The 277,304-nt window shown below is 42.2% G+C and overlaps 11 protein-coding genes across 27 annotated transcripts in view; 3 read left to right on the plus strand and 8 right to left on the minus strand.

The window, feature by feature from the left end:
- The window catches only part of SERGEF (secretion regulating guanine nucleotide exchange factor), a 151,007-nt gene extending 141,816 nt beyond the window's left edge, over positions 1-9,191 (minus strand). The window contains 7 exon segments of the mRNA XM_027651185.1: positions 1,533-1,595; positions 1,887-2,000; positions 3,324-3,384; positions 5,320-5,414; positions 6,476-6,631; positions 7,349-7,487; positions 9,148-9,191. Of these exon segments, the coding sequence (XP_027506986.1) occupies positions 1,533-1,595; positions 1,887-2,000; positions 3,324-3,384; positions 5,320-5,414; positions 6,476-6,631; positions 7,349-7,487; positions 9,148-9,171 (652 nt within the window). The 5' untranslated portion in view covers positions 9,172-9,191.
- A 587-nt stretch (positions 9,192-9,778) lies between these two features.
- Positions 9,779-35,831, minus strand: TPH1 (tryptophan hydroxylase 1). Of its 4 annotated transcripts, none has more exons than XM_027651249.1 (11): positions 35,752-35,831; positions 20,011-20,148; positions 18,845-19,028; positions 17,364-17,464; positions 16,604-16,671; positions 14,995-15,191; positions 14,408-14,543; positions 13,782-13,908; positions 12,597-12,692; positions 11,911-12,044; positions 9,779-11,637 (listed from the first exon to the last, which is right to left on the minus strand). In XM_027651249.1, the coding sequence occupies exons 2-11, from the start codon at positions 20,125-20,127 to the stop codon at positions 11,463-11,465; spliced, it is 1,335 nt and encodes a 444-aa protein (XP_027507050.1). In that variant the 5' UTR covers positions 20,128-20,148; positions 35,752-35,831; the 3' UTR covers positions 9,779-11,462. The 4 variants fall into 4 exon arrangements, with proteins under 4 accessions (XP_027507050.1, XP_027507049.1, XP_027507048.1 ...); XM_027651248.1 differs by lacking the exon at positions 35,752-35,831 and adding an exon at positions 27,102-27,195; XM_027651247.1 differs by lacking the exon at positions 35,752-35,831 and adding an exon at positions 23,845-23,929.
- A 2,703-nt stretch (positions 35,832-38,534) lies between these two features.
- On the minus strand, positions 38,535-48,007 carry SAAL1 (serum amyloid A like 1). Its single transcript, XM_027651353.1, has 12 exons — positions 47,827-48,007; positions 47,491-47,604; positions 46,618-46,701; positions 45,119-45,198; positions 44,678-44,737; positions 44,299-44,414; positions 42,969-43,152; positions 42,619-42,701; positions 42,286-42,474; positions 41,311-41,507; positions 40,725-40,817; positions 38,535-40,168 (listed from the first exon to the last, which is right to left on the minus strand). Exons 1-12 carry the CDS (start codon positions 47,941-47,943, stop codon positions 40,076-40,078), a joined length of 1,410 nt encoding a protein of 469 aa, XP_027507154.1. The 5' UTR covers positions 47,944-48,007; the 3' UTR covers positions 38,535-40,075.
- A 239-nt stretch (positions 48,008-48,246) lies between these two features.
- On the minus strand, positions 48,247-51,654 carry LOC113950934 (serum amyloid A protein-like). The gene is made up of 4 exons (XM_027651354.1): positions 49,898-51,654; positions 49,454-49,586; positions 49,002-49,140; positions 48,247-48,564 (listed from the first exon to the last, which is right to left on the minus strand). The coding sequence occupies exons 1-4, from the start codon at positions 50,015-50,017 to the stop codon at positions 48,423-48,425; spliced, it is 534 nt and encodes a 177-aa protein (XP_027507155.1). The 5' UTR covers positions 50,018-51,654; the 3' UTR covers positions 48,247-48,422.
- A 4,439-nt stretch (positions 51,655-56,093) lies between these two features.
- On the minus strand, positions 56,094-76,874 carry HPS5 (HPS5, biogenesis of lysosomal organelles complex 2 subunit 2). Of its 7 annotated transcripts, none has more exons than XM_027651348.1 (23): positions 76,831-76,874; positions 75,484-75,653; positions 74,952-75,062; positions 74,053-74,117; positions 73,232-73,424; positions 71,609-71,742; positions 70,315-70,530; positions 69,900-69,971; positions 69,578-69,666; positions 68,423-68,601; positions 68,043-68,201; positions 66,757-66,916; positions 64,658-64,775; positions 62,784-62,930; positions 61,954-62,028; positions 60,835-61,442; positions 59,371-59,494; positions 59,013-59,168; positions 58,418-58,537; positions 58,021-58,134; positions 57,589-57,695; positions 56,630-56,915; positions 56,094-56,180 (listed from the first exon to the last, which is right to left on the minus strand). In XM_027651348.1, the coding sequence occupies exons 2-23, from the start codon at positions 75,589-75,591 to the stop codon at positions 56,120-56,122; spliced, it is 3,402 nt and encodes a 1,133-aa protein (XP_027507149.1). In that variant the 5' UTR covers positions 75,592-75,653; positions 76,831-76,874; the 3' UTR covers positions 56,094-56,119. The 7 variants fall into 7 exon arrangements, 6 of the variants coding, with proteins under 6 accessions (XP_027507149.1, XP_027507148.1, XP_027507147.1 ...); XM_027651347.1 differs by having other exon boundaries at positions 75,484-75,654; positions 76,530-76,872; XM_027651346.1 differs by having other exon boundaries at positions 76,515-76,872.
- A 626-nt stretch (positions 76,875-77,500) lies between these two features.
- On the plus strand, positions 77,501-101,041 carry GTF2H1 (general transcription factor IIH subunit 1). Of its 3 annotated transcripts, none has more exons than XM_027651352.1 (15): positions 77,501-77,574; positions 81,376-81,544; positions 83,363-83,555; positions 85,995-86,157; positions 87,832-87,925; positions 88,381-88,530; positions 89,462-89,541; positions 90,401-90,531; positions 91,702-91,789; positions 93,122-93,210; positions 94,136-94,253; positions 95,088-95,178; positions 96,620-96,735; positions 97,629-97,721; positions 98,303-101,041. In XM_027651352.1, the coding sequence occupies exons 2-15, from the start codon at positions 81,391-81,393 to the stop codon at positions 98,387-98,389; spliced, it is 1,647 nt and encodes a 548-aa protein (XP_027507153.1). In that variant the 5' UTR covers positions 77,501-77,574; positions 81,376-81,390; the 3' UTR covers positions 98,390-101,041. The 3 variants fall into 3 exon arrangements, 2 of the variants coding, with proteins under 2 accessions (XP_027507153.1, XP_027507152.1); XR_003528935.1 differs by lacking the exon at positions 98,303-101,041 and adding an exon at positions 95,277-95,391 and having other exon boundaries at positions 77,518-77,574; XM_027651351.1 differs by lacking the exon at positions 77,501-77,574 and adding an exon at positions 78,375-78,535.
- Positions 101,042-122,567: 21,526 nt separating this feature from the next.
- LOC113950868 (L-lactate dehydrogenase A chain) lies at positions 122,568-129,359 on the plus strand. 2 transcript variants are annotated; one of them, XM_027651210.1, is made up of 8 exons: positions 122,568-122,700; positions 124,112-124,246; positions 125,003-125,120; positions 125,814-125,987; positions 126,718-126,891; positions 127,671-127,788; positions 128,217-128,340; positions 128,526-129,359. In XM_027651210.1, exons 2-8 carry the CDS (start codon positions 124,121-124,123, stop codon positions 128,688-128,690), a joined length of 999 nt encoding a protein of 332 aa, XP_027507011.1. In that variant the 5' UTR covers positions 122,568-122,700; positions 124,112-124,120; the 3' UTR covers positions 128,691-129,359. The 2 variants fall into 2 exon arrangements, with proteins under 2 accessions (XP_027507011.1, XP_027507012.1); XM_027651211.1 differs by having other exon boundaries at positions 122,584-122,700; positions 124,115-124,246.
- Positions 129,360-130,915: 1,556 nt separating this feature from the next.
- Positions 130,916-152,031, minus strand: TSG101 (tumor susceptibility 101). Its single transcript, XM_027651216.1, has 10 exons — positions 151,903-152,031; positions 148,412-148,496; positions 146,483-146,548; positions 145,729-145,892; positions 144,259-144,385; positions 141,287-141,353; positions 139,386-139,480; positions 133,777-133,979; positions 132,172-132,411; positions 130,916-131,253 (listed from the first exon to the last, which is right to left on the minus strand). Exons 1-10 carry the CDS (start codon positions 151,942-151,944, stop codon positions 131,164-131,166), a joined length of 1,179 nt encoding a protein of 392 aa, XP_027507017.1. The 5' UTR covers positions 151,945-152,031; the 3' UTR covers positions 130,916-131,163.
- Positions 152,032-152,616: 585 nt separating this feature from the next.
- Positions 152,617-166,426, minus strand: UEVLD (UEV and lactate/malate dehyrogenase domains). Of its 4 annotated transcripts, none has more exons than XM_027651212.1 (12): positions 166,324-166,426; positions 164,574-164,658; positions 163,932-163,994; positions 163,039-163,202; positions 161,895-162,030; positions 160,427-160,548; positions 159,827-159,932; positions 157,823-157,993; positions 156,703-156,876; positions 156,008-156,092; positions 155,246-155,369; positions 152,617-153,941 (listed from the first exon to the last, which is right to left on the minus strand). In XM_027651212.1, exons 1-12 carry the CDS (start codon positions 166,363-166,365, stop codon positions 153,777-153,779), a joined length of 1,437 nt encoding a protein of 478 aa, XP_027507013.1. In that variant the 5' UTR covers positions 166,366-166,426; the 3' UTR covers positions 152,617-153,776. The 4 variants fall into 4 exon arrangements, with proteins under 4 accessions (XP_027507013.1, XP_027507014.1, XP_027507015.1 ...); XM_027651213.1 differs by lacking the exon at positions 166,324-166,426 and adding an exon at positions 165,999-166,233; XM_027651214.1 differs by lacking the exon at positions 166,324-166,426 and adding an exon at positions 165,068-165,334.
- A 6,802-nt stretch (positions 166,427-173,228) lies between these two features.
- SPTY2D1 (SPT2 chromatin protein domain containing 1) lies at positions 173,229-192,641 on the minus strand. Its single transcript, XM_027651310.1, has 6 exons — positions 192,506-192,641; positions 183,230-183,344; positions 180,237-181,832; positions 178,837-178,993; positions 178,122-178,199; positions 173,229-176,830 (listed from the first exon to the last, which is right to left on the minus strand). The coding sequence occupies exons 1-6, from the start codon at positions 192,563-192,565 to the stop codon at positions 176,734-176,736; spliced, it is 2,103 nt and encodes a 700-aa protein (XP_027507111.1). The 5' UTR covers positions 192,566-192,641; the 3' UTR covers positions 173,229-176,733.
- Positions 192,642-224,733: 32,092 nt separating this feature from the next.
- On the plus strand, positions 224,734-247,139 carry TMEM86A (transmembrane protein 86A). 2 transcript variants are annotated; one of them, XM_027651022.1, is made up of 4 exons: positions 224,734-224,807; positions 224,856-224,945; positions 242,056-242,320; positions 246,507-247,139. In XM_027651022.1, the coding sequence occupies exons 2-4, from the start codon at positions 224,925-224,927 to the stop codon at positions 246,932-246,934; spliced, it is 714 nt and encodes a 237-aa protein (XP_027506823.1). In that variant the 5' UTR covers positions 224,734-224,807; positions 224,856-224,924; the 3' UTR covers positions 246,935-247,139. The 2 variants fall into 2 exon arrangements, with proteins under 2 accessions (XP_027506823.1, XP_027506824.1); XM_027651023.1 differs by having other exon boundaries at positions 224,744-224,822.
- Positions 247,140-277,304: the final 30,165 nt, after the last annotated feature.

Raw genomic sequence — 277,304 nt, forward strand, 5'->3', positions numbered from 1 at the left:
AACAAAAGTTCAGGCACTAAGACTTAGGACCATAGTCTAACCACTGGAGGGTTCAGGTCAGTTTGGATACAAGTAGACTTTACCATCCTTTTCTCAAAGGAACCACCATTCTCATTTGCAACAACCCATCTCAACAGTTGTGTCCCAAAGCTGCCTGACTGCAAGTGTTTGGTATCCTACCCACAGGTGATTCACGGAACAGAGCCAATGAAAACTGCACCACAGTGCAAGACATTCCTAGAAAAAAGTGTTTATTTAAATACTACACCCTGCAGTAGTATCTTTACTATACCAAGTACCTCTAAAATACAAAGTATAACTATCTTGCAGGACAATATCTTGCAGGACAAAGGGCAGCAACAGCATCACCTTACAAAAGTCTTTGGCACTTATGGTGTCAATCTGGGTGCCCCTGCTGCCAAATAGATCGCTCTCTTAAATAAAAAGCAAAAGAATGAAAGAATAATCTGTTCACTCTAAATACAGAGTGTTAATTATCTGATGTAGATTTCATTTGTTCTTACAGTTCTTCTTCACTAATCGTGCATACACTTTGCGTCTCAGAATTCAACATAATTTACATCTTGGAACATCTCCATACAACTAAATCTCTATAGATCTGCATAAGCAAATACTCCAGTGCTCCTTTAATCATGACAGAGGTACCAGATGGCTGCAGATTTGTTAAGAATTTGTTCCTATAAAGTTTGGCAAAGACTTGTCTTCATAAGGTTCAATATATTTTACACACTTCAAAACTGTAAGATTACAGCATGAAAAGCTATTCTGTTTCCCCTTCTCCCAATCTGTCAAAATAAAAAAAGAATCTTTATTAGACTTACATTACTGGATACTTAATACTCCAGCATGGGAGCACTGCCCAAAGATCAAAGAACAAATGGAAGACATTATGGAAGTGCCTGATTAAAGCAGTTTCCTACTTTTTAAATAAGCTTTGTGCTCTCACATCACCTCGCACAGATCTGCACAGTTACAGCAGAGCCACCCAAGGCAGTGCCAGACCATCTCACACCCCTGCACAGCACTGCCCCACACAGAGGCACTAGCTCACACTGCTGTGGATAGACAGCTTCTGCTGTCTTTCTTGGGAAAACCACCAAGCATACCCTTTCTCCATGGGCAAAGGGTTGCACTGGTTCCAGCAGTCAACCATCCAGCTATCCAATGGAGCATCCTGCTGCAGCTCCAGAGACTTACCCACCCACATGAACAAATCCTTCCAGAGCTTCTAACCATTAAGTAAAGAGCCCAGACTCTTAATTAGTTAAGGGCTATGTCACACCTGACCCCAAGGAAATACATGCAAAATTCAGAGAATTCAAAACATGAATCCAGCTCTTAAAAAAAAAAAAAAAAGGAAATTTCTCAAAACCCAAAACTATTACAAAATAATTAACCAGCACTAACTAGGACAAATCAAATTTCAACAGTTTAAGCAAAATTGACAACCATTTCAAAAGCAGAGAAACCTTTATAGGTTGAGAGTTTTCACTTCTGTGCCTAAGTCCTACCTGTGAGGGACACTGAATGACAGGAGTTTGCAGCAACTGTCTTCACCTTTACATCTTCCAGGCCTAGAAAAAAATCAGTTTCATAAAATTTGTACAGCAGGTACCATTCCACACAGACATGCATACAAGTGTAACAGGATGATGCATTTTGTAACAGAAATCTCTGCTTTTGGGTCACAGACATTGCAAGGTTCGCTGTCATTTTCCCCCATTGATTATGACCATCCTGTCCTTCAGGTACTCCACTACATGTTTGTAGCACCAAGTTGGCTTTATACATAGGATGGTACATATCACTCCAAACTATATTTCTGCTCTATCCACTTTTAAAAAGGAAGCAGATTCCTGGATTACCTGTCACTTCACAGGGTTCCTTTGCTGTCAAGAACAGGGGGAGAGTTTTTCCTTGGCTTGCACGCTTTGCCCGAGTTGCCATACCAGTTCCCCACTGAAGAACCAGACCACTGTCTTGTCAGAGTAAACACAGATAAAAGAGATTAAAACACATCGACCACCAACAAAATCACTTAACTCATTAATCAAAGGTACATTTAATTAATTTCCACTGATTCAAAATACACTTTTAAAGGCCTTTATGCCAAAAACCATACAGATAACTCTGGTGAGGTCAACATGCAACACAGTGATAGTCTCATTATACAGGTAAGAAAAGTAAGGCACGAGGCAACCTGACTCAGCTCTCAGGGCTGTATTAGGACATTACTGAGGACTCAGTAACAGAAGTCCCATAGATGTAGTGTCTCAGGAATGGATACAATGTTCATAGGACTTTCTCTTCACTTTTCTTCTCTCATTTGTTTGTGCAGTCCAGCACAACTGAGAGAAGGAAGTTATTTGTCTTCTCCTCAAGAGCTTTCAGAAACTTGAGCTACATCTGCATCAAGATGTTCCCTGACCACAGAGCTCAGGGAAGCTTAATTCCCATTATTCACACAAGCATCAGAGATTCCATTATTCTTCCAAGCATCTCCTTTGCACCTTCAGCTAGACTCCACTACTTGGAATCTATACTGAAGTTCCTGCAAAACTAAACCAAACAGAAGAGCAGGTGTAGTTTGTCGTTCGTTTTTAACACAACCATGCCAAATGGAAGGTTTTGATTTCTACAGCTGTATCATAAACTCTAATACCAGCAGGAGAAATATTTAGGCCTTATGACCCTCCCAAGTACACACGTAGCAGACAGTGTGGAAGAGAGTCAGGAACAGATTTTTCCAGGTGTGTGAGTGAAATTAATGGAGCAGATCCTTTCTGTCCCCCCTGAATAAAAGTCAAGTTTCATTGTTCTGACTTTTCCAGGTGTCAGTTTCAATTACATCATTAAAAAAGCCACATTTTATGTGTAGTTTCATTTTGAAACATCTTATACAAACTTAAATTATTCTGCATATTATAATGAATTCAAATCCTAAGATATGTTGACTGATCAGAAATCTTTTCTCCTGAAAAAACTCCTTTCATGTTTTGTTTCAGAACAGGAGAAATCAGTAAGTGGAAAATTAGCTTATTAATATAGTATCACTCTGAGTTCTTGGAGAACAGCCCTTCACCACTACTTTGCAGAAACATGTTTCTAGTATGTTTACTATTCCAGTTAATTTGTATCAAAATCTTACAGTGTATGACTTTCAGGTGTATTTTCTCTGTGACATTTAAAATACAGGGCAACTAAAATAAACTCCATTTTCTTTCCCTCCCTCTCCCCCTCCAAGCCATTAAAACTCCCTTTCATTTGTTACTGAAAAGATATTAAAACTATGACATATTTACCTGTAGCAGCAAGGGCATGTCTCAGTCCTGCAGCAACATTCACCACCTTCTCTTTGAGGGACTACTCAAATTAAAAAAAAAATATATATATATATATATTTTAGTTGCTTTTTTGCATTCAGTGCCTCTAAAAACAAAACAGGCCAAACTGAAGTGGAACGCTATGAAAATAGCTCCTGCAATTCCAGTCTGCATGTCACAATGCATATCAACACTCTGTATCACAAGGAAAGAAAATTCTGGTCAATAAAAATTAGCGTGAACTTCTTCAGTCTCACCATGTCCTGCAATCACCAACAATACCACTGACAGTGCCACCTACACCACTGAAGGTTGCCCAACATGATCACGCAAAAGAAGACTAGAAGTCATATCTGCATTAAATTAGTGAGCTCAGTTTGCACAAGGTACACCAATTCTGGCACTTCTCCACTCCCAAGTACTCTACAAATTTATTATTCTTCTCATAGATGTAACTATTTAAAACAGATGGCATCAAGCCCAAGCATTAACAGGATACCAACCAAAAGAGCAAACAATCCACAAGAATGTATGGGGTGTGTGGTCAGGGAGGAGAGAGATTCAGATTAGCATTGTCAATACTATTAAATTTCCAGGCTCCCAGGAAACATTGAGGGCACAGAAACATCAGGCAAATTAAAGCCTGCTCATGAGAGGTTACTCCTTCTGCCAAGGTAAAAAAAGTAAAGGAGTATCTGGAATGAGCCATGAGGCTAAATTTCTTGTCTGAGGATCCTTCCTCCTCTGAAGTTACTGCTTGCATTAGATATGAGAGGTTATGTGGATGGGAAAGTTTCATTACTGTTGTCCAAATAAGAGACTACAGTGTAAACTGGAATTCCTGTGAGAAATTTATTGAAAATGTTAGGCTTACAGCCAAAAACAGGAAAGCTTTTCTGATGTTACAGAAGTCTCAGCGTCTGTTAATTAAAACATTATAAAGCAATTAATTTGGAGCTGTTCCAAGCTCCCTGCTCACACTCAGCAGCACCTCACCTACAAATGTCACCATGGACTTCCACATGGAACAGCATGAGTTACAGTCCAGCATTTATCACTGAAGATACTGGACAGCAGAGAAATTATTATCTAATTTTTCCATTCTTCTTCCTTGGAAGCTATTACTGTTTGGTAAATACTGGAGGTTAGAAAAGAAGCAAATCAACGTACTTGTCAGTTCATTTACATGCAAAAGTAAAAATCATTTTAATCTCAAGTGATAAAATCAAAGTTTATTTTCACACCTCTAGTATTCCTGCAGGTACATACTTTATCACACTACCGTTATTTTGGGGGGTGACCAAGCTTATTTTTATCTAACCGTTTCTACAGCCAAGAAATAATAGTACAGTCCTCATTTTGGGGGAAGAAATTCTGACAGTTACACACTCAAAAAAACAACATATACTTAAAAAACAGAACTGTTGCACAAGATGCACAAGAGCAATAGATCGAAAGAAATGGCATAGCCAAGTTTGTTGAACTCTATAATGCAATTTGTTTTTCTCAGGGGTGGCTTACTGTAGGTTTGGTTTGGTTTGAAGTATTTGCACAAATCTGCAACAAAGTACAGGGAAGGCACAAGCCCTTCACACAGCAAAAGGTATCCAGTATCTTACAAACTTGAGGCACATATTCAGTTGGAGTAAATTTGCACAGTTTCACTACCTTTAGCATCACTTTACATCATCTGAGCAGATGGTTTATTCTGCAGATGTTGAAATATTACAATCCCTAATGAAAGGGACAACTTTCTGTTAGAAGAGGGCAACTTCTTCATACAACAAGGAAAGCAGCCTTAGCTTTTCATTTCTGGGTCGATGACCATGTTTGGGCCTTTACTTTGTAAGCTTGCTGTAAAAGACAGGCTGTATAAAAAAATAGTTGAAGTGTCTGGCTTAAAGCCCATTTAGGTCAGATGACCTCTGTAAGTTGCTGGAAGCAATATAAACAACAACCCCTTTTAAATCTTTACCTCAATCTTTTGTGGAATCAAGCATGGACCTGAAATTTGAGGAACTCCTAATTGTCCAAAAGAGTTTGACCCACAGGACAGAACTAGGCCCGATCCTGCAAAAAAATGAAGTGTTAGAGCGAGATCAGTGAATTCATGAGCAAAAGCAAAGCAGTGTGACATTCTAACCATCAAAATAACACAGCCAAGTAGCTCAAAAACTGACCTAACATCTCCCATTCGGAAGTCCTTGAGGCCATAGACTTCTGGTCTTACATACCATGTTCAGTAAAGGTCTAAAGTTCACTGGGATACAAGGAACATGGACTAATTTAGCTTGCAAGGCAAGTAGCTTAAAACCTGTGAGTGCCAGCACACAGAATCATAGAATGGTTTCGGTTGGGAGTAGTCTTGATTTCTACAGTTATACCATAAACTCTAAAAACAGCAGGAGAAATATTTAGACCCTCGGACCCTCCCAAGTACACACATAGCAGACAGTGTGAAAGAGAGTCGGGAACAGAACTGTAGAACTAGATTTTCATCTAGTTTCAACTACCTGCCTTGGGCAGGGACACCTTCCACTAGACCAGGTTGTTCAGAGCCCCATCCATCCTGGCCTTGAACACTTCCAGGGAAGGGGCATCCACAAGTTCTCTGGGCGACGTGTTCCAGTGTCTCACCACCCTCACAGTATTCTTCCTAATAACTAACTTAAACATGCTCTTTTTCAGTTTAAAGCTGTCACCCCTTGTCCTGACACTACATTCCCTTGCAAAAAGTTCCTCTTCATCTTTCTTGCAGCCCCATTTAGGTAGTGAAAGGCCACAATAAGGTCACCCCAGAGCCTTCTCTACTCCAGGCTGAACAGACCCAATTCTCTCAGCCCTTCCTCACAGGAGAGGTGCTCCAGCCCTCTGATCATCTTAGTGGCCCTCCTCTGGACTCCTTGTAACAGGTCAATGTCCCTCCTGTGCTGATGATCCCCCAAAGCTGGAAGTAGCACTCCAGGTGGGGTCTCACTAGGGCGGAGTAGAGGGGCACAATTCCCCTCCCTCAACCTGCTGGCCACGCTACTTTTGATGCAGCCCAGGATACAACTGGCTTTCTGGGCTGCGAGCACACACTGCCAGCTCATGTCCAGCCCCTCATTTACCAGATGGAGAGACAGATTTACCTACTAATATGATTGTAAAATCCCAGCCACATGCAACTTGTTTTACACAAAAGCCAGACAGGGCAGTGCACAAGGTAAAGCGCAGCACATCCTCTGTGTGATTCAATCCCAACTGCCCATCTTTGTTATGGCCACATACAAAGAGTTGTCCTCCACCTGGAAGAAAAAAAACAAAACAAGTTGGGTTTCACTTCAAAGACTAAAAAGAAAAACATACATCCACGAGATCCTGTGACAAATAAGGACAGTGATTATGTGCCACTTTAGGCACTACATTCAAGCAAAAAGTAACAGAAACAGGTGTTTCTGATGCATCTAAAATCTCTGAATAACTACAGCTATGGAGAGCTGGGTTAGTCAAGGGAGACAATCCATATGGTAAGACAGGCACTTCTTTGGATAAGATGCATGATGAACTTTTTTATCACATTCACATCTGTCTGTATTCCTTCTTTCCCATAATTAGCTATGGCACACAACAGAACCTTTCAAAGACAAGATGTCATCTTCTGCTCCTTACCTTAATATTTCTCAAGACTGAATAACCTCTCACTTCACTCCTCCCTCCCACTCTCCTATCCGTAATAGAGAAAATTTGGCTTCCTTGTATGAAAAGCTGTTACATAAAATAGATGAAGAAATAGACCTCACAAGATACAAAGTAACCACACAACATACGAAAAAGAGAATTTCCCCAATTTCCAAAAAATTTCCCAAAAATACTGAGTTAACTGGAGGGAGGGAACCTCTTTTGCAACTGAGGATTGTAATTGCTCAGAAACAGCAGCCACAGAGAGGTGGCAGCACCGAACCATCAGGGAAACAAAAAAAATATGAGAAGCCATACATTCCATGCAAGAGCAATGTTTTTACCAGTGATAACTGCAGAATGTCCCCCTCCTCCAGCAATGCTTGCAATGTCTTGACATTTGCAGGAAACATCTTTCAGTGCCTGAGGTACCAGCACATCCTCTTTATGACCAAGACCAAGTTGCCCATAGCTGTTTGCACCCTTCAAATGCACACAGAAAAATAACACATTTTTTTTAAAGTTCACACATCTGCTCCCAAGAACAAACAAGCTTATTGGGGATATGCCAGAGGTTGACCTGCCAGTATTTGCTCCTGAAAGTTCCCTAATATATCAATCTCTGTTCTTTCTACTGTCACAGGATTTGCAGAATTACAGGCCAGGACTGTCCTAACTTTGATGTCATTAAGTCTGCCATTGCAATCCCAGTATTTTAAGAAACATTCTGGAACATAACTTGTTAAAACTTCAACTGTGGGCTAACAGTTACCAAGGAGGAAAGGCTAACTATCAGAATGTGTTTAATTTTAATGCTAATAATTCCCACTCATCATTAAGATCTTATTCATGCCACTGCTTTCTGGCAGTCCATCTCCAAAACAAGATCAGAAAGACATGCTACCTAGTTCTGGAACTTAAATCAGAAACACTTACCCTTCATTAACAAAGTCTTTTAACTCTAACTGGTCCAAATGAAAATATACCAATTATAGCTAGTATTAATTTACGTGTACAGAATTATAGCTACCAGTCCCATCACAGAAAGCAACAATTGCAAACATGGTAACGAGAGATGAAATTTTTTCTAGCCTATTAAATTATATGTCCAACAGTTGAAGCAGCAACTTTCATTCATGAAAAGGGATATCATAACCTTCCCAGCCCACACACCGCAGTAAAACACTCCACACCCACCATGCTCCCAGCTGGTGATCCCCAGGAGAGACTTTCCCTACCTCACCTGTGCTCCCCCTGCCCATCTGCCCTCCATTTACCCTCCACCCCCCAAAGATGGAGCACCTGGTGAATGTTAAAAGGACACATTTAACAATAAACATTTTGTACCTACAGAAACAGAGACCATGCTGCTTGCCTCAGCCCACGGCTAACAGGTGGGTGAGATGTCAGGATTCGAGCTGAACAGGCAGATAAAGTTGTTGTCTCACAGTCTCACTACCACTGGCAGACAGCTTTGGAGCGTGTTACTACTTAACAGACGTAGTTCTTTTTAGAAGGTGTGTCACAAGCTCCCATTGTAGGCTATAACTTTCAAGCCATCAAGAACAGGCAAGCTGAGATACGGTGCAGAAAGGAAACGGGAGCCTGAGCAACCGGGAGCCGTACACGTGTATGGCCACGCCGACAACACACCGGTCGTGGTGTGCTCTGCCCAGACTGATGGGCTTATGCCAAGCACGGCTGCGGCGGGGCAAACAGAGCTGACAAGGGGCAGAGATGCCCCTTTAGTGGCTCTTACACCTACTGTGCTCAGCAGGTAAAAGCGCAGCGTTGTTTTCCTGCGGGGAGAGGACACCTCGGCCACCTTTTCCCAGGAAAGGGAGTGCGGCGAGAGACAGCGGCAGCGCACGCGGTCCCGGCCGCCGAGCCCCGCAGCATCCCGGAGGGGGCGAGCGCATCCCGGGGCGAGCGAGCGCATCCCGGGGCGGGTGGGCGAGCGCATCCCGGGTCGGGTGGGCGAGCGCATCCCGGGTCGGGTGGGCGAGCGCATCCCGGGGCGGGTGGGCGAGTGCATCCCGGGGCGGGCGGGGGGAGGGTGTCGAGTATCCGGCCCCGCGTCCCTCCCGTCGCCCCGGGACGAGGGGCAGGAGGAGTTCCCGGCTCTTCCCGAGCTCCCACTCACCCAGGCGAAGAGCTCCATCACCATGGAGCCGGCGCTTCCCGCCGCCCGCAGGCCGGGCAGGAAGAGGCAGGCCAGGGGCGGGCTCAGGGGCGTGAAGTATCTGAACCACACCATTAAAAGGCATAAACCCCGAGCCAGGAGCGAAAGCGTTGTGTTTGTTGCTACAGCGGTGGAATAAAGGTCGCTTTACCTCTGATAATTACCAGCAAGTCATTTATTTCGTTCACATTTAAAGACTCCACAACAGTTTAAAATGTTTAAATTATTACTGTTCTCTATAGCTATGAGGTTTGGATGGGTGAAGCCAAACATACACGTGGTTAATGCCATGGAAATGCATCTTCTCTGTATTATTGTTAGCAGGCTTTTGTTTCTCTACACAAGTGCAAATAAAAGATACAACTGCTGTTTTTACAGAGTATTTGAAAGTAGGTGCTAATTTAACAAGTATAAGGATTCCTATTTGAAATGTATACATAGTTCAGACAAGGTTTGAAGTAACACACACCTATGTATATTTCCACAACGTAATAATCCCAATGTTGTTAAAACTGCACTTGAATATTAACTATTATCACAGAAGCAGGCAAAATAGATCCTCTGTCCCTACTCACTTAAAAGGTTTCTTTTTTAGAAAGACAAAGTTTCTAAAATCTATTTTTAAATGAAGTGCAATGTAGGCCATAAATATTGTAGAGCATAATTCTACATCTTAAATATTCTTTTTTAAAAAAAAAGTTATAGTGGGTTAATAGCCACAGAAAAAAGTGATCTAGACTTAATTTAAACTGTGAATCTACTTGGGAAGGTTGGGCCAGCGATTGCTTATGGAGCAGATGTGGCCTATGAAAGCATATGAAACTGAAGCTGCTTTTCAAGCACAGAGGTTCACAAAAGTCCTTTAAAGTTCTCAAAATCCTGAACAACCATCTCCAGTGTATTTAAGATTTCAGTTCATTTTTCCACTGCACTCTGGATTTCCTGATAAGCTCTACCTATGAAAAACCAGTGCTGACAGTGCTATTAAATACACCCTGCATATCAGAGATCCCCATTCAAACCTGTCACCTCCTGTCCATTTCATCAGCAGGGCTTGCAGAAGCAGCAGCCAGCACAGCTTTGCACAGCTGGGCAGGATGCTTGAAACTATGGGGCCCTGAAATCAGGCAAGTTTGCTACTGTGAAATACAGGCAATTCATCAGGACACTGCTTCCCACCACTTGCAAAGTGCTCTTTGGAGTTAGATATACCTTACACTACAAGGTAGTTTATTGCCTTCATGACCACAGAATTCCTATTAAATGCTTGGGCCTTTCAGTTATCAATTGATTGATAGGGAATGAAGGTGTTCAAGCCAAGTAAAGAGGAAGCTAAACTTACCTTTGTGCAACTTGTGCTGGTCAATAAAGTGACTGAGCAATCATCAACAGGATATTTATTTTTACAAAAACCACACTAAACTATGAACTTTGGCTATTATTTTAAACTTTTGAATATTAAATTGTACTTTGGAAATGGTTCTAGGCTTTGTGCTAAGGCAGTACACTTAATGTCTTGCTATACTTTTGCTAAATTATTTCAGTGAGGAAAAAGGCAAATGGTATCTCTGTAAGGAAAGGTCTTCCCTCACGTGGAATATCAAGGACAGCAGTACAAATCCTGACTCTTATGCAATAGCACATCTCTTAAAATTAGGATGCATGCAACAGCTGTATCTCTGCCTTACACTAGAAGCATACCAAACAGCACATTTGCAATTCTTTGGGGACAAGAATAATCCCTCTGAAAGATTTGACCCCTCCATTTTATCATGTTGAACCTCCAGCTATTTGTGTCCTGATGTGTGCATTGTAATCATTCAAGTTTTAAACTTAGTAGCACAGACTTAGAAGCACTGATTACCACAGCTTCTACATTATCAAGTCTTCAATGCTATAAAATCAGAAGCAAAGACTACTGGAGTAAGAAATGGGTAGAAATTGTGAATTATTCCATTATTGCCTCATAAGCCACCTTCTGGGGCATTTGATCCCAGCCCTGATCCAAAGACCAAACTTCTTCTCCAGTCTAGCACTTTCTCTACTCCCCTATCAGCTTCTAAAAGGCAGCTCTGGACCTTTTTTATCTAAGGGGGATAGAGAAATACATTATGTAAGGGATTTTACAGAGAGAAACAAGATGACATTATTCTTATGAGCCATTCACTCTTCAATTTGTAAAGGAATGAGTTCAGCCTACAACATATTATAAGCCTATGAAAAAAATCAGTAAGGAAAAGAAAAGAATTGGATTGCACCACACTGCTGACAGGATGTTAAACTTCCAGCTGCTTGCCCATCTTGCTGAGGGCGTCGCTGACAATGTCCAGCTCATGACGTAGCTCATTCACCACGCTGGCAATGCTTTTCGTGTCTTTCAGGATCTGCACACTCTGTGTATATGGATTGTACTTCACACCAAATGGGCGTTTGATGGTTTTCGCAAATTCTCTATAGAAGTGAAAAAAAAACCCAACCAAAAAACACCAGTGCATCCTCTGTACGCAGCCAGTATAAATAACCACTTTTCAAAACTACTTAAAAATAGTTCTTCATCTCTCCCACCCACCACATGAAAGATAAAGTAAATACCAATCTTGACTTTTCAATCCCATGAAAAAAGTAATTACAAAACTCTGATAAGAATAAAAGGATTTGAAGCTGCTACAGAGAAGTGTACAAAGTGAAATCTGCTTCTATAAAACAGGAGGGGAAAATCCGTACCTCATCTTTTCCTTTGCTTCTTCAAAACTCTCAGAAACAAAGTAAACCTCCTGGAAAGTTGTAATGAGACATTCTTGCTTGCAGGTGACCTTTGGATCAAAAGGCTTGACTTTGGCACTGTCAGAGAGCGAGTGCTGGTGGTGTGTTATCATGGGGCAGTGGAGCATCACCATCCAAAGAATCCATGAGGAACATGACATGTAGTAAAGTGAATAAAAAAGGTTGAGATGATATTTAGTGTATTGCATCTTAAAATTTTTATCTGCAGATAAACAGCATTTAAAGTTTAACAAGCTGAATTACTCTGAATGGTCATATTCTGCCAGTCTGTGTCAAAAATGGGATTCCACAGACATGAGGCTCATGTGTAAACAAGAGCAATATTTTCTGAATTTGATTAAGCCAACAGAGCTTTAGTCTAAAAGAAGTTGCTTGGACCTGAATGTTAAGAAATATGTCATCTACTGCTTCCTGCAAAAGACAGGGGATCTGCTCAGCATATATCCAAAAGCAACAACCGCTGCCCGTAATTATTGCCACAGTGAATTTTCTTAAAGCCTGGTAGGTATTTAAGAGTTTTCAAAAGAAAGATTTTTAGAATTATACTTTATAAAAAGCAGGGCAAAATAGTGGCAATAATAACCAGGTACAAAGAAAAGACTTAAATAAGCAGTAGACATTCTTACCTTGAGCTCACTAATCGAAGAGAGCAAGCCAGCCCCATAAACTCGTAGTTGTCCCTCTTGCTTGCACAAGCCAAACTCTACAGTGAAGAAGTAGCACTGAAACAGAGAAAAAAGTAAAATAATTCAGCCTTCATCAAAGATGCTGTGGTGAAGTAGATGTGAGCATTTCTATTTGTAGGTAGCATCAAATAGTGGCAAACATCAGACAATCATCCCTCAGTTGTCCTCAGATATTTAAAGAGGGAATCCAGAATGGAAGGGGGTAAAGAACCACAAGATTACATGATTCTCATGGGAAAGGTGAATGTTATAGATCACCCAGCTAGGCTAGAAGCTGCTAATGTTAGTGGGAACAGTGAGACATAAATCTGTTTCAAGAAATACTGACGTGAAATGACAGCCTCAGCTTAAAAGAAACACTGGATGGAGAGGGCCTCTGAGTGAGTGAAAACAGCCCACTACAGTTTGTTTCTCATTTGCTTAGTGTCCTGTAAAATTGAAGATTTTCAGTTTGGTGGATTTCAGGATTTCTGCAGGTATACAGGAAGAAACATTATTTCGTAGATGGCTTAATTCTGCTCCCACTGAAGGTGGTAGAAATTTTACCACTAACTACACAAGGCGGGGAAAAAAAGTTACTAAACCAATTCTTTCATAACTGGCATCAATTATTTTTCATCTAAATTTAATTTTAATCTCAAAATATTTTTGCCAGAAATGGATGTCCAGAAAATTAGATTAATTTATATTATTTTACTTTCTTGGCTGAAGACTACCTAATGCTAGCACTCACCACATTGAATATCATTTCAATTCCTTCTACACATTAAAGAAATAGATTACTTTTAAAATCCTTGCATCATGTTCCCATAAGTAAGACAAGTTTTGTTTGGAAGAAATAGACCAGAGAATTTCAGTCTGGAAAAAGTGACCTACCAGCAGAAGCTGAACTGTTACTTGACAGTCAAGTGAAGAAAAATGCCAGTCATCTCAACTTTAAAGTGTATTTTTTTCCTAGCATGGAAAATTTTTGCATGCTCCAAAACCAGGGACCAGTGAAACACATAGATCTTACAGCTGTTGTGGCTAATGTTAACATGAAGCTCCATATTTATTTGATGGAGTGGGATCAACCTAGCAAAGCACAAAGCTTTTGATAGAATCACTGGGCACTCAAACACTCACTGTTGCCAGTTTTTGGACAGCCTCATCTGAGGCCCCAAGTGATGCAAGACCAATTTCCTGGGAGAACTGAGCAAAACTGGGTTCAGCAAAAAGAGGGACATGGCCTAGGAGTTCATGGCAGGTATCACTGGAAAAAGAAACAAAACAAGAAATCTCATTATTTCTCTTTGTGGCAAAGTGAAAAAGCTGCACCCCTGAACAGATACAATGTCTTGCATTAAACTTTAGTATCCAAAAGACAGAAAAATGTCACTCATCTGAAAGCAACTGGGCAGGTCGTACCAACTCTCCATAAATACCTAAATGCATATTTTCAAATGAAGTTGTCTAAAATTAAGATCTGAACTCCACATTTATGAGGCAACTGAATATTAAACTAACTGCACACAGTGACATCATTAAGAGATCTCCAGTAACATGTTGTACTTTTGAAAATCCTGTACTTATAAAGATAGAACTTTGACATGCTAAAAATCCATTATATTGAGTGAAGGCTGAGTCTTTCAGCACCTTAAAAGTAAGTTTTATGATGGCATTCTTGAACAGCTTTTAAGTAGCTTGGCTCTGAACAGCAAGAATCAAAACTTTCTCTCTCTCAAATTCTACCACAAGATTAAATGACTCACGGCTCTGGTGTATAGAGAGGGTCCGAGCTGTGTCTAACATATTGAGTGCAGTGAAAAACTCTGAATGCTAATCCTGCCAAGAAGTCTCTGGGAGACAGATATCCAGCAACAGGGCGAATGGTGAAACCTGTACGCTCTGAAAATGAACAGAGAAACTGTGCATTAGTTTTGTGTAGAATGCATAACGTTGACAGCTTTCCTGCTGCAACTGGGGTGAAAACCAGAGCACTACCTTGCCTCAAGAGCACGTGGGAAAATCAGACACAATTAGAAAAATCAGGCCTAAGTCTGAGAACGACCAAAATTTGTTAAAACTGTCCCTATCTCTGTGTCAGTGGATTTCCTGTGATTCCATGCCTAGAGTCAACATTACAGCTACATATCTCTTTAGTCAAGCCCAAGGTATCATTGTCCCTCAAATGTCACTGGTTTTATATGTTCAAGACACAATACATTAAAACACAGATGACCAAAAGGCTTCTTAAAGGACCAGAACAAATACAAGCAAAAGTGACCAAGGATGTTCCCTTGTGCCAACAAAATAGTGTGGGCCTTAGACTTTTCATGTAAGAAAATCAGCACATTACCTTTCAGGAAGCGGGACACATCTTCCAGCTGGGGGATATTGTCTTCCCTGTAGCCACAGTATTTGGTGAGCAAGGGTAAGTTTTTAAGGTACTCTCTGCAGGCATGAGTTGGGTAAAGGTTGTTGAGCTCTCGGTACACAGTCCCCCAAGTCTTGATCTCCTCCTCAGTGAATTCAATCTTGGGAATTGGGTCACCACTACAAGGAGAGGAGGAAGAAAGGACATTGCTCAGTAAATGCTTAATAACAGGTGCCTCATTTACCTACTATTACTTTTTAACACCTATATGGCTATGACACCTGGCCAGGGTGCATTAGGCACTGTCAAATGCACAGTGAGATCTGGTCTATGCCCTGGAGAGCTTTTAGTCTAAGGGTTTGCTCTTTTTTCCACCTAAACCAATTGTCAGGAATCTTTGCATTGACCTCACTGGAGCCTGAAAGCTTTGGTTCCGTAAAGAGTTTCTTAGGTGTTCAATTCTGAGAGTAAGATTAAAAATACTTGCATAACCTCTTTACAGCTTCAGGATCTGAGAACGCATCCTTTTCACAGTTGAACTTCCATGTCTACAATTACTTTCCATTACCCTTTTGATTTATTTTAGGAAAAGAGAATTCCCAAAATTAGCAGCACATTGCATGAAAGCAGATATATATACACATCTGGTAAAAATCACACTTCTATGCAGAAGAGGCAAGCACCTGTCTGAACATATTAATTGTAGTCTGTCTCTCCTATTTAGTCCTCAGGACCTTGATTAAAATGGATTATAGTAATGGTAGTGTTACACTGAGCTTTCACTGCCAGTCAGGTGACCAGCATGGCAATTTTTTTCCCAAGGGAATCTCTGTCAACAACACATTAACAGTAATCAGCTCTGTGCTATAGTAACAGTTGCTTTCTAGGTCATTTTCAATTGAGGAACTTGACACCTAAATTCGATCAGGCAACATCAACGTGAAAAATCACATTTAGAAAGAATTCACAGCACTGAGTTATGAAACTCTTACTGTTTTAAGAGCTCCTCCTCCAAGCAGCATCTCTAAAGACAGAAGTGCTTCGAATTTCTTTTCACAGAAATCTTCTTATCTACACATCACATGCATTAGTTTGAACCAGGAAAGAAAATTCAAGTATTAGCATTTGCCCAGAGAGTTTACACTCTGTGGTCAGTGGGCTATATTGGGGTTTGCCTCCCTTCCCTCTCCTTTGCAAAGAAGGCTCATCTGCCCTGATGGCCAGTAAGTCCTGGCGCAGGCAGCTGAGCAATGTGCATTGTCTTTCCTCCTTCATTGTTGCACTCATTTCCAGGGAAGTGGGGAAGAACTGCAGAGTCCAAATGCACCACGCTGGCATCGCTGCCCATCTGAGGACCAGCACTACTGCAGATGCCATAATGGCCAAGCAGACTGACCAGAGCTGCAAAATAAGCTAGATCTACCTGTTAATCTTCTCTTATATCTCCCTTCATTTTACCCCCTTGGCTCTGACTCCTGAGCCAAGCATATCTCAGCCTGATCCAAGCCCAGGGAAGGTGAGCTCCTCGCAGTCCACTCTGCTATTATTTCAAAGCACCCAGAAGTCTTATTCTGGAAGAATTCAAGCTTACTGTTTGTAGTTCATAGCCAGGTCTGCAAAATACTTTCGCCTCTTGCGATAGACATTGTCTTTGAAACCCTGGTAGGGGAAAGGAAGAAAACAAAGTTAAATAAGTTTCTAACCTGTAATAAATAAATTAATTCAAAACAAGACACATGACACTTCAATTAGGAAATACAAAACTATGCTGTGTAAGAATGAGAGGACAGGAACCTCATAGCTATAGTCTGAAATGTTCAATAATCAGGAAGTAAGCAAATACTCCAAAGTAAGAACCATCTGGTTTATGTATACAACTATATATTCAGTAGACAAGAATTAATTTTAGTCATATCAGTATTTATACAAACTTTGTAACTTGCTTGATTATTCTGAATTACAGAACAAATTGCTCATTTGCACTGCCCAAATACTAATTTGGTTGCTCCAGTAAGAAGGAAAGAAAGAAAGAGGAGGAACAAAGCCTGCTTTCTTTTCTTTGTTGTTTGTTTTTTGTTTGTTTTGTTTTTTCTTTTTAATTTATATGCAACCTCTCAGGGCCCAGACCTGGAGTTCTCACACAAGTAAGCCTTGCAGAAAGGCACAGGAGCTGAATTCAGTCTTGCCTGACTTAAGAAAGAGACATGAAATCCCCAAGAGAAGGTGCTCAGACCCACAGAGGCGCCATTGAGGGAGAGGAGAGGGAGGAAGAAAAGCTGCAATTTTTTAAAGTCAGCTCCACAAAGTATTTTTTCACTACAGAATGGGTGTTGGGAGGAAAAAGTACTTACTGGATGGTCAGCATCCAAATCGGACCCGTACATCAGCACTCGGTTCGCACGCTTATCCAAATCTGAGATCTTCTTTGGAAACCAGGGAACATTCTCCATGTCTAGGGAACACATGGAGTCCACAAGGTTATTAATAACACCGAGCATGCTGAGGGAGGAAACGCTGCTTTCAAGAATGGCTATGGCGGTTACAGCTAAATCTATAAATTAAAAGGGCATGAATAAGACAAGAGAGTCCTCTGCCTATCTGGCACCAGCCTACAGCTCACACTTCCTCCTCGGTCACTGCCACAGTCTGCCTACAGAGCACAGCTAGCTCCAAAGCCTCTGGGAAGGAAACAGTTAACATGGGTTTTCTCTGGCCCTTAAGTGTTGTTAGAGTAGATCTAGAGTCTCCCACAGAGACAAGGTCTCCTTGTGTGCACTACTGGGAATCTTGTAGTGCAAGAAGTGTACAAAGGAGTACAGAAGTGATTTGCCTGTGGTCCCTGGGCAGAATGGGAGCAGGTTAGAGTTCTCCCATCCTGCTTTACTGACCACAGGAAATAGATGTTTCTCCATGGTTATGTACCTCAGATGCATCCAGCTTTGCCTTTTGAGGAGTTTGGGGTAGAAAAGGAATAGGAGGCCCTGCAGCCTTAGAGAGGGGCATCATTACAGTCTTGCTACCAACTGCTTTGGGATTATTTTTAGCCTAAGAGGGTTCTTCACCAAGCTCTTGGCAGAGCAGTTAATACACTGTTTTTCTGCCTCAATGCTCTTCAGTTTACTTAGAAAGGTCAGGGCACTGTTTGGATTGAATTTCACCTTACTTAGAGCTAAAGTAAGCTGTTTTATCCAAGAGCACCAAATCTGTCCTTCACAAGCACAATGGCTGAGAAATACATGGGACCAGCTTCCTACTGCCCTGACCTTAGGGCATCTTTTTAGCTAGAAGTAAAGGTAAACAGGATGCAAAGCATCCTAAGGTTAAAAGGCACCTCTTTCCCACTAATATAAGGAACCAGTTATGTTGAAAAGTGGTTTAAAAATAAGGAAATCAAGAACTACATGAGGAAATTGCAGAATCCATCTTCCACTCTCACCAGTGTCTGAACTGAACTGGGATCTGCCAGTATTACACCTCCATCATGGTGGTGTTCTCAAGCCCTGCATTCAGACTGCCTACAGGCCAGCCTCCGGTGACCTGCATGGATGCAGAACTCTCACTGGTGCCAGCTGGGCTGTGCTGCTGAGGGACAGGAGCACAGACAGCAGATACACAACTGGCAGCAGCTTGAAGCAGCCTGTACTGCCAGGTGGCACCAGCCAGCACAGCCCTGCTCATGTCAACCAGACTACACTCACTCACAACACAGAAGCACGCACCTGGTAACTGGTGACTGAAGATACTACACAAATGCAGATGTGGGCACCATAAAAAGATTTCAAACCAACACAGTCAGAAGGGCATTTTCCTCGGAAATGCCTTTTGTACTTACCATCTTCGTGGACATTGAAATGCTCCGTTGGGCTCACAGAGACAACGTTGACGTGGGATTTCAGGAGCTGGAAGATCTCATTCAGTTGTTCCCTGTTACTGTCACAGTCCACAAAGATCTCAAACTCAGAATTTCGTCTCTTGGACTTCCGTGACTCAATGTGTACCAGATTTACATGCTTCTCCTGTTTTGTAAGAAGTAATGTTTTCAAACAGGTAGACCGAAAACCTAAAATTTGTTTTTCAAACTAATGTTTTACTGCCATGGACTATTCACCATCTTTATGAAGCTATTTTAGTTACCTGGATCTCTTGATAGCAATTTGCTTTTTGGAGGGGGGGGAAATTATTTGATTTTCCATTCAGAAGAAAACGAAAGAGAACCTATGTTCTTTCAGTTTTATTTACATGCAGGAAGCACATAGACACAGTCAGGAAGTTTAAATTCACAGACTTTTTTCTTTCATCCTTCCCATAGGAAGCTGATTAGCAACTGGGTCTGGGGAGATTCACCAAAATACTGATCGATTCACCAAAATACTGATCAATTCACCATATAATTATTTAACAACCAAGCAAGAAATTTAAAAGCAGTAGTTTTCAGGGCATAAATTTCACTTCTTTTTTATTTGAAAAATTATTTAATCCTGTTTTTTATATTAGAATCATTGAGAAAACCCCAGGCTAAGACATGCAGAGCCACATGACAGAGCACAGTGGCACTGCTGCATATATTCCTTACACAATACCTGCCCAGCAGCTGTGCAATTGCAGTTCCTCTGCCACCCAGAGTCTGGATACACAGAGTGACAAGGGCACTGGACTTAGCACAGCACCCCAAATATCTACCTGCCATCAACAGGAGCTTCAGACCCACCTCTTATACTCTGCAAAAACGAGTCCCAATCCTCTTTTCATAAGGGGAAAAGACAAACCTCTCTCAGTATTTAGTCCATGCTGATGAGAATTTTTGTGAAAATTTTTAACCAACCATCATCTAATTTCTGAGGAATAAATTTGCCTTTCTGGGTAATTTTGCCTGCAAAGTGGGAGCCAGGTGAAGAATCATATCCTTAATAAATGGATGTAATTAATTCTAGTGTGTTCCAAAAATATCCTTACAATTTCAAAATACAGAGCAGCTTTAGCAATATGATTATAATGTACCTGAAAGAGTTTTAATGCTTTTACAAGTCCTCCAACTTCATTCTTCAAGGAAAAAATGATGGCTGTCCTTCCTCTCTCAGATGCATTGCCTTCATTCTCTTTATTATCTTCAATCATCGTGTAAGTTGACTTATTTAACTAAATTCAGACAAATAAAAAGGTTTTTTGAACAGGAAGTAGTGCAAAAAGTGTGAATTTTTACATTTCAGTTTGTCTTGGAGTAATGCTGTGCTTTGACTGATCAACCACAAAAGGAAAATTATGAACTAAATCATTACACAGTAACAGGCATAAGGTTAAGGGACACGTGGAATCTGTGAGATCTGAGAATGAAACACCAAGATATCTTTTTTTTTAAGTTGAATGGTTTTATAAACATCTTTGGTCATTCCCAAGGATGCAGAAAATGTTTTCAATGTTTAGTTTATAACTAGCATTGTTACCATGAGGAAGGGGAACTATAAGGTGTCAGCAGAAATAGTATGTTGAACAAAACACTTCATTAGCAAGCTCAACAAATGTTAGTAAAGAGAATAATCCACATCCCACTGGATGTAAATAGGAAAAGATGGAAAAGGATTCAGTAGATCAGAACTGAAAAATCATTTGCCTTTCTCTCATTACATAACTGTAAAGTACTGTCTCCATTGAGCAAGGAGACAAATCTATGGAGTTAAAATGTTATCCTGACTAGAACCTGTTGACTAGAGAGACAATCCCACTCTGATCAGCCCCACCCATCTGCCAGCTACTCCATCTGCCAGGTTCCCTAATTCCTATGTCAAACCCTTGGCATAATCACCCAAATCACACAGTAAAAATTCAGACTTCAAACACTGTCGGACCGTGTGGTTTTGTACCTTACTAGTGATCACACTCCTGGCTGTGTTGATATCAAAGACCATATCCTTAGCTACAGGTAGCCAGGCCATAAACAGAGATAATATTGAAACAGTTAAGAATGTAGAAAATGCAAAGTTAAGAAAAAATACGAGGATTAGAAGAAGAGGCCGTGTCTCACGTGTCTTCAAACCTTGCAAAAATAGAAAGAAAAAAGGTGAGTTTTCTGAATTAGTCAGCGAGACAGAAAAGGAAAAATGAAGACACACTATTGCTATTTGGAATTATTTTTTAATCTGACACAGCTTTTAAAGATATGGCTATCTGGAGACATTTTCAGAAGTGGAAAGAGCAAACCAAAAATGTAATCAAAACACACTAGTTCCACTGACTCTCTTCTAAAGTCTCTCCAACTTTAAACCTCTTTAAAATTGATAATATTGAACAGCTAATTGTTTCTATCTGTAAATGAGTGGTTTAAAAATAAAAACCCCATATTTTACCTGTCTTCTATCAAAATGTTCTGATTTACTTTTCAGATGAAGAAGGCAATTTGCCTCACAAAATAATGAACTTAGTTTCATCTTAAATTGAGTGGTTTACAATGAGGCAGATATTTGATGATGCTCTAAGAAAGGTTCCAAGCAGGTGAGCATTTTAGGGTGCCAAGGTGGTATCCCATGGAAGAGGTCCAAGCCCACTGATGCTAGTGAAAATATCTGGATTTCTGACCAGGGGTCCATCTCTAATGAGTTGTCACTATATGATGATCCTGAATAACAGTGTCAGACCTCCACACTGTTTCTGATTCAGAAAAGTCACTGATCTCTATCAGCTGAAGTCCAGACATCAAATTCTCTGCTGAAAGTGTGTGACTTTCAGCAGTCCAGGGCCCAGTCCGGGTTCAGCTGAGCAGCTTGCAGGTTCACAGTTTGCTTCAGTGTCAGGTCGTGATCACAAGAGCCAGGAAGAGGCACTGAGCAAAGGTACTTCAAGTAGAAAAGAAATATCTACTGACTCCACAATTCCATATAGGTTATTGGCTGTTTTCTCAAGTGCAAAGACGGCCATTTGTGTGAGCCAAATCCTATTCAGATTATACTGCTGTAGAAGAAACTGGATGCAAAGATGTCTCCGTTACAAATAGAGTTAGATGGTGGTCTTCGAAGGCAATAACTGATGGGCTGCTTTATATATATGACTAATATGCAGCATGTTGGCTTCATTCCATATTCAGGATCATGACTGAAGACCAGATCATCTTATGAGATTTGGCACAATTACGTGCAATGTTATAAGGTGCAGAGCTAAAACAGAAAACAGGCATCGAAGAGTTCTAATTTTGTATTATGCTGCTGCAACTAACTGTGTCTAGAATCAGGTGACAACATTTATAAAGTTATATGTTTAAGAGACCGATGAAGAAAAAACAACAAAATGTAGTATGTTCTTATATTAAGTTCTAGAAATGACTTCTAACTTGCAAATTAGAAGAAGTTGCAGAAGAGAAATTCAGATGCCTACAATGCCAAACACACACCAATTACATCTTTAACCATACACTAACGCTGATCTTTCACTTTCAGTCAGAAACTGGACTGTAGACAAGTCTGCATTAATGCAGCATCCATTTGGATGCAAGGCAACAAGAGAAAATGGTAATGCAAAACAATTCCTCTCTTCCAATGGCTGCACCTTCACATTCAGTTTTTATTCTGTATCAGTAACTAAATTGTAATAAAATCAGACACTTTTCATTTGCACAGTAACACATTCAAGCCTTTTGGAGGATGAGAGGGAATTAATATTGCATTGATGTTTTTTATGAGTGATGTAAATCATTAACTGATTTTCCATCAACCTGACTGTCTTGATGAAAATATGCAAACAGAAGGATATCCTAAAGCCTTTATTTAGATCAATAACTAGGTGTTGTGAGGTTAAAGATTATTCTTTTTGGAGCTCATAGCAATTACCTTTCCTTTCTCCTCCTCCCCAAAGAATATTCTCTGTGAGATAGATATTTGAGGGTGCATGTTTTGTGATTTAATCCATTATACTAATGGATGACCAGGATTTAAAATTATCCAAACATATTCATCTAAAGGAAATTACATTTTAGAGCCATACATTGAAGACAAAAAAATATTTTTAAAAAAAATATTTGATACGGATTGACATTAATCATGCTTGATAAAAAGTCTCAACGGACATTTTATAACCTCCTCCCTCTAAGTACCTGCTTACTTTGTCGCTGTCCTTTTGACACACTTCTTAGTAGGGAAGGGTGAAGACACAATATTACAAGTGACTGCGACTAGATGTCACTTTACATGTACATTTTCCAGCCACACCAAAGGTCTTCTTTAGATTTAGTTCTCAGTCACCAAACCAAAAGCTGTGCTGAACACCTTATTTGGCTTCCAAACATCCAAGGGCTACAGCAAACCAACATTTTTGTGAAACTTTTCCCCATTGCAGTCAGCATTCTTGTTTTCACAAGGAATTTTACAGACTTTATCAGCTGCGCAATATCAGTAACTCAGCCAGCACATAAGCTCTGATTTTATCTGATCTTCTCTGACACATTGAGCATATTCCCACTGTAACGTGAAATAACCTACGAGTGAGTTTTTCTGGGCTATATCACACCCTGTGCCTCCTAAGCAACGATGCACCAGAAGTTACTTTTGTTCTACCTTAATTTCATGTGCTCGCATTTGTGTTTTACTACTTTTTTTTCCCCACACTTCTGACCAGAAGCAGCGTAACTAGTCCCATCCCAATCCCAGCGATGAAACGCTCCCACCGATACCAGAGGAGCCGCATCCCAGGGCAATTAATCGCTCTCCAAGTAACCGGGACCAGGAAACTGCGCTTTCCCCCAAATCCCCGCTCCGAGAACCATGACTTCAGAGGAGCAGCGTTTTCCCCGCAAAGCTGTCCCCGGCGCCGGTCCCGCTCCCCTCCCTGTGCCCATCCCGCTCCTCTCACCTGTCCGGCGGGATCCCGACTCGGCGCCGCTTCCAGGGATCCGCCGCGGCGGGGCGCGGGGTGCATGGCCGGGCGGGCACGGGGCAGCGCCAGGACCGACCGGCTTTATGGAGGGGCGAGGGCCGCCCCTGGCCGGGGGAGGGATGGAGAGAGGGAGGGAGGAAGGCAGGAAGGCGGGGGGAAGCGCTGCCCGTCCCAGCTGGGGAAGGGCCTCGATGACCCTCTCCATCGCACCCGCTGGAGGCTGTTTGTTCAGAGAGTTCGCAGAGCAGCGATGCTCAGATGCAGCCACCGCGCACCCACCATCGCTGCACCCCGGAATAACCCGCGCAAGAAGAGCCGTTTTCCCTCCTGAGTTACACCTCCTCGGTCACCCGTACAAGATCATTTAATAGGGTTCAGAGAAGACTGACTTTTTATGGGTAACTCTGTGGGGTTTGCATTAACACCGACTTGCACCCCACGGGGCTGAGGGGAGCAAGTGTTTGGATGGAGGGGATTTGTCTTCCTCCACCATGTCCACACAGCCGCTTCCAAACATTTGTCTGTTCGCTGTAAAGTGTTCTTTATGCTGCCTGTGGGAAAGGGAAAGCAAACTGCATCAGAAATTAGAGGCTGTGAGGGCTGGGCCCGTAGCAGAGGGGCTCTAAGCAAAGTTAGCTCCAAGGTGACAGCTCAGCTACGGGGAATCAGCACTGAGGGACTCCTTTAAGTGCTTGGCAGCACATAGTACAGGTTGTAGTCTCAAAGGGAAACACGGCAGGTGGATATATTGAGCCCTTCACTAAAAATAACAGTGCATTTTCTGCTCTGAAAATAGTGCGGCATATTAATTCTTTTCTCAAAACATTCTGCACATACAGGAAGAATAATTACATATCTGTTAGCAGGAAACTATGTATTTTCATATCATGTATGTTGTCATCCATTTTCTGCATACATCTAGACATGGTTTTTATACTCCAATAATCCCAGTCCTCACTGTCTCTTCTCAGGTCAGACTTGGCAACATTAAGATAAGGGGATTTGTGGTCCACAGCAGAAGCCAAAACGTTCCCCAGGAACATAATCTCTTGGAAGCTTTAGGAGTCTGGAGGAGGAGTGATTGATCTTTTTTTTACATTGCTTTCAAACCTACCTTTCAAAGAAATACTCAAAACCAGCAGCAACTAGTTTTACCTTAATATATTCAAGTGTCTGAAAAATCTCCTGTATTTTTCTCTTCAGCGCCTAAAATAATGAAACCTTGATTCCAGCTAGATCTCTTAGACACTGGTATAATTAAATTATACTGATGAAGCCAATATGCAGGCAAACACCTAACTCAGGCAGGCACAGTCACACCTGCACCAGCATCTCCAGTGATGTCACTGTCTTCCTTCTTCCCAGAAGCCATTAAACTTCAAACAATCCTCTTTCTAAGAGGACCAAGGGTGGCTGGCTCTACTCTTCAGCACAAGAGTGAAAGAGAATGGCTGTAAGTGATGACATACCTGGAAAAGCCATTATTTTTTCCAGTTTGCTAACCGAATGTATTTTGTGATGAGATGCTTCAATTTCCCGTTCATAAAGAAAATGCAGTATTTGTTCATATGTCTTAACTTTACAACAGACATTTCACTTCCTTCTTGCAGAATAGATCTCCTCATCAAACAAGCTGACTCAAAAAGCAAACAATTCGTAGGGTCTTTACCCAGAATCCTAAGTGTATGAGAGCCTGATATTAGTGATAAATATGTAAACATGGGTACAGTAAGACATTTATAATAGAATATGACTAATCTGTCAATTTTTCCTAGCTCAAATGCAGCAATAAGAAGAACTAACATGTCATTCTGCATAAATTTTTTTTTTAATTACTGACTAGGTAGCCTTCCAGAAGCTTTTCCATTGCAGGTAAGCATCTTTTATTTGGAAATCTGGGCTACTTCCCCAGAGCAGCCAGGATGAAATTCCCATGCTTTCCTTTCTGTCAAGATTTTGTACTCACCCTTGGTAAAATGTGAAAGAAAACACAAAATACGATTCTCAGTCACATTTTCCTCAGGCATCAGAAGACAGCTGAGTTCAGGTCATTTTAACTGCGAATGAAGGAATTTTTTTTAATTATTTTTTTACTTTAACTCAGATCTATCTTTCCTTCAAAGGCTATAAGCTTTCAAAAGATACATTGGGAAAGCCAGTTTACTCTTGGTGTACACATATGGGTTATTCTAGTGTTAAGGGACACCGATGTCCTCCCCTACAGGTCAGACCTGTAAAGATGCTCAAGAAAGAGCCAGTCCACCCAACCACTTCTAAGCAGCGGCTTTGTTTCCTTTCTCCCCAGGGGAGATCAGAAGCAGTGGTTTGGTCACCATCCACAGGTACCTGTGAAGACACGAAGCACAGGGAAGGGCACAGGACAGTCCGAGGGGCCACATCAAGTCACAAATGGTGAAGCTGAGCTCAGCAGAAGCACATGAGCTTCACAGCACATGAGCCATGGAGAGGATATAAACTGAGCTGCCAGCTATGCCAGAGTTAAGGGCACTTCCTACCTCTGAGGGCCCAGTCTGATAAACAGACAGGAGCGTCCTTGCCTCCCATCCTCGCCCTGTCATTTCCAATTTGAGCAGGAGCTTTCTGGGACACTGGTCATCCCTCTCCTCGTACTCCCCAGAGCCCACAGGCAGCTTGGCCTAGAACTGCTGAAACACTGTGAACAGGTCAGTAATGACCAAGGAAATTTAACCTCATATGAAATTAATTAGTTACATAAGGAAAAAACTGGGGTGCCTAGAGTTTTGGGGACCAGACTGAAGCTGATTCACTGATTTAGTAAGAAGTGCTTGTTCACCACAGCCCATGCCCCGTAGTCTGAAAGGGCAGAACCACAAAGCATGAACAGACTCGATTACAGCCAGTTTTCACGGGGTGCTCACTGGAGCCTGCTCTGCTCCTCTCTGCACAGGCTTTCCAGTTCCTGGGAACCTCTGGATGGTTTTACAGGAGAATTACTTAAAAGTAACAAAGCGATACAGTGATTAATTTTTCTTTAAAGCCCACAGGAGATTTCTCACATATAGCCTCCCGTACAGACAAAGCCCTCCAGACAGATAATCAGCACCTGAGGATCGAACACGGGTTTGACCCTGCTCAAAAGTGGGTCAAGCTGATCACAGGTTTTGTAGGACAGGGCTTTACCATGTGCGGCTGCCACAAAACCTGTCACATTGGCACAGAGCAACCGTGACAGCAACCGTGACAGCACTCACCATGAAGGCTACGAGACCGGCTTTCAATCATGTTATTCCTTCATAATTCTTCATTAAATTAATTCTCCTCTTCTCAGCAGCATCCAGATCCAAGTGAGAGGGTGGTGTTATATTGAAGTTCCATATTTTCTGGGTCCTTTGCTAGAGTAGCTCCAGGAACATCAAGCGACTCCAGAAGACCACAACTCATTCCTCCTTCTCAGCTGCTAACTTACAGCTGTCTCTTCTCCTCTAGTTTTTGGAGAATTTCTAGTTTGTTCTTCAAAGCAGGAACTTGACAGCAGGGCTTGCAATCAGCCAGTGGTTCTGACACTTGGGGGTACACAGTAGAAAAATGATCTGGGAATTTTTAGGCTGAAAAGTAGTAAAAACAAACTGTCACACTTCCAAATTATCCGCTCCCTAGAAAGCCATGCAGCACAGGGACCCACTTTTTGTTGTCTGTGAGACACAACAACATAAACCTTCTGCCCTACCTCTCCTCTTCCTCCCACTCTAAGAAAGTTTGCTCTCCATGGGTCACGGGTCAAACACGAAGGGACTCAATTAACCTGGCACATCTTTCCAAACTGAGCACAGGTCTGATATTCACCAACACTCTGAAGAAGCTGGTCTGTGGGGGGGGAAAAAAATACAGAAAAAAGAAAAATCGGTGTAGGACAGGGGGTTCCACTGGGGTAGAGATAGAGTCAGAAGGTGATTTTGTTCAACTGTTGAAGCAAGAACCATGGAAGGGCAGATTAGGAATGATCTGTAAGGATATTAATCTGCTGCTGAAAGATAAGATTATCTACCTGAATACAGCAAGACTGAAGGAGAGAATCAGTCAGCCCTAAAGTCTTCTCAATCTCATCAAGGTCATCAGTGGGAATTACCCCTTCTCCCCACGTGATAGGAGAAAGTACTCTAATCTCCATTAGGGCAATTTCACAATATCACTTCTGGGGTATAAACCTCCTCAGCCATCCCTTGGACTTCATGTGGCCCAGCCATCTGCCTTTCCAACCAGGAGTGTTTGCCTGAGGCAAACTGGCCACTTGAAGCTTTTCCAGAAAAGGGTATGAAGTGTTAAATCCCTGAACAAAACTGGTTTAATACAACTTAATACCAAGGCTGCTCTAATTACTTTCTCCAGAATTACTGCAAATTCTAATCACAGCCCCCTGCCTTTCTGTTAATTAACTGCTGCAGACAAGTCATGCCTTTAAGAATCTCATAGCACTTAGGCAAGCACTACGGAAGTTGCAGGGAAGAGTGAAGATGAACGTCATGCAGCTTTCTGAAACATTTTTTTCCCCAATATAGGTTTTACAGATCTTCCTCATATTCTGATTGAATTTTATGGATGCCCTCATATACTGATGCCCAAAAAACTGTTGGTCTGAAAATCTGACTCATTTTCTTCTGCTGATTTTTAATATTTGTAAAGCATTTATTGTCGGAACACCCAAGAAACATTTGCTTCCATTCACTTTCTAATCTTCATTCTGCCAAGCTTTGGCTTCTCCCATTCCAAGGAGGTAACATATCATTGTGGCTTAGGTCATTTACCTAAATGCTGGGAATTAAAAAGCTTCAAATCCAAAGCTTTTCAAATTTTCTAAGAAATGTATGGGTCTGAAATCCCAAATCCCTGGCTTTCTACAGGGAATACTTCCATTTGCTCCTTTCTGTGAACCCCCAGTTCTTGCAAAAAACACTTCCCAGAGCATTTCACCCTGCCTTTCACCAGCATGAGGCTACAACAGTGTCACGCACTGAACTCACAGTAATCACCAAGAAACGTCTGGAACTCTCTGTGTGATAACTCATCCCCTGAGAAGGGAACCACATCCCCATGAGGGTGGTTTGGCAATCAGTTAAGTCTTGATGCTACTGAAGAGTTGTTGAATAATAAAGCATTTCATTCTTAAGCAGTTAATATGCAACAAAAGAAAAAGGGAAATTTAGGTTCCACAGTGATTTAAAACATTTACAAATATCTTTTTGCAATGAAAAGTGCAAGAACCAATGAGGCAAATTACCCACTTGGCGTGACTCAGCCAGCTGTAGTATCAATAGCCTTTAAGCATGCTTAGTTTGAAAAGCCAGAGCTGCTGTGTAAATCTACTGAAGCACATACAGCCAACAGACCAGTCACTGTTTGTATATTTGCTTTGGACTGTTTAAAGAAGTAATATTAGCCCTTTCATCTGAGACAGGAAATATTTTTCATTTCATAAAAGTTAAATAAAATCACGAGTGACATGAGTTACTTGCTGCTCTGAGCAAACAAGGTGTAGTTTTTCCTAACATCACCTTTGCAAGCTTTTTGCAAAGGCTTAGTTTACATGCTGCTGGGACAAGGGAGAAACCAGGCTCTAATTTGTATTCAATATCGAATATCATACCACAAACTTAATATCAATCAGCTACATTTAAAACAAAACTACTGTCTGACTATGAACCAAAGTCCTGAAAGGGCTCTTTGCTCCAATTACTCTGGAGTTTGTGGGTACAGAAGTGCCAATTACAACCTTTTTTTTTTCCTTATCTGCTCAGTGTTGGCCAAGTCACCTCAAGTTAAACCTGCAGGAAGCAACAGAGCTCTGGTCCTGCACCAGTCAGCAAAGATTCCCTGTGTTACTAGAGTAAACAGAATTTAGTCCAATCAGAACCATCAGCCAGGGTTGGGGAAAGCCAAGTGGAAAGCTGGACAAACTGATCTGTATGCTGTCTGGAAATGCAGTGCAGCCTAGAGAGGACAAGGAAATAATACATTTCCATCAGTAGTACCTGAACCTGACAAATACTGCTCTGCTCGGGTTTGCACCCCAATTCTGCCCTCTTGGGGGCAGGTGGGCAGTGCCACTGCACTCGGGCAAGGGGAGCAGGGCAGCCCGGGGATGGCACCCAGGTTCAGCCAAGAGGCCTCCGGACAAGTCCATAGTGGCAAGCGGTTCTGAGGCCGAGCTCAGAAGTCACATTGTCAAGCTGGGATCAGCAAGAGCCGTGACCAAGCACGATTTACCTGCTGTGTAGCTCAGGCAAGGGTGAAGGGAGGGCTCACCGCTGCTCTCACAGTGGTGTGAGCTGAGGCCACACATCTGCACGACACCAACCCTGGCCATCACCCCCAGAGCCCTGTCAAGGGGAGGGAGGCTGAGAAGCTGCTTGGTGCTGAGGGCTCTGCCACCAGATACAGAGTGCAAAACACCTAATCTGAGAGTGAAAGACAAAGCTTCCAAAAAGAGAACAGCATCTCAGAGCCTTAGGCAACCTCAACCACCAGCACTGAAAACAGCCACTCATAGCATTCAGGGATTACTTCTGACCAGGTCCTGATACTACTCCATCCCATATAGTACAAGTGGAGTCCATTCATTAAGGAACCACCCCGGTAACATTATTTCTACTGCATTATAATTTTTATTTAAAACTTCAGGAATTATCCAGTTCTTTCACATCACAGACAAACAGAAAGCAAAATAGTCAAATGCATAAATAAGCCTGCTGATAAGAGCAGTCACTGAACGTTTGTTAACCTCAGCCTGTTGGCCTAATTAGTAGAACAGCAGCATATTGTGTATTCAAAGTGAGGTGGAAGAGCGAACAAAGGAGAAAGCTTTGTACTTGCTAATGATATGAGTAAGCAGAGCTCAGAAAGCAATTCAGCAGACTTTGATCCACTCAGGAAAGAGACTGAGAGCTCTTCAGGTACTCCTGAAAACACAGCCTCACCGTGAGTGTGCATTAGTTACCAAGCCTCTACCATATTCATCTTTATTTAGGAAGTTTATCTGACATTAGACTTGTTGAATATAAGAAGCAGAAAGACTGTATTCCATATGTTTCGTATATCTTAAACACAGCCGGGCCAAGGGTAGTCAAGAGCTAACTCTAAGGTCCAAAAAAATCACAGAAGACATTAGGTCTGTTCAGCCTGGAGAAGAGGAGACTGAGGGGAGACCTCATTGGAGTCTGGAGCTGCCTCATGAGAGGAAGAAGAGGGGCAAACACTGATCTCTTTTCTGTGGTGACCAGGGACAGATCCTTAGGGAATGGCCTGATGTTGTGTCAGGGGAGGTTTAGGTTGGATATTAAAAAAAGGCTCTTTATCCAGAGGATGGTTGGGTCCTGGAACAGGCTCCCCAGGGAAGTGGTCACAGCACCAAGCCTGACAGAGTTCAAGAAGCATTTGGATGATACTCTCAGGCACATGGTGTGACTCTTGGGGATGGTCCTGTGCAGGGCCAGGAGTTGGATTTGACAGTCCATGTGAGTCCCTTTCAACTTGGCATATTCTGTGATTCTGTGGGTCTGCCTGTTACAGCAGGTTTTTGGTGCCTGTTTCACCTCTGTGCTGTAAATGCTTGGCCTTTCTGAAATGGAGGATGTGTCCAGATTATTCATTTCTGGTAAATCTCTTATGTTCTTTCAGAGTTTCAAAATGAAATGAGCTCAGAGGACCATTATCAGTCCACAGACTTCAGACACCCCCCAATCCACTGAAATCCCAGTGTTCATACAGTGAAACAGATGACTGAGGGCAGCCTCTGGTCTAAGCACTGACCACCGGCCAGCATGAACAATATAAATTAGATCACAGTCACTGTCTGCTGTAAGGATGAAAACCAGCAATGTAAACCCATCAATTCACAGCAGCAACTTAAAACACACTGGCAATTGTGAAATATCCAGCCTCGGAGCTGTGAAACACATCATCATTTCCAAGACTGGCAAAAGCTATTCATCTCACTGTGCTCTCATGACAGAGTTTTTTCCCCTCTGAGTTTCTTTTATCTTATTAGATTTTAGCTCCATTTATAGATAGGACAATTTTGCATTGGGGCAAAATTAATTAGTTTGCATCAAAGGAAGGCTCCTTAAAATGTAACACTAATGAGTTTCATCTGCCTGATTAGAAGGGTTTGCTTTTAGGAACACTTAGTGCGAAATTTTATTTCAGAGAAATACAACATTATAAGAATATTTAAGGCTAAAATCATTAGCTAAACAGTAACCATGATCATGGATAAAAGATTAGGGTGGTAAACTGAGAGCAGACATACAACTGAGAAGAGGAAGCAAGTGTAGATCAGAGCAGGCTAATGAAAATTTGTCAAAGATGTTTGTGAAGCAGAGTTCAGTACAATTCACAACAATATATTTAGTGAAGTAACACTGTTCCTGCCATCTATTCACAATGCTTTTAGGGACTGAATGAAAAAGAGCTAGGGAGAAAAGAGAGTACTAATTTTTAGAAAGAAAAGATGGGGATTAAATAGCTTGGGTATTTTTCACTTTTAATCTTCTTCACCCACTTTATCTTACCCATTAGTAAAAACAATTGAAAAAAAAAATATAGTCTAGAATTAACTTCCTGAAAGATGAGTGTAATTTCACCTGAAAAATTACATGGTAAAAGTAGTTATCAGAGATTTGCTGGTAAATTTGGCATAGGACACTGTAAATGACATCTGTTTGTGAACAACAAACACATGACATAAGCACATGAGTAGAATATAAGGGAACTGTCTTGTGATGTGATTACATCTCCCTTCACAAACCTCTCCAACACAGACACTAGAAATGAAGAACTAGAAATGAAGGTGAGGTGTTAGGAGAGGGCAGGCCCAAGCTGCTGGCAGACACAGCTCCATTCAAGAGGAAGCAGAAAGTCTACATTTGGACAAGGATGTGCTTTTACATGATGCTCTCTATCTGAGGCCAGACAAAGAAACCACTGTAAATCTGTGACTGTTCTCTCAAAACCAAACAGGCAGACACAGAGCAGTACAACTGGACAGGCTGGTGGAAAACAACCCGAACGTGCTGCAGAATCACATCCCAAGGCACCGAGGGGTTATGCAGCTTAAGGCAGTTACATACAAAAAGCCTTTGGATAAACTGAGAACTGAATTCAAAACTCTTTTATCTCTTTCCTCTGCTTTGATAAGGTTTCAACTTGAACATTACCCCTTTTTGTCAAAACTAGCTTGACCTGAGACAGTCAACAGGCAACACTAAACCTTTGACATTTTTATCCTTTTGGCAATCTAACACAGGAACTTAAATTTTAAAAAGCTCATTTCAAACACCCATGTGTCCTCTTCTGATTCCATGCACATACTGCACCTGTGCATAATCTTCCTCCAGCCAGCCTTCTGCATCAGGTCAACAACAACAACAAAGGTAACTGAAGCTGCTATTCATAAGCTTTTTGTTATCTCAAGGAAGAAGCAAAAGGGCTCAGAGCATGCGTGAGAAGGAAAAACCTTTGTTTAATTTAATTATGTTTACTTCTTTTAAGTCTAAGTAAACTCAGGGATCAGCAGAACAACCAGTTAATTAAATCATGACAGTGGTTCCTTAACTCTGAATGGGCAATCACATCATGCTGTGTCGCATTCAGCTTCCAAAAAAGCACACTCAACCTTTACACTGTGGACCAAAAATAAGTCTACCTCACAGAAGGTACTGCAGTATAAAAGCTCTTCTAATACAAGATGACAGCTGTGGAGTAGCACTGTGATTATTTTCAATACTTCCAGCTTGAGGGTTACTGATAACACTACAATAAAAGATCTGGTTCTGATCCTCAAGTTCATCACTGAGAGCGCTGGTCAAGAGGGAAGCAAGAGGGTGGGCTCAAAAGCACACGTGCACAGATGCTACCCTGACTCACTGCTGGATGGTGTCCCTGCCCACCTGCTCTGGTGTCCAGAAAGGCTGGAGAAGTGGGAAGGCAGCAATAAGTTTGCCTCTTGGGGCTGCACCTGGCTGCTCCTGCTGGGTTTGTCCCTTGTACCATAGACAACTCCAGCCCCATCCCAGAGCACCCTCATGCCAGTATCTTCTGCATCTATCTCCCACTACATTTAAGAGTCGTGAGAACTTCTCCAAGAGAAGGAAAATGAAAATGACAAATCTCCCCTTCATTTGGGCTTGGGACTTTCCTACGTGGACAGCTCACATTGCACAGCACCAATACATTTAGGTCCCTTGAGGACTTTCCTTGGACTTAGGTCATTTGTCAACTCTTAGGCAACTTCCTGTGTTTCTTTTGTCTCCTCATAAATGTCTTCCATCTACAGACTCTTCCCTTGCTCTTCAATGCTTTCACCATTCATTTTTCCCTTTCCTATTATTCCAGACTTTTCTATCCACTACTGCTCCTCCTTCCATTCAGCCAATTCTAATGGCTTCATCACAAATGACAAAATGGAGTTATTGTGCAGTTTTGTTTATTCCCACCCAAGGTGAAGTGTTTCTCCTTCTTTTCTACTCTCTTAAGTCATTAAATCAAAATCTTTACTAGTCAGGCTGGCATAAGCTCAAAATGTCTTCCCATGGTTCCTATGTCCAGCCTTCCCACCTGACTAATGAGGAAATTCTCTGATGTTGAATAAAAGAGTTTGTGCACTACAAAGACTTTTTAATGAAAAATCAAACCTTCTGACATCACTGGCTACAACATTGTGGCTGTATTTCAGAGCGGGATAAAACTGTGCCTGTATTTTCCTGTATGGTTCAATATGCTCCTATTGACAGAAGATAGGGTGACTGGTCTACAACTGGAGACCAGGAAATGATTTTTCTGATTTCATTAGAGTAATTGACAAAAGCATTTCCTTTCTATGTAAGTTAACAGATGGCTTGTTAAAGTTACAACTTCTTTAAACAGAGACGTCACAAAAAATTATATGCATGACAACAAAAATAATATTGATACAAGCTCATTGCACAATTAAAATGAACTTTACATAACCCAAAGCACAGAATAATTAACTGCCACCATTGCAACACATTTGCTTTTCTAAGATTTTAGAAAGAAAATCTGGATCTAAGAAACCTGGATGAAGGGACATAAATGAGGCAAGCGCCGACACGGGATTTAAGTTACCAGAGGCACAAACATGCAGTTGGTTACTGTGCCTACTCCACATGTACAAAGAAACTACCACGGAGGTACAAGCAGGTTACATCAAGGCTTGGATATTAACCCCAATAGTAACAGAGTATATTAATCGCACAGATTTTTTTAATTTTGGGTAAAAAATGTTTTCATACAAAAAGACTGAAGTCAAATTCAAGATTGTAGGTTCCTACTCATGCCAACAGCTGTTACAGACCTAGCAGGACTGAGTTTTCCAGGCAGGCATCAAGCAGGCCCCTTCCTCTCATACCTACCTATCAGCCCAGGAGTACACTGCAGTCTGCTGTGCTCATCCCACATCAATGTGCAACACAAGCATCAACCCTGCAGGACTCTGCTTTCACACCTCACCTCTGGCAGGTTCAAGATCTGTGCCAGGCAAGCACTTGCAACACCTGAAACTGCCTCACCTCTATCATGATTTGGCTCCCTGAGCCTCACCCTACCAGCAAAACACAAGGGGAGTGGGTGGGTTAATTAAAAAAAAATAAATAAATCCAGCAATACTAGTTTGCCCTCCTGTAGTTTTTAGGACCTCACATTCATCTTAAAGGTGTCTCATTTCCATAAAAGCAAGAAAACTACAAAGGACATTCAGCTTTGAAACTAGAAAACTTAATCGATGTTAGACCTTTGAAAGGTAAAGCACATTAGCCATCCCACCTGGACAGATCTAGAATGCTAACATAGTTACTCATGTTTAATACCTTTCTCTTTCAACATCACACTTACTATTTATCTTCTTTACTGTAATTCTTCCAAGTTTTTCCCTGTCTTCTTTCCAGTGTGCCTTCATCTCTTTTCTTTCTCTATTATTTCTGCCTTATTTCTCTTCACAGCACCCTACCACTTACCTTTTCAAGCATGCTCTTTTGCAGTAGTCTGTATAAATTTCAGCTTTCAGACTTTACTGAGACATCATTAAGACATGCAGCTAACTCCCAGTGACTCAGGAGAAAGAAAGAAAATGGAACCCCAGTGGGTTTTCCCTGCATTTGTTCATTCTCTTCACAGTAACAGCTCAGAAGCAAACCTGTTCCATTACCAATTTTAGATGTCAGCTCCCTGCATTATATAACCATTTTTTTGAAAAAGAGGTAAATAATTGAATCAGGGAGGCAAGTAAAAGGATGAATAGAAGCAGTATTTCCCATTGCAAAGCCTCTGTTGATAGCTATTGGAAATAACCTGGTTTGTTTTACCAGCCTGGTGATGTCAGGTTCACTCAGCTCACACCTTGTCGACTCTGACTGAGGGGCTTCGCTCACTGCGGGGCTGATGGGGAGCAAAGCAGAGCCCCTCACTGCTTCTGCTTGCCTTCACATGAAGGATCTTCGGGAAATTATATAACAATACAGCAGGCTGGTCCTTGCCCCAGGTGTAGCAGGTTCTTCCTTTCTCACTGACTTTGGCAGAGCACATGAATTTCATCGTCATCTCCGACAAAATGAACGGCAAGCATTATAAAGGGAAAAAAAAAGATGTTTAATTTTGAGGGGAAAATAAAGGGAACTCCTGTCAGCAAGAGATTCTGCTCTAGGAAAAAAAAAAGGCAAATTCCTCAGTGAAAAATTTAACAGACATACTGCTGCTTTTGTAACTCCCAGTAGCAGCCAAAATAAGGGTAGTGGAAAAAAACAGAGATTTTCAAAGCAAGCAAAGCCACATTAATACATCCATACTTTTTAATGCCAGTATAATAAACTGTGAAGATACTTCACTTACAAATAAGGATTGTATTTTATTCTTTTGCATTCAACTTAGTGAAAGGTGGCTATAATAGGTCAGTTGTAACAACACATAGTCTTACAGAAAAAGGAATCACCATTACAGTTACAAAAAATATGAACTAAAAAAGTAGTGACAGAAAATTAAGAAAGCAGAGTGACATGGATATGGAGAAGAGTAGAAAAGAACTTTCCAGCATCTCAGGTTTCATGGTTTAGTCTGCCAGAAAGGACAGCTTTGCAATATGAGTATCAACAGCAGCAACCATCTCCTTGCACTGCCAAGGGAGTAGATGAAGCATTCTAACATCATTGCTTTTTCCACACATTCCAAATTTATTTGGTTTTATGGTGCTTTGTCCCACCAGGAAAAAGTTACTATGAGGGATAAAGATGCCAAATGTACATAAAAGATGAGTCAAAAGAATCCTTTGAATGAAAATATTATATAGGTCTATTAAAACTAATTTAAATAAGGCCTTCCAGTCTGCTTTCTGCCTCAGTTTTCCAGGTGTTCTTATGCCACAGGTCATATCCAGCTCTGTCCAAGAGGACTGAGTTCCTGCTACTTTAATTCAATGCTTCAGATACCCACTTTAGTTCAGAGTTCTGCACAAAGCATTGACAAGCACTTCTCCTTTTTCCCCAAAGGAAGATGTTACAGAGTTAGCCAGATCTTTGATGTGAAAGCAAGCTGCTCACCTGCTTGTAGATAAATATCCATCTGCTCTGAATCAACTGGCCCAGAGAGGTCTGGCTTGCCAGTCGGTGTCAAAGCACAGCTAGGAGAGGGAATCAAAAGAAGAACAAACCCAAAACCCAAACACCTCCCTAACCCTCCCTGAACCCCCAAAAAAACTCCAACCCCACCAAAAATGCAGACGCACGATGCTCACGAAGCACAGGCCAAGGGAGGTCCCTGCTGGCAGGATGATGAAATGCACATGCACCATTTCCAAACGCGTCATCCACCTGCTCCCACAAATAGTTCCTTCTCCATCTGAACCCCAAAACTTGGCACAGTTACCTTGCATTCACCTTGGCACCAGCCTTTTGGTCCCAAGGGCAGTGCTGCCCCACCCATGCAGCACCCACCGCACAAGTGCTGCTGCTTGGTGGGGCAGAGGGGGAATCCAGTCTCCGTGTTGCCATGTTTATCAAGGATAAAAATTCCCAGCATACTTGAATTATTGTTCTGCTGGAGTAAGGCTGACCATTCCTACAGCTTCTCCTACTCCACACGAGCAGGAGAATGGGACCCACCTGGTTTCCCACATATCGGTCATTTTTTCTACTGCTCGAGGGGCATCAGATATCAATAATTATATTGCAGAAATTAGTGATACCACATTTAAGAATTCATCAGCAAACACTGGATCTTAATGTATTGAAAAGGAACAAAATAAAACAACAGATCTTGTCTCAGCTTTTTTGTATATTACATTTACACAGCTGCTGCAAAATTTCAACGGCAATGAATTTCACAAGACGGAAACCAGAAATAATTCTTCACTATGCTGGACCATCATAAAGACACTTATGATACACCTGGGGATAAACAAAGCCAAAAAAAATGTTAACTACTGGATGAGACGCATATTAACCTCCAGATATAAAAGTGACTATGCAAAGAAAGCAACAGAGAGTTAAAATAAATATCCAGTGAAGGCCAACACAGACATTATGAAGATGTTCAATTTTCCCCTTACAATTGACACACTTGAGAGTAATAGACATTTGCAGTGGCTCAGAAAACAAATATAATTGACACTAGAATGAAGGAAAGTGTACAGGGGAAGTTTTAAAAAAAGAAACTTTATTACAAATCTGTAGGTTTAAGAAAATATCCAAAAACTGTCAAAGTAGTATGAAAAACGCTGTCATCCGTTTCACAGCCACCAGTTTGCTCCAACAAACACAGCATACAAAAACTGATAGAAACCATGGCAATTCTTTTTGGTGACACAAGTCAGATATTTGTAATTTCAAATCCTCTGCTGACAGCTGAGATGCTGCTGGCAGACCAGGGGAATGATTAAACTGCACTGGTTTTGAAAACTGGAAGTTGGGATGAACAGGTTATATACATATACACATACTGCATTGTACCATGTGTCCAGGTAACTCAGGGCAAACAAAATATGGCCCAGCACAATACCCAAAGTCTGTAAAAACCTGGAGAGACAGGGAATGTGTGTATATGGCATTAAGTTATTCTCTGTGCTCTGGTTCCCATTTTCTTTAACATCTCAAACCTGATAAAGACCAATTGTTTTCCACTCTCATTTACAGAAACACTGAAGCTGATGTGCTGCTGTACTGTCTTTTCAGACTCAAAACATTTTAGCTGCACTGGAGGCAGGCACAGGCTCTAAAAATGCAATGCAGTTAAAACATCATGTAATTAAAAGTGGGATTTCTAGAAGATTGTAGACTGAATTTCCTGCAAGTGACCTAACACCTTAAGCTCCCCTGAAAAACACAGCATTTCTTGTGTCATTCAGAGATAATTTATACAATAAATGAATGAGGAAAAAACCAATATATGTTACATTCCTAAACTGAAGCACAGACTGCAGTAAAAAAGCATAAAGTCTGCAAGTATGCCAGGGATTAAATCCAAAACTGCCCTAAAACTCTTAACTCTAACTGCAATGGCTGGAAGTTGCAGCACAGACCATTGGTAACAATATTCCCAAATCCTCTGAACTGCAGAGGAACTGAGACACCACAGCTCAGAGCTGCAGTGTAGAAGAGGCTTCAGTGGAAGCAGTGTGAAGATTTTAAAGGAGCAGGATGAAACACTTCTGTTATGATACCTGCTCAAGGTACTGATATGATCTAAAAAAAAAAAACCAAAAAACTCTGTATAACTTAACTCTGTTTTTATCAGGTGCTCGAAGGAGATTTTCTACTGAACAACCCTCCTTTTGCCAACAGCAACTTGAAAGAAACTAGGACCATGGTAAAAAACGACTAGGTGCATTTCATTCATTTTGCTGTTTCAACTTAAAAGTTGAAAAGCACAGAATCGAGAGTTACTCAAAGAAAACTACTCTGCAGGAGAGCAATTAGAAATCAACAGTCTTTCATTACCAGAGCAAACAGGATGGAAGATGCAGAACTGAATTTACAGCAATTTCCTTCCCCATGCAGGCCAGATTAACCCTAGGTTGATCAGAGCTACCTGCAACATTTCTTAACAGCCACTTGCTGATAAAGAGGTTGCCTCATACTCCTGCATTTACTGAAAACTTGATTTATGAAACGCTGTAATGAAACAGTCAAAAATCTTCATTCCAAAGAAGGAAAATATTCCATGTACATTCTTAGGTGTGAACCTTCAGGCTTGGGAAACGTTTTTCTAGATTGTCAGCAAGTGCCTGGTCAGCCTCACGCAGGACTTCAAGGAAACTCTCCACCTGGAAATAAAAAACACACACAGAAAGAAAAAAAACCCCATTTGCATGGAACACAGAATTCTTACATTGGTACAGCAGGTCTTTCCATTTCTGTACCCTCCCAGCAAGAGAGCAGCCAGCAGCAGCCACTGCAATGAATAATTGAAAATGCTCCACCGTAGCTACCTTCCTCCTACACCACACATTTTCAGCCAGTCTAAATCTTGAAACATTACCACCCTCCTCAAGCTCTTGCTTTCTTGTTTAAAAGTACACAAAGAAAAGCTCCCTATGAAAAATATTTGGAATAATTCTTCTACAAAAACGTACAGGACAAATTTTCAGCTAGCATAAATTTTCAGACATCTGTTCACGTCAGCACAGTTTGACCCTTGCATCAGCTGACAGTCTTGGCAAAGCTTTGGCCAAAGTAAGGCAGAAGAGACAGAGGGGCAGGACTGTCTGGAATTGGAATAGTGTGGCACCTGTGCCTGAGCAATTCTGCCCTGCTTGTACATGGGATTTGGAAAGGTCTTGCCACCCAAGCAGTATTTTTTCAGCTCTGTCATATACTCACCGATGCAAAATACAGAGGTAAGAGGTTCTGAAATGCACAGGAACACGTCTGTTCATTCAAATGTCCCTGGTGCAGTCCTTCCAATGTATTTTCCTGCAAAATAAAGTGAGAACAAGCATGTCATCAGCAGTTGTCAGAAGAACAAACTCAAAACTGTGCACAGTACGTGCTTCATTCTTAAAAATGGGTAAAACAACCAGAACTTACAGCTCTCAGAGAAAGCCAGACATAGCTGACACAAAAAGGTGTGAAAGCTCACACATCACAAGTCTCTTAACCTGAATGCTTCCACAATAAAAAGTGTCCAGCTCAAAAGGAGAGTTTGATAGTATTTCCTTCTCTTAAAATAAATTGACTTTCATTCAAAACAAATGGCAACATACACCAAGAAAATTTATCATACAGAATCCTGGCCCTGAAAACCTGTGTCCCTGCCATCTCACACACTTGTTGCTACTTACCTTCTGACTAATTCTCTAAGAAATTCCCAGTATGCAACTGCACTTGTACAGAAAAATGCCCACATTAACATCTTTTTTCTTACCTAATCTGCAGAAATCCCTCTGAGAATTTTGTTTATTCTTACCTTGGTTAGTTCTTGAAGCATATTGGAAAGTAATTCACAGCAAATATCCTTCAAAATTTTTAAATGGAAATCTTCCTCATTTATTTCAGTCCTTCCAGTCTCTTCTTGCTTGGACTCCTTGGAGTTGTCAACAGCTCTCTTCCCACAGCCCTCCATGTATTGTAAGATACGAATCAAGCTCCCAATCAGAGGCATATCTTAATATAAAGTAACAAGAAAATTGAACTTGAACACCGAAAATTCTTCCCCATCCTTTCAAGGCATTAGAATTTTCAAACACACCACCAGATTTTACACAAAAGCTATAGGAATGTATATTCTGACAGTGCTGTGTTTTGTTACTCAAAGATCATTCTAAAGAAGCAAGGGGAAATGCAGTAGAAAACCCCAACCATTTTTCCTGCAAGCTAATCTGTATCTATGAAAACTATATGCCAGTGGTAAGGAGTACAAGAAGGAAAAGGTCTTCAGTAGTAACCCAGTGAGGGTAGTATGTTCAATTTACATCCAGATCGTCCTATCTGACAAGCCAAACACACAGTCTTTCTGCTGCAAATGACCCTGACTCACATTCTCAAGATAGGCTTTTAATTCTAAAGACTTATCCATGAATTGAAAAGTAACAAGGGATAGATGGATTTAAGTAAGTGCAGAATGTCCCCCTACTAAAAATGAAAACCAACCAAACAAACAAAAATTACTATTAAGTCCTCATATTTTAGCAAACATGAATTCTGTAATTTTCAGTAAGTTACCAAACAGAGAAGACTGAGCAGAATTTGTAGATTCTGGCACTGTAACTCTTCAGAGACATCCAGTAACTGAACTTTGGGCTAGGTGTGACTTTGAGTCACCAGTAAAGAGTCTAACTGTATTCAAGTATGTCAATGAATTGAACCATCTTTCACCCCACATAGTCAATTGTGAACATAACTTTAAATGAAGGAAAAAAGAACAGAAAAAAGTAAAACTTGCTTTTCCTCATCCTGGTGTATTCTTGCTCTGTCTGTGAAGCAAACATTGCAGACAGCACGGACAAAATAGAGGCCAATACAGTCTTCTGCTCCTGCACAATGATCGGTGGATCATCTGGCTGGCAAAGTTCCTGGCAAACGAGGTCATAAAGCAAACTCCAAGTCTCTTTTCCTCCATCAGGAGCCTGCACTTGAGAAAGAATGAAAGAGAACCGACCAACCCAACAAATTTAATCTAGGTAGGTGAATTACATCTCTCCCCATTAAATATCTGACGATCCAGAAGTTCTGGCCACTCTGGGTCCCATCACACATAGCAATTCAAGTGTCTTACCAATAGCCTGGATCCCCTCATCCACTGTAGTCAGGAGCTGCAGGATATGCATATAAACATCAAGTCCTTCTGGGTTATCTGATCTACACAGAACAAGCAAAAAACAAAGACATGTTAAAGAGCCAATTACTGACTTTATATCCTGTGTGTTTTGGACACAGAGAAGCCTGTCAACAGTCACTGCCACTCTCTTTGCTAACAAACTAGTTGACTCATTTCAAATTATAAGTACAGGAAAATGTATTCTAGTGATCCATCCAACTGTGCTGCTCCCACTAAAATCAAGATGTTCAGACACAAGGTTATAATGAACCTCCCCAGCCATGAAACTGAAAAGAAATCTCACATACCGGACTTGTTTGGCTGCTTCAAGTATACAAGGCACAATCTTAAAATCTGGAAGTTCTTCAGGGGAATCATCTACAGATGGTCCCACAGACTGGCAAGTGCCGTTTTTAATCCAGTTTAACATCAGCTCTTCATCGAGATCGAAGAGTTTGTCCACCACTTCACCTACTTTTACCAACAAGTCAACTGCACAAGAGAGAGTGTAAAAATTTCAGCAAGACTAAAAATGAAGGGCAAAAATCAGCTCACAAAACATTAATATTCATGTATTCAGAGTAAATAGAGTACTAAAATATATTAATTTTCTTCATGACCTATTATGGGTTGCTATGTTTAATTCCTTTACGTGGCACAAACCAAGTGAAGAGTTTGATAAACAGGAATTGTTGCAAAGCCCACTGACGTCTCCAACCTTGTCTTGCCATATGTGAAGCAAGAACTTTATTCTGCAAAGAGACTTCACATTCCTGAAAAGTCCTAACTTCTGCTTCTGAAGAAAAACTTTCCAAGATTTGTCCCTAGATATGCAGTTTGATGCCAGTCTTCCACCTGCCAATCTGCATTTTACTTTGGTAGATCTGTGATTTCAATTGGATGAGCACGATTTCAGATCACTGTCATTAATAATAATAAAAAAAACCCTGAAAAAGCTAAATTATTAGGACTCCTTGACAAATCATAACTGCTGTTACAATTGAGTTGGATATGAAACATAAATGCTATTCAAAGTATTTGCATTTTTAGGAGTTTGGTGTGGTTTTTAATAAATCAGTTCTAAGAGAGATTTGCACACTACTGACTGTATACCCAAAGCCTGTGCAGTATTCAGCTGCCACTCAGAGCAACTGAATCACTCCTCCAGTCACCATTCCACAAGTATGGCAGTTTTAAAAACAGTAAATATATATATCTGATTTGAAAAAAAACTAATTAAATGAGGTCTTGTTTTAAGGTTCAAAAATTACACATGTATATCCCTGAACAAAGACCATGTCCTTTCCTTTCTTGTGGAAAATAACAATTTCTTCTGTTACACTTATTTTAATTCCCCACAGAGCTTTCTACTTCCTCTGTGCCTGTTTTTTTGATTGGTTTTATTTATATTTATATTTATATTTATATTTATATTTATATTTATATTTATATTTATATTTATATTTATCTATATTTATGAACCTGCAAAGGCAGGATGGGTTTGTTTTGGTGTCCTTTAAATTTATGAGGTTCCCTTTATTTTCAAGAAATTCTCCCCACTGAAAATACTTGTCTTTGAAACTGCAAACTTCAGTTCTTATTTTTTCTTCTAATTCCCAGCTTGTTTTGGCAACTTACCATTTGTAGAGCTGGACATGATAAAGCAAACACAGTCATACACGGAAGGGTTTTCTCGGATTCTCTCAACCCAGACATTGGCCACCTCAGGCTGGGACAGGCAAGTTAACAACAGCCTAGACAAGAATTCCCCATTTAATAAATTAGAAGCCAATTCAGTTCGTTTCAGCTGTACAAGTGTAAATCCAAAATAATGAGAATGATGTGACAGAAACAGGAATCTACCTCACAGGGACTGATTCCAGGACAACGCAGAAACAATAAAAGATGAGGGGATGAGAGGATAATAAAACAGTGAGCCCATTTGTCAGTTTTCTTTCCAGGCCTCAGAACACAGCAGAACCTCACTAACAATGCATTAATTTCTGAGATGTCCTACCTGCTTGTTTCCAGAAGAGTTGGGGAGTCTGAATCACACAAACGCTGCAAGAGCACCTGGCTTTAAGGAGAAAATGCAAGAGAAAAAGTTAACAAAATCTATCCTTGTTTAAAAAAACAGGTATAAAAAGGTAATTTCATAGCTGCAGCCATGTTCTGAGATTAAAAGCAGCTTTTTCTAACTACGCATGCATTTTAAGTGTTTCGAGATTGCCAATCAAAGATTCAAGAACTTCACTGGCGATTAAAAAAAGAAATAAAACAGTGGTCTGTGTTCTTTTTTCCTTCACTGAGCACTTCCCACACAAAAAAGATCAGCCAAAACAGTATGAATGAAGATGAGGCACGGCAGGCAAACTGAGATCCTTTTATAACATGTACTTCATGATTGTGAGTCCAGAAAAGCAGTACTCGTGCATGTATGAAGCACATATACACTTACCCAAGATTCTCATCTTTACTAATGGACATGCATATGTCCTGGAAACAGGCCATATTTCCTAATATTCCCACGCAGATTTCCTGAAAAGTCAAAACACAGTATGATGAGGCAACTGCAATGTAGACCAGGATTTCACTTCCAGAGCAGTAAGACAAAAGTAAGAGAGGTTCAAAGACGGTGGGAGCACCCATCGGATAACATGTTTCAGAAAGAGAAAAAGCTACTGCATGACAGCAGCTGCAGCTGAAAGGAGTGAGAATATGGGAGAGAAACAGCCCTGCAGGCACCAAGGTCAGTGCAGAAGGAGGGGCAGGAGGTGCTCCAGGTGCCAGAGCTGAGGTTCCCCTGCAGCCTGTGGTGCAGACCATGGTGAGGCAGCTGTGCCCCTGCAGCCCATGGAGGTCTGTGGGGATGCAGAGATCCACCTGCAGCCTGTGGAGGACCCCAAACTGGAGCACTGCCTGAAGGAAGGCTGTGACCCTGCAGGAAGCCTGTGCTGGAGCAGGATCCTGACAGAACCTGTGGACCCATGGAGAGAGAAGCCCATGCTGGAGTAGGTTTGCTGGCAGGATTTGTGACCCTGTGGGGGACCCACACTGGAGCACTCTGGGAAGAATGGTAGCCTGTGGGAATGACTGACGTTGGAGAAGTTCATGGAGAACTGTCTCCTATGGAAGGGACCCCATGCTGGAGCAGGGGAAGAAAATGAAGAGTCTTCCCCCTAAAGAGGAAGGAGCAGCAGACACAACGTGTGATGAACTGACCGCAACTCCCATTCCTTATTTCCCTGTGCTACTCAGGGGAAGAGGGAGAGAATCAGGAACGAAGTCAAGCCTTGGGAGAAGGGAGGGGTGGGGGAAAGGTGTTTTTGAAATTTGATTTTATTTCTCCTTATCCTGCTCTGATTTGATTAGTAATAAATTAAATTATTTCCTCAAGCTGAGTCTGTTTTGCCTGTGAGAGTAACTGGTGAGTGATCTCTCCCGTTCTTATCACAACCCATGAGCCTTTTGTTATATTTTCTCTTCCCTGTCCAGTTAAGGAGGGGAGTGACAGAGCAGCTTTAGTGGGCACCTGATGTCCAGTCAGGGTCATCCTGCCACACTTTTGCAGGTCTGACTAAACAAGTCCACGACCATTTCTGTTCAGTAATCATAAAACAAGTAATGAGAGAAATAGGCCAGGCTACTGGCTTTTATAACAGGTCTTGTAACTAGGATTGATTAAATCAGTCCCTCATCAGTTTACATGGGTGAGGATATGTGAGCAGACTTGTTTCAGCTTCAACATCACTGAAATACTTACTGATTACATTACTGATACCACATTAAAAACACTGCAAAAAAAGCATTCTAAAATTTGATTTTGCATTTTCTTCTGCTTCCCCTAATACATTCAAACATGCAGTGGAAGGAGAAAGAAGATAAGAGTAAATGCACGTACAGAACTACCTACTATTGTTATTAAAACACGACAGCTTTTTGACAGCCCATACTTACAGTAAGGCGAGGGCATTTTGATTTGGCAAAAACTCCCATGAATATATCGGGGGCGTTGAACTCCTGAAGGAATAAAGCAACATCCTGTGGAGAAAGTGAATGGAGAAGTAAATGGACCTCTACAATTTTCAAGAGCAAAATCAAACCCTTTCTCACGGCACAAGGAGTGGATCAAAGAGATGACAAACTTGCTACAAAAATGCTGTTATTTGCTAACAGTGAATACCAATAATCCTTGCTTTTCAATGAGACAAGATCAGGAACTCAAGCCCTTCTGGTGATTCAGGATGCCAGTGAGACCAAAAGTCACACTGGCAAGGAAAGGTTCTTTTTTTCCTTATCCCAACAGAGGGTCAGAGACACTAAGTAAGAATCCAGTAAACACCACGTTTTAAGACAAGATATCACCCCAACTTATAAAAAGAAACAAGTGAAGGGGTTGCCATTAGCACCTGATCAGACCGTACAAAAGAAATTTCCTTCTCATTTTACCACATTAAAACACAAGATGAGTTCTCTATTTGGGACTAAAGGATACATATTCCATGTTTATTTAAAAAATCTCAACAAGCCAGCAAATAAAATAATTATATATATTTATATATATATATATATATATAAAACTTGAGAATTTCTTCCAGCATTTGAGAATGCTGAGAAAAATACCAAAAAGCTGCGCTACGTTGCCACTGCCAGTCTGTAGCCAAACTTTGAAAGGCTGTTTATCTATCAGAGAAAACTATGCTTTACCAGTAGGGCGCACTACAATTGCTAGAGGGAAATAAGCCTATTTCGAGAGCTGACCGAGCCCGGATGACTCTGTGCCTTCTGCCACGTCCAGGAGGATTCTGCGGGGCAGAACATCGCTCCTACCTCGTCCATCGACATGTCCCACACCTTGCAGATGTCATTCTCCATCTCCTCGTCCAGCTCCGTCCGGGCTCCCTCGGGGCTGGCGGCAGGATCCGGCTCCGCGGGGGCGATGACCTGGGACACGTCGGGGTGTCGGGGTGAGGGGTACACGACCCGGGTTAACCCCCCCGCACCGCTCGGAAGCCGCTGTGTCCCCAGGTGTCCCCGGCTGTCCCCCGGCTGTGTCTCCGGGTGTGACCCCGGGTGTCCCCCCGGCCCCGGGAACGATCGCGCCGCACCCGCCCGGCGCTGATCGACACCGGCCCGCCGGCCCCCTCCCTCCTGCGCCCGCCGCACCTCGATGAGGCGGGTGAGGACGCTGAAGAGCCAGTGCTTGCTGTACACCGTGTTCCCCACCGCGTCCCCCTCCTCCTCCTCCGCATCGCTGCACGGCGGTGACGGGTTGCGGTCCATGGCGGCCCCACAGCCGCGCGGGCACGGCGAGGCGGCGGCAGCGCGGCCGGAGCGGCACCCGCGGCCCCACAGCGCCCCCTGGGCACCGGCGGCCGCTGCCGCCCCAGCGGCCGTGTGGAGGCCGTGTGGAGGCCGTGCCGGGATGGTGCCGGGATCGCACCGGCACCGTTCCGGGACCCGTCCGCCCAAGGCCCCCACCCCGTGGCAGCCCCCGTGATGCCTCGACACCGCCCCGCTGCCCCCGCCCCAGCGCCGTCCCCCAGTCCCGCGGCCCAGGAGGATGGATGCTCGCAGACGAGGGGACAGTTTTCAGAAGGATTTCTTTATTCGGCAGTACAAAGGCTAAAAAAGACTTTTTCGTCACCAGCGCGCTTGTAGCAAATCTGGGTAGAGCCCTTCCCAAATCTTCGTTCGCGAAGCCTAGCCCTGATGATGATGATGATGTACAAAGGCAAAGGAAGAGGAGCAGGGGGACAGCCCTAGTACTTGCTGGGCAGCCCCTTGGGGCGGTAGCGGTTCGGGTTCCCGCCGCTCCGCCCCCACCTGTTCGCCTCCTGGTCCGCCCGGGTGTCCTCGGCGCCTCTGCCGCTCACTCTGCTCTGCCATCCCTCCCGGGCGTCACTGCGGGGAAGGAGGAAAGTCACCTGAACCGACCGCATGAGCTCAGCCTCGTGTGGATCTCCTCACTCACATAAAGCAAGCACCCTTTTCCTCAGTGCTTCTCAAGGTGAGATGCAACCATATACTGAGCCTTGTCTGAGAGCCCGCATGGAACCCATAACTGTTATGTCGGGAAACGAACCAGCAAGGAGAGTTTTTTATGACCAGAAATCCAGAGGAAGGAGTCTGCCTTCTCAGGAGTACAAGAAGAAAGGCCTCACACTCATGTGGGAGGACAGCCACCATTCCTATAGAGACAGGCTGTCCAGACAGGAACTGCATCCCCTCCCCTCTGCTGTCCTTCTAGGTGAAAAGCTGAGTACAAGTCAAAAGGACTTCAACTGGAATGCCTGGATCCCTAGTAATTCGCTGTTAACAAGCCAAGCACACTCTCTTACCTGATCACTCTTGCTGCCCAGGCACCACCAGGTCCTCTCCGGGCAGCATCGTAGTTCCCACGAGCATGGAAGTATTTGTCGGCACCTTTATAATTTGCCTCACGCATGTCCCGGTACGCTCTGTACATATCCCATGTTCCTGAAGAAAGTGGAGAAACAGAAATGATATTGACTTGAAAAAGTCACACCATAAATAGTCCAGTACCATTTCAGCCAGGAGTTGAAAGGCACAAGGAGCTGAAAGGCCAAAGGAGCAGTAACACAGAGAGGCACATCTCCACATCAGTCTTTGCACAGGGCTTTGCCCACAGAAAGCACCTGTGGGGGCTGATCAAGGCCCTCTGCCAGCAGCAGAAACCAGATGTGGATCTCCCAGCTCCAGGGGCTGCATCCACTGGTAACCCTTGGGGAGCGGGTTCCTAAGAGGAGGGTCTATGTTAAGAGCAGCTTACCTCCCGCTGCATCCCGGACAAAGTGTCCAGCTCTGCGCAGTCCAAATCTGTCAGCACTTACACACAGAACAACGGAGAGCAACATAAGGCAGACACAGAGCCTCATGGTTACTTGCCCAAGTCTGAGACAGAGCTGTGAGACAAAGAGATGAACAGTTCTGGAGCACCTTTGAGAGACTGCTGGCATAGCATCCACGACACCCACAGCTGTGCCAGGGCAGCTGCCCAGGGCCCCCTTCTACCCCTACGAGGAGTGGTATCCTCTGTGAGACCACAAGCTCAGCTAAGGACTCCACAACACAGGCAGGTGCACATGAGAAACTTGCATTCTAGCATTCTCTGCTGCTCTTGTCAGAGAAGCCCCACATGCTAAAGCATTAGTCCTGTTCCCAAATACCAGCTCCAAACACTGCATATAGCTCACAAATTCAGAATGTCACTCACCACTGCAGAAAGGCAAAGCCGAAGGAAGTGGAGATGGTCTCGTGTGCTCTCAGACTCAAAAAGGGTATTTATAAGCAATTCAAATCCTTCAAAAGAGGAAACTGTAAAGGATACACCCATGGCTAGGAATTCCCCACTACTCCCCCACTTTAAACACAGAATCGTTATTGGAAACCTGCCCTTGTCCTTACTGAAAGTTCATAGCTCCTCTTACACAATTTTTTAGACAGTATTTGGTGCTTCTTCAGCTGTCCATGGGACTATTTGCTCCTCATAACAAGCAGACTGAGAAACTGCCTTGAAGACTGAAGTGTTCTGTGTGCTCGAAATGTTACACTTGACTTAAAGGTGACACTTTTTTTTGGCCCTTGTGCTGGACAGAGCTGGGAAGGGAAGGTGCCTGGTTGTCTGCATGAAGCACAAGGTCAGGTCTGGGTCTGTGCACAACCAACAGTCAGCTGCATTACCAGAAGGGCTGCAGGAACTGCTAAGTGAAATTCTCATGCATGCTGGGATGACCAGATGAATCCCAGAGTTGATGGAGTGGAAAATGAGAAGTGTTGCTCTTAACTCCATTGCCAAGCAAACCACATACACCTGTGTCCCTGCTGATAATGCTCTAAGATAGCACAGACACACACACCATAAAGAGGCTCTGAATGGTTCATCCTGCCTTGGTTTGCTTTCACAGATCCTTCCCAAGGGACTTCCAGCCATCCTGCTGCAACGGCAGCTCAGTGGGGCTTAGGTGGGCTTAAACTAAGCAGAGTTTTTGATGCAGCAGTCAACATTTTACCTAAGGGGAAGTTCAGATCCATACAGCAACAACTCTGCTAGATTTTAAAATTCATATATTAACTGTCAGGCCCTAGTGACATGGTTCAGAGTTTGAGTACCCACTGTGCTCTCCCTGCTCAGGAGCCTGCTTGCTTCCCTTGGTTAACTAGCAGAAAGCTCCAGGTTTGAGTCCAGTTGCGCTGTAGAGAGAGGGTGCAGAAAGTCTCCCCTTTGTGTGGTCTCACACATGATTTAACAGGTCTAAGAGAGCATTTTACATTCTCCTCAGAAGAGTTACAGGTAGTTGCCCCGTTCACAACTCTGTCACTTTAAACAATTTGCTGCTGGAGCTGCAGAGCAGAAGCATGAGGTGAAAGAGGTACAATAAAGCTAATAAAGTGCCATCAGGCAACTTTCCTTGGGCATCGCTGGACTTCACCAAGAGTTCAGCTTAAGAGGATATATTTTGCACAGACCGACCTGGAGCGGTAGAACAGATACTCTATAGTACTCTGTATCTCTGAATGGAACAATGGGCAATGAGAATCTAAAGTTCAACCCAATGGACAAGAGAACCTTGCAAAAAGCAGGGAGCAGACACATAATTTTGTCCCCTGCCATCCATGAACCCAGTGCTTCCCTCTGCAACAACAGCTCAGTTGCTACAGGAACTATGTTTTGCTGCAACTCTGTTCACATCCTAGTTGCAACTTATGTTGCAACCTATGTTCTTGCAGTACAGGGTTGCTCAAATTTCTTCTCTACTGGCTGCAAGTGGCCCTGTCACCTTTTCGGTTTAAAAAAAAAAAAAAAAAAAACCACTGGAAAATTACTCCTGTAAGCTGGGGTGCAGGCATGTGCCATTTTGCTCTGGGACCTAGAACACAGCATTGCCTTCAAAACTGACTGATGGTATTTTTTCCTACAAGAGCTCAGGCATTTTGGACTATAGAGGATATTTCTGAATCTTATGCCATGTTTCACATTCTCTTTAGATCTGGCAGTGTATCCCCTGGACTCCTCTCCAACAAGGACAGCAGTAGTGACAACAATGTGGGAGCTCCCTATGGTAACCAAGATAAAGTTCCAGCTCTGTGCTCCAGCAGAGAATAGCCTGAGCTCTGCTTTCCCGTATCCTCTTGGCCTGCACTCCAGGTCACAACCCCGAGCTCACAGAAACAAGCTGCAGCCAAAACTGCTGCTTGCGCAACAGAAACAGACAAAGCTGCCTCTGAGCATGGAGAAGGGGCTGAACGAAGTATTTCTTTCTGGCCCAGCAGGAAAATTCTGGCTGCGTGTGCACGCTGGGGAAACAACATACTGAAGGGTGCCTGGAGACTGTTTCCTGAGTTTGTACATTCTGATGTAATTAAGATAAAAAGCAACCCCATACTGGTTGCCCTTTAATTCTAAATATCTATAAATGCAAGCTACATTCCACAAACATTCCACAATTTTGCAATCTGAGAAATTCAGATTGAGAAATCAGATAAGGTGAATTCCCAGCTCAGGCACAATCATAGATGCAGTTATTCTGGGAAGGAACAGTACATTATTTTAGTTTACATGTGCAATGATGCATTGCCATGCTCCTGTATAGAATATTTACTAGCATTGACCTCAGGTTTATAGACGTGTAGAACAACTGCAAACTTGGATCCTTTCAAGAAACAGATTGAAAATGCAGATATTTATCTGAAATAAAATTTATTTCCCCAGAGGTTTTGTTGATGATTCTAATAGTGAAATAATGTTTGAGGAGGGTATGATGCTTTTTTCTTTCAAAAAAGAAAACAAATACCAGGACCACAGTTTCTATTTAAAGCTGCTCCAGGCAAAGCCCCCTTTACTCATCTCTGCTTTTTAAGGCCTTCTTCCACCATCAGTGACCCACAAAAGCCAAGGATGAGCTGCAGCTCATCTGCCCCAGTGTGGACTGGCTCAAGCCATCAGTGGTGTGTGCTCAGCTGTCTGACAGGAGCTGGTTTAGGGGCCACAGCTTTAGCATGAGGGCCTTGCTCTGTGCAGCTGCAACTTCTGAACAGACCATTTTATTTCACAGTCCCTTCACCTTACCCCTGAGATGAAAACAAACTCATCCAGAATAGGAAACAGTGATTTTCCAACTCTTCTTCGGAGAGTAAACTCTTATTCTTTATTGACAGCCGAGTTAGTTGAAATCATCAACACAAGCTCACTTTACACATGAAATTTGAACAAACACTTCCCATTATGTTACCTCTATGACCACTCTGACGCAAAAAAAGACTCTGACCAGAAAGTATTGATTTATTGTAAAAAAACCAGAAAAGCCCAACCCGTACTCAAAGTTAACCAAGTGTATAAAACCTCCACAGAAGCAAGAGACTGATGTGTACACAAAATACAAGCAGCAAATGTAGCCATTGCATATGGAGATAAGCCAGGCACATTCTCAGAAAGCCAGAAATTCCTCCAAGGAAGGCAACAGGAGCACTCAGCTACTGCTGTATGAACTGTGTTAAGTGAACAGGACAGGCACTGAGACAGCAGCACCTCACCTGGCAGGGAAGAGAACAGTCACCAACAGCATCTGGCAGGTGCCTGGCTTCCATTCCAAGTCTTACTGTAAGAGCATGGGGTGTTTCTGATGGCACAGATCCTTCTATTTCCAGTGTCAGAGTCTAAACTCCAAAAGATTTAAAGGTTTCTTTCTGAGAAATAGTTCTGAATTGGCTTTTCCACAAGCAACACTATTAATGGATGAAAACCTGACCCTAATTGGCTCCCTGTAACTTTGTCTAGCGAAGTAACCTACCCTCCACACTGAAGTGTTTATTGACATCAAGACAAAATAACCAGACTGCATAGTTCTGTAAATGAGATATAAAATCCAAGTAATTTTATTAATCTTCATATTCTACCAGGTATGTAAAAAGACTTCTTTCTTGACAGCATCCATCTAAAAATACTCATCTAAACCTTCAGCTTTTAAAAATATTAAAAGAAGACACGCGGTCCTCTCACTTTCCAAAATGTCAGAATTAATTGTTGAATTACCAAAGTTGACCTGGACTTCAGTAAAACCTTTGACACAGTTTTCCACAGCGTTCTCCTGGAAAAATTGGCTGCTCGTGGTTTGGACAGGTGCACTGTTCACTGGACAAAAAAAATGGCTGGATGGCTGGGCCCAGAAAGTGGTAGGAAATGGAGTTAAATCCAGCCCATGGCCTGTCCCAAGTGGTGTTCCCCAGGACTCAGTACTGGAGTCAGTCCTATTTAATGTCTTTATCAATGACCTGGACAAGGGGATCAAGGGTACCCTCAGTGAGTTTGCAGATGACAAGTTGGGTGGGAGTGCTGATCAGCTGGAGGGCAGGAAGGCTCTGGAGAGGGATCTGAACAGGTTGGATCGATGGGTTGAGGCCAACTGGATGAGGTTCAACAAGGCCAAGTACTGGGTCCTGCCCTTGGGTCACAACAACCCCACGTGGCACTACAGGCTGCGTACAGAGCAGCCAGAAAGCTGCCTGGCAGCCACAGACCTGAGGATGCCAGTTGACACCCAGCTGAACAGGAGCCAGCAGTGTGCCCAGGTGGCTAAAAAGGCCAATGGCATTGATGCCTTAAAATACATATTATATAAATTTTAGTATAGCTTTTTAGCACTTTTGGTATGGTTTGCTAGTGCCTTTGGGCTGTTAGTACCTTTTTACAAGACTTCTAAAAATGTTGTTTAATATTTCTTGCCAAGAATTCCAATGGACAAAGATTGTAGCAAGGGAAAGAACATTTTATCTGTAGAAAATGTACTCAGAAAACAGATGTAACAGGCACATTGCTTGATATAAACGAGTCAAAGCTGTTCAGAAGCCTTGAAACTATTCCAGATGGCATGCTACTGTGCCAAAGACCAAGGAACAAGATGAGGAAGAGAAAGACAAGATGAAGATAAAGGGTCATCATCAGGAATGGTGTCTAAGGTGGGACGAGGGAGATCTGATGGGATGGATGGTTTTGGGAAGCGGGAGTAACAGATGTTGGCTAATGTTAGATATAATAGTATAAAATTATAGCACCTCTCTAACTCTGTGTGTGTACTGTGGAAATGATCCCTACACACCCAGGACGCTGTAAATAAAGACTGGCTTTGCTTTCTAATACTCAAAAAGGAGTGGCAGAGGGTTCTTTCCAGCCATTTAAGGCATCAGCATCCTGGATCGTATCAGGAATAGTGTGGCCAGCAGGACTAGGGCACTGATTGTGCCCCTGTACTCGGCCCTGGTGAGGCCACACCTCGAGTGCTGTGTCCAGTTCTGGGCCCCTCACTACAAAAAAAAAACACTGAGGTGCTGGAGCAAGGCCAGAGAAGGGCAACAGAGCTGATGAAGGATTTGAAGCACAAGTCCTATAAGGAGTAGCTGAGGGAGGTGGAGTTGTTCAGCCTGGAGAAAAGGAGGCTCAGAGAAGACTTCATCACTCTCTATGACTGCCTGAAATGAGGCTGTAGCCAGGTGGGGGTAAGTTCCTTTTTCCCTAGTAAAAAGTGATAGGACAAGAGGAAATGGCCTCAAATTGCACCAGAAGACATTTCGTTTGGATATTAGGAAACATTTCTTCACCAAAAGGGTTCTCAGGTACTGGAACAGACTGCCAGGTTGAATCACCATCCCTGTGGAGGCATTTAAAGGTTGTGTAGATGTGGCACTTATGGACATGGTTTAGTGGTGGACTTGGCAGTGTTAGGCTAACAGTTGGACCTTTAGGGTCTTTTCCAACTTAAATGACTCTGATTCTAATTCCACTGGCCTGAGGTTTGTTGGAATATCACAACTGATGTCTGTAGTCATACTGCACAAACAGATATGGGTAATATAGAAATATTGTGCTTGTAGTTTAACAGTGAGCTCATTTAACAACTTTTTCTGTTCATCAGCATTTTTAACCATTAATTGACAACTGAAAAGTATTTCCCTCCCATTTTAAGACTTGGTTCAATTAATGTATTTCAAATAGACCTGTCTGTATAATTTAAGAGGGAGAAAAAAAACAAAGGCTACCATAACAAACACTTCTACAGCAACAGTAAAGGTCAGTGCAATATACAGGAAAGTTAAACAAGTATGGGCTTAGATATTTCCCAGGAATGGTTTCTCATGTTTGCAAACAAAGAAACTGAGTCATAGACTCAGAAAATAAATTCAGGAATTTTTGTCTTGGAAATCTGTGACCTTAATTTCAAGATAAATACTGTATTGTTTTAATTTAAGTTCTACAGTTCAAAACTCATCTCCAAAGGAATAAGGCAGAACTGTCAACAGTTCCTGGTCAGATACCTGCCAGATGGAGACTGGCTCAACTTTTAGACAGGAGTTCGTTTCCTTAAGGGCCTGTGAAGTTTAAGAGGCACTTTAATTTACAATCATTACATAAAAAAATGTTCCCAGAGTTTTCCAAAGTTGTTTACTATGCTTGCTGAGACCACAAAAACCGGTCACACCTTTCCAGCATAGACTGAATCAGCGCTCTGCAATTAAAACAAAGGAGAAAAAGAAAGGTTAAACAGTAAAAAAAGTTAACAACAGAAAGAACAATGGTTTTGGTTTGCTTTTTAAAGAAAAGTTTGTAAAAAATGTGACTGCATTTCAGAAGTAGCAACCTGATCACTATGTATGCCTTCTCTGGAAGGAATAGGTGAGATCAGAGTCTGTGCAGGACTCAGCAGGATACATCTCCTTCAGAGAATCTCCTTTACATGTTCTTTAATGTATGATTTCCTGTTTCCTTATTTTCAATTTTAAAACGCCTACACTGCAAAACACATAGTTCTTAAATAATAGGAAAGCTTTCACCTCAGCCTAAAATCCAAGGTAAAAATGTGAAGCACTTCATGTTCTTGTAAACTGAAAAGAAAGTTTAAAGCACAGAGGAGATCCAAAACAAATAGTGTGGATCTTCTGTTGACACATCTCTTACCTCTGCCTCTTCTCAGCAATTCTCAGTATCTCACAGACACCAGTAAATCTCTCAGACAACTCTGGTGTCAAGCCACACTCCTGCAAGAGAGGCAAAGCACGATTGGGGCCGATGGCCCTGGCCAGCAGTAGAGCCACATTTTCCACAGTGATGCAGTCTGGGCAGCTCGTGCCACCATTGCTGACGGCATTCCCGTTCTGTTGGCCATGGTGGTGCAAGGCTGTGCTGTGGTTTTGTGCAAGATGCAGAAGAAACTTCCACTCTTCTATGGTCTCTGGAATGCAACCTAGATGTAAAATGAGTTTGTTATGTTATTTGTAAACCAAGGATTACTCTAAGCCTGCTATTTTAACTACATCTGTTGTAAAAGGGAGGCTAAATATTCTGGTTTACTCTGGGAAGATTTAAGAAAATGAAGCATTACCAACAAGCAAATTGTGCACAGATATGTACTGCTTTGACTGACCCAGTGTAAAGATTTAGTGGTGAACACACAAAGCTTCACAATAATTCAGTATTTAAGGCTTTGGATTAAGTCAAGAGTCAAAGTTTTGTCCATCTTAGGGGTACAGGGAATTTTCTTCTAAGTTCTGCCCTGTAATGCAATGCATTGCTCACCCTAACTTTGGGGGCGTGCACATATAGTGTGGGAATTTTGTGCTGTGCAGGAAGGCTTGCTATTCTTCTATCTACAACAAGTTTACTTTTCACTCCCAACTGATACACAACTCTACATTCTTGAATTTAAAAGCATTTTCTAGCACAACTGATTTCACAAAGCACAGTGACTGTGCTTTGTGAATACAGGACTGTAACACCCATTCAAATATGCTGCACTATACACAGTTAGGGCTACCTAAACAAAAAAATACAAGTTCAACTCAGCTTTGTGGGCAAATCATTATTCACAGGCAGTTCCTATATTACAAGTATATTTACACAGTTTAAGAATCACTAACCATCTTCTCCATTCAACAGGCTCAAATCATCCAAATGAGCAATATTAGTAAAGGCTTCTATTCTTCTATCCAGCTCCAGACAGAGAAAAAGATATCCAGGCCAAAATCTTGAATAAGAGAGTAAAGATTTCCAGGAATCAAATACTCGGTTTAAACCAAAGTCAAGAACAATTACATGCTCATTTAAGTAAAGACAGGAGCAGCTACGTTTCTTGAATGCCAGAAATAGAGTGGGGACATGGTGAATACCTCTCAACCAGAAGGGGTGTTTAGTACATTAAACTGGACACTTAATATTCATCCTCAAAAAGTGAAAGGTTTTTAAATAAACACTGTCCAATTAAGAAGCAGATGGGTCATTTTCATTTTTATCTTTTTGGAGTCAGAATACCAACTTACCAAGCATCAAGAATAACCAAGTCTTCTCCTTACCCGTGTGACTTACAGATGTGAGCCATCTTCTCTTTTGTAGCAAAATCAGCTGGGAGTTTAATCAAAAGCAGAATAAGCTGGCTGTAGCCCCAAGTAAACAAATGTGATCGTGGCCTAGAAGATGAGAAATTCAGTTTTAAAGCACTATTGATTTTCTTCAGAACATTATGGCAGGTATATGAAAAGAGAGGAGGAAAAATGAATGAAACACCATCTGCAGTCACTCTGAAAAGCTTATAGGTAAGTTATTCAACCCTTTGGTTGTCTCTGCTGAAATCTGCAACATGCTCCAAGGAGACAGTGACATCCAAACTGTCATACAAAATCTAAGCCAAAAGACTGCAAATCTCTTAAAGCTTTCTGTTGCACTCAGGACCTTGGGTGAAACCCACCTTACCTGGGATTTCCTTCTGCATCCACAGTATTTGCTCTTTGTGGAGCATCATGAGAAACTGCCAAGCACAACCAATCCAACCGTAGAGATTCGGGCTGCAGAAGAGATCTAAGGAGAGACGGCCTAGAAAAAGCACACAGAAAAAATCCTACCAGTTTTAAATATACCAGATATGGAGAAGCAGAGTGTGTATGGACAAACAACCACCACCAACAAAAAAGATGTAAAATGAAATACAGAGAGGCATAAAATGGTTTATGTTTCTGCAAACTGAGGGGACCACATAAACCATCAAGTTTATTTTTTTTTTTTAAATGGTGTCTAACATTGGTATATTAAACTGCAGACAGGAACAAAAAGTCAGTTTCATTAAAAGTATTGTTTAGGAAAACCCTTTTAAAACTAGAATCTAATCTAACAAAAACTCCAATCTGATACCAACTAAAACTGGCAAATTAACTCGAACCTAATGCTAAAGAACACCAAGCAGACAGATAAAGAAACACTAAAAAAACCCCCAACAGCCAAAACCAAAAAACCCCACTAAATTACATGATGAAGAGAGCAGACAACGAAAAAGATTCTGTATTCCCTTTACCTTTTATCCTCTGGCTTTGATTTCACCAGACTATCTAAATATGCTAAGAAGTGAGCTGGATCATTCCTGCAAAGCTGTTTAATATCAGAAGGCAAAATAGAGGGATAGAATTTGATCAAGGGTCGAAGAGCTGTTTCCCCAAATTTTTCATAAAGCCTGGAAAGAGAGGATAAAAACTATTTTCAGAACCAAACAGCAAAATGATCACTTTTCCAAGATGTCTTGCAAGTTCAAGACAGTACTGAAAGGTGATGTCTCTTAAAGATTCCCAGAAATCTTCACGAAATGTTAAGTGAACCGATTCCTGCTTGCAAGTTAACCACTCTGAGGAAGAGAGAAGGAAGATTTGGGTACAAACCTTTGAGCATGTACCAGTAACAGTGGGCTGTCATCCCACGGCCCCAGGTCATGCAGCAGCTTCAGTATTTTCAACATATCTTCACCCTCCATTGCTAAAGCCACTGGACTGTGACAAGTTAGTTCTGAAATAAATCAGTGCACAAGTTACAAGATATGGGCAAGGATTTTTTTCCTTAACACATTTTGTCCTTACACTGAACAACAGTTATCATTGTCTTCATGGAACTCTCCAACTAACAGTAGTAACAAGTGAGCAGATCCTACTTGTTCATTTACAGAAATCAACATCACTAATCTGTGCTTGCAACAAATTACAGTTATAAAGCAATTTGGTAATTCTTGATACAATTAAGGCATGGAATAACACTCTTGATGTATTTTCCTCTTCTTTAGACTTCTGAGGAGGTAATTTTTCTCTCATGTGAGAAAAGATAGCCCACAGCAGGATGTATGTCTTGCTGAATACAATATAGATTTGCATCAGTTCTCACATATTACAATTTTCTCCTATTAATAAATAAAAACTGCAGCTTGAACACTGACTTAATAGAACACAGAATTCAACACAAACCTTGATCCTGATGAAATGCAGATATTAATGTGCAAGCACAAGTGCAGTCCAACTAAGGACAACTGGGAATGCATACATTACTTTCACTTCTAAGGCTCTCAGAATCCAAACAGTAAAGAGATTCCCAGAAACCGGAATACCAAGATACCAACCCTCAAAGCAAGATTCTGTTGTTTAAATACTCCCTGTTGGAGCCAAATCAATACCAAGACTTTAATGCACTCTTAAATATATACAGCAGAGGCTGAATGCAGAGAACAGAAGAGTTCTGGTTTCCAATATAATCATGAAGCTCTGGTTCAATAAGATTAAAGAGGCATCAAAAAGATCAGAAAGTATTTCTGTGGAACAAGGAAGCCTGAAGTGATCACAAGCCACTCATTTGCATGAAACCATTCACTCCATTCAGTTTTGTTTCACATTAACCACATTCCTCTACAAGTTGAATCTTTCAGTGCAAATGCTGAAGCCCCTCCCCTCACTTTTGCCTTGTTTTTACAGACATGATTCTAATTAAGATGCTTTTGCTCTTTGAAGTAGGTATATTTGTTTGTAAATAGATCTAGGCCGTGATCACTCCAGAGTTCAATCAACAAGCTCCATGCAAACTAAAAGTTTCAAAAGTGCAAAGTAGGGGCAGAGGAGAACAGCCTCTCCAAGGAGCCAGCAGTTCTTCCTAAATTAGTCTTGGGGGGAAAAACAATCAACCAAACAACCCAAAAACCAGAACAAACACTCCTACACACCAACCATCCTCCCCGTCCCACACTCCTTCTGCACACCTGCAGAAGGAGTATTTGCAGACACAAATTTGGGTGTCTTCAAGCTTTTTTTGTTTTTTCTCCCAGTCTTACTCTCAGATTAAGAAGTAATACCATTTTCATTAGTTACCTTTCAATCCTGCGATGTATGTTTCCCATACATTAGGACTGGTTGCATATGTGGTTATAATACACTGCTTTACTCTTTTTAAATCCAAAAGAAAGAAGTATTTTCGCATAAACCTACAAGCCAAGGTCCACACAGCTGCCAGTGGCAGACTTCCATCAGAGCCCTCCTCAGCATCACCACTTCCACGAGGAAAGACATGCAGCTCAAAACACAGTGTTGTCAAGTCCACGAGATCTTTCTGAACACCCGGTTCTAGGACACACGGGGGAGACACTTGAAAGCCATAGTCCAAAGGTCCCCTCAAATCAGTACTATTTTCACACATGGTTTTGCTTACACAAGTTTCATCAGTATTTTCCTTTTCAATGCAGCCTCCCAAAATACTACTCTGTTCCTTGTCCACTGGGTCTCCGTCAGCTGGACCCAGTCGCAGGTTTTCCTCCACGACTGCCCTCTGTTCTTCAGCACACACAGCCTTGCTTTTCTTAGAAGACAAAGCAGAATGGTCTTTGCTGCTGAATTTTTCTTCCAGATAGACAAGCCATTCCTGTAAAACCCTTCTCATACACTGAGGTTCTAATAAAACCTGGGGATCCTGGAGTTTGACTCTGCAGCATTAAAAAAAAGAGGTTTTCCAAGTTTAACAGTAGTAAAATGCCACAAGTGAAGCATATGTACTCTGTGTAACCCAAAGTATACTCCTGCACTTGATTAGTGTCAGTGGTTGCTATTTTTGGGGTCTGAGTGCATCAAAGAGAATTTAGGCTACTTATTGCTGTCTGCGTTTGATCTCAGTACATTTTGATTTCCCCAAGACTTCCTTCAGAATGGATTTTTGTTTGTTGGGTGGCTTTGATTTTTTTAAACTGTGCTTGTAGTTAGGACAAAAGAATAATAATGCTGGAGTACCTAAATAAGCTTTTAGTGGGTTTTGCTTAGTTTTAAAAAGAGGAATCAAATCATTCATCATATTAGATCCTTTCAGGTTATGTTAATAGACATTTAGAGCATTACTTTTACATGCATGTAATGAATGAAAAAAACCAGAATTTAAAAAAAACAGTAATTTTTTCTACCAAAGCCTAATATATCTATATTCTAAAAAGTTTCCCTGCTTACAAAGCTTCTGCTGTTGCAGCCTTGAGATCTCTTAGACGGTCCTCCTCAGGAAGATGGCAGCTCTGTGGTTCTAACCTAGAAAAACACAATCATTTCAGTCTTATCTGAAGTATTATCTTTAATAATTTAAGTGAGGACTTCCTCACAAATTTCCTCATTATTTCCACATTAATTCCTTTATTAAATACAAAGCTTTAATTTCTAAAGAAGGAACAGTTCAACAGAAATTATGGATAAAGTAAGCATGAAGAACAACAGATAATACTATTTTTATGGCCTTCTGTAGTGGCTTCTACTCCAACTGCAGTAGATTTCTGCAGGTACCGAATAAAATCCAGTACCATACCACTATATCAAAGTTAGTCCAAAAATGGTAAATTAGCACTGGAATATGAAGTAACTTAACTCTGTATTAAAAACAAATAAATGAACCCAAATAAACACAACCCACCCAAACCAAAAGCAAAATATGCTTTCAGAGAGCTAAAAGTGCTTACTCGCCACTCAGAAAGGACAGGAAATGAACTGATGGACTCATGTCCAACGAGCATCACAGATCTGTTATATGAGAATACACTATGTTCATGGTCTTGAGTCATTGCAGCACTGTGCAGACTGCATGATTCAACACTCAGCAGTGTTCACTGACTCGTCAACTTCTAGGAAAAGAGTCAGGGAGAACCAGGGAAACCCACCATAGTAATGAAGGCAGCTCAAAAAATCTAATGCTGAGTTCCTCATCCTGCTTGAAATAGTAGTTTTTCCCTAGACTGCTATCCTCAGGAGATTCAGCAAATGCAATTGTTAAGAAAATGTGATTTTGCACTCACTCTTTCTCTTCCTGGGGAGATGCTACCAGATTAGCAGTCAGCTCTGGCAGCTGCTCATCATCCTTGGCTTCTTGCCTCCCTTTAGTATCAGGACTTATGTGAAGTGTGCCTATCTTCTCCGTAGTTTTGCGTACAAAGCTGGAAACACTGGGAATCAGAAGTTCAAACATTTAAAACTGAAAGTTCAAAGGTGAACAAAGCAAGCATTTTCTTTTCATTCAAACCATCATTTCAGAAAACTTTATAATCTGAAGAACTCTTGAAAAAAAGATGAAAGCAGTGATGACCAATAGGAATAAATCTCATTAAGAATCTGCTCAAAATTCATATTTTAGCCATGATCCACACTTTCAGCTCTGAAGTATTCAGCACTTGGTATTTTTTCAGCTGGAGAAACAGGACCATGTACTAACATTAGTGTATACATTTTGACATGTATTTGTATATCAATAAATGCAGACTGACTGCACTGAACTTTAAAGCTGATAAACAGAAAGCACCATTAGGAAATTATGTCCCTCTTTGTGGCAAGAAACCATTTTACAATGCTTAAAATTAATTCTTCAGATTACAAAGCTTATAAAAAATGTCCTTTTCACATCATCAAGTCCCAGCCCTTTAGGTATTTTATTGAAGAGAAAGCTCAATGAACATACCAGAACACAATTATTTCTACCACTGCCATGAGGAGAACTATGTCATCAAGATTTGAACACAAAAATTAGCTTTCTGGTCCAGAACTAGTTTAAGAGCATCAAGAAAAAAAAAAAAGGCATCTTTTACTATAACAAGGTATAGCAAAAGTCAAAGGTTGCTGCAGAAGACAGAAAGGATTCAAAGGTAGCAAAACAACTGGACTTTTATGTCTAAAAGGATTAAAGGTGAATTTTTAAAAATTAACTGTAAATATGATAGTATTTTATTTAATTATAAATTGAATGCAGTGAATACCTGAAAACTTAGCTCTCATTATAAGTAGAAACACTTATTACTAGTGAAGTCCTAAAAACCGCTTACGGTTTGGAAAGAATTCAAAACATTGCATGTATTTGTAATAGTTATTCTGAAATCCTCACACTGTTGATATCAGCTACAAATTTTTGTTTCAGGACACAATTCACATACCAAAATGATCAAGAGAGGACTATGCAATTTTTCAGATCACCACTGTGGGCCAGAGACATTTTACCTCAGTAATTAACATAGAGCACTTTGATCAAAATTATGTATTTAACACCATGTCCTTTATATATGTACATGCCCCCCATTTTTGTGAGTTTTGACACAGCAAATTGATTTCTGCATAAAACGGACACTACCAGATTTACTTCTACCAGGAATAATCTACCATTATCCCTTAAATGTCTGGGGAATTGATTAGATTCACTGAAGAGTGCGTGGGGGAAATTATAGACTACTTTGCAAGTGTGTTTTAGCAATATCTAACTGATTTGAATATTTTAATGTTTGCCCACAAGCAACACAGGAAGTCTTCACTCATTCTTTAGAAATCTAAGTCCCAGGAAAGCAAGATCTCAAAAAGAAATATTCAGTAAGTTTCCTTTGAATACAAATCACAGCCACAGTTTACAGGATAATGTAAAACATTCTTAGATATTTAACAATTATTAACTACTTAAAAACCAAGGTTTAAATCTTGGCTCCACTGAAGTCAACAGCAGCACTGTGAATCTTCATTAGAGCCAAGATGCAAGATTTAAACTGCCTGGCAAATCTGACTGCATGTCCAGAGTTCCAATTCAAGTGTTACGTGTTTGCACAACAGAACATGAACTAAACCACAAAATGCTAAAAATTCAGAGGACAGAAAAGGGAAAGATGCAATGGATGAATGAACCTGCTGCATGCTTTACCTTTCTTTGACAGCTTGGACGAGAGGAGATGGGCAACGAAATGACAAAGGAATACTGAATGGGAGAAATGTCTCATTCCGGTCAGCCTCAACCACCACTGATGCATGACATACGTTGTCTAACAAATGGAATTGAAATAAAAAGTCATGAAACAGTGGCCTAGCAAAAAATGGAACAGTGAAATGAACTGCAAGTCACTAATTCATTAATGGATAATCTGCATGCAATACTTTTCTACTTAATATTCCAGAATGTGGGGAGCCAGGTTTCAAGGGCCATTTTACTGCTGACTTTGAACCTAATAAGCTTGCTTTATTAAGATTGTTTTGGCTCTGTAGCAAGACAAATTTTGATCAACAACTGCATGAAAAATATCTTCTAAAAGTAGACTTACAGTCCATTTAAGGGACAAAATCTTGATATAATCCACTGACATTTATACATCTAGGAAAATTAAGTATTGTGGCATAGATCAATTCACATTGCATGATTTCCAAAATCTTAATCACATATGAACAGAGAGAGACACATATGCCATGGTTAAGGCATAAATCACCCTCTTATTTGAATGGACTTAAAAATATAAGTGAGTCCACAGCTCTCTGCCTTTTGCTAAGAATCAGAGGAAATACAGAACCACTATTTCCTCTTCACTCTTATATCCCTAACAGCATCTACAATGTGTTTTTTAATCATTTCCTGGTACAAACACACACTGTATCTCAGTGGTGTAAATAAGAAAAAAACGACCATTTTAAGCAAGGATGACACTGCATTTTGCAACAGTCAGCAGTAACCACGGCTTTGAGAGGAAAAGTCACTGTGCTGTTACGGAAATTCTACCATCAGAATCCACAGTCCCTCTTGACAGTGGCTAAAGGTCAAAACTGATTTTACAATTGCTTGCAAATAAAGCTGCTTTTGTTCTTTATGTAGACTAGAAACCTAGAAACTTATGACGTCTTACGTCAATGCAAGCAGGGAAACACTAAGTCCATTTCTTTAAAATACCAAATCAAGTACATGTGTTTCAATAAGCATCTAAAACATCTCTACTTGGAAATCATCCACAATTTGTTATCTCTTGTGGAACACACAGAACTTGTCTATCTTCTGACAGTCAAAAACTAAGTCCCTTCGTTTGCAAGTTTTAATATTGGAAATTATACATTCCCAGGTTTTCTCACTTGTTTGTCTGGTGATGTAGGTAAAGAGGCACATGTAAACATAAGTGCTACAAACTGTGTAGCTTAGTCAGCAGGAAAACACTAATGACAAGTAGGGGAATAAATACCACTTTCTGTATTTTCCCTCTCCGCTATGTATTTTTTCTACAAAGCATCCAAATTCTCTCCCTCCTCCACTGGCATCTACTCTCTGCAAAAGCTAAAAAGCAGCCTTTTAATTGGAAAGTCTGCCTACCATATGTGGAACTAAGCCAGTTCCTCATCATCCTAGGTTTCTGCATCCCCTCCCAATCCCAGTCAGAAGAGAGAACTCTTTACTCTCACTCTAGCTTTAGTCCAGTGACAGACATTTGTAGGAAATAAAAAAAGCTCCCTGGATGGATTACACTAATGTTTGCATGTGTAAGAGATGATCCCCTGTACAAATGAAACCCTACAAGCAAGTTAAGAACACTTGCCTATTGTTTTCCCTGAAGAAATATAAAGCCAGAGCCAAGATTAAGAAATTCTTTCCTGGGACAAATATTATGGAAGGATACTGGTTGCAAACAAAGCTTCTCTGAAGCTCAATTAACACTGGTAGAGACAGTTGAAGGAATCTTAGCATTAATGCTGAATTACACATGGAAGGGGGGGAAGCTGGAGTGAATTCCTAGCCTGATAAAAGCCCTCTGGATCTTCTGCTTTGTTTGCTTTTAAGCTTGGATTTCTGTGGAGCCAGCTTTTCGGCCCAATGTTTCAAGAAGGATTTTGACTGGAAAGTGGGGTGACTGTTCCCATTGGTCAAATTAGAGGACTTAATAATGAATAACTTGATAGTGGAAAATAAGAGCACAGAGTCAACCCAATTGAATTCTCATAGAACAAATAAAAATCACATCCAAACCCCATATTTTCATTAAGAAACAGTACCAAGGTCTACTTGCTCATCTTCCTGGTGTGCAGGAAATTCTTTAAGTCTCTCATCTTCTGAGAACGTTTGACTGTGGAGAGAACATGAATCTTCATCTGACTGACTGCCTCTCCGACTGATAACACGGTATATTCCAGAGTCCAAGACACTGAAGCTTTCCTGTCAGACAAGGCAGAGGAGTTAAGACATTGTGTGAGTTGTACTTCTGTTTAAACATCTTGCAATGAACTCATCCAACCATACCCACACAAGTAACATCACAGCACTTCATGATTCAGTGTCTGCAAAATCCTAACAATGTATTTTTTACATATGCAGAATGGAAAAGGACACAGATGCCAAGAAGAGTGCAGTTCAGTGACTTGAAAAAGATGTGGATGCTGCAATTGCTTTTAGGAAGGCAGCCTGTGAAACAACTGGTGTGCTCAGTACAAGGCAAAAACCATCTCAGCTCTAGTCCTGCAGCTGAGACGGTCACTTCACCCCTTCCTGCCTGCATGCCCAAGAGTCCATGTTCTTTTTGCTGGTTAGCCACACCCAGACAGCACAATTACAGACCCTGCAGAACTGTTTAGTTCCAGGACACACACACACACATTCTTTTGCTCATGGTCAGTCTACGGAATTTACTTTCCCATCAGCTAATTTAAAAATACCACATCAAGATGGTATTTACATTACTTGGCTTTTTAAACTTCACTTTTTAAACACTGTTAAAGCAAAAGCAGCAGCTGATACTGTATTAACTATGAAGTACTTCCCTTTTCTTGAAGAGCTGTTGGGAAGCCAAGACAATACAAAGCAGCTGTACATGTAAAACAATATTACAAATACGCTGTGTAAGAGTATTAGGAATATGTTCTTTTTTCCTTAGAACTTTCTGCTTAAGCTTCATAAAGTAAGATAATTTTTTCAGTGGGGTTAAGATAGTTCTAAGCATTCAGACATTCAGTTTTCCCCACATAAAACTACAGTTACAACCAAGATGATCTTTACTGAAGCATGTTAAGACACTAAACTCACCTGTGGAGAAAGCCCCCTTCAAATCAATCTTTTTTTGCATCTCAACCACTAGCCCCAAAATAATATGTAAAAGAGGCAGAGGTCTGAGAGCTTACAGAATGCAAGTAATGCTATTTCACACCTAATTTTAGAAGGTAGCACTATAAGCTCTAGTAGACATGGTAAAAATGAGAGCCTCATCTTCAAAGAGAGCAACAAGGTGATTTTAAGCCATAAAGATAAAACCTGTAGACAACACTTTTAGCCCTACCAATACACATACATGAGATGAAATACTGCTTCTTCTACTGCTGCATGCGGAATCTAGAGGTTCCAACTTGGAAATCAGTTCTTCCAGTTGCATAGTGAGATCTTGTTGGGTTGAGGCATCCAGCTGAGACTTCAAGTGCTCTAGCTTGTCTAGAGGCAAATTTTTTCTTGCCTAGAAGTACACAGCGAAACAGAAGCATTATTACTTCTAATGCACACATGAAAAGCAAAAAGTGCCATATGTGCAGGTTAATATTCATCCTAAAAGTATAATATTTAGATGGCTTTTTAAAAACTCCAACAAAATGATTCTCCGTAAATGAAACTTAATGGAAGGGGGACAGGAAAGACAGTGAAGTTGCACGAAACATTTACATAGAGATGTTTACTTACTCTGCAAGAAATAATTGAATTTTGGAAGAGACAAGAGACCCTGGCAGCAAGGGTCCAGAACCCTCTTCTCATCAGACGCTCTACGCAGCGGTCAACCAGCAGAAGGGAGAGGTGCACAACTTTTCCATTTGTATGCAGACAGAACAACTCACTCTTGTAAACTGCAATATCCTGAATATCTGCAAAACCAGATGCACGGAAATATCTAAACAACTGAAATTGTTAGCCAGCATTCCTTTCTGTTCCTGAAAGAAGGTGAAAGTGTATTTTTCATCTGATTGCAAATGAGTGCAAAAGCCCAATACACCATAGTACGAGTGGCATGGGGAAAACAAACACTGAACAGTGCTGACCTAGCATCCAAAGTATCAAAACTTTCCAGAGTTGCACTTCTAGAAAACATTCAAAAAGTACACTGAAGTTACCAAAAAGTTTCCTTTTGCTCAGATGGGAGACAAAAAACTAAAGCCTGATAAAGATTAGAAATACATCATTGTTAGCTTTGAAACACAAGGAAAACATCCATTGGTAGAAAAACACTTTGGCCTTTGAGCACTTTTCAAATGCAATAGTTATGGTGTATGCAAACACTCCACGACAAAGGCATTGGAGACTTAACACCAAAACGGAGGGAGAGACAGGGAAGGAAAAGACTGACTGATACAGACTGACTGCTGTAGGACTGTGCTTATAACCAGATACACAACTGTTTATGAGGGTTCACTCATTTGCCAAATAAACATATTCCCTGGATGCAATTTAGACAGGTGTTAATAAAAAACAGGTTTTAAGCTTTCAGCGGTCAGATTATCCTTCACAGGACACCTGACAATGAACCTGAATAAAGAGAAAAGAGGAAAAGATACTGGAAGTTAATCACCTGTATCTCAATTACTGTATTTTAAGATTCACTCTACATCACATTTTGTTTCTCAACAAGCATGTTCTCAGAAATATGGAGGGAGGGGTTGGCTGGAAGAGGCAGGGAAAGGGTTAATATTCAAGGATATACCTGAGATAACAAGGAAAGTTTTCTGATAAATGTTCTGCAATCCATCTGCAGAAAGTGAGCTTGAAAAGGCTCCACGTTAGGCAAGGGCTTCAAAAGTGACCAGTGTAACAGACAATATTACAGAGCAGTTTTGTAACATTTACCTTTCACTTCACTCCAGAGTAAGACTTGAACGCTTTGGGGAAGAAAAATATAAATGCCTCTTTCTGTCCAGGTCACCACACAGTGCTCACTGCAAGCAAAGTAGATGTTAATGGAGCAAATTGATTGTGGTAAAATTAAAAAAAATAAAATATGCAGGGATGGCATTGGTTTAAGTACAGCAAGCAAAACGTGACACAGTTGTTTAGCACGAGACTTGGAAAATTCTCACACAAGAAGCCAAAGCTGGTAGTATAAATTAGGAAATTATACAACTTTTTAAAGTCTACTTTATCATAGGAAGCTATGCTGTCAAATACTCACGTCAAATACAGCAGCTTGGGGAAAGATAGAGATTGTGGAGAGCAGCTGGAACCAGTGTAATGAGGATCCTGCCTGTAAAGTAAAATTATTATTTGTTACAAGCATAACTACAATAACATCACTTCCTTTGTACAATATTCTTAACCCTGTAAATACATGGCTGGCTTAAGCAAATACACTCTTATGACAGCAGCATTCACTGGGGTCACACAGACACACCTGCAGAATCAACATTTTGGCATTTTTGGTAACTCACCTACTGGCTTCAGTTATTAGAGAAGAATGTATTAAGATGACAAGTAGGATTAACATTTGACTGCAGTAGGACTTTAATTTTCTCAGCATTAATGCAGTTCTTTCCAGCTCGTCTGGAAGTCCCAAGCAAGTTTATCTGTGATAACACTCATGTTTCTACCTGAGAGTAACCACAGGAAGAGGTGGTGATGAGAGCAGCTGCTTGAACTGATGTGTGCTTTGCACTTCTCCATCAAAGTTCACCTCCCACATCCTTGAGCCAGGTCGAGCACAATATATCAATGGCTGCTGATTCCCACTGTTTTTTCCAACAGGGAAGAAACATGCTCCAAATTCTCCATCTCTCTCTTTATTACCAATTTTCCAAAACTTCTCTCTAGTGGAAAAACAACATACTTGTTAAGGCAGCATTAAAAAAGGTTCTAATTAATTTTATATTTTTCTTCAAGAGCAAAAATACTAAGTCCCAGTTGTTGAATTGCTTTTGGTGCTTAAAAAAAAAATATCTGGAATGACTATTATAAAGTCTGCATGAAGTCTATACAAGACAGGGTGCAGAAATATTCATTAGTTTAAATGAATGCTTAAACTACAAAGGTGGGTTTTTTTCAGCAGAACCAGTCAGTCAACCTGCTGATGGGAAAGTAATGGTGCAAATGTTCCCAGAACCATTTCCAATTACATGAAAGATAAGATGGTGATTATGAATAATCAGCATGAATTTATAAAAGGGAAATCATGTTAATAGCCCTGTACAACAGAACAACTGGGTTGATAGATTAGAGGAGAGCAGTGGATGTTGTTTATCTTTACTTGACTAAGGCTTTTGATACTGCCCCTGCCAACATCTCCACAGACAAACTGAGGGAGCATGGGATAGGTAAACAGACATCAAGGAATGCAATGTCCTGCCCTTGGGAAGGAATAACCCTAGACACCAGTAGAGGCCAGCTGGCAATGCACTGGAGCAAGCCCAGCAATGGGCCACAAAGCCAACTAAGGCACTGCAGCACCTGCCTTGTAAGAGGCTGGGAAGCTGGGCTGGTCAGCCTGGAACAGAGGAGGCTCAGAGGGAACTCATCTGATCCCACATGTACAGATACCTGATGGGGAAGTAAAGAAGACAGAGCCAGACTGCTCTCAGTGATGCCCAGTGAATGGACAACAGGCAATAGGCAAAAATGGAAATCCAGGAAATCCCATTTCAGCGTAAGAGGATTCTCTTTTTTTCCCATTCTCTGTTATTGTGAGGGTGGTGAAATGCTGGCAAAGGTTGCCCATGGAGCTTGTGCAGTTTCCAACCTCAAAACCTAACTGGATATAGTCCCACAAAATCCACCCTAACTGACTCTGCTTTGAGCAGGAAAACTGGACTGGATAATTTCCAGATGTCATTTCATAAATTGAATGTGACTCTGTAAAGTCCAGTATTTCACAAATAAAATACAACTTGCCTCTCAGTATCACACAAATAAGTGCGTGTAAGTGAAGATATGAGCAGTCTTCCATCCAAATAATCAAGTTGAACAACCCGAGAATCTACAGTGGTTATAATCTGAACAGGAAACATGACAAAAGTAGCAGCAGCCTAAAGTTAGAGAGAAAAAAAAAAGAAAGAACACATACTGGTCTTCAGTTCAAAGTAAAGACTATTTCATTCAGTTAAAATTGCAGAATTCAGAAAAGAATCATGTATGCTACGAATACACAGCATAAGCACTTCCTTTCTTCTGTGTCCTTTACAAAACAAGGCTTCAATACTCAGAGGCACAAAACTCTAAATCCTTCTTTTCCCGAAACCTTTACTGAAGATTTAAGAAAAAAAAAATCATATTCCTGTAGCATCCTGACATTTCTTTATAGTGTTTTTTTCTGTAACATTAGGAGATATTTTTTTATTCTTGCTCTTCTAGACTTTGTGCTTTTTCTCCAATTCTTCCCACATGTACTTCGTGCCAGCAAACAGTTTTATGGAAACAGACCTGAGGACTTAATTGATACAAAAAAACCAACTTCTGTTGGATTTAGGTTGTTTATATAAACTCACCTTCTGTATTACCCTGCAGCAAATTACCCCAATACTATTTATCACACAACTGTCTCAGTTTGCATGGGTTGTAAACACTCTTAGACTTCTTACTAATAAGAAACTACTGGGAACTACACTCAAGTTTTCTAGAAGCCATTTGCCATTTTTGCCAGTTGAAAGTTGTCCTTGTTAGGAATGTGGCAAAGTGAATTACATGAGAGAACCAACAATGCCATTCCTTTAACAGGCATGACCAGACACATTTCTGTGGGCCTTGCCCTTCTCTCCCCTTCTCTCTTTTCACACCTGATTTTTTCCCCTCTTTCTGTAAATACAATGAACAGTATTGCTACTTTTAAGTCAATTTTCTATCAAAATCTTCCACGAGGGCTAGAAAGGACCTGGAAGAGCACAATGATTTCCAGGTTCTGCTCCTCTTTACAGGCTAAAAGGACTTCTCCTTTTAGTCTGTAAAGGGACCCAGTAGTGGTAAAACCTAAAGAACACTCAAGGGCTAGAAATCAAGCTGCTATCACTAACATGTTTGCCCTCTGCACAAAATGTAATGGAGTTAGGCTTGATGTCCACCCACCATTTGTTTTATCTAATCCATATCTTTAAGAATGAGAGTATCCAGACAAAGCCAAGGAAAATCAGAGTTTGGGACTGCCCTTTCTCAGACCAACAGCTGAGCTGAGGACTAAAACAAACAGCTGAACCTGTAGCTGGACTCTAAGGAATCCAACAGGCTCAGAAACACCAAGACTTGGATATTCGTAAGTTACAAGAAGCAGCAGCTCATCCAGTTTTTAATTCTGAACACTTGAAAGCATTTTCCTGTTGCATTACTAAAATAGGAGAGTGGGGCAAGTTCATGGGTCAAGAGTTCTACTGTTGTCTCAAGAGACTAGTTCTTCATCCCAATAGTTAAAGCTACCAGAACATCAGCTGGCAAGTCCTGCCCAGTTCTACTTTACTAAAATAAACAAAAAGATTCCACACATCACCCCCTGTGGATTAATCTCAATCAAAGTATGCAACATTTTACCTTCCCTTGCTTCGATGTGTTAATCTTGATGGCTGATACTTTTCCCACATGATCTCCTACAAAAACTCGAAGGGCAGCAGTATCCCAACACAGAGCTGTGACTTTTCTGCCCTTATGCTCAGAGGAAACATAAATCCGTTCTGGCTTCCCACGACGTTCCTGATTCAGCTCCCAGACTACTACAAGACCTTGGCTACAACAATTTAAAAAAGAAAGTGCAATTTGAGAAGAAGTCTTCTAATGTCTTATCAGTGATAAAGTTGCATTTTCCCAAAGAAACAGAAAACCCAAGGGAAGCAGCACACCTCAGGGCTGGTTCTGTTGGAGGCTGCATGCTTTCAAGAAGCATCTCACACTTAATTCTGAAGAAGAACTGTCCTTCATTGCATTACAATGAAGCAGCAGCTTTGGAAGGCTAATCTCACATTTACTAGAATTGCCAGTGAGGATGAGAAAAAATACTTAAGTTTAAATGGATTTTAAGCAATATAAGTGGCATTAACTACCAATGTCTCTCTGCCAAGTCCATGAAGATGCTTCTTTTGATGCTGAAAGGCCTCAAAGAGACATTTATCATCATAACTTCACATGTATGAGCTCTCCCATAAATGTTCTGTTACAGAAATAATACTTATTCTGGAACAATTATTCCAGGAAAAGAAAAAGTTAAGTAAACTGTCTGTGCAGAGAATCATTCTGTAGGGCCCTATACCAGTTAATTCCCTGGCCCCTCCAAGTTCTCAGCAGGCATCCAAGTCTGAAACTCAGAAGCTACTTAAAAATATTTATCCAGCACTCAAGTTTGTAGGTGCATCACTCACCTGGTGGCAACAGCAACATAGTCTTCATCATGCAAACAACAGGCCACCCGGGAAATGGCACCTTCCTGAAAGGAGGTATGGGAATGAATGCAAGTAAAAGTTGCTCCTATACTGCCTTTACCACTATGCAACTTAATTATCTTTAAGACATAAACCAGAATCATGTCAGCAGATGCCACCACTCTCTTGTGATGTGGTTGGGTTTTTTTGGTCCGGGTTTTGTTTGCAAGCACTGAGCTTACTCCAAAAGGATGCAGCTGACAACAACATGAGAACATCAAGTGCAATGACTGCAGTGCATTCTCCAATTTGTAAAACACAGAATCATCAGTCTCCTGTCCTTGCAACTTTGGGATTTGTTTTGCCAGAACTGACATGCTCCCAACCTTAAAAAAATGTCTGCATTCATGTTACACTGGAAGCACCAGTGGCTCCCAGGAAACAGCATCTACTGTAGAAGCAGCAATCCCTGTTCCATCATCTCTTCCAGCAAAAGCAAGTCAGCCTATCTTTTCTTCACTTATCCCAGTATATCGTGGTTTGGACATTCAAACATTGGGAGTTATCAACACATGAGTTTTTCTGGTTTCATGTTCAAAGTTTTCTTCTGATTTTTAAGTATTCAGGTGACTTTGTTGCTGCTGTTAAAAATAAGCATTTGAAAAACAAATGTCTTAGGTAATTTCTTTCACACCTAATGAAATCTATTACACCACACACTCTGGGAATACACTCCAGAACTGCAGCCTATTTTAAACACAGCTGTCCAAAACTTCACCTTATTTGGACAATTAGCAAGCTGAAGATTTCTCTCGACTCTTAATAAAGATTAACTTGAAATAACGTCCCTTTCCCAGCCCTGTTTTCGTAAATCTTCATTTAGCATTCTTTACTCTTACCTTATGAGTGAGAAAGAGTCTTTGCTTCCAACCATCTTTCTGGATAAGGTTCAGTCCTCCTCCTGAACTACCCAGAGCCAGCCATCTCTTCGACACATCTATACACGTGCACTGAAGGAATAAAAATCATAATGCACAACCTGGCTGCTCGTAAGTTCTAATCACAGCATTTTTTTTCTTGCATTATTATTTTTTTAAAGGCTTCATTGTTTGTCAGCTGTGTGCACCCCTCCTGAAACACTGGCAGCAGAGACATTAGAACAGCACACTCTGCAACTGGAGCAAACAGTGTAAGGCAGCAACCATGTCAGGCTGTATTATGTACCCCACAACAGCATCAGAAAACACACAGAGTAACAGGATCCTTTGCCTTCACTCTTTCTTAGAAAGTGTTCCCTCCCATAAGCTAGAATGCACACCCCCAAAAACAATGAGATGAATCCTATGGTTTAATCAAATAATTAATGAAATAAGGTTATTATTTGAATTAAAAAAAACAAACCAAACCAAACAGCAAACACTACAAACTCACCTTCAGACGACTGGAATCCAGCCTGAGTGCAGAAAGCAACGGATCCAAGCATTCCAACTCTGCCAACACATGGTTGTAAGAGTCTGGAATTACTGGCACAGAGGCCATTGATATACACGACTAGTGCTGCTCACTCATGAGTATGTTACAGCTTCAGTTTTTAGCTGTACCTGCCAAAAATTAAGTTCTTGATTAGTTCATTTTTATAGTATTATATCTGTTTTTCTGTATTTAAAGAAATACGCTTTCCCACTCAAAAATCATCAGGTTTCAGTTTGCCAAAAAGGCCCAAGGGCTGCAAAATTAGATTTCTGCTTCATTTATGAGAAGTTTTTGTTCATTTCACATACCCACCTTCAAAATACTGAAATTGTATTTACATCCACCAGTGAAACAAGTCCTACCTATGGAAAAAGTCTTGTTTTATAGAAAAACACACTTTCCCTCACAGCATGCACCCTTGATTTGAAACTAATTTTCTCAAGGAAAACATTTAGCATTTGCATTTTACACCTACATCATCTTCTCCCTCAAAACTAAATTTAATAAGTATTATCCTCAAGTAATACCAAATTTAGAATTACCTGCATTTGTGCATTTTGATACAACTATAAACTATTCTCTCCATGGTCCCTCTTTTCCACCATACAGGAGAGGTAACGCAGAGTGAAAACTGGTGACTAAATACCTATCAAAGCTGCAACCTCATATATTTTTTATAAAGGGCACATACTTTAAAAGAATCTCTTGTTGAGCTTTTAAGTTGTGCGTTGCTTAACAAAACCCCAAACCTGTTACACCGCATACTCAAGCCCCTGAATTTCTAAGTAGCGTTTAGTGTGCAGTCCCATAAATTAAGTAACTCCCTCCCAGAAAAGCCAGTCATGTGGAACCTTACGTTTCCTTACAAGAAAAGTGAACGTTCTCACCAGGAACTAGGAAAAGGGAACAGACGCATTTAGCCAGAAAAACTGAAAGTTACTTCTTCAAAATTCTCAAGACGTCTTAAAAGCCTCAATTGTCACTTTTACCCTCCCGATTACCGCCCCTACTCCGCTGCTGGGGAGGGCTGTGTGGCCACGAGTTTGCCGGCTGGAGCTGAACCACGACGCGGCGTCACTTTCTCTCCGACCCACGGAGCGAGGCGAAGCACCGCAAAAGCTGAGAGGGAACCCCCCAACTCCCCCCGGAACCGCAGGCAGGGCAGGGGCGGGAGCCGAGAGCCCCGACGGGGCCGCGGCACAGACCCCCTGACCCTTTAAAGCGCGGGGAGACGTTCAGCCAGGAAGCACCGCTCGCCCCTGGTCCGGTCCCTCACCCGCGGTCCCCTCTCTCCCGGTCCCTCACCGCTCTCTCCCTCCCCAGTTCCCTCTCCCGGTGCCGCTCCCGCCGCCGCCACCTCCAGACTCCGCGGTCACGTGACGCGCGGGCGGGGCGGGGCAGGGGCACGCGCCCGCTGGGCGCTGCGTCACCCGGAGCGCGCGGGAGGAGGAGGAGGGGGAAGAGGAGGAAGCCGCGTCAGGCGCGCGCCCGCCCCTGCCCCCCCGGCCACGTGACGCCATGACGCGCGCGCCACCCCCTCCCTCCCTCCCTCCCTCCCGCCGCGCGGGCCGGGGCCGAGGGGACGCCCCTCCCCCGCAGCGGGGCCGCGCCGCCGCCGACCCGAGAGCGGAGCAGGAGCGGGCCGCCGGGGCTCGATGGCCAGGGACGAGCGGGACGACGGGTGACGGCGGGGGACGGGCCGGGCGCGGGCGCGGGCGCGGCGGGGAAGAGGAGGGGGGATGGCGGCGGTGCCCCTTTTGCCGCCTCGTCACTGCCCCCTCCGCCCGCCGCCGCCATGGCGACGGGGGGGGGAGCGGCTGCCACGTGACCGGGGCGGGGGGCCGGGAGGGGCGGGCGCGCCACGTGACCGCCGGGCCCATGCGGTGACGGCGCCGCTCCCGTGTCACGTGGTGCAGGCCCCGCCCCCGGCGCCCCGCGGCCCGTTCCGGTCACGTGCCCGCCCCGCCCGCCCCATGGCCCCGGCGGCGGCCGCGGCCCGACCCCCGTAGCGCCGCTGCCGCCCGGAGCAGCCCCGGCACCACCCGCACGGTAAGAGCCGCCGCAGCGGAGCGAAGGGGAACGCGGCGGCCGGGGGGGACGGAGGGGCCCGATCCGCATCCCGGCCGCGCCACCCCGGCTCCCCCGAGTCCGTCCCCGGGGGCGGCGGGGCCGCGCCGCGGTGGTGCCGCGGCGGCCTTTGGCCTCCCGCGCTTCGTCCGTGCCCGGCGAGCGTGTGTCGGGGCCGCGACTACCGTGGGGGGAGGGACGAGCGGGGCGGCGGCGCGGCCGGTGTGCGCTCCCCGGGGTCGAGGGGCGGCGGGGAGGTGGCAGCGCCGCGGCGGCGGCACCGCGGGCACCGGGCTTTGCCCCGGGACTTGGCCCCGGGGGCGGGCGGCGCACAGAGAGGTGCCCTGGCCGTACCTTTCCCGCCGGTTGCCGGGGCTCCGGGAACAGGCAGCCCCCAGCGGGGCCATGCGGGTGCCCGGGTCCCTCTCGTCTCGGGCTGACATCCCACCCGGAGCGTGGGGATGCGGGTCGGGTAAGGCCGGCCTGGCTCTTAGGCGGGCTCACGGCCGCGGTTCCCCCCGCCATGACCGGGACAAGCGGCACTGCTGACATCCCCTGTCCAGCTGGGCTGTGTCCCGCTGAGAGGGCCCTGCTGCCCCTCGGGTGCTGGTGAGCTGCTCTCGGCCCCGCACAGAGGCCCCAGGGCTGTCCCCGGGCCCGGCTGCATTCATCCATCCCTGCCATCTGTGCCATTGGCGCAGATATTCCATGATTCTGCGGTTCCCTATGGGGAGCAGAAACCCAACAGCAAGGTCTGCATCAGATCTGCCAGAGCTCACCTGTGAGCCCATGCCCACCCTGAGCAAGTCAGGGTTATTAAAATGTGTAAACATTTCCTTTATCTCTGCTCAGAACTCGACAAAAGCACATGGGAAGAGACTGCAGTGAAATGCTGGTAATGGAGAGCGTTCAGAACAGGTGTTGTAAAGAACAGAGATGAGAGGTACCTAGTTGTAAAAGTGGTTAGGAAGAGTCACTCTGATAGAGGAAGGATAGCTATTGGAATTTGACAGTATTTCTAGGAGCTGTGTTTGCTCTCACAGAGCTAAGAGGGGAAGGCTTATAGGTGGGTAAGCAAACAGAACCTTTTTTTTCAAGTCTGTGCCAACACTAAGCTTCCTGATGCACCTTGCCAATTGTAAACTGCAACTGCAACTAATGTCCTCAAGACAAGCTTGATGATGAGCCACACCTCATGGGTTAGGGCTGCTGATTGATCCAAGTGCTTTTAGAACTATTGGCCATCAGTTCAAAAGGTCTGCTGCTGAAGAATTTAAAATAACCTATATGACCTCTCTGTTCTGGAAGATACTTGAACCAGAGAAAGGTCTGTCTGTAATGCTGCAGCAGATTAAAATTATCACTTCAAGCTGTTAAATAACAGCATTTCTCTGCACACATGTTGCAGTCCTTGTCCCTCTGAGCAGCAGTGTCATCATCCGCAGTACTGATTCCTGGAAACCTGAGTTGATAAATGTAGAGGTTATGAGATTTGGGCAGGCACAAGTGGAGCATTGATGGCTCTCACCCTGCTGCATAGTAAGCCTTATATGTGCAAAAAAAAAAAAGGAAAATGAGTTGTGCACTGTGTGTGCTTAGCGAGGACGTAGCCTTCCCTGTAGGAGACCATTCTCATGCAAGATTTCTATTTTAGAATTTAGTACTTGTAACAAGAAGCCATTTTGTTTTCATTAGTGACAGACGGTAACCTTCCTAAATCCTGCTTATTAATAGGGGTTTTTTGTTCTTTCTGATGTACTGTTCAAAAGACAGCTCGGGGTTTTCTCCATTTTGGGTAATGCTTGCTGTGCTCAGGAGTTGTATCATCCCACTTCCACTGTAAATGACTGCAGGAAAAAGAAAGCACAGCAAAGATAGAAAGAACAGCAGTGAGCCAGTGTGCTCACCCTCCGAGAAGGTGGAATGAGCCAGTTGTGGGATAATTGTGTGCTCACAGATTGCACACTGTGGGGTACTGTGCTAGAATGGCTGTAAAGGAGAAGTTGGTAGCTGCTGATCCTTTGCTTCTGTAGTTGAAAGACTTGTTGTAGGTGGGTGAAATGGCATGGTAGGAAAGCAAAGCAACTGGCATCAGAATGAGCCTGACTATGGAAATGCTTTCCTTTTGCTTGCTGTTCAGTGCAGGTTTAATTCCTTTTGCATTCTGTGGCTTTGGCTCCACTGCACTGGATAGTAATGACCTTAAAGGACTGTAAAGTAACAAAGGGAGAAAAATGTCAAAATCCCTAGTCTTGCATACGTTGAGGTGTCCAGTCCTTTAGAGTCTGTGGCCAGCTACCCTTTTCCAATAAGGATGAGATGCAGATGAGAGACTGCAGACCTGCAACAGGAAACTACACAAAAGGGTTGTGTGAACAGCACTGAAAGGGAATAATGCTGCTGGGGAGACTGTAATGGATAATGCTACGGAACACTCCTGAAATGATGCCATGCAGTTTTCTTTGAGAAAGAAGTATTAGGGCTGCTCTGAATGTGGCACAGCGCGTTCTAGTGACTGCTGCAGTGGTGCTGATGTGAAACCCCACAATGAGCTCAGCATCACTGAACCCTTTGGCAAAGCTTTGGGTGGCTGGAATAGTGAAGGAGCAAAGCTTAAGTGCAGAGCCCTTTTGCCATGAAGTCTTTCCATTCAGTATTTTACATAAATCATTGGGATGTCGGCTTGTAAGACTTCTGCTGAAGAGAATGCTACTGTCCAGATTATCAGAGTAAAATATCCCAGCTTGCTGCTGGCACTTTTTTTAAAGACAGTTAGAAGCATGTGAACTTAAATGCTTAGAATTATCATTTTGTGATATCTACTGTCACAATATGTAGATACTACAGGTATTCTAAAACACATGAAACATGCATATCAGCACTGGCAAATACTACTTTGCATATCAGTAGTAAAGTATGTGATACACAAAATACAGCAATTGGACATACTAAACATTTTCAGCAAACTTACCAAAGATGTAAGTTTTTGATAGATGTACAACAGTACGTTGACAGAGTACAGTTATACTTGCAGTGTCCTTAATCTCCTGAGAAATTTAAGGCTGTAGGGTGAACCTGGAGAGAGCAGTGATAGTGACTGCTGGGGAGAACAACGCAGCAAGTATCAAAAGGCTTGTGAAAAATTATCATTGTGCTGTAGTATTTATAACGTTAGTCCCTCAGACTTTGGGGGAGAGGGATAGGAAACTAGCCACCTGCAGTCAAATGTGCAAAATATTGTCCAAGCCTTGGGCAAAACCCACCACAATAAGAACAGCAGTGTCACTGGGCTGCCTGGTCTTTAGCACAGCAACCTGGAAATCCATGATTTTTTACATCCCTTGTATCTTTCCACATTCTGAAATGACTTAGCATCTGCCGTTCCCATTGAAGAAAGGAATTGCTGCCAATACCAGAAGAGATTTGGAATTTATGAATTTGCTTAGCTTCAATATTCTTCTGAACTTGAAAAACCAGTAAAGGAACATTAAACCAGGAAAACTGAGTTATCAGTTTAAATGTAAGATTCATGGGCCTTTTATTGGAGCAAAAGTAGTACCAGCATATAATTGCATACATTATTTAGTTAGCTGGGAGTATTTTGTTTGAATAAATTTGCTGATTGTACTGACAGAGGGAAGCGTGTTTATCTGAAACGTTTCCAAAATTTGAATGCATGAACAAGTAAATGTGGACTGTAATACTTCAATATGCATAGGAGTAGTGAAAGACTTACAGTAAAAATAATTATAAATAATCAGCTCAACTATATGTTTTTAATAGCTCATTGCAGCCACAATGGCAACATCATCTGAAGAAGTGTTACTGATTGTAAAGAAGGTACGTCAGAAGAAGCAGGATGGAGCTCTGTACCTCATGGCTGAACGGATAGCATGGGCACCTGAAGGCAAAGACCGCTTCACAGTCAGCCATATGTATGCAGACATAAAATGTAAGTCAACACTTCTCCTGTTCCAGCTTCAGTAAGCAGGATTTTGACAAATATTTAAAGATAACCCAAAGCTCATATGCCATATGGCACTAGATATAGGTGAGGAAGGTTGCAGAGTAGCTTTGACCGGGCTACTCTGTGAAGCACCAGAGATCAGGACTGTGGTGAAGTATCACCAGTCTAAGGATGCTACTGCAGAACTTCTGTAGTCTTCAGATGTTAAACTTATACTCCATTTAATATTAACTTTTGATAGACTTCTGCAATAAATTGAACAGAAAAATAATCTGTGCCATATGCTTGTGGAGGGAAGGGTGGGAGGAGGGTTGAGGAAGCGTATAGGATTTTCAGAGTCTTAACACAGAAAGTATCTGGCATGTCATCTGTTAAACTCAGCATCTAAAGCTGTTTCAATTTTCATATAAAATGAACTCTCAGTTTTATTTTCATCCAGCAGACCATAGCTTTCAGAAGTGTCAGCTTCTGTAGTTTGGCCTAGCTAGTAACATTCTGAATAACCATTTGCTGTTGCAATAGCAGAGTACTTGCAAGTCAAAACTAAACAGTAAATGTCTATATCAGGCTGCCTTTTTGGCTCCAATTAGTGCTCATATTTCATGTGCTGTAATGCCAAAGAAGGAATAAAAAGTAAGTTGTGTGCGTCACTTGGTAATGGTTTAGTGATTATTGCTGTTTAAAGTCACATCAGAGTACTGCAACATGATCAAAAATGTGTGATGAATCAGAACTAAGATGCTATTTTCTTAAATATGAATGTAATAAGGAGTTTAAAAACCCTGTTCACCTATAATAATCAACTTTGCAAAGGTTTTATTTAGCTATTAACTTACACTTAAGCAGCTTATATTTTAAATACTTACATGTATAGGCACTGAAGTATTTTTAACTTAGATGAAAGATGCTCTTTTTGTCATCTAAAATAAAAAAAAAAGGTGGAATGTATTTGTAAATTTGTAATAGAGAAGATGATTTAGTGTTGACATCTAGTTCCTGTCTCCCACTTGCACTGGAGAAAGGGATAATATTAAAAGTTAGGTTAGTGCCATTTGCAGAGCTACACTGAAGTCAGTATAGCATAAGAGTCCACAAGCATAGCTGTCCCAGCCTCTGCTCCCTCTGGTTATGAGGATGGAAGCAGGAATTAGGTTTTTCTTATGAGTCATGAGGGTGTAGTAGTACCTTGGAGGCACTGGTGATCAGCTTGGGAAGTACTGGTGGCTAACTGCACTTACCTTACCTCTGGAAACTGGGATCCAGGCATGCTGCTACTCACCCTGTCTCTGCTTTCCTACCGCTGTCCTTCTGTGGGAGCTGGTCCAGCTGGAAAAACAAAAGGGGGTACTTTTCAGTGTATCAGTTCCTTGGTTCAGCTTGCCACACAAACACAGCCATACAAGAAAGGCAGCAGGAAGAAGTGGAAAGGGAGAATGAGGTTGTCATCTTTCAGCAGCAGTCTGGATTGGCTCCAGGTCGAGGTGTCCAGGTGATGACAGTTGCATTTGCGGCAGTTTCCTAACGGAGGTTGTGGGGAATGCAACGATGAATCAGGGCTCCTGGGCAGGAACTGAAGGATACTGAGCAACAAGCTGCTGGTGCCTGTGTCTTGTGTTTTACCGTGAACAAGATGCAGGGTTCAGACTAATTCGAGGGGAAGACTGACTGTTCCACTTTCATGGCTGGAATTCACACGCAGGATAATGGTGTTTAATTGGATGATGAGGATAACTGCTTATAAGCAAATACTCTAGGGAAGACAGTTTCTTGTATTAGCTTACTGTCTGTCTCTCTGCAATCTAGGCCAGAAAATCAGTCCAGAAGGTAAAGCAAAAATTCAGCTTCAGCTGGTATTGCATGCAGGGGACACGACCAACTTCCACTTCTCCAATGAAAGCACAGCGGTGAAGGAGCGAGATGCAGTAAAGGATCTTCTTCAACAACTGTTGCCTAAGTTCAAAAGGAAAGCTAATAAAGAACTTGAGGAGAAGAACAGGTAAAGGGAAAGGAACCTAAACTTTGTTGGATTTTTTTTCTTCTAATTGTTAGCTAACTATCATGTATTTCTGTTAACAGTTATTGTTTCAACATCTTGATATAGCATTTGTTTCCCTAGTAAAAATCTCCCTGCCTTAAATTTAGAGGCAGTTCCTTGGACTTGTGTAACTGTCACATGTTGAGACTGTACTTGTATTCTTAGTGACACGTTCTTGAGGTGTAAATGCAGCCAATCTGCTTTTTTTCTTTCTTTCACATGGCTATGAGAGCACCCAACTTGCAGTCTCTCTCTTTTAGTCCTCTTAAATATACATGTATCAGTTAGAAAAGCTGCTTGAAAGATTTTTTTTTTTCCTTTTCCAGAAGTTTTCTGGAGCTTTGTGATTTTTTTTTCTCCCTGTGTAACCTCTTTTTTTTTCTCCCTGTGTAGCTTCTTCCCCCTCAAATCTTCTTTTCTGATGTTTTATAGGCTTCTAAATTGTTAAGTATTTTCATGTCTCTCACTTGAGATGCAGAATGTAATTTGGCATACAGGATGTTTATTCTAAAAAAGGTTTTGAGATGATGTTAAGGATCTAAGTCTGTTTCCCAAAAGGGCTAAGATACATTTCCGTTCCTTTAAACTGTTTGTGTTAAACCAGTCCTTGTGGCCATAGAGCTCCCTTCTCTGCAGCTCCCCAAATGAGTTTCACCTCATTCTAGTGTCTGCTGTGAATCCTGTATCTACAAGCTTCCATTTCCAAAGACTATTCTAGCTTTGAACTTAGATAAGTTAAAGCTAGATTTTTCAAAACATGGGAGCATTGCCTCATGGGGCAGATTGGATCTTTAAAGGGAGAATTCCTAGCAGAAGGACCAGAGCCCTAGTGCTGGAGCCATGACACATCCAGGATTAACTGGTTCCAGTACTGCAGCAACCACTAGGGTCTGCAGCAGAGCAGCCTGCTTTGGCACTATTCCCATACTCGTTTCTTTATGCTACGTGCCTCATTTCTAACAGTATTGGTATTTAGAACATGGGCAGTCTGAGCTCTGAATCCTTGCATCCTTAAATGGAGTTTTACGGCATCGCGCCATGAGGCATCAGGAGCTTTTCTAGTTACTGAAAAGCCAGAAGCTCTGCACATACTCAGCCACAGTGTGTTCTCTTGAGGATTAGAAATCCAAGTCTAGTGATGGGGCTTCATTAGCTTAATTTGCAACAGACAAGGCAAAAAAGTTTCAACCTGGAAGGATACTGCATTTAGAGTCTCTGCAGCACTGCCTTCATTCGTTGATATGTGGGAGTTGGGTATGTACCAAAATTCCAAGCTGTAATGAAATAATTAGAATAACAAACTGCTTTGTGCTGCACTAATTTGTAAGAATTGCCACTAATCCATATCTGTACCAACGAAAAAAACTGGAGAAACCTTAGTGGTTAAAACATAATAGGGATGTGCTGCCACAAAGCTTTCACTTCCACCTCGTCCTACTTCATCCTTGCAGCAGCTACAGACTTTCATTCTGTCCAGATAGCACTTTATCCATATTCTTCCCTAGACCATGTACTATGTATTCATAAGATTTCTGATTTGTTTTTGTTGTTTGCAATTGATCAAGACCCTGAGGTACCTGTTAAAGATTGGTGAAGTTATTGGCTGATTCCCTAAAAATAGCCCAGTGGGTTTCATATAAGGTACACAGCTGTATGAAAAGCTGCTTAAATGTGATTTTACTGAAGATTCCAATGCATATACAGTCTTTGCATTTTGGGTAGTAAGGGTTGATACTTGATATTTGGATGATAACTTTTGTAAACATTGCACCCTGGTGGAAGTAGTGACACTGAGTGTGTCTGTAGCACTTGTGCTGCATGTGATAGTTCAGTGATGAAGATCCTACTGTCACCTCAGAAACATAAATGAACAAACAGCTCGGGTTAACGTGTGTTTCAAGGTATCTTATCCCATGCATATTTTGTAATCTGTACTCTTGCACTAGAACAGAGATATGTAGCTACTGAATTTTAAGATCTTAAACCAAGAATTGGACAGTGCTGAAATCTCTTTTTTCCATCCATCATACTTTTCTTATGGAAGATCAAGAAAATTCCTTGTGCTTTTACAGTTCAGGAGACTCAGTCCTGGATGTGCAAAGACTCAAGAACATCAGGGTATTTAGGACAAGACATTAATCCCATGTTAACTTTTTCTTAGGCATTACTGGTTTCTAACATTCAGTGCTATTCCTTAAACATTTTTTTTCGTCCTTTCATAAGTCTTTTGAGACAAATATTGCTATTGAGGTTGGTTGTTTACACAGTCTTGTTAAGAAATGCACAGCGTTTTGGAAGAGAAGTTGGTTTCTGTTCCTTTTGTGGACTCGTGTTAGTTTTGGAAATAGTAGTGGTTTATTCTGCAGCGTTTCAATTCTGTTCAATACATTCTTTTACCAGAATGCTGCAAGAAGATCCTGTTTTGTTTCAGCTCTATAAAGACCTTGTTGTGAGCCAAGTAATCAGTGCTGAAGAATTCTGGGCCAACCGTTTAAGCCTGAATGCAGGGGATAATTCTGCAGCACCTAGTAAGCAGGATGTGGGCATCTCTGCAGCATTCCTGGTACGTTGAACCTCTAACTTAAAGGATTTTAGAGCAAACAAATTTGGGAAAGTGAGGGTTCTGCGTATGTGCTTTATTCCCATACACCTCAGTGTTGTTCTTTCTGGGTTCCACAGCCTAACATCTCTCTGCATAATAGGCTATTGCAAGTGTAAAGGAGAAAAAAAAAAAGTAAAAGTTTTATGAAAATCTGCAACCTCAAAATTTTGTCAGTTTGAGATGCCCAGTTTGACCTTTAAATTGCCTGTAGGCAGATGTTGTTTGTGCTGCTGCTCTGCCTTCCATGAAACAGGAGTAATGTTTCATATAGAGTCACTAGATTACAGTGTCTTAGCTCAATAAATTAGAAAATGTATCTGTAGCAGCATTGACATGCATAAATGAACGTGTCTGCCCAAGGGTTTTATTCCCTCCCCAATTTTTTAAACTAGTACATGCTTTCAGCTACTTGAAGAACAACTTGTATATCTGAAAGCTCATTTTCTCTCCTCTTTCCCTAACCATCAGTTATTTTACCTGTTTGTAGAAGCCATGCTTCAGTAATCCCAGTGCAGTTTAAAAGTAATCTACATACAACTTCAGATTCCTCACACAGAGACATGTTTCTACTTCTGCAACACAATTCATTGATATGAATCTTTAGCTGGAATCCCACTTCCACCTTTGTAATGCACACAGTGGGTTTAGGAGGGAAAGAGGAGGTAGGAGTTGTTTTACACTTCAGCTGCTGTACAAACATTTGTGTTTCTCACCCTGGAAATACCTGAATCAGTTACCAAATGAATTTGATTGCTCTGATTTCCTGTCTCCCATTATTTTTACGCCTTAACATTAATTAAAAAAAAAAAATCACAACCAAAAAAAACCCCACCAAACCTTCAAAACTGAATCTTTCTTAAAATAACTGGTTGTTTTTATGTTCTCTGCATTTGCGAAGAAGAAAACTTAAGATCTGTGTGTCCTAGTTCAAGTTAAAGTAACTATCTGGCTCTGCTCAGAATGAGTGTTTCCCTAGGAAGAAGAGGGACTTTAGGTGCACAGGAAAAGGAGGAAAAGGTGGCAGCATGTGCAATCATGTACTTTTCCTGTTACTGATAATTGGACGGAGCACTTGCTTGCTCCAGAGCTTCCTAAAGAGATCATTGAGATCTAAGTTGAAAGTTCTGACTAACGCTAACTCTGCATTTTTAAATTCAGTGTTATTTATCAACTACACTAAAATGCTTGTAATATATAAGGAAATAAGGTGTAAGAGCCATATATCCTTTTTTGTCACATCATTATTGTTGCTGGCTGTTCACTGAATTGTTGAGTGAACAATAACAGATGAGGCATATACAGTAAAGATACCTATTTTTACTTTAGAACGAAGATACGTTAAATTAAGCACACCTTCTTTTGACCAGTGGAATGCTCTTTGCTTTCTAAAGCCTGCAGTCTACTTGTTGAATTTTCCTTTAAGTGGCAAGTATAATAAAGTGATAAATGCATGCTCTTTCATTTCTCATTCTAAAATACCTATTATGATCAAATACGTTATGGATTATTGGAGCAAGAAGATTATTTTCTCTGCAGCAGAGCTTGTTTGCAAGATGTCAGCTTTTTTTCCTTTTCCAGTTACAGAAGGCATCCAGACATGACTGGTTTTTTTTTTCCCTATATGCTTTTTCTTAGGCTGATGTACGGCCTCAGACAGATGGCTGCAATGGTCTGAGGTACAATTTGACTTCAGATATTATTGAGTCCATATTTCGAACATACCCTGCAGGTAAGAACTATACCAAACACATGCATTTAAGAATTGGGGTTTTACTGTCTTATTAGGGAAAGACTAAATGTTAGTCTGCACCTGGAAGTATAAGGGACCATATCTTCAGTCTTCTGGATGATTTTTCCTGCCTTGTTAGAGGGATGGGAAGAAGCATATTCATATATTTCTGAAAATGACTGGTACTCTGGCAAATCAGACTTCTTGTGTGTTGGCAATTCAGGAATGTTCAGGCCACTGTTATGTGCATTTCTTTTCAAAGCATCAGCAAGCATGGCAGGGCATAAAGGAGTACCTGTTGCTTATGCCTAACTACTGCAGTCCCTTCCATTTAACAGGCATGAATAGAGGCAGCATTACCCAGAGAGCAAGCAAGCCAGCAAGGAAATGTTAGCATAAAATGGTGTATAAACTTTTGTGGAACAGTTTGTAATTGTTCTTGGTTTTGTTCACAGTAAAAATGAAATACGCAGAAAATGTTCCGCACAACATGACTGAGAGGGAATTCTGGACACGATTTTTTCAGTCTCATTATTTTCATCGGGACAGGCTCAATACAGGCTCAAAAGACCTCTTTGCAGAATGTGCCAAACTGGATGAGAAAGGTGAGCTGTTTGTTTCTGCAGTAGCTGCTACACTCATGGAGCGCAGCACTGGAGAGGTGTATCTAGTAAACCTACCAACGCCGAGGTCAACAGTTTGCTTGTGTTCATAGACATCCTGTTTGGTGAACTGGAAAGTGAAAGCCATTGTAAGTTAGCTACAGCTTTGCTATTCTGAGCATGTTTCATAGTAAGTGCATTTCTTGAAACAAATTACCCTTTGGAAAGTGGCAGCACTAGAAATAAGCTATATTACAGCTTATACCATAGTAAAGTCAGTGGTAAATTCCATAATTTGCCATCCTAGTAGATTGATTATGCTGTAGCATCAGTTACTATGGAATAATTTTGTGTACATAGGCTTTGTTTTGTGGTATGTGCACATTTTACAACAGGTACAGCTTTTTCTTATAGATGGGGGTTTAGTAAACAAGATCTATATATTTGTCCAGATTTTCCAGATAGATTTGTGATGATACAGAAATGTGGAGAGTAGGGATCACTTAACACCATTCCTTAGTATGTATTCTGGCTAATGAAAGCATTCTGTTAGGAATGCAAAATCTTTCACCTGACACCAGATATAAATTGTCATTTTACCTAGGCAGGGCATAGAAACAGTGCCAAAATTAGAGGAAACACAATTGAGGCTTCCCAGTAACTGCATATCAGTTTATTTTTTTAAATCAAACAGTCTTCAGTGATGTGTAGAAGTTGGTGAAAACTGGGCTAATTAGTAGGAGGATCTTTTACAGTAACTTCCCACAAGTATTGCTTATTTTAAAAGAACTTTGAAAAGGGTTTAAAGTTTTAGTCTGTGTTACTTGGGCTTCTGCAGAACCTTTGTCTTTTCCTTTTAAATATTAAATATAATACAATAATCCCACAATTATTTCTATTTGTTTAGATACCTTTTTTTCTTTGTTTCACACAGGGTTAAAAGCAATGGTGTCTCAAGGAGTGAAAAATCCCCTGATAGATTTAACAGCTTTGGAAGATAAATCCTTAGATGAAGTAAGTGTAAATAGTTGGGGGAAAAAACATAAACAAAAGCTCCAAAGAAAACCATGCCCCCTCCTTAGTTTCATTTAAGGAGTAAATGGGTCCTTCTTTTAAAATATCTACAAATGCTAATTCTAAACCAAGTCACTTATTAGGCCATTTTATTGGTTGGGTACTCAACATCCCTGCTGTTGTATGTGTGTAAAGAAATGGACACTGTGCCCATGAACTTGTGTGCTTCACATCTGGCTTGGTGTGCAGGGTGTAAATGGAGAATTACTCTTCTACTTAGCTTTTTCATCTAAAGTGTACTCTTTGGGTTTTTTCTACCTTTTAGAAGCTGTGACAATGTACAGAAGAGTAGCACAAAACAGGAAGAAGTCTTTGATTTGTTCTCACTTTGAACATTGCTATTAGATTTGGCCTAATGTTAAGGACACTTTATACAGTTTTCTTAGTTTAGCTTTAAATACATGATTTAACTTGAACTATTACCTGCCTCCAAGTACAAGGTCAGTAAAACAATTGTTAGCTCTTCCTTGCCTGTGTTTTGTACACGTGATCCTTAATTTTTTTTTAAGCTAGTTCTGTTTTTACTTGTAACAGGTCACAGTCTTATAAAATGATCTGTTTATCTTTTTTATTTTTTGTCTCTGACACCTCTAAATTGCCAAGCACTAAGAGAACAAAACAGTCACTGGAGATTTTTCCAAGTACATAAGGTGAGGGTGGGGCAAAGGTAGGAAAATGATGCTTCAGATGCTGATGCAGTATCACTGAGTGGAGTGCAGAGGAGGTGGCATGCAGACTTCCTGACCCAAGGGAAAACAGAATGGGGGGCAGGAGGTAATTAATGTTGTTCTCTTTATAGGGCTATGGTGTTGCTTCTGTGGCCTCTACATCAAATGCCTCAAAGTCTGCTAGAGAAAGCAGCAATGCTGCCATCATAAAACGCTTTAATCATCACAGTGCCATGGTCCTTGCAGCTGGTCTCAGGAAACAGTAAGTTTCAGGGTTGTGTAAAAGCTTTTTTGTAACAAAGTTTAAGGAATTTCCAAAACAAAATTATGTCTTCCATTACCTATCCAAATTTCTCTTTTAATGTTTATGAATTAATTATTTCGGTCTACAGTTGAAAATACCTTTAGGTTCCATTTTACTTTACAGGAGTTTTTCAGAGCTGTTTGAAGTGATGAATGCTATTGTTAGCCACGTTAGCATATAAAGCAGATTAGAAAGGAAAAAATGTTTCCCCCTTAGATCTCTAGCCCTGGTGAAGGCTGCAGAATTAGTTTTCTGTTCACTGTGTGCAGGTGAGGGCTGGTGCAGAGAGTTCCTATTGCCTGCCAGCAGCGGGTCTACTGGGGCTTCCTGTGGTGGGGTGCAGGGACATAAGTAAATGAGGAAGCAAAAGAACAGTGTGGCACAGGTGGATCGGATGAAAGATTCCTCTGGTGCAGTACCCTGCCCCAAGCAAAAACATGTGTTAGGTGGTTACATATGTTTACAGTGAACTTCGCAAATGAAACTTGTTAACAGATGTACAAGACGGGTTTGATGTGATCTGCTCTGCAACTGGTTTAGGGGCAACCGGCAAGGCGTTACTGCTCTACCCAAATCCTACAGCCCTTAACTGTCACAGATCTTAGTTCATACTTCCTTCTGGTAGCTGGGCTCCCTCGTGTTGTTCTTCTGTCTTGCACAAAGCAAACACTGGGCCTTAAACAATCTCTTCTGGGCAGTGTGTGTTTCTGTTTCTCAGTTCAGAAAGGGACAAAAGGATAGCTATCCTCCTGGGACAGTCGTATCTCAGGACTCCCAGAGCTCTGCTAATACCTGGTTGCATAAGAGCGTATACAAAGTGTTTCTAATTTAGCCATGATTTTGCTGTGTCCCACATGCACTGCTGGCATACTACTATTTCTGAAGAGAGGGAGAAGCACTTTCCCCTGCTGTTGAATTTCCCTTGTGACAATCAGGGTTAATTTGAGGAATTGGTTCCTTCTATCTACATCAACTGCTAGAAACTAAGATGTAAGGGGAAAAAGTTGACATACAGTATGTGAACGTGTATATAAAGTTTTTGAAATGGATTTATTTACTTTGTCTCCAGCTTGTATCTTAAGTTTCCTGTGAGGTGAATTCTTTTTAATGCTGTTTCTCTATTTTAAGAGAAGCACAAAATGACCATTACAGTGAGACCAGCAGTACGGATGGAAACTCCAGGGATTCAGATTTCTTTCAGCCACCACTGAAAAAGGTATAAAGTCAGCTAATGGAATTCTGATTGAATGGAACTGGAAACTCTGTGTCTCAAAAGATTGCTGAAAGTTCCTTACTTGTTTCATGACACATCTGAAGTGAAACCTCTTTAGCCCTGTTTAGAAGTATATAGAGTAAGAACCTGACAGCCTGTACCTCTGCTAGTACCTCTGTACCTAACAGAGGCTTGTACCTCTGTTAGTAAACACAAATAAATTACACCTTGAAGTATTGCTCTGTTAATCTCTTCAGTAGTGCCCAGTGAAAGTAAAAAATTCCAACGTGCTTCTGACTGGACCCAGAAATCTAGTTATTTCTATTTGCTGCAGTTCTATTTTTGGCTTGCTACCTTTTTTTTTTTTCCCCCAAATACCTTAAAACTTCTAAAGAACATCCATCAGAAAGGGATATTGGTGTTCAAGCATCAATATTAACCTGTCAAGCATGTTGTTTGTAGAGGGGATGATGAAACTGGAACATGGCAGGCTTCATCCTAAAGTCAGAAGCTGAAGTGAGGTTGAACTGAAAGTGTAGCTGATGCCTGGTGTACTGAAATACAGGGCAACAGCCTGGCTTAGACTAACTATAGCAGCTCACAAAGTGGAAGAGAGTACTGTAATTGCTACAAAATTGAAATGAACACTCTTCCTGGAGTTGACAGCCTAAACAGAAAATGCCAAAAGGACTCCAACCTTTGCTATATTGTGAGAAGATGTTGTAGAATACAGTATGTTGTTAAATGTTGGGATAGTCAACCGCTTTGGCTTTCCCCAAAAGCTGCAGTTTTTACTGAGCACAAAAATGATATACCAGAACTAGAATAAACATGATGAAAAGGGGAGTGAAAGAGGAGCAGGAGACTTCAAAAGCTGGTTTGTCACTGTACAAAGTCCGATATTGCTGTGCAGTTACCTCTCACCATTAATGCTCCACCCTGCTGTCACTGGGTAGCTTCGGTAATTGCTGTGGTTTTAGTCTGACACTCTTGTACAACAGCTATTAAATCATTACTATTTCTGCTAATCTGGAGTTAGATGGACATAAATATCAGAAGTAATTATCTATATAGCAGAACACTTTTTGGAAGTGTCAGGGACTGACAAGTTTTGGCCAGAATCTGCAGAAAAGCAGTAGTGCCAAGACATCCAAATGGCACAATCTAAACAATATTGGGTTCCCTCTGGATGGTAGACATGAGTCATTCCACACTCTGGTTTTCTTTAAGGTTTTAGTAACCCTTCTGCTCAAACTCAGTGAACTGGAAGAAAGCAGAGGATGTATGGAATTCTGTCTTCATTTGTAATGTGTATAATTTTTTGGCTTGTTTCAGGTGAAACTGCAGGAGGCCATTGAATACGAAGATTTATCAAAGAATAATGGCGTTAAAACTATTGCACTAAACTTAAAGAAGTCTGATAGGTGAGTTAAAATATGCACAGCTATTTCAGCATGGTTAGTCTAGCAGGTCTCTCATCACAGCCTGCACACAACCAGCTGATTTAGTCTCTACTTTACCACCCTTAAGCATGTTTAGGCTAAGTTTAGAAACCTAATTTGAGCTCTTGCATAAACCAGTTTCCAAGTAATTCCCTTTTAAATTTGTATTTTCATTTCACAGCGGGGTTGGGGTTGGAAGGGACCTCCTGAGGTCATGTAGTCCCACCCTCCTGCTCAATTCCATCTTGCTTTTCAGAGTGTTGAGTCTCTGTAAGCCTCCCTGAATGCCTTTGACATGTAATTTCGGTGGAAGTCTAACAGACCCCCGTTCACAGTTCAGCACTTCACTACAGCTTTCAGTGGAAAAAATGTATGTGTTACATGTGAAAATATATACGATTCCAGGGAAATTCCACTCCCGGGCAAAAAAGCACAATCAGGATAGTTTGGACTGCTCACTGGTCTTGGATTTTTCTAGTAGTAGTCCTCTTGTTTCCTAAACAAGAGTCTGAGAACCAAGATGTAACTTCAGAAAAGGAGTGATACTACAGGAAAGAGAACAGTTCCAAATGTGCACCTAACTTCATTTAGCTCAGTTTCAGTTGTAGGTGATGTGAATTGCTGCACTTTAAGGATATTCCCAGAATTAGGTGGCACAGGTAGATTTTCATTAGCAAAATGATGATCACAGATTCAACAATGGAAGCTCTTATTTTGCTGCCATACCATCCCTAACCCAACCTCTTTCCACGTGCCAATGCATTGTACTTTGTCAGTAAATAAGGTTTAGATAGTAGTGTCAACAGCTACAAAGTATCTAAAATTAGAAACATTAGAAGAACTGAGTTTGGTCTCTTGCTTTACCAACACACTTATTAATGCACTTTTTCCTTTTCTCACCACACAGGTATTATCATGGTCCAACTCCAATTCAATCACAGCAATATGCAACCAGTCAGGATATAATTAATTCTTTTAATAGTATTAGACAAGAAATGGAAGCATATGTACCTAAACTAACTCAGGTATGGAAGAATACAAAAAAAAATTTCCCTGTTGATGTTGGCATCTTGCTTTCTGTATAGGTTTGTGTCTCACGTGTACTGGAATTCTAATTTTTCAGGGTAAACTTAAATTATCTCCAGTAGTTTTATGTTACCTGATTTAGTTTACAGCTTTAGGCAATACCTTTTGAACTATCATGTTTAAGATCTACACAGTAGGAAACTGAGTCATTGCTGATGCTCAGTTATATTCTACTGTTCCTGCTTTCTTTTGAGGAAATGGCAAAGGTATGAGGTAGTAAAGCAGGACAGTCATGCACAGGCCAGTGCTTGATCCCACCCTCTAAAGTTTAGGATGTAATGGTCTTAGAAGGTTATAGTGAGCAGGATTGTAAGTGAAGTGGTCGCTTGCCCCTAAATGCACTTGGTAGGCTATTGATCTCACCATGGGCTGCACAGAAGCTGTGTCCTGGCACCTGGAGGGCAGCACAGCCCTGAGGCCAATCTCCCCAGCCAGTGTCTGAACTTCCTCCATTGGAAAAGCAGCCACAACTGTGAATGTGTCACCCTTCTGTATAGTAACTCTCTGTCTCACCTCAAAGTAGCTGCACAGCCAGTTCCAGTCCTAGGTAAAGAAAGGGTTTTTTTTTTTCATAATTCATTGGAGAGCTTTCACTGCAAATGAGCATAGCACTTAAAGGCACTGTGACTAATTCTGGAGAAGAGCTGACTGTTTGCCTGAGCTTCCATTGTATCTGTTCAACCAATCTTTGCCATTGGGGTTCAAATAGAACTTAGTTTAAAAAGATTTTTTTAGAAAACATGAGCTGAAATATTTGTTCCCTCTCCCTTCAGGTTCTTTCAAGTGGTGATGCTGCCAGCACTATTGCAGTCCTGTCACCTGGAGGAGCACTTATGCAGGGTGGAACACAGCAAGCCATAAACCGTAAGGATTTAGGATGTCTAATACTTTAATCGTATCTTATTGCATTGCACAGCAGTAGCTGGCTTGCTCTTTCATCTCTCCCTTGGAATGTGTTACAGTGATAAAGGAAATTATGGAAATGTATAGCCGGAGTAGTACCAGGTTACAACAAAAAAAGGAAAGCAACAACCCAGCCAACACCATGAGGGTGGTACTGGCTACACCAGTGCTGAGGCAAGTGAGCAAGAGGAAAATTTTACAGAGCAAGTAATGAAGGATGCATTTGATAGATACCAAGTCCTCTTACAGATACTGGGTTTTACTTGTTCAGCATTTCTTTTCTGATTTTTTTTTTTCTGGATTGTAGAAAATGCAGGCATACCCTGAAAGCTCTAAGGAAGCAAGGTCTAGATCATTGTCTGAAAGTAGGTTTTTTGCAACCTGATTTTAAGATCCACAGCTTGCTGTGAAAAAAGGCAACTTGAAGACTGCAAGGGCAAATCAGATAACCTCTCCTTCTCACACCTCCATGCAAGCACCCCTTTCCCTGTTGTCACATTCCTGCCAGTTTGAGTTCCTGTCTCTGTAGTCTGACAGCAGATGAAACTCTGTTCTCAGGATTTATAATAGTTTTCCAGTTTATCTTGTGTTACTTACTCTGAAAAGCAACAGAAACTAAATCGGACAGCTGAAAAAGCAAGTATGAGTTCTTTATGGTAGTGAAAGAAAAGGAATCAGCAAGCAGTGGTGAGGCTTTCTGCCCATCCCAGTTGACATTCTGGGTGCTACACTTCACTTTGAGCCTGACCACCACTTTTTTTTTTTTTTTTAACCTCATCCTAGAGTTTGCTCTTCACTGTTCAGTTCAGTGTACTCCTCCTCATCCTCAGTGATGGCTTGTGCTTTTTGTTTGGGTCTTTATGGTTGTGGTTTCTTCCTTGTTCTTGAACCCTGTCACCCTTTCTTCAAGAGTACCTGGGACACAGTTCCTTTTTCCTGTCTGGATTTTTCGTTTTCCACACGCTGTGACCATATTGTCACTGCCAGTGTAAGATAAGAGGGAAAAATTTGCAGTATGCAGCACGCAGTACTTACCATGGTGCTGTGAGCACAAGGGGCTGGTCCTGGAAGCAGTACTGCCACATTGTTAGAACAATACAAATATACTGCTTCTAATCCTGGATTAAGGTTTGGTGTCCATTCTTTGCCTGGCATGGATCTCCCTGTGTAGCACACAAGCTTCCAAGTATAGAGCCGTAAATAGCAGCTGAACCTGATCTAATAACTGCCAGTAGTCCTCATCTAAGAGCTGCTGAGGGATGAGGCACCTCGGTGTTCCCTGCTGGCCAACCTTTCTGTGATTCTAGTGGGAACATACATTGCTGACCTCCTTCATTAGCCTTAATTCTCACTTTTCATAAGATAGTTTGAGTGATGTGACAAAACCTTTTTCCTGTTGCAGAGATGGTGCCAAATGACATTCAGTCTGAACTAAAACACTTGTACGTGGCAGTAGGGGAACTGCTACGACACTTCTGGTCCTGCTTCCCTGTTAACACGCCATTCCTAGAAGAAAAGGTAAGGCGGAGCTTCCTAGCGTGGCCCTGGTTAGGATGTGGCCAGATCATGGTTTAGAATGACTGTCATTATTGAAATACAGAATTAATACATGTGCCTTAAATCAGTCCAGCTTTTACTCATCCCTAAAACTGAAGGTCACAAAACAATGCAAAACATTAAGTTTTTCAGGAATTCTGCTGATGCTGTTGAGTTAAAATCACCCTTGTTCCTGCCTCCCTGTTAGCTGCCTTTGCAGCAGTTGCTGTAAGCCAGTTTCAAGCAGATTGATCAGCTCTGTTGCAGCTGCAGCATTCTCATTCCAGTTTAAAACACAGAAACAAAAGCCCCTCTTCCCCAACTCCAAGAAATAACCTTTGTAGTGGCAGTTACAAGCAAGTTTTCCTTATTCTTCTACCTATTGCAAAAATCACTGTCATACCTTCAGAACACACACTGCTTTTCAGAACTAAGGTGCAGACAAGAAGAGATGTCTGTCTACAGCCAGGTATATATGTATTCTTTCTTTTGACCTCACATGGAAAACAAAGATAAAAATTTGCATTCAGGTATTTTTGTATGTCTGCTGCAAAACGTGGCCTGAAAATCCATGGTACAGTCTTTGCTTGAAGCAAAAAAAGATGTTTTTATGAATAGCTTTATCTATATATAGTGTTTACTGATGGAGTAGTAACAAAGTGCCACACTGCACTTGCTTCAAAAATAGATATGCACTCAAGAAGTGTTAGAGACTGATATTTGAATAACTGTTCTTTCTTAAACTACACATACCTGAATTAGCCCCCCAAATTAGTTACAAGGTGTTCTGTAGGAGAACAATTTGTTAAAGGAAATGAAACTTATGTGTTGTTACAATACTTCTGTATTATAATACTGGTTTCTGTCTTTCTCAGGTTGTGAAAATGAGGAGCAACTTGGAAAGATTTCAGGTTACAAAGCTCTGCCCATTCCAAGAAAAGATTCGGAGACAGTATTTAAGCACAAATGTAAGGGGAAAGTACTGTTTAATTATGTGGGTGCATTCTAATAATTTCAATCTTAACTATTAAGGATGGTAGCTTTGTTACTTTCTATTCTAGGGCATTCTGAGTTTTTTGTTAACTAGGAAATGGGCAGAGGGAAATTAGGTACACGGCTAAGCATGTTGTCTCTCCCCATCTAACTTGCTGAGTGATGCCAGCAAGTGTCAAGAACTATAAGGTGAAATTACTCAAGTGAGACAACAGAAAAGGGAAGTCATGTTTCATTTTTCACTTCCACCATGAAGTAGAACTTGAGCAACTTCAGACTGTCTCCCACCATGTCAGACATGAAGTAGTTGCAGACTAAATAGTGGAACAGACAGCACGATCAGTGTCACTTCCCTGTGACCTTATCAGCTTAGCAGCTCTCTGCACTGCTCCCTCTGTGGATACTTTGCAATAGAGCCTTTCTCTGACGCACCTCTGATCTTAGTGAGGTTACTTGTAGTGAATAAAAGGAAGAATCCAACTGATTAGCAAAGGAAGGGGAGGGGATCTGTTTTTCCAGTAGCTGGGACAATTTCTCTCCCTCTTAAATGTTTCAGTTGGTAGGCCATATAGAGGAGATGCTGCAGACGGCCTACAACAAGTTCCACACGTGGCAGTCCCGGCGCATGCTGAAGAAGACGTGAAGGCGCACGCTGTACAGGTCTGAGAGCAAAGCCTGCAATAGGGTAGGAGTACAGCCTAGGTATGTGCAGATCAACTTAGAGTTCTTGCAGGAAGACCTGCAAGCTGTGGACTTCTGGAAACGATGCTAACTGAACTTGCACATTTTTGAAAAAGAACTGAAAAAAAAAAAACTTGAAAACTAGGGAGAAAAACAAGGAAGAACCAAAACAGAAGAGCTGAGGCGCAAAAATATTTAAAAGACACTGTTTACTGCAGTTACTCAGGAACTGCTTTTGATTTGCATAAAGAGCTGCTTTCAGAAATAAAAAATTTAAAGAGGGTGTATTAATAAAATTTGTTTTACTGTCTAATTTTTTTTTAAGAAGTGTATGGCACAGGGTAGATCTCAAAAGTTTTTCTTCACTGGATTCTGACATTTTATTGAATTGTTTGTACTTTCTGCAACAGTTTAACAACGGTATCTTAAAACATAGCTGAGACTGTTTTTGCTTTAAACATCTGGGAGAGTATAGCTGTCAGAAGACAAGCTCCTGCCATATGTTTCCCCACCAATTGGAAGCAAGAGGCATTGCACTGAAAGTTGTTCATGGTCTGGGGTCCCTAAAGGTACATGGGGGCAAACTTTTGCCTGAAGTCTTGGATTTTTATGCAGAATTTTTTCAGCCATCAGTTTTGCATGTTTTCCTTTGAGTGCAAGTGTGTGCTACTGCAATCCTTTTTTTTTTTTTAATGGTGGCATCTGTTTTGAGGAGAGAATGCATTTTTAAAAATGACATTAAATAAAGTTTCTTACAAAAGAAGTCATTTATTTTCAATTCTTAGGCATTTTTTTTATTTCTTCTCCTAAATCTGTTTTCCTTCATTCTTCCCTTTTGACTATTATACTGTTTTTGGCGAATTGATAATCATTGCGAAGAGAAAAATGTGTTATCACAATGTCCATAGATGTTGGGAATCTGTGCCATACTTTGTTCCAAATAGAATCAGTTCACAGTTTCAGACCAACTTGTCTTGTATTAAGTGTGACTTAAATGCAAAGTAACCCCCTTTTCTTGAATATATGCAGTTTAATGCCATCCTTGTATTTTTTTTGTCACCTTGACTGTACTAAAGCCCAGTATGGGCTACTGAACTTTTTTACTTAAGACTAAATGTGACTGTTAAAAATGCATCTACTACAAAGACAAATCAGAGCGACAATATGTATTCAAAGCAAGCACAGCAGTGTTCAGTACAGCAGAAGAAATTCCCATTAGCCTGCATGATGGCTTAATGGCTATGTTTTGGTATGATGCTAAAATATGATAGTATGATGTTGGGTGGATAATTCTTGCAAATTCCTACAGAAGATGTATTGGTGTAGCCAAGTTGGTGCTTGTTCTGTGCTGCTGCTCCATTTATGCAAGAGGGTTTTTTTCTTTTACTGGTGTGTGGAAGTCAGCAGCTTCTTTTTACCCTTTTTTGCTTTCAGATTTTTGTATTATGCTATAATATTTTGGTAAAAGCTGAGTTTCAGTTAAATGCCACTGTCTGCACCAAAGTTCTGTTTGGAAATGTGTGCATATTGTTCAGCCTAGTTCCCTGTCTGCCTTTGCAGATTGATGCATGATCCCTGCTCTGTGCTGTTGATGTGGTTCTGCTACAAGAAATGACTGGACTCAACCTGAGGTGCCCCTTGTTCTTGACAGGGTGGAAATGTCACTAGGAACAAACAGATGTACGTACAACATTTGGGGGATGAGGTGCACATCTTATCAAGAGTTACCTCTTCTGATAACTAAACTGTTTCTCTAAAATTTAGGCTTAGGGATACAGCTTTATTAAGCCAAATCCTCTTTTAGGTGCAGGCAGCTCCAGAAAGAAAGGGTAGTTTGTTCTCCCCCGATCCAAAGCATTTGATCTAGGAATTGTGTGGCCAAATTTCAGTTGTTTTGTGAAAGCTAACACACCTTTCATCATATCAGAGAGCTAGGGTCAAGAAAACCTAAAATGTCTGATTTAAATTCTAACTGTGCCTGAAGCTATGAACAACGCATTTAAGTATTAGACTGCACTGAGACTTCACTAAAAAATGTATGGGACAGTTTTGAACATGGAACTAATTCACCTTTAATTGGAGTCAGTATTTAGTGTTCCTGGAAAGGCTAGGCAAAATGGTTAGTATGGTGGAAAAGTTTCAGTGCATCACAAGAACATTTTACAGTCCAGAGGACTGTAGTTTATAACCATTTCGGGGATGGTGTTGCAATAGCTTTAAGTTACTGTAGTGATATCAGGCTATCAAAATGTACCTTAATTAACAGAACTAGGGGGGAAGAGGACTATGATACAACAGTTTTGCCTAGAGACTGTACAGGCAAGGCTGCTATGCACTTCATATTGCTTTTTCAGGTATTGTGGCAATAAGGCACAGGCCCCTCCTCAAGTAAAGGGAGGTAAACTAAATATTCTTTCTACGTTATGTTCCCCTTTTCTGTAGCATGGTCCAAAACACAGATTAATTCCTTGAGTTTTGAAACTGAATCATCATGCATTATATTACTATTGGAATCTTTATACTGACTTGTATTTTTAATGAGAATTCATAAAACTTGTATCATTGGCATTGATCTAAGATTTGTAGAATAAACCCTACTGAATTCTAAAGTGAAGTCTTCTCTAATGCTTAGGCTGTGTTTTCTGATGTTGAATTAAATCCCAAACAGGCTCCACTCAGGTCTAAATTGAGAGAACTGTATAAATAGCTCAACTGTCCCTTCATGCTGGTAGAAGCGGTCAGGAGCAAAAGGGTTACATTACAATTACTGTCAAATTGTTTCATTTTTAAGGGTTGAGAATTTCTTCTGCCACACAAGGAATCTGTACCATTACCAGTGCTGCTGGTAATCTGTTCCTGATCATACAAAATCCAGTCTAAGTCTCCAGGGATTACTATTCTGTCTGTTCTGTATATTGATGTAGCAGCTGTTGGTTCAGGAGAGCTGCACAGGAGCACTGTCAGCCATTTTAATCCAAGGTTCACTAGTAATGGAGAAAGGATAATTTGAAGCAGACAGCGACCCTGCTTTTTTGTAGCCTGTGAATTTCAGCAGATGAAGATCCTTAGGTGCACCACAAAAAGCACTAGGCTAGTAACCTCTCAAGAGCTCTGCCCCAGTCAGGGATAGGAGGCAGCAGCCTTTCACTGCAGTCACTTCTACAAGTTTCTTACATGCTCAGAGAGTAGCCCTCTAGACTAAGATCTGCAGCTTCCTAATGTGACAAAACTGTGGCCAAGGCCCTGCTGTGCTTTCCCAAATTGATAACTTTCCGCAGCACTCCTTTGTTTAAGATGCCTTTTTTACAGCTACAGCTATTTTCCCTTATTTATACTGTAACTACATCCTTACAACTTCTATCATGACATGTTATTAGCTAGAAACCTTCCCTTATCCTTGCCAAAACTTCTATCAAACAGCTGCTTTGTCCAGAAAGTCACTTGTGTGAGCAGGGGAGGTGACAAGAAGAAAGCTTAAGATACAGTTTTCCATTATCCTTAAGGGAAGAGCCTACCCAAGCATCCCTGCAGCTTTGCAGACACTGTATTGCAAGACTGTTTCAGAGTGTGAGCCATGACATTCTGAACTTGTTTCTATGCTCTCCCTTGCCCTGCAGCAAGAGCTGGAGCTCAATCCAAATGGAACACAGTAACTTCAGAATGAAGAGTGATCAGGCATCACCAGGATCTAATGCTGATCCTGCATAAACCCTCTTAGCCAGAGACAGCTGTGCTCCTGCAGCACAGCTCCAAAGCCTGAGGAACCGCTAAATTACCTAACCCAATCTCCCACATCTCTTTCAGGGCACTGCATTTTCCCTCAGCTCTCTGAACACACCTCCCCAAAAGATGGGCAAACCCTTGTCCTACTTTGTTAACATCCCAGATGGAAAGTACTGTATCAGGGCTCCTTTGGGCTGGAAGGAACCAGACCCTAAGGTGTGAGCATGGTTGACTTGGCTGAAGGAGTGTTGTGGCCGAGGGCATTGTGCCTGCCAGAGGTCACGGATCAGAGCTCAGCCCCTCCCTGTGCCCAGCACTGTGCAGAGAGCACCCCATGGGCACCCCAGCACACTCACCCAGGGAGCTCCCTACACTTGCACCCTGCTTCCCTCCAGCCCACACGGTGCCAGCTCACCTTTGTTCTGCTCTCCAGGCAGCTTTAGGATCGCAGCTGGGTGGCAGAGTGCCACCATGGTGATGTGAAACGCACCTTCAGGAACGCAGCTGGAGCTCCTTGCTAGCAGTTTCCCAGCCCACGTGCCCTCAGCTGCCGTGTTTCCCCCACAAGGAACATTTCCATCCCCTGCAAAACCTGGCAGCCCTCTAGTCTTCTTCCCCCAATAAAAGTCCATATTGCTCTTCATCGTGAAAAAACCAAACTACTACAGTGGTTCAGGTGCCAGAATGTCCCCAAGGAAAACCTGTCCTGGACTTGGACCCTGTCCTCCCTGCATGCTAAAGTCCTGTTGCTTTATTATCTCACCCACAGCCCTCACAAACCGCAAATTAAATCTGAACCTTTGGAAGGCAGCCTCAACCCTCCCCCCAAACTTTGACACAGTTTTGTTCTCTAGAGTGTCACCATCCACACAGCCCCACTCCATTCCCTTCCTACCCAAGTTCACTCACAGGCACATCATGGCAAACCATCACTTTATTAGAATTACTGCACCCAGCAGGAGCAGCCACAAGCACTGCTGGCATCCCCCACTTCCTTGCACCACCCTCCTTGAGCGAGCTCCTGCCCTTAGTGCTCACTCCCAGGACTGCCCATCACGTCTTTGCACAATGCTGTCTCCTCCACACTTGGACACCCTGCCCAAGCAACTCATAGCCTGGGAATTCCAGATCCCTTCTGTATAACCTCCCCAGGACTTGGCTGCCCACACAATCTACATGGACTCACAGCTGTGCATTTCGTACCCTAAATCCTAGGGGAAGGTGTTGTCCTGCTCTTGGCAGCACTCTCATCCTCCCCTTCCTGCCCTGCAACTACCTGTCTGCATCACCTCAGCAGGACCCCAATTGCAAGTTCCAGAGAAAAGAGGGAAAGCATTGGAGCATACCCAAGCTTAAGCTTCTGTTAAAAAGACATGACCCAAGCACTTTGGAAGTTGGCCAGAGATGACCAGACATTCCAGGGCAGGGACTGCCTCTCTCCAGGTACTACACAGGGAGTGTTGGCCTCAGATGGGACTTCCAGCCTGTCTTGTGAATCGCCAGCAGTATGTTCGCTTCCTCTTTATCTCTCACCTGCAGCCTTTCCACCTACAGGTGACAGGCTGATCCAGATAAAAGAGCGTTGATAATAAATTTGACATATCACATGTCCCGTGATCGGAATTGACAACCAGATGCAACAGCCCCACGGTAGCCACTTCCCTGTAAGCACTACCCCCCCCCCCCGTTTCTACCTTTGCCCTACTCTGCAGATAGTACCTTAAGGAAATAAATGCCGAGTTGTAAAGCCACGTGCTTCCTAAGTGACAACCCCTGAGCACGGGCACAGCTCCCCAGCCTGTACCTGTGCAGGCACCACGCTCCCCTCAGCTTCCGGCCACGAGCCGGTCATGAAGGGAAAGAGCAGCAGTGAGGGACACGGAGGAACGCTGCTGGCTCTGCCAGGTGTGACTCAGCAGGGCAAAGACTGCCCGGCCAGAACCAGTCAGATATCGCTGCTGGTCAGCACCAACCACCCTGTTCTGCACAAACAGGCCACACGAGTCACATCGCTATGAAAAGCGCTCCACAGCAGCACAGCACGGGCACCTGGGGGCCCTCGGCAAGCTGTGTAGGGAGATGTTATGGCACCAAAAGGAGAATGCTTCCCTTGGCCCTGCAGCGCTCAGGAAATTACACCCTCGCAGGCTTTCTGCCTTCCTCACCCTTCAGACAGGCAAACTGCTCCATAAAACCTGGCTTGTGCAGGCAGGGTGTCCTGCCATGATTCCAAAACAACAGGAATTTCTGGAGCATGCTGTTACCTAACACATCAAATATTGTAACTTGAATACAAGGAACCAGCTGACTACTTGAAAATGGTGGAATTAAGATGACTGAGATCTCGTTAATAATTTAAGGAGTCACAGCAAAGGCTAACTACCAAACTAGGAATGCCCAATGAAGACCACCTATAAGGAATAAACCCACTCAAACTCCCAGGCTCGTCTGTCTCACTAGCATCTCTTCTATCTAAGAGGAAAAGGGGACCTCCAGTTTTACATGCCGACTGCCTGAGCCTGACACTCTTCTGTATGGGACAGATGTGGACAGCAAGGGGGCAGTTATGGGGAAAGAGAGCAATCCCTCAAAAAAAGGGACAGAAAAAGTTCAGCTGGACTCCAAAAGCACTTTAGGGGTCCTGCCATAATTTAGAATTTACAGTGATCAAAACACACTGGGAGCTATGGAAAACTCAGGAGAGATCAGATACTCTTTCCAGCCTAACTCCAGGCTCACTCCAGTTCACCAAAACACCATTTTTGCCTCCATCAAATCCTGTCACTAACTCCCAAACTGGCTTATGCTGTTTTACAGCAGATAGTGGAGTGTTTCTTTAGGGACTTCGGTTTTGGACAGGGATCCTGGGTGCTGCAGCATAGGAAGAGCTTTTCTCAATAGCTTGCCACTCCCTTGGGCACAGCTCCTCAACAACAAAACAAAAGCAAACAACAGTCCAAAGATGAACACAGGGGTTACTAACAGATTTTGGGATAACCATTCTGAGGTGATAACCACTACTTTAGGCTGAGCGAACACAAACACTGCCATAGTAAACCAGAACAAGAACCACTGTCAGAGCTGTGAACCGGCCCTATCCAGCTAAAGTATTCAGGATTGCTATCCAGCCATCTAAGATCCTTTTTTCCCCAGGGGCAGCAATTTTCCCGGGAGGGGGAAAGAAATCCCTTTTCTTCATCATGCCCCTCCCAGTAAGCCCTTCATGTCACAATTTCTAGATCTCACATCACAAAACTGACAACCCTTTTTAGTTCTAGAAAGGGGGATGATCCCAGGTCACAGCCAGGCCAAGGTATTCCTATCTGGAGAGCAGACACAGATTGCCATCAGTTTCATGGGTGCTGATCTCTCATTGTGGAGAGACTCCAATGACAGCAGCTTCAAACCTCAAAACTCTGCAGCCACATCACTGACAGTCTGACTTGGTGCCAAGCACGTTGGGAGCAGAAAACAAACCACCCCCTGAAAAACAGTGTTCATTCCCTTACCAGCTCAAAATTCACCAGTGCAAGCCATTTGCAGCCCCTGGTTGGACAAGTACTGTGGCAGACATCTAGGCAGGGACATCTAGTTCTTGCTCTGCTCTACCAGTAAAGGGAAATAGCTGCTTTGTTAACCCTCTGCTCCCCCTCTCGTTCCCCTTCACCCCATCCTGCAGAAGCAGCTGCCTTTTGTGGGACGGAGATGGGAACACGGCCTCAGAGCTACCATCTGTGGAGGAACCATGAGGCTGGACAAGTGCCTTGGCAGCATGGCTGGCAGAGCCTGGTCTTGATCCCTAGCTCCCACTCCTGTTTAGTGTGGGCAGCCTGGTTTGAGGCCACTTTCCCACACAGACTTGCACTCTCCCTGAGAGCTTCCTGTTATGCCCAAGCTGGGTGAGAGACAGGACAGCCAACCCCCAGACTTGATGTACAAAGCCTGGGAGGAGACACAGAAGAGACAGTGAGTTTTCCCACTACCTGGGATGGAGGCAGAGGTGACCTAAAGGCACAGCACAGTGTCCATGGGGGTCAGTAGCCATTTCACCATGTTTTGAGACCAGCCAGAGGAAACCCCCTCAGTGCACAGAGCTACTTCTCGGGAAGTTTACCGCATCACACCATCTGAGCGTGAAAACAGGTCCCTTCACCCTGCAGCTGTTTGCTGTACCCAAGTGCAGAATGACACAGGCTTATGAAGCACCATCCTACATTCAGAAATAGCAGATTCGTAGGGAGACAAGGGAGACAGGCACACAGGCAGAAAGAGTGCATGACACTGCCCTGGCACAAAGTCCCTGGGAGCTCTGCGGCACAGGCACTCACTGTACACACAGCCCCCACGCCTGGGGGCAACATGGGCAGTGAGACAAGGCAGCACGTCACAGCACCTTTTGCAGCCCGTTATCAATTTGGACTTGGCTCCACAAAGGCTTGGTGCTCTCCTCAAGACACAGGCTGCAGCTGGCATCAGGGAGCCAAAACCAGGTCCCTGCCAACAGATGTGAGGGCTCTGACTTGTCCCCTTGAACAAATAAATCTTTGTCCACAGAAGCATTCACTGTGTCAGTGCTAGCAGTAAACCTGACCAGCCCAGGAAATCTTCCACTAGAAGAAGTAGCGGGTAGAGAAGCTTCATGTTACAATACGGTGGCTGATTTCTGCCAATTTGGTTCATTCCATGGTTAAAACGTGGCTCACAGGAAAGGAGGAGCATCATGATTCATGTCTAAGTAAGACTACCCAAAGCTTTCCCCACCACAGGAAAACTCACAGACACGAGGGAGGAAAAAGCTCACAAAAATGAGCAGATGCAGTTTTATCTCTGTCCTAGTCAGACTCCTGTTTAATCCTACAGGACACAGCACAGCCATGCCCAGAAACCCTACACTGAAATGTTGACATTTCATGCTCTGCCCCTGCAAGAACGCCTCTCCCCTACAGCCCTGACTCACAGCCGGCGCTTCCCTTTATGCAACACCGCTCCATTTCCTGCATAGCCGGAGATCCTCGGCGCCAGCAAGAGCTGCGGCCACATCGGTGCCCAGGCTGCAGAGAGCCTGCGAGGAGGGCACCGCTGCTGCTCCTGCACTTGCACTTCTGCCTCAGGTCAAGATACACTATTACATTATTGCTGTCCCCCAAACATCCCTCCTCCCTTTAAAATAGTAAATATTGAGCTGTATGAAATCAGAATCCGATGCTATAATTAGACACCCCTAAAGCACACATTGCTCTGTTACACAACACAGCTCAGAGCTCCTGGGTACCGGCTGAAGCGACGTTTTGCATTTTATTCACATCGTGAATGTGCTCTTAAAGCAAGATCTCCTGAGTGTTCTTGGTGACTGAGCTTTGCTTCAGATGACGAAGCAGTCTGAGAGAATGCAAACAGATTTCCCTGGTCTGAAACTAAACAAGAGGTAAACTGCAGTCACTAGTGGGTGTCACTCCACAGGATTAGACTAGAGTTAGCCAGAAGTAAAACCTCCAGCACACATACAAAGTGGATGTCAGGACCTCAGTACCAACTGTTCCTCAATATCTGATCCCCTTTATTGCACACAGGTTGTTACTGCAGACACAGCTGCTCACAGTTCCGTGCAAATCTCAGTGCCAGGCACTACTGCCAGACCAAGAAATGTCTTTAATTCACTTAAAGGATAACCTCAAAACAAAAACCAGGCTCCAAACTCCAAGGCTTCACATCTCAGCCACATTTCTGCTTTCTCTTTCCCACAGCAACAGGGCAAGATCCTGCCCAACTTTGTCCCTACAGCTGCACCAGGACGCACTGGACCACTCAGCTGTGGTAACTCACACTAATAAACTGGATAAATACTTCACATTACTCACTTTCAGCTAACTAACACAGTGATAGTTCTGTCCTTTTTAAAGGATTGGGTGTAAGGAAATGCCATGCTGCAGCAACACATAGTACTTGTAGGAGCCCTACAGATCCCGGTACAGCAAGAGCCATAAGTTGTCTCCAGACAGCAGCTCTGTGAGCCAGAGCCCCAAGCTCTGTATGCAGCTTCCCCACCTATCTGGTACAATATAACCAAGTCTTTGCACATCTAACTCCCACTGGATGCAGCAGGATTAAAATTCTTACTGGACATTTAAAAATCCAATCCCTGCTGACATTGTTTGGCAAGGGGATAGCTGGGTGGCACAAGGCCCAAACCTTGCCAGCTGAGCGCCCGACCTGTACAGCTGTTTTGGAATCTGCGTCTGCCAAACAACATCCCGAGGAAAAAAAAACAACCAGGGTCAACATTTAAGTTGTGTCATTTCCCAAGGTTACCATCAACTGTTTATACAATCAAAAGGCAGGACCGGTGATCAAAGACAGCCCTTCAGCTGGCCCTCGTCAGCATCAAACTTCCTAAAAAAAAAGATTACCTAATTCAGCCTCAAAGTGAGAGCACTCTCCCAAACTCAAGTTTCCTGTGTTATCTGTAAGATGTGATCTAAATAATTCAAAACTTCACTGCATCTAGGTCACTGACAGAGGTTTGTTTTTCAGCAAGATGTCCCAGAGGAATTGGTTATTTTATTTTTTTTTAAATTGTTCCCATCTTCCAACATCGTACGTAGCGATACCCGATAGCAGATGGAGTGGATGAGACGAGAAGTAGGAAGGATACTGACAAAGGCTAACTTCAGCTTGTCAAAGCTGGGCTCTTTCTCACTCTCAGAGAACACAAAACTGTGGCTGCAGCACAGTTGTGCCTGTGACTGCTGGAGATCCGCAGGTTGATTGCAAGAGATGTGAAAGAAGACTCAGGCAAAGCAAGCTTCCATTTGCAACGATCCACACACATATCTCCAATGGTCTCCCAACCACAATGGTCGAAAACCCATCTAAGGAGAAGAGAGAACAGTTTCAGCTCCTCCAGAGGATCAATCCATGAAATGGACTTCTCTTGGTCAATTATAGAAAGAGCACTAGTGGAAGTGCCACTACATGGACAGTAACCTTTCTGAGCATCTCCCAATCCAGCCCTCAGGCTCTTTAGGTCTATACAGTTCATAGAAGAATTGCAGAGGCAAGTCTTTAACCCTGAAGTACTTTTTACATGTTTGCAGCAGTTCAAAGTCCACCGGTTGACCTTACTTTCAGATATGTTGGTTTTTCCCTCCCCTTTATTTGCATGTAATAACAGCAAGTTACATAAAGTCAGGAAATGGGATCAGCCCAAAGTTCAAACTAGTTTTCCTATTAGAGGCCTTGCACAACCATTTTTACAGCAGGCCTTTAATGACATCTTTAGTCCATTTACAAGGTTGAGATCACAGGCATTTTCAGATAACTTGGGCAGGTCATCAGTACTTTCTGGAAAACAAGTTTTGTTTTTCATACTTATTTGTCAAAAGTAGATAGCACTGATTAGGCTCATTTCAGAGGAACTAGAAGGTGCTATATCCTCCCTCAAAAGGACACAAATCCTGTGAAAAGTGACTTGTCTTCACTTTACAAATAAACATTTTCTCAAAGCTGCTTTATCACAAGCAAGCTACTTGCATCCTAAGTACTAGAAATGTAACAAAATATTTAATATATCGGCGAATATTAAGCATTTATCGACTTTATCACACATACACATTCAAGATTTTGTATGAAATAAAGAGTTTATCACACTGTTGAAGGTTTCCAGACAGATTAAGTCAAGCTTGGGACAATGAACTTCAGAGAAACTGTACAACAGCTTAAAAAGGCTGTATTTAGAGGAAGAACTGGCTGTCCAGACATGAAATATCCAACTTCCAAGAACCTCATCTCTGCAGAATACATGAAACTGCATGTAAGAACTGAGATATTAATATATGCTACATTTTAAAATCCTAACATTTTATTCCTCACTCTCCAAATTCCATTTCATATGTTCAGCAGAAAAGCATGGGAAAGGATGAGAGATTTTAAATTAGAATCATCCTATTTTTATTAATCAAGCAACTCCAGTCCTATGGATCTTGTGGAGAACTCTGTGGGCCAAATTCATCTTATGTTGTCATATCAATGTCTCTAGAGGTTTATTTATTTTTTTTTTTAGTGCCCTGACTTTAATGGGTGTTTTGCACCAGTATTTTCTGCAGAATTAGACCTTCAATGCATTAGATATCTAATGTCTTAAGTGGTTAAAAATTTCAGTTTGGGATCAGAAGTCAGTGTAGCCACTAGCCCTATCAAAATCATTATCAGCAAGGTAATGATTTCTTTCTCTCTAACCTTCCTGTTTCTTTCTCATCTAAAACCAGACCATAGGAGCAGAGTTCTGAACTTTAGAATGTTGATTTTTACGTTTTTTTTAACCTACTTAACAACCTATATTGCTTGCATGCCTCTCCCAGTGGTCCAGTAATTACCTCGTGATTTGATTGCTGTGCTCACCATGAGCCAAATATTTGTAACACGCAGTTCCCTGGGATATGCAGCCATGTCAACCTGCTCCAGCAGAAGCCAAACAATGGAGCCACTGTTTCAGCCTTGCCTCCTGGCTCACCTTCTCAGTGCTGGGTTTTTGCCTTTCTGCTTCCTTTCATTGATACTGCATCTGAGCAAATGCTGCACCTTTCCTTACAGCTCCACTTTCTGGAGTCCTGGGACTTCGTTAAAAACAAACAGTTCTTCATTTATAAAACAGAAGCTTGGAAATGGGAATTCAGGTTTTGGAGGACATAAGGACAATTACAAGTACACCAGATGGTAAATTCAAAATTTTTAAGGAAGTCATGTCACTGAGAGCCTAAAGGAGGGGGTTGGGGAGAAGAGGAGATTTAGGTATATATTTGTGTATATATATAGATAGATACATTATATCTATCTATCTATATACACTGTGTATATATATACATACTGTATCAGAGAAGTATGTAGAAAAAGCCTCCTCTTAACCTGCAAACAAATTATGATGGGTGCTCTTTGGATCATGCCGTTGCAGACACAGACTCCTCTGTGTTAGGGTGAGCCTTCAGGCTGCTTCATTGTGCACCATCCTCCTCCTCCTCCTCCGTCAGCTCCCCACAAGCCGGCCCAGCCCTGCAGCTCTGGCGCTGCCAACCATCTGCTCCAGCAGCCCTCCCACGCACAGGCTGGCAAGGCAGACTCTTCCTAGTGCAGAGCTGATCCAAAGCCGCTCACCGCGCGGCTCAGCGCTCTCCCCTCACTCACTCACACTCAGCTGTCCCTCCTGTGGGATGAGAAATGCTGTGATCATCCCCTCCCGCCTCCTGCACTGAAACCAAACAGCAGATCTGGGGAGCAACTTGGCCACCCTGCTCCTCACTGCCATGAAGAAGGACTGCACAGAGGGTGCCCACGCACAGCAAAGCCGCCGCAATGTACAGAGCTGGTCTCACAGAGACGAGCAACCCCGCCCATGGCAGCGCACTGTGTTGGGGCATTGCCAAGCTCTGGACACTTGCCAGAGAACACACTTGCCAGAGGGCACTGCACAGTGGGAACAAGCCAGGATCCCCACATGGCTCAAAGGCACCTGCCAGGCCTGTCTCTGACACAGCTCAAGGCTTGCTATGCCTTGCTTTTTCCGCAGCTCTCATCTGCCAAGGAATGGTTTCTAGAGGTTCATTTCCTGCCTGTCTTCATTCTTGTGGAGTCTGTGGCCACCCAATTAGCTCTGCTCTGTGCTGGGGAACATGTGAAATCACGTCATGGCTCCAGGATTTAATGGTTTAGATCTGCATTTGCCGATGCTCATGCTTTTGGAACACTTCTTAGAGCATTCACCTGTTTTTGGGAAATGTTTGTGACCTGTGTTGTTAACAAAGAGGGGTGCTAAAAATCTCTTCTAATGTAAGTCTCTCAAAGGAACAGAGCACCATTATCTGAGAAAAGAAGCTGGCACATAAGACTGAATTAGGCACTGTGGCTTGGCAGTTCCTGGCACAAGTGAAATGGAAGCATCATCTGACATTCAATTGATCCTGAGACAGGATGAGAGGGTTAGAGAAGCTGGGTTACATATAAACTCCCTGAAGCTTTATCACTTGGTTTAGAAAGGTTTGGTTTTGAGCATTTGGGTAAATTCACCTCAAAATACAGGATACAGACACAGACCAACATCATTCTGAATTTGCCATGCTCCCAAAATCACACAAGTCACTGCACTTAATTCTCGCATCAAGACTTACCCTATTCTGCTAAGGCTGACCAGACCCAGACCTCAGAACAAGCAATTTTGTATGTTTTATGAACAGTTTCAGCTGTAAGCTTTGGGTTTAGACACTGGCCACAGAACAGCTTTGGACGTCAGTCTCCCAGTCAAGTATTGCTCATTATAGTTGGAGATAAGAGCTTTTCCAAGGAATGCATCCATATGAAGAACCACCCTAATCTAAGCATGTTCAGGGCTTAACTCCAGGACCACAGGACTTAAAGGAAACTTGGATGCACCAGCACAGAGGCCAGTGGTGCTGTGCCTGTCTGTGCTGGCTCCCTGCTTTTCATAGCTGCATTGACTTTGGTGGGTCCATCTGTGCTATTTTCCTGTGGCTTTCAGCCATGTGCCAAGGGGGATGAGTGCAGCAAGAATTAAAGGCTGTGTGAGTGCCCAGAATCATGCAGCACACTTTGCTCTGTGTGTGTGTGTGTGCGTGTGTGTGTGCGCGTGCACAGGCACATTATTTCCCCTGCCACCAAATTAACTACCGCACTCCAGGCTCATGTCAGGCAGAGTGTGCTCCCCCAGGGACATCAGCTACTCCCTCCCAGGGGATCATAGCTGAAAAGGACTGCTGGCTGGGTGCTGGGGGCAGGAGCTGTTGCCCACAGATACCACACCAATGCCTCCAGGTTGAACGCAGAGAGACAGGCTCCCCTTCACTGTCCTGGGATAAGAGACCATGCATGTCAGCGAATGTGACAGGTCACAGAGACATGCCACAGCTCTAAGGCACCCTGCTGGGATCTTGGGAATGCTGCCAAAGTGAGGCTTTCATTTCTGAAGCATCTTCTATCCACTTTTGCTTTCTGCATGCCCTTCTCCTCCTTCCCTTCCTCCATTTGTAGCAACACTGCATTCTGTATGCTCCCTGAGAGAAATAGGGCAAACATAACCTGATTAAGCAGAGGATTGGGGCAGGAAGGGGCGGGGGAGGGAGATTAATACGCAGAGAAACACAGAGCCTTTCCCTCTCACGTTAGCTCTTGCCTATTCAATAATTAAAGTGTTCTGCGGTGACTCTGACTTTGGGATTTGCTATAAAAGCTTCTCGTAAACTCTGTCTCAGCATGCAGATATCAGACCGAAAAGAACATTCGGTCTGACAAGCTGAAATTTCTTTCAGACTCCAGGGTCAGTCAGAAGCTTAAAATCACTTGGATGTAAGCCTGTGGCTCCATTTTAAAACATAAGGGTCCCTCTTGCTGTTGTTCACCTATTGAACAAACTGAATCCAGCCTTTATTGAGCTAGTCTGCCTCTGAAGCATGGTTTAGCAGTTAATGCAGGCTTTCTCCATTTCATGTATGGAAAAATCTCCAAGGCTGGCAGCAGCTTGTACAGGCTCCTATGAAATAGGAACATGTTACACAGGCTCTGGCTGCCCTCCAAGCCCATTTTGATGTTATATATTCTTTCTAACCATTCTTTCTTGCTTACCATAAGGCATATAAATGTTCCAGGACAGAAATGCAAAGCTTTTCACTTGCAGAAAAGATACCTTCCCTGACCTTCAAGGAGCTATTTTTGGCTGCTCTTATATGCCTAAGAACTCCTACATGGGTCATGCACTGAACAAACTCACCCTCAGTAACTTTTGCTTATGAGATATGAAATGTTGCAGAGATTATTTTTAATTTATTTTAATTCTTTCTATAACCTAACATATTACTGACTCCAAATCTCCAGATATTGTTGCAAAGGAGTGTATCTTAAAACAGGATGCAAGCCTGATATTATTACCCAAGGAATGTATTTTCAACATTACAGCTAAACATACAAATAGAATAATAAGGACATATCCTTAATCCAGAATTTTCCAAAATTTATTGAGTACCTTCAGCCTTCAATGGCCTTCACTTTTCAAGAACAAACCTGGAGATAGAAATACCTACTCAGCTCCAGAAGTTTCAGAGTGAAAGAGATTTCTATTCCTTACTGTGCCCCTATGGAGGCACAAACAGTTGACGAGATTAAAAATGAAGGGACACCGGGTTAGCAGCCAAACACATGCACAGAATGATACTCCATAAAGACAGCAACAACAGACCCAGCTCCTTCTGTCAGGACATGTGAATACACCACATCACATCCCAGCAGTCAAGGCCCCAGCTTTGGTCTGTCCCATGTCTCATGAATTCTAACGATGACATTCTTCCACCAAACTGGCACTGCCCAGTCTGCAAACATTTCAGTCCAGAGGCTGAGAGTGAAGCCATGGGTGAGCACCACTACCCCAACAGGCAGCCCAAAGGCTCCTTGTGTGGCAAGGAGACAGCACTTCCCTGCTGCCACTCCAAACATTGTTTGCCCTCACACACTGAGCAAAAGATAAAGTGAGCTGGTATCCTTCTGACTTCACAGCATTAAATATCAAAGATCCTCAACAAACACACAATGAATCCTGCACACACTATGGAATGTATAAAGCAGAAGTGTTGTACAACCAGCAAAAAGCATATAGAGAACATGTGGGGGCTGAACTGTTCAGAAGACCCAGCCTGCAGAAATCCAGCTCTCATGCACATGCACACACACGATACATGACACTATCTCCCAGCATCTCACATTTTCATCACATTGGCATCTTTTAAAGGGTTCTTGCACTGAGATATTGCCTCCTAAGACCAGAACTGCATAAGGTCTGGGAATACAACTGAATCTGGACAAAGACACAAGAAAAACAACACAAGGTTGGAGTTGGCCAGCGAGAAATTATGTACCTTGCATTTACCACCCAGGATACAGGCAGGCTGCTCCTCTTATAAGGCCCAAGTTAGAGAACCAGCAGATTCTGCAAGTATCAGCATTTCCCTCATAGGAGCTAAAAGTCAGATGCTTTGGTAACATCCATCTCCTTATACAAGACTCACCACAGTTTGCAAGACAATAAGGCCGTGCCCTGCAAATATTTGCTAAACATTTGTGCAATTTCATCCAAATACAGGAACAGAGGGGCAGAATCTGAAACTCCAACATTCCAACACTGTGAAAACAATTCATTGGCAGTCCACAGGCAAGCAGCAACCTGTCATTTTCTGTTTAAAACTTCATTATAAATAAAAAACGTAAATTAATTGACAGAGATAAGGTTCAGTATTTGTGTTCTTGAAAACACAGCAAACCAAGCACCCTATTTGGCAATCATTCTGCTTTACTCTGCTTCCACTTTCACTTCCCTGGTTTGTTCTGCCTCTTTAGCTGAGGAGAGCTGCTCTGTGCCTTTATGATGCTCGCACTGTGAAGCTCTGCTCCTGACAGAGATGTTTAGCTTGGTACCTGCTTGAAGTACATTAATGATCTCACTATGGCTGCATAATGAAGCTGAGTCAAAAGACATGGTAGCAATGGAGGCTGCACCTCTGTCTCTCCACCTTTATTTTCCTCTGGAATTGCTGCCATAGTTCAGACCTTTGGTACTGAGTCATGGTGCAGCATATCACATTTCAATTAAGGAACAGAGGCACTGAAAATTAAAAAGGAGTGGAAGAAAATTAAGGCCACAAAAAATTCTTTCCTGGAAAGGATTAGAAATCAGTCTCCTCTTCCTGCCAAGCCATGTTTTGAACCTACATGTAATGGAAGGGCTCACATTTAGCTTTGCTGGGAGTAGGATGAGGTGGCCAGCACCAACCCACAAGCCTGGGGAATGTGCAGGATGGGCCACTGAATGCCCACAGTGGCCAACTAACCCAGAGCTACAGCACATGGTGTAAGTCCCCTACAGTGCAAACTAGGAGAGTTTGTCATTGAGAAAATGGTGTGTGTCTTTCTTTGCATTAGTTACCTTCTGCTTATAGAGTCAAACAGAACAATATTAAAAATGTCAGGGAGCAGAGATAAGGCAACAGCTTTCTGCTGGGAGAAGCTCCATGTCCACTCCAGCAGTATGTTCTGCTGGCACTTCACAGGATATAAAGTGTATTTAAAACTCAGCCTGGTAACCCCTCTGGATGGTACCTCCCTTTCACAGTCCTGTCCTCCACCAAGGGCTCTGTGTTCACCCACAGAGCTGCCAACAGCCACCACCACAAAAACAAAGATCTAAATGAATACCTTGTGCAGAAACAGTCAAGTTGTTTTTCCCATCTGAGAAGAGCAGAAGAGTTGAGGTTTGTAACACCAGCTGAAATCACCCCTCAGGCCTCTACCTTAGGGCTAAACCAGCCCAGCTGCAGGTCTTTTAAAGCCTCAGGGATGGCCCAAGTGTGGGAACTCAAATGAAAGCAGCTGGTTGCCTACTTCCATTCTATTGCTGCATTTGTTGAACTGCAAGTTAAACTTCATCTTCCTTCTCCAAGGAAGGGATAATCATTTTGTTGTCTGTAGGCACACACATTTTCTATATTCACTGGACATTATCAAACACTGACACGTGGGACAGACTATGAGGCTGTTGTGGCATCCAGGCTCTAAAAGGAGACTGCAAAACCAAAATGTGATTTTCTCAACCTCTGGTCTTCCATGCACTCCAGGGACAGAACTGGTTTTATGCACCAGGACACACAAAGAGCTACAGAAGCCAACCTATATGTTACAAGCTCCAGAAAATGTCACCACCAGTAAAAGTATCACTTTATAGCACTTGTATCTTCAGGGATAGCTTTAAAAAGAGGTGTCCTGCATGTCAAAGTGTGTTCTTCATGAAAACACAGACCCAACTATTTTCAATGTCTAGGACTTCCCTGTCCCTGCAACTTTGTGCTATTAAAGTCATAGCTTCCTTTTGCAGAGTCCTGGCTGGGACACTGCCATCTCCTAAATGGATAAAAGAGATAAAGGGATGAATTCACATCTTTCTTGTGCACTGTTTCTGTTGAGCAGGTAGGGCATGAAATTCCTTCACCAAATCTGTGTGTCTGCAATGTTGATATGTACTCTCAGCTTTCTGCAGTGGTTTGTATGGCCCAGCAGCTTCTTAATCATAGGCTGCTGACTTTCCAGCAATGTAACCTGGAATTTTGATTCACAGAAATGAAAGTTTGGACCCAGTGATTTTTGTATGGGAGAGAATGCATAATCTGCTATCACATGCAGAGTCAACCAGATATATAAGGTCTGAAATGCTAGAAAAGTGTCTCCCTCCAAAAGGGAGGCAGCATTGTGTCATTAAATGTACTGTGTCCCAAAAGGCTTGAATCAGTAACAATTTACCTTTGCAGGACTCTGTAACTCTTTAGCCAGAGCTAACCAGCTTGTTGGCATATGATGTGCTAAGAATGGATCCTGGGGGAATCAGAACTGACAGGTGCAGAATGAATATGATTATTAAAACAAGGGCAAGGAGGCTTCTGCTCCAGATGGAGTGCAGGGGACCTTTTGATGCTGAACCTGCCTGCCTCTTGAACTGGTAAATAGCAGTGGCAGCAGCCCACAGCCCTCCTCTCACAATCCCTCCTGCTCTTTACTGTAATTTATAGAAAAGTCTCCACTTCCTGTACCCTGCCAGGCACTCAGGAACAAGCTGGATGACAATAACAGTAACAGTAATAGTTCTGCTGCCACCAGTTTAGAAGGCAGCAGCCAGGGTGCACTAATGACTTACACTCCTCCAGACTGTCAACAGGAGGCAGCTGCTGAGCTGGCTGAGGTCCATGGGAGTGCCTTTCCATCTCTCTCTGAGCATGTGATTTATCAGAGCATCCCATTTCCTGCAGTTCCCATGTAAATGAGTAAGATTTCAGAGCTGCATCGAGGGAATGGGTTTGGCTTGGAATCCTGCACAGTGACTCATGCTCTCACGACTAAATTCATTTCCTTAGAGAAGCAAGACAAAATTACATGTTCTACTTAGTCCAGCTACGTAGCGTGTTGATTTAGGAAGCTATTGAAAAAAATACAGTTTTATCTAGCTTTATATTGAATGCATAATTCACTGCTGTTGTGCTTGCAAACATTGCCAACCTTTTAAGGGGAAAAGAAAAACTTGGAAATTCTGGGTGTTAAAACATGTCAGCTACAAACCAGTTCGCAATGAAAAACATACAACTGACAAAAGAGCTTTGTGGAAGTCTTAAGCACATTTAAAAATAGGTTGTAGAAACAGCCGTAAACACTAGGAAATGAGAATTGCATCAGCTAGCTCCTCCCACTCCCCACAGTGACAGTGCAAAGAAAGTGAGGGTTTGAAGCAGGAAAAGCTCCAGATCTTTGTAACCTCAGCATCCTTACCATAACACATCTGTGGAAGAAGCCGAGGAGAGGGATTCAGAGGTGTATGGACCACGGCTAATCAGTTATGTGCAGAGATACTTCTTAGTGCAAGCCGAGGTGAAACTCATCCTTTGGCTTTTAGTTTTCTTAGGAGATCAGTTCAAATGATTTCATGTGGCTATACTGACCAGATTGGAAGAACACAAAATATGGATTTTTTATGGAGCATGAACCAACTTCCTGTATCTTACCCTGCTAGGTATTTCAAAATTGGAGAGTTCTGGCTCTGGGAGTTTTCTGATGTTGACAATTTATCAGAGAACACAAAACTTTGGTGCCAAGCTCCATTTTGGAGTCTGGGCCTCTCTGGTTTTGGAGAAGACCCTTCATAATTTACATGTTTCTTTATGAAGATGAAAGGTTTCATAATTAGCAAATCCCTGCAGTACCACCATCAGGTTGGTAGATAAAAATATCCTTCACATTTTATGAAGAAAAAATGAAGCCATTAAAGCTGAAGGAAGTTGTTTAGGCCTCAGAATAAATCAAATGGGAAGCAGGACTGGAATGTGACATAGCTATATGTAGTGCCAGGTCTTTCCCTCACACAGTGACATCATATGAAAGCAAAGCTGTTGATGATGTCAGAGCAAAAGCAGGACTAATCATGCATGAAATAACAATTAGGATTTTTAAGGGCAAATTAAACCTCAAATCTCAGGTAGAGCAGAGAGATTCCACAGACCTTTTTGAGTCCCCTCAGTGTCCACAATAGCTTTGAATTACTGCTGACCTCCCAGCTGATCTGTAGCTCACACAGCACACGTGCAGGTTCTGGTTTGCTGTCATTATTCAACCCAGCAGCACCATCAGATTTGACTTGGTTTGTCACAAGCCAGGACCTGAGCAAATGGAGAGTGGAGTAATTAAATGTACAACCTCTTACGTATTGGCAAAACAGATAAAAATTTACTAACACTTTCTAAGTGTTTTATTGAAAATGGCAAGATGTACACATTGAACTCACCCTGTATAACTGTCTCTGAGCTTTATTTTTTTGAAAAAGGTCTCTCATGGTTCTCATGTTTCTCATGGTTAAAAGTCAAGCACATTGTTTAAGAAGAACATGGCATCGCTTCCATCTGTTATTGCTCAAAGCCTGATCAAACGCCACTGGTGGCCAGTGGAAAGGCTTTGCATGTAATTTCTAGACTAAAATATAAATTTTTCCACATTCAGCACCTTCTGTTACTTTAGTTTTCATGTTTAATCTGTGAAAGCCTATATTGAAGAGAGGGCAAGCAGGCTGAGGAAGGGCCAAGCTTCCCCAAAGAGACACTGTCGCATTTCTGGCATTCCCATCATTCCACCAACACCACCTCCCGCTACCGTGATAAAAGGCAGCAGTGGAAAATGAAAAGGAAGAATAAAACTCCTTATGTACACAAGTGAGAAAAGTCAGTCCCATCCCTACAATCAAAGTCAATCACTTAAAGGAAATCAAAACAGACTTGGCCTCCACCTTCCCAGTGCAAGAAAAATGCCCTTAATTTGCTCACCCTCTTCTGTTTGTGTTGTTCTGAGCCTCCTCTGATTGAAGCTCTCTGAGGCACAAAATCAATGTCAATCTTGCCAGATGACTGCTTTCCTCCTGAGCATCTACTACTGATAATAAGATCACAAAGACCACATGGAGAAAATTTGGCTGTCGCAGCTGCCTTCTCATTTCTGTAACCTAGGTGAATTAACACTGGCATATTAAAAGCTGACATTATTTTTAACCAAAAAAAAAAAAAAAGGCTTCTGATCTGGTTATCATCATAGATCCCATCAACATAGATGGGATCAGGATGGTTTTGAAACATCCTAGTTGGCTTGCTTTGGTCCACTCTACCTCTGGTATCTGAACAGGCACCAGACTGACAAAGACAACCTGATGCCTTATATTACAGAGAACAGAGATTTGGTCTTGGTTCTGTTCTCAGTAACGAGAAACACAAACACAAGCAAGTGGAGATGTCTTTGGAACTTATACCCTGAAAACCATGTCCGATTTTATTTTGTCTGAGCCACAGGATAAGAAGAATCTTACAATACCAACATTTTCTTAGGAGCCCTGATCTCACCGTGAGTCATAAAATACCACTTGCTCTATATTAGTTACACATTTTTTAAATGTTCATTATCAATCCAGCCAGTCTTATCTTAGAAGCTGCTTATCTTACATTTAAATTCTTCAGGAGTAACAATTTTTATAGGGAAAAATATTTTTTTAATCTTCATTCATGTCAAGTGTTTATTTTCTGTCTCACCAGCTGTCTGTAACCTAGATGCTGGATGAGATGTTCAGTCCCATTCATATAAAGCCACTCTAAATACAGATTCCTGGGATGCAGAACTAAATTTCCTAATCCATCCTTGAGGCTTCTGATAGAACAAGATGCCCAGTGAACCCAGAATAATGCAGAATGACATAACTATGTTTCCTTTTATCCTGCATTCATGTGGCTTTAGGCCTGCTCAGCATCTACCCACGCTTTCCTTCCTTAGTGACCAGTCTCCTCTGACATGACACATCTCACAGGCATCACTCCTTCCTCCAGCAGCAGCAAGGAACAAAGCACATCTAGCTCAGCAACCAGTAGGCCATTATATTTAACCTCCATACCAACAAAAATCAAACATCACAGAAGCACCGTAACTACAAGGAATTTAAAAAAAAAAAGGGGGTGGGGGAAGAAAAAGGATCACTGTAAAACAAGGATGGGAAAACAAACGTAACCCAGCTACTCACACAAGATTCAATGAATGCTTCCCTGATTTTCAGTAAGGATGAACATGTTAATCCATGGGGTAAAGATAGGAGGCCTAAGACAAGAGGCAGAAGGCAGAAATGGGTACCAGATAATAGATGAACATATCCAGATGACAAGCAAAACTCACTGAGTCTGCTGTGTTCCACATGGAGGATCAAGGCATTCTTAGTCCCTGAATTCTGATGCACAGTAAACCAAAGATCCAGGTGCAAAGATTTTAACTAAATTTACCTACTTGAAGGCACTACCACAGGAGCAGAAAAGAGCAAGTATTCAGAAGTGAGCCATGATGGAAGCAGTCTGGGCCTGTGCTTTTGATGTCTGTGCAATTCTTCAGGGAAAACTTACAAAGGAGGATTTAACTACAAATGTGAAAATCAATGAATAAAGGGATAAAAAGTAGCATGGGTTTACTAAGAGCCAGTTTTATGGGATGACCCACAAAATGGTATAGTATAAAATTGAAACTTTGGGCATTCAGGAAATATTTTTTTTGTCTTTTTGTTAGACTTCTGGCAAGAAATAAATGAAAAGAAAAAGGACTTTTAACCTTACTAACCAACCACGGGGTGATAGGGAGCTGACAGCGTGGCGTGACCGTGAAAAAGACAAGTGTGAGTCCAGTCATGGAATTTCTGGTCACTTCAGGAAAACATTAGTGTTGTGTTTCAGGCATCGCTGTCTAAAACAGTCCATGCAGTAGCCTCTCTCAGGAGAAAAAGCATTCAAACAGAGAGTTCCGCAGGAAGGACATCCCAATGACCAGGGCAAAGCTTGCACGGTGCAGGGCTGAAAGGGCTTGGCTTATGTAACCTAACACAACAAATGCGTGGGAATTGGACATATAAATATATGGAAAGGGGAAGTAAGTAAACCCCCCAAACATTTATTGATTTAGGTGGAAATTAGAAGCAGGTTTCCAGCCACTGGACAAGACGCTCCACCCGGAACGACGGCCATCAACCCCTGAAGGGGCGCACAGGGCTGGCTGGCGCTGCCGGGGTGGAAAACGAGGGCAGAACGCTTAAAATTCCCCTCAGCTCTCCAGAGCCGGAGAGTTTGCTTTCAGTCATCCCGGCTAATAACAGGAAGAGGGGAATCTCCCCCGACGACAGCCTTGGAGACGAGCCCTGAGGGGCTGCGCGGCTGAGCCGCTCAGTGCCCGCCCCAGCTCCTCACGGCGCCGGCCGCTCCCCTCGCTTCACCCTTTCGGCAACTTCCCCGCTCCTTCCCGCTGCTCCTTCCCCCTCCCCTCTCTCCACCCCGACGTGTCTGCGGGCACGTCCCCACCATCGCAGCCCGCCCGCCTCACGTCAGCCGCCCGGCCCCTATTTAAGGCGGCGGCCGCCTCCCCCCCCGCCTTGTCGCCACCGCCGCGCTTGTGTGAGGACGCTCGGTAGGTGCGATCGCCGCGGCGGGTTGGGACGGGTGTGGGAAGGCGGGATGCAGGAAGAGGGGATGCAGGCGGTGTTGTCCCCTCGTCCTGGCCGAGGTGGTATCGGGCACAGCCTTGGATTTGAGCCAATCCGGCGTGATTTCCACTCACAACCCCCCCCGTGGTCCCCCCTTCCTCCATCCCCTTGAACATCCGTGGATTAACTTGCTTCCCTTAATCGGTGCGCGTGGCCCCAGGGAGCGAGATGGAAAAGGGACGTGAGGACGGGCTCAGGCTGCGTTTGAAATACAGCGTTAATATACCACCTATTACTCCCCTGACCTGCTTATTTCAGGGGAACGGCACTTTAAAAGCAAACATTTTTGAGCATTAAGTGTAACAGAAATGCTTGAGTGGATGCCTTTCATCAGCCCTGCACATTAAAGTGCTTATAGTGCAACGGGAGGACTTGGCACATGGAGAGTGTGCACTACAGTGGCCACGCTTCAGGAGGCTTCTGCAAATGAATACTGACGTAGCTCGGCTGATTTTAACTAAATATGGGCACTGCTGGCTTCCTGTCCCTTCCCCCAGCCTCAAAACGCACCCTCCTTCCCCGCTCTGCTTGGCTTTTCCCGCTCTGAACGAGTTGCCGCCTGTTCAGTACTAACTTGAGAGTCGCGTTGTGTCCGTACTCGCACCCGCCCGTGAGTCTGCTCCTGCCCTGGGCTCTTCAGGCTGCTCCCAGTGCAGCTCCCAGCGCAGCACCATTTCCTATGGAAGCGTGGTGCCGCTCTGCAGGGAGCCGGCCGTCGTCACTGTGCCATTTCGGCACACCCGTGACTCTCAGAACCCGTATAACCAGGCTGCTGTGATTGCGTGGGGGAGAGATGGTAACACCAGACTCCAGCCATCTTAATTCAAAACCGTGCAGTTTCACTTTAAAGCAAATTCATAAAGTTGAATTCAAGGATCACGCTGTGCTGAAGAAAGGCTTGCCTAAGTGTTGCACAACTTCAGTTCTGGAAAGGCTTCAGGGCACAGAATACCAGTTTTTTAGGGCAATAGAACAGAGTGCCAGACCATGCTGTGCTTAGAAGTACTAAAATGGCTTCCTCTACTTCAGTGTAATATGGATGGCCATTTAGAACATTCTACTGCTGCTGCTGGAGTGCCACCAGCTATACAATCAATGGGTCTCAGGCTGTGTTTGAGGGAAAGCTATAGTGAGCTTAAACAGAGGATTGCCATCAGTAATTCATTTTTGCAATAATTTTGTGGCGAACAGGCAGTATTGCTGGATGTTTCAGGCATGTGTTTTATATCCATTTTCTTACCATCCTGGAATAAAGTCTGTCTTGCTTGATAAAAATATTCTGGTGTCAGTAAAAGCTCCAAAGCTTGGAGAAATAATCTGTTGCTTTCCTTTCAGCAGTGCACCATGTCTCTCAAGGATCAGCTCATCCACAGTCTCCACAAAGAGGAGCACAGTCATGCCCAAAATAAGATTAGTGTGGTTGGTGTGGGTGCAGTTGGAATGGCCTGTGCTATCAGCATCCTGATGAAGGTAAGTGTCAAGCTTGGATGAAGCAGCAGAAGAACCTGAGACCTAAAAGGGGGGCCAAAAAATAATCTCCCTTATTAGACTAAGCACATAAGATGAACTTCTGGTTATACATTCCTTTGTTTGGGCCCAAAGTGAAGCAGCAGTTTTCAGGCTATTGACACAGAACAAATAGCTGTAGTTTGCCACAGTACCAGACAGAATGTAGTTTATGTATAATTTTAAGAGCTGCATATACCTTTGAGGGACTTCCAGACTCCCTTCCAAGTAGGAGTTCTCTAACACTCCAAAATACAAAAAGATTAAGAACTGAGGAGTCATTTTGTCTTAAGCAGAGTGGACAATGGAATAATTCTTTGTAGTGTGGTCTGGAAAAATTGGTCCTTGACACTCTGAATGATTTGTACTCTGTAGTCCATTATCATATTGAAAATGCTGTGGTTAATACCAGGCTTGCTTTTCTTAACTGTCAAATGGGTTGCTTATGAACCGCTATTAAATTATTCTTCATTATTGTCCTGCTAAATTGTACAACTATTTCACACAGAATGTGGTTATGAAAAGTATGAAACGAACTCAAAAAAATGGATATCCCAGGAGACTAATTTAAGGACTCTGGGAAGAAGTAAAGTGTTACAGATAAGCAAAATTGCTTAAGCAGATCATGGCTTTTAAAATAATTGTAACTTCACAGTTTACAAACTGGGGGCTTTGCTCAAAGAGGCAGTAAACTTACGATTAAACTTTGGTCTCTTGCAGGACTTGGCTGATGAACTTGCCCTTGTTGATGTTGTAGAGGACAAGCTCAGAGGAGAGATGCTGGATCTCCAGCATGGCAGCCTCTTCCTTAAAACACCGAAGATTGTCTCTGGCAAAGGCAAGTAGTTTGCTCTAATGTGCTCATTATCTCCAAATGGAGAGAGTCACTTCAGGTCTCTCACTGGTCATCCAAGCCTGTTGCCCTAACTGTTAGGAGGAAAGCTCACGGAAATAGTACTCAGCTGACATTGTTTCACGTACCTTGTTACAGCCAGTCCAGCTAGGAATTACCTTCCAGAGTTCATTACTTGGTACAGCAAGGTGAAAGTACATCTGCACCTTTGAGAACTTTATTTCATAGCCAGTTAACCCCCTGAATACATTACTCCTTACTTCATGGCTAAAAATGTCTGATGGATTTAGGTTTAGCGGCAGCTTTGAGTAGGGCAAAGGCTTAACCAGCTTTAGTTACTGTGTAACATATTAGTTACTGAGCAGCTACAGTGCCCACAGGTGGCAGGTTATGAGGGCAGAACATTCTTCCTCTTCTACACAGCACTTGCACTGAATGCTATCCCTATTCCCATCTGTGCCTGAGAAGCATGGAATATCACTGCCCACAGCTGCACGCTAAGTTGTTGACGTGCCTCAAGGTTGCCGCTTGCGGCAAAGTCTAGGGTAACAATTATTGGGAGAATTACTGCACCTTCAAACTTCAGAATTTTAGATCTCAACATGAAAAGGAACTGAGAACTCATGTTCTGAACCATGTGTAGAAAGAGGTTGTGTTTGACACCACTTTTGTCTGCAGATTACAGCGTGACTGCAAACTCCAAGCTGGTCATTGTCACTGCTGGTGCCCGTCAGCAGGAAGGAGAGAGCCGCCTTAACTTGGTCCAGCGCAACGTCAACATCTTCAAATTCATCATTCCCAACGTTGTTAAATACAGTCCTGACTGCAAGCTGCTTATTGTCTCAAACCCAGGTTTGTCTTGTGTTGCCTTAAGAGGATTTGGCTTAGAGAATAGTGTTTCTTCAGTAATGTGGCATTAGTGTACTAACATGACCAGCACAGGCTTTTAGAAAGTACTTATACTGGGGAAGAAAAGGCTCAAGGGAGACCTTGGAGGTAGTGATAGGGCAAGGGGTAATGGCTTAAACTGAAAGAGGTAGATTTAGATTAGATATAAGGAAGAAATTCTTTATTGTGAAGGTGGTGAGACATGGGAACAGGTGGCCCAGACAAGTTGTGGATGCCCCATCCCTGGAAGTGTTCAAGGCCAGGCTGGATGAAGCTTTGAGCAATGTGGTCTAGTGGAAGGTGTCCCTACCCATGGCAGTGGGTTGGAATGAGATGGTCTTAAAGATCCCTTCAAACACAAACTGTTCTGTCATATCCACATAGCAAAAAGTGTCATCTTCCCTCCATCCTCAGCAGTCTGTTCTTATGAGGAAAAAAACATTTCCTCTAACCTGGGTTTTCAGTCAAAGTGATCCTTAGCACATGACACAGTAAGGGGCATTGGTAATTGCATGCAGAGCTGAGAGGCTGTTTAATAAAAATGGTTATATTGGCCCACTGCAGAGCCTGGCCACTGGCATGGCTTTATGCTCTGCTTCATGCAACTAACATGCAGATAAAATGCTTACAGATGAGTGGAAGGTACCATCCTAGTTATCAAACTGCTCATGAGTGGCACTTGCTCTGTTTACAGTGGATATTTTGACCTATGTGGCCTGGAAGATCAGTGGCTTTCCTAAACATCGTGTTATTGGTAGTGGCTGCAATCTGGACTCCGCCCGTTTCCGCCACCTCATGGGAGAAAGGCTGGGCATCCATCCTCTGAGCTGCCATGGATGGATTGTTGGAGAGCATGGAGATTCCAGTGGTAAGGGTGAAATCTGACTGGCTGTTACATGAAACTTTCTGATACTTTGTTTGCAAGAAACACCTTGAAAAGCTACAGCAAAACTGCTCAAAAACTTTTGCACTGCAGCACCTTAAAAATGCAACTCTTGGTTTAAGTCTTTTGCTGCACAGAGTAGTAACCCTAGATGATCTATATTTGACCTGTGTGACTGCTTGGAAAGGTCATTACTGTAATCTGAGGTGGCTAAACATTTCTAGGCTAAGTTGTTTCCATAACTCCTCAAAAAACCCAAACTGAAGCAGCAAGAGGATAAAGTTCTCTGCAAGGGACTCTCCTACTGGTAGTCACTCAGTTGCCTTTACTGGCATCTGTTAGTCACTATATATAGGAACTGAAATGCAGAGGCAAGTCTGGAGGACAGGAGAAAGAGCAACTTTCTCCTTGCTTAACCTGTAGTTTTGCAAGCAGCACCAAAGCAGTACTGTCTGCTTCCTGGCACTTGGGAGGAAGCACTTGGAATCAATTCTTACTTTGAGAAGGCTTTGCAAAATACAGTTACTGTCATTTTTAGTTCATGTTGCCCAGGTGCTTTAATGCTGTGGCATCATATGTTAATATGCTCCTAGGTTCTCAGCCTGCAATTTAGATTGGCCTTGTAGGTCACACTATATTTAAAGTCATATCTAAATCAGAAATGATATGTTGCAGATGAATCCAGCTAGATCTTATGTTAACTGTTAGTTTGAGGACAAAACTAAATATTCTTGTGAGATAATTAATCTATGTGCAACTCTCAGTACCTGTTTGGAGCGGAGTGAATGTTGCTGGTGTCTCCCTGAAGACTCTTCATCCAGACTTGGGAACTGATGCAGACAAGGAACACTGGAAGGAGGTCCATAAGCAGGTCGTGGACAGGTAAATACTGCTTTGACTTTTTTTACTGCAACATGAGAACAAATCATAAAGAGCTAAAACATCTCTGAACTGCTGTACCCAGATGTGGTTTCATACGTACCAGAGTAGGCCAAAACAAATGTCAGGATAAAAACATAATAGAATTTGAAAGTATTTTAAGCATTAACATAGATCTAGCAGAGTTAAGTTTTCATGATTAGTAAACTTTAAATTAGGGAAGTCCTTTGGCTTCCAGTATAACTGGGGGGAGTAGTGTAAACTGCAAACAGAACTACTCACTGCTGAGTTTATTTCAGTCCTGCCAACAAATCAGCGAAGCAGCTTCTGATGCCTCCAAGTTGCTTAAGACCCCTCCAAAAGCCCTTCTTACAAGCTTTAAGCACTTCAGTTGACGGTACTTGTTTTTTAATGAGTGTCTGTCTCTGCAGTGCCTACGAGGTGATTAAACTGAAGGGGTACACGTCATGGGCTATTGGCCTTTCTGTGGGAGATCTAGCTGAAACTATTATGAAGAATTTGAGAAGAGTGCACCCGATCTCTACAATTGTTAAGGTGAGAAGCCCCTTTTTGCTAACTTCTGTCTTACTGAGAACTAAAAAACTTGGGAATTCTGAAGAACACTGATCACTTTCTAGTTTAATTTCAGCTAAATTTAGTTGAGTTTTCCTCCTAAAATATTCTGTGAAATATGCAGACACGCACAAATTCTAGCCTAATAATCCTTATCTACTTTTCAGGGCTTACATGGAATAAAAGATGATGTCTTCCTAAGTGTTCCTTGTGTACTGGGCAACAATGGCATCACTGATGTAGTAAAGATGATCCTAAAACCTGAGGAAGAAGACAAATTAAGGAAGAGTGCAGATACACTCTGGGCAATCCAGAAGGAACTACAGTTTTAATTCTGCCCAAGCAGTTCTTTGGCTCTTTGCAGTTTAACGGGTTTAGTGGTTTGTCTTACGTTGCACTTTTCAAGTAAGTCAAATCTTTCAATCTATGTATCTCGACTAGAACACACAAAAAGCTCAGATCTGAACAAATGAGTTTCCTGAAGATACTATTTGGAAACTAATCTACGGTTTTCCCTGCTCACAGACACCCATGTTCTTTCTTAGCCAGAGCTAGATAACCTAGTCAGTCTTGTTCAGTGAAGTGGTACAACAGAGATCCAGCATTCAAAGCAGCACTGCCTAAAAAACCCTTTGCCTTTTCCTCATCTTGTTTCATGTTGGCTCAGAAGAATAACTAACTAATTGCTACACAGTGTGAAACCAAAGACTATTTTCTTGCAGTTAAGGGATTGTCAAGCCAATTGACCAACCTTCTCTGCCAGCTGAATAGCTTAAATATTTCACTGTTGATAGGTCCAAGTGTATTTTCCTAACACTGCTTTGGAATTTTTGTGGATACTTTTTTTTAGAGAACCTTATTTTTGTGTACTATATCAGTCTAGTTGTAAGTTCTGTCTCCTGAGCATGTTTAAAAAAAATGTTATGGTTTCTATGTGCAACAAGACAGTGACTGTCCAACTGTAGTACCAGCTCCAACACAAAATAAACCACAAACTGTTATTTCTGTCTCCTTGTTTTTCTTTCTAGGGCTTGGTCTCCAAAACAACTCTGCTTGCACCCATCTAAATCAAACAACATTATTTCTCAAGTCACACTAACAAAAACAGCACCTGTATAATAATATGGGCAGCTAGTCTGTTGTAGGAATGAAAAAACAGTAATAGAAGTATTTAAATACTCAGAACTTCAGATGGAAAGCAAGTTTGAGGCACAGAAACAGGCTCAATTGCCATGATGTGAGGGGAGTGGAGAAACATGCATTACTTTGTTGTTGCATTATAAGGAAAAAAAATATCTCTGCATCAAATACTTGACATCTATAAAAAGTCAGCTTGCTGCTAAGCATAACAAAGCATCTCTGGAAAAGCAGCCATGGATAGAAACAATGACCACATTACTCCTACAACTCCATAGTTAAAGCAGGAAGAATGAATCACCTTACTGGTCAGTAACATTTCAAAACACCTCATGACAGGGAGGAGGGAAAGGCCTTACTCTGAGCTTTTTCTAACAGCAGGACATGGCATAGGATAAGAATATATCACCTCATTCAGCCCAGAGTAGATTTTTACTATGTACTACAGCTGGTGCTACTTCTTGAAGCAAAATATTTTACAATAAGCTGAAAGTGTTCACGAAGCAACTTAATCAAGCTGTAGGCACTGTACCACTTTCCCTAACATCCAAGTGACCAAAATAGCACTCAGAAAGAGCACTTTAACATGACTACTTACAGTCACTATTGCTATGTAGATGACAGGAAGGTGGTATGAAGCTACTTTCAAAGCTTCCAGAAGATCCACAGGACTTAATGTAAAAACTGTAAGCCTCATTCAGCTTTTTAAAACAAACTCCAAACTCTTCAGACCCAACTAGCCTTAAGACAAAGGCTAGTTACTGTGCTGAGACCAAGAAACTTCAGTGTTCAACCTAGTTTTGCTGGGGCAGCTACAAAAGGCAGTGGAGGACTGCAGCATGCTGTTGGGAGGAGGCAAGAGCAGCACCATGAATCTGTACAGCACTCCAAGGTGGGAGGTGCTTCGTACAATGCACCCTCTTATGCAGGCAGTGCAGTGTTAGAGCACCAGGCTTGTCACTGAGCTCTGTTAAACCACCAAGTTTGTCACTGAGCTGTCCCAGCTCAAGCAGCCAGAACCCACGTTCCTGTGGCACTCTGGTGTGTTCCTGGCTTGGCAGGGAGCACAACACCAAATGCAGCAGCAGCCTTCCTTCTGCCTAGTATTTTCAAGTGGAAAAATGCAATATACATAAGGTGTGCTCCACTAGGGCCAAAACTCGATGGTAGAATAGGCAAGTCAATATTTATCTGTTACTAAGCTCATTTAAGAAAAGTATCCTTGGATGTCAACAGCTGTGTCAAACAACAGGGCCTTGAAATTCTGATTGTTCAGTTTTCAGTGGTTATAATAAACGTGGATTTGTCCAATTTGGGACAACTGAAACGTCTTCCCAATCTCAGAAGTAAAGTGAAAGTATGGTTAAGCTGCCACTGCATAAGCCAGGCCCTGCTTGTAAAGAAAGCTCATCATACACAGTTCTGTAGAGGAAGAAAATATGCAACAAGTTTTATTCAGCGTTAAGTCCACCAGCACAAAGAATACAGGAGATAGAAAGTGCATTAATAAAAGCTAGTCTTTACCAAAAAGAAAATATATTATTGATTCAAAATATCTTACACTTGAATGATGTAATAACTTATTCTGGGCACCTACTGATTAAGAGAAATATCAAGAAAATGGCTGCTTCATAAGGAAATCTAACTTCCCAGGTAAAGTCTGAGAATTCAGTAGAGATCACTGAGTCCAGCAGTCTTCCTTGCTTTCTGCATTAGTGCTCTCAGCTGGAACTGCTTGCGAGACAGAAGACGTACATGCTGCAGAAAGAAAGAGTAAGAGCAGCTGGTTATTGGGAAAGTTTTGATATAAACTTAATTATATTGCAATACAAATTTTCAAAGCCCAAAATATTCCATGACCCAAACACGATGTTTTCGGAAACACTAAATGCATTATTCTACCAAATGGCATTTTCTTGGCTTAAAATGACTGGCAGGTGACTAACAAATACAATCACTACAGTATAAGTGGTACCTTTGGGGGGAACCTCAATTGTTAGAAAAAGGAAGGACTGGTAACTCTTGCTAGCCAGTGGCCCCAGTACAGACTAATCTTTCCAGATCCAGTGGCAGCATTAGTTACTGACGTACACATTTTGTGTTGTTTTATTCCATGTTAAAAAGTGGCTTTAATCTTTTAAAAATAACAACAGATCTATTTCCTGTGCTATCACCATGCACGTAAGTTCAAAATAAAGGAAGGTTTTTAGATCAGACATTATGAACTTTTAGCATTAAAGATGGCAAAGAAAGGGAGCAAACTGTCTAAGGTCTCTGCTAGAGATGCAAAACTTGGGTTTGTTTTTTTTTTTCCTAGGATTCTAACACTTTACCAGCTGCCTCAGCAGAGGCATCCATAGGCTGCAAATGAAAAGCTGTCTGAATACTCCAGTCACCCTTAAAGTTAGTTGCTCCAGCATTAGGATGCAAGCCCAGTGGAAAGATCATGTTGACACTTGCATTGCCTAATGATAAATGACTTCATATCTATAATGCTTATAAAACTTATCTTAATTCTGAAATTACTTTCTAAAACTTATGCTTCAACATGTAAGTATTCATGTTCCTACACAATCCTCTTCAGTGAAGAAATCACAAACATTAATAAGCTGAACAAAAGAGTTCAAAGTAAATGCATTTAAAATGCACATCTTAAAAACATCCCAAGAAACCTACCTTTAAAAAGACATCCAAATCTATCACTCCACGTCTCAGTGCTTCCCCTAGGTAGAAGATGGTGTCTTCAATTGCATTTTCCTCTGCATATAAGTTCAGGATCTGCTTGTAAAGTGGTGCTGTAGGAATAATAACTTCATCTATGTCATTATTTTCTGACTGACTTTCCATTTTCTCTAAGGCAGAACTGAGCTCCTCATCCTTCTTTTTGAGAAGTTCAATGTTCTTGTCAACTTCAGCCTAAAAACAATTAAGATGTATATTTACTTCTTAGGTCTCGAGAGCTGAATGTCTTCTTGTGATACAATTGTCTAGATGAAAGATTTTTAGACATACCAGTTGATTCCTTACTTCTTTGCTTATCTCTATTATGATTTTTACAAAAGAAAGAGCTATCAATGTATATATTTCAGATTCTTTCCTTTTAAAAAAGTAACATCTGGTTTAGATAATGTCAATCCATTACCAATTTATAACTGTAGAGAAGGCATGCTAGCAGTCTTTAGGTATTTTCAAGTTGCCACATAAGGAAAGATAACCATTTAAACTAGCTAAAGATAATAAAAGCAAAGCCAAAATGTTTTCTTTGGAATGTGTCTCCTGAAGTAAGCTCTTATACAAGCTTGTTGAGCACGGATCAAACACTTATCTGTACTGACAGGACACAAAACGTGCTGGCTTTACCCACAAAGGGAACTATAATTTACCTCCATCTGTGTGAGATGTACCTCCTTTTGCTACTCTTGAATTTTCCTCCTGATATTTTTCATGTCCTGCTGGAACAGACTGTACACCACTGTGCTTCTCCTCATATCACTCAAAACCATGCAGACTATGACCGTACTCCACTCTTTCTGTCCCCCACTGTCTTTTTTTCCAGACTTTAGTCCTACCACACTTAGTCATGTTCTATATGGAAGCTGTCTGATACTGCTGGATCATCCTTCTTGCCTTTGCATCAAACATCTGCAGTTCTATTATGTCCTTCCTTCCAAGATAGGAAAGACTAGAACTACACACTACATTTAAAGTAGGCACATCACAGATTCACATGGTGACATAATGGTATCCTCTGTTCTCTAGTCCTGATTAATAATTTCTAATTATTTTTTAACCATATCTGAACACTGAGCTCATTTCAGAAACTGCTCATCAACCCCAAAATCTTACTCCCAAGCACCAGTGCAAGGAGCAGATGGACTAAGCAGAAGATGCCTTAAGGAAAAACCGCAGGAATTTCTGAGCGTACTGTGAGTAGGAGAGAGGTCTCTGGGAAAGTCTGCAGGTTATACAAGGAGGCTGTGACCAAAATCAGTATTCTCTGCACTAAGACACAGACAGCTTTCAGGAAAGCTGGGGGAAAATCATACTATTCCTCTACTAGTAAGCAGTGACATTTGTAACATACAAGCAGGACACTGCATCTTATGGTCACTGCTATTTCTGACTTGCTTCAGTCTGAGCACATGCACCCCAACTGCAAAAGAAAAAACACGATGCACTGGAAACTTTGCTATTTCTATCACGCTTAATAATTAATTAATTACATGCTTCTGTTCACTACTAGGGATGCTCAGGTAGGAGCAGTGGTCCATCTCAGCTTACCACTTCTTGATCCAGGCGTGTTACCATCTCTTCCAGTTTCTGGTGCCCTTTCTTCAGGTCCTCTTCTGTCCTTTTCAAGGCATTGAGTTCAGCTTGTGCACGATCCATTTCTTCTTTCATCCGCCATCTCAGTTTGTCACTGACCGCCGAAATAAGGGAGGCTCGAATGGTGTCCTCACTGATGGTTCCATCCCTGCTGGGTCCTGCCCAAGAAAATTTCACAGGCATAAGACTAACTGTGCTGCAGTGGCTTCAGTATAAAGCCAGTTCGAATAAAAAGTGGCCAACTTGCTGTTGTACTTCAGCAACATGAGACAGTAAAATAAACTGCTTTCCCTAACAATTTTCAGAAGCAGTGAAGAAACCACAGTGAGATAAAATACATTCAAAGAAACACAAGTAAATTTAAGAGTATACATCCATTCATTCAGTTTACTATTTTGGTTTTTTGTTTGGTTTTTTTTCAGGATTACCTGGCCTGGTAAGGAGAGCTTTAAACTAGGAAAGACAGAGAGAGAGTTATAGAGACTATTCATGCAGCCTGAGTGGGGAAGGGAATGCAGCCCAGAAAGTGATCATGAGGTATCCTCTTGCACCCCCCTCCTGGGAAACAGACATCCTTGCATACCTCACTGAAGGGCCTGTACACCAATATAGGCAGTGTGGGAAACAAACAGGAGGATTTGGAGATCTGTGTGCAGTCACAAGGCTTTGGTCCCACTGCGATTACAGAGACACGGTGGGATAGTTTGCATGATTGGAATGTTAACAGGAATGGCTACAAACTTTTTAGGAAAGACAGGCCAAGAAGGCAAAGTGGTGGAGTTACCCTTTATGTAGAAGAATACATGGAATGTATGCAGCTCTGTCTCTGGGAGGATGGTGAGTTGAGGGTTTATGGGTTAGGATTAAAGGGCAGACTAGGCAAGGGTGACATTATTGAGGAGGAAATAGATGAGGCCTTTTACAGACAACTGGAAGCAGCCTCACAGTCCCAGGCCTTGGTTCTCATGGAGAACTACAACCACCCTGACACCTGCTGGAGGGACAACACAGCTGGGCACAACAGTCCAGGAGGCTCCTGGAAAGCGCTGGTGATAACTTTCTGATACAGAGGAAAGGTGTGCTGGGACCTTATTTAACTAACAAGGAAGGTCTGGTTGGAGATGTGAAGGTTGGGGTAGCCTCAGCTACATCGACCATGCCCACAGAGTTCTCCTGCAAGGAGACAGCAAGGCAATAAGATCACAACCCTGAACTTCAGGAGCACTAACTGGCCTCTTCAGGCAGCCTCTTGGAAGAATTCCATTGGAATGTACACTAGAGGAAACAGGGGTCCAAGAGAGCTGGGGAATATTCAAGGATCACTTCCTCCAGGTTCAAGAACAGTGCACCCCTATGGGTAAGAAAGTGAGCAAATGGGGCAGGAGAACTGAATACTGCTTTTGCAAATCAGCCTTTCAAGGATAATTTCAAAAGTCTGTCACTAACACCTTTTTGAACCGAAAGGTAAGTGCCTTGTGTCTGTCACAGAAAGTGCCATGTATCTGCAGACCAGGAAACTCAGAGTGCTCTAGAGAATGTAAAGTGGCTACTGGTGCTATTTATCACAAACCACATCAACCATTCCTCTGTGGGGAAAACTGGAGTAGCAGCTTTTGTGCCTAAACTTTACAATCCTTATGACTGAAATGCAGAGAGGTTTGAAGCTCTATAACTGCAAAAAAAAAATCTGCAAAAAGAATTTTTACCAGAGTATCTTCTTATACAGAGACAAGGTTATCAAATCCCTGAAACTGTTACAGCATTATGTACATCATGTTTCCCTGGACCCTAGGTTTCAAAAAATTACAAAGTGAACAAATATTCATCACAGCTTCCATGAATCTTGTATAGTTGAAGACAAAAATCTTCAGCATATCTTTTGGTTTTCTTCCCAGAAGTTCAGAAAAGTGTCTCAAGTCAGCTGAAATCCAATAAACCTCTTCACCTTTCTTAATAATCACAGGCCTTCAGAAAAAGGCAAAAGCAAATAAGCAACACAAAGCATACATTAGTTTTGCCATTTAGACAAAATAGTTCAAAGACTGGCATTTTTATAGTAAATCGTTCTAAGGTAACCAGTGATAAATGTATTTTTGAATATGTTATTGACAGTACTCTAACTGAACTACTATTAGCTAGAAATAAGATTACAATAATTTCACTAGTTATTCAAGAAAAAGGTGGGATCTTTAGTGACAGTGTTCTTGGGGTAGGCTGGATATCTTCCTGAGAATCAGCAACAATCCAGAACAGTTTAAAAATCTAGAACAGTTTAAAAATCTTAACTCTGCCTTTAGAAAAGAGTATCTGAATGGAAAGATTAACAATTTGCTGTTAAGGTATAAACATAGCATAAAAAAATTGTTATTTGGAGTGTCTTGGCATTGTTCTACTAACAAATGCAAACTGCTGTTGACAGGACTACACATCTTTGTATCCTTAAAACATCTTGAGGATTTTTTGGACTTCTGCTAACAAAACAAGACTGTATAAATTTGTATCTCTTCCCTTACTCTTTTTGCTCTGCTCCAGCACACAAAACCTACACCAAGCCAGATATGTGGAAAAATAAAGCTATGCAAACAAATGACAAGAACTATGGGAAGATGCACATCATGCTTACTAATCCACCAAAGCCTTCTAAAATTAAGAACACATACAGATTTTGATCAGTACTAACATGAGCACTTTACTTACATACAAGTTGCACTAGAATATGTGCAATTTTTTTAAAAAACAAGCTAATTACTACTGAAAAATAAAGGGATTGAATTATTAATCAAATGGTGCAAAGATAGCCTTAGGAAAATATGAATGTCCCAACACTTGATCTGATTTACCAGTCAACAAGGTAATTTGCAATATTTGGTTAACTATTAGAACCAGCAATAGAAGTTGTCAAACAGCACCATATACACAAACCACGAATCCAGCAATGCTGCTTCTTATGAGAAGGAGAAAGAACAGCACTTTCTACATTGAGAAGTAAAACCTAGACCAAGTCAGTGAAACTATGTAGGACAAGGAGTTCAGGACTTTCTGTTTTAGGTAGACAATTGTTCCAAGCCAAAAAGGCCTGATTTCCCTTCAAAAACAACATTAGTATGATTTCAGTTAGTGTTTACTTTACATAGCGAATTACTCTCTAACACAAAGTCAGAATCTGCCAGAACCAACATCAATAGAACTGATGTTTACTTTCTTTTTCCCGATATCCCTCACTCAGGGAGATTTTATACAAGGCTCACTTTAACTATAAAGTAGGACAGAAAAAATAAAATCACAATACACCCAACACAATGAAAGTTCACACAGAAATGCCAACAGATAGGAAAGAGGTCTTTGAACATTTAAAGCATTATTTTATACAGCTCAAGTAGATTTTATGTATCTTCTTAAAGAGCATGAACCCGTAGCATTTTCTGTCACTTCCATAATTAGCCCAGCCTGGGGAAGATTTTATGGCACATGGTCAATAAATTCACAGAGCACTTGAGACCTTTACCCTTTACCAGGCAGAGTCTGGTTTCAGAAGTAACCTTACAGAATCATCAAAGTAGGAACTGCATCAGAAAGGTAATTAATGGCAGATGATTGAACAGAAAGAAAAAGCCTGAAGGACTATTTGAAAAACCAGCAATTATTAAAAACTTAAGTTACTCTGAAGGAGCAGTTTCATTCAACTCAAACTAAGCTCACTATAGGAAACACCACCACCACCTGCCCACAAAACTCTGAAGCTGTAGCACCTGATATGCTCCTAAATAAACTATCACAATAAACCACAGACAAATAAACAAACTCTACAGGAAATAAACATTTTCAGTTGAAAGGAAAAAAAATACTGTATTGTCAAAAAACCCCAACAAAATACACACACCAACAAAAAACACCCACAGTACTGTAAATATAATGGATGATTAAAGAGATGTGTTTACATTTCATTTGGCACAAGAGATTAACCAGGTATAACAGATGTAGGACTTTTACCAAGCTGCATCAAATGAATCAGTCTAATGTAAAATTGCCACTACAAAACCTGGCATTACAACATGGTCTCAGATGATCTAACTTAGGACTTGAAGAGCCTTCTATCTCTGGCAGATATTCCACCTCTGTTCCTCTTCAGTGGGGATGAAAACGAGGGAAAGAAATTAAATAGAACATATCTACATTTTAAATTAACTCTCTACTATATAAAAGCAAAACTGGATTTGTTTGAGAAAGACAGTGCAGACAGCCAGCATTCCCTGGAAAGGTTACCAGCTCCCTACATGAGAGCAGTGGAGACCATTCATTCTTCCAGGATCCAACTGCACCCCCACAACACTAAGCACTGTTTGAGGCACTTGAGTGGGACAGCAGCTTTCCTGCAATGTGCATGGCAGACACACATCACCTCAGAGTGCAGGGGACCACTGAAGCAGCCAAGAAGCTTCAAGAAAGACTTTTTTAATTCAGAAGGCTGAAAGAACTTGGACACAAAGGATGGGATCAGCCACAAAGAGAATACAACACACAAGCTACTGTTGTTTCCGAATTCTGTAATAAAAGAACTCCTCAAATATTTTATTAAGAGTAAAGGAGAAGCATCTTTCTTCTCTTGCCAAGCCATGAACTTGCTTTGTATTCATGTAAGTGACAGAAAACCTCAAAATACAGAGTTCTGGAGAGAAGAGACATTATATGATTCTAACCCAGACAATTCTATGAATAACTGGGAGGTCACGTATTAAATGAAGAACCTATGGATGCACTTTTAAATCATGGTGCAACAACATCACAAAAGAGTCTACATCATCACCATTTAACTGTGCCAAAAGGATTATCAACCACCTGTAAAGTTACTGCAACAACTTCCTACTTAACTAGATGATATTAAGCACTGATTCCCAGTCTCCTACACACACACTAAAAGTGAGGTTCAGAATGGAAACAAAGCTTGTATTTTGTCAGCAAAGGGCTACAGAGCAGCAGACAGGGGAAAGACACAAGTCAATACCCTAGATCCTGCTGCTGAAGGGAAGAAAGGAGGAAATGACAAGTAGGGACCAATAAGAAGCAATGGAGAAGAGGCCGGAGAAGAAACTCAGTAAAAAGGAAGCTCATTCCAAACACACTGGAAACCTCTGCTTTAGACAGCTACTACTTTTGGAGTAAAAAAAGTATAAATAAAGAGTAAAAAAAGCAAGTCCAGGAGATGTTTAAATGATGACAAAAGTCTTTCTAAACCACAAACAGAGCAATGCAGGCAATCAAAAGTCACCACCAGTTAAAGGGTGAGAAAAAAACACGTAGTTACATCCAGTGTTCTTCAAAATATTCATAGAGCACACATGATGTACTGCACCAACCCAAGAATTTATCAAATTCCTGAGTGAATAGAATACAAGAAACAAGATGTCTGATGTATTTTATTCTTCCTTTGAATAACTTTCCTAATTAGAGATTAATACTTCGGAAGCTCAGAATAAGAACAAGACATTCCCTTTCCATTTTATTTCTTTACATATCAGTTACAGAGGGAAGCTTCAGTTCAGAGAAATCCTTTCCAAGGTACTCACCAACAGTGGTCACAGGAGGTGGAGAAGGGTAGTACTGAACACTAGTGGTTGCTGGAAATGGAACACCACCTGGATAAGGATAGCTTGAGAAGCCACTTTGACAAAGAAAGATATGCTAATGTTATGTAACTATTTGGAAAACATCATCCACGTATATTATCTTTATTTCATCACATTAAACATTTGTTTACATAATAAAATGTTTAAATTGCAGACCAAGTTATACTTTTTCTCTTTTTCAGTTCACTTTTTCAGAAGCTAAGACATCTTTCACAATTTATATTTCTGATATGATTTCAGATACCATTTAATCTGAAACTTTTTCTAGTTATTGCCTTTACATTATTACAAATTACAAATTCTGTTTGATTTCTTAATCTTGCTATATGAGACCCCACAAGTATTCACAAGAAATTATTCTAGCTACAAACCCACAAACAGTAATCTCAAATTTAATAATTTTTAATAAGAATAGTTAACACGATGACTGCTGAGCTGCTAAACCTAAAAATAAACATAAAAATGTGGTTCCAAGTATGGATGAGGTGAAACAAAACTCCTCCAGAAATTCTCAGCCCTGCTCTGAAGGATATAGAAAAGCAAAAGTATTAATTTGCTCACTGAAACAATTGTGAGATGGCATACAACATGACAGTTAGAAACACCTTTCTAAAATACATTTACTGTCAACTGAAACAAGGACTCAAAGTAGTCAGTGCTAGACTGACAAACACCTGCATGCAGCAGAGTATCAAATGTAGATATAAGTAAACAAAATGGTCCAAGAAAACATGTAAAATATAGAATAAGCATATTCTGTCTCTCTCCAGGTAACTGCAAACTTAATAGGTCTTAAAACCTTTCTGTTCATTCATAAATTATTTTAAAATTAGTTCTTCTATTAATCACTTTTGTACAAACATTAAGAGCACTTTAAATAAGTGTATTTAGGAAGAAAAAAACATGCCATAAGAACTTATAAAAATCCCTACTTTTTGCCTCTTAAAACATAACACTTCCCAATCCTCACAGGGGTTTAAAAAATTTTATTAAAACAAACAAACAAACAAACAAACCAAAACCAAAACAAACAAAACCAACAAAACCCAAACAAACCTGCAAACAAATGAACAAACAAAAAACCCAAAAAACAACCCCTCCCCCAAAAAAAACCCCTAATATACTACAACAACTCTTCAACTCTTCATATGCCCCTAACACAAATTCAGGACAGAAGGATATTAATAATAAAACAATTAATTATGATGTAAAAAATGTAGGTACACACTAGGAGGCAGTAATCAACATCTTCCTATTTACTAAGACAGAACTGGAAGTTTTCTGGAAAAGCTTTATTCCAAACTATTATATGACACACTTAGAGGACAAAAATCTTGGTTTACATTAATAAAAAGCTTTTGTGTCCTTCAAATTCGCTTAGAGTGCCCTGAATTCAGCCCGCATTTATGCTGGAGTCAAGGTTTGTATTAACCCAGCAATGTTTTTGAGTTGCTAATTACCCAAAACAAGATTAACAACGCTAAGAAAACCCCCAACTTGTAGAAGCTCATTTCTTTCTATGTCATGTAAACATATCAACATTATAAAAACTAATCTGATATACAAACGAAGCAAGATAACAGCTGGGAGTTAGGTGATAATTTCCAAAATGTATTTATCAGCTGAGTATATTGTATTTGAAGCAACATCAAGAAAGCTAAACTTTCCTCCAACTTTATTTTGGCTGTTGACAAAAATTCAGCCTTCACTTTTAAAAAACCCTGCTAACATGAAAAATTATACAACCAATATGTCATAAGAAAATATAACTAAGACTAGATACTATTCACTGAAACTCTCTACCTTGTAAATGGTTGATGTTGGTTTAAAGGGATTATTACCTTGGGTTTGGAGTGTTTGGTGCTGGATAGGGAGATATTCCACCTGGAATCCCTGGCACATAGGAAGCTAAATAAAACAAGGATTTTGCATATCTTTACATTTCAGAAGTTTAATACATACCATGATATATCAAGCTGCAGTAAGATGCTTTTCAAAATTTATTGAACGATGAATTCAATAAAACACAATGAAAAATGAGTAAAGAGAAGTCATTCAGTGGCCAAACTCCCTCAAAAACACACACCCTGCATCCCCCTAACACCACTCCTTTTCACAACAATCCCAGATGTTTCCTTGGCTGCTCTCTTGGAGCTCAGCAAGAGGCAAACGTGCAGATATTTGGTATGTCCACTGACCAAGGCAGCTGCTCCCTCTCTAAACACAAGAAGGACTAAACTGCAGCAGACCTTCCCACCATGCACTGACCAGTTAGAATTTCATTTGTGTAACTAAGTACATTTTAACAAAACAGAAGCAAATTTTGCATTTCTGAAGATTCTACCTCTACCTATCAACTGTGGTTAAAGTATTTTCAAGAGTATTTTGTTTGGAGGGAGACTGTGAGAACTGTAATTGAATTCACTTTGACATTCCTTAGAACAGCTAGCTAGGACACCTCTCACTGTGTTATTTCCCAGAATCACAGAATTGTTAGGGTTGGAAGGGACCCCTGGAGATCATCCAGTCCAACCCCTCTGCCACGGTCACCTACAGCAGGTGACACAGGAACATGTACAGCTGGGTTTTGAATGTCTCCAGAGAGGGAGACTCCATGACCTCTCTGAACAGCCTGTTCCAATGCTCTGCCACCCCCAATGTAAACAAGTTCTTCCTTATACATAAATATAACCTTAATGCTATATTGATTTTTTTCTTAATCCTTGCTTTAAACTAAGTACTGCGTGGATAAAAATAGATACCGATTTAAAAAATGCACAAGAAGTTGGTGTACCAAGTAAAATGGGAATACAAAAAAAAAATCCTCTCCAGCCAGGGAACTTAAAAAAAAGAAGTCATGGTATTAAAGATGACACCTGAGGAGCTTTTTTATATAATAGCTGAAAAAATAGAACAACCTTTCTAATGTAGCCAGTGTTCTTTACTCACTAAATAGTGAGTACATAATTTGAGTACTTCAGAGTAGCTCCAGAGTAGCTGGATTTCAAAACAACTGATAAACTGTTTAACAATCCAACCATGTTCCTACCCAGCAATTTCTGCTATTTAGAAGTTATACTTTAAAAATCAGTTATCAGCACATATAAACGTCCAAGGCTTTAATAGTCTTAGCAATTTTAAGTTTCTTCTTGAAAAGCTGACAAAAATTATGTTTTGGACATACTTATTCCACATTTCTAGTAATTTTAGGAATATTACATTAAATAGCTTTTTTTTTAAGAGTCGAGCTATTTTCACCCTTGAATGCTTTCAAATGATTACAGTTTTTGTAAAAGGGCTTAATTTCTTCTTACACAATGTCTGTAGAACTTGAAAGAACCCAAATCTTAAATGTCTGTAAAATAAGGAAAGTCTGACTACACTAGGAATTAAGTAGCTATTAACAATTTAAAAGACCTGAAACATTTCCACTAAAATTACTTCAACTATGAAGTAATTCATAGTACTTCAGTTCAATTCAATTCAAAACAGTAATTCAAAGTACTTCAGCTTGAATGACTACAAGAGTAACCGAGTGTGTTTCAACTGATGGTCTGTCCTTAAAGCACAAGTCACAGCCTCTACTAAAACCACACTTACACTGACACCCACTGTTCAAGACAGTGTGTTCAGGACAACACAACCACCCAGTGCTCTTACAGGCTGGCTAGTGCTGGACAAGTAAAAAAAAGCTCAAAACACCTGCCTTTATCTGACTATTCCTAATGGTTCCATTTATGTTTGCTACCCCTTTTCTCACAGGCTAAGAGCCTAAGACCTTGTTAAAAATGGTTTTTGCTGGAAATGGCAATGAATAGCACTTCAGCATTTCATATGTAACACTGTGATCAGGTAAAAGCCATATTTCAATACAAAAGTATACAGCCTTAAAAATACAGCAAAAATAAATAACCCCAAATACAGCTACTCTACCATTAAGCTAAAGTAGAACTCTTATAACATCATTAAAGAATCTCCAGCTAACCTGAACGCCCTCCCCTCCTGCCCCAGTCCTTGGCTTGAGTAGGTCTACTCTACCCAATGTAGTCTCCTCTTGGGAGAACTTCTCAGATTTTCTGTTTCCTCCTTCCCCTTTTTGCCCCACCCATCTATCCCCAGTCTTTAAAATAAAGATGCCTCCACAAGTTTAAATAAATACAAGATTTAAAAGGTCTTGAGAATTTTTGCAAGGAAATAAGAATGGGTACCAAGTCAGAGCACCAAGTCAACAGAGAAGAATAAAAAAAAAATCACAAGGCAAGGGTTTTTTTTCATATTCAGCCAGCATTTTTTAAGGATAAAAATAAACCTCACAAAGCAGGAGCATGGGCATAGGAAACACCTGCAATAAGCATGCCTTTGCTTACGAAACCAATAGTTGCAGGAAACTTAACAGATCGATGTGTATTATCAGAATAAATAAAATTAAAATATAGTTATCTGAATAATCTCTTTTAAAGGCTATCTCAGAATATTGATGGGATACTGCTTGTTTTGTGGAGCTTGGGGGGGTGTTCGTGTGTGTGTGTTCTGGTTTCCTTTGGGGTTTTTTTTAATACAAACTTGGTTTTTCCCTTCCAAAACCCTAAAAAACACACATTCTTTGACTCATAGGATCTTTTAGGTTGCAAAAGACCTTTAAGACCACCAAGTCCAACAAGGCCAAGTACAGCCCAGATTAATTCATTAGCCAGCAATACACAAAGTCATTCTACTGTAAAATGCGTAATGTGTTGAAAAACTATGCAGGGTAACAACCACTGTGGAATATTAATATGATTATTTGCAGAAATTAGTAGTCATGAGCACTTACTAGTTGGAGGGCCTGTTGCCTGGTATGGTGGGTAGCTTGACGAAGCAGTGGGCCGAGAAAAGACTGGAGGTTCCTCTCCAAACACAACAATCATGACCTGAATCAGCTCTAGCAAGTCTGACTGGGGCTGTGAGGGAAAGCAAATCGCAAGTTGTTCAGTTTTCTATCAGAAAGTTTAACTGACTAGAGCAACAACAGGATACCAACAGCCCTCAAAGCATTCCTTTTATTGTGGGCTTAAATATTTAAAAAAAAAAATATATGTATATATGTTTAACTCCCTTTCTGGATTTTTTTACAGATGCCAAACCCAGCCAGGCAGTATTTAAAATACTATGGCAAAATGCAGCTTCAGCCACATCTACACCCAGAATAAAACTGGGTAATACACAGTTCCCTATCAACTCCAGGGCAATAAATGACTGAAGATGACTGTCCAATGGTGGATTATAATAATATTTAAAAAATTTAAATCCACTCTCCAACTTGAAAAAGTGCAGATCACTAAGTTTTCAGACATTTCAATTTCATATACTATAACTTATTCTCTGGTTCAGAATGTCTCAGTGGAAAAATATTCTAACCCACTAAGGAGTGGCAAAAACCTCCTCTAAATATAGCTAAACTAGGCTTTTCTGTTTATAACTACACTTAATATAGGCATGATTTCATTTTGCCAAAATAAGAAAAAGCATCACGAATGTAGTACCAGATGAAACATCCCATTTCCAAATTTTCTCAGCTCTATAATCCACTTATTTTTACCAGCCTCTCAAACTGAAAGAATCACGTACCCCTGTACCTTGGATGATCCTCTTGCTAGTGGGAGACCTGTATCCTGGTCTGGGCAGCTTTTTTCCACTATTATCATGCAAGTGCTGACCTACCACCCATCCTTAACAAATTTTTTCCTGTTCCCTTTTCATGAACTATGCGCTTTGCACCGTTCTTCTAACCTTGTCAGCACAGTTTATCTTCTTTACAAGTCCACGTTTTGGTCACAACTTCTATGAGGCCTGCACTGCTCAATGCCTCTATTCATTGGAAAAGCAAATATATCCACAAATTCGAGGCATAAGGAATGACTACATAAAGTCCAAGTGCTCGTACAAGTCCATTTTAGTCACAGAGATTAAATTCAGCACAGAGACGTTTTAAGAGAATTTATAATTTCCCTTCTGTAAATATTCTTATCTCACAAGTCTTCACAACAGTGTTCTGCCACAGAAGGATGCCTTTATGCTGCACTGCTTAATCAGACAAACTGCAACTAAAGATGCAACCACATTAAATTACAAGGACCCAGAATGAAACATCCTGAACTTTAAGATATTACAAGCAGTTGTTTTCATTTTAAAAATGGTTTAAGATCTCAAATAAAAAGGATAATGTCTTTTGTTTAAAATGATTCAACTATCTCAACGAATGCAGAACTGAGCAATTTGAGAATTTCATGTTCCCTGTACTTACATATTTCCACTCATGCAGATAAGGAAGGTATATCTTTCCATTTGCATCAACATGCTTCCCGGTTTTTATTGTCATAGAGCTAGTGGGTTTAACAAAACAAATCGGGGGGTTGAAAGGGTAGGTGTCCAGAAGCCACAGGCAAATTGGGATATTGTATGTGTTACCTAGAAAAGATATTTTGAAAGATTTTAAGAGTTATTCCAACTCTTCAACTGTTCTCTTGTATCCAGATTTATAAAAAAACACCTAAACCCATCAAACTCAACTACACAGTTAGAAGCTGAACCAAAATCTACTAATAACATTCAATGAATAGCTGACATTATGGCCACCAACTCAACATTTTCAGAACAATTTAACTGTGATCTACAACTGTCATTTGTAACTAATGCATTATCTCATTTGTTCTAAAATGCAACATTACGAGATCCTAATCTGAATTATCATTAGCTGCAGCAATACATAGTTTATATTATTGCTCATTCAATTGACAAGCTTGAAAAATGCACAGTACTGAAAGAAAAAAGATGTTACAGAACTGTACAAGACTGAACAAGCAATGCTCAGCATTCAAATTTTATCCTGCAGCAAAAATAGGGAATAATTTCTTTAAAATATTTTGCTTTGGGCAAGTAAAGAATTTCAGAAAAATAGTGATCATCAAAGCAGTGAAGTTGAACCAGGACAAATCTAAATAATTTTTCATGTAACTTGGGAAAATAAAGGGGTGATGATAACTATAATAAATGCATACCTCTGTAAGGCACAGGAATGGTTCCACTGAGGCTCATCAACTCCCTAGATGAACCATCGTTAAAAACTGAAATGGAACAAACACACACATTTGCTATGTTAATCTCTATTCAGGTTATACCTCTTATATTTATTGGCATAAGTTTTCAAAGTTACATACATATAAACTCAGCTTGAAAGGTTCTGCTCTTACGCATTTATGGACTAGCAAATGACTGTCTACAGTCAGGCAACTTCTTATGAATAACACATTTCTGAGAAATGAATGACTAATTATTGTCAAACTACCTTCACTGCAAATAAAACTGTTTCCTCATTCAGAGAGCAAGTAAAACATGTTGGAACCTCACAAACTGCAAATCATGCAAATTGCTGCAAAGATAATCTGAACTCAAACTTAATTTTAGAAAACAGCTGTCATCTGAGGATTGTAAAGAATTTCTTATGCTTTCACCAAACAAACAGATCAGCGAGAGTACTGAAAAATACTGGGCCACAGGCATTTATTACAGAGTCAGTAAAGGTAATTTAACCAAACAATAACACACTGAAGAGGAAAAAATGAGTAGCACTTGACTGACTGCCAAATCTGTTTTAGTTCACAAACCACACAAGAACCCTGACCTACATTTACTGAGTTGCTGGATTTAGTTTTCTCTTACTTTTAATCCAATACAGTATTCTTGGCTGAATAAATCAGCTTCTGCTGAGAAAGCTCTTGTCTTCCTAATTTCACCTGAAAGTTTCTAGTCATACTTCAAACATAGGTTACTGTGTGTACAATTGTGGTGCTAAAGTTCTGCAAAGGCTGGTAGGACATGCTGGGACTTAGATGGGGGCATATATTTCATTATTAATATAAAGTTGAAAATGATCTCAACAGCAATGTAACCATTTTCTTGTTGCTGATGTCCTGCCACAAATAATATGGATTATCTGTAAGTGATTCTGTGCTTAGCCTCCCCCAGGCAGCTTAGAAAGCATTAGGTAACACAAATGGCTACAGCTCAAAGCTATCTGGAATTCTGATCACCATCCTCAGACAAACTTGTGAAGCAATTCCAGCCACAGTCCTTTCCCTCTTGTTTTGTTTCTCCAGTCACTGTGTGAATTTTTATTTCTGTGACAGCTGCTGGCTTGCAGCTATTCAAGTTAGAACTAATTTATCTTTTACTTGTCCATGCCCCTTCTTAATATTTCTGAATTCAAATCTACAATTTTAAAAACAGAAGGCTTTAAAATTTGTGGTGATGTATTGGTAATACAAATTAACTCACAGAGGAATCCCACAGCTGACAGTTAAAAAAGGTGATCCTAAGGAGGTTGACCTCAGCAGCTATGCTGGCTCACTGCATGCTATGAAACCATGCCCTCATGGAGCTAACTCTAGACACCACCTTCACTTAACACATTTAAATTGAAATTTACTTAGAGCCTTTAAAATAGCTAACAAACAGTGACTAGCATCAGTAATTTACATTACAAAACCCTCATGACAATTTTCTATATTGACTGTGTGTTCTGCATACTCTTACGGACTGCCACAATTATTTTTAATGAAGCATTTGCTCATGGATTTACAGTTCTTTCTAAACAGAATTCTAAAAATATCTTTATATGGCAGCACAGCTGAATTTGATGAGATACCAGCAATCTCAGGACACCAACAGATATGACATCACTGAGTGATTAAAAGCTAAGCTGTGAAAAACGCATCACTTCTTGGCATATTAGATAGACTAAGAAATACAGAAAGGTTACTTTAGAAAATAACTTTGTCTCTAAAGAAGTATTGATGTCAAAAACCAAAAAGAGAAACTTAAATTATGTTTTCTGCTTTTAATCTCTTTTTTCCCCCCCATAAAAACTACCAAATGCATCTAAACCATCAACAATTCAATAACAAAAATTTTCTCATGCAGTGACTAACCATATGAATCCATGACAGGTTTGAGGTCCTTGTATTGAGTAATAACACTGGTTGTCTCCTGTATAGTTAGATCTCTATACTTATACTGAAAAACAAAAGAGATAGAAATTACTTCAGAGACTACACTTTCAGAGTAATTTAATTTTATTTTACCCAGCAGACTGCATCTATGAGAGTTTACACTGATATATGGATATTCTTCTCCATTCTTAGTTTGGAATAAGAATTTAATTGTCCATTAACTGAACACTATTACTGGCATTGCCATTATTAACTTGTCACTGTCGTTATTGTATCTGTCATTATTAACTTGACACTGCCTATATAACTTACCAAACTTTAATGAAGTGCTAAGATGTTTTTAGTTTTAAATAACGGTCCACGCATAAGTTATTTGGGAAAAGCTACTCCATTTTCTTTCATGTTCTACTGTAAGCAGCAGGATCTGAGAGATACGTGTGTATTTTGAGAAAGAAGAAAAATAAGGTATCTCCAGAAAAATATAGTGATGTTTTGAACGTTCCTGATAAAAACTTATCTAGGATTTGACTCTCACAGGTATCTTTCACAGCACTTTTCAAAGCAACACAGTATTTATCCATCATTGATTAGCATTTTCATGTATTTTATTGGCTAGAAGGCAGACATATCAAGGCACAATATTACCAGTAATAATAGTGGTTTCATCCCCTTCCTTTTATTAGGAGCAGGGAGTAGCTCAGAGCACAGATGACCTGTAAACCACAGATACACTGTAACAGAATGTAGCAGTCTCAGAACTATAACCCCGAGACAGCAAAGGAGAAGCTCCTGGGCAACAAAAAGTTGGTTCACCACATGGTGCAGCTTTTTAGCCTTGTGGCCAATCCTCCTGATAAATACTATTAAAAAGAGAAGCCAGCAATGTGGTCCCTGGACAATGTTTTCACTGTAACACAATTAAAAAACCTGCAATCTTCAGATGTCTTAAGGAACACAGACATGCCTTCAGGAAGACAAAGGGCCCAGAACAATGAAATGCCTGATATCTAAAGCTCTCAAATGTTAACAACATCTGAACAAATTAATTCAGACATTATCCAAGAGCAAACTGTGGTGCCACAGCTAAAGGTCACCTTGCCTCTGACAAACATTTATGAGTTGTGAAGATCAGAAAGTAACTCTTCTTCCTGTTAACTACAGAGACTGACAGGGATGCTCCTCCTGGGCATGACCACTTGTATTTACTGAGCAGAGTTGAAGGCACCACACCACTTCCCATAATGCCACCTCAGCCTGCAGAGTGATGCTGTGGTGAACCTTGGGTGATGCTGTGACTTATCTGCCTAAAATGACCAGGGACAAAACAGCCACACGGTCTCTCTGCAAGATGCTGGTCTGTGGGAGAGAAAGCAACCCTTCCAGTAGGGATGCCTGTGTGTGCAGGGAGGCACCAGCATGGAGATCAGTCAACCCCTGGGCGCTGATTTAATGGGAGGGCTGCAACAAAGCATCTCAGCTCCTTTGGGAAGTGGGCACAGGATTGGGAGCGTGCAGGAGGGGCTTGACAGAGGAAAGACAACTTTGCTTGCATTTGACTACATTCCTCCTTCTCCAAAGCCTGGCAGAAGGAAGAACAGGCATTGCTGGAACATGGGGGACAAACCTTATGGTTATAGGATATAGCTGCAAGAAGACTGGCATAATCACTATTAAAAGAGAACTGGCTTCCACTAACAGAAGCTCCTAACAAGCACAAGGATCACAGAATCACACAATGGTTTGGGTTGGAAGGGACATTAAAGATCATCTTGTTCCAACCCCCTGCCATGGGCAGTGACACCTTCCACCAGACCAGGTTGCTCACAGCTCTATCCCACCTGGCCTTGAACACTTCCAAGGATGGGGCATCCACAGTTTTTCGGACAATCTGTTCCAGTGCCTCACTACCCTCACAGTAAAGAAGAATGCAGAGCCAGGAATTAACTCTACATTTGGCACAAGAGTCTCAAGTCAGTTGAGTCAAGAAATCAATAAAACAACGCCTGCCTGCTCAGCAGGCACATTGGGAGTCTGGTACACAGTGGCTGATAGGGCTGATAAAATCCAAATTTGCCTCTCTGAAGTGCTTTCAGAAATTAGGCCCAACACCTGAACATTAAATAAGTATTTTCATATGTCTGTTAAAACTAAGAAAAGTAATATTGTTGCAGATAGTTTTTACACAGAGGGTGATGAATCATGAGTAGAGAGACACTTGTAAGATTTCAGCTACTGCCACAAGCAAAATTAACCGCTACATGAGCTGTTAATTCCCACACTTAGATCCATTTCCAAGACATGTCAAAATCTTTTTGGAAAATAATCATTACTACAAAGGTGACTAAAACTGATTAATTTGAATTCCTAATTTCTAGATTTTTTTTTCCTCCTTCACTCTCAGATGGTAAATGCATCCCCCTCATTTTACATATCAGGTAACAGATCACAGAAGGATGAAGCTTTTTAAGATCACACAGCAGGTAAATACCTGAAGGTAAATTAATTGCTTACATTTACCAGAACTAGGGGTCTTTTGTTATCTCACACACTGAACTATTTAATATGGGAAATATCACTGAACTTTTCTCTGTAGAACAGGAAGTGTAATTATTTTAGAAAAATAAATATAAGGTAGTGAAACACCGTCTTCATTGTTCATCAGCTATCAAACACATTTCACTTTGAACTGACGTACAGAAAGTTAGATGGGAGTATAAAATGGGCAAGTGTGGGGAAATGAGGACATTGGACTAATTTAGAAAAGACAAGTATATACAAATACATACACAATGTCACTTGCTGTCACTGACTAAGCATTCAACACTCATTTTCAAGCTGAATAAAAGAATCTGCTTATGAATCCATGCAGGTGAAAGACCCTTTAATAACGTTTCTTCTGTTTTGATCAGATTCTCAACTACTGTATTTCATTCTAAAACTGTGCAAATAAAATTATTAAATGTTGTTAAAAAATCCCCCCAAACAAACCCATAACCTCCCCCTAAACATTCAGCCTTAGGGGATTTCATTTCAACCCATAACTCCCCGTGTGTCCAGCCTTTGGAGTTTTCATTTCAGGCTGCTGGGCAAAGCCCAGTTTTCACCTGAAGAGCGGCACACGTGGCTCTGTATGATTCATGATGTGATTAATGATTTGCCTTCCAAGAGCTGTTTTCGTTTCCTTGAACACCGGCGACAACGAAACCCACCCATCCCAGGGAACGATGCTGACCCTGCCTTCCCCTTCCATGAGTGAGCACCAGTGACACCGCACAGCCCCACGACCCACACCGTGCTCCGACCCCCGACGGCGCCTGGCAGTGTCCCAGCCCAGCACTGCAGTCTCGCAGGGCTATTCTGCCATGGGCGCGCCATTCCTCCCTTAACTCCATCCACAGTCTCCCGGTGCCTGGGCCCCGCCCCCCCCCCCCCCCCCCCACCTCGCCGAGCCCGCCCGGCCGCGGCAGCACCTTGGTGAGCATCTTCTTGAGCTGGCTCTCGGACACCGCCATGGCGGCCGCCCCCCCTCTGCCGGTGCCGCTGCCGGTGCCGCCTGCCCGACCCTACATAAACACAGGAAGCGGCCGCGCGCCCGCTTCCGGCAGCGGCGCCGCTTCCGCGCGTCACGGGGCGGGCGCGGGGCGGCCCCGCCTCCTGTGCCACAGGGACGGGACGGAGCGGCCCGGCGGCTCTTCCCAGGGCATTTTATAGTTAAAAAGCCGCGCTGGGAGCCCCCCCCCCCCCCCCCCCTCCGATAAAGCTAAGTGCCCTTCCCACTGCGCCGACGGAGCTGCGGTCCTTTGGTTCTTGTTCAAGGAACGCGACACAAACATAAGATCAGGAGCATTAATGTACGAAACATACCTGTGAGAGTTGGCAGCTTAAGATATATAAAACAACGCCTTGACTATTCGCATGAAAAAAAATGCTTAACAGATGAGAAGCGACACCTTGAAGAACAACGTAAAACCTTAATTTCATAGTGATTTTTCCAAAGTAAGTGGGAAACAACCCAGAAAAGTGCAGCCATTGCATTCCGTGGTTTTTAAAAATACAGCAGCAAATTTGGTTACTTGCAGCCATCACTAATTTTGTCCCACCACTGACCACCACAATAAAAAAATTCGAGTTTTCCACAAAAAAAAAAGGTCTGATCACTGAAGGCTTTTTTCTTTCTATTTTTATCTCAGTTCTGAGATCAATATACACCCAGAACTCCTTGCAAGTCTGGTTCTTTGTGAGATATAAGCAGAAGGCACAAAGGAACAGATCTTTGGCTCTGCCACAGACCCTCCTTTTGCTTAGAAAGCTTCATCAATTCTTCATATACATTCATTAAAACCAGACTCCCCTCAAAGCATCAACATGGAATGACGTTCCTAAGCTGCACACAGCAGGAGTGGAGCCCACATCTCCTCTGCCTGCAATGTGATGCTGAGGTACAGCCAGGATGAATACAATCTTTTACAGTACAGCAAATCAAGAAGTTAGAACCCCCCAAAAATCTCAAAAAACATCTGCTTTTTGACTTATCTAAAAATGCACATCCAGCTTTTTCATCCCACCCCTGGCCTCTAAGGAGGTGGGTTACAGGTTCTGTTGCCTTCTCAAGCAGCTGTATGTTCCTCAGCCTGATGAAGGAACTTCATCCAGCTCACTGCCCTCAGCTGGCTTTGGAGCGAGGTCTGAATGCACAGACACTTCTGCATTCCTTAACTGCCGGATTTTATCCTTTATTTGAAGCCCATTCTGGAAGAGCACCTGTTGCAGTGCTGCATGTGTGTACTGAGAAGTGTAGATGCCTTAGTGCTCTGAATGTCTTCACGAAATAAAAGCAAAACAAGTCATGACCAGAATATTCTTGACAGCATTAAGCATGCCACACAAATCCATATCCAATACTTCAGCTCTGGAGGGTATTGCTAACACTGTGCTCCCATTAGCAGGATTAGTAGGAGGCAATTAGCAGTTCATTGACATAAGAGCATCAGCAACAGCCATGAAAGATGGAGCTATGGAATGAGGTGCAAAGAGCTAAGATTAACCCAAGAATCAGGCTATAATTAGCAACCAAAAATCAGACCCGAATGTCACCTGAATTCAGGTAAAACATTCTTGCATATTACCCTCCCCATTTTGGCTACCAAAAGTGCACTTTTCAAAGCAGACATTACTGTACAGAGCAGTATTACATAATTTAAGCCAAAACTGAGAAAGCACTTCGGGAAAGTAAAGTAACAAAACTTCCTGTTTTATATAGAAATCCATATATACGAAGCAACCTCTTCTGCCTTGCAAATCTCTGACTTGTGTGAGCAGACACAGAGGCCTCCCTTGTGCTTCCTCACAGCTTCAGCTGCTGCTGAAGGTCATGAATTGATCCTGCGCTGCTTTGCAGTTTCTCTTGCACCAGTGGGTTTTCTTCCAGTTTGACCATTTCAAGCACTCCCTTGGTTCCAAGAATACATGGGAGACTTAAGAACACTTCACTGTTTATATTGCAACATCCCTGAAACAACACACAAAGAACACTGTCACACGGTTACTTGCACGTGCCATCTGAAGCATGGACGTACACAAAAGAATTGCTTATTTTAATTAAGTGAGGATATTCCATCATATGGTGTTTGGATGGGTCAAATTCCAGTTATTTTACATACTCTGCAATGGGTTACTGTATAGAAACTGGAAAAGATTACGGTGCAGATAAAAATTTGTGAACCATGCCACGCTTGGAGGAGTTTTCCAACATAGATATATCATATCTCTATAACACAGGCAAAGTTTATATTATTAACACCCATTCCTTAGGTAGAACAAGCAGGGACACTTGATAGTATGGTATCATTAGTTCTTTTAAGACTGACTAAAATAAATTAAAAAAATATAGCCAAAGAGAGCTATTTGGGGAACATTTTTCAAATATTGATCCCATATTTACTTTGTGAGAGAATTCATCCAACTTATATCCCTCTAATTCAAGTTTACACTGTAGACCGTGTTTATTTTTAGGATCTGTATGGGAAATTTTAAACTGGAGAGTAACTACAGAATGTAAAAGATTTGTCACCCCTCTGTATCTGAATTTAGTTCATAAACTGTCAAAAACTTTATTTGAAACATAATGATGAAATTAGGTACGTGTTTGTACTCGAAAGAATAAGCAGGAGCTTCCCTGCACTGGGACATGCAAATCACCCTTTGGAAGGCTCTAATTTGAAGGGACAAGTACATGTTTCAACATGGGTTTTCTCGTCATACGAAGTGACTTAATGCTTCAATGAAGCCTCCTAGGATAGGCTTTAAACAAAGTTCAGTCTATAATTTTAAGTTAACTAAAGCTTCATAACCTTCGCCTCTAATTAAAGTATCGAGGAGTAAAAAGGCAGCTGTTTCAAACCTGGTCAAATAAAATACTGGCAGAAATGCATTTTGTACTTTCATAAAAGATACTGAACTCTTTCAGCCTCTAAAAAAATCTGCATTCAATACTAAACACTCAGGAACTGCAATTCACACATTTTTTTTCATTTGCCAAATCCAGCTATTGCAGGGGTGCTGGTCAGCAACCTTGAATGTATTTCCCTTTTGGACTTGTATTTTTGGGAGAATAATCCACTTTTAATATTGGTTTCAGATTAAAGCAGTAACTGATTTTTACTCATTTTTGGACTATATTTGAAAGCTGTGGTTGGAAAAAAGCAACAGCAGTAGCATTGCTTCAGACATGCCTGTCTGCTAAAATTAATGGTCATATCCAGTATAAATAATATAATTACACTGCCAACCAAAAGATATTAATAACACATTTACCTTTGCCAGAGTGGATATAGAATGAACCTTTCTTCTATCTTTCAGAATGCTGTCAGTCAAACCAGCAACTGAGAGCCCAACAGACCAAGATCTCTGACCTTTTCCCTTCAGAACTTCCATAGCTCTATATATAAACCAGGAAAAGGAGAAAAACATGATGTTTAGATTTTAATTATTCCTATTTTGGTTTATATGTAAAACTCAAAAGACAGATTAAGTGCACCATATATCAGGTATAGTATACTATAAAAATATGATTCTCTATTTTGGAAACAACAGAATGGAATAAAGAATTGCTTTAAAAAATTTCTTTACAATACTTTTTACCCGCAGTAGTAACAATTCTCTTTTCTGTCAAGAGGTGTAACTAATACACAGCTAATTGAATCAGGCAAATTCACCCAAAGCTGTGCTTTGCTTTGAAGCAAATGCTTCCAACACAAGCTCTGAGAAAAGTGTGTCAGAAGGCTTGTCTACTATTTTTTTTTTAACACACAACTGAACTGGCAGCCTCTGACATTCCAGTGGATATTCTGGTGTCTTCTCCTTAGATTGCCACAGGCATAACTTTATTAAGAACTTCAGAAAAACAGTGACCATACACACAAATATAAAGGACAATGACAACCCGACCTACAATCTGCTATAAACTCAATGTATGAGCATTTTAGAGCAAAGTTCACCCAATTCATAAAGAGAAAAAGGAGAAACTCTGCAAACATCAAGTACCTAAAGAAAAGGAAAGGGTTATAATGGCATTACCTGTTGGCCACCTTTTCCCTTGAGTTACGAGCAGCCATTCCTTCTGTTTGATTTGCAGCTAAATTATAACTGGTCCACGATGATACTAAATAGAAAAAAATCAATGCTTAAGTGCACATCTAAACAGTGACTAACATAGGTACCAGATAAGGTGAGGAAAAGAAAAATAAAAAGAAAAATTCAGGCTTTCCAATCTTTCCTTCCTCCACAACAACCCAAATGTAGATGACAACTTTTTAATGTTCCCTGGAGTGATGAAATAAACTCTATAGTAGCACCTTGCCAGAGACACTTGCTTAAAGATGACTGAAATAATGTGTAATAATTGTTACAGTAGCAGTAACCTGCCATATATTATACCACATTTCCTTCCTCTTTCAGTACCTCTAACCTGCATTCTTACTATATTGTTAAAGCCAAAAAGAAAACCAGCATGAGGTTGGTTGGGGGTTTTTTGTGGGTTTGTAATTTTTGGTTTTTTGACTGTGACAAATGTCAAATACTTCTGCTTCACTCCAGGTCTACAGACTTTGGTACACACCAAAACTGTCTTACTTAGACCCATTATGAAAATCTACCACTCATTACTTTTCTTATTACCTTCATTATTTTCCTCAATTATTCTTTCAATATTCAATTACTTAAGCATTGCCAGGACATTATGTGCTCATAGTTATAAGAAAGTATCACTTTACCTTTGTCTTCCCCTTGTTCACCAATAACCCAGGCATCTTTTGCCAGCACCTCTGCTTTCAAAAGGTTTGTCAGTATGTACTGAAATCTCTCCGAGTCAAGATTGGCACCTACTCCAATCACTCTGCTTTTGGGAAAGGCGCTCAGCTTCCACGCCACATATGTCATTACTTCAACTAAATGTGAAAGGAAAGGATGTTGCCAATGAAGGACCACTCACACAATTCAACACAACTGCAAACTCTGAATCACAATTACGAAAAACTCTGGACCAAGTTGTTTACTTTAGAAAATGCATGAGCATGTAAGAACATACTGGTAGTTTATTTCGACCTAAAATACCAAGTCAGGTGGGGAGGAGGTGAAAAAAATTCACAGCCCGAGGAAAGTTTTAAGAGAAATCAAGTGAAACTTCAGAATAAGCCACCACACTTCCCTATATCAAAAATCTCACAGGCTTGTACATTTAATTCAGCCAGTGCTTAATTTATTTTCATTTGGCAAGCACTCTCTGCTCCATCTCCACAGCCCAAAAATGGGAGGAAGAGTCACTTGAGATATAGACACAAGGGCTGTCTTCAATGCATTCACAGGACAGAGGCTCACACTTACTTCTTTCCCTTTTAAGTAGTGATCTTGCTTTGTCTTAGTTCACAGTATCACTGACCCAACAGATTTAAACCTTTCACCAAAATATAGCTGCAATATTTACTATGAACACTATACTTTGTATATTAGTAGCCTGTGTGATCATATGGCACATAACACACATGCATCTGTCCTTCCTGCACAGGGGAAATGTGTACATGAAAATCACAACTGACAAGACAACAGCCAATGGATGTGAATCTTGTAGACACAGTCAGGTCGAAACTACATACAGAAACATACAGAAATACATACCTTTTATACAAAACAAAGTATACTATTTTCTTTTATCTTGGTAACAGTAAAGAAAAAACCCTCAAAGACAGTGTCCTGCTCAAAGCTGAAAAGGAAAACATCTTTCAGAGTGGTAAGAAGTTCTGACTATGTGGGTGTATTCAGCAGTAACATATTTTTAAAACAGGTCAAAGAAAAAGCTGTGTAAGGGACAGAACATTTTGCAAAGTACCAACATACCTGGATGAGAAGCAACAAGGAGAACAGCATTCTGACTGTAGTGTGATATTGCTGGAATAATGCCTTTGAACAAATCCACATTGCTTTGTATGACATCAAGGTAAGTCTGAGCATTACCCAGAGAATTAACTGTAACTACCACGACTTTTGAATCAGCAGAAGCAGAAAAATCTGAAAATACAAAGAAAAGAGGTTTTTAAAATGTATGTCATTCTATTGAGTCTTGGATGCAACATGAAGAGCCATTCTAAAGGCTGAACTGCAGCATCCAGCTTAATTAGGGATTCTTCACCTCCTGTCCCTCCCAATTTCCCCAGTGTGGAATTTGGAGCACTTTCACAGCACCTGTAAGACACAGCTCTCCCACAGAACTACTTTCCTGTTTTACAATTGCCAAATGCAGAAGGCAGACTGCAATTTGTCCAAGGTTACATGGTAGGGACCAGAAAATAATCTAGATAGCGTTGACAGATAAACTTTTCCAAGTTTTCTTGGCAAGAGAGGAAAAAAAATACATCTCTGAAAATCCTCCTTCATTTTTATTCCAATTGTTAAAGAAGGGGAAAGATTTTACTCCTAATTTTTGATCTTATACCTCACTCAAGGACATGTAGACAATCATAAAAAGCACTTCAAGTCTGTTTATTAACTCCAGTAAAAACCCATGTATTTATTAGCCCAAGGAAACACGCAACCACGTTTGCTGCAGGAATTTGTAAGTCAAAGCTGCCTTGAGCAGGTAACTTTAAACATCTGAGTACCACACAGGTGATCAGTCTGGGCACAGCAACAAGGTGATTTGACTGTTGCACCACTTCTGGAACCAGCTGATGCCAAGGCAGAGGCCTAATGCACTGACAAACTGGAAGCATACTAAGGATATAATTAATACCAGCTTGCCCTAAATCTAGATATAAGCATAATAAAATAACAGGTGACAGTGTACAAGCATTTTGCAATACTGTAACACTACTCAGAGCACAGCCAGCAACAACATACAAGCTTTTTGTACCACAGCTAAATGTAAACATATAATAGGTGACCACAAAGGCACAAACAGATTTGTGATACAGTTGCACAACCAGGGTTCAGGAAAAAAGTGTGCTAGCAGTAAAACCTGCAAGATAAGATCAAAGAACGTACAGCAGGCAATGCCAGCTGCAGAATAAGCAACAAAGATGCCTGGTGGAACCAGAACAAGTCCCTGTCTCGAAATCAAGATAAATTACAACAGAAGCACAAGAAAGCCCCTCATTTCCTCTTGCAGAGAGTGCAAGGAACATGCAAACATGACACACAAGCAAGGAAGAACGAGGAAGTTGCTCATTTCAGTTTCAGCTTCCTCTGTGGAAGAGCTTCCGAGTTGCACCGCCCCAAGCTCTGCAACCCAGACCAAAGTCTGTGGCCATCATCACTAATTAGAGAGACATGGCATCGACTCTGTTGAATTGCACACTCACAGCTAACTGAGGACAAGATTTTTAAGAACTCATTGTTTGAATATGCAGTGATACTATTGAACTAACTAACTATTGGCATGTTTAATGAACATCAATTTAGAAAAGCTGAATTTTGAAAAATTCCTTTCTTTATCAGCCTTTTTAACACTGGTCTCACAGCTCTCTCCAATTCCCTAACATATTTTTCCCCCTTCTTTCCCTCTCTCTGCTTCTGACACTGAAGTATCAGCTTGGCTTCTATGTATTTCTGCATGAGTCCAATCTCAGCATCAGCCTCTTACCCTGGAAGTACAGACTAACATACCTCTACCTCTATAAACAATGAAAAAAGCCTGAAATAAAAGCTTTCAAGCTTTGCTGAACCTTCCTTTCCAATTTTACTCTGAAGAGACAGAGGAGAGCAAGAAGCTATGAAAAGAATACAGCTTTTACAAAAGACAGCCTGTATGCCCCTCTGTCTCCCCAGATGTCCTGCCCTCATTAAAACAAGCACAAGCACACACAGTACAGCACTCGCTCCCATTCCAGAAACAACATCCAATACCTCTGCTGATCTCCACATTTGGCAGAGCAAAGATCTCCAAGTCCATGGTCCCTCCTTTTGCTGCACCTTCAGAAAGATCCAAAAGAATCACCTTGTCTGCAACACCCTGTATGAATAAAAATAACACAGATCAACAAGAAAACAAACCGAAACTTGTGGGAGTAAGGAGTAAAAACCAAAATTCCTCCAATTCCAGTGTTTGTTGCACTGTGTACAAACCAAACAAAATTACTGACCAAGATTACAGTCAAATCACAGGAAAAAGAATTTAGTTCAGGAAAACTCTCCTTTTCCAGGGGACTAGGAGATCCCAATTGTAAGAGACCACCACTCAGGCAAGAACCCTTTAAGTAAGGATTTTCAAAGTAAGGGAATTCAATATTCAATCCTTTGACTTAAAAAAAGCTGACTGAGAAAGCAGGGCAGAAATTAACACTTCTGCATGTCTGTAAGTTAACTGAAGAGGCAAATGACTTAAGCAGTGATGGGGCTGTTAAAACTGCTGAAGTATTTCTTAGTGTCAGACACTAAGAACTAGACTGGAAGCCTCTCTATTAATCAGGTCTGTTGCTATTTTTATACTATTTTGTAATTATGTACCTTTGCTGCAACTGCTAGCACACATGCAATGCCAAGATCTCCAGCTCCAACAACAGTAATTTTATTAAAACATCCTTCATTTTTGCCTCCAGTTTTACTCCTTGATTTCATGTCAGTCTCTCCTACAAGTAAAAGAAAATCATAAATTTAGGTGCTAATCCACACTGTATTAATACAAGTATTGCTACTTCATACAGGATCATGGTTGTGCCAGAGTTAAATCAAATTGCACAAACCTTTTCAAAACAGTGGTCAAGCCTGACTGCAGAAAATTCATCACAACCTGCAAGGTTGTAAAACACAAATATTCCTCTTTAGATAGGAATGTTTTTTCACTAAGTAGAAATATATGAGCATAACAATAGCAAGAAGCTAGACACTAACATCACACAAACAACGCTCCCTTTGCTACTGTTACAGATGTCAATACATACCATGGTCAAAAAATTTGTAGAAGATTTCTATTTCGAAAAGACATGCAAAATGGAATTTGATTAAAATACAAGAACCTGAGGTTGCTCAGCCAATGCTACTGGCAACACAGTGATTCTCATTCTGAGTACAATGCAGAGAGATTTGTAACCGAAACATTTAAGATTGATTGCCTAGAAATGTGTATCATGTGCACACCACGTTTGAGCTCACAAGCAGTTTGTGTACACAATTACCAGAAGAACAGCAGAAAAGGGTTAAAGGGGAAGGTTTGCACAAGCTGCCACAGATCACCATCTGTGACTGCACTAAATAAAGGAAGAAGAAAAGACTGACCTGAAGAAAATGCATCAGGATGAAGAGTAACAGGACTGGAGCCATAAAACACCCAGGGACGGAAAACCTGGGAACTGTGAAATTCAGGAATTTTGCCCAAGACTTAAAATGGGTGAGATAAAGCAATGAGGCAAAATGCCAAATTGCATCCACTCCTGAAGGGTATAAAACACAAGTCCAAAATCAGCTTGTCAGCGCTGAACAAGGAGAACTTAAGACACATGAAATGAACTCCACAGCCAGTGTTCCTTGTTCTCAGTGCTGCACAGCAGTGACTGGGGTCAGCTGGGTCTCAGGGCTTGTGACTGAGTGTGAGAGTGAGTGAGATCTGAGACAATGCATGACTAGGATTGGGTAAAATCAACTTGTTCAGAGTAAAATCACATCTCCCTTCCATAAAATCTCAGACTGAGTTTTCCTAAAGTAATTTCCAAAAAATTAGTAGTACCAAGTCTACAGTAGTTTTCAGTAGGCTTAAATGCAAACATCCAAAACAAGCTGCTTACTAAATAAGGAGAATCTGAGCTCTCTGTTCAAAGAAATACTTTTGACTACACAGAGAAAACACAAAACACTGTGGACAGGCAAACACCAAAAATTCAGATAATAAAACTGTGTAGTGTTCTTTGTGATATCAAGTAATAACAATAAATGAATATATCAAAGAACATTAGAAACAAGTTCATGAAAACATCCACACCTTCTGTAATTTTTGCAATGTAGGACAGAAGTTCTGATTGCCTGGCTGCATCAGAGGATGACAGTGAATACAAAGGGAGCTCTTCCTCAAACTTTGCAATCATTTCCTTGATTAATCCAATGACAGTTGATTTAGGCTGAAATATAGCAATACAGAAGACAAAACAGCTGACTAGCTATTTCATAATGTGATACCAGCTGTGAGCTCCCATAGTTATACACAGCTTAACCAAATCATAAATATTGACACTCTTAATATTTACACGAACATTTAAGGGAAAGAAAAGCATCACTTTTTGAAAAGATCCTTTTACTCCATACCTCTGTTTGGAAAGTAATTTAACAAAAAAGGAGTTCTAAAATTGAAATTAGCAGTGCAACTAATTTTTGAAGGCATCCATGAACATATGGAAACCTTTGATATAGCCACATCCAGTATCATAAAAGGGACAAATCCTAGCTAAAGGAAAGATAGTTCAGTCTTCTCAGATGAGCTTAACTGTCCAGAGTTCTTGCAATTCAGCCCTTCTTCAGGTAAAATACACAGTGAAGTCAGTAAAAGTTCTCATAGGAATGTCTATATCAATAAAGTAAAATATAGTCCATCCATTTCAGAAAGCTGGAATTCATTAAATCATTTTTTACTGGTCTGGCAGTCCCATTTAAGTGAGTAATTTAACACAGTGCACAGAATCATTTTGCAGCAGCACTGGCTCTAGAATCTCTGTGCTGTTTCAGAGCTCTGCCAACAGAGACATGCCCAAAAAGTAGAACCTGCCATTGAACTTTCCTAGGGATACTCAATTAGTCTAGTGCTAAGACTCACTATTAACAGCAACAAAGTATCATGAGGCTTAACTGCTTTGGAACAAACTCGGTCCCTCTTCTTCAGTTTAAAACAATTTTCCTTCAAATCACTTACAACTTCCTTTACAATTGCTTTGAACTGCCTGAAAGCTGTAATTTCAAGAGACACAACATTCTGCTTCTCTTTGCATAACTATTGCATATTTAAAACTAACAAAAAAAATGCAGAAAACAAAAAGGCCTGAACCTTACTCACTCCACTCCACGGATCTCAATATGATACCATGCATTGTTCCCAAGTACTTCCCCCCCCCCCTGTCAGCCACTCCACCTCTTACATGGCTCCAGTTCTGCAGGTAGGGCAGATAAATCCTGCCATGAGCATCAACATGCTTTCCCACTGAAATGCCCATGTTTGCAGTTGGCTTCAAGAAGCAAATGGGGGGAGCAAAGGGATGAGAATCCAGAATCCACAGCTGAATAGGTATGTTATAGGAATTACCTGTTCAACACAAAATAAAAGCCATTAGTAACTTCTGCATTGGGAAGAGGCACTAAAAATCAGTCATGTGTGTGATGTGATTTACACTTCATAATAACAAAGCAAAAAAGCCTGAGAGATAGCTTTCCAGATTCACACAGAGCATTTATGTTACTTAGGCTAGTTAACAAACACAGACTTGTCTGGATCAACTTGAAGTGCTACTGATTGTGTCTTTCTTAATATAATGCTCTGTGGTTGTTTTGCTTCCCAAGGTCCTCTTATCAGCCAAGGTGTCCTCTTTTCCCAGCAAAGAAATCACTTAAAGGTACCATTTCATATTTATTTTAGGACTTAACAACTAGTGCAAAGAGGCAGCTATTAAGAGCTTTACCAAAGGCTTCAAGTTAAAAATAAAAAATTACCTACTGGTTATTTTTGGGCACTGCCTGTACAAGCATAGGGCTTGTATATATAGAGTTCACACAACCACCATTAGAACCAAAGAGTTTGCCTACACAGTCTCAAACTACATGACTTTTTAATAGTTAATTTACCTATATAATTAATAATTTTTAATTTCAGCATCTGTTTTTGCATCTGCACCTGTTTTTGCAGAAGTGGCTTCTGCCAATTCACCCAAAATCCTTTCTAGCCCTCTTTAAAGAAGCTGCACTACTGCTAAGAGGCAGTACCCAACACATTTCACAATTAGATTCATAACTGGCAAGAAAACTTGACTTATCTTACCATATTTCACTGGAACAGTACCACTAAAATTCAGGAGGTCCTTCTGGGATCCATCCTTGAAGGCTGAAATTAAAAATGTGATTTTAAAAAATAATAAATGCTTTCAAGTCTGTGATGGTAATCCCATCTGCAACTACCAACATACAACAGCGATTTTTCTTTAGAAATCAACCACACTGCCCCTGAAAGAGCCAAGACTAGAATGCTACCTCCCCTTTTCAGTATTTCCTTAATGGAATCTTAATGAAAATTGCATCATTAGTCTGAAAATCCCTTGTCCTAGGTAATTCTGATGTTGCAGGAATTTTCAGTCAGGCTGAGGGATGCTGGAAGTACACTCTATAAGATACAAATAGCAAAATGCTTTCAATACAATCATGAAAAATGTGGAAAATGGTGTTACATATAAAGATTTTAAAACATCAATCTTCTATAATTACTGACAAGTTGAAATAAAATGAAGTGAATAAGTCATCGAGGTTTTTATAGTTTTTATATTTATGCACTCTTAGAAGAGTCAAAGTAAAGACAGGAACACAACTGAAAGATATTCACACTATTTAGGTTCTGTTATACACAGTCTGAATCTATGGCAAGTAAGAATCCCCACAATTAGTTCAAAGTAATTGTATCACTTCTTACTGTACGTGTTCATGGAGAATGTGAAGTTTGGGTATGTCTTGCTAACATTCTTCAGCTCTTCTATGGTCAGGTCTCTGAACTTATACTGGGAAGGGGGAGGACAAAAAAAAAAATCAGGAAAAAAAAGTTTCACTTCAAAGGCTTCTTTCTTTACCAGAGATAGCAAAAAGGATATGAGACAAGGCAGAAACACAAGAAGGGGAATGTAATAATTACTTGTGGTATTATTAGTAGTTTTGATGTGAAATATATTATCTAAAAGAATTGATTACAAAAAGGCTTTAAAGGTATCACAGGTCTGCTGTTGCTGCATAAGAACTCAAATTCTGAACATTACTCCTTACATACCATTTCTTTCCATTCACAGCTGTGTGAGCAGAGGTTTAGTAAAGTTTAGTCTCCTCTGCACACAATAACTAAAAACAATATAAAAACATAAACCTCTTAGAAAAAGGAGATTATTTTATTGCTGACACAGTAAAACTCAGATCCACCTGCACATATTTTAGAAGAGTTTCGTAAGATGTTGATTGCCACAAACATACTAAATGTGTAAGTGATTAGCCTCTGGGATTTTTTTTTCCATTTTTATGCTGTCTTTGAGAGCTGAGAAAATTAATCACTGCTGCTTGAGATTGTCCCCAGCCAGTCCAATACCTGAACTTCCAAGAGATTTGCATCCTCCCACATCCCAAAGTTATGAACAATTTTCCATTTCCTAGATTAAGGCCTCTGCTTCTCATTCAGGAAACCTGGAGTTGTTTTGGAACCCTTGCCTAAGCAAACACAACTGCAGCCTGACAGTGGCTTAAAGAGCTTCTCACTGCCCTGGAATACTTGTTACACAGAAGTAGCTTAAACCAAATTTGTCTTCAGTCTGGTACCCCACCAGCAATGCTACAGCTATGGGGATATTTTCCATTCTGTACAAGAAAACACAGAGCTGCTGAAAAGAAACACCTTTTAGTCAGCTTCTCCCCATTCAGTCTTACAGGATACTGCAAAGTCAGGCAAGAAAAAAAAAATAAAAAAATTAAATCTGCCCAAATTAGGAATGTCTGCACAACTTAGATTTAACACATTTTTGGAAGCGTTGATTCATCTGGTTGTGAAACCAAAGCCATCTTTCCCCAGCTGGCCCCCTTCTATTCGTAATGCAAAACGAGGCATTATTCCTATCAAATAGTTTGCCCTATTCTAAAGATAAGAGGATTTATGAGGCGACTTAGGCACAGACCTCGCTCATTCCGCACCTGAAATTATCTGGCATGCCCAAAATTTAAACAAGCCCACCTCAGTTTCTCACACGGAAATTAAAACCCTCAGAGGGATGCTACAACAACACGTCTGTGTTCCCAGGGCGTGGAGGTGCTAACGCAGGGAACGCCACCAAAAAAAAAAAAAAGGGGGGGGGGGTAAAGTTACCAATTCCCCGGTGGATTGATAACTCCGAGCGAACAGTAAGGTTGCAGCCGGGAGGCACGTCCCGAGTCACGGGAATAAATTCACGCGCAACTTAAAGCTCGGCTACGGACAGAGCAGGGACGGGACGGGACGGGACGGGACGGGAGGGGAGGGGAGTCCTTCACCAGCCACCACCACGAAACCTCCTCCCTTCCCTCCCAGCGGCCGTTTTGGACCCGCAGCACCTTTCCCTTCCCGCCGTCCTTTCCCCCCCCCCACCTCCCTCAGCGCTGCCTCAGCGCGGGGCCCCCCGCGCGCCCCCTCCCCTCGCCTGCCGCGCGCGCACCTTCCCCAGCTGCCGCCTCAGCGCCTCCTCCGCCAGCGCCATGGCGGCGCGCGCCGCGTCCCGGCGGCCCCTGCGCGGCACCCAACGCCCCTCAGGGAGGCGGGATGGTCCCGGGCGCGGCAGCGGTTCGGTTCGCCCAGGGAAACGTGGAAAAAAACCCCAACCAACCAAACAAACCAAAAAAACCCCGTCATTTTAATTCTCCTTCTGACGCACGTGAACGCTTCAGTACGCGACCGTGGCAAAGAGCTTCTGGGCTGAGTGCCGTTTCCACCCGCCATGGTGTTGCAAAATGTGGAATAGGTGGAGATTATCTGAAATCAGGATATTCTTTTATGTAAGATGTTTGCATACTTTCAAGCCGAATCAGCAAGAAAAGAGACCTAGTCAGTGTAGGAACAGGCAGCACGCAGCATCCCCTAGACAAGGACATCCAGGAACTACCAAGCTTTGAGGATGCAGTAAATCAGCATGTTGTTTATAGAATCATAGAAAATCCTGAGATGGAAGGGACCCATCAGGATCATAGAGTCCAACATCTGGCCCTGCACAGGACACCCTAAGAATCACACCGCGTGCCTGGAAGCACTGTCTAAATGCTTCTCAAACTCAGACAGGCTTGGTGCTGTGACCACTCCCCTTGGGAACCTGTTCCAGTGACCAAGCTAAGGAACCTTTTCCTGATATCCAACCTCAACGTCACCCAGCTTTATGCCATTTCCTCGAGTCCTGTCACTGGTCACAAGAGTGAAGAGATTGGTACCTGCCCCTCCACTCCCCCCCATGAGGATATTGAAGACCACAAAGACCCTCAGTCTCCTCCAGGCTGAACAGACCAAGTGACCTCATCTCCTCCTCCTAAGGCTTCCCCTCCAGACCCTACACCATCCTCACGGCCCTTCTTTGGACACTCTCTAATAGCTTAAAGTCTTTTTTATATTGTGGTGCTCAAAACTGCACACAGTAGCCAGGTGAGAACAGATAGCAGTTAGCACCCCTTAATCAAGGACATTCTGGAACTAACAAGCTTTAAGGATGTAGTAAATCAAGATGTTGGTGTATGTATGCCTTGCTAACTTGGCAAAATACTCAAGGTCCATGTATCCTATAGCTGAACTATTGTCAGTATAATACCAAAAATCACACCTAGAGGTCAGAAAGACCCCTGCCAAGGTGAAGACCTTTCCCCTGAGCATGTGTAGAAGTTAGCTGGGGTTACATAACTTTTATGGAAATTACTAACCAATCATAATGGGGGGTTGTGCTTGGAAAGCTACTAGTTCTGAATTTCTGTGTATAAACAATGGCGTGGAAATTCCAGTGGAAAAAAATAATCTCTCCAGGAGCCCACTTAGACACGTTCTATAGGACAACAGGCAAGGGTATGCCAGTACAGAACAGAGGTTTTGCAGGTTCCCTGCATGCTACTCCTGAGGCAACTCCTTGTCAGGTGCACATCCATGAGAATGCCTGCCACTTCCTGCATTAGGAAAATGAAATCTGCAGGAAAACATGACAGAGCCCCTATGGGAAATACAGATGTTCCTCCAGCAGGTCTCTTCTAGCATGTGATGGCTCCAGGCAGTTCTCAGTTACTGCCTTCCTCCTCTTTGTATTTCTTCTCTCAATAAGTTAACACAAATTTGAAATCTGGCTGTGCACAATAACAGAGAAGTAATCTCTGTAAATAAGACCATACATGGATATTGTAGGGATGTGGGAATTTCTTCCCTCTGTTGATAGTATCAAAACTGATTTGTATCTTTATGGAGTTACAAGCATGTAAATACAAACCTGGCATGAACTTTCCCTACATAAATCTACCTCTTATTTTTTAAGCCTCCCTACCACACAGCAGAAATACCAGAAAACTGCCTTTTGCCAAGTGGGCCATGCAAGTCTGATGTCCAGTTCAGAGGAAACACAGTAGGTTCAGCTAGGTAAATGGTGAGAAATGCCAGTTCTGTCCCTACAACTACAGAAAACTGACAGATTGTAGCAGAACAGACCAAGAATGATAGTAGCACATTTCTACAGGGAGTAAGATCTCAAGAAAGCTCATGCAATTTTTTCTTCCTCACTGACGTGAGGCCTGAGGCAGATAGTAACCAAGAGCACAGGTTGTTGGTACAGCCATAACAGTAAATAATTAGGTGTAGAACAACCTTTATCAAGCTTTTCCATCATATGTATTGTTTACTGATGCTGATTCTGTTTCTGTGCTGAAATTGCTGTATGTGATGTAATGACCAGTGTTGCAGTTTCAGTGTTCAGTTTGGAAAGCAGCAGAGCCTCAAAAAGAAAAGAAAAAAAGGAAAGCCACAAAACTGGGCCGCTCAAGATCAGTCCTTCAGGAATTGGCATTGCAGATTCCAGCAAGTGCTGCACATTGTTTGCCCAGCAAGCACAGTACATCTTCGGTCATGAAGTTCTGCAAACAACTGAAATATAGTCATTACCTTTGGGATGTTGTTTTGTGAGTAACACTGAAGGAGAAGTACTGTGAGGCAAGTTCCAAATAAATCTGCCTCCCTGTAAAGCTGTTAGCTGTTTTATGCAAAAGAAGGTCACAATACCATCAGCAGAACTCCTAAAAGAATTATTTTTAGATTTTATGCTGTTGCTGCATACTCCACTAACAAGGCAGAACTTGAGATATGCTTTTTTCAAGCACAGGCCTTCTGCCAGAATAAGTTGCTGTAGTTCAGCAGAGGTTATAGCAACTTATACACACTGAGAATCTGCTTTCCACCCCTCTGAGCTTCCTCAGTGAATCAGCATCTGATTATTTTAAAATATTACTTTTAAGACACAATGTTCTCCATCTCAAAAGTAGATATATAATTTAGAGCAGATACTTTAGCTTCCAGCTTTCCACATTCAGTGTAACTGAGTTTCAGAAAGGAGATACAGACAGACAGTTCAGAGAAGATAGGCTGATCTTACCTTTTCCTGCAGCAGGATGCTGGGACTGTTACATATTCATCTCTCCTGCACTGCAGAATCTCAGCTACCTGGATTCACAACAGCGTCTTGTACCTGGGGTTGTGAAAACCCATCTGGAAGCAGAAACCATAGCTTGGCACTTAGGAGGACAATGCCTCATGGCTGCAGCAGCAGTGGGACTGGTGGAAATAGCCAGGCTGGCACTCAGCCCCTAGCAAGTGACAGGTGGGGCTTTATGAACCCCATGGTGAGGGGGAAGGAGGACCTCTGGAATGGGCAAGACATAGGGTAGGATGCCAAACTCACCACGGACTGGCTCTCTGTGAACAGGTGATACAGTGAGGACCAACTTTCCTCCTTCCTGGTAGTCTCACTTCTCCTTGGTCCTTTCCTTGAGGCCCATATTTGTGCAGAACTGCTGGTACCTCCAGGAGAGTGTTTGCAAGGCAGGATGCACAAAAGGGCAGCAGTGACCTGGCATGACACCTCCAAGCCCCCAGCCCAACTCTGCACTGTATGTGCGAGGCCAACAGCGTCCCAGGTGCTGTGTCCCTCACTCCACCTGCCCAGAGAGGCCCCTGCCCTGAGGAAGGGAGGATGGAAGTTTGTCTCGGGGACTGCCACCAGTGTAACCTTGCACACTGTGCCCTCTGGGGTGGTGGGCGCTGTGACAGAGACCCTCAGTAAACAAGGGGAAGTATTCTGGGCAATCTGGGTTCTGTGGTAGAAGGAATGGTAAATTAAAGCTTTACTGGGACCTCGAGAGCGCTGGTCTAGGACACATGCAAAGGCAGCTGCCTTCACCTCAGCCTCCTACAGACCCTGTGGCTATGTGCTTTTTTGGAGCTAGCAAAACCTACGTTACACTGTTACAGAATGATCAGCTTGAACATTTATCTAAACGCTTTTAAGAGATCATTTTGTTTCACAAAGGTCCTAGCACAGACTAATCTTTGAGACTACAGCATTCCTTTTAAATTTTTAATCTCAAGCATTTAAACTTTAAATTTCTCCCTATTTCATGGTAAAAAAAATTAGGAAGACCTGATAGATTTTACACTTACTAGCAGGTTTGATGTTTGGAAACATTTTTAAAATCTGTGTGCACACATAAACAAAATAATCATAGAAACCAGAACAGTAACCACATCCCCTTGGCAGTGATTTACCACTACTTTCTCAAGAACACAGTGGTAATACTATTTCTGTTCAAGGCTTAGAGGTCACCCTTGACTAAACTTATACCCAAACTACAGATGTAAATTTCTTAGTACTCACTGTTCAAACTCTCCTTTAAATTCAGAGCTGGGTGGGTCTGTGCTCTCTGACTCAAAATCTTCTCTTCATGTCATTTACAATGAATAACTCTGCATTACATTAACAGATCCTAATGCCAGCTAATCTCTAGGCTAATGATCTGCCCACATAGAACACAGCCTTGCTACCCCACATACCTCCCTGTACCAGTCCTCTGATGCCATAGAATTTTTAAGATTTGTAGCAGATGTGGATTTTTAGTACGGCTGTAAAGTTTCTCACACAAAACCAAAACCACCTTTAGCCCTGGAAATATCATGACCTAGAGCACTACTTTTCTCAGTGTTCACTTTTGTTCTGAACAACCAGTAAGTCAGCTGTGTGTGTGTGAACTACACTGTGACCATTTTATATGCCATCACTATCACTTTAAAAGCACAAACCAACCAAGGCTGGATTTAAACCAGCAGCTATGAGGTACATCAGACCTCACTGCCAACTGCATAGGGCAGCAAAGAGGCTTCCACATATAATTAAAATTTTCCTGCAAGTTTCAGCATCTCTCACACAGCTTGTAAACAGGGCTCCTCACAGCCCTGGGCCACATCGTGCACCATACGCTGCCATCACCCCATTCCCTTTGTACACACAGCTGGCAAACAGAAGCCAGGCTAATAAAGGGTTTGTTGGCTCACTCAATTTGGCTGGGGGAAGAGGGTGGTAACAGCAGCAGGTCACTCTGTGTGAACTCTGAAGAGTCACCTTATGTGATGTGCCTGTCTGTGCATCATTTCCAGTGACAGCTGACACCACTGCAGAGGTCTCAGAAACAGGCTTCCTGTACATCTTGTATGTATCATGAACCAGATAAAGTGGATTGACTCAGACTAGTGCCCCTCTTGTCCAAAAATAACCATAAACAGTGTTCTTTATCAACTGAAGAACAGCAGGTTAATTGACAGGTGTAGTGCTCTTCCATATACACCACTTCTTTGGACAAACTTCATGCCATACCTAATGTGTTGAGGGACCACAAAGCATTCACACAACACAGGAGCTGGAAGAAGCTGGCACAGAGAATTATTGAATCATCATGATAGGGAGTTGAGGACAGACAAACAACAAACATATATCCTTAGCTCTATCATCCAAGGAAGCTAGTTACCTCTCCTGTGAAAGTCCACAAGAGAAGTTAAATACATTGAGAAGCACATGTAAGGCACCCAAACATGCTTTTGCACTCAGTGTGTGCACAGGTATGCTCTCATAGTTATTCCAATACACTACAAAACCTGGACCACTGTACTCAAGTGTTTTTTCAAGTCATAATCAGGCCCATTCCTTCAATAAGATAAGAAAACCTACTGAAGCTCTTGATTCTCTTTAAATTGTTGATTGCCATCAACTTTCACATACATAGTATGAGCAATGGCATCAACAGAGGAATGTTGAGAAACTGGGCAGAAGTTGCATCCAGCATACAAAAACTCTATGAATTTGTTCAGGTAGGGAAAAGTATATAAGCAAAACCCAGCATTCCTATGAAGAACTGAACCAAAAAACCCAAACAAACAAAAATCAAAAAACAAACAAACAAAAAACCCCCAAAGTAAATTAAGCACCAGGTGGTGTGGAAAAAAAACCAAACCATCAGTTGTGGACAGAGAAGTTAGGACTAAAGTGGCAACATGCTTCATTACTTCAGGAATGTCTTCTGTCCTTAATTTAATTCCACAGGGTACATTAAGCATGATATATCAAAGGCTTTTTGGATTACCAGGCTCATGAATGAATAAGTGTTTCCATATGCATTTCTCGGGGTAAAAAAAGTCTATCTCTGGGACAATTCCACTGTAGTTCTGTCTTGTGGAACTAAAATGTTATTTCAAGTAAATTGCAACTAAAAGCTGCCCTCAAGGAAAACCTGTAATTACTTTTTCTAAACCTAAGTAAAATATTTTTTTGCTTCCAGAGAAGTAGCTTTACTGGCTGGATTAAGATAGTAACTCAATGTAGAATCACCCTCCATCTGAACAGAACATATTTGCTTCGAAATAGTGGCTGATAATGACTGATTACAGCTATTAAGATGCATTAAAAATCTCGAGGGAATTCCATACAAGGTAATTCCAAAAAAGGTAAGATTTCATGCTTTCAAAACAAGGACATGTTAAATATTGATTTGCAATATGACTAAAGGGTTGGTTTTTTTTTTTATGCACAGGACTGTGCAAATGTTGCTGTTCAAAGAAAAGGCAGGTGGGCTCACTGATGTGTATCTTTTCATCCATTTGGAAGTGGGTCACAGCACCAGCTGATCAGAACAGTCACTGCATTTACTTCCCCTGTCAAAGCAGAAAACCTTTCCAGAGGAGACAGCCTCCAAGGCAGTTCACATTCCTTCTATGGGAGTAAGAGAAACCAAGAAGGATGCTGCTTATGAAACTGCAGGATGGAAAAGATTAAAGGCAACAGGAACAATTGTGTATGTGATCATTCTAAAATACATGTACTCCCAAACACAAATTATGTCATAGCCTAAACTGCAAGAGACACCAGTAACTTTCAGATCTTTTCTGAAGGCTTAAGTGCTTCCATTAATTTTTCATACATTCTTGCTGGCTGCATGAGAACAATCCTAGGTGAACAGAAAGTAATTCTGATAAATCTCCCATAAAGTAAACCAATGAGAAATAGCAGCAAAATGTTTAATGCCTGTAATTTATTGTATACATACTCTGCAAAACTTATATGCATTTGGTGTGTGCAAAAGTATACACTTCTTTGACAGCACCAGAAAGCAGTTAAGCTATGTACCAGTTTTTAACCTGATTTGTCACATTGTGTAAAAAGACATTGTGCACACATGATATCCCCAAAGGAATAAATCATTGGCTAACACTAGAAGCACCCTTATTTACACACTAACACTTTAATATTGCATCACACCCACTCACCAAAATAAATAGAAGTACATTCATCACAATTTAAACACCAGTCTCTCCATATATTTATTTTCTTTGACATGTTTTGGTCTCCAGAAATATGCTATATCTAGAAATATGCATCAGCTACTAAATCATGTTACAAAATGCAAAAAAAAAAAATAATAGAAAATTAGTTTTCCTGGACAATATTTTGGGCTTTACACAAAAATAAATCCAGATTTCAATAGAGATCTCATATACTTCTTGAAAGATTTTTATTTTAAAGCACAGCACAGAGTTGCACACTAAGGCTTCCTGTGATATGCAAAACCCTGGCCTCCAAAAGATGTTGCTGTAAAGTGAAATACAGCTCAAGTGTAAATACAAGACATTTTCAAAAAGTAGTCATCAGTAGAAAGTGCCCTTCATTTGATTTAGCATTAGCAGTAAAGAAGTAGCTACCTTAATTGTGCAATCAAAGCCAGACCTGGAAGGGTTTTATGAAACGTATGTCATTTCACACTCTCAAGTTTAAGGATATAGAATCTGAGATAGCAGAAACCAACCAACCTTTTTATATTCCTACATTCAATACTTTTTTTTGACACAATTTAGTAAAAAAGGCACATTGTCAAACAGTGAATTAAAAATCTAAAAACCAAACCAGAATTTCCTTAAATACAATTAAATCATTAGCTGAACATCTGATCCCAATAAACCAATAAAAGCATTCTTCCAGTTTTTCTTAACCTCAAATTCAGATGCACTTCGGACAAGTACTGAAATACTGTTACTAGATGAATACTATTAATCTGGCAAACAGTAAACATGGTTTTGGATACAAGGTCAGGAATTAAAAAAACAAGTTTAGTTCCTTCCTAGCTGCTTTACAAATATGCAACAAACGCAAGCACATTAAAAGCCAAACATTTGTACAAAATATGAAACCTATTAGCATCCCATGCCAATTATGATAAAGTATTTCTTGATCATAAAATTACAAATGTGTCCTTGAATAATTTTTCATATGAAATAGACAAAATTTAAGCAATGTTCACTGTGTGAAGAGACAGTTATACAGTGTCTTAGGGAGGCTAGCAGAGTACATTCCAGTCACCATCTAAATGACAAAGTGCTTTACAGATTAAGAAGTTTAACTGATCTTGCATGTTAAATAATCAGAAAGTAGTGAAATAATCAAGTTTTATTTAGCCTATATTTGTCTGAAATGCAGATTTCATTCCCAACTGAACCAATTTCAAATTAATGTATTTCTTTTGCTTCATAAGAGACTTTTTTTTCCCCAACCAGGCAGGAAGTTGCTCACAGATATAGCTGTCTGGGTTGACAGACCTAGAGTCTTTTCCAGCTGAAAAGAATTAAGAAGTAAAAACCCAGACCTCCGTCATGGTCCCAATGTTCACTGTCTTAAATGGGTAATTCTAGAAACCAGGAAATTTCCAATAGGAAATTTTAGATGGTCCCAATGCAGCAGAGAATACAACACACTTCTAGTGAGGTTACACTATCTTGCATGGTCTCAAGTGCACACACTGAGAAACAGTTTTTGTTAGATAATAAAGTTAAAACTACAGAGGAGCAGCAATGGTATCTTCATCGGGGCTCTGTGTCAGCTAATACTGAATTAGTTTATAGAATCTATACCATTAGCTTACTCACATCAATGTTTTACTGAGGCAGTGAAATCTTATGCCATTGACAGAACACATCTTGAAAAGGCAAATCTGTTTTTTCTTACATTAAGAGTCAGATGTTTAAACTTGAGCAGCTTCCAAGACTGTTCTTTCCAGGTTCCTATCTGAACTGCTTCCTAGAAGCAGCACTGTTAAGAATAGGTCTAATAGGAAAGGTTCCTTTGTCATTTTTCCACAACATTAAGTTTTCCTTTTTTAACCCCCCAAGCAACACCCAAAGCCCTTTTTGTACTTTTCCAAGTATTTCTAGCATTAAAGCATAATGGCCTTAAGCAGCTAAAGATAGATACTATCAATGGAGTTCTGGGGCTTGAGGCAAAGCTGAGTAGTGACACTGGTGAACTTTGAAGGGCAACTTGGAGAAATCAAAGTAGATGCAACACCAGATTTGAGCTTCAGACTCTCAGTCCTGCAGACTTACGCAAACCCTGTGCTGATTGTAAACAAATTCAGTTACTGAAACAAACAGTCTTTAAGTGCATAGTTAGAAATAATGTGCAAATATGGGCATTAAGGTAAGTAACTGAACTAACTCTCCTGCTATATATAATATAGGTTTTTGGCTTGATGAAATCAATCACAAGTATTAACATGAAGTTGTTAATATCGAGGAGCTGCAAATGCATTCTAAACAAATTTAATTCTGATGTGCTTTCTAAACATTTAAGATAATTAGATAGTGACTGCTTCACATTTTAAATAATTTAACACATTGTATGTTTAATGTAAGAAAAAACATCATTTGTAAAAGCAGCAGAAGCTGTTAAACAAATGTGAATATCTACAGGGCAGGAAAAGAATTTCCAAGCATATGCCTCGAGCCCAAAAGCACAAGTTACATACAAACACTAGGAATTCCTGTTTTCAGGGTGTGTGTTTCTCATACTGAATTAGACTGGCACTGGAATTCCAGACACAGCAAAAGCCAACAACCTTTTGGCCATACACATAACTGTACAGTTTGCAAATGACATGCCCTTTTCTATTTAGAAATAAAGAGGTTCAAATTATTTTTATGGGTCCTCAAATCAGAAGATATGCAGCATGTTATTGCCTTAAACAAACTTTGGCTGAATTTACAACCAAGCCACTGCTGTACAGAAGATGACATTTCAAGACTTTGAGGCTCATGCTGGGAGACCAAGTAGGATATAAAGCAATTTCTGTAGTTCTCAAGAAATATCAGGGAACAAGAACGCTATTCCTTTCTCTCAAGTGAATGCAAAATTGGTTTACTGGTACGTGGCCCACACAGTTCCATGTCAGTGCATAGCTAGTCAATATTTCTGCTGGCATTTTGAACTGGTTTAATCAATGGAAACATCTATTCATTTTATTCCATTTAATATGCATTAGTGCATTAATGTCTTTATAAAAAAACAACCCTGGCAAGTATTAAAAATAAATATCTTATTTAGGTCAAACTAAAGCCTTGCTTTTCAGTACTTTAATCCCTTTAAATATTCTTTTGCCCTCCAACAAGCAAATGGAAACTGAAATAGAGTAAGAGATGTACGGAGGCAGAGGGTAGCAGAAACATGAACAAAGTCAACACTGTAAGCCAGTTAACGTGTCCTCAGCTTCTTGGACTGTCTCTTGCGTTTCAATTCTTCTTCTTCCCGTCTCAGTTCCTCGAGGTCTTCCTGAACACCGAGTCTCAAGCTGCCAAATAAGATTAAATCCTTTACACTGCTACTCAAGACACATGAAGTTTGACTTTCACCCCTCCTTCAAGAAAAGCAATCCTAAAAGTACTGATTTGAACAATAATTTTAGAAGAATATAACTTTACAAAAATAAAGATTTTATCATTAGATTAGAATCAAATATTTTGAGGGGAAAAAAATATTTAAAACTTCTGCTAAGAAATAAAGGTTATTTAAAAAAAAAAAAAAGATACATAAGGTCTTTTTTTCCCCTCCCAAAAAGAAGCTGAAAAACATCCATCAATTCTTGCCAATGCATCATCATACAAGTCATGGCAGGACTGATGCTCATCAGTTTCTAAGAACCACCTAAACTTTTTAACACTGGCAAGGGAGTGAATGGATTTGTCAAACAGTAGAGAAGTAAAAGATTTTGTTGCAACTGGCTGAGTAAAAGATTTTGTTCAGGCACCATATACAGGTAGCTACAAGCTCTACCCTCAGTCCATCTGACTGATGAACAGGCCCACGGAAGAGATACTGATAATACAGCATGTTCTACCCACCTCCCTGAATTCAGGAAACTGCAGTCAGCCAAATTAAGGACAGAAGCAACCACAACAAGGACCTATGTGATAAAACTGGCTTGATGAATGGTTTTTTCGATTTGGCTTAGAACAACTATAATTTAAGTGGACTTGCTTGGTTAGAAGTTCCTCATTTCAAAAGGCACAATGCTTTTAACCAAGCACTCAGTGAAAAACAGTTGAGCATGGAAAAGGGTAAAACTGAGCTTAACTAAAGTTTCTTAACTCCACTGCCTTTATGCTGCACATGTCAGCATACATGTGAGTATGTCAGCATACAGAAGTGAGTCAGGAATTCAACTCTGTGAAAACTCACTCTGGGTTTTCAACAGAGAATTTGGTTAACAGCAATATCACTTAAAATTCCAGTTAGTTCCCCTAACTCCATTTAACAGACTATAGATTTGCATGAGCTGCAGCTCTTCCTCAGAAGCAAGGAGGAATAAGAACACTGACTAACAAAGATGCAAGTTTCTAATGCTCAAGGCACCTTCCAAATAACAATATAAAAATTTCAGTAGAACAAAAGAATTTGGTGTCTCCGTGGATTCCAATATCTATAAAAAACTCTTAGAACTTTCACAAATCTTATCCCACAAGCCATTAAAAACCAAATCAGTTTTTAACGTAAGAGTTGTGCAGGCCCAGAGGCCAAAACCAATATGAAAATATTAAGCAATAAACTTCCCAATTTCTATCCAAGTTTAAATCCATGCATACCTCCTAGCTTCTTCTTTCTGTTGCTCTCTCCAGCTGCTCTCCATATAACGTAAGGCATAGTCACTTTCATCTTTGTACCTGGAAGTTAAATATTAGTTTTCAGAACACTAAAAAACATCAGAGTGTACAGTTAATGAATTCACATCCCTTCTTGGAAAGAACAATCACTTGCCCGCAGATTTTAAGGTTTTAAAAGAACGTAAGTTACAAGCCTTGAAAATGCCTGTTTTCTTACACCTTATTGTCAGACAAGAGGGAAGTATTTAAATAAGCCAGCTAAGAGCCTTCACTTTCCAGCAGTTCCTAGGCATACCAAGTTAGATCCTCCCACAGAGGAGGTGACACTATTGCATTTAGCAGTTCATACTTGGGCACTTACATCTAAAGAATCCTTAAGTATTGCAGACTGCTACAGAAGGCATTTTAACATCCAGTAATAAAGAGTTGCTATGAATTATCCAGGTGAGACAATGAAGCTGTGCCGTTTTCCAGTGATGTCCTAGTAAAATTTTATTGCTCCCTAAAAGAGCATTGGAGGCAGTGTGAAAATTCAAGGTATCTTCTGCAATAAGCAGCAGTAATGCTTGTTAAATTTCTTCAATGCGATACAATTTCTGGATACCTGCACTTCCCCTATTTCTAAAACATTTTTATTTGTAGAACTACATTAATTTCCATTTGTTCTGCAGTATCTTACAATGGTCATTTTTCTTACCTTTTCCGGTCATAGCCAAATATTTCCCGAATATGTTTTGATATTTCTTCTTGGGGTTCCCCTTCATCTTCAATGAAGTCATCCATTTCAGAGTCATATTCATCATCATCATCATCTTCTATTTGCCTCTTGTAACTAATTGGTGGTCTTCCAAGCCCTAAATGACAGGAGAGCAGAAAAAAAAAAAATCATTAATAACATGAACATTACATTAATTTAACAGGACTTCTCCTTGCTATACCTTGGGCACAGCCATTTTACAGCTTTGGGCTTCAAGGTAGAAAACTTCTGCCTCAAGTTAACTAGCAATTCTCAGAAACTCAGTAAAAGGAAAGACTTCCTCTAAGTTATGCTAGAGAAGATTACACATCAGTATCAGCAACAGCATCCTGAGGAAACCACCCAGCAGATGTCTTCTTTGTTCAGGGTTTTCTAGGCATGTATTCACTATACTCCACTCTGCTTGTTCCTGACCAGAAATAAATTTTTAGAACTGCTTGTTACCGATAAGATGAACTCGCCAAAACACTGAAATGTAAAATCACAGAGAGCCTGACTGATTTTTCATCTACCCCTTCAAGCATCTGTTATTTATGACACTGTGAAATATTATAGACTAAGTATTATTAAGTGATGCTAGAAGTGAATTCTTTTCCTTCTAATAGCATTCATATACCAACATCCATCACAGGCTGCTTAGTTTTCTTTCATGCAATACTTCACACTACCTGTATTTCAAGAGTTATGAGCATAGGCAAAAATAAAAAGTTACAAAGCAGAAAAAACATTCTACTGTTAAAAGCAATCTTTAAAAGGCAAGTGTGCTATTTTCTCCAAGTCTCCCTAACTGCATCTATAAATAGTCAGAAGTCTTAGTGACCTCAAATCAGACATGCATAAAACATACAAAACAATAACTAAATGAATGTCCTTATTTTGGCTGGGATAGAGTTAATTTTCTTCCTTGGTAGCAGTACAGTGCTTTGTTTTGAATATGAGAAAGGTTAATAGCACACTCATGATTTAGTAGCTGCTTTATAGTGCTTTTTCTCAGTCAAGGACTCTTCAGTTTCCCATGCTCTGCCAGTGAGCAGGTGCACAAAAAGTCAGGAGGGAGCACGGCCAGGACAGCTGACCTGAACCAGTCAAAGGGATACTCCACATCATGGAACATAATTTGTACTGTGCATCATGTGTTTCTCCTACGTATTACTCCCCTTTCATTACAATTATTACTGTTGTCAATATTATTACATTTATTTCAGCTATTAAACTGTTCTTATCCAAGTTTTACCCTTTTTTCCAGTTTTGCCCCCACTGGGGAACAGGGCAAGTGAGCATCTGCATGGTACTGGGGTTAAACCACAACAATGAAAAAAATCTGCTCTACAAATGTATACCTTGTGGATGAAGCACAGGTCTATGCCCTTGAAAAGGTCTCATTCCATTCATCTGTCCATTGCTAGGTCTTGTGACTAGGTTTTTAGAAGAAATGGTCTCTGACACGACAGTACACTTCGGTTTTACAGTTGCACCTGAGCCACTGCCTGGTCGCCCAGGTCCTGCGCTTGTGCTAATGCCTGGCCTTCCCGGTCCTGCCCCCAAGCTGCTGCCTGGTCGCTTGGCTCCTGTGCTTGGACTGATTCCTGGCCTTCCTGGTCCTGTTCCCAAGCTGCCGCCTGGTCGCCCAGGTCCCACATTTGTGCTGCTGCTTGGCCTTCCTGGTCCTGTGCCCAAGCTGCTGCCCGGTCGTTTAAGTCCCATGCCTGAGCTGCTGCCTGGTCGCCCAGGTCCTGTGCTTGAGCTGCCAGTCGGCCTTCCGGGCCCCACGCCTGAGCCACCTTCCAGTCGCCCAGGTCCTGTGCTTGAGCTGCTGCCTGGCCTTCCAGGTCCTGTGGCTGAGCCGCTGCCCAGTCGCCCAGGTCCTGAGCTTAAACCGCTTCCTGGCCTTCCAGGTCCCAAGCCAGAATTGCTGCTTGATCGCCCAGGTCCTGCACCTGAACCACCTCCAGGATGTCCGGGTCCTCCTTTTCCTAAGCTGCTGCCTGATCGTTTTGCATTGGAGTTGACTCCATGCTGAAGGGCAGCAGTATTTCCTGGTTTTGCATGGGCAGGCTTTTTCAGGCTGGATTCTTTAGCAGATGGCAGCCTTTGAGCCCCATTGGCCATGGGTTTTGAGGGTGGCACATGAGAACTTGAGCCAGACTTCCTAATACCATTGACAGGTAATTTACTATGACTGCTACCAGTAGAGCTTTTTAAGGAGCCATTTTGTGGGGTTTTTTCCATATGATCAAATCTGGAGGAAGATGATGACCGTGAGTGTTTTTCAGTCAATGCTGGTGCTTTGGATTTCTTATCAATACCACCCATAGAAAGCGACACATTGGGTTTTGATGTGGAATGTTTATCTACTGAGCTTTTATTAAGTTTTGCATTTACAGATGTTTTTTGAGAAGACATTTTTTTTGAAGAGCTGGATATCCCTGTAGTCTTAATCTCCTTCTCATTTTTCTTATGCATTTCTACTCTTTTGTTTTTGCGTCCCAAATACTCCCTCTCTCTCAATTCTTCTGCTGTTCTGGGTCTCTCTTCTACCTTTTTCACTGGTTTTATTTCCACTGGCTCATATTGTTTCTTTTCAGCAAGCCTCAAGAGCTCTGTAAAGTTCAGAGGTGGTGGTGCACTTTTGGGAGGTGCCTTTGGTTTCACTGCAACTTTGGATGGTTTCTCTTCATATTCTTCTTGCTCATGTTCAGATTCAGTCTGACTGTACTCAAGTTGCTCAGTTTCATCTTCTGTTGCATACTCAGCCTCTGGGGTCTGAGCAACATTCTCACTCGTCCTCCTCTTTTTAGGCTTCTCTTCAACAGGAATGCCATTATAGCCATAAAAATTATCCTTTGTTCGTGAGGCCATAGCTCTTGCCTTTCTGTCATGTTTCAGTTCAATACGCCTTGCCAAGAGTTGTTCTTTCTTTCTTCTTTCTTCCAGTGCTGTATGAAAACCAGGAGAAAGTTAGGCAAAAGCACTACTTTTTACTTCAATTTCTTCCAAACTGATAAACCATTTAGGACAGTAATTTAAGGATATCTGGCTCACAGGTATCCAAAATAGAACAGAAAATGACCAGAGGTCTGCCAACAGGGCAGGCTAACCCACCTGCATAAGCTACTCCAACAAAGGCAAGCAATTAAAAAAATGCTGTTATGGCAAAACCCACTAAGGCCATTCAAGGGAAGCAGCTCTCCAGAATGCCAGGAAAACTACAGAGAAGCACTGTGTGAGAAGGTACAGAAGGAGTTATGGGATCTCTGGGTAGTAGAGGGAGTTCTGAGACTGAGCAAGAGAATTTTGAGACTGTACAGAGTTTACTATCAGATGTTTAAGGGAAGATGAGGGAATAAAAGAGTATTGGGGGGATAAGAATAGGGAAATACGACAAGTGTGTGTGTAGAAGCATGCAGGGTTGATACAGAAGCAGTCAACCACAGATAAGCAAGCATCTGGTCACTACACATGTCTGATAAGAGACTATCTCCACAGTCTGTCTTATACTCTTACTGAACAGTTTTTAGCTATTTTCTGCATGAGAATGCTGTCTTATGTCTGTGTGTAGTCCACTGACAAAATTCAGGCTGAACTAGCTGGTGAAGAGGTAAGAGATCTGAACAGCAAATACTGGAGAGACCAAGGGTGTGGGGGCTAAATATCAGAAAGATTCAGGAAAAGCATAAATTCCTAGAAAATGGACTGGGCTACTCATTGTTTGGGTGCTTGTAAAGGTACCATTCCCTGTCTATATTATTCCATTGTCAAGGGCTGTGACTGTGCAGCATGTGGATACAAGCATTCCTATATGGAATTCATGCTCAGTCTTGCTTCTGGGTGCACCTGACAGCAGGAATAAGGAGCAGACTCATGACTGGCCCAGGAGAGGAAGAATACTCTGGGCCATCCAGTCCATAAGATTTAATAAAACATCAGAAGCAATGCAATATTAGTTCATTCTACAGACTATTTGAAGGAAATATAATACAGCGGAAAAATTGTGGCTCAAACAAAGCCTCTGACATATACATTTAGAATTCAGACTGTATTGATACATTAAGTGAACACACAACAACAGCAACTCTTTCCATTTTTCACACAGATGAAGCTTTTCAAACTTGTGTTACCAAAGTCCAGATGGCTTCTTGCTCTTACCTTAACTACTTCTCAGTAGTTCTAAGTAAGACTACTTACTTAGTCCTGGCTTTCCCTAAGCCCCAGGAATTTCTGTGCATTAATTCCAGAAACAGACATGTAGCCATATTTACAAGAGCTTTGAATAAGGGAGCAAATCTCAAAGAATCAACAGAAGTCTACTATAGGAAATATTTTGGACTTTTACCTTTTTTTCTTTTTTCTTCTTCTTGCCGTCTGAGAAATGCTTGCACTGCTGCAGACTCTACACCCTTGACTTTTGGAACTTTTTTGGGAGGACCAACGGCCAAACTGTACCTTTTCTGCAAAGAACAAAGAAATAGGTCAGAAGAGTTAAGAAATGTAAAAATCAGTTTTTGAAACTGAGCAGTTGCATGATAGTCATGTATTTGACTTTAAGCATAGAGATGGTCCAGAATATGCAAACAGCAAATTCCCACTGAAGCTGAGAGTTGTTGGATACACTTGACTCCTAGATGTACTTTGTTTCAGGCTGACTAAGGAACAACAGGTCTCAAGTCATTGGGGAAAACCTGCAAGCTAGAAAGTCCCTGGCTCCCATACAAGGGACTAGAGGTATCTTGAAACATATTTTGAAAGGTGGTTTCAAAACCCAGAAGAGCAAGATAACCAAAGTATTGAACAAGATACAAGCACTAAAATGAAGACATCTATCTTGTCTATACTGTTGACCAGCAGCCAACTACCTTACCCTCTAAATATTACCTTCAGGGTGGGCCTCAATTTGAGCTCTGCCTGAACTGCAGCTGAACTGCACGGCAGGTGACACCTCCTGAGCAGGGACACCTTTCAAGGTTAGAGATTCCTTACCTGAAACTAAGAGACCCTTCCTTACCCAAGGCAGAGGGATCCCTTACCCGTGACAGCTCCTCAGTAGGTAACTGAGAGCATGCTGAAGTAGCATGAGGAACATTAATAATCCATTAATTCCATATTATTATAAACACCGTATGGATAATTTCACTAGACACAAACCATTAACCAAGTCTGAGACTACAATTGGATCCAGCCACACCTACGCTCCAAAGGGAGTTTAGAAAGCAAAGGAGTCAGCTCTGAACCCTGTGATTCAACAGGAAGGTGCTTCTCACTCTTTGCGTCACCAGTCTGAGACTCATTCTAGCTCAATTTGAACTCTATTTTCATTTGTGTGTTTCTTCCACTGAGTAATTATTAAGATGAACCTTGCATCAAACTCATAGAACCTTGTCAAACCACTGTTAAAACTTTGTTAAGTCCCACTGAACTTACTGAACTGCCAAATTATTATTTTGTCTCAAAATACATTGCTGCAGGTCTTTTTAGTGAGGTACTTTCTGCTCATCTGTGACAGGGATTCACTCAGCTTTTGGAAGGAACGAACAGGAAACCAGAAAACAGGAAGGGAAACAAATGAGTGAAATGCACTGGACTAATAAGGAATGTAATGGCTGCATTAGTAATGGAATAAAAATATCTCAGTTCAGCCTTAGTCTTTGACCAAGCAGGAACCAAAAGCAAACTACAGCTCAAGCTGCCAGAGTCGGTTCAATTCCAGACTGCAGGCTTACAGCTCCATTTTCAGATTGCTTGTGGACACTCATTTCAGGTTATCTAATTCAGTGAAAATAAAGAAATCGACTCAAAAAATTTAATTATTCCAAAAGTTGGAATGGACTTCACCAGTAGGTTGATGTAAAACCAGCAATACTGATTTTAGTTCCTGCTGACAGTGACTGCTGTATATCAAGGAGTTACTGATCCACATAGCAGGTGACCTGAATGGGTCCAGGCCTGCGCTCCACTTATCGCCCGAGATCAGTGTGTGACCTCAGCACTAATTGTGACAGCACACACAGCCCACACCTGGCAATTACAGCACTTGCATGTGGTGTAATTTGCCAGGTGAAGAGAAGGTTCCAGAGAGATCTTATTGCAGCCTTTCAGTACTGAAAGGGGGTGTATAAGAAATATGGGGACAGATGTTTTAGCAGAGTCATCAGCAATAGGACAGGGGGTAATGGTTTAAAACTAGGAGAAGGTAGATTCAAACTACATATAGGTAAGAAATTGTATATGATGAGAGTGGTGAAACACTGGCACAGGTTGTCCAGAGAGGCTGCAGATGCATCAGATGCAGATGTTTCCCTGGAAACACTGAAGTTCAGGTTGGACAGAGGTCTGAGCAACCTGATCTATTTAAAGATGGCCCTGCTCATTAGAGGATTGTTGGACTAGATTACCTTTAGCGGATCCTATTCTACAATTTTATATCATATCTTGAAGTGAAGTAGCATGTTTTCATATAACATCCTTTTCCTTGGCAGAGGAAACGATAAATTGTGCCATTTACTGCCAAGGACATCCTGCAAAAGCTCTAAAGACTACAATGTTGGTCATTCACACCATGGACAGGATTTGCACAGCTTGCCATCCCTAGATGTCTGTCCAGTGCTGTTCAACTTGGGATTCCCACAACTGAACAGATGCAAAGTTATCTAGGCTACCCCCTTTTTTGCTTCTCCTGTTAAATCCGATAAATTTTAATCAATATCTTAAGAGATCAAGTGCCTTTCTTACTGGGATCTATTATAACAAACACTTGCCCCAGTGTGCTATGCCTGTTCAAACACTGCCTTTCACAAATGTACCAGACTCTGCTTAAAATGGAAAAAAACCCCAAAGACTTTTTTTTAACTTCTTCTCACAGACTACAGAAAAAACCCCAAAGCAATAAGACCGAGACAGTTGCAAATATAAATACAATAGAAACCAGTTAAACCCAGAAGCAGCTGGAAAGCAAAGCGCATTTAGGAACAAAAGAAACCCAAACCCAAAACTGAGGTTTGGGAGGGCTTTTTTATTTTAGTAGTAAGACAACAGATTAAAATCTAAGCCAAGATCTCCCACATGAGACATTAGGATCCTCACCAAAAGAAAGAGCTGTGAAAAAACAGTATCACTGAAGAGCCACACAAGTCAGCATTTCCATATATTTATGCACATGATCATCCTATCCTCATGTAGCCTTACAGAACTTAAATAAAATAATTAAATTATAATATCTGGCAAAGAAACCTACATCCAAATCTTTTAGAAACAATAATCAGGCAGGCTAGTGGCATAACTCTCTAAAAATTCAAATATCACCCAGCTGAAGCCTTCATTCAAATTTCTGATTAATTGATCTGCAGCATATTAATAGATCCTTTGATTACTTTAATTACTAAGATGCAAATTCATACATTATCTTGAATATACATGCACTAAGAAGCAAGGTTCAGAGGCTCATCCCCAAACTGCAGCCAAAACTGACTCCAAGAAAGGCAGCTACAATACCAGCTACTTGTAGTAGCCTCGAGAAATTTCTGAAATGAAACAGAATTACAAAGATGCACCATCCACACACACTGCAGTAGCAAAACCTGCAATGTTGCCTCATCACACTGAAGACCTACGACAGTCACGCTCACTTACTGAGCTTTCACCTCTGTGTAAGGAAGTTTACAATCTGAGAACTGACTTTGTTGTTTGCACCAAAAGCATTCCAAGATCTGACTGTTCAGGAAACCTGAACCGTGATGCAGTATTGCCCCTCAGTTTTTGCTCAGATGTGGCCCATGACTCAGTGTCCCCAACTAACCTGGCTTACTCCACCTGAATTGGAAGAGAGAGAGAAATCCACGCATTATTAGTCAAAATCCTTTCAGAAAAAAGGTTGAAGCAAATTAGAACCTTAGAAACAATATTCGGTGTTTGTAGTATAATGATATATAATATTATATTCATCTTAGGATAATAATAATTAGTATTATCATTTACTAATTTTCTTACGACGTCAAATATGTCACATTTTGCCATTGGTAACCTAATTTGGCAAAGCTTGGTTTAATGACTCAATTTCTACAGAGTTTTTAAAAACTGAGAATTTTCAAGACTGAGGATACAGCTGGACTCTGTCTCAAAGGTCTTTTCCAACCTAAATGATTGTGTGATTCTGAAAGAGTTTTACGCCTAAGGAGCACCTTTGAAAACTGCTAAACAGCAGGGACAAATGTAGATTGATCTATTCTGTTAGAAAACCTTATAAAGAATTAAAGTGATGGGGAAGCAGTTTTCAGGCTTTGTTTTGCTGTACTATGACCAACAGTCGTATCCAGGAGCAGGTTTGTAAAGCAGCTTGACAGACAAGCTGTTTTCTGACTGCCATTAACATGGCACATCATGCAAAATTCAGATTTAAGTCTTCCTATCACTAGCATTTCTTGGTATAGACTAGCAACTGGTCACGCAGCTAAACAATTCATAAATTAATACCCATTTTCTGTACAGCGAATCACTACTATTGTTGACACAAGTTTCATTCACTTTCATTTAGAAATAAAATGACCTGCTTAAGTAGTCTTTTTAAAAGCACTGAACCATGCACATGTTCCACAAACACTGATAAAGTGTTTGCATGAACATGCACCAGATTCCAGGTAAACCAGACAAAATAGGCCAGGGCATGTCACTTCATCATCTAAGAAGCAGCAGCATTACTCTGGCTTTTTATAACTATTGCTAGGTTGGTTAAATCAACAGAGTAATAGAAATGCCTTTAGGAGAGAGCAGGTCAAGCTGTACCCAGAACACTGCACTATTCGAGTTGTAAACATGGATTATTTGCTCTGAAGTCACTGACTTCCTTCAAAACATGGCACATGATCCTGATACAGTTGCAGCTACTTCCATGTCAGCACTCAAGTGCCAGATCTTGGACTGTAAAACAGAATTTATAAAATAATTGTAAACTTTGTGGCATCCAAATGAAGCCCCAGAAGGCCTAAACCAAATACCAGCCCCAGACAGAAGCAACAGCAGTAGTATTGCCTTTAACAGTGATCAGCATTTACACGGGTAGCAAGATAGGAGTGATCAATTCTGCCAAACCTGGTTCTCAAGTAGAGCACCTGTGCAACTAATTATTGCTGTGGGCTTGCACACACAATGTAAAGACAATTCTATTTGTGCTATTCAGTATGGGCAACTTGCAGAGGTTCTCACAGGCTGGGGATTTTTTGGTGTGCTTCCTTTTTCGCTAGCACGTTGTGACCCCTGTGTGATATTACAACACTTTTCCTCTTCTTCCTTACCATTCACCAAGACATGTAGCCTTCTCCAACAGCAAGTCTGTTTCCCCCTAAATATTCTGCAGGGTATAACTTTCTGGTAACATCAGCAATGGTTCATTCACAATATACATCCTTGTTCGTGTCACTCCTTTCACAATGCCCTAATACCATTCCTCAAAAGGCCGCTTTCCAAACTGTAAGTGGCCATTGGTGTTAACTGCCCAGAGGCCTCTGCTATCATCCTGGACTGGTATTTCCAAGGCCTCTGCTACAGTCTCACCACTGGGTTCCCAGCAGCTCCCTCTGCAGTCTTAGAACATGTGCACACAACGATTTCTCAACTACTGCTTTCAATATCTAGTAATGACAAACTAAATGGTAAATAATGAGCATGCTTAAGTTTGTTCCCCTTCATCTTCCAACAATCCCTACCAAGAGAAAGGCTTTTCTGATAAAAGTATTTTGACTATCAGCTCACACTGCTCTCCTCTCCTAAATCCAATTTAACCAGGTCATACATTTTATTCCTAAAAAAGCAAAAATAATTTAAGATTTCTGCAAGTGCTGCCACAATATCCAAGCTGAACCACTAGCTGGAAAAAAAGCAGAAATTTCTTCTATTAAATGTTGCTTCACACAGAAAAAAAATTAAACAGATACTTTATGCTTTCCTTTCTGTAATCGTATGTTAGTCCCCACTTTCATCTGCTTTTGCAAAAAAAAGAGACCAGAAATAGAAAAAGCTGAAAGTTTTATACATTCTAGTCAGCATTTGCAAGCATTTAAATTGTGACAGTCTGGAACTTAACTGTCAGGTCAGACGAGAGTAAAAGCCCTCCTCACCCCTGCCAACATTTTACACTGTGTATCTTGCAGCTCACACGTGGAAGCTGATATAATCCAAAGCATTTCAGGTCCTGTTTTGAGGCAAGTTTTAGGCACATAATAAATGCACACACACTGATCAATAGGAGTCTGATCCTACAACAGCCTGTATTTCACAGCCATTCCCCACTATTTCTCTTGCAGGGTTTCTCTTGCCTATGGGCGAGCGTTCAATAGTTTGTAGAGTAGAATTTGAACGGTCAGGTTCTCTAGCCCAAGGTCCTCCTCTGAACAAACTCTGGGATTCTGCTAGTGTTTCACTTCACAAATACTTTGTTTCTCATAGCCACCTCTATCTGTCAGCTTCACTGGGGGCTGTTTTGTGACACTAGGTATCAGTCTGACTAAAACTGAGACCTCAGCAAGTGCTGACATGGATGACAAGATGTTCCCGTTTTGGGTCTCCTCTTTGTGGTTAAATGACATTCTGTACCAGATTTGATGTGTCAATTCTGAACACCAAAGATTTGTCCTCAGTTAAAAGGAATTGGGAGCAATTTGAGATAATTCCTAATAAATTATTAATGACAACAAACACTAGGTGAAATAAAAGGTTCCAACTACGCTCAGTTGGTTTTTGTTTTGTTTTGTTTGTTTTTTGTTTGTTTTTTTTTTAAACTGCAATAAAATTCTGTATGTTAAAGAATACCTATGATAAAAATATCTGGAAGTGCTTCACCACACCCATAACGTCATTTAAAATTCCTGGCATAACAGTATATCAATTTCACCAAAAAGAATGACAAAGTATTTAACTCTTACTAAAATCAACATGAAATCTCATAGCTTTTATCATGTCTAGTCAAAGCAAGATCATGTTGAAAATCTAATGAACTGCTAACATGAACATATGTAACAAGATACAACAGCAAAGTCCCTATGGAATATTAGGTGATAAAAACTGGGGCTCTACTCAGCAACTGCTAGGAAGATTATTAGCAATACATCATTAATAGCTTAGACACTAGTTCATATATGTACTGTTTTATTTAGAAATAAAACCTGATGCAACTAATAGGGCACTAAAAGGCTGATTTCAGCAATGTTCCTTTTCAATCTGGATTTCCATAGGAAGATGAACAAGCAGATTTGTTTTTATAGGGACATGACGTAATATCTGCTTTATCCAGGTCCCCCTTTTACAGTACAAGGACATATTGTTTCTTAGAGTTTTTATATAGTTTCCACTTTGAACTACACACTACTTGTATAATGCATATATAGACTTTTAATATTTATTACTTGGGCATGTCACTACTTTTCATTACAATGGACATGGAATATTTAATTCAGTGCACTGTAAAGTTTAAAATAAACTTCACAGAGGGAAATTCAGGGGATATGCTCATTAATGCAGGAACTAACATTTCTGGAAACCTAGTAGCTTTACTTACCAGTAAATTTTGTAATTAGTCTATATGGTGTTTTTAACAAAAATATTTTAAATTAATTACATTCTTCCTATACAAATACATTTAATATACTAGTTTTAATGTAGTGGAGTTACTTGGACGTCCAAAGATCGTAAAACCTCCATAGGCTCTCTTTTAAAGCCAAGCAGCTGCAGATAACCTCAAGCTGTACCAAGTACAGCTCTGCTTTTGCTCAGAGGCTAGGGCCAACTTTAGAGTTAAAACCTGCACCACTAATGTGCTAAACAAACTGCTTCAGCTATGGATTCAACTGCACTCTCACTACATGAGTTAATTAGGAATTAGCAAATCCTAATGCTGCCTTTTCTAAAAAGAGTAACTAAACCCTCATCCATTGCACAAGTGGGATTGCGTCCCTCCACCACCACATCCACAATGGAGAACATGGCAGATACTTTATCAATTCATCATCACAAGTTATAAGTATTGTGGCAAAAAAAATCTTGGCACAGTACATTAAAGCTGCATGAGAAAACTAAGAATGTAATGAGAAGCTTTAAACATCTGAAGTGAGAATTACAATAACCCAGTGACAATTTAGTGGAACAGCTTGTTTTAAGACTAATAAAATAGGCATTGAAATATCTTAAGAGTATTTCTATATTTGATATTTTAACATTTATGTTACAAACCAGGTGTCTAAGTAGAGTCAAAGACAAACTAAATGTGCCTAAATTTAAAAAAGCATATTTTATAATATTTTAAAGACACAATGGAATGTAATTAACTACACATATCTACCATATGGTTGGTACATATTATCAACTGGCCACAATATTAGCAAGCATTACCAAAGTTCTATTAGTGATACAGATAGACTGAGATACTCTGATTTCTACAGTGTTTCCATTTTAGTGGTGTCAGAACTAATGAGTTTCTCATTAACTAATGAGTTAATTTTTTCTCCTTTTCCCACTGTTTATGCTAAAAACAACCACCCCTCGCATCTACACTGGTTTAAATGAGCTAATCATAGAAACATACAACTCTGGCAGTCTGTTAAAGAATAAACAGAAAAAATGTTTCCCTAGGTGGTGGCTACCAAAGAGAAAATATTTTTTATCCAAATAAGCATGCATGACTTATAATTTGGGTCCTGCCAGAGGAATAAAACTCAGGATATTAATATATGAAAAGGCCACAGGCCCTTCCTACTGCCAGATTTCATCCAGCCATGCAAGTGGGTTATTTCACACAGAATCCACACATTACTGATATCTCGAACTAGAACACAAACTGCTGAAGCACAGATCTCAGAATATCAGCAACATACCAAATGTCCTCTGCCAATCATCCCCCACAGCACTGTTACAGGTTATTCCTTCGCAATGGATAGAATCAACTGGGTTGGAAAAGACCTCTGAGATCATCAAGTCCAACCCTTGATCCAACACCGCCGTGGTAACTAGACCATGGCACTAAGTGCCACATCCAGTCTCATCTTAAAAACCTTCCAGGGACGGTGAATTCACCACCTCCCTGAGCAGCCCATTCCAATGCCTGATTACTCTCTCTGTAAAAAATTTCTTCCTAAAGAAAGACGTCACACAACGCAGCACATCCACCCGAAACTTGTCACTTTGTCTCCGACCCGCACTTGAGACGTGGCAGACTTCTGCTTCCAGAGCAAACAAAAGGACTTATCCGACTTTTAGCCACAGGCTTCCCCCGCAGCAGCGCTTCGCTCTCGGCATCTCGGCACTTCCAGCGGCCAGCAGGCGCCAGCCCCGGCTGCCCCCTCCGAGCCCGGCCGTGCCGGGACCTGTTGACTGAAGGGGCCCCGCTCGCCCCCTCCCCGCACACAGACTTCTCCAGCCCCCACGAGCGAGAGCCCCCGGCCGGCGAGGCTACAGGCCCGGCCGGGCCCGACACCAGCTCTGCCCAGGCGGGGGCCGAGGCGGGCAGGGGACCCGCATCCCGGCGGGACCGGGTGGTGCGGGACCCGCTGCCGCCGCCGCCCCACGGGCTGCGACCGCCACCGCGCCCCGGCCCCGCGCTGCCCCCGCCAGCCGCGGCCGCCCCGCAGCTCACCGGCACCGCGTTCAGCCCCTGCTGCTCCGAGGCCATCACGAGAATATTGCGGAAATCCATGGCCGGGCCGGAATAACCGGGGGGCTGCGGCAGCCGCCCCGCTCCCAGCGCTCGCCGCCCCCCGCCCGTTCGGCCCCGCTCGCTTCCGCCCGCTGCCGCCCTACCCTTTATATAACCTCGCCTGGCGCCGGCGTCACTTCCCCTGTGGCGGCGCCTCGCCACGGGAAACGGGGCCGGGAAAGGAGGAGGGGAACGGGGGCGATGCCTCACGGGAGCCCCGCAGGATGCCGGGGCCCAGGGATGCGGCGGGGCGGCCTTATGAGCCCACCGGGGCCGGCCCCGCCGTGCCCTGCCCTCCCTGCCCGCCGCCCCCCGCACGCAGCTGCCGCCCATGCGGGGCTGATGATGCCGCGGTCTGTCCCTCCGCACTCTCCGGCTTCGCCCGCTGAAACGCCTCGGAGAGAGGCTGTTTGCAAGGGCACGTAGTGACAGAACAAAGGGGAACGGCTTCAAACTGAAAGTGAGCGGGTTTAGATCAGATGTTAGGAAAAAAATTCTTTACTGTGAGGGTGGTGAGGCACTGGAACTGGTTACCCAGAGAAGTTGTGCGTGCCCCATCCTTGGAGGTGTTCAAGGCCACCTTGGATAGGGCTCTTAGCAACCTGTTCTAGTGAAAAGTGTCCCTGCCCATGTCAGGGAGGTTGGAACTAGATGATCTTTAAGGTCCCTTTCACCCCCAAGCATTCTATGATTCTATGAATATTATTCCTGACCTTGGCATGGGGATGTATTCGACGTTTTTCTATTATTTTTTTCAATAGCTACTCTTGGTTTTTCAGTGGCAGTCAGGATTGGGGTGTTTTGAAGCAAAAAACCCTTTTGGGGGAATGGCCAGTGGCTCCAAGTGCACCCTGACACTTGCCCCCATTCCCAGCAGTCAGCTCCAGCCACCAGCTTGGCCCTGAGGGGACACAGGCCAGGCAAAAATCCTGTAACAAAGGCGGAATATGGATTAAGTTTCCTCAGTGATCTCTCTTGGCTTATCGAGGCTTGAAAATCAGTGCTTGGCTTCTAGGGGTGTCACAGTTACATCAGCAGTGTGCTCCCAGCTGCAGGAATACTGCCTGATAAACAGGGCTCCCAGGAGCAATGCTAACTCTCAGAGTGGCCAAACAAAACACTCTGTGTGTGTGTATGTATGTTCAAATATTTTTCCAGGTCTCTAACAATCTGGAACATTGTGCAAGAACACCAGCTGACTGAAGACTTCTTGCTTGCATTCGATATCAGCTCTTTTCCTAGATCTGTTATCTGAGATCCATCTGACTAAAATTCCCCTACTCTACACTGCTTGTCACAGAAACCTGGGCATTGAAAGGAAGCGTTTTTCCTGCATTTTATCATTCTTTAACATAAACTCTTTAACACTGCCGTTACTTGACCACTCTTCACTTTCAGTGCCTCCAGTTCCTTCCTGGCTTTTCCAATTTCCCTTTGCCTCTTCAGTGACCTCACTTTCCCCCTCGCCCCCATATCTGAAATTCCTTCCTGAGTAGGGCTATAAACCACATTGCAACCTGGTGTAAAGATGCCCAGTGAGGCCCTAAGTGAGGGGAGGAACTGGATGATTTATTTGAGCCAGGCACTGCACCAGTTAAATCGCAAGGCTTTTGTAGTTCTTGAACTACAGGTGATCTGAAATTGTTTCTGTAATGCTTACTCTGGTATCTCTGCATGGTACCACCCTGTGCAGGGTAGACATTCCTCCTGATCTCCCACTGCTTTTTCTTGGAATGCAGTCCTGATGTAACACCTTATCCTGTAGCAGCTTGATCCTTCTCTTTCTTCCCCTTTTAATTCTAATCTCCATAAGACATTTCACTGACTTTATTTCTGACTCAGATGTGATCTACTCTTTCGGTTCCCGCCCTCTTTATATTATTACTTTCTTTAATTTTTCAGTTTAATTATTTTTTAATTTTAAGACTTTCTACTCAGTCGCTCTTCATGGGCAGTTATTGGTTCATCAATTTTTTCTCTCATTTTTGTAATTCTGTTTCCCTCTGTGGTACTGTCAATAAGATTATGATGCCATTTTCTGGCAGTCTTATCTGCCACCCCATCACTGCTGTGGTGCTTTCATCAGAATTTCCCTGCACAATCTCGAATTTCTTGTATCTCCACTTTGCCCTTCCTTGAGAGGCCTCTTAGTATGACTCAGATTCCTGTATGACAACAGCAGTATTGACACAGTGATGACTGTTGCTCTCTGACTTTTATGTTTGCTTGCTTTGGAGAGTTGGCAGGAACACTTGGCTAAACGAAGTCTGCATTTTGCTGACTGCAATCCTGAAGATGAGTGGAGAAAATCTCTCCCTGCATCTAAAAGAGGAGGTACAACCAGGCCAGAGGATGGTAGGAATGGCATTTCAGTCACCTCTTGCGTGTTGCTTTTTGTGTGTGGAAACCTCTAACTGCAGTTGTTACTCTTTCCTGTAAATGGCAATACTGTGACATCACATGTCCCTCGGCAGAGGGGATTTACGTCTGTGTTAGGGCCGATGGGAGAAATAATAACCCTGTGTAAACATGCGCTGCAGGCATTTTATAGGGCAGTAACAAGTGATGCTGAGCTGTGTCAGGATTCCCAGATCGCAGCCATGGTGCTTAAACTCAGATTGAGCACGTGTTACACATCAGCACAGTGCCTTGATGTGGTCCAGCCTCTTTTTCTGGCAAATGTGCAACAACAAATGGGAAGCTCCTTGCTATGTGTGCTTACAGCTGTCTTCCTTGTGTCCTAAATCACTTCCCAAATCGTGTTCACTCTTCACAATCTTTGCATATGTTTACAATGTGATGAACTGTCCCAGACTAGGCTTGCCGGGACTCCCAAGTCCAGCTAGTCTGTCAGCAACAAGAGAAGGAACAACTCTGTGCTTTTAAGCCAAACTGACATTTCTGTTAAATAAAAACCAGGATACAAAAATGTTTCTTCCCCTTTTTGTAACTCTCTGATCTGTCTGATTCTGTGCGTGTTTAACATCAAACTAACTTTGAAAGAATTGTAAAAGTCTGAGAATTTAAACCTACATCTTCCAGAAAAAAAAAATAACTCCTCTTAAATCTCCCAAGAACTTGTAGTTTATGCCGCTGAAAAAGTTCAGACAGATTTATTCTTTTTCTGTGTACATTTTTAAGCAAGAACCTGGCTAAGTTTTATTTTTATTAAATATTTTCAGTTTAGGATATTACCTGGGACTAGAACTGCTTAGAAAAGACCTAGAAAATATCAGACAGTATTCTACCAGAAAGTGTTTTTGTTGCAAGTTTTTAGTCAGCTGTACTCAACAATAGCTTTTTGCCCCAGCTATGCACGCTTTAGGCATGTGACTAATCCTATTAACTTGAAGTGAAGTATATTAAAGTGTTTAAAGGATTAGAGTCTTAATTACAGGCCATCTGCAGAGGTCAAATATCAAAGGCTGTTCAGAGCCTGAGTTTTAGCATTTTTCTGAATGAGTGAATGAGTAATATTCGTGTGAGTTTCCCTTTCCCCTTTTCATCCAGCATCCTTTCTGCAGTAACGTAAATGGGTGTTCCAATATGGCCTTTATTAAATGAACTGAATCATCCTGGTGTTCAACAGGCAGGTCTCTGGATCATCAGCTGTTTAGGCATTTTCAGAGCTGGCCATATATGCTGGAAAGAAGTTTAGGACTTGGAAAAAACAAATTGGAACAAATCGAGTTTGCATAGCGTGGTACCAGTCTACTCTATAGCTGCTTCTGATTTGAATTATTAATCACTAAGATTTTTTTGTTTATGATATGTTGAAGAGAAGTGGAAAGCAAGAGTCTTGGCATGATAATTAGCTGGTGGTGAAAATGTATAATTTAGATATCTAACTTAGATGTCTAAATTATGACCTTTGGCTCCAAACAGGAATATCAGAAAAACAGGGACGGAAATTGTTTCCTTCCTCCCACTCCAAAAGCAGGTAATTTGTGGTTTTAAGGTAATTTCTGACAGATACTTGTTCAACCTGCATTTGAAAACTCAAAAATGAAGGCTGTCATTCCCTGTATTATTCTCTACTGCTGTGTTTTCATCTGCACTGTGAGAAAGCAGTTTCTAACATGTAACCCAAATCTGTTGCCCACTGAGCCTTTTCAGCCGATGAGATGACTTTATTGCCCTCTCCTTAGAAATACTGTACACATATGTAGGGCTCTCCTACCGGGTTTACCCTTTCTCTAGGACAAACCACTCCAATTCCTCCAATGTTTCCTCAAAAAACCTCTAATTCTCTATTCTAACCAAAGTAGAATACAATACCCCCACTGAAGATTTACTAGCCCCAAGTATAACAGAATAGTCCGGCAAACAATATTCCTTTTTACATAACTCCCAGTGCTATTTGCCCTTTTTGTAGTACCATGGCTGATTCCTGTTTGGGTTGTGATCCCTGCTAACCACCAAGACTGTTCATACAGTGATGCTATCAGACCAGTAATTCCACAACCTGCATTCCCGATGTTGGTAATTCTGCGGAGAGTGAAAGCACATCCTTTGAGTTACTTTCTTTCCCCCTACTGTAATTTGCCAAGTGTGTTGAGGCCCTATCCCTGTCCTCCAACACTTCCTGCCCCTCCCAGGCAGTGGGGTTGGTAAGCAAGTTGTCTGTTCTGCCATCCAAACTATTTAATGAAAATATCAGATTGGTGCTACAGACATATCCCTGCAGATTTCTCCTTGATGTGTCCAACCAAGTTAACAACAGACTCTTGTTAAATATTCCAGTCCAGTTTACACCCAGTTCTGTACTTATCCATCTGTGTTTTTCTGGACTTGCTTGTGAGATGGATGGCTGTGTGAGACAGTGTTAGAAGTCCTTCTAAAACCAAGAGCTGGAAATGAGCTTGCTTGACATAATTTATTCTAGGCAAAGTAATCTCTGTGATACTAATTTCTAGGTACTTATATGTGTCAGTGGAGGGAGAAGTTTAACTCCAGCACCTCATTGTTTAATGGCTCAGCAGGTCATGAAACAAGTACAACTTCCTAACACAGGAATGCAAGCAAAACAAACTGAATTTGGAGAGTGTGAATTCCTCTGTACGTGATCTAAAATTATCAGTCATCTAAAATGCATAAAATTTCAAATCCAGAGCAATTACAAAATGTTGGATTCCAAAAACTGGATATGAGAAAAAGAAAAACTGCTAAGTTTAAACAAAGCCTTGGGCTGACAGAGACTTGGGAAAACCTCCATCTAGAGTCCAGACACGGATCCATGGATGTCATGGGTTTGGAATGTCCTGCCCAAGCCTGGAGAAACCATGCCCTGATCTCATCAAACCTGTGCAGAAAACCTTTTGTGTTTTATCTCTCCCTTTGTGTTACCTATTACCCCCTGTAAAATACTCCAAGATAAAGTAGGATTTTTTCTGTGATATAATTGTAAAACCCCAAGATTTGTTAATCTGGGTTTTTCCCTTATGTCATCCTTGTGAAACCCCTCAATTTTAATAGAATGAATATGCAAACCCCCTGTTGAATATGTAAGCCCTAAACCCTTTAAATATGAACTTGTGAGTCCAATAAAGAATTCCAGTTTCTTGCCTCCCCTGGGATCCTCTTAGCTTTATTGACCTCCGCAACAAAATATCACTTTTGCATTGCTGTTTACTGGGCATAGAAACAAACTGAAGATGCCAAGAAACTTCTTGAGTCTTTAAAAGTGATTTCAAGTAACTGTCTTGGATTTTTTAGGACAATTTGCAGCTTTGTTAATAAACAAGGGCTGTGAAACTTTCTGATCCAGGGACAAGTGCAAAGAAATACAGTTGCACCCCACCAGGCTGTGCTGCACCCTGTGACTGCCTGAGTGCAGTCCGTGTACTCAGAGGTCAATGGATAAACTGTATTACAAGGGTGAAGAAATGAGCCCTATGGGCTGCCCATCAAATCAGGACACTACTGATGAAAATACTAACATCTTCATGAAAAAACCCACATGAACAAAAAGTAGATCTGGCAGAAAGTGAGGGTAATGATACTGAATAACATCAGCTGGTGGAATAGCTGTATTTGCAAAGTATTATCCTAACCAAAGAAGAAAGAAGATTAAGGGGGGCTGGGGGGGGGGGGGGAAGAGAAGAAAATACTTAATTTAGCTGTTTAGCTTATTCAGTTATTCAATAGTTAACAAAAGTATCTTTAAAATGCCTGTTGCTAAACATGTCAAAAAAACAAAAAGATAAGTGTATGGAAAGTAGACAAAAATAACCCCTCTATAATATGTGGTCATATTGTTTTATAAGAATAATCTCCTTTGCGAAGATGCTAAAAAGAAAGCAATGAAAAAAAATCACCATCACAGCAGATATGGGAAAAACATTATTTAAACATTAAAAAGCAGCCCAGATATTATGGAGTTGGAAGGAAAGCAAACAACACAAATAAGACATATGTAAAGCAGTAAGGGCTTTCCTCTGTAGCAGGATTAGGCTGATTTAGATCTTTGGAGAAACATGAGACTTCGAGGAGAGCATCCCAGAGGAGAAAACACACGGACTGAGAGACAACTGCCCCAATTCAGGAGCCGTTTCCAGCAGATAGATCATTCAGTACTAGCAAGCTCTCTGCCCTGGAAACTACCCTGAACCAACCCCCCCCGCCTGCATTTCACCCAAGCTCCCAAATAAGAGAGCAACTATTTGCATGGAACGTAAACTCTGGTGCATAGAAAACAACAGTCAGCACAACGGAGCAGCTGTCAGTGCCACATGTACATACAGAGATATATGCACATGAGCTGGCTGTAAATTGCCTTGGCAAGGTGCCCCTCTCCGCCCCCATTTCACGTGGCAGGCAGCATTCCCAGAAGGATGTCATGCAGTGTCACTGCCGGCTGCTCATCCACACGCCAGCTCATATGACCGGTAACAGCAGTTTGTTGTTTCGGCTGGGGAGCAAAGCAATAAATAAGAGATAAGAACTGAGAGCAAGGCTGAAAGCGGCGAAGTTGCAACTGGGAAATGAAGGCTCCAGCCCACGGGAGCCCCTGGTGGGCAGGGGAGGATAGGGCCGCCCTCCCGCGGGAATTCCGCCCCTAATTCGCGCTCCCTGGCTGGGCTGGGTTGATGACAGCAGATGGCGGTCGTGTCTTTAGTACAGCAGCAGCTGGAGGCCACATGGCGTGGAGGTGTTGCACAATGCCATGTTCATAGCGGCATCTGTGACCCTCTCCTGCTGCCAGCCGTGCTTGTTCATGCTGGCAGCTTCTCATCCACTTTTGAACTGCGCTGAAAGGCTCAGCAGAGCACTCCCTCCCAGCCTTCCGGGAGGAGAACTTTCCACAGAACGCTGCTGAGAGATAAGTAAACAACAAAAAGAGCATTCCAAAGGTTTATCTATTTTACTGAAAGTATGCGAAGCTCTTCATAATCATGCATGCCTGCAAAGCCGAGAAATCTGTGTTTGCCACATGCAGCTGCAGATGGTTGTGGCATCTGAAGCAGATCAAATGGATTGTTCATTTTCTCATATTGCTCAGAAGCCAAAGCATCTTCTTTTCAGACACACTGAGAAATACTTGGGTTTATTTCCCAGTGTTGAGAGCCTGGTTTGAAGATCTACTTCATTTTTGGGGAAGGGCTATGGCATTTCTGAAAGTTAGGCTCCCAGTTGTTTTTACAGATCTCTACTATATTACACATGAAAATAAAAACAACTAAAAAACCTGCCAAATGAAAGCAACCCAAAATGAGCTATTTCTTGAAGATCTGCTTCTCTACCTATTGCATCTTTTCATCTCATCCCCTCAACTCATGCCCAGATCACTAAATAGCCCCCACACTCCAAGATTAACAAATCCAATCTCTTTTGCATATTATAAGGGAACAAGCTTCAGAATCAAGGGCACCAAAAGCCCTGCACATCTCTAGCAGATCAGCGTTACCCTGTGTGTTTCCTACGCTTATGTTTGGCTAATGTAGCAAAGTTCAATGCAAAACCAAATACAAGGGAGAGTTTATTTTTTTTTAAACCAATTTCACACATACTTTCTCTCACAGACTGTTTTCACTCCTTCTTTCACGTGTGTGAGGGTGGAGATGGTTGTGGCCATGTAGTCTCTGTGGTGCAAGTCAGGAGCTGAGGGTGTCCCAGCACAGGCAGTGCCTTTATCGGCTGGGTGCAGACCCTGAACGTGGCACGCAGACCTGGATACCGATAACAGGGTCCATCAACAGTCCCAAACAAGGCAAAGTTAATGAATCAGGCCCAGGGGCCATCCAGGGCTAGCAGGAGAATAAAGGGACCAGAGACAAGGCTTGAAACAAGGCTGCAACATAGATCCACAGTCCACCCAGGAGATGAGGCTGAAGACAAAGTGGTGGCACAGCTCCAAGGTCCACCTGGGAGGCATGGCTGGAGTCATGCTAGCTCTAATATAGATCTAGGAGTCAAGGCTGGAGAAAAACTGCCTCCGACATAGGCCTGAGATCCACCCAGGAGACAACCCTCGGTTTTTCAGATCCGGGTGCCTTCAGAAGCTGCACATGCCCCTTCTTGTTGTTTCTTGATGATTTCACACTTGCACGTTGCCATTCACTCCCCCATTCACATCAAGCTTAATGTTTCTGTGTCAGATCCCTATGGCTATACTGTAATTTCAAAGGAGAAGTCTTTACCTGGTGGCCAGGTTGCAAACAATTCAGTGTAAACTACTTCAAGTATCATCAGGAAGGCAATCAAAAGCTAGTACAGAATGAAAGCAGCAATGTCAGATGCTGCCTATGTGAAGCAGATTTCAGAAAACAGGCTGCTGCCTCCTACACAAGCTCTGTCTTTTGAGTGTAGCCCCCATATTGAGCACTTCACAGTAGTGTAATCTCACACACAATTTTCTCATCAAGGTTCTCTGCAGTGATAAACTGTATTTACCATGTAGTTAGCATGGTCAAAAATTGAGAATGTTAGATTTAAACAAACAAAATAATTTCCTGATTATCATCTCCTGGTAAGTCTGGCTTTGGGCAGAGTGCTAAACCTCTGTGCAGGGACTGTGGACTTAGAAATAAAGAACATAAGGTCATTTGGAGCAATATAGTTTCAGTTAAGAAAACGCAAGGGTATTTTCATTCCAATACGCTCTCAGTAAATCTTTTGGCTTCATATATTTAAGCTTTTATGCAATTGCTAGTTAGATAAACTTAATTAACCTCCATTCTGCAGATTTATATCAGATTTCCTAGAAGGAGGTTGTAATTTGTGGAGCATATTGTACTTATTTGGTGTAACTGCAAAATAAGGAAGGTGTGACATTGTAATGAATGATACTATAATTTCTGGCTTTCCTTCAACAAAACTATCTTATTGACAATTCTACGTTGAAATAGACCACCATTTTATCCCTGGCACAAATATTTAAGGGAAAATCCTTTTGTCAGAGCATACCTTGGTAAATTTAATTCCACTCCAGTAAATGAGCAGTGCAAAGAGGATTGGAGCTTACCAGGAAATACTGAATGAAAGGTCACATTTGTAGTGAGTATAAATCAACATTCTTGCATGGCTTAAGCGGATTTATGCCCATATATACTAGTCGAGAATCTGGCTCATTGCAAGTGGATGAACTACAAATAGAGCGTCAAGTAGGAGTTTGAGTTTTAACACCTATTTCTGTGACTTCTTAGCTTAAATCAGATTCTAAATATTCTGAAGGCTTTTTGTTCACTGTAACTGAGGAGGAAGATAGTCTGGAATTTGGTTAAATTCCCTCTGTTGAAAGCTACCTTTTCAAACAAGGTCTGTGCAGTGTTACTAAACAGCTCAAGCAGAATGAATTATTGTCTGCTTTTTCAATCCATACATTTCAGATTTTGAAATGTAGCCTTTAGGGCAACATATATAACACAAACCTGGTGGATGGATTGTCCAAGGCTGTGATGATTTGGTGATGCTCAGCAGGATATGATTTTGGTATTACGAACTCACTCCTCTTTGAAGCACTGCTCCAGACAGTGCTTTGTGAATATTTAAAGAGCATGCAGCACAGGGAAATTGAGCAGAAGGCAGCACAGGGAGGAGCAAGCCCATCCTAGGATTTGTGCAGAGTTGCAGGAGAGTCTGAATAATTATCTTAGAGGGTTTTACATTCAACATGGTTTCATCAAGCTTTTCTTGGAGCAGGCATCTGTTACGTCCCGCCCCAGGAAAAAGGGGGCGGAGGGGGTAACCCAGGTTTTATCAATAATTCCTTTGGGGTGGATTAAAGCGAAACGACACTAAATAATCGGTGTTTGAAAACATATATTGACGAGATTTATTTTAACAATTCTGTAATAACAGGCATGCTAGCAGTTTGGGTGCTGTCATACAACAATGTGACACAGAGATAACCTTTGGGGAGGGAAAGAAAATGCATAGGGGAGAGAAAGGCAGGATAAGAGCAAGGGAGAGTAAGGGAAAGAAAAGCTGAGAGTGGACAGATGTATATAGTCACCGCCCACGGGGTCCAGCGATGCTTCCATGTCTGTCAGTTGAAGTGGTGGCCTTGATCTGCTGGGGGTGAAGGGGGGAAGCCCCCATACTCTAAGAAGTTATGAGTTATTATATCACGGGCCATGCCTCGAGCCTCCAACAACTCCTGGGTCTGTGCTGAGTTTTTTTTTGTGTCTCGCCCGGTTCCCGCCTTTAGGAAGGGAGGGGCCTGATTGCTCATCAGATGTATCAACAGTCAAAAGCCTGCGAGCTCGGCTTCTTGCCTTTTCAGGGCTTCACACCTTCAGCACTGGAGGGAGGGAGGGGCCCGACTGCTCATCAGAGGTATCATGCAAGTCAAAAGCCTGCAAAAGTCTCCTAGAATGCATAAATCATTAACCATTTCGGTCTCTGACAGCGTCCGACAAGCATTTGTGGATGGCCTAAGCCAGCACAGCTGCTGAGAGAAGAAACCTCTGCTCAGCCTGTATCACTGGCTTATTTGTACTGGCATAAGGATTTGTAGAATTGCACAATGAAGCTGACTGGGAATCGTTCAGCTGGAAGCAAACCTAACAACAACAAGTTAGTTCCCCTAAAGCCACAGCTTTCAGCAGTGCAGACAGACTGTTGTTCATTGAACTCTGCTCTCCCAGAGGGTTGGAGAAGGAGGTTAAGGTCACTGCTCTGCAGAATGGCTACCTGCCATTGTCCCTTTTAGACAGGCTCAAGTGCATCTGGGACAATGGATTCCAGTCCTGAAACACTGACTCCATGGACCTCAGTAGGGTGTGAGGGAAGAAGGGGAGGGACATGCAGGAGAGAAACCTGGGCCATGGGGAATTTGCTCTGTTAAGTAAAGATGTAGGAGGTCATAGATCAAGCATTTCACCTTTGGGATCTTTGCCAGGCCTTGGCAAAGTCAGATTTGGTTTGTGAAATCCAAAAACTGCTCACAGAGCTTTTTTACCCTGGGTATCAACTGATGAATAATGAATGCTTTTATATTCTACCATTCTCTCAATTTCTGTTGCTGTTACTAAAGTTGGCTGACTTAGAGAGGTTTTCTCCTCTCACCTTGGTGTCTGTAGCCGGATCCTCTAGGAAAGTCAAACTCCTGGATATAATTCACTACCACAGGAAGTGAAAAATCACAGTGTTTACTGCATATTGCTAAGAGTGAAAAAAACCTCTGAAAAGAAACAGCATTATTGATCAGAAAGGTCCTTTTTAACTAACAAAAGTGTTCAAAAGTATTTTTAGTGAAGCCTTTGAAAGAACATACATATTTAGGAGCAGAATAGCCTAGTTTAGGATTGTGCTGTTATATCTCAGAAACTTCAAGGCAGGTCGGTGGCTGGAAGGGTAACTGTGTGGAGAAGCAGCAGCCACTGCAAGAAGCCAGGTTGATAAGGAAACAGGAACTCCCTCATGGCATCCCTTGCCCACCTGATCTGTCTTTTAGATGAATCACAAAGCAGAGGCCACTTCCACTTCCAGATGTCAATTCTCTCTTACTATTTCCCACGACCATAGGAGTTTTAGCCTTCGTGTCTGTCTTAGCTAAATACTCTTACTAATTCTGTTTCCCTTGTATAAATTCCCTGGCAGTTTTCAGTTCAGTTAGTTAAATAAACCATCATTTCCTGCCTCAAATGTCAACTATTGTGGCCCAGGGTTCCCTAAGGGTCTCGCTGCCTTTGGATCAGCTGCTTCACAATCTGAGCACATTCACCTCCTTCTTAAAAGGATTTTCTCCGCTTTTTTTTTTTTTTACATGAGGACTTCCCTTGCACAGGAAATCCAAGCTTTAACAGTAAAGATAATAGACAAGTTGTTTTCTTTAGCATCAGAGGGATTACAGGAAGCAATGCAGCTATGGCACTGAATCGTAGATTCAGCAAGCTCCAGTTCATGTCACTCAAAGGAGACATCCTTTGTGGGGGTTTCAAACAGTCGAGGGACATTGCAAAGATATGAGTCAAGATTTGTACTCTCTTCTTGGAAACTGGAAGTCTCCACGTCACATCATCTATTTTGGCCTGTATTCCCAGGCTGCATCCTTATATGGGTTTCTGGACCTCTGCTTTTTGTTAAACAATCCTGAGACCATTTGAAGATACCTTTGGACTTTCCTCTACAGGTGAGGAGGTCAGGGCTCCTTTATCAGGCAAACTGCTGACCCAACAACAAGGTGCAAATAGCTGCAGATTTTGAAGTTGCAGTAACAAATTTGACTCCTAACTTTTCCTGAGAATTAGTGTGCTAGAGGTGGGGAATCGATACCTTCCTTCCTGGTAAGTAATAGCTGAGAAAACAGTCTCTCGTATACATCGCAAATACTACTCAGCACTTACTTCCTCCTGAAGTGCTCCCGAAGGTGCTGCTGTGTTCGAGCAGTGGAATGAAGGAACTGATCCCTGTTGGGTCTAGTGCTGCAGAAATGCAGTGTCTGACATAGACTTTTCACTCTGAAGAAGCTCCCAATGTACTTGTTTGGTAGTGCTCAGTTTATCCGGTCTGCAGGTCCCCTCTTGCCAGCCAGATTCCTGCCTCCGTTCGGATCCACACTATGTTGGGACTGGGAGCAAAGGCCTGTTTGAATGTTTTGAATGTTTGAATGTTTCAAAGAGCTGTTTGAATGTTTCAAAGAGCTGTTCGAATGTTTCAAAGAGCTATTTGAATGTTTTGAAATACGATATAAGTAGTGGCATTAGCCCGAACACCGATGGCAATTCTAATCTAATGCAACAGTGATACAGTACACCAGAAGCAACAGTATGTCTTTCTTAAACAAGAGAATCTGTGACTCTTAAACATTTTTCCAAATACCTGGATACAAGAAGAGTCCAAGCAAAGGCTGAACTATGGAGGGACCAGCTGAGTGCTTGGGGCCCTGGCTGTGAAGCTGGGCAGCTCTCCATCCACCTGTGTGGTAAGGTAAGGAGCTCTCCTGTCCTCAGAGAAACCACCATGCCTGGGTGTTACCAGAATGGCCTCTGCCTGCTCCTCACCTCCAGGTTCCTTCCTGTGTGAATGGGCGCAGTGCAGACGAATTATGATGGCTTGTTTAGACACAACACATTCAAAATTAAAGGTCAAACCCCAAGATCCTTAGCAAGGCAAAGTTCTTAGCCAAGCATATGTTTCACAACCTAGGCCACACTGGGTAACCAGTTTGTCAGTGGGAGAACTCACTGATTTCCGTAGAGTTACCTGAACAATAACTGACTTAAATCCTATCATTGTAGAGGCCCCCAACACTTGCAAAAAGATGACCTTCCTGATGTCTGCTTGGTATAAACTCTTGTCCCAAAATTTTCCCAAAGCCCAAACAAAAAAACAAGCCACTGATTCTTCTAATTTATGCTTTTTGAATCTAAAGCAATGAGAAGCTCTTGATTGCAGAGCAGACCAGCCTCACAGGGCAAGGGAGTTCTCTGGGGGAGGCCAAGCCCTCTCCTGCACTGCTCAGGGGAAGGGAGCTGTTGCTCTTTCTTTGCTGACCTCTAGAAGAATTCAGTTTTCTCTACCTCATTCTAGTTGTCTTCAATTTTCTGTCACCTCCTGGCACTTGTCATATAATACATGAGTTGCTGTGATATTAAAGAAAACAAACCCCAGTAACAGCAGCATTTTTCTTTCCCAGTTTGAGTGTTACAGAAAGTTTGCTGCTTCTTGAATCTTCCATGTCAAAAAGCCCCATCAAAACCCACTTAGAAGCCCTATCACTTTTGCTTGTAGGGTAATATATTTGAGGCCTTATATTGCTGCATAAATAAACATTGTCAAAGAGAAACTTAGTACCAGTTCTACTGGCATTGAAATTCAAATCTGTATGGTGTGGGAGACTCAGCTTGAAAAGTATTTGTAAATACTTAGGGAAAATATTTGTTTTTATTTGGAATAAAAGGAAAAGTTTACAACTTGGCTTTGTGACAGAGAAATCTGTTTCTGGAGCTAAAACTAGGGTATGGAATTGCTATTGACATCTCTTCTCCTTCATCTGGTTACCTGAAATTTGAGTGAGAAAATCACTTACAACCCAGCTGGGACACGTTCAAGCGTTTGCTGATAATGCCTGGGGCAAATTCACAACTCTGACATTTAATGAGCACAACCGATGGCTCTGAGGCGTTTGACTGGCTGCCAAATTGATATGTCTGTGTATCCCATCAGTGGCTGTTATATCTCATTTGGGTTTGGGTTTTGCATTTTTTTTTCCTCTGATCTCTGTCAGATTGATTTTTGACCAGTTTGTTTGGTAATCGTGCTGAAGCACTGCAAAGTGGACACGAGTAGGAACAATGCTAAGCAACCAGATGTAAAGAGACTGGAGCAATAAGAAAATGTATTTGTTTTTCACTGTTTAAACATGATATATCAGCCTGGAAACTGTCTTGCAGGTTATACTGCATTTCCATTAAACTAATCCAGAGCACAAACACACCACACAATGTGGTCTTATAAACACGCCTCCCGCAAATACCCCCTGCATGCAGGAAGTGATACAGCAGGAACAGCTCAGGTGACAGTCGCTGGAGACACAGATGGAATGAAGGACTGTCTTAGGATGACTGGGATATTATGCAACATGTATCAATTCTAGGTAGGGCTACATATCCCCACATGTAAAAGATCTCCATCCACCTGTCAGCAACTGCTTTGAGATCCTGTGGTATTGCTGGACCACTGGCAGAACCCAGAGCTGGGATAAAGAGAGAGATGAGAAAAGTGCCAAGAAAGAGGGGCTGAAGGGAGGACTTCAGCTGATCATCTGGAATATTGTATGAATGCCAAATTTGTGCCATAAGCACAAAATTAAAGGTCCTAAATACAAAATTAAGACCCTAAATACAGGTGGATAAAAAAAAATGTAAAGCCCTGATATGACAGATACTGCACTGTTCACATCTGGAGTTGCAGAGTCCGGCCTTTCACTGCCATACTGTTGGGCCATCAGACAGCATCGTCCCATTGTCCTCCTCTACATTGTCCAAAAAACTTCTGCCTCTCCTCCAGCAATGAGGAAGATAGGAACTGTCAGAGAGCGGGGAAACACAGCCTACCTTCTGCACTACTGTTGATTTTACTGATGAAGTGACTTGTAATAAGTAACTTTAGGTCAACACCTCTTGAAAAAACTGAGAGAAGGTCTTCGCTGCATCCCCACCCCACTGGCTGGCATCTTTCCAGCGTGTAAATGTTGCCTTTCCTTGCCAAATCCAAACCCTTTATGCTTTTCCTATGAAAGTGTCTTCTTTTCCTGCTGAGCAGAATGGTCTAAATTGCATCATTAGGTGGGATAATGTTTACCAGACCTGACGCTGCCAATCATGAAGCTGCTCCTGGTTGCAGTATTGGAAAGTAGCTTCTGAAGCAGCACGTCCAATCCATAGACCTCTCTTTGACATCTCCTATGTTTACTTTAACAGATATCCAAGATTAAACACCTTCATCTCCACTCTTTTAGTCCCCTCCTTTACTTCCTTCAGCCTTATCCCCATTTCTTGAAGCTGTCCTGGGCCTCTTGGCCCAAACCCCTAGTTTAGTAGCCGCTCTCCTGACTGTTCAGGCCACCTCTTCAGGTCAGTTACCCAGAGGAGAGCAAGCAGGGAATCAGGAAAACACTGGCTCTCTGTAAAGATCCCTGGCTGCTTGCTGAGCTGCTCCCAGGGCACTGATGCACTACCTTCTGGGTAGGATGTCCATTGCAGACCCCACCTGGAGCTCCCTGACCCAGGAAGGTGGGACAAACCCTGTACAACAGAGCCCTCTGTTCAAGAGTTTATGTGAGGTTAATTCCACCATCACTGAGTTAATAGATTTCCCTCAATGCTGTTTTATATCTGATGGTCAGAAAATTTTAGGGATAAAAATGGCTATGGTCCACTCTTGGAAAGGAGAGAATTTTTACTTTGCTTTGTAAGGTTTATTTCTAGACTTGTGACTTTGCAAGAAGAAAATCGATCAAAATCACATCATTCTGATTCCCGTCACACCCTTTTTGTTCTTTTCTCTCTTGACTTTAGAGGCTGCTATTTTAACAACTGTTTGCAGTTGAAATCAATGCCATGCAACACTGAAAAGGCTGAAATCCTAGTTTTCCTGAGGGAAAACATTCCCCCACCCATCCCTATGGGACAGGACAGAGTTCAGCAGCTCCAGATGCCTCTTAGAGATTCTGTTTTCATCTTGTTTCCTTCCCCATGTTATGCTGGACATGGTAATTCACAGCTACAGCAGGCTTCCAAGCCTCCAAATACAAGAGTCTGCCGAAGTACAGGGACTTCAAAGAGCTGAGGTACAGGGGAATGTGGTGGTTAAATGCTGTTTTATGTGTTATGTTACTGTGGTCTATTTTTAGCAGCTGTGATTGCTGTGTATTGCAACCCTAAGTCACCTCTGAAATTATAGTTGCAAAAATGAAACTGAAAAACAAATTAATTGGATACACAGACTAGCCAAAAAGAATCCTGTCTCAATATTTATAGACCAAATAAACATAAACAACTGTAAAAATGTCTTTGTGTTCTCTCTGGTTAAATACAGACGCATCTGCTGCTGATGCTTTGGCTGTACAGTAAACATCCCAGCATCTGTGCTGTGAATAGTTGTTGCTGGGACTTCATGGGTTTTTAGGTCAGCACCACAAACATTTTATGGTTGTTACAAAGTGCAAGGACTGCCAGTTCCCACCCAGTCTTTTGTGCTTGAATCTTCTTTTCACTTAAATCCTTGTTGCGGTGGTGTACCTGTGATGAAATTAGTTGCTTGCGTATAGGTGCTCCCGATTCGTGTCAGTGAAAGTAAGAAGAACATCAGTCCACTTGCACTCTATTTTCTTGGCCGGTATGAAAGAGAGTCAGTCCAAAGCAACATAACTTCTCTAGCTGGTGAAGCAATACAGTTTCTCATCTTACAGGTTGCTTTGTTGCCTTTGTTCTCTGCTGACTGTGCATGCAGAGGGGATTTATCATATGTTTGCTCTTTGATTTTATGTTTTCTCATGCCCAGTCTGTCTAACTGCCTTTGCTTTTCAGTTACTGTTTCTCAAAATGATTCCAGCCACTCTCTTTTACCATCTCAGAGGAAAGGTACAATTACATTATTGTACTGAGTGAATGCATTTTTTCACACATGTAGCTGAAGGGGAGATTATTTAAATATCTGAAATACTCTCCTAATTGGAATAATGACATGGTAGGAATGGGAGTGTGAGGAGAATTTAATATTCAGGTTCCTGAATTTCAGTGAATGAGTAATCAACATTCCATCACTTCCTACAAGGTTAAACAGTGTTTTAAGCAAGTGGTTACAGTAAAAACACCATTTTGCATTAAAACAAACAAAGGGAAACCCAAGAATGGCTATTTCTGGTGATCTTTAGATCATGTGAAACCTTTGTGGATCCCTAGTAAAGAAGAGGCTCTCTTGAAATGCTGCTGGCTGGCTGGTGCCTCAGGGCTGGTGCCACCAGCCCCTGCCCCGTTTGCCCCAGCCATCCTGTCTCTCCTCACCTTGGTGCTGGGGTCAACACCAGCGCTCGGAAGCCAATGTTCCGAGCCAGATTGAGGGGGTGATTTGGGTTAAAAAATAACCCAGCAAACTATGCTTGCTTGTCTCCATGTGTGCGTGTTGAAAGGCTCAGTTTCCCCATGTGATTCATGAAAAGGCTGTATCAAGGTCTGTGCTGGCACAAGGTGAAGGCAGGAGCAAGGGGGGAAATGGAACAACCCCAAAGAGCTGGGGAGGAAAATATCTCTGACTGATATTGCTGCCAAATATTTTATCTTCTGAAGTCACTGTCTTAGACCAGAGCAGTTGCATTGGTACTGGTAGCCTGTACCTTAGCAAGGCTGGTCTATCTTTATGTCTTTGTTTACAGCTTTATTCTTATCAACAGGTTGGTCATTTTCTTGGTCAGTTTATTGCTATAAAGTCCATTATATGCAGTTACTCAAAAGTCAGTGTGTAGTGGTCTAATATAATCTAATAATTTTTATATACAAAATGTAATTTTTCTGTCACCCTGCACATTCACAATAATTGCATCAGCACTCTTAATCATTTACCTGAAAGAGCCTTTAAGCAGTTCTGAGTGATTAAACATTGTTGCCACTACTCTCTTTTGCATCCTCCAGTACTATGTTTTTCATTTTATGGTTTCTTTCCTGTCAATTGTTTCTGTAATTAACTTCATGGGGCTTGATCTGAAGCCTATGGAGGTGACTGCACAGGCTTTCATCAACTTGAATAGGCTGCAGATCAGACCTCCTGTAAATACTTTAATAGCCACAGGTCAAAGACTTGAAATTCAGAACACTCGTTTTACTCTGTGTTTCTATCGCTCTTTCAGCTAGTTCCATGCAGAAATGCAAACTCTCCTTGGTACAACGCTGAAAAGTAAAAGTCTATACTAGCTTTATTACAACAGTACTTAGAAATGCCAACCTCAGCACAGATTGCACTGTGCCTCACTCAAGCACCCAGCAAGCGGCAGATTGAGAGAGACAAACAGGCTGTTTGTGGCAGAACTGAGACTCAAATCCAGGTAACATTAAGTTCGAGCTTAGTGCCTGTTGTCTTCCCTGCTCCCAGTTATGCCTCTCATTCTGCTGAGGCTCAGCAGGACATGTACCTGTGCAAGTGCAATGTTCTCTAATCCTTTCTGATAATGATATTAATCCAAAAGAAAGGGCGAACACTTCGATGTTTCTATCCACCCCTGTGCTGTTTGCTTGCACAGCAGCAATTATCGACTCTGCCACTGACAGCATGAATAAGTCTTTCCAGTGTCTCCCTGATAAGAAGACACTGCAAGAGATCATGTGTACATGTCTCACAGGGCTCAAAGTTTCCTGATCCTTTTGCCATTCAACTTTTCAGCATTATCAGATGCACTGCAATATCCAGCCTTGGAGGAGCGCTTGAGCTGAAGGGACTTTTGCTGCCCACCTTATACAGTCCTGCTCGAAAGCAGCCATCCATGACCAAGTGTAGTAAAAACATAAAAACTCCAGCTCAGGCTGAAGCAAATCCTTGTTCCCATTAATTACTCAGAACAAACACTGGTGATAGTACATCGTCCCTGCTGGAAAATATACCATTCTCTCACGGTAAGAAAGTTAACTACAAAGTTAGCTTTAGCTGCTAAAAGAGTTACATTTTTTCACAACAGCAGAATGAACACACATGAGTTATCATGAGGTGAAAAACAGGCACTTAGGAGTAGACTCTGAAGTCAGCAGTTTGGGACAGACATTCGAACTGATCTCAGCAAAACCACATAGTCTTCTGACTATTTGCACCTCAGGAAAACAAATGAACGTTAACCATTCAGCAGTTTGAAAAACTAAAAAAGATTAAAAAAAAATAATTAAAACCTATTTTTAGAAATCAAGTTTCAAGTCTCTTCTTTAAGCATCTCAAACATTTGTAATTCATCTATTGATCTAAATGCAGATTCAGTTATTTATGGCGGATTTATTGTCCTTTGTGCTCTGGTTACTTGCTGACTCTGCCTCAGAGACTACATGAACTCTGATGACGAACAGAGCTTCCTCTGTGCCAAACAGGAAAAATTTTAAACTATTTTCCTGGTATGACAATATTGATAATAGTGCAGAGAAGCACTTTGGACTTCTGAAAGGTACACTGATCTTCATTATCTTCTGTTTACATTTCTTTTTGCTCTGTGGAAGAAAGATTAGGAGACAGCTGGCTTAGCTTGGTGTTGAGCTGGAATATAGAAGATGGCAACTGCAAGGACACATTATTTACTTGATCAATAAGAGTGACTTTGGAGTGCAGTCTAGCTTGCTTTCTGAATAATTGTCTTAGACTTCAGTTCCTAAATGCTACCTCAACTGCCAAAATAAGGGTTTTTACATTACTTGCCTCCTGCAGCTGGTTTGTAATCGGGACAGAAATTTGTAGACACCATCCAGATCTTCCTTTGTAAAATATTTTTCCTTCTTTCCCTAAAAATCTTCAATAGTCTAAACAAAATTTCAAGTCTTGCAGAAGGTGAGGCACAAGACAAGCAAAAAGATGACGGAGAATACACAGATTGCCTGTGGTTCAGTGAGCGGGATACAACAGTTGTATTCTTTCCTAAAATGAAAAGTGCTTCCTAAAAAGCAATCCTCTGGTAAAGCAGAGAGAGTCACCCCAAGAAGGGATCCACCAGTAACCAGATTTTTATGTTTCTCGGGGCCTGAAATTGTTTTCCAAAGACATCAGTTAATGTCAGTTTTGCCTACTTCTGATCTTATTTCTAATATTCCTCTGAATTTGGTCTGCAGACCTTCCTCTGAAGCTTCGACATTTTTAAGGTATACTTCTGCAGGAGCTGGGAAAAATCCCAAATGAGCTTAAAATATTTCCATAATTGCAAGAACAAGAAATAATGGCTGTACTACCCGACAATGCCATGTTCCTAGAACAGAGCCTTTATGGGAGCAAACATGACCTTGCTGTCCTTCCTTTACTTGCTGCCCCAGAAGCAAGGTGGGTTAGGATGCAGCCTAGCAGCCTTGTGCCATCCTGGTGCTACTGCACTGCTGCTTAACCTAAAACCTCTCCTTGCCTTCACTCTCTGCTCTTGGTACCTGCATCAAATCCTTGGCACACCAGATAGAAATGACTGGTGCCAGTGCCAGGGTTTCCCCTTCCCATCAGGAGACTCATGCCCTCTGTTTGCAGCACTTGTCCTTCCTGTGCAGATATGGGCACCACAAACTCTAAAGTGCTTTGAAGTCTAGTGTTAAAAAAAAACATTAAGACTTTCAGTCTTTGAGGCTGCTATCACAGATATTTATGGTGAGGAAATGCTGGCCCAAACTCGAAGCTATGCCTTTCAGACTAACAGCTTAAAACAGGTGAAGCACAGAGGCAGTGTGGCTGACAAAGAAGCTCCTCCCAAGCTTGTGTACTGCAGCACTCAGGACATTCACAGACAACAAAAAATGCTATTCCAGGTAAGGAGGCAATGCTAGTAGCTATCCTAAGCTACTCTCCAGTCTCTCCTTTTCTTGGTGTGTTGGCATACTTGTAGTCTCTGAGAGGAGCCAAAGTAGATCCTGACTCACTTCTCTTTTCCAAACATAATTCTGATTAGAATGAGCGATGAGTGTCACCTGGATGGCTGCATGGGTGCATGTCTGCCTGCATTTACCTGTTGAAAACTGCCACCTTGCAGTTCTGTCTGGAGGAGACAGGAGCAACCATTCTGGGAGCAGAATTTCCCAGGCTGGGGCATGGCATGACCAGCAACACTGAACTGCACTGCTGGCAAAGTGTGCAGGGCCTCACAGCATGCCCAGGAAAAGAGAAAACACTAAGGGAGAGAAAGCAAAACACATAAAAAATAAATGTGACCAGAAGGGGCCTGCAAAGGCTCCCTTATGTGGGCTAGCAGCTGTTGGCTCATGCCTTTATCCAAGGGTTTCCGGGGGCACCACTGACTTTGTCATCTTCAGCAGTCCCTGACTGTGTCATATAGGTTCCTATCTGCCATGGAGATGGTGTGTTGGTTTTGGACAAGGGGCAGCCTCTGACATTTGTGCTGGGAAATGTCCATGTGCTCCGTAGCAGGGTCTGCACCATAATTCTGCCCATAAGTGGGCATTGCAGTGACACTCTCCCATGTGAACTCACCCACAGTTCTCCCTGGGCCTCTTGCAGGTTCTTAAGAGAACCTACCTGTGGGCATAGTGGGCTCCATGGCAAGATCCTGACACATCAAGTGGGAAGAGATGGTAAAAAGCCTTGAGAGGTCCAACCAACTCAGGATGGCCACATAAAAATGGAACAGCAATAAGTTTGTTGGAAAAAGCAAGCTCAGCTGCTTAATTCTATTGATTTTTCTGGGTTAGTACTGGATGTTGTTGTAACATTCTTTCTCTGTTTCTTTGTCCTAAACATGAACTTATTGTTTCAGGATGTGATGAGGAAGTGGGGTTTGGGTGCTGAAATTTCAGAAAGAAGGAAACACTGTGCCTAGTCTTTCCAGCTCTTTGTAATTACTTGGGTTTCTGGGTCTTCCCTGAGGGAGTCTTAATTTCCTTCTGCCAATTGTATACAGAAATTAATTACTCTGATTCATATCCTGGACCCTGGCACCTGACAATTAGGTGTCCATAAGGGTTGCAAGTGGGTATGTCCTCCATAAGGCTTCCAGAATTCATCCCAGAAATGTAGTTAAGTGAGGATTTCCTTTAGTGCCAAAGTTCACTCAAAAACCTCCCATCCCTCCCTTCTCCACCTCAGTCCCCCTCCTGGACTTCTCCAGCCCCCAAGGTTTACTTTTAATACAGCAGAACTCCACACAGAGTTACATGGGCACAACGGTGAAATCAAGGGAAGGAGCAGGAACAGAAGGGAGGGAAATGCCTGTCCTCACTGAACCTCTGCAAAGGGCTTTTAAGTTCCAGTGGTGCCTGAGGCCTGAAAACACAGGTTGCAAGTACTTTGCAATTCCCAGGTAACAGTGTTAGTGTCAAAATTTGGGTGTGAATCTCTAACTCTGGGCAGCGATCATACTGACCACCAAAATGAGGGCTGTGCCACAAGGTCTATTCTGGGACTAGCACCCACATGCAGGCGCCTTGCACGAGTTTTGCAGTGAGAGGCCTAAGTGCCAGGTTTTTTTCTCCTGGCTGACTCACTGAGCCAAGCATGACCTATCTAGAGCTTTATGAACACAGCTAAGTCTGAACTGTAGGCTCCAAGACAAAGCCATTTTCAGTAAGGATATTTTTAATAGCCCACACATGGAAAGAAACCCCCTTTTGGTTGCCTTCATCTCTGCTGGGTTTGAATTAGACTGTGAAATGCCCACTGGTTTTGGTTCCTCTCCAAGTATTCTGGGGGTCTTTCCTGCTGACATAACAGCCCTCATGATTCCTGCCCATATCTGTAGAAAAACCAGCTGCTGATTCAGCTGTGGCTCTCTCACTAGGGGAAACCTGAGTTTGGATTTTGAGGAGGTAGGCCAGCCTTCAGGAGTCTTTCCCTGTTCCCAGGGGAACCCCAGGGCCGAAGACAAAGCACAAGATTTGGTTTCAATTCACTTTTTTAAACTAGTGCCTTTTCAAAAACCAGTTTCTATAGTGACAGGAAACTGTGGCACCATTGTGAAGGCCCAAATAGCCCTGGCCGGGTATTAGACAGAAATTCAGCAGTGCAGCCAGCTCTGGAGCAACCGGGCCCCAGCCCCTGCTGTGCTCACAGCAGGGCTCTGCTTCAAACACCTCCCCTGCCTGCCAGCCACACTTTTAGTTGCCTGTGGGCTGCATTACCCCTGAGAGCTACAGCTTCACTTAATCATAGGTAAAATGATGTATGTCCAAAACAGGAATATGCTTTGGTTGGGTTTGGTTGTATTCAAGCTTACTTTGCTATAAAGGGAAAAGCCAGATTGAAGGCAGCTTTCAACCATTGTTTTCTATTGCAGACTGGTGCAAAAACATGAAATGCGCTCTTAATCATCCATCGAGTCAGCAGAGGAGACCTCTGAAAGCCCAGGTCCTATTTAATGCTTATTTATTAGAATGTGCTGTCTCCTACCTTCCCTCTTGTTATCTGTTGTACTGGGTACTTCCACCCATGCATATAATCCAGACCTTCCAAGAGGACCTAGGAAATCACACACAGTCATACTATTCTCCCAGTCCTTCCCATGACACATAAGAAGTGTGCCAGAGAGAACATCTACCTCATTCGACTCAGTGTCAGGTGGTGGAGGTGATGGATGCCACCACTCACTCACAGTGCTCGTTTGCCCTCATCCCTTGTTATCTGCTGGATTATGTTGCAGTCTGTAGTATACAAAGAAATACAACCTCAGCACTCTTACAAGTTAAAACTCAGGTAAAATTACAGGTACCTGTCAAGTGCTTATGTTACCTGTGGCTTCTGCGTAATGTGCCTCATGCATGTGTAAGAGATGAGGAAAGTGTGGTTGTGCTATTTATACAAATCTCAGGAAGCCTTTCACTAGGTTTTCACTTAAGCCTTTCCTCAGGAATAGCCGGGCACACAGACATCAGGGAGGGTTTCTGTGGCCTGTTGTTGCCATTTGGTGTGCAGGCCCATCTCAACTGGTGGGAGAAGGATGCCTTTCCGAGGGACACAGGGATGTAAGAGCCCCAACGGGTACTGCTGTGTACGCAGTGATTTCAGAACAGAAAAGAGCCACGGCCTGGAGCCAGACAAGGCTCTCCTGACACTGAAGGCAGGGCACCAGCCACATCCTCCAGTCCCCAGTCAAGCACTATTATCCCTTTCAGTTTTATGATAAACTATCATTTTTCTTAAATATTTTACAATCATTATTCCCTTCCTAATCCTCCTATTTTTGCCTGTATATCCATGCAACATTTTTGGAACTGAGATCACATGCAAGGAAACAGAGTGAAAATGGCAACCAGGATAGTTTTTGTCAGAGAAGAATGCTGTGCCTATTTTTTCCTGTTAAACCACTGGAAATGGCATACCCAAACAAAAAATTTTTCTTCTGGTGCAAGATTTTAACTCAAATGAAAAAGGCCAAGTTCTGTAGGAAAGAAGAAAAGAAAGAGAGGCATATTTAGACCAGTTCTTATACCAGTATTTCCAATGTAAGGGTAGTTATACTTCACCAAGCTAAGGGTTTGTCTATCCTAAGGCTGATGGTAGAGCCTCAGAAGAGGCCAAGAGGCTAGACATACTTGCTCTGTATTTCTCAGCCTCCAGCAAGCAGCTGCTCAGGGATTTGATCAGACAGAGGTGAAACTGTGTCTATATTGCCAGGACAAACTGAATGAAATAAGAACCATGTATGTCTTGAAAATTAATCATTAGGATTCACCAAAACTAGAGAAGTGCACGACTCTGACTGTCTTGTGATTTTGAGTGAAGGCACTGTTTTAGGGAGGTACTTCCCGCAAGAGATGAATTTTTCCCTTGCTTCCTCGAGACCTTCAAGTGACCCTAATAAATTGTTAAAATTCCATTAGGAAGTGGTTGCTGGGAACATGTGCAATAAATAGCTACTAAGATCAATGGCAGTCTTGTTGATTTAAAATCAATGTATTGCTTGCTGACGGAGCCGGCAGTGCTTTCCTCTGGGAAATGTAACAGCGATTGGTTTTAAATAAACACGGTGGTAAAAAACTTTATCTGAACTCATTAGTGACTCGGTTGTCTGCCCACAGACAAGACTTGGAGGTGATCAGGGACTTTGGATACTGCCATTTATAGGCCACTTGAAAATAACATAGAACAGAGCAGAACTTCTGAAAATGCTCTCTGAAAGACAGGTACTTCAGGTACCTAGACCATCCTCTGAAAGTCACTGGTCACTTTTGAAAACCCGAGACAAACAACATCAGGTTGCTATGCCTCTAATGACCGCTGTGCACCTTTTCCAGGCCAATTCCTTGTTCCCCTCCCAGCTTCTGGCTGGCCTTCATCCCATGTGACACCATGCATTCATAATGGAAATAAGTCCAACAAAACCTAAAATGCCATGAAAAGTTGTCTCATCCACCTGTCACCAGCACTTAGCTTTGGGTTGGGATCCTCTGACTCTTCTTCCTTAAAGATTCTCCTTTATCACGAGCACAATTTTTTCTGTCAGTTGCTCAGCTAGATTGCTTCAATGAAAATAGACATGAAAGCATTTGCCCTACCTACATTCTGTTTTGTAACCTAACCATTTAAATTGCATCATGTTTTTTCTGTGCAAATCATCTGATGATGATTCCCAGGACAAGCCTTCACCTCTTTTCCTGTGCGTTTTAGTACTTCAGCTATTACCGTCTCGTGGTTGTAAATAAGCACATCACTAAATCACGAGTGGATTGATCACTAGAAAAATCAGAGATTTTTTTGGTAGGTTTCTAACCTGGGTAATGGGGCATCTTAGTGAGCAACAGAAACTGTGACCACATCAGAACCCTCTGCAGTCTATGGCTATAGATTTTTAGAAGGAATAGGCAAGGATGGAGGCCAGGGCATTTCCCATACATATAAAAAAATAGATTGAATGTACTAAACTGTCTTTGAAAACCAGCAGTGAACAGGATGAGAGCTTATACATAAAAATTGGGGGCCAAGCAAAGCAAGGAAACCTCATGGTTGGTGCTCGTTGCAGGCCACTGGAACAAGGGGAGCCTGTTTGTGAAGTGTTCTTACTTCGACTGTGGGAAACACCACACTTGCATGCTCTGATCCTGCTGGGGCACTCCTTGATATCTGCTAGAAAAGTGGCACAGTAAGCTGTTAACAATTCAGGAGAACTCTTGGAATGTATTGAGGATAATTTCTTAATCCAGGTGACAAACAGCTGCATCAGAGAAGCGTTACTAGTCCTGTTGCTTACAAACATGGATGAACTAATTAGACATGACAAGACTGGTGGCAGCCTGAGCTGCAGTGATCTTGCCCGGGTGGAATTCACAGTCTTGAACACCCCTCTTGTGAAGAAAGGCTGAGAGTGTTGACTTGTTCAGTGTGGAGAAGAGAAGGCTTCAGGTAGACCTTATTGCTGCCCTTTGATTTATATGAAAGATGGAGAAAGACTTTTTACCGAGGCCTATAGTGATAAGACAGGGGGCACTGTTTTTAAACTGGAAAAGGGTAAACTTAGGTTGAATATACAGAAGACTTTTTTTTATAATTAGTGTGGTTATGAAGAGGTTGTCCAGAGAAGTTGTGGATGCCCCATGTCTGTGTGTTGAAAGTCAGAAGCAGCTTTGAGCAACCTCACACAGTGAAAGGTGCTCCTGCCCATGGCAGAGTCTTTGGACTACATAATCTTTAAAGGTCCCTTCCAACCCAAACCATTCTATGATTCTATGATAAACCGTAAACATTTTAGATTTTGTGATTTACTTCCATGCTGTAGAATAGAAAATTTTAAAAAACAGATAATATTTTCCCTTCCCTATTATGGTTCTTTACAAGAGTATAATGTGCTTGTTTTGATGGTGATTAGGATATAAACCAGTCACAAACAAGCAAAATCCCATAATGGGCATGCACTCTGGATCCTCCTTAGTTATACAGATGCTCATCTCTAGAAATACTAACTTTTCCATAAAGATGGACACACACACATGCACACAGCATTTACTAAGGCCAAACAGCAAAGTGGTTTTATGCCTGGGAAGAAAACTTTCAAATACAAAGCCTATAAATAGATTATATGTTGCCTTTCTGGCTCATCAAATAGCTTGAAAAAATGCTCTCAGGAGACATTAATTTGCAGCGTCCCCCCCCCTTTATTTCACTGAGACTTTAATTCTGCAGTCTAAATTTAAGACTTCATTGTCATTATGGGCATTGCCACCATAAGGGAAGCAAAGGCACTTTCTACATTTCTGTAAGCATCAGGAAATAAATCTGTACGGAAAGGAAACATCTCCTCATGTGCAGACACGAGGTTACTTGACATGAAAAGTATCAGGAACTAGTGCAATGACCAGTACAAAAACCACGAAGAGGCCTGGATAGAGTTGGATATGACAAAATAGAAAGCTGCATCAGATATATCCTGCAGTAGCTGACATGCACACTGCTGTCCCAGGATCTGGGACACTGTGCTTGCAGCAGCCAGCAAGGAGGTGGCTCAGGAGCATCTCAACATGGATGAATCTCAAATAAAACTTCTCCAGCCCTTACTGACACACTTGTTTCTGGTTCCTGAGTAGTTTAATTCCAAGGCTCTTTTGTATTAATAGTAAATCTGAAAGTGCAAAATGAAGCATGTGGTTCCATGGCTCACAGCCAGAGCCCACTCCAGCAAAGTGAGAGCAGATGCAACCCCTAATTCCAGAGACACTTGAGTGTGAGAAATGTTTTGCTATTCTTCCAGCCATTGCTGGAGGTAGGACAACCTCCCTGAGTAATAAACAGCCAGAAAACACCAAGCTTTAGGGCTGTTCCAACATTATCCTATAAACACCTATATTTCATGCAAATATCCACAGACTCTTTTACTCCAAAGGCAATCACTTTTGGGAAAGTCTCTCTTTTTTTTTGAACCCGTTTTAACTGTGTTTAACAACACAGAGCTCTAAGTCTTCCTCAGATGCATTGGACTTTGAGGGGACTCAGCTAGGAGGGACTGATGGAGTCCATGCACTGACGTTTCTCCTACAGGAGAATAAACTAGTGGGGAAAAATACAGAGAGAGGAGGAAAAAGAGAGGCAAGCTGTTATTGAAATATAAGGCAGTAAATTTTAAAAAGAAATAATACACCCTCATGAGCCACAAAGCTACTGCACATTTGAACAACATGGATTCCTTCATAAATAATTGGTTGTGTAGCCGCCTTGCTGAAGATGGAACTTCTCCTGCTGTTTTTTCCCTCTCTGCACACCACAAACATGGCCCAGCAGAAGTATTTTCAAGAACAAACATGCATAGAAGTACTTATACTCTGTGTTGCTATAACCAACCCCCATAAATTTATGCTCACGTAATTACTGTTCTCTGTTTGTCTACTGATAGGGAGTTAAAAATACCACCCCTCCCCCCCCAATTAGAACTGGTTTCTATTTTTTGTTAAATCCCTGCAGTTGATATTGAAGAAAATGTTGTGCTGAGCCACATGAGATCTCTCTTGCCTGTACTAGTCAAGACAGAAGACTGCAACAACACCAAAAAAAAATCTCACCAAAAGCATGGTATGCACAAATCAAGACAAATTTGACTGTGTTATGAAGCCATCAATCCTGTATTCTCTTTCCTTTCTTCATCTGATGCTTGGTATTTCTACAGTGGGAATAGATGTGTGCCAGGACCTGTTCTATCAGAACTTGTGTTCAGGCAAAATGTAGAATTTGTCTGCAATATCCAAATTCTTTATTTGTTTTCCAAGGTGTCCCTCACTTACACGGAATTACTTATCATTGATGTAGCACTTATTTTGATAGTAGAAATATGGACATCATCCCATGAATAATCTTGTGAGTCACGTGAAATTAATCTAGTACCGAATAAACAACAACAGTGAATTCTCAGCTTATATTCAGGTTGTAAAATCTTTGTCATCTCTTTATTATACACACGAGTTATCTCTTTGTTACACACAAATACCATATTTGCCATTAGGGCCTCTGAGACTCTATTTTTAAAAGCTTTGTGGAAGGAACTGTCTGGAAACATAAGGTCAACTTCTCCCCAAGCAAAACTAAATGAGACTGAGTATCTCAGTGCCTGTTTGAGATGGGAAAGTCAGGACATGCACACAGTTTCCCCTTCACTTCTGATAGGCTTCTTTGAGCAAATAACATAGCACAAAAACCAATGACACAGAGAAACAGCTCATATGTGAGACCAGGTGAAGCTTCAGCTGGCAGCCAGTGAAGACAGATATTGCATTACAAAAAAAAGAACAGATGCAACCATCCTAATATCATCTCCCACGTTTTGAGCAGCAGAGAAAATTCCGAATGCAAACATGACACTCTCCACTCAATGATGAGCTTGGCTCATCGCTTACAGGCCAGGATAAGCAGATGAAGAGTTTGGCTAAGGACTAAGAAGCAGAATTTTTTTTTTAGATATTGAAAAGCCAAGACATAATCAAGGTCCCAGAAGGATTTTCAAAAGCAATTAGGAGCCCAGGTTCTGTTAGTCCATTGGTCCTTCTGAAAATCCTATATAGTAGCAAATTAACTGCCTCATTGGACATCAAAATACCTCTGTGTTCTTGTGCTGCTTCTGCTGGGGACGGTCACCCTTGATTTCAGCAGGGCAGTCTTTTTTATGAAAAGGTGAGCAAGTTCTTTCCATTCTTTAGTTCACCTAGCTTCCTTCCAAAAGCAAAATTTTATCCTTCTCTTGTTTAATGAACACGTGACTGCCCCATAAACTATTTTAACTGAAATTACAAGATCAGCACTCAATCCCCAGTTCATGGTTGTGCAGGTCTTTGCTGTACAGAGAACAGTTTGCTTTCATCTGATTGAGGTTTATTTGCCAAAGATTTTGATTCCTCTCTGATCTGATAGTGCAGATTTGCAGTGTCTTTCTCTGGGTAGAAATCCCTCTTGGATTGGTAAATGACTCAAAGATTGCAGCATCCATCCCAGTCCCATTGGGTGGTGGTGGGCCAAATGCTGCCTTCTCTCTTTATACATCTCTACTGATAGGAATCATGCTGCCTGTGTGGGATTTTGGGACTGATGTTTGTATACATTTCGTCCTCAGAAACATGATACCAATCTATTGCACACAGACTGCAGAAGAATTGCACAGGGGTTTTTTTTAATTATTTTGTAGAAGAAAATGTTCCCTCAACATGATAAATGCTGAGCACGACTTTTGCTCAGGCTGCAAGTAGCAAACTACTTATTCATCTGCTATTTAAGTACCTGTTGGTTTTGTCATAAAGTGAAACTTTTGAGCAAGATCGTATTGCACGTGAAGTGGCTTCCTGAATCCTTAAATATTAATCTCCAAGTAAAAACAGACTGAAGGTAGTCCCAGGGTCACTTTAATTAAAGTCTGAGCTGCTGCGTCCCACTGTCTTGTATCCCACGTTAAATGTTCCTCGCCTTGTCTTTGTGCCAACACCAACATTTTCAAAGTCTCTGGGTGACCTTGGCAGGAGGATGGGGATGTGAACTGGGAGGGACCCATTCCTGGGGGGACACAAGGTCCATTACCAGTCAATGGGAGCAGGGACAAGGCTGGGAAACATGGCCAGCTCCTCAGAGAGAGGGTTTGTCAAGGACCTGTGGGTCTTAAGATAGTCAGATGATGGAAAGTGTTAAGGGGGCAATTGTGAACCGAAAGAAGCCCCTGGAAAGGAAAAAAATGGGGCAACGAGGGGTGGTAAAGAGTCAAGGTGGAGCAGAAAGGGTGGAGGGCCAGAGGGGTCCATGTAAGAAACAAGGATGTGAAAGGAAGGGCAGGAGCAGGAGCGGCAGGCGGGAAGCCGCAGGAAGGGAAGTGAGGAGAGAGACCGGGGCTCGAGTGTGCGGCACAGGGGGGCAAGAGACCAGGTGTGCGGAGCGGGGAGCTGAGACGAGAGGCACTTGGAAGAGAGCGAGTGATGTAAGGTGCGCTGCCTCTGGTCCAGCGCCTGGTACTGCCGGCATCGGCACTGGCACCGGCACTGGCACCAGCGGTGCTCGGCGAAGGAGCAAAGGGCACGGAGCACAGGACACGGTCCCGCCCCGAGTGCCCGGCGGGGCGGTCCCGGGAGGCGGGCGCTGTCCCGACCCTGGCACTCCTCGGCCGCCGGGGAACCCGCGCTGGAGAAGGGGCCTCCGCTGCCCTCGGGCATCGCGCCCTGTCCAGGCAGGGGTTGCGGAGGCGGCCGCTCTCGGGAGGGACCCCCCGTACCGCTCCCGGGGACCGCAACACGCCGCCACCGGGGCTCCCGAGGCTCGGCGCTACCCGGGGAAGGCACGGCCCGATCGCTGCCGCCTGCCTGGCGGGCACATCGCCAGGAGGCGGAGGCGACGCTGGCGCCGCCGCTGCCGGGGCCGAGCGAGGCCGAGCGCTCCCGCCCGGCAGCGGCCCCGGTCCCCACTGCCCGCCCGCCCCTCTCCACCCGCCCGGGGCGGGCCCGGGGCCGCCTCCTCCCGCTCCCCGCAGCGCATTCGCCGCGGGGGCCCCGCTCCAGTGACGTCAGCGCTGCCTAAAAAAGCGCCCCGGCAGGCAGGCAGGGCAGCCGGCAGGGCGGGCAGCGGCCACGGCAGTGGCCGCAGCAGCAGCAGCAGCAGCAGCAGCAGCAGCAGCAGCAGCAGCAGCAGCAGCAGCAGCAGCAGCAGCAGCAGCAGCAGCGACAATAGCAGCAGCGACAATAGCAGCAGCGACAATAGCAGCAGCGACAATAGCAGCAGCAGCAGCAGCAGCGACAATAGCAGCAGCGACAATAGCAGCAGCGACAATAGCAGCAGCCGCTCGCGCCCCACCGCCGACATGGTGTCCCCCGTCACCGTGGTGAGTGCGGGCCGCGCGGCGGGCGGGGGGAGCGGGACCCGCGCCCCTTCCCACGGGCACCCTCCCGAGAATCGATGTCCTCCCTCCTCGCCGGTGCTGCCCTCCCACCTGCTCCCCGAGGCGCTGCCCCCGAGGGCGGTGGGTGCTCAGATCTGCTCCGCTCCGCTCCCGCCGCCGCGAGTGCGACCATCGCCCGCGACCCCCCCGTCCCCCCTTGCCCGGTCCTCACCCCGGCCCCCCCCGGCAGCTGTTGCTCCAGCGGTGCGCCTGCACGGGCAGCTCTCCCTCGCTTCCTCCTCTTGTCACTTACGTTTTTATAAACATCTGTGATGTATCTGCTCTATGTGGACTGCATCTGTTCAGAGCGGCGCTGCCCCAGCTTGCCCCGGGCTTGCGCCGCGGTAGCGCCCGGGAGCATCCTCCAGCTCCCGCGGCCTCCCTTGCTCTAGCAGGCGTCTCCGCCTCACCATCCGGAGATGGCTTTGCTGTCCAGATGATGGCTTGGGCTGAGGCTCCTGTTGACCACCGTGTCGGGCAGACCTTACCACAGGCTGGATGACTTCCCGCTGAGACCTCTGGCTTTGCAAGCCAGTCTGGCACTTCCACCACATGAGACAGGGATGGTGTCACCTGCCTGTTTCATAGGGGAGTCACAATGCTTAATTAACGTAACCAGCAATAAGGTAGCACCTCACTGCTGTCCTGGAAGTTGGTGATGTGTGCAGCAGCACAGCTGGATTGATGGAGCAAAGCCAGTAACTGAAGTAGTCGTGGCTTGTGCCAGCAATACCAGGTCCTGGCCCTGCAAGGGAACCGGGGCTGTTTCAATGCTAAAAGAACAGCCAGAACAGCAGAGAAGCTGCACTGTTAGACATGCTGCTTTGCATGTTCCTCTTTCTAGAAAGCAAGGCATTTGTTGGAATAGCCCAGCAGACTAACACATGCGGTAAGAATAGCGAACTGTTGGTGGGAAAGTTGCCTGGTGCTTCGCTGCAGCACTGAACACCTACTGCTGGTATCCTGGTTCCCTGTCTATCCATTATTATCCTGTTTTGAAATATTTTGGTCAACGGCCAGGCCATTGCATGTTCTCTTGCAGGTAGAAATTTTGTCCTTTCCCTGTTCTTAACTCACAGAGCCGGGGTTCAAAACTTTTAAATTGCTTTGCCAGTTCTGCAGAGCAGCCTGTATTGTCTGATACTTCAGATGAATGTTCCCCCAGTTATTAACATGTACCTGCTAAGTTCATCAGCAGCCTGGGGATGACTTTTATCTCTAAAGACAGAGGGAAGTAGCTTGGAAATTATACCATTGTAGTGCCAATTTTTTTTTCGTGATTTTTGAAAACAGCTAAAGAGATTTGGTATCTGTGCTTCTGTGCCATAAGCTAAATTTGTACTTCAGTAATGCTTTTGGTTACAATGAATTGTGTATGTGTACCTTGGAAGTAAAATCTTGTGCTGGTACAATACTGGAATGGCTCAAAAACTGGCAGAATTTGTTTCACTGTTTGCAGGAGGCCGTACTTGGCTGTTAACCTGGTGCATCAGAGTGGTCTTGCAGAGTGTATTCCAACAGAGCTTTGAGAGGAGGCAAATGACTAAGGCATGAGTATGTGTTGGGAAGTGTGTACATAGTTCAGATCCGAAGGCTTTGCCTGCAGTTTAGGAAGGTAACTTGGGAAGGAAAATTTAAAAAAGCCCCGCTATCTTCACTTGCCCTTTTGATGTGTAACTAAGAACATTGTTGCTCTGGCTTCATCCCTGACATATGAACAATTTGCTTCACCAAAGGCAACTAACACAGGTGTGAAGCTGTGAAGAGCTGGAGGGATGGTGAGACCGGGAGCTGTGACCAGAGCTGCAGCTGTTTACCATGGCTGTAGAGGTGAGAGGGAAGGGTGTCTGATCCTCCACAGGGCTCACAAAACAAGAGATCTGCAAGCCTTCAGTCTGCTAAGGAGCAGTTCTTTGCACATCCCCTTCAGTGGGCTGTCACATTGCTGTTCCTCTGAAGGAGTGCACTGTGCTTTCTGTGTTGGCTGTCCCGCAAAGGGCAGGGGCTGAATTGGTGTCAAGCAGCAGCCTGTGCTGCCTTGGAGTGTGGTGCAGTCCTTGCACAGCTGCCAGCTGAGGGGGTGAGAAGCAGGGTGGCTGTACAGCAAGTGGGCTCCCTGTGACAAGTCGCTTGCTGGAGGGAAGAGCAGTGGCAACTGGTCTGGCCACGGCTAGGGGCTATAGCCTTGGGCCCAGGCCTTCTCTCTGTACTGCACTGCCTTTGCTGCATAGTTGGACCAGGTGTTTGGAGCCAGCATGACTGTCACTGCCATGACACATGATGGGGAGACTCTGGAGGGGCAGCACCTGAGGCATAATCAAATTAGCCATAGGAATTGATTTGTCTATAGCATATGTCCTCTCCCAGCACACTGCAGCATCAGCCTCTATGAGAAGGACACTAGAAGAGCACATCTGTGAGTGACTGGATTTTTATTCCCATTCTCAAAGCGATGGCCTTAGTACAGTTCTGCAGCAGATGACCCTGACTGCTTGCACACAACCTGCTCTCCTGCATCTCCTCCTCTTTCCTTCTTTAGGACACTCTTGTAAAAAGAGGCGAAAGCCCTGAGTTCCAAATCTGCTGTACAACTGATAGCTGGAAGAAACCTGCAAGGAGGCACAGTCCATGGAGAGGCACCTGGGGAGAGATCACAGCTAGGACTGCTTGTTTGTGCCGGCTGCCAGGTGTTCATCATTGCCTGGAGGGTTTGGCATGTCTGCCCTGTGCACAGGGGGAGACCATGGCATCGTGCAGAGCTAGCCAAGCTGTTGTCTCTGATGCTGCACAATTCAGATGTGCTGAGGGTAGAGCGTGCACACAAATACACAAGTCTGGTGCCAAAATACCTTTTAACATATTGTGCCGGGTCCTCAGTTAGAATAAAGCTCCGGAGTCTTGCTGAGGCCAGAGTCTAGACTTGCATGGTGCTGGGCTGTGGCAGGGAAGATGCATTTATCTGCCAGTCCTGTTCCAGCTGGTGAGTGATGCTCACTCTGGTTGGAAGTCACCTTGGAGGGAAGCTTTCACTGCTCACTCTGCTAGGCAAGCAGGAGCATCCTGCTTAAAAATTATTGTTCTTGATACTGCTCTGATTAAGAGCTGTTTTTTCTGCATAAAGCCATGTGGGCTGAGAGCCTGCAGTTGGAGCTCAGTATTGATAAATGGCACATTTGCTTCACGGATATGCGAGGTTTAATTCCATTCTTGTTCAGTCAACAGTGGTCCCATCTTAATAAAAGAGCATTAGTTAGTGATTTTTGTCCAGTTCCCCCCCTCTTCTGTTGGCTAAGCAGTTTTTAGCATGAGCTTGTAGAAGATAGCGCTTGCCTTAAGGACCTTTCTGCCCCGCAGGCATCATGATTGCAGGAGCTGCAAGTGTGCAGGAGATGACCCTGGAGACATGCAGTCGTTCTGACATTTACATAATGTTTCTTGCTCAAAGGGACCCTATTTTCCCCCTAAAGTTAAGGCTAAACTTAGTATAGGGCTTCATTGTCACCTTGAGGAAAACAGGGCATGGCAAATTTACATATTAATTGGTTGAGGGTAGGTCTCTTGGGGGGGCAATTATACATGATATTGGTGTGTCTTTTAGAGCAAGATGAACTGTGGGCACTTGTCCTACACCATCCCCTCTGCATCTGACTTTTACTGGACCTAGCACAGTCCTGTGTGTAGGAGGGAGGTGAAATACTGTTTGGGACAGATTTTTGCTCAGAACCCATACCTTAACGATCCCCATCCCTTCCTTTTTTGTCCTTTGATGTATTTGCATTTTTAAACAGGAATAGCTGGGTTGGGGAAAAATACGGTTTTTTGGCTGCACAAAGGAAGATGAGCCTTCGGCCCTGTCCCCCTTAGGTGGGAAGCAGCAGCACCATCCTGAGAACAGCCTTTGTCAGCCCTCTGAGTAGACACAGGATGTCACTGCGATGAAGGTCATTTGCAAAAACTGGGCAAAAAACCTGAAAGATACAGTCTGGAAAGGTACTCACCATTAAGAAATATGGAATAGGGCTGGAGAACTGGGTGGGTATGATTTCAGTTTCTGAACAGGGGCCAAACCACACTGATCCAGATGAGTGTAGAAATCTGTTGTAAATCACATTGCTTAGAGACTCTGCACTATGGGCAATTGTAGCAGTAGTAGGTTTAAGTAGTAGGTCTAAGCATAGTTTTAAAGGTTTATTATTAGAAAGTGTGCTCTATAATTCTCAAACCGCTGCTGAAAACAAGAAAGCCAGTTCACACTTGGAGCTATCTCAGCCTTTGTTCTTAAGGAGAGAATGTATTATTTCTGCATTAATGAATGAAGTGTTAGCAACCATCTAAGTTAGAAGTAATTCTTATAGTAGAGAGTTAATTTTACTTGTTCTCTTTGTTTATATACAATGTTTTCATTGTAATTTCCCCATTACTTAAATACATCATACATTGGGATTTTATTATGCAGGAGGCTTGTAAACATGCACATTTATATACTGTATAGACAATTATGGAAATATGGCACTTGTATAAAATCCAAGTGAATGTAATGAATGATAGAAAAGATTTCTAAACACCTGAGCTCACTGAAGAAAGGGAGGGAATCATCACCTTAGGAAAGCTTAGCGGGATCTTAGTAACATTTATGTCAGTCCCACCTTTTGGGAGAAGCCTAAAGCTTTGGGCCTACTGGGCAAAAAGCTGTGCTGATTTATGCCAGCTAGAGCCCAGAGTTACATGCCACAATTTATTTTTTCAGACTGAACTTGTGCATTCTTGCTATGACATTGACATTCTTTCCTGTAGCTGTTGCTATGAGAGGGTGGGCTATCAAGGCTGGAAAGTGCAGCTTCTCTCATGCTCTTCCCAGTCCCAGGGAGGTCACAGTAAGCAGTTAGTGCCAATCACTGCTGCAGGCAGTGCTGTAGATTAAAGGCTTCATTAACTCCAGTGTATCACTCGAGTCACACACGTCTGTTGTTCAAAGTGTGCTTTGTGCATTAAGATTATGGGTCCAGTTCAGAAGTCTGTACTTACTCAGAATTCCTCTGAAAGGATAGAGATGCATTTCTTCCATTCTCTTTTCCCGTTCAAATATCTATATCCAAAATATGCTGTGTGCGACAGAAGAGCCAAAGTTATCTTCTCTGTGGATAACTTCATAGTACTCAGGAAATAATAACCCCAATGAAATTAGACTCATAAAAAGATGGCATCTGGAACCCATCTTCTGCTAGTGTGTGGAAGCGCTTGAACAGCAACAAGATTATTAGTTATATAACTCCCTTCCCTCCTGGAGGCCCAAGTGGCTATTATATTAACACTTAATTTTTCTACTGCCCTTCATGTCACACAATCACCAATAGATTTGTCATTACAATAGAGATGTAGGTTTTGCTTACTGCAACATGCCCAGAATGGTGATGGGTAATTGCTTCTTATAGCCCGCTTGTGCCCTTCCTATGTCCATTTTTTTATACTGCCATAATCTAAATAGAATTTAAGCTAACGCAGGTTTCTGTCTGACAAGTGTGTCAGTCTAGAGCATCCCTCCATGTAGTGCTAAATGTATCCAGGTGACATGGTGCAGAAAACTGTATCTAGGAGTTCACACATCACCAGAGCTGAAAGGCAGTAGATGAGCTGAGCAAGAGCTTTCCTGAAGATTTCAAACATGCTGGGGTGGGAAGGATTTCAGATACCCACAGAGCCTGGGGGCTCACACCACAGCTCTGACTTAAGAGTTGCACAGGTGCAGTTTTACTCTGGCTAAGTGCAACTTATGCCTCTTCTTGTGTTAGGTTAATGTTGCAGGCTGACTCTTGTGTTGCAAATCTGCCTGTTAATGAGGATAGTGGCTGTTTTGATTCACCTTGCTGTGATCCTGTGGAAATGTCCTGTTTCTACCAGCAGGCTAGTCTTCTCCCAAAAACTAATTCCTGTAGATTACCGTAAGACATGCTCTTTCCTAAGCTGAGGGAAGATGAGACAAGTCGTGTTACTGAACTGGTTTTGGGACTTCGATCAAGTTTGAATGAATGATGAAGTTTCATTTTTTGCTCCTCACCAGAGACCAGCTTTGGAGACAGATATGGCAGCAGTTGGCATCAGGCATCAAATTTCCTATTATGTATCAAAATGAGTGCATTTCTGCTAGTTGCAAGTAGCCTCTGATTGAATCATTGCTTGAGATTGAAGGAAGTTTGACATTAAGCCAGCTGCTCATTTTTCAGCACATACTAGACACACCAGGCAGATCCTCAGACTTACATGTCTCCCATGGCTTCAGCAGAACTGGGCTGACACCCTGGTTTGGCTACTGTACCCCTATTTGCTTGTATCTTTTGGTTTTGTCACAGCATGAATACAGTGCTGATGTGTTCCATTGCAAGAGGAACTAAACAAGTTTTATGGCTTTTCCCTGCAACCCTGATACAAAAGGAATGTGATGACAATGTTATCACTGAATTGATGTTTATGAAAATTCCACTTGTCTTGGTTGCATCTGTGGACTTGCACCTCCAATATAAAGGGTGTAACATTGGTAAGCAGCTGCACATTTATTTGTGAGTGTGGTCTGCATTTTTGTATGCAGCCTGATTACAGCAGAGGGTTTGCAAGTGAAAACCTTGATATATTAGTTTGAATCCTGGGAGTGCATGGGTTAGTGTTTGCACCTGCCCACCCCACATCTGTTGAGATTGGCTGGGAAGGTCCAATTGACCTTCATGTAAGTTGTGTCTGATACTGACTTGTTCAGGTCTTGACATCTTGACACAAGAATAGATATTGGGAATCAAATCTGCGACTCTGTTGTCATCCTTTGAACTTACACCCTCCTGTCTCTTAAGCATATTGATCCTGTGATAACATGAGGAGGGCTGCTGCTTTTTTGTAAGGCACCTCTCTAAATACACATCCTTATTGGGGTATATTGCTATTTTCCTGTCTGATTTTCTTTAGCATCAGTGATTCACAAGCTTTCGGCCTGCAGGACATGATACACAGGTAGAGAAGAGCTTTTCGTTCAGCTTCCCATTAGGCAGAAGGCAGTCTGAGCTGCCTCTCCTGCATTTCACCCGACTTGCTTTTGCCAGTATTATTGCCACCCCTTGTGAGGATTTGTACAGTGTAAGTCTCTTGTGCAGAGCTGCCAGCTTTCCCATCCACTAGCAGTTCTTCCTTCCCGTCTTGCCTCAGTTCTTCCTTCTTGTTCCTTTTGCAAAAACCTCACCTCTGCCAGGTATGCAGCAATCTGTTGCTGTGAGCCAGAAAAGTGAGCTGAAAAAGTGCCTTTTAAATGCTGGAGGCAGTTTCACCCTTGTCAGGTCTTTGGCAATGGCTGCTGGGGCTGGTACAGCCTGTCATGTGCTACCTGCCTTCTCTGCTGCACTACTGGCTCTTTAGCTGTTCCTTTAAAGGGCTGTGACAGCAGCAATGCCTGCAATGTTCTTATTTAGACCCATGTTATTCCCCATAGCTTGTAGGTAAAATGAGGTCTTCTCTGCTGAAGAGATTGCTTCAGGATGGAAGGGTCTCCCTTCCCTCCCAAATACCAATCCCTGATGGCAAAGTAGCATGGGGCAGGGTAGAGCTTTGCCAAGTGCCCATTTTCCCTGAGTACACATTCTTCCACACATTCCCTGTGCTGCAGCAAAATGACAGAGTGGCTGGGGCCCTCCAACAAGTACAATGGGGAACCAATACAGTTGGCTCAGCCCCGTGGTTGCAGTGGGTTGTGGGGTGCAAATAAGGCTGGAAATGGGAGAGTGCAGGCAAAAGATGGATTTCAGCCCTGGGGACAAAACACTGTGTGTGCAGACTCCTCACAGCTATTAACTAGAGACTCAGCCTGCCGCTGGTGCTGACAAGGAAAGAACTGACAGTTCTCCCTGGGGTATTTTATTTTGGGTCTGTACCAGAGACTGGAGAGAGGCCCCAGTCTTGCCACACAGCTTGTGGGACAGGTGTCAGTGTGTGGCACTTGTCTGTAGCAAAGGGCCTTGCAAGAGGGTGTCACTTTTTGATGTGGTCCTGTGCCCCATAGCTAATGTGTTTGGCTTACCTAACCCTGCTTCTTCCTGGATAATGGAAGTCTGCACTGTCTTTCACAGAAGAGTGTTATATAAACAATGAAAAGTCTCCTGAGAACAAATGATTGTAGTCTGGAAGCCATCCTCAGAAATAAGTTGAGGCAACTCTTCCATAAGCAGTAGAAATTTTTTATCTGGATTTTAGTGTGACAAACCAAATAGCTGCCCCTTCCCATCCTGGGAGGAATTGCCTGGGACAGGTATCAACTGTGCATTTCAGGGTGCTGGCTGGCTGGCTTGTGAAGCTCACTGTGGCTTCACAGCATCCTCCTGATGTCCAGGGTAGCAGTAAGGATACAGCCCCACCTGACCTCACTGAGGAAGAGTACGAGCCCTTGCTGTGGCAGCACTGCAGCTCTGATGAACAAAATGAAAAGACAGATCCATTGTGGTTCATGTTTTTAAACATCTGCAAGGGGTTCTTTTGTGAGTGTTACAGAAAAGGAAGCATTCAGGGAGGTTTACTTTCTGCTACACAAAAAGGAAGATCCGGAATCCCAGGAGGTAAAAACAATCTTTGCTCTAAGATGCTGGCAGGCAAATACTATATTTTTGCTTTCATTTTTGAGAGCCAATGAACTACCCTGAAAGCATCAGTGTGTGACAGCCCCTACAACCCTGCAGAGACATTTGAATTCTTGACTAGTTTAATATTGTTAGTCCTTGACCATACTCAGAAGGCAATCTCCTAAACTGCTGACAGCTATAGGATTGCTACAGATCTGGAGTCAATCATTACAACCGCAGGTTAGGAAAAGGTTTTTAAAATAGCCCTGCTTGTGGCCCTGTGCTAATCCAGTAGACAGGACAGATGATCGGTAATGGAAAAAAGCAAAACTACCCCCCCGGAAAACAAGCCCTAGCAAAACCACATGCATACAAGCTGAGTATTCAGTTCAGGGTGAAATGTATTTGTAATTTGATTTTTATGAGTTAACATCTGCTAAAGAAAGGCTTTACCACCTTGAAAGCTTCCCTGTGATCCTAGAAAGTGAAGGGCAGATACCACAGTGCCTTTATAAGATACTGGTGGGTGTAGTGGTATCTCACTTTGCTTGGCCCAATAGCAGTAGGTCCTGTGTAATGCAGGAAGGTCCCAGGGACACTGTTGCACAGCTTGTTAGCCAAGCTAACTAGATTTCTTCTTTTATCTGGTACAGGATATACCCTTTATGGATACTGTAACTTCCTTAACTGCTGGAGGGAACACAACGGTCCAGTGTGTCAAGATAGCTTTGGGCAACATCATGGTATAAAAGGCAAGAAGCAGGAGTGAGCTCCTGTTGCAATAGGTGGTATAAAAGGCAAGAAGCAGGAGTGAGCTCCTGTTGCAATAGGTGGCACAGACAGTGCCCTGATGCGTGGAGCGATTTCCTTGGCTCCAGAACTGCCTGTATCTAAGTTGTTAAGGGACTGTTCCCTCACATTTCTAAAGCCTCCTGGAAGGGGTCTTTTGAAGGTGAGACTCCAGTTTCCCTTTTGTGACTTTTTTCTGACACATCCCAGGTGTCTACAGATGCATGTTTTTTAACTTGCAGGTGTAGCAGCAGAGAGCTGCAATGTCCGAGAGCACCCAGGTAACATTGGCTGCTGAGCCAAACTGGCCTTGTCAGCAGCCCCGTGAGCACAGTCAGTGTGACTGCTCAGCACCCAGCAGGTTTTAATTTCTTCATTAAGCACCTGAAGACAAGAGGGGACTGCTGTTATTTTTGTATTGAAGCTTTGCTAACACATGCATTGTTGTTTCTATGTGAGTGCCAGTTTGGCTTCTCCTGCCTTAATCTGGGAAGGGGCAAAAATGAAGGCTGCCTGCCCCCTTGGCCTGTCAATGTTCATCTCTCTCCCTGACCCCTGTACAAGGATTCATGGTTGCAGTTATTTTACTGTCCTCTGGAGAAGGCCACAAAACCTGTCTAAGTTTTCTCTCTTTTACGTTCCTAAGTCTTTTATTTAATTATCCTTCATACTTAGTGTGTTCAGTTCTGTTTTCCCCTAAAACCTATCCTAGACAATCCCCTTCAGAAATTTCCTCCCAGAGAAAAGATGACAGAGTTTTGTGGCAGATCACAGCATGGCTGTGGTAAAGTGTTGGGTAGCACAGACTTTGCTTGAGGAGTGTCTACAGGGACAGATAGCAGTTTGTTGTGGAGAAATTACACTTGGAAAGCAAACATGAAGAGAGAGACCGTTTCAAAAGCAAGGTCTGCAGTCTCGTGTCACTGGCACTCCCACGGCATGATGAGCCTTGCTCATGTGCTCCCCAGCTGTCTTGGTACAAAACATCCCATTCTTGGCGCTCGCCTGCTGCCGCTCAGCTGGGTGGCCGTGCCGTGCCCCCGCTGTGCCCAGGCTCCCGCGCTGCAGGGACTCGACCTGCCCTTTCACCTGGGAGAGGCTGGTGCAGGCAAACATTGCCCTGCTGCCAGGCATCTGTGGGGAAACTCCTGCTACAAATTTCCTCCCTGCTTTCTGCATCTGGGGAGAAGTCGCTCGTCTGGAAGATTTTAACGTCGGTGCTGACAGGTTTTCATCCCCCCTATGGTTAATCTGGAGATCAGGTTGAATGTTGATGTGACTGTGAGCATTTTGGCTTGGAAGTCAAAATTTTTGTTGTGGGTCTTGTTTCTGCATGCAGCTGTGTATTGGAGCAGCCCAGCCATGCACAGGAGCCCTTGAGAGATGCCAGTTTGATTGATCCTCATCCACGGCCAGCTCCCGTGTGCCTCCACCAAAGGGTGACTGTTCTGATGCCAAGAATTTGTGCAGCAATATAGCTGAGTTCACCATCCAAGAACTGTGAGGGCCTGTGCCAACCTTTTAATCGTACTTTTCTGGCAAAAAGCCGTATCTTGGTCTTAAGAAAAAGAAGCTGAATATTTCTCTCAACTCTGTATTAGTCTGTTGTGGACCAAAGCATGGAAGTACAGCTGGACCTTACTTTGCTTAACTGAGGGGAGAAAGAGAGTACCCAGGCTGTTGGGGTAGAGGGAGAGATGACAGAAGCCAACACACCAGCCCTATTTTGCAGCTGAAGAGACCCTGTGGGTGGAAGAGCTGCCTTGGACACACGTGTCTGAGCTGGGAGGATGGTCCTTTTGCAGGCAGGAAGCATTCAGGCAGAGCCCCATTACTTTTGGCTTGTGCTGAACAACAGAGGCTCCTGTCAGACAAAATCATGATTTTTTGATTCCATGTAAACAGGTCTGACTGAACAGCTGAGCACAAGCTCAGTTTCACTGCATTACCCTTGTGAGAGAAATGGAGGCTCTGAGTTGTGCTGGGGAGTGCCAGAAGCTGCAATAAGGCACTGCAAGACTTGGCGAAACTCACTGCATGACATAAACATGATGAAGACAGAGGATCATCAGCACACACATTCTCCTAAAGGCAAATCATGTACCATGTTCTGAGTGACTTATTGGCTATTTTACAAATCCATTTTAGACGGAGCCTCTATGATCTTGGCTCCATTTGAGGAGAAGAGGGTTTATCTATCACCCTCAATTTCCTGCAGCATGTGGAGCCTGTTCAGGAGCCATCTGCCTCAGATGCCTGGCCATGGCATCTCCAACACAAACATAAACACTCTTATTAATTGCAAAAGTGTATTGCACCAACAGAGTATTTCAGACAGGTTGACTGGCTGGTTCAGTAACTCTCCACTACCCTCCATAACAAGCATTTTTTCTTAGAATTTTATTCAGGAACAACTTGGGGCATGTATGAGCCAATGCCTTCTGTGACAAAAGGTGATAGGCAATCAGTTATCCCCCAGGAGCATGTTTGCTCCTGCAGGAAAGCAGGGTTGGAAGTGCTTTGTGCTCACTTACAGTCATCAGTTAGGTGAGTACCAGTTAGGGCTGTCCCAATCAGCTCTAATATTTCAGCAACCCTCTGGAATAAAAAGCGCTGACTGGCCGATCACTTTACCTCTCATCTGTCTCCTGCTTGCTCATCTCTGCAAGCTGCCCAGGAGGGGTGCAGATATGAGCAGCCAGAGTGGCCACTGGGGCCTTTGGTTTGTGTGGAAGGTGTAAATGGTGAATTTGGATACCAAACAGCTGAATCCTCACTATTACCCAATCTGGATCCCTGCCTAAAAATTCCCTCTTTTATATCAGAGTGTACACATTCAGAAGGTTTGATGTTGCACCATCTCAGCAAAGGTGGGAATGTGGAAGCAAGCCCAGGAGGATGAGGATGGGAGCTTTGCAGTCCACTCACACGGGTTAATGGCCAGGAATTGCCCAGCACTGCTGCATTCCTCCTTGGTTTAGCAAAAAGTGGTAGGTTGTTGAATTCCTGAGGAAAACAGCTGCCCCTGGCTAGGATCTGTGCACGAAGGTGGGCTTCCTGTAGGCTTAGTCCGATGGTGAATTGTGTTGGTTCCCCATTGCTCTGTAGATGAGAACCTGTAGCACATACATGTACTTTATCCTAATTGTGGTCCATCCCCAGGTTGAAGCAACTCTCCCCCTCTGTGACTCAGACTGCACAGAGGATGGTCAGTGCTTTGCAGAGCGCCACATATTCTGGGGAATGAGAAGCATGAGCCATGGGCTTGAAGTGGCAGCAAACATGGCAACAAAGCCAAATAAATATTTATTAGCACACGACTGGGGGTAAGAGCTATTGTCACAATAGGGCAGAACCAAGGCAAGGATCCATGCCAAAAGCCAGGAGAAGCAGCTCAGACGTCGATACACAAAATGGTACTTGGCCAGCCAAGGCTGCTGGGATGGATGGGTGAAGGACAATGACCCAGCTTTTTTTTGGCCAGTGCTTTTTTTTTTGTGCTTAAGTGTTGCTCTGTAGAATAGCTGGTGTCTTATATTTAAAGTACGTTTCCTGGGAAGCAGCATTTTACAGCCCAGTGGGTATGAGCCATATCCCCACAGCAGGTTGGTGCACAGCAGCTGTCTGTATACATATTTTCTGTGCAGGCTGATTTAGGAGACTTTGTGGAGAGAAGAGCATTGATACTCCATGTTGTTTCCTGGGACCAGTGCAAGGCTTAGGACTTTAGGAAGGACTTTTCGTCCGACTTTAGCATTTCAGTGGAACAAACTTCTGATGTTCTTCTGTACCTCAGGGGGAAGCTGCCCTCCCTGTGGCAGCTGGATTTTCTTCATTCCACTTGTGAAACAGATACAGACAATTGGCTCCAAAATGTTAAAGAAAATCAGGGCACTGTCTTATGAATGTAGCTGTTCCTCTGTGGATGGGACTTATTCTGGAGTAGAGGAGCCAGCTGTAAATTTTTTGGCTTTACAGTAGTTTAAACTAATTTCTCAAGACTCTAGGTAACTTAATTGTCGTAGCAGCTGAGAAAATGCCCTAAATTATGGTCAGTTTAGAAATTCAAAACTTGGAAATACTGCCTTGTTATTGTATTTAAAATGTTTTCTGTACTGCATTTCTGTATGGAGTAAATAAGTGGTGGAAGGAGAAAAGAATTGGGGGAAAATGCAATAAATTTATAACAAAATGGCAAAACCCAGCTGAAAGCCATGACAATCACATGCATTACCATAAAGGACTTTGTCACCTCTGTCATGTGCTTTCTTTTCCAATACCATAGCATGTCCCCATCTCACATTCCATCTCTAATGCAATTTATCCATGCAACCAAGAAATAATGTTCCCTTCCCTGAGGTACAGGCAAGTCCAGTCATGGATTATATGCCTTGCTTTCCTCAAGCCACAGCCTCCAGTCATGTTGGTACATGGTTTCCCAATACCAGCCTTGACTTGTCCTTTCCAAGGCTCAGCCACATGTCCAAATGGAGGGTAATCCCCAGCCTCACCCTCTGGCTGCCTCAGTTGTTCTTGAAGGACTTCTCCCAAGTATTTCCAGGGCCACACTATCCCAGTGGGATGTGCTGCCAACCCCTCAGCTGCACAGGTACCTCTGTCTCAGCAAGTGCTGTCCCTCATTTTGGTCAGAGCTGTAACAGGGGCTCCACTGAGCTGCAGCATTCAGTGGTGGGCAAGGGTGTGGTTGGAAATACCTCATCTGAAGTATACTTGTAGAAAAGATGTAAAGAAATAGTGTCAATTCAGTGATGAGAAGCCTCTAGCCCTTTTAGATATATGAGATCATTCTTACGTGGAGACTCTGTAACGCTGTAAATCGTTTAAATAGTGCTTAACTGAGACTGGAATCTGACCCCTTATATATGAAAAATTCCTTAATTATTATTAGCATGGAAATAATACAAATCATTATTTTAAAATAATGCTGGCTGAGCTTGCAAAATTCACATTCAGAGAGTAAGAAATGGTAATTTTAAGTTAATCAAACATAATCATTCCGCACAAGGGCATATCTTACATTCACTAAGGCAGGGTTCCTGGGGAAATGACAAGTGTAATTAAAACCTGTCTCATCATGCATGCACACAGGGGAGGGCAAGCTGTGATTGTAATGGTAACTGCTTCTAGCAGGTGTTTTTCTGTTAATGTGAGGTATTAAATAAAACTTCATGTGTTTATTAACCCAAATACTCTCCTGTACGCTTTTAACAGTGCCACTGTGATGTGTTGCAAACAGCCTGAACTTCAGCTATATCTTTCAGCATAAACTTTTGTCTTCAGAGGTACAAAACTACTTACCATAGCTGAGACTGTTACAGGAGCCTGGAGCGCTGTTGCTGCTGCCAATTCTTTCGCACTGTGTAGCTCTGGAGGTTGTTAGTTTTCCACGATGAAGATCTCAGGCTCATTACGGCATGGTGGGGATCCTCCACGACTTGCGGGGGAGAGGAGAAAACCCTGCCAGAATCACTGTCATCTGTTGCCTCCAACTGTGAGAGGATGAATGTGATCAACTACATTTTAATAAAAGAGAGTCAGAACGGGAGGAAGCAGAGCTGGAGCTGGGCACTGGCTTTGGACAGTCAGAGCCTGATGTGTCACTTTAGGAAAGCAAGGTGCTGGGTCTGAAGGAGGGGGAAGCTTGGCTGCACTCTTTCCCTTATGATACTTGATAGTTCCCAGGCAACCCCAGTACTATGAGACTACATGGGCTTTTGTAACTTTTAAGTTCATTTGTTATTTGCTACCAGAATTTTCCCAAGGAATACAGACAAGGAGTAGTAAATGGTGATTAATTTAGACAATCTAAGTAGAGGACTCACAATGGCTCCCCATGTAATACAAGAAAGTTAACGGCTTGCTGATGTCCTTTTGTTAGTGAATTGTGTAGCCTGGTTGTTTAATGGAGTGTTTAAAAATTGTGTTGGCAATAGCCTATGAATAATGTATAATGAAATACCTTACTGCCAAGAAACTGCTGATATGCTGGGGAAATTTCCATCAGATGTGAGAACAATTTTGAAGGCGCTGTCTTCTTGGGATGCCCTTTATTTATAGCCTCACTGCTTCTGAGATTGCATTCCCTTTTTAGATACTGCATGTGAAGATGCCCTCCACTGCCTCTGCCTCTGTCTTCCAGCTTCACCTGATTCGATTTGCTTGTGTCTGTAAAAGCTCTAGAATTTTTATGAGATTAGGCTTTATTACCTGAGCGCTGTAAGCACAGAATATTTCCTGTGCAGTCTTCATCTGTTCTAGGTGTCTGCACCAAGGCACACAGCATCAAAGGAAGATGGATGCTGTTTTTGTGTCATGGCAATGTCCCATGATGCAAGGAAGCAGAAATAGGGCCAAGTGATTTGGAAAAAAAAAAGACCAGTTGGACTCTGCAGAGTGAAATCAACTTTGATGCCTCTAAATTTTCCCCCGTGTCCTCCTCCAGTGCATGAGGCCTCTGTGTGTTTTGGCCATGAGTAGAGGGAAGTTGTTGTGATACTAAGCAACTAAGACTTGCTTGACCAAAGAAATGGGAAGGTTGAGAGTAAACCTCTGCTTGCAGAGGAGCTCTGGATGTTGCACTGCCTTAGGTGCAGGAGGAAACAGGCCTCCTGTTAGACCCCAGGACATAGCTCAGTCAGGCACAGGAGGCAGTCCCTTTCCTTTGATCCTTATTTTGGCCCTCAGCTGCTCTTCAGGAGAAAATAAAATCATAGCTTTGTTTCTTGTGTGAAGTTTTCCCCACCTGCACTGAAATGCAGAATTATAACAGGAGGGCAGGTGATCACAATACATATATTATCATTGTACAGAGTGTTCTCAGCTAAATGTATGTCAAGAGCAGACAGAGTCTGTAGCTCTGTGCCCTGCCCCTGCTGTGGCTTTGTTATGGGTAGCTAAGTGCTCATGCTACATTTTTGTGTATTTACACAACAGAGCCCTGAGTCAAAACATTTCCTGCAGTATGGGTTCTGTATTATTACTGTAATGCTAGAACAAAGCAACACGTGGTTGATGTTGGTATTAGTCAGCTGAGGAAATGACATCCTCACCTGCAAGGCTGATGTGACGGGTTTTGAAGTCATGTGGTGGTGCCAACAGCAGGCTCCAGGCATGAGGCTACAGGGCAGGAGAAAGAATGCCTTAGAAGAGAGGTTGTATCCTCAGGATGATTTGCTACTGACTAAGTGTGAGGATTTGTGAAAATGGAAGGGAGGATTTGCACTTTTTCTGGTTTGTTTGCTGCTGGGATATATCTGGGGGTGGAGTATTTTCACAGCTCCGGAAAGGTGTATGAAAGGGATTAGTCTAAACACAACATAGGTGTCAAAGAGCACCAGAGGAGTTTGACTGATGGTCTGAATGTTTTCAGTAGAACCAAATAAAGAGAAAAGGTATCTAAAACTTCCTCCAAATCCACCACCCAAACCCCATCCTGACAGCCAGAAGTGTTTTCAGCAGAGACGATCACAAAGGTCCAGGCTGAGGATTGTGGTCAAGTTCAACCAGCAGTTCTCAGGGTAGAAATGCTGCTAGCTGACAGTATACATGAAAGATTAGCTTTCAAAAGGAAGGAAGCAGTTCTGTTATGAAGTTTATTCCACTGATGCTTCTGATGATCCTATTAATTTATCTTTTTTAATGTTTGTTTTCTTTAGGTGAAGAGTGAAGGTCCCAAACTGGTGCCCTTCTTTAAAGCCACTTGTGTCTATTTTGTCCTCTGGCTGCCAACTTCCAGCCCCTCCTGGTTCAGTGCTCTCATTAAATGTCTGCCTATCTTTTGCCTGTGGGTTTTCCTTCTGGCGCATGGAATTAACTTCTTAGTGTCACACCGGAGTGCCAGCCGCATCCTAGCGGGGCTCATATTCTCGGCAGTGGGAGATGCCTTTCTCATCTGGCAGGAGCAGGGCTACTTCATTCATGGTGAGTATGTTGTCAGTCCTAAAGGGATGCCACAGTCCAGCTGTTATCCTCTTTATTTAGTAATGAGTTGCTGGGGCACATGTTTTGTTTATTCACGTACAGCTTAAGCCCCGTGCACTGGGAAGCCCTCATTCCTTGACTAAAATCCATCATGTTAGAAGAGTCACACCATGGATGGGTCTTTCTCTTGAGCTTCTCTTGAGATTAGAGAGGTAACTGGGTCAGGTTTAGTTTCCTGGCATGTGTCACAGCATCTCGGCTGGCTGGAGCTGAGAAGGTGGCATGCCAGAATATCCCTGGGGAAGAGAAGGAAATGTTTATGGTACTCCTGAGCTCCCATGAAGCTATGGGAAGTATCTACCTCCTACCTCTCTGCTGGGAGATCTGTCAGCCCTTTGTTACAAGGATCAGGGATAGGACATACTGTGCAAAAGTCCTCAGTGAAGAGCAAGTGGAGAGGAGCTTTATGTTTTGATAGACAAGCCCATAGCCGGGGGGAGGTTTTTAAGTGGATGCTAGAAATGAAAGCATCAGAAATCTTGTCCTACTTGCAGGTTCCTCAGTGTGAATCATGCAGCCTGTTGTACAAGATATATCTGTTTTGCAAGACATGTAAATGATGGTCAGTCAAGGACAAACCTTACCACAGTGGTGTGTCTTCTCTACAGAAAGATCCACATCTCAGAGCAAAATGAGTTTGGTTTATTTTGCTAGTTTGCAGACTGAACATAATGATTTAGATTAATCATTTAAAACCATATTGAACCTGCCTGCAGCAACACTCTCCGTGGCCTTGGACTGTCACAAGAAATAAGCAGCAGTTGAGTCCTTTGCTAAACTGACTGGTGGGCTTTCTGAAGTTTATTTAACCAGCACAAGGATCTCACATAACATCCACTATTAACTGGCTGCTGTGACTGTCCCACTGGAAAATATGATGAGATTAGGCAACTTTTCTGACTTGTGCTGTTGTCAGCTCTGAAAGTCAAAGGCTTATTTTTTGCCTCTCTCATGAGGTTAGTATTTAGTTTTATTCTGGGATTCCCACAAGCTCTTTCTTTATGAGAGGAAAGAGTGTGCAGTGCCAGATATGAAAGGCCCAATGCTCTGAATCTGGTTTTAATCCTGCTTCCCAAGGGCTTAGCCCAATCTCATTAAAAGTTCATGTAAAAATTTTTACTGATTTTGGTAGGGTTTAGATTAGGCCCTGAGGATTGGATCTATCTGGATGAACCTTGGGCATGTTGCTGAGGAGTTTCAGCTTTCTCTTGGGGTGCCATCCCCTCTGTGCTGAGTGTTGACATTCCCACTGATAGGCCTCCTCCTAACAGGAGTTAGGAGCAGGTTGCCTCAGGCTCAGAGCAGGTTGCCTCAGCCCGACTGGTTGTGTGTCTGTTTTGCCTCCTGGAGTTGCTTCTCGAGCTGTGGCTTGGAAAACATTTGAGGCCCAGTTCTCCCCATGACCATTTTTGTATACGGACTGTTCTGCGCTTCTCCATTCCGCATAGATGGTATATCTCCAAGTTCCCTCTCCAATACAGTGCTAGAGGAAGGGTTAACCAGTCACAGCAATTCAGTATCTGGTTGATTGTTTTAATCTGCAAATAAATTGGATTATTAACCCTAGTCTCACAACTGATAAGTTCTGCTTTGTGGCTTTAGACACATTTTTCTTCTTAAGGAGGAGGAAAAGCTCTACTGGAGCATTTTGAAAATCTCAGCCCACTGAGCTACTATCTTCCAATGAAGTGTTAATATTTGCATTTCAGCTGTAAGCAGATAAAGCACACTGATCCATTTCATCCTTCACCTTGCTCGCAAAATTTATTTTCTCTTGTTTGAAACTCACCAGGTTGTTGTTGCCAACAACTGACAATATTTAACCTTTTGACATCATCAGTTGTGGGAATTTGAAGTTTCAGAAGAGTAAGAGGAAATACTGGATAAAAATGTACTTTCTGTTCAATTTCTCTAGCTTTTGGACTGAAAAGGGTTGGAAACTGGGCTGATTTGAATAGCTTTTGAGACAACGAGTTTATAAAAGGACGTTTGTTCATTACTTTATAGGGAAGTGAGGGCCTGGGAACCTACTCCTGGCACACTTGACTTTTTTCATTTTTGCTGCTTCAGTCCACTAATAACGTGCTATTTTCTGACTAGTGTCTTAGTGCATGTAGAAGATACTTTACAATGTTATTATCCACCTCCTTAGATGGCAGGTACTTAGAAACAATTTATGCATTTGGTGAAGAAGACAGGGACTAGCAAAGAAGCCTTTTTGCCAGCCTGAGGAAACCTGGGGCAAGGAAGTGGACAGAGAGAAGGGCTGATCTGCCTGATGTGGGAGGACCAAGCTAAAGGCTGAGAAATACGAGAGAAATGCACCCCCTCCCTGTGCAGCCGTCACAGGTTTCCCCAGTTCCTGGCTTGATTTGTGGGTGTTGAACGAGTAAACCCAGGACCTGACTGCCTTGTTTGTGACCAGCCTTACTACATATCACAAAACTCCTACTGCCTTTCCAGGCCTCTGTTTTGCTGCTGTAGCCTGTCCTCTCCTCCTTCTCCTCCTTGCTGCCAGATGCCTGCATGAAGGACAACACATTCTTCAGTTCCCTGTCCCAGAATACTCTGTATAATGCCACTGAAGGAAAAAACACTCATCACTCCTAGGAGGATGTATCCTTCTTCTTCTTACCATCTCCCTGGGCTCTAACCTTTCCTGCACTATAACACTATAAACAGCTCACGTCCTAAATCCCTTCTCAGTTTCCTCAGTGCTGTGCCCATGATGTGCAATAGCTCTGTGAAACATCAGCTTCTGGTTGCCCTCCTTTGTGCTTCTCTTCCTTCCCCTTCACACTGTCCATGTTCTCCAGCCTCATCCTGCAGATCAGATCCCCACCAACCCCTCCCTCCTGTAGGTTCCCTTCTCATCCCACCATGGCTGAGCTTTCAGTGAATGTCCAATCTGGTCTACTCCAAAGGCAAGGAGACACTTCCTCTTCTTTGCACTGCCTCAACACAAGAGTATTAGGATGAAACAATGTCTGCCAGCAGCAAGTTTTAGTGACTGCCCTTTACACCATGGCATCACACATTAAATGTGAACAAGTGTCCTGCTGGAGGACTCGGCTTGCCAGATCCTTTTCTCTATTTCATGCTTTAAAGCTGCATAAAAACTTCCAGCTCCACTAGTAACCCTGCCAGGATAAAGTGGGACAGCCTGCAGTGCATCATGTGTGGGCCTGGGAACCAGAGGATCCAAGGAGCTGGACTCAGTTTGGAGCCCATTATCTACAATTGTCATGACAGCTAGGAGTCAGCAGCTGTGCCAACACATTGGGACATATTGTTGTCAAATGGATTAGTGGCAAGTGAATAACAACATGTAGGCAGGACCTTCCAACACCCACATCTGGCGTTTCTCAGGACTGTTGCACTTCAAAGGGAAGCCGGCATTTTATTTTCACTGATTGATTCCCTCTAAGGTTCATCTGAATCTTGAAAATAGCCATAAAATTGTTGGCAGATCACATCAATGCAGTCTCTGAAATATGCCAGCTGCTTCTTTCCAGCTTAGGCTTTTCTCAGCTATGGGCAGAGATGGAGTAGAAGCCAGATTTAGTCCCTGAGTGCCTTTGGGTTTGTGGCTAAATACGGTCAGGCTTTGTATCTGGGTTCAGAGGGATTGGTAACTTTTGTCATATTTTGTTCCTACACTGCTCTGATTCCAGCCTTCCTTTTCCACATGTGAGCTATGAGCAAAACACTTTGGATAGTTGGAGGGAGTGATCTTTGGTCTGCCTTGCTCCCACCCTTCTGCCCAAAGCAGGGGAAGAGGAACACCTGAAGAACAAGCTCAGTTCCTTCTGCAGAAGCTTAGTTCACCTGGCCTCCCAGCAGAAAGGCTTTTGTCACAGCAGACCTGTACTTGGCTGCAGCTGTGCTGGGGCTTTTTCTTAGGCTGGGGGCTTGGTGTTAAGGCTGATCTCCCATGCAACTATTTTTTTATTTAAATAGCTTAAGTGGTCAGTATGGTTTTCATTGATAGTGTTAAGGGTTATAACACTGCAAGAAAATCTAAGCCTGTGCTTGTTGTGGTATATTTAAAATCCAATATAGCCACATGTTTTCTTCACCTCTTGACTACCCATCACTGATGATCTGTGTCAATGCCTCTTTCCAGGTCTGCTGATGTTTGCCATCACACACATCCTGTACTCTTCAGCCTTTGGCATGAAGCCTTTGGACCTCAAAGCCGGCTTGTTGATGGGCCTGGTTTCCGGTTCCTGTTATGCCTTCCTGTACTCCTACCTCTCAGGCCCGTTCACCTACCTGGTAGCTGTCTACATCGCCTTGATTGCCTTCATGGGCTGGCGGGCGGTGGCCGGCATGCAGCTGTGCAACGATCTCTGGACATGGACCAAGCTCTCTGCCTGCATCGGCGCGATGCTGTTCATGGTGTCCGATCTAACCATTGCACTTAACAAGTTCTGCTTCCCCGTGCCCTACTCGCGCTTCATCATCATGGCTACTTACTATGCAGCCCAAATGCTTATTGCACTGTCAGCTGTAGAGACCAGAGATGAAGAGGACTTCAGAAAGAGGAGCTAGGTGGAGTGCCAATAGTGCGTGAACACGTGGGTTATATCTCAGGTGCTGTAGCTGCATTCACCCCTGAGAGAGATCTCCATTTCTCTAGGCACACTGGTGATGTTGATTTTGCTTCTTTGAAGCATTACCTTTAGGAATTATTTTTTTTCAATGGCTTTCTCTGAATAAAGCTTACTTCAGTGTGGAGTCCACATCAGAAAGCTTAGACTGTCCCTGCAGTAGTTACTCATTCAAGTTTTCCTTCTTGGAAGTGCTGTACTACTGCATTTTACTTGTTAGTCTTGAAACTGATGCTAAATGTCTGGGAATTGGAGAGCTGATGGAAAGGAGGTTTAGCCATGCACTGTGTTAAAAGGCTTGCTCTCAACTGAAGGCAGACAGGCACAGATCTCTGCTGAAGTCATAGGTAAAAAATAATTTCACTGATGTTTATCTCTGTGCATTACAAACTCAGTATGTAAACTGGAGCTATTGCCTCTGCTGAAAAGAAAACTTGGAGGGAGAGTAAAAACAGCATATCCAGATAGAAAATGAGCTTTAGAGTCAAGGGCAGCATGTGGGGCAGCACCCAGCAGAACCAGCATGACAGCAGAAGCCCAGGCTGAGAGCACGAGATGTGCTGACATGCAGTGCTGTTTGCTTTGATCATGGTGATCACTGCTTCAGGGTAGATCTGTAGGTGTAAGCCAGCATTGCCATATGTGGCAGAACTAGGAGTTTGGTGGGATTTCAGGGACATCTCGGTAGCCAGGCCAAGATGTTCCCCCTCGCCTTGTGTGTGCAGTTACACAGCACCTGCAGCCAGCAGTGACAGCTGGGATGTAATGGGCACTTTGAGCTCGTGTCTTACTAGTGTATACCCTAGTTGTCCTTAATACAGGAGACAGGAATCCAACCTTTATGTCTTTCTTCCCCAGTGTCCTAACAAGTAGTATTCCATATACCCATTAAGCTTTATAGTACTGCTGCCTGCAGTATTTGAATCTTCATCTGAGCATTTCCTGTGGTCAAGGCCTTTATTTTGGATGTAGATTGTTATTGGGCTTTGCCAGCTGGTGGTAAACGATCATCTTTGCACCACTTCTTTATTTTTAGAAAGCCCCTTTTCAGGAGAGCTTCCTGAAATGCACTTCCTGTGTGTTCAAAATGCCTGGTGCTTCCTTCTTGAACTCACAGGGACACAGTGAGAATGCACAGATGGGGCTGGGAAAGCCTATTTAATTCTGATCCAAATTCTTTGTTTGGTTTGTCTGCCCATCTGCTTAATCAAGATTATTTCTGACTTCAGACTTTCTTAAAAAGATGTAGGAAGAGGTTGCCTTGATTTTTAATCCAAGTTCATTTGTGATCATATGTATATTTTTTTCCTCTTATTTAGGATACGTATCAGCAAGCTCTGTTTCTATATGAAACTATATTACTATCTTGAATGTGCTTCTTCCTTCTGTCCATCCTCAGGCCACTCCCTTGAGCTGAGGTGCTTCCCCAGTGGCTTGTTTTAAAACACAAGTGCACTCAGGTGTGCAGAGGAAGCTTGCTGAGCGTTCCTGCCCCTCTTCAAACTGCTGCCAAACAGGGACAACCAGAACAGACTGCACTTGAATCCATTGAATCCTCAACAGCCCTTTGCACATGGCCACATGGGCAGAGGGAGCAAGAGGGGCAGCCATCCAGACCAGCCTTGTGGGCTGAGAAATCATCACAGTCTCCACACCTAGCATGCTTAGGACCATTCCAAGCAAAAGCCTGGCACTTAGTCCCTAGCCCAGTCTGCAGAAAAGGAATTCGTCTTTGCGAGGAGTCTGGCAAGTTCAGTGGCAGCTGAGGAAGCCCTACCAGCCCTGCTGGCTTTCCCCTTGGTGCTGAGAGGTGCTGAGTGGCTCTCCTGCTCCTTGCCGGCCTCGCATGGTGTGTCTGGGTGGGGAATAGGCCTTGCCTCCTTCTGACTTCTGCATCAGTGCAAATGCAGCCAGTATTACAAAAATCTAGGTTAACTGTCCTGACCCCGTGGAGGCATCTGCTGCTTTTCAGACAGAGATCAGAAAGGTCAGCTGCATTATTGAGAGGGAAAGCATGGTAGGTAGCACAGCCCCGTGTAATCCCTTCCCTTTAATGCTGTTGTGTAATACTGTCAGTATTCATTCACTGATGCACTGGGGCCTGCCTGGAGTAAACAGCTAAGGGAATTTAGAGCCATAACCACCTTCATTCATCAGCATTGCTTGTCTCCTGGCCACAGATTGAACCCTGCAGTGTAGCTCTCTGCAGATGTCACCTGCTGTTACTCTGCTTGGCTGTTTGCAAATCTCTTCCTGCAACAGACTGACCCAGCTAAGAGGAAATCTAAGCATTTGGGGTGAACCCCACCATCCTCCCAGCATATGAGCAAACAGCACATTGGTCTGGCACACTCAGTCCTTAGCTGGCAGTTCTTCAGAGGAGCCCCCTGCATCCTGAGCTTCCCTTTGCTTGGAGGGAAATGCGTGTGTGATAAAATAAGCTCTGTTTAAAGGTCTTAGTTTTGATTCTCTCTTTCTTCCTCTCTAGAAATGAGTAGTCCTCAACTTCCTGAAGACAGCTGAGTTGCTTTTCTCTGTGCTTTTTCATCTTGCTTTGCTGTCTTACTCAACCATCAGCCACTGGATACTTGCAGAAAAGAGTCTTTAAGTGTTATTAGGAGGCCTCTCCTCTCCACTGGCCATCAGAGGTGCAGTTTCTGGTGGCAGAGATCTCTGGGTGGGACGGCAGAAACGTGCAGCCCAAGTGGGCTGTTGTTCCCTTGCTGTCCCCTCACCTGGAGTGACCTGGATGGGACACATTCTGGCCAGTCACACTGGCTCTGTCCCAGTGCTGCAACAGCTTCAGCCTTCCCAGGAACACGAGGCAGAGCCCTCAACATACAAAGAAGGAGAGTCCTGGCTGGCTTGGTGGTTTGTCAGCAAAGGCTCTCAATCTTCAAAATCTCTCTCCCACTCTGCATTCCTCCTTCTAATCCATATGACTTGAATGAGACCATCTGCTGGGAAGGGACCACCTGCTGTGGATGGTGATTTGACACAATTTTGAGATTCCTAAACCCTGAGAAACACTAACCAGTTGCTTGGCAGTCTGCTAAAAACCTTTTCTTGGTATTAAAACGGTTTCCTTGACCCCAGTGAGGTCTATCTCCACTTTGAAATGGAGCAAACAAAATGGGAATGATGTGACTGTCTGTGGCACTGCCTTTGTGGACCTTCCCGTTGTCTCTTCGAAACGTAAAACTGTGAGGTTTAATCCATTCTTGTCCTTGTAAGGGGTACATTCTTTGAGAAGCACCCGGTCTTTGGCCCAGGCAATGAAGCATCCCAAGTGGTGTAGTGTGTCTGGCCCCAGCAGTAGCAGCTCCTTTCCTTGCTAAGTACAGAGGCTTTCTTTTCACCCTGCTGTATCCAAACACCCCTCTGCAATTCCTGTCTACGGTCACTTCAGGTTACACACGTGATCCGATTGCTTGCACTCACTTTCCTTTCTGTAGTTACCACCCTCTTGGAGATCCTTTTTCTCCTTATTTGGCCGTATAAAAGACCTGACAGGTTTATTTCAGCCTTCTTCTGTAGACAGATCCTTGCATGGAACTCCTAGTGTAGAAGTCAAAGACGCAGTGGTAATTGCAACTGGTTTTTAAATGCTAGTGATGCTTCTGGGCTGTGCCAGGCACACTGATGTCAGCAGGGTGATGCTCACGCAGAAATTGCAGGCCAAAAAGAACAAAGCCAGAGGATTTGAATAGCTTTACTCCTACTCTACTGAGGAAATGGTATTCATACTGAATACCTGGGTTATTACTCCTCCATATTGAGGCAACTGTAAGACTGATTGGCTTAAGAATTACTCTAACATGTCCTTTATGTAGATTGCTGAAAGTTTCCTGTTGTAATCAGTGTAGGTAATTTATATATTTTTTACATGAATATATAAAATTCCCAGGACTAACTTTGCAGAATTTTTACTGGCTCTTCAAGGTTTTCCAGTCCCATAGTTTGACACCAACACCTGTACGTTTTCAGCTTGTTATCATGGTAATTCTGGGAGCTGTTCTGGAAGAAGCAGATCAAAGCAAACAGCAACTGTAAAGCTCAGTGGCAGGTGCCTCTTTCCTTTTTTAGGTTTCTGGATACAGACAGGCGCTCTTTTAGGCAGAGGTATCATAACTGTGTTCTTGGAAGAAGATGGGAAGTTGCTAACTTCTCTTGACAGAAGTCCTCATGGGTAATTCTCCTACCTTTTATCCATGCTTGCTCCTTTCGTGGCCTTGGGTAAGTCACATTTTCTGTGGTCAGGTCCTCATCTGGTGTAAAAAGGCAAAAGCATATGAGGGCCAGTGCTATGCCAAGTTACTACAGCAGGGGACCAGGCCCTCACCCCATTTCTAAAATAGGGTTATTAGCACTTACCTACCTCACAAGGATGCTGTGAGGATTAATACTCATACAGCACTTTGAACATGTAAAGTGCTATATAAGTCCCAAGTATTATCCAACTTTAGTGTTAAAAATGCTTTTAGGGATCTTCAGGACTTCTCTTAAAGCATGGAATTGTGACTACCTTTTCGACTTGCATCAGATGCAAATGCAAAATATTTATTCATACTGGTTAACAGGATGGGCTCAGCTGCACTTGAACACTGAGGAAGGTTTAGCTTAAAAATCTGAACTCTAATTTCAGTTTTGCAAATGCTTTTTAGTTCTTCTAAAAGCCTCAACCAAATTCTTAGATGTGAACCTTGTATCCAAATCTCACAGTCTGGTCTTATTCCTGATTGTTAACTAGAATAAATCTAATCCAGCCAAAACACAGTGTGCTCACAGTCTGCTATGGCTGTTGAAAAGACTGGAACAGAAAATGAAGTCGTCCTGTTCAACCTTCACTCTGCAGAAGGTCAGCTAGGTTTCATGGGACAAACTGCAAAGGCGTGTTTAATTTCTATGATTGTAGGTTTTACTGGCTTTAAAATCATCAGAGAGAGAAGGCCTTGATGGAATCAATAAGCTCGGCACATCCTTCTTGAATTACTTTCTTTTCACCTGAATCAAAGAAATAGCAGGTTCTGTAGCAAAGGAGGTGCTTGTACCACTAGTCCTACAGCCTGGAAAAAAATTGATCTAGAAATATGGCTCTGAACCATCACCATGTTCTCAGCTAGGATAAAAAATGCCACTGTTCACTGATTTCAAATCTGGACCACAACTAGAAACTACTTAGTTCTAGTAGCACTAACTGCTGTACAAACACAAATGAAGGCCAGGAATTACACACCAAGGAACATGAGCTGTGTACATGTGAAATGGACCATAATTTTGAAGCAGCTGCAGTTAAATCTTATCTTAATATGAACTCAGAAGCAAACACAATGCAAATTTTTATGGTTTCTTTAAAATATATGGTGGGTTTTGGTTTTCTTAGTTTGGAGAAAATTTTCTTAATGTTATTTTATTTTTGCTCTTATTGTAAAGAATAAAAATATACAACTCTAGATAGACTACAAATGAAAAAAAGGTGGCCAGTTGGCAGGAATGCCAAAACTTCTGTGGTTTGTATTGTTTCTGTGGTGACACTGTGCTGCTGCAGGATGAGCTACTGGAATTGTGTGATGGCTCAACAGTGAGGCTGAAGCACAGGGCCAGATGGGTGCAGGGGTTGAGCCACCAAGACTGCAGTAGGAGCACGACTGGGCCAATGAGGGTCGGTCAAAATACAGAACATGAGGAAATAAAAGACAATATTTCCTGACAGAAGAAAAACAAGAAACCAAAACCAGCCTGTTGGGCGACGGTTCTGATTCACTACAAACATACTTATCTGGACCTTGCTGGTGCAGGCTCCTGCTGGACCAAGCCTTGCTCCTAATTCACCTGGGGAGGCTTGCTCCATGTCTATGGTGCTGGCACGGTCAGGCCGGCAGAACTTGACCCTTTGTTAAATAAAACTCCAAAACTAGAAAACAGCAACAAAACCAATAACAAGAACAAACAAACAAACAAACAAAAACAAACCCACAAAAAACAAGGAAGGAAAAAGCAAATGCCATTGGGTAAGTGGGAGTTCTGCCTGGCTGAGAATGCAGAGTGGCTGGTCTGTCCTGAACACTAATCTCCATGTCTTGGACCCATTCAAGCCTCTAGCTTCAGCCCCTCTCCCACGCACTCCAGGCAGAGTGCACTGAAAGATGTGACTGAAGCAGCTGCTCTCCTTTGGGGAGTCAAGCATTTGCCATGTCTGAAAGTCTTTAGTACTTACTTTCTTTACTGTGATTGTAAAGGTCACCACATACAGTACAGCCACTTGATCTGGGATCTTTTCTTAACACATTTTTATGCCGATTTTACTGTTTTAATTCTTTGTTTGGAATGTATTTTTTCTCATTTCTTCTGTGTGTAACAGCAATTAAAATTATTAATTTACTGGGTATTTTTACTGTGCAGATACAATGCCTCCTTGCTCATTTTCTGTTCCTGTTTCAGCACACAGTATGAGGCCAAAAGAACCTCTGTGGTGGGCAGTTTTGTGCCAATGTTATACCCACCAGCATATGTTATGCTGGATCTACTCAGCATCCCACTGAAACCCTGTCACAGTCAGCTGCAGTATTGCTGTCTGGGGAACCCTGAAACAGAGCCACATGCACCCCACAGAGCACATCCAATGCAAACCAACCAGGCACCACCATGACGATGGCACCTGGCTCGTGTTATGCCATGTCCTGTGTGCCCTGGGATGCAAAGCCCTGAAGCAATCCTGCCCCTTGCTGCTCCAGCCAGTCCCACATACAATGGCCATTTGTCCACAATTCCAGGGAGATAGCATCTTGCTGCACAGGATTGCTCTGGGAAGGCTCTTTTCTGCCAAGAAGTCTCAGACAAATGGCCAAATCTCTCTCCCTGCCCTGCCCCAGAAAAATTTCCGGGAGGAAGAAAGTAGGGTAGTCTGCACATTTTATTCTGGTCGGGGATCTGATGCCAGATTCTTCAGCTGTTTGATGCAGTGGCACAGATATTTTGTATCATTAATCCTGAACTAGGCCATCTGTCACCAGTAGAACAGGTTTCAAGGATTTATAGCACAGAAACACAGTGTGTGTAACTGCTCCCAGTAAGTTAAATGGATCTGCTTGCAGGCTTAATGGAGACTCCTTAATACTCCCCTTCTGAAGTGGAGTGATTCCTGATATGAGAATTAATCAGTACCAGGCAGAAATACTACCAAATTATTTTCAAAGCAGCCTAAAGGTGTCAACAGCAGGCAAAAGCAGGTGAGTCTTTCCTCTTTTTTTAATTTGATCTTTTACAATTCCTTTCAAGAACTTAAAGGCCTGCTGGGAGGAGCATCCTGTTTCCTCATACCTCCTTCCTAGCTCCAGATGGAACAAAAGTGACAAAATACTCTCAGACTGAGTGTATGTCTGTGGCTGGCCACTGCTATGCTTTTATTCCACAATTGGCTCCTGGAAGATTTCAGTCTAAATTAAAAGAACCAGTACCTATATATATATATATACATATATATATATACATATATATATATATATATATATATTCTTTTTTTTTGTATTAATCTACCTGTCAGTCTGCTGATTGTTCAGTAGTTCAGATATTCTAGTCCTGGCCACCGGCAGTGAAGTTCCTGGACCTTCTGTGGCCAGCTCTTCCACAGAGTGACTCCCTCATTTCCAAAGCTGTGTTTACTTTCTCAGTATTGTGAGGATTCACGTACTTGAGATTTATGGCTTACTCTTTGTTTGTACACAGTCTGACATAAGGAAGCCGAAAACACCATGGAGGTCCTGCTGGGCTATCTGGGGACATGGAGACAGAAGCCAAGTCTCCTCTTGAACTATAAAGCAGGATTGTCACTGACCAGCGTGGAAGCAAACCTATATAGAAGAGAGAACTGCAATCTTTGGCTCCTTCTATTACCATTAAAATACATTAGCAGATGGTGTTAGAAATATCACATTTAACATGCACCCTGCGGTCTAAAACCATTTAGAGGGAAGGAAGATAGCAACATGGGAAGTGTCCCTGCTGAGCAGAAACCCCACTCCACCACCTGGTTTAACTGACCATTACAGAAGCCAAGGGCAGCTGTGTTTTGAGCCACATGAAGACAAACTACACAGCCACAGCAATGCTGTTCTGCATGCTGGACTAGGCACAGCTAGTTCTGCTAATTAGCTCTTGTGTTTTGACTTCTGCAAACTTCCTGTTGCTGTGTCCATCTTTTTCTTAAGGAAAATTGCCATAATTAATGCAATCAACCCTATGTTTTGAGAGCAAGTTTCACAAAGTTATGAATTAAAAGCTTTCTAAAAATTTTAAATCTTATAAAGCTCTGCAAGGCTTTCCACTGTGTAAAGGAAAAAGTTGTCTGGTCACACTTTTCATAGGAAGTGACAGTTCAAATTCAGGGAGTTCTCATTTTCACTCCTATTTCCCCTTGTTCAGTTCAGCACTATTATGAATAATTTGGTTGGGGTCTAACAGGCTTTGTGTTCTCTGCAACCTGCCACCTCCCAGCTTCAGGAAAATTATATTAACCCCTTCTTAGCTCCAACAGCAGCAAAGATGCTGCTGTGTTTCATAGAAGTGGTGCAATCCCCTATTTGTTTTTGCAAATATTAAGAAAGAGGCTAAAACTGAAAAACATGAATAAGCAGAAGAATGCAAGTGTCCTTCCTTAAAGGAGAGAAACAGAAGAATACATATGTATTGGGTTTTGGCCGTGTGGGGGCTGCAGGGGTGGCTTCTGTGAGAAGCTGCAAGAAGCTTCCCCTGCGCCCAGCAGAGCCAATGGGTCCAAGATGGACCTGCTGCTGGCTAAGGCTGAGCCCAACAACAATGGTGGCAGCACCTCTGTGTTGACACATCTAAGAAGGGGAAAAAAACCTTGTGCAACAGCAATTGCAGCTGAAGAGAGGTGTGAGAACGTGTTAGAGCAGAGGAAGGAGGTGCAAAAACAACATGTGATGAACTGACCATAGCCCGCATTCCCTGTCCACCTGAGCCACTGGGAGAAGGAGGTAAAGAATTCTGGAATAAAGTTAAACGCAGGAAGAAGGGAAGGGTGGGAGGAAGGTATTTTAAGATTTAGTTTTTATTTCTCATTAACCTACTCTGATTTGATTATAAATTAAATAAATTAAATTTCCCCAATTTGGATGTGTTTTGCCTGTAACAGTAATTAGTGAATGATCTCCCTGTCCTTACCTTGCCCCGCTAGCCTTTTGCTAAATTTTCTCTCTCCTGTTTGGCTGTAGAGGGTAGGGATAGAGTGTCTATCACACATGGTGTCCAGCCAGGGTCAACCCACCACAACAGAATAAGAGGAATTGAGACAGAAGTTTAACCTCCATGAAATCAGCATAGAAACCAGCAACTCCTACAGTGCTATTCAAATCAGCAGATTTGCTCAGTCCTTAAGATTCCTCCTTACTTCTTTCCCTTAGAATAACCTGTCATCAGGTAAAGATCATTGAAAGAATTCCTAAAGAAAGTCTTTCAAGTCTTGCTCTGAAGGGGATTCTGGCCTAATAAAGAGGGCTTGCTTTTACATGAGGCATGATGCCCTCCAGCCTACAGTGCCTGACCCCAGGCAGTAACTACCTCTCTAAGCAGTAACTAACACTCTTCCAGAACTAAAAATCATCAAGAATATAGTTCCTGAGAGCTAAAATAAACCTGCAATTAAGCTCAATTTGATGTAAATACCTTATCTGCTAAAGTCAGTTTTACAGTCTCTTATTCTGACTCCTGCTTTCCCCCTTCACTCAGCTGCAAACAGATGCCAGGAGAGAAACCCTCCCCAGAGATTGCCCAGGTCAAGGTAAGGAGGGGCCCTCGGAGCTCTCAGACATAGGCTCCCATTAAGGTATGTGACTATAAATCAGCACCTCACCCATACAGTGCTTTTGCAAGCCTCGTTCCTTAGCCAGCTCTGCTGTAAACAGGCTGATTTGAATAGTTTTGAAGAAGTGTGTTCCTTTTGTAACAGTCCTCACCTCGACAAGCTCTGTATGGGAAGGCAGCAGGTACTTGCTACCCAACAATCAGATCTCTGAGGGGATAGGGAGTTGCTCTCGTGCCCCACAGGCCTGCCTGTCCTCCCTGCAGAGGGTGAGTGGTGCTACCAGGGTTCCTTGCATTAGCCTGGCTGGCAGCCTGAGGAGGCTCCCACAGATAAGAGGAACAAGGAAACTGTGGCTTCAGGGAGGAGTGCATCAGAAAGAATGGGAAGTGGGAAACATGGTAACACCAGGAATTCTTAAAAAAAATGGTTAAGAATTTATTTCAGTCTTTCGGCTGAGCACTGTCTGGCTTCAGTGAAGAAGTGTTACATGTGTTCTGTGCACAAAGACTGATCAGTTTGCTTGAAAATCAGAGCAGAAAGCCCAGCGTGTGCATCCTTTCCCTCTGCTGACCCCCTGCGAGCTACTTCCACATTAGCAGAGAGAACCTAATCCTGGGGGGGGGAGTGTGTGTGTGCTCAGCAGTTGCCAGCAGGCTGTCCAGAAGCAATGATCTCAGGCAAAAATAACTCTGAAAGATCTTTCCAAATATAGTCCCTCATTATTGGTGCTGTATCAGTTTCATTTCAAGCTGTGCCTGGCAGCCTCTCTCTTGTTCTCTTTCAGAGGACACTAACAGGCCTGAGGCACTAGGGCCTTTCTCTAAAAAGGGAGAACAGGGGAAACATACTTCAGCGACATCAGATAAAAGAATCCTTGCTCTCAAATGTTTAACCTCAAAGGCTCTATAGTTAATCAGCCCTAAGCAGGGTGAGCTTGCCAGGGGCTCACAGGACACAGCTGTTCCCAGGCACTGCTGCACACAGTGTAAGACCACTCTGCAAGCTCTAAGTTTGGGCATGGTGACATGGGGAAGCCATGTGTGGGTCGTGGGTTAGTGTTAGTAAAACCTCACCCCATGCACCTGGAAGTGTTCAGGCTCACACAGTCAATTTGAGCCAGCTGGAACCAAACTCTGTGTTACAACTGGATTTAAGTTTCACTGGGTGGGAGCTTTAACAAAACAGGGAAAGGAGAGGGGGTCTGTTTTTCTTTCATTTTGTGTCTTGGAAATTTAACTAGCTGTCATACAACATTAGCAAAATCCTGTGATTTTACAAAGGAAGAGAACAGATTTACCCAGTGTGGTGTCTGTAGTATCCACAAAAGAAGCATAAAGCTGTTGTCAGAGTGCATCAGTGGACTGCTTAGAAATGCTAAGTATGCCACAGGTGCAGGGCGAGCCTGGTTAGGGACTGAGAAATAGCCATATTTATCTTTGAACTGTCTAAGGAATTCATGAGGCCTGCTAGCCAAAATGTGCCATTTTAAGGGATGTGATACTGCCTTCAAGTAACTGAAGACAAATCTTGGTGACCTCAGAGGAAGACAAAGTCAGAGAGTGAGGTTGGGTTTTTTTGCTATGAAGGTAAGTTCTTACAATGTGGCCCTTGCAGCTTCAGCTCCAGGATCTACAGATTGAGCAATCTCTTCCTCTGTGGACAAGGATGAGAGCCACACTGGCCCAGAGTAGTGTGATCAACAGTGCCAGTCCCAATAAGTGCACTTGCCCTGGAAAAATAGCAGGGTGTAAACTATACTCAGACACGAAATCCATGGTTATTCAGCCTGGAGGGAACCAACCCAAATAAATCACAGTGGCTGCAAATCTGACCTATCACAGATGATCACCTTGCAGCTGCAAGTTGTAGGGATCATAAGCAGACAGATGCTACATGTTGAGGTGAACCACAACTTAGACTTGGATGTGATGCTAATGTTGCCCTTGGAGAGGGTCACTGTTAGGTGGGGGTTGCTGATGAAAACACAGCTCAAGGCACAGTTGTTGCTATGACTCATGTGGTTCTTCAGTAGGGCAATGAAACAGGAAGCACAGTCCTTCCCAGGACACTCCTTCTTGAGATCAAAAAATTGCTAAGGACAGAGTCACTACAGGCTGCTCTGCACTGCACTTTCTGTTGCACACATAAACATGCAAACATAGAGCCAGTACCATCAAGACAGAGTCTTTTCCTGCACAAGCACAAACCTTAAAAATCTTGGGTATGACATTTCATGACAAGGATCTTCTTTCCCACCAAGGAAAACCCAGAGAGGAGGAAGAATGAACAACACACAACATTAATCTTGGCATCTGACCAGCATACCCATTTCAACATGTAAACAAATACAAACTGCAAAGCAAGAGAGGAAGGAATAGGAAATCTCATTCTCCCATTAATCTGCTATGCAACTCTAAGCAAGCAATTAATTTCTTTGTTTCTTAGTCTGTAACTAAGGTGTCAGATTTTTGCTCCACAGGGATATATCAATGCCTTCTCTCACTAATGCCATTAAATTGTAAAGTGCTTTTTGGATATTTGGCTCCCAAGGCACTTTAGAAATGCATGATTAAATTACACCCAATTATAAACCAAAGCAGGTGATCTTGTAAAGGAAGGGGTATTGCTCTGCTGGTGTTGCTCTGAGTCATTAATAGTCTACAGAATGCTTGGGGGAAATCAAGGGGAACTGCATGTACAATTTAATTTCCAGTGTCCACAGCCAACCTAACTTTCTTCCATTTGCTGTTCTCCTACACTTGCCTTCATGCACAGAAATTACTGATTATATAGATATATAATTATATAGATTATACTAGACTCTGTAAAATCCAGGTCTAGAGCACTTCCACACAAGAACACAAATATGGCCACATAACTAGAGCTGCTCTTTCTCAGCTACACACATAGCCCAAGTAACATAGCTATGGTCTAGTGATGCCAATCAGGAAAGGCTGACTGTTAAATACAAATTCACAATTTGACATCTCATTACTCCTTTCAGTGTGCTATTTATTGTGTTATTTTAATGTACTGCCCATTACTCTTAGTGGGATTAGAAGACTTGTAGCAGCACGTCGATAGGCTTCTGAAGAAATATATGCTTAATTTAGCAATATATATTAATATATATCTTGTTGATATTACTATATTGTTCATTACACTAGGAATAGACCGAGCAAAAAAATTTGCCTTGGATCTCACCATTTAAAGTCACTGCATTCTGCATTGTCCCAGACTGGGCAGAAGGATGACTTACCATTTTGACTTGAGCTGGGCCATGTTCAGTTTTGCTTGGGAGCAGTGCTGATGAGACATCTTTATTACTGATCAGGTATGAACAGGGAGAAACAGAACAATGGAGAAGGCATTTACCTGACAGGATGAGCTCTGAATGTTTAATTTAATGTTATTCTAGGGACTTCTTATAGTTTCTGGCCCTGAAAGACTGTCACAGTCTCCTACAAGTAACTGATTTGTTTGCTTTTTATTTAGGGAACAAATCCTAGTCAGACTGGAAATGTGCTACAAGACAAACGACTTGTAACACCAATCTTCTGTTATGTCAAGACATGATAATATCACCCTCCCTGCACATGGATGGCCTCGACTGTGCTGAATTTTAATTTAAACAGCATCTGTATGAACTGCTACGTAATGTGCTATATACACATGCAGCAAAAGGAAGCCTGATCCTGAAGTGATTGCCAACAAATGGATGGGATAGGACAGGAAGTATTCTTGTGTCTAATGTCAAGGTGGGCACCTATGGTGCAAAGCAGGTTAGTGATATACCCACGGCCACAGAGGGAGCCTGAGCTTAACCCAGAGACTTGTGTACAAGAGCACCCACGTTCCTCCAGTACTGTCATGAATTTTTATGTTTACTTCTGTCTGTGGAGATGTACCATTGCTCCTGTGAATCCAGAGGGAAAGTATCTCTGCTGCAAATTCTGCAGAGAGTGACTCAGAAGTATTTCGTCCCTGGGAGCAGGCCTGTGACACACTTACTGCTGTAGACCTCCTCTGTGTCTGTGAACCACGTGGCAGTACTAACATCACATTGCAGGACACCCTAAGTCCTCTAGTTGTCTTCTACATCTGAGCTGTGATTTAGGGTCATGATGTTCAACCAGCATCAGATTAGTGGGTGGTCAGGGGAAAGCTATAAATTAATGGGCCCATTCAAGTATTAGTTTATTCTGTTTGGCACCCTCCCAAAGCCTTTCCCTTCCAAAGTCCCTGTGTGTCTAGGAACGTACTTCTACACTGAGCAACCTGAGGACCAATTTGCCCTGTGCATGTAGTTACCTTTTGATGAAGAAATAAGGCTGTTAGTTTTAGAAAGCACTCTGAAGAGATGACAAGCACAAAATATACTACAAAGGTCTCTAACGCCCAACAGTCTCTCTAAGTAGCCAAGCCAGCCTTACTCCACTTTGCTGGCACAGACCCACTTGCAATGGAAATGATGTCACCAGGCTGCTGAGGTGACAGACACTGTTGTGCTAGTGCTGTTATGGGAATTTGCCTGTTCAAATAATGGCATGGAAAACAAGGTAGCATTTGGGGATGTCTAGAGCAGTAACTGCTTCACTCTTTCCCTCCACTTTGGACAGAGTGAGCAAAGCCCCAGCAGTACCATCCTTATTCCTGGGCTCTGAACCATGTTGCTTCCAGGTTTGGCTCAGCTAACAGGCTCTGAGCTAGTGTGAAGGAAGGACTTAGGAAACACAATGAAAAGAGGTAGAAAAATCCTCACTTAGCAGGAAGTCTTTCTCCCCTTGAGTGGAAGCAAAATTTGGATTGTTCCTGTGGCATTTTTTGGATAAAGGGCTGTATCATTGGAAGCATTCAGGTTTGTTTTTTTTTTTTCAAGAAAAAACCAACCTTCCCAACCCTAGTGTTGGTGCAGAAATTGTGTGAAATTTCCATAAGCAGAAAAATACCTCCTTGTCATGACCCAGAGGTGATGGAGGTGCCCAAGTTTTCTCTATCCTGTACCTGCAACTTGCATTTGAATGTTGTAAAGGATGTCTCCATCAATGTTCTAATCTGGCACAGGTCAGAAACAAATCACTGGTGCTGTGGACAAGGAGTGGGTATGGTTCTTATCCTCCCTTTTGTTGATATGCCTTCTTTTTGCCACATCAGTGGTGCTGGTGGGGAGCACTGGCCAAGACAACTGCAACTGTAATGTTCTGCTTCCTGGCTTGGGCAGCAAAAGAAACAAACATCATCTTTGAGCACAAAAGGAATATCTGTGTCTACAAGAGCTACTTGTACTTAATCAGCCTAATAGAAAAATGTTTCAAGGACACCAATCTGGGAGATTTTTTCAAGCTGTAGAGGCAACGGCAGGCTTTGTCCCCAGGAAAGTGCACAAAGCTGGCTTGGCTTGGGAGATGCCACAAAACCTCACGCTATAGTTCATTAGTTTGATCATCCTTAAAGCTGAGGGAACACAGCTTGTACAATTTGGACTGAGAGATACTTTCTTACAGTGAGGCTGATTCTCCAGGGTCCTGTGGAGCTTCAGCTCATGTAGTAGTCCAGGCTTGAAAGAAAAGGAAAGCACATAAACTGCCATTAGCCTCTATAGAAATGAGCCCAACATCCATGTAATAGAAGTTGTACCTCAGACAGGACATTTTTGGGACTTCAAGCATTGTCTTTACAACCCGATGACTACCTTAGGTCACTCGAGGTTTAATCAAGAATAATTTCACTTCAGTTAACATGAAGGGTAGTTGCATGCTTGAAAAGTTCTGCTTCTCATGATGAATCAGAGAGCTTCCCCAATGTGTTATGGTTTGTTGAACACTGCTGCTCCAACTATAAAGGGCTGGGTTGTGCAGCTGACAAACATATGTGCAGAGAAGTCCCTCTATCTTACCACCACAGGGAGGTTTATAGAAAGAGTTGCCATAAACATAGTGAGCAGCTATGCAGGACTTGATGAACCTAAAGCACTGTATGATTTTTCTCCAACAGTCAACTTTTAAACTAAAGTGACAGCTCATGTGATAAAGACCAAAGGACAACTACCAGCCTCTGTAGCCCTGCAGATACTCTATTTCACCAGATGCCCAAGAAAACACTAATTGCAGGATTTGTCCTCTAGCAGGACACAACCCAGAATCTTACAGAAAGGAGGTATGAATGTGTAGTGCTGTCCCAGCACAAACCACCACGTGGCTCTTCAGCCTCACAATGAGATCAAACCTAGGGAGGTGGGAATAAAAGAAAAACAGACCAAGAGAGAAAAAAAAAAATTAAGAATGAAGGACTGCACAGAAAAGTAAAGCCATTCTTCAGTCTGTTGAGTCATGCCTGAAGACTGGAAGAAGAAACCTCAGACTGTTTCAGCAGAAGGCAGTTAGTAAAAGGGCTGCAATGTTGCCAGGTCTTCTCTTAATATCTGTGCAACCAGAAGAGAAACATTAATGCCTCGGCAATCAACTGCTTGCAGATGAACACCTATTCAGGACAACTTCAAGTGAGGCTGGTGGAACAGGAATATTTAAAAAAAATGTAAAAAATGTAGAATAAAGAAGTGTAATTTACATGTAAAATGTGAATGAGAACAAAATAAAAGAAGAGGCAACTTTAATGCCTCATTTGATGATGTTACTGTCCAACTTCTGCCACAATCAGTTTTGTATAATGTCAAATTTAAGTCCTAAACAATAAAGATTTAAATACTTCGCTGCCTCAAATAGTAAGCTATCAAGGGATTTCATGGCAGGTCATGATATCTTCATTCTCAAGACATAATTAGCATACTTGAAACATGACCTCTGATAATGTTATTTCAACTTTTGCATTCTGGCATCTGACTGCTCATCTCATTCCAACCAAGGCCTGAAAGAATTATAATTCTGTCTCCATACCACTCTATTTACAGCAAATGGCTGTTTCAGACATGATGGTTTACTTGCTGTAGTACCTACTGTCTTAACCCATGCTCAGATTACAGAATCCACCTCAGGAATCAGAGAATCTTCCAAAAGTGATCTCTGTAACAACCCTTGAAGTATGATGTGAGAAGTTATATGGTGGAAAAAACAACTGCCATTATACCTGACACACTCATTCTGGGGAGAGCTAAGTAAGGATGGCAGAATTATTTCAGTTTGGCTCAAGGACTGCACAGCTTGTGCTGCTCTCCACCTCCTCTCAGCCCTTTTGAAAACTGAACAAAACCTGACAGAGCTGTGATGCTAAGTGTTCTTTTGTGCAAGATAAATATCATAAAGCTTTCCAAAATGTGGTATATGTTAAAAACAAAAAAAAGTAACAGCTGACAGATAGGAGTTCCAGCTGTATGAATACTGCAGTTCTTACCTGAAGGTGGCATTGCTAGAATTCCTTCCTATAACTCCACTGCTTCTCTCTTACCAGCTCCATTTCATGCCTTGGGTTCAGAAGTAGTATTTGTCTCTCCTGCAAGCTTCCCATCCTGTAAGGGGTACTAGAGATAGGCGTCTTCGTTCGTTTTCTCCACTTTTTGGTGTCCTCAGCTCATGTCTCTAGTATGTGTCCTGACAGCAGATCTCCCTTGGTCTGGTTCCTGCCAGGCTAAACAAATGCTGGAGTTGAAAAATTCATCTCCAGTCCTGGAGGCTCTGTGACAGCAGGAGAGCTGTGACACACTACTGCACCCACAGGCCTTTGCTTGCAGGTGTGAGAACAGAACGGGTTCCATTTCAAGACGGTGAACCTGCAGTGTTTTGGGGTAAAAGGAGCCTTATAAATAGAGAGCAAATTCTGTCCAACAAAAGAGTGCAGTTCCTAACATAGCACGCACATGCAGACCCTGTTTCAAAGTTGCCCATTTAAGAAAAAAACTCACACCATTTGGCATGGGACCATCTGGAACGGGAACCTTCTATGAGCACTGCCCACCACTCATTTTCCACATGTGTTTGGAAGAGGTGTCTAGCATTAAAGCATAAATTTTGTTCTGTCTCTTTCTAGCTGGCTGGTGAGCTCTGCAGTACATTTCCTATAACCTGTTTTCTGTGACTTTGAGCGCCTTGTGTCTCTTCTTGTTTAATAAATCCCTCTTACAGTTCTGTATAAAGTGGTCAGGTGCTATCTGGACTGCTTGGATTATTGAATGTCCTTACTGATTGCAAGATCCTATTAATGTTCTTCAAGTTTGTTTGCCAAAGATTACAGTACCCCCAATTAATAGTAATTTAAAAAAATAGAAATCTTGCTTTTTGCTCTTTAGTCCTCCTCGCAGCAGCCTCCATAATACACACAAAGAGCAAAAGATGGACTATTAAAAAATCTGTATGTTTTTAATCAAATGAGTAGGGAGTTGTGTGTCCAAATCCATATTCTGCTCTGAAAGTCTCTGCTAAAATGTACCTGGCACCAAAATAGTCAACCAATGCAGCATGACATAACAAACTTGATGCTAATGTTTTTTGTACAGAACTCTCATGTGAGCACACAGGGACATAAGGAATATGGTGCATATGGAAGGAATGGATTCTCCTAAGCCTAATGTGAGATAATGCAAGTCTTCAAACAGGAGAAGAATCATTTAAATTGGTTTCGTATTGTCTTCTGATGTAAAGGACACCCTGAATGCTTTCCCACCTGAGTAATTATTTAACCTCAAGGCTCTCTTCTGCTCTGTAGAATTCTCTGAATTTTTAGCCATACTGGCTTCCACTCTTGGCCAGGTTTTTTTCTAAATTATGTGCAGCTACTGAGGCCCACTTAATTATCCATTACAGGATTCCATCAACAGTTTGATGGCATCTGACAGTCTTTTGTTTGTAAAATGCTTTAGTTATATAGCTATATAGAGAAAGAATCCTTTGTAACTAGCACAAAATAATATCTGCCCATAATAACTGCCCAGCAGTTCTGAGGCTACTATAATCCTTTGGAGTTTGTCTGTGATTTTGATCAGTTCAGAACTAAGCAACTTCCATGAACCCCTCAAGAGCTTTCTCTTCTTTTAAAAAGGTTGATGGGGGACAGAAGAGCATAGTAATATGCATGACAAATTATATTCTTTGTCATACATTAGGGCCTTTGGCAACCAATATGTCAGCATTAAGTACTAAAGCTATCTATACCTCGGAACACCTTCATCACACTGATCTATGCTGCTTGCATACACTCAATTGCCCCCAGGTGAGAATCTCTGACTGTGTCCCTGTTTTAATAGTTACATATTTTAAGTAAATAATACTACAGTTTCAGGCACTTAAAATTACATTTACAGCCAACAGTACTAAGGCTTTCCTTAGTCTTTAGCTGAGCTATTAATATAAGGCAGTCCATTGTGTTGAACTCACATTCCCTCACACTTCAGCCCTAAATGCATAGATCTAGACATTGCATACATGTTTAGGAAAACTAGGCATTTAACAGCGAAAGAAACATACTGATGGGAACCTTTGCAACAAGAGGTCTAAGGCATGCTAGGAAGTCCAGGGTCTGCAGGGTTCACAGCTATCACACAGAACTCGTTCTGTATCCTCCAGAAAATCATCCACTTGGAATCTGGTACCTAGAGACACACATGTTGCAATTATACAACTCTCTAATCACTTATAAAAGTGTTCCCAAGTGGTCACTAATGTGATTTTTTTTTTTAATTGCTTTTCGACTGAGATAAACCAAGAAGAAATTTCAGCTCACAGACTGCTGGAGAAAAATATAAATTTTGAGGGTTCAGAAATCCACTTCACTAGGTCTACTTCACTTCTCCGGTGGTCTGCTCCATTTTCATCTCTCTCTCCCGAAGGAGGAGATGGAATTTTGATACCTATAACAATAAGAAAAATGCATAATTTGCTTTCCACTAGATTAGGGTCCATGGCCTGGTTTGGTAATTCGTGCCAGGGAAAAATATCTTCATGTCTTGCTGCACTGACTACAGTGGGATTTTCCATGATGTAATGAACTCAACAGAGTGGCCAGGCCTTCCTCAATCTAAGCTTCAAGCAAGGTTAAAGTTCCTGACCTGGACTGAGGCTCAGCCTGTCCCTGAGCAGCGATGGGCAGCCCCCCCCGGGCAACTCCCCCCACTCTGTACACTCAGTATGATGGTCTGTGCTAAAAGAATATCCTTTTGGCCAGTTCAGGTCAGCTGGCCTGGCCATGCTCCCTCCCAACTTCTTGTGCACCTGCTCACTGGCAGAGCATGGGAAACTCCAAAGTCCTTTAGTAAGAGAAAGCACTACTTAGCAACAACTAAATCATCAGTGTGCTGTCAACATCGTTCTACAAAATCCAAAACACAGCATTGTACTACCTACTAAGAAGAAAATTAACTCCATCCCAGCTGAAATCAGGACAATAGTGTGACTGATTACAACTTAATTAATATGAAATTCCAACATTTTGAATGCGAGAGAGGAAAGCATCCAAGAAAGAACCAAAATATTAACAGAAAAAGAAAAGCAATAGTCTCGTTAGTCAGATGCTGGTCCTGACAGGAACACTCCCATGTGTTATACAAGCTGTGCTAAGCATGGATCATATGGTTTCTATCTGATGGATACAACAAAATCAGTCACTTATTTAATTCAGTTCTGGTCTAAGTCAGGAAAAAGCAGTCAAATCTAGGTAGGGAGAAATGTAAAGTATAGATTCTTGAAATTAGGCATCCAAATCCATAGGTGTGACTTTCAGAGGTGCTGAGTGTTCTGGCCTCTCATTGTTGCCTGTGGGTAACAAGCCCCTTAAGTAACTTTTATGAGACACCTGCCTCAGAGGATCTACACAGAAGAAAATCAAATTAGCACAGTACAATCAGAATTCATTGCCTTCAAGTTGTGTGCATGTGTTGTATTTGTGTGTATAAATATATGTATCTATGTATGTATGTATAGCAAGAAGTCAAGGAGGGTAACTTGTATTTTTAGGTTTATTCATGGTCACGACATGAATAAAAAGTCTTTTTCTAAAGACTCTTTCTTTGCCACCTATTTCCCTTCATCATTTCAAATACTGAAACATTTTAATTCTTGCACTTATTCTAAAAATGAGCTCTTTCTGTGATGCATTACAGAGCAGTTCAGAAATGCCTTCCCTAATCCATAGGAAGTTTGGACAAAACCGAAAAGTTTTAGGTGAAAGATGACATATACCTTTCAAGTTTGTGATTTTCTTTCTGTAATGTGTCAATAGGCCAGACTTGTATCTTCTGTGATACCCTCTGGTCTAGGGGAAAGTGGACTACAAAACTCGTTTCATTGGGGATTCCAGTCCATAAAGTGAATATAGGAACAAGAGGTATCATAGAATAGTTTGGGTTGGGACTTTTAAAGGTCATCTGGTTCAGCCCCTCTGCAATAAGCAGGGACAGGTATCTGAACTGTAGTTCAGATAAAGATAGTTCGGCAGTATTTTCTAACTCAGTTTTCTTTAGAATGGTTTGGGTTGGAAGGAACCTTAAAGATCATCCAGTTCCAACCTCTGTGCTATGGGCAGGGAAACCTTTCACTAGGGTTGCTCAGGGTGCCATCCAACCTGGCCAGGGATGGGGTATCCACAACTTCTCTGGGCAACCTGTTCCAGAGCCTCACCACCCTCACAGTAAGGAATTTCTGACATCTATTCTAAATCTACCCTCCTTCAGTTTGAAGCCATTCCTCCTTGTCCTGTCACTACACCCCTCTGTAGCCACAGTGGTTTTTCAGATTCAGCATAATGGTTCCACTGTCTCCTCTCACCAAGGTTTTGGTTGGGAGTAATGCAGTCACTGGCTTTCTCCATCACCATGTTCTCTTCCTCTGTCTCCTCAATACCATCCTTGATGTGACTTTGGGCACTGGTTTTGCCCTGACAGGCACCTTGATGCTTACAGTACACTTAGTCTTCACAGTAACTATGTATGCAGCAAAAAGCTCAAGGACAGACTCTTCAATAACTGGAGAATCTGGAAAGAACAGGAGACATTTGAAGGCTGCAGGCGCAAATATATCTTGACATCTTTCCTCTGTCTGTGAGTTCCCAGAAAAGATGGTCCAAAACAGGGCCCCTCACATACTCCTTCATATTTTTACCATAAGAATTCTGTATTTTGCAAAAGTCTTCAGGGACACTCAAAATCTTCAATGTGTTTCTTGATTCAGTAAATTTAGTTCTCTTTCTTGTACTGTGAGTCAGCTGCCCTCCTTTAGTTGTTCACCTCAGCAGAAAAAGAGAGACCTCTGAGAAACAGCAAGCTCGAAAGCCCTTCACTAACCCAGGACCTGGAGATTTGATTCCAGGCAGTTTCTCAGTTTCATAAAGCACAAGCAGAAGCCCTTTTTGCTGTTCTTCCCTAAAGTCCCACTGGGATATACATTGTGATAAAGATAGTAGAATCAAAGTTAGGTATTTGTTAGGTACTTCTTCACTTGCTTGTAAAGGAAATGGTCCCTCCTTCATTACAAAGTAATACGGAAAATGATAAGGGTGTCCTGCACGCAATAAAAAACCCAAATCCAACAGGTTCCCAATACCTGAAGGGAGCCTACAAGAGAGATGGAGAGAGACTATTTACAAGGGCATGTAGTGACAGGACAAGGGGGAATAGCTTCCAACTGAAAGAGGGTAAGTTTAGATTAGATATTGGGAAGAAATTCTTTACTGTGAGGGTGGTGAGCCACTGGAACAGCTTGCCCAGAGAAATTGTGGATGCCCAATCCCTGGAAGTGTTCAAGTTCAGATTGGATGAGGCTCTGAGCAATCTGAAAGGTTGGAATTGGATGATCTTTTAAGGTTCCTTCCAACCCAAGCCACTCTGATTGTAAACATATTTGTTGTTTTTCCTTTTGTCACACAACGTGTATTTTTAGAAACTGCAATTCGCTGCTGAAATTCATAAGAAGGCTTTCAGAAACAGTTTTGAATGCAGGAAAATCAACCCTTCCTATACCAAAGCTTTACTGTGGATAGATTTTTATGCGATGTAAGTATGATAAATATTCAGTGTTGCAGACACAGCACCCTTACTGCAGTTTGTCCCGCTGCCTTGATCCAGCAGGCAGGAAGAGGCTCATTGCCACTCCGAAAGCCCATCTGGCGCCATCTGCCTGCCAAGAGCTGAGCAATACGCACATTTATCTGTTTCTATTTATAATTTCAGAAAAGGTGTTTTTCTTGTTGCTCATGACAACAACGTTTGAAGTAAAGGCTCAGCCCAAAATTCTTGATTACAGATTTATAAACATAGAATCTATGTTAGTGATTTAAAATCAACCAGTGCGACTGTTCAATTTTCTTTCCTCAGGGAACAAAGAAGCAGAAAGAGAGGTTTTGCTCATGCACACAGATAAGCCTGTAAAATGTTACTGGGCCAGATAAGAAGACCTGAGAAAGCATTGATTCTGTAGGTGTTTGTGTACACCTGGTTAAGAACAGCAAGGAGATGGGGTGGCTACCTCCATTGGGAACTCTGCCCCCACGGCTTTGAATGCCTACCTCCCTTTATGCTCCTTTCCCAGTTTGTCAGTGATGAATTCAGGGATGGCTCCCTGCTTCACTATCCAAATCCTTTTCAAGTCTGTAATCTGATAAAAAGATCGAGGAAGGAAACAACCCACATTGCAACAAACATAATTTCCAATCCTGTTCCTGAACCCTCTTATCAGAGTTCCCTGCTCTAAGATGTGTAAGTGGTCAGGATTTCTGGTTCCTACTCTGGTAAAATGCTCTGTGATCTATGGACAGAATGAATTGAGCATTACATGGATCTGTGCATCTGCCTAGATGAGCCTCATGGCACGTACTGAAGGGTGTGCTTCAGTATGCAGAGGATACATCTACTAATTACTCTGAAAATCAGAGACTGGGAGACAGAGAAGGGTGGGTGGTGAGAAGCCAACCTTGTGGGAAAGAGTGAGAGCCTATAGGCTGAGAAAATGGGTTAGCAAATGTGAAATTATCTCTGCAGGAGACTGTGAAGGAAAATTTTGAAAACGCCAAGATCCAAAGCCATAACTTAGTAAGACTGAGACTTGAGTAGACTGGGAAAGATTAGATCTGTTCTTGTCTGATCTATTCATCTCTTCGTCCTTACTTAGAAGCTCTTTATCAATACCAGGCCAAGTCCCACTAGGGTTTTGCAGCCTTTCATTATACTGATGATCCCATGGGCATTTTTACCTATTTGCCTTCTTGATCTACATTCCTTCCACTTTGTATCATTCAGGACAACATAGAGCTTGTCAGGATCCCAATTAAGAGTATGAATGTCACACACTTCATGGTTGAAAATGTCATAGAATATCTCAAGTTGGAAGGGACCCATAAGGATCATCGAGTTCAATTCTCTGCTCGTCACAAGACTACCCAAAACTAAATCATATGACTAAGCATCAACCAGACTCTCCTTAAACTTTGACAGGTTTGGTATTGTGTCTCTGGAAAAAATCCCAGTGGAAGCTGTGCTGACAGTATGAAGCTAAGTTTTCCAACTTTTCTTACTGGTTTTCTTAACAGCCTTGTGTATTTCTGTAAAGACCACAGACTTAAGATTAGAGCATCAATAATGCTACTGCAAAATTAATTCACAAAATAAATGTGATATTAAATATTTACCAGTCTCGTGTTTTGTTCCTGGTCCTCAGCAGACTGCAGTCAAATGTCCCATGGGTCACTTTGAAGAACCAGGATAAGAATATATAAGAGAAATCCTGATTAAAATAAAAAAACATGATACACTTTACTAAGCTGGTTTAGGTGACAAGTGTAGGGACTTAAATGGAAGATTTACTGCTTTATGCTTCTACCACTTAATACAGCAAAGGGAAGTCCCTCATTATTACCTTCATACTACCAAGAGGAGGTACAGACTAGTGTCCTATTCCATGTAAAACAATAAAAAGACTGCAGAGCAGCATAATTGTACATTAGTTTCCTATATGTTACACTAAAGCAGTACTGCTCCACTGAGGAGTTCACTGAACAACAGTGTAAAGACAACTATTCCTCCTCCTCTTCCTCTCTTGAGTCATTCATGCTTACCTTCCACAGTTACACTGGAACTGCTCTACTGCCCACTATGGTCATTGTCTCGCATATCCTATGGTCACTATGTAATGTCCTGAGTCACTCAGCTCAGCAGCATTAAAAATAAACTCTTCTCTCTTCCCTTCTTGCCTCATGGTGTACTTAGGAGACGTCTCAATCACTTGTCCATTCTTCTTCCCCTTCAGGAAGGGGAAGGGATTGGCAAGAAAAAATGGCACATACCAGCAAGCACCTTATAAATCAAAACAGGTGGTTTTGCCTTTGCAGGATTTAATATGGTCTGTGCAGGAGAGACACTAGGCTCTTTTTTCTCTCCTTTACTGTAGGTCTTTGTAAAGTAAAGGGTGTCAGACAAATGCAGATGACATCTGCAATCACACCTGCAACCATATGACAGGTTGAAGGATGACTGCCATAAACTGCTTAATCTGTCAAGAAAGCTGCAGTGCCTGGCATAGGATTACTATTTGGTTAAGTGAGGTAATCAACCACACTACCAAATAGCCTGTGCCCAAGCCCTGCCTAAGGCTTAACCAAAATATAACTACTATAGTTAAAAAATGGTACTTATGGTAAAGCTCATCTTTAGGAGATGGTCCTGCTGTAATGAAAGATAAGGCAGGTAGGCAGCATCACTTCTAATCAACACTGATTAAAAGCAAGTCTGCTGTATATAATGTGGTTGGTTTTCCTTCAAACAACAGAAACACTTTTGGCTGGTCATAGGAAGAACATGCAGATGAAAAGAGATCATTCTTATTATGCCCAGGCCTGTCCAGTCACTTCAAAGTGTTATAACTCCAAAGTGTTTGCTTGAGCAAAGTTCACTTTCTCTAAAAGGACAGTGCTAAGGTGCATTTTATCATTCCCATCTTTTCCGCTAAAACTAGTCCAAATTCAGTAGTGACTCACAGCCCTGCCACACTGACGTCAGTGGAGAATTTGGCTTATTATGTGTAATAACTAGGCTTCAAACTGAAATCTGCTATCTCTTGAAAGGTGTTTTCATATGGGTGCTCTGTTAATTGTGGGTTGGTTTATGACTTGTACAAGTTAGATTTCTGTTTGAGCCTAAAAAGACCAGTGAATCACAAATGTTGCAAAAACGTGTAAGAAGAGAAAGTAAGTCAATTTGGCCTACCTATTTTGACCCTCAAATTTTGTCTGCAGATGTTAACATTGTACACAGAACCTGTGTACAGGATCTGAGAACAAACATTGTCTATCATTCTCTGCATGACAGTTTCCTATCAGCCACAGAGGACTGTAGGTGCCTGATCTGCCCCCTTCACAGTGGAGATGGAGAGCGTGTATTTCAAATCTATATGCTTCATATTATTTTTTTCTCAGGGAATACAGAGAACACAAAGGATCTCCCCAATAATAAGCACAACTCTTGCACCTTTGGAAACACATTCTTTTTGTGCAGCGGTCTCAGAGAGGAAGAACCACAGAGTTCAAAGTCAGCAGGGGGTAGATTCTTCAGGGTGTAGACCCTGCTTCACCCCACCCTACTTGCAGCAAATGTGCCCTGCAAAGACTCTCCACTCGTCTAACTTCAAAATTCTTACAAGCATGGTTGTTAGTAACTGGTCTAGCAATAGTCAAGCCAGTCCTGTAGAGCTTACCTTTAGCCATGATCAAGGATACTGTGTAGATGGCATCAGTCACTACAGAGCTGTAGTTATCTGTATCATCTCTGGAGAAACATTCTGACTGGAAAGAAAAACACAAACAGAGAAAGCAATAAGCAAAACCTCCGGTAGGCTGGGGTGGGAGGGAATGGATATGGCAAAGCTGTTAGTGAATTCCTCTTTTTATTTGTGTTTACATAAGTGGTTTTTTAATCGCTAACAAAACTGACCTGTTGAAAATCCAGAATGATTTTCTGAGAGCAGAAATTCTGGGACCAAATCCAATTCCCCCTCCTCCCTAAAGATCCTTCAGAGCCTTCCCAAAGCCCCAGAAACAGAGAGAAGTCTTCCCATTCACAGTGATAGTATTTTGGATCAGATACCTTCTTGGCCTAAGGCAGCAGAAGGAAGCCATCCTTCTTCTCAGAGACATCCTTTTATTCTGATGCTCTACACTGGAAGTAAGTATTCCTCCTGCACTGCATAAGGAATACAGAGATCAGGGGAGAGTTAGTGGAAGCTGTTGGACTTAGAAGTCCAGAGTACTGTAGGAAAAGAAAAAGAGTTTGATCTGCCCTAGTTGGTAGATTTGTAAACAAAAGACTGGATGAGAGAAGAGGTGAATTAGGGTGAATTAAGAATTAAGGAAAGAGGAGAGAAAAGGATAGAGAAAGGGAAGAAAAAGAACAGAAGAAGGACAGAATTTTTTCAGCCATGGGACAACACAAATCAAACAGGGCTGAACTGGGACATGTGCCCTGAGAAATATAATGAATTACTAAGATTTAGCATTGGTTTTGCCTGAATGGCACTTGAAGGAAGGACACTGACCTGTTGGAGTGAGTCCAGAGGAGGGCCACTAAGTTGATCAGAGGGACAGAGCACCTCTCCTGTGAAGAAAGTCTGAGAGAATTGGGATTGTTCAGCCTGGAAAAGACACGGCTTCAGGATGACCTAATTGCAGCAATCTGTAGAATTCCAGTATCTCAAAGGAACTTACATGAAAGAGGGAGAGAGACTATTTAGAAGGGCATGTAGTGACAGGACAAGGGGGAATGGCTTCAAACTGAGAGTAGATTTAGATTAGAAAAAAATTCTTTACTGTGAGGGTGGTGAGCCACTGGAACAGCTTGCCCAGAGAAGTTGTGGCTGCCCCATACCTGGAAATGTTTAAGGCCATGTTGGATGAGGCTCTGAGCAACATGATCTAGTGAAAGGTGTTTCTGCTCACAGCAGGGGTATTGGAATTAAAAGATTTTCAAGGTCCTTTCCAATCCAAACCATCCTATGACTCTATAACAGACAAGATGCATCAGGCCTCACTATGCTAAGCACAAAACTATGTAACAAAAATAATAGTTCCTGCTCTGATGTTCTTTTTCTGCTCAGAAACACCACCCTATACACACAGAGCAGTATTTGAAAGTGGCACTTCTGCAATAGGCTGACTGTGAACAGGGACCTTTTTATTTTTGCTGAGGAATACTATAGTGCCTAAATTTTTCTTTTTTTATGGTTTTCAGTGTGGGAATAAAAAAATAATAAGCCTATGGCACAAGCTTCTTAAAAATACTGTCAAAAACATTCTGGATCCTTCTTCTATTGGTTCCCACTCTCTCTACTCCATGTTGCATTAAGATTTGGTTTACTTTTAGCTTTAGCTCGGAATATTGCTTTGTCTCCTAAAATTAAAGAAGAAACATTCAAATTAATGACTGAATGAGTGAAATGGAACAGGGGCCTGTTACCTACTTTCTCTGCTTGAGTTTATTTTAAATCATGTTTTCCTTTCCTGTCTGCTTTATAGAAGAGATTAGATTAACCTTGCTTTGTTTTACTTACTGTATTCTTGCAACTTTACATCCATCACAGATACCACTCTGGAATGAAATTTTTTCATTAGCAGCTCTCTGCACACTGGCAGGAATGATTTGTGACTTTTTCTGATAACATACTACAAAAAACAAAGACTCATATGATCTCATTTTAGACAGTCACAGATCTGTCATATGGGAGAGACTATACATGATGGAAAGGTCTATTTACTTATGCATTAAAGGTCACATTCTTCCAGCCCCAGCCAAATAATTTGATCATGAGTTTTGCATAAATAAGAACTGCTGTACTTAGATCAATAAGGACAAGTTTTCAGCAGCTAAAATGAACAGCAGCGTTCCTACTGATCTGACTGATACATAAAAAAATCTCTAAAAACAGTGAGGATGGAGATAAGTAACTGCAGTTTGCACCTGGTTTTGTTTACTACTCTTCTGTTACAGAGGATGACAGACTGTATTTCCTTGCATGAGATGAGTGAATATATCTAAGAGCACCTGAAAATGCAGTTAGTTATTGGTACGTACTAGCTAAAGGTCTTTCCCCAGAAATAATTGTTACTCACCCTTGTGTGTTGTCAATGGACAAGGTTTTCCCACAAATTCAGGCATGCTTTCTCCAACAAGCATCTCAAAGGAGCACGTCAGCATGCTGAAAGACTCCAATAAGGCAGAAGACTTCCTAGAAACAACTCCTTCAGTTGGAGAAAAATTATGTTACTTAAGCAGAACAGTGAGGTACTGTTTGCAGGGTTTATTTATCAGGAGTGGAAAAGAGTGGATACAATAAGAAGTCCCAAAACATAAAGTTACACAGAGAACTGCTCATCACCTAAAACTTCTGAGAGAGAAAGCTTTGTGCAGTAGGAAGAGTGTCTGTAGGAGGCTGCTGATCAATTCCCTGCTTTTTTTTCCTGACTTTCTGCAGGATTTTGGGCAAGTAACTTGCTCTCTCTGTATCTATCTTGTCATCTACACAATGAGAAAATTGGGCTGCCTTGTTGCGCAGGAGTCCTCCAAGGTGCTTTGATGTTAGATGTCATTCAAGAAAGGCATCAAAAACGGATGTATCCTAAATCCTATTAGAACTTACTCTGTTCTGCACAAGCTGCACTAAGCATTTCAGTGTTGCTCATGTCTTATGTCTAGACAAATGCCCATAGTTTAAGACAAATCCTCCTTCTTGAAACTGTTTTGTTTCAGGAGGCTTCAAAGAGCTTCATTTTTCTATCAGAATGAATCCATTTAGTTTGTGTTTTTATTAACTAGTTCTTGAGTTCGGGTAAAGCTATTTTTTTTCCATTCAGACTGACCAGCAAGGAGTAGGCTCTGAATACACTCTGCTGGGGGAGGAACCACTGTATAAGAAAAATTGCCTATAATAGTAAGCAATGAACTCTTGTAAGCCTCCTCAGATTGCAAGATTTCCTGTTTCTTGACGAGACTGGAACCAACTTCCAGAGCCTGAAAGGTTGCACTTGAAGGATGTGACATTGTCTGTTACTGCTTATCACCAGGACTCAACTTGCACATACCTTGACTGTGTGCAAGAAAGAAAACAAAATGATAATGTAGATTGGCCTCTGGTCTCAGGAACGCAAGTCCACCCATGGGCACTCTGCAGAGAGATTAATTCACTCATCACGTAACAGTGTGGCTATCACACAATTCACACGGTTGTAACATCAACATTAGCAGCATCAGCAGACGTGTGCCAGGAGAAACAGATGTCAAGAAAAGACCTCTCAGTACCACTGAAGTACACACTGCAAAGAAATGGTACAAGCAAGTTGTAATTTTAGTTTTAGTTACGGAAAACAGAGTTGAACAAGCTTGACTAACTCTTTTGTAAGTAACTGACTCTTCTGTCCACCATACTTGTCATGGCCATTTTACTCCTGGTTTTAAGTGTCTCAAGGAGCTATACTTCAGAGTGGTACTTTACAAGGTTCCTTTCTTGGAAAGGGAAGGAAAGGAAAAGCAAAGCATATATAAGTCTAAAGGCATTGAACTCACACAGCCCAT

The sequence above is a fragment of the Corapipo altera genome, unplaced genomic scaffold (genome assembly GCF_003945725.1).
Source record: "Corapipo altera isolate COAL_440 unplaced genomic scaffold, ASM394572v1 78, whole genome shotgun sequence".
NCBI lineage: Eukaryota > Metazoa > Chordata > Aves > Passeriformes > Pipridae > Corapipo > Corapipo altera.

What these genes read in the sequence shown, in the direction of transcription:
- TSG101 (XM_027651216.1), bottom strand. Translation starts at nt 151,944, where the DNA reads ATGGCGGTGTCCGAGAGCCAGCTCAAGAAGATGCTCACCAAG. An exon ending in CCAAACACTCCAAACCCAAG is followed by an intron (nt 139,481 to 141,286) that starts GTAATAATCCCT and finishes TCTTTGTCAAAG; the next exon opens with TGGCTTCTCAAGCTATCCTT. An exon ending in ATTTGGATGTCTTTTTAAAG is followed by an intron (nt 131,254 to 132,171) that starts GTAGGTTTCTTG and finishes TTCTTTCTGCAG; the next exon opens with CATGTACGTCTTCTGTCTCG.
- TPH1 (XM_027651247.1), bottom strand. Translation starts at nt 23,910, where the DNA reads ATGCACCCCGCGCCCCGCCGCGGCGGATCCCTGGAAGCGGCGCCGAGT. An exon ending in AAGCATTAAAACTCTTTCAG is followed by an intron (nt 19,029 to 20,010) that starts GTACATTATAAT and finishes CTTACAAAACAG; the next exon opens with GAGAAGCATGTAAATCTGGT. An exon ending in CCTCTCTATACACCAGAGCC is followed by an intron (nt 13,909 to 14,407) that starts GTGAGTCATTTA and finishes TTCTTTTTCCAG; the next exon opens with TGATACCTGCCATGAACTCC.
- UEVLD (XM_027651212.1), bottom strand. Translation starts at nt 166,365, where the DNA reads ATGGCGCTGGCGGAGGAGGCGCTGAGGCGGCAGCTGGGGAAG. An exon ending in TGAGGCGGCAGCTGGGGAAG is followed by an intron (nt 164,659 to 166,323) that starts GTGCGCGCGCGG and finishes CCCCCTTCCCAG; the next exon opens with TATAAGTTCAGAGACCTGAC. An exon ending in ATTCTCCATGAACACGTACA is followed by an intron (nt 163,995 to 164,573) that starts GTAAGAAGTGAT and finishes TTTTAATTTCAG; the next exon opens with CCTTCAAGGATGGATCCCAG.
- TMEM86A (XM_027651022.1), top strand. Translation starts at nt 224,925, where the DNA reads ATGGTGTCCCCCGTCACCGTG. An exon ending in TGGTGTCCCCCGTCACCGTG is followed by an intron (nt 224,946 to 242,055) that starts GTGAGTGCGGGC and finishes TGTTTTCTTTAG; the next exon opens with GTGAAGAGTGAAGGTCCCAA. An exon ending in GCAGGGCTACTTCATTCATG is followed by an intron (nt 242,321 to 246,506) that starts GTGAGTATGTTG and finishes GCCTCTTTCCAG; the next exon opens with GTCTGCTGATGTTTGCCATC.
- LOC113950934 (XM_027651354.1), bottom strand. Translation starts at nt 50,017, where the DNA reads ATGGGTGTATCCTTTACAGTTTCCTCTTTTGAAGGATTTGAATTGCTT. An exon ending in GGCTTTGCCTTTCTGCAGTG is followed by an intron (nt 49,587 to 49,897) that starts GTGAGTGACATT and finishes TTTGTCTCACAG; the next exon opens with CTCTGTCTCAGACTTGGGCA. An exon ending in TGGGCAGCAAGAGTGATCAG is followed by an intron (nt 48,565 to 49,001) that starts GTAAGAGAGTGT and finishes CCTTCCCCGCAG; the next exon opens with TGACGCCCGGGAGGGATGGC.
- GTF2H1 (XM_027651352.1), top strand. Translation starts at nt 81,391, where the DNA reads ATGGCAACATCATCTGAAGAAGTGTTACTGATTGTAAAGAAGGTACGT. An exon ending in AACACAGCAAGCCATAAACC is followed by an intron (nt 95,179 to 96,619) that starts GTAAGGATTTAG and finishes TTCCTGTTGCAG; the next exon opens with AGATGGTGCCAAATGACATT. An exon ending in GACAGTATTTAAGCACAAAT is followed by an intron (nt 97,722 to 98,302) that starts GTAAGGGGAAAG and finishes TAAATGTTTCAG; the next exon opens with TTGGTAGGCCATATAGAGGA.
- HPS5 (XM_027651348.1), bottom strand. Translation starts at nt 75,591, where the DNA reads ATGGCCTCTGTGCCAGTAATTCCAGACTCTTACAACCATGTGTTGGCA. An exon ending in ATTCAATTATTTCTTGCAGA is followed by an intron (nt 68,202 to 68,422) that starts GTAAGTAAACAT and finishes GTGTACTTCTAG; the next exon opens with GCAAGAAAAAATTTGCCTCT. An exon ending in ATTGCTGAGAAGAGGCAGAG is followed by an intron (nt 56,181 to 56,629) that starts GTAAGAGATGTG and finishes TTTTAATTGCAG; the next exon opens with AGCGCTGATTCAGTCTATGC.
- SAAL1 (XM_027651353.1), bottom strand. Translation starts at nt 47,943, where the DNA reads ATGGACCGCAACCCGTCACCGCCGTGCAGCGATGCGGAGGAGGAGGAG. An exon ending in ACTCTTCTGGAAACAAGCAG is followed by an intron (nt 44,415 to 44,677) that starts GTAGGACATCTC and finishes ATTCTTGTCTAG; the next exon opens with GCTGTTGTTAACTTGCCTGT. An exon ending in ATACACCAGGATGAGGAAAA is followed by an intron (nt 41,508 to 42,285) that starts GCAAGTTTTACT and finishes CTTTATATTAAG; the next exon opens with ATATGCCTCTGATTGGGAGC.
- LOC113950868 (XM_027651210.1), top strand. Translation starts at nt 124,121, where the DNA reads ATGTCTCTCAAGGATCAGCTCATCCACAGTCTCCACAAAGAGGAGCAC. An exon ending in GAAGATTGTCTCTGGCAAAG is followed by an intron (nt 125,121 to 125,813) that starts GCAAGTAGTTTG and finishes TTTTGTCTGCAG; the next exon opens with ATTACAGCGTGACTGCAAAC. An exon ending in GCTTATTGTCTCAAACCCAG is followed by an intron (nt 125,988 to 126,717) that starts GTTTGTCTTGTG and finishes CTCTGTTTACAG; the next exon opens with TGGATATTTTGACCTATGTG.
- SPTY2D1 (XM_027651310.1), bottom strand. Translation starts at nt 192,565, where the DNA reads ATGGATTTCCGCAATATTCTCGTGATGGCCTCGGAGCAGCAGGGGCTG. An exon ending in AGGGGCTGAACGCGGTGCCG is followed by an intron (nt 183,345 to 192,505) that starts GTGAGCTGCGGG and finishes TGTTCTTTGCAG; the next exon opens with AAAAGGTACAGTTTGGCCGT. An exon ending in AGAAGAAAAAAGAAAAAAAG is followed by an intron (nt 181,833 to 183,229) that starts GTAAAAGTCCAA and finishes GTTTTCATACAG; the next exon opens with CACTGGAAGAAAGAAGAAAG.